At 44.9% G+C, this 288,358-nt stretch overlaps 1 protein-coding gene and 1 long non-coding RNA gene across 5 annotated transcripts; one reads left to right on the forward strand and one right to left on the reverse strand.

Moving 5' to 3' along the window:
* Window positions 1–2,678: 2,678 nt before the first annotated feature.
* EZH1 (enhancer of zeste 1 polycomb repressive complex 2 subunit) lies at window positions 2,679–208,328 on the reverse strand. 4 transcript variants are annotated; one of them, XM_069237722.1, is made up of 23 exons: window positions 207,950–208,000; window positions 168,603–168,723; window positions 107,032–107,160; window positions 105,577–105,696; window positions 104,620–104,740; window positions 103,744–103,854; window positions 103,087–103,251; window positions 84,766–84,843; window positions 81,147–81,245; window positions 69,700–69,802; window positions 51,160–51,323; window positions 50,399–50,490; window positions 48,588–48,768; window positions 47,336–47,532; window positions 40,261–40,352; window positions 39,452–39,492; window positions 34,396–34,521; window positions 27,283–27,461; window positions 24,280–24,375; window positions 22,564–22,645; window positions 21,928–22,008; window positions 18,225–18,309; window positions 2,679–3,329 (listed from the first exon to the last, which is right to left on the reverse strand). In XM_069237722.1, exons 1-23 carry the CDS (start codon window positions 207,964–207,966, stop codon window positions 3,269–3,271), a joined length of 2,541 nt encoding a protein of 846 aa, XP_069093823.1. In that variant the 5' UTR covers window positions 207,967–208,000; the 3' UTR covers window positions 2,679–3,268. The 4 variants fall into 4 exon arrangements, with proteins under 4 accessions (XP_069093823.1, XP_069093824.1, XP_069093826.1 ...); XM_069237723.1 differs by lacking the exon at window positions 84,766–84,843 and having other exon boundaries at window positions 207,950–208,328; XM_069237725.1 differs by lacking the exon at window positions 84,766–84,843 and having other exon boundaries at window positions 81,147–81,242.
* On the forward strand, window positions 156,710–214,760 carry LOC138299463 (uncharacterized). Its single transcript, XR_011204756.1, has 3 exons — window positions 156,710–156,760; window positions 213,160–213,215; window positions 214,682–214,760. It is a non-coding gene; the product is annotated as an uncharacterized lncRNA (long non-coding RNA).
* Window positions 214,761–288,358: the final 73,598 nt, after the last annotated feature.

A 288,358-nucleotide genomic window follows, 5' to 3' on the forward strand; every position in this document is an offset into this window, starting at 1 on the left:
GTGGCTACCTCTTTGTTACCCACCCTATTCTTGCAAGCAAGTATGGCAATGAAGGCAATGCAAACTGGATTTCTAACTTTGCAAATACTACCTTTACTGGTTATCTTTTGCTTGATTGCCTCGTGTTATTATGGGGAAGTTTTTATAATTTGATATATTTGAAACCCCAAACTGCCTCAGTTTCAATTTACAATCTTTATTGGCAATATAAAAACACTGTGTGGCTGGAGGTATTTACACTACCCACACTGCGGTGAAAGTCTTGGAGTTTTCCATGCATCAGGAATGGTAGCTGACTAATGAAATTGAATTCTCCCCTTAGGTGGATTGCAATAACCTCCTGGCAGGAGGTCAATATGCATTTCTATTGAGGTGTCTAAGGGTTTTGGTGTGCCTTCTGATACGCTCTGAGAGAGTACTAGAGAAACAAACAGCACTGGGCCTGGAACAATCAGAGGGGTGGCACCTGTAGTGGTGTGAGTTGCGGACCAGCTGTGCTTCTTTATCCTAAACCTACGAGATCCTTCACCCACATCCACAGCATGTTCAGCATTACATATCACTTCTATGCACCTCTAACCACCACACGTATGTGGGAAATACATGGAGCCTCCTTTCAGTCTAGGTGAAGTTTAAAAACTTTACTACCCACACACAAACCAGATAAGCATTCTGGTGGAATGGAGATGGATGAGGAGAAGGGCCAGAACACAAAACCACTCCTCTAACACCCTTTGACCTACATCAGTTTTTAGTTATGAATCAAGAGTGAAGAACAGGAAAAATGTTCTTCACAACTGCATTTCGGCTGTGTTCTACTGTTCAAGGACGACCATGTAAAGACATGGTGCAGATGTCTCATGATCTTGCATGAGAACTTTTTCAAGAAACATGCATCATTCCACAATGTGATACAAGGCAATGAAAAGTGTACTTTACTCTTATATAGTAAAAATGTTTCCAAGCGTCTTTTGGAAGATATATAGTAGAGCTATAGTATTGGTAGCTTTAGCCACCTATTGAACAAAACTCTAGGGCATAGTTTCTGTCACATTAGGTCACTGAAAAGTACAGTGATGCAACAAGAATATTGAAAAATGTTCTCAACAGGAAAAGACACAGGCTGCAAGGTGATATCAGGTAATTGTATAATCAGCATCAGCTATAACATAATTATCACTTTACAAGACAGCTGTCCTCCATTTGGAGAGGTGGGCTGAGATCTGGCCCTTTGAAAGCTTTTGACCGATTAAAACAATGTATTCAGCCTGGTTGAGGAGAGAAGTCCAATGTTGCTATGGTTATTCAAATAGTAGAACAGTCATTTGGCTAACGGGTAATTACAGCCTCTAAAGCTGTAGTGCAATGTATGCCAATTACCCAAACATTTTCCATTCAATAACCAAATTGGATTTTTCTTTTTATTTAAGCATTTGGTTACATGTTTGCGTTTTATGCAGGGCTACGTTTTGGACCACATGTGCAATAGTTCATCCCTGACCAGGGTTTAGGTTGTATTATATAATCTCTCTAAACTGAATAAAACATAATAAATACATGGAAAAAAGGAGTAACCAAGAGCATATTCCATCTGGAATTAACTGTGAAATGAATGTCAGTTATACAGACTTCCAATTGTACTGTGAAAAGTTTTAGATAAATTGAATATTTGGATAATCCAGCAATAATATGCACAAGATATCAATAGCTATTTAAGTGCTACTGTCCTTTGCTAAGGGTGTTATTAAATGGGAGGTCACTTCCAAATCAACTGGTGCATTAAAAATACCTTCTAATCTGAAACCTAGTATTTCTGCTAACACCTCTTAAGATCCTCTAACATTGGTTTCTCCTTTGCGGTATCCACTCCTGCTACCATTTTCAACACTAACAAAGAATGGCCACTTCTCCCAAAACAAGAAAGCAGCCTCTGGGCATCAGAGAGACAACCAAACTGGCTAATATTTGGCAAATATTCTTTCTTCTATATTTCACTTCTATAAAACAAACAAAAGAATATATATATATATATATATATATATATATATATATATATATATATATATGCTGAACTATACCTCAAATTAGGAGATATTAGCATTGATTTGGATTGCTCCCACATCTACTCCTAGTTTTAAGGTCGTGAATAACAAAAAGGCATAAGTTACTGATCACACTTGGAGTAACTTCCTCTGATTGTAGGGTTTCAACAGTTTACACACTGCTAGGCAACAATTCGTACAACATACATCAAACCTGAAACAACATTAGGTCTTAAGGGCTGTCCCTCTTTTACAGTGGGAAACATCCTTTCACCTCCTCCAAAAATAATCAAAGCTTATTCAATATACAGCCTATTTCCTATGGCAGTAAATAAAGTTTTGCACGCTTAAACCTACACACAGGAAAAATCTTTTGATTACAAAAATAACTTTCTGCAAACAAAATTGCAGAGAACAAGTTGTAACTCTTTTCACAGAGGCCACAGTATGTTTCGAGAATTAAATACCCACTGGATTCAAGCATGGCAGGTTTCAGGGTCACTAAATGCTCTATGCCGCCACACATCTTTAGTTGATCAATGGGGTTACTATCCCCTTCATTCTCAGTCCATACTGACCACAAAAAATATGTATCTCGCTTCATAATATATCCTGGCATTCTTATTTTCAATTTTTGTGACATTATATTATCTTTTTCAATCAAAAGCTGTGCTTTACCCTCCAATCTCGTAAAACCCATTAAAGGATACTTTTATCTTAAGAGTATAAAATGTTTACAAGACTCGGTTGAGCAGAGCACACAGTTGTGGCTTCAGTGTCCAATGACACATGAACTTCTCCTAAACTGGATGGTCCTGGGCTTGAAGGAATATCTGCCATTGCACGCAAACAACCAAAAGAACACTATTCTTCTCTCCCTTGATTTCTCTTTTTCACATATATGAATACACATATAGATATTTTATATACCTTAACTATTACAGTAATTATTTCTTACTTGACTTAGCTGCCACAAGACAAACTGTGATGGCCTCCACTCCGCAGTACCCAGTACCACTAGAAGTTTGGAGTCTCACTGCAGCACATAATAAAGAGCATAACACAGGACCAATAATGCTTGCATGCACACACCCACCACACACAGGCATATGTAGGAGCAGCGTAGAATATAATTACTGCAACAAAGCCTGAAAATCACACACAGCCACTGCTACGATGATCGGTGGGGAGGTGCATGGACGACGGCCATTTACTGCAACCAGTTGTTACATGTTCTCGGTCTCTCTTTCTATTCCAACGTATTTTAAGGCATCGGCTTGGCTATACCTAAAAAGAAGCAAAGGAAGACAGACCCCCCATGAATCACAGGCATAATATTTCCAGATTTAAAAGGCAGATTGCACACAAGTATTTCCTGATAACTGATTATAGAAGTAGCACTATAAGGATCTATTATTGGGTCCATGTGTGCAAGTTCTCATTCCTTGAAAAAGTCTTGAGTCATGAAGTAAAGTGACTCCTCCTCTCGGTGATACTGCGGATGGGCATGGACTCCATTGTTACACTCCGTTCTCACCTGACTGCAGAAAAAAGTGTACGTGTTAGTAAAGATATCCATGCATATGAGAGTATAAGAAAGGTACTGCAATGGCCACAGGTGTCCGGGGAGGAGGGCAGGAGAATGTGAATCTAAAGCACTACATGCCACGAACAGATGCTTACAGGGTAACATAATCGGTTTGATGGCAGGTATGGCTGTAGATACACATGCTCTGCATTGACTATAAAGCAGTGCCCTCGAGAAAGCAGTGCCTAACCTGTGAGTGTTGCAGTTGTTTGAAAAATTGTACGCAGCACTACCTGACCTACATATGCTTGTTGGCGTGCTAAAACATCCACACAATGATGTTTAGTGAAGGTGTGTGGAGTTGACCATGTAGCTGCTGTGCAGATTTCAGCTATTGGTATACTGCCCAAGAAATCTATAGATGCTCTTAGGAGTTTTGCCTAGGAGGTGTGGGCACAGTTCTTTTTGGTTTTGGCGTAACATGTTTGAATGCATTTAACTATCCATCTTGAAATGCCTGATTTTAACATAGGTTTCCCTGTGTGAGGGGGTGAAAAAGCAATAGAGTTGTTTGGTTTTACAAAACTCTTTAGTTCTATCAAAATAGTACATTGAAGTTTTTTTTTTACATCTAATGCATGAAGGGCTCTTTCAGCAACTGAATCAGGTTGAGGAAAAAAAAACTGTTAATTCAACTGGCTGGTTTAATCGAAAAGAAAAGGCTACCTTTGGTGGAGAATTTGGGTTATTTTGAAGGACTACCCTTTCTTTGTGTAGCTGGAAGAAAGGTTCTTCCAAGGTTAAAGCCTGGAACTCACTGTCACATCTGAGTAAAGTGATGGCTACAAAAAAAGCAACCTTCCAAAACAAAAATTGGAAAGGGCAGTTATGTAACGGTTCTAATGGTGGACCCAAAAGTCTGGTAGGTATAATGTTGAGATTCCAAATAGGTGGTGGGGAAACCCTGGTGGAATTACTCTTAAGTCCTTCTATGAATGCCTTAATGACTGGTACTTTGAAAATTGATAAATGCGGTCTGTTTTGCAGGTAAACGGCAACTGCATATGGATGCAGGCGTTTTACAGTGTTTGCTAGACTAGAGGTCTCCCAATGAAGCAGATAGCAGACAATGTTTTGAACAGTGGCATGAAGCGGGTCAATTTGTTAAATATGGCAGTAGAAATGAAAATGTCACTTACCCAGTGTACATCTGTTCGTGGCATTAGTCGCTGCAGATTCACATGTTTAGCACAGTCCGCTGCCTGGTGTTGGGCTCGGAGTATTACAAGTTGTTTTTCTTCGAAGAAGTCTTTTTTGGTCACGGGACCGAAGGACTCCTCCTTCTTCGGCTCCATTGCGCATGGGCGTCGACTCCATCTTAGATTGTTTTCCCCGCAGAGGGTGAGGATGGAGTTGTTTGCTATAAATAGTGCCCATGCAATGGAGTGAATACGTATGTACATAAAAGGTTTATAATAATTATTTACAAATGTACAAATGTTTAAGATTTAAGATTTACTTCTAAACGGCTACAGGCTTCCCGGGGAGGCGGGAGGGCACATGTGAATCTGCAGCGACTAATGCCACGAACAGATGTACACTGGGTAAGTGACATTTTCAGTTCGATGGCATATGTTGCTGCAGATACACATGTTCAGCATAGACTATAAAGCAGTTACCTCCCCTAAAAGCGGTGGTTTAGCCTGTAGGAGTTGAAGTAGTTTGGAATAATGTTCTTAGTACAGCTTGGCCCACTGTAGCTTGTTGTGCATTTAGTACGTCTACACAGTAGTGTTTAGTAAATGTATGAGGCGTAGACCAGGTTGCAGCCTTACATATTTCGCTCATAGGAATGTTTCCTAGAAAGGCCATTGTAGCACCTTTCTTTCTGGTTGAGTGTGCCTTTGGTGTAATAGGCAATTCTCTCTTGGCTTTAAGATAGCATGTTTGAATACATCTGACTATCCATCTAGCAATGCCTTGTTTAGAGATTGGATTTCCTATGTGTGGTTTTTGAAAAGCTATGAACAGTTGTTTTGTTTTCCTGATTAGCTTTGTTCTGTCAATGTAGTACATTAGTGCTCTTTTGATGTCTAATGTATGTAGTGCCCTTTCAGCCACGGAATCTGGCTGTGGGAAGAACACCTGGTAATTCTACTGTTTGATTTAAATGGAATGGTGAGATGACTTTTGGTAGAAATTTTGGATTTGTTCTTAGAACTATTTTATTTTTGTGTATTTGAATAAATGGTTCTTGTATGGTAAATGCCTGTATTTCACTTACTCTTCTGAGGGATGTGATTGCAATGAGAAATGCGACTTTCCACGTTAGATATTGCATTTCACAGGAATGCATGGGTTCGAAAGGTGGACCCATGAGTCTTGTTAAGACGATGTTAAGGTTCCATGAAGGAACTGGTGGTGTTCTTGGTGGTATAATTCTTTTTAGTCCTTCCATGAATGCTTTAATAACTGGTATTCTAAATAGAGACGATGAATGAGTAGTTTGTAGGTAAGCAGATATTGCTGCGAGGTGTATTTTTATAGATGAAAAAGCGAGGTTTGCTTTTTGCAAATGTAGTAAGTATCCCACTATGTCCTTTGTAGAGACATGCAATGGTTGGATTTGATTGGTATGGCAGTAGCAAACAAATCTTTTCCACTTAGATGCATAGCAGTGTCTAGTGGAAGCTTTTCTAGCTTGTTTTATGACCTCCATACATTCTTGTGTGAGGTCTAAGTGTCCGAATTCTAGGATTTCAGGAGCCAAATTGCTAGATTCAATGATGCTGGGTTTGGATGCCTGATCTGTTGTTTGTGTTGTGTTAACAGATCTGGTCTGTTGGGTAGTTTGACATGCGGTACTAGTGAAAAGTCTAGTAGAGTTGTGTACCAAGGTTGTCTTGCCCATGTGGGTGCTATTAGTATGAGTTTGAGTTGGTTTTGACTCAACTTGTTTACTAGATATGGAAGAAGCGGGAGAGGGGGAAAAGCGTATGCAAATATCCCTGACCAACTCATCCATAGAGCATTGCCTTGTGATTCGCGGTGTGGGTACCTGGATGCGAAGTTTTGGCATTTTGCGTTTTCTTTTGTTGCGAACAAATCTATCTGGGGTGTTCCCCAAATTTGAAAGTATTTGTTCAGAATTTGGGGGTGAATTTCCCATTCGTGGACTTGTTGGTGGTCTCGCGAAAGGTTGTCTGCTAGTTGGTTTTGGATCCCTGGAATAAATTGTGCTATTAGGCGAATGTTGTTGTGAATCGCCCACTGCCATATTTTTTGTGTTAGGAGGCACAATTGTGTTGAGTGTGTTCCTCCTTGTTTGTTTAAATAATACATTGTTGTCATGTTGTCTGTTTTGACAAGAATGTATTTGTGTGTTATTATGGGTTGAAAGGCTTTTAACGCTAGAAATACTGCTAACAGTTCTAGGTAATTGATATGAAATTTTGTTTGGTGTACATCCCATTGTCCTTGAATGCTGTGGTGATTGAGGTGTGCTCCCCACCCTGTCATGGAAGCATCTGTTGTTATAACGTATTGAGGCACTGGGTCCTGAAATGTCCGCCCTTTGTTTAAATTGTTGCTGTTCCACCATAGAAGCGAGAGGTATGTTTGGCGGTCTACCAACACCAGATCTTGAAGTTGACCCTGTGCCTGTGACCATTGTGATGCTAGGCACTGTTGTAAGGGTCGCATGTGTAGTCTTGCGTTTGGGACAATGGCTATGCATGATGACATCATGCCTAGAAGTTTTAGCACCAATTTTGCTTGTATTTTTTGGTTTGGAAACATAGCACTTATTACTTTGTGGAATGCTTGCACTCTTTGTGGACTTGGAGTGGCAATTCCTTTTGATGTGTTGATGGTTGCTCCTAGATATTGTTGTTTCTGACACGGTTCGAGGTGTGATTTTGTATAGTTGATGGAGAAACCCAGTTTGTGAAGGGTTTGTATGACATATGTGGTGTCGTTTGTGCACTTCTTTACTGTATTGGTCTTGATTAGCCAATCGTCCAGGTAGGGAAACACGTGTATCTGTTGTCTTCTGATATGTGCTGCTACTACTGCTAGACATTTTGTGAACACTCTTGGTGCAGTTGTTATTCCGAATGGTAAGACTTTGAATTGGTAATGTATTCCTTTGAATACGAACCTTAGGTACTTTCTGTGAGAAGGGTGTATCGGTATATGAAAGTACGCATCTTTTAGGTCTAATGTGGTCATGTAATCCTGCTGTTTGAGCAGTGGAATGATGTCTTGTAGTGTGACCATGTGGAAGTGGTCTGATATGATGTAGGTATTTAGTGTCCTGAGATCTAATATTGGTCTTAATGTTTTGTCTTTTTTTGGAATTAGAAAGTACAGGGAGTAAACTCCTGTGTTTTTTTGTTGTACTGGTACTAGCTCTATTGCATCCTTTTGCAGTAGTGCTTGAACTTCTAGTCCTAAAAGTTCTAAATGTTGTGGTGACATTTTGCGTGTTTTTGGAGGGATGTTTGGTGGGAATGTGTGGAATTTTATGCAATATCCATGTTGGATTATTGCTAATACCCAATTGTCTGTTGTAATCTGTTGCCAAGATTGGTAGAATTGGCTTAGTCTTCCCCCCACTGGTGTTGAGTGAAGGGGTTGTGTGACTTGAAAGTCACTGTTTAGGTGGAGGTGTTTTTGGAGTTTGGAATCTTCCCCTACTCCTTGGGAATTGACCCCCTCTATATCCCCTGAAACCTCCCCTTTGGAATGAACCCTGATATGGTGTGGTTCTTGTTTGTTGGCTGGTGGTGTCTGTGGGTTGGCCACGAAACCCCCCTCTAAATGGTGTTTTTCTAAAAGAGTCTCTGCTCTGCGGGGAGTAGAGTGCGCCCATGGCTTTGGCCGTGTCTGTGTCCTTTTTAAGTTTTTCAATGGCTGTGTCCACTTCAGGGCCAAAAAGTTGTTTCTCGTTGAAGGGCATATTAAGGACAGCCTGCTGGATTTCAGGTTTGAAGCCTGAAGTGCATAGCCAAGCGTGTCTCCTTATGGTGACAGCAGTGTTGACTGTTCTTGCTGCAGTATCGGCTGCGTCCAGTGAAGAGCGGATTTGATTGTTTGAGATCGTTTGTCCCTCTTCAACTATTTGCTGCGCCCTTTTTTGGTATTCCTGGGGAAGATGGTCTACGAGAAGTTGCATCTCGTCCCAGTGTGCGCGGTCATATCTGGCCAGCAGCGCTTGTGAATTTGCGATGCGCCACTGGTTGGCTGCCTGTGATGCTACTCTTTTTCCTGCCGCATCAAATTTTCGGCTTTCTTTGTCCGGAGGTGGGGCGTCGCCAGATGTATGGGAATTTGCTCTCTTGTGAGCTGCCCCTACTACCACGGAGTCAGGTGGTAACTGCGAAGTAATAAACACTGGGTCTGTGGGTGGTGGTTTGTATTTCTTATCCACCCTTGGGGTGATGGCTCTTGATTTTACGGGCTCTTCAAAAATTAGTTTTGCGTGCCGTAAAATCCCTGGTAGCATTGGGAGACATTGATATTGGCTGTGTGTAGCCGAGAGGGTGTTAAATAAAAAATCATCCTCTATAGGATCGGAATGCAGTTGGACATTGTGGAATTCTGCTGCCCTAGCCACCAGTTGCGAGTATGAGGTACTGTCCTCTGGCGGTGACGGCTTTGTGGGGTATGAATCGGGATCATTGTCCGGCACTGGGGTGTCATACAGGTCCCAAGCGTCTTGATCCTGATCGTCATGACTTATGGTAGTTTGCGCTGGTGAGTGCATTTGTGGCGGTGTTTGTGCCGGCGATGCCTGTGGTGGAGAGGGCGGAGGCGTGACTTTTTTAACCACTTTGGCTTGTGGTTGTGCGTCATCCTTTGGAAGTCCGATCCTTCTTTTCCTCATTATTGGGGGAAGGGTTGATATCTTCCCTGTGTCTTGCTGGATGTACTCTTTTGTGTGTAGTCCGATTCTACACTTTGGAGCTCTTGTCCATATTTGTGCATCTGGCCACTTATTCCTTGTTCCTCTGTGTAGGATGAAGGTGTGGAACTTTTCGGCGCCGAGAGATCTTTTTTCGGCTTCGGCGCCGACAGGATTTTTGTGGCTTTCGGCAGTGTGTCTCGATGCCGATGTTTTTCGGTGCCGGCATCTTGCTTTTGCCTCTCGGCGCCGCTATCTCGGCTCCGAGGTTGCTCCATGGCGGTCCCTCGACCGGAGTCGGGTGTCTTCGCTATGGGCGTGCCCTTTTTCGGCGCCTTCGACGGCTCGCCGGTTTTATGGGTCGAGCCATGGCCTGTTGGCAGTGGCGTCCCCTGGGCTTTTGTCTTCTCAATGGTTTTACTTTTCGACGTCTTACTCACTGTTTGTAGCTGTTCTTCGACGTCGGAGTCTCCGGATTCTGATTCCGGAACCGAGAATGTTTCCTCTTCCTCGTCGAAACGTTGTTTTGTCGGCGTAGAAGCCATTTGAAGACGCCTGGCTCTTCGGTCCCGGAGTGTTTTTCTGGACCGGAGTGCTGATCTGTATAAGGATACTTACTGTGACATTTTGGGCAGAAACGAAACGGGGTCCGTTCCATCGGCTTCGATGTCGCACGCGGTCGGGCCGACCAGGCCCCGATGGGGGATCGAAACTACCCCAAAATCTTCCGATGATCGGTGTCGATGTACCTAACTATCCCGATACCGAACGGAACAATACCGACGCTTTCTTCCGAGATTCTGACTAACTTTCCGAACCGAAACACGGAGCGAAAAGGAATACGTCCGAACCCGACAGCGGAAAAAAACAATCTAAGATGGAGTCGACGCCCATGCGCAATGGAGCCGAAGAAGGAGGAGTCCTTCGGTCCCGTGACCAAAAAAGACTTCTTCGAAGAAAAACAACTTGTAATAATCCGAGCCCAACACCAGGCAGCGGACTGTGCTAAACATGTGTATCTGCAGCAACATATGCCATCGAACATAAATATTTTCCACTTAGCAGCATAACATGCTCTGGTTGTAAGTTTATGCGCTTCTTTGAGAATGGTCATACATTGTGATGGAAGACGGAGGTAACCAAACACTATGAGCCAAATCGCAAGGTTGAGTTCCTTTGGATTTGGGTGCTTGATTACTTCAAGGTTTTGAGTGAAAAGATCTGGGTTAAGGGGAAGATTCTCGTGAGGCACTACAGAAAGTTTTAGTAGAGTGGTGAACCATGGTTGTCGAGCCCAAGTGGGTGCTATGAGAATAAGGGTAAGAGACGTTTGCCTGAGTTTCCAAACCACAAATGAAAGAAGAGGAAGAGATGGAAATGTGTAGGCAAATATCCCTGTTTAGTTCATCCATAGAGCATTGCCCTTGTATAGTGGGTGCGGGAGCCTAGAAGAGAAGTCTGGCCATTTTGCATTGTCTGCGGTTGCAAAACGTTCGATCTGTGGAAACTCCTGCCCACTCGTGGACTTGTTGCTACAACCTCTGAGGAGGTCGGTGGAATTGTCTTCTCCTGGGAGGTGTTCCACTAATAGGTGAATGTTGAGATGTATTGCCCAACGCCAAATCATCCAAGACAATCATAATAACTGTACAGAGTGTCCCCCCCACCCACAATTTTTGTAAATAGAGCATGGCTGTTGTATTGTCTGTCCAGACCACGGCAACTTTACCTTTCAGGTGGACTAGAAAAGCTTTCAGTGCTAGGTGAACTGCCTTATGCTCCAGGTAGTTAATGTAAAGGGTCTGATGTCTGTTGTCCCAGAGACCCTGAACTGTGAGATTCCATGAGTGTGCTCCCCATCCTGAGTGATGCATCTGCTGTGAGAATGATCTGGGGGAACAGGGTCTAGGAACGGCCACCTTTTTTGTGTTCCACCACTGCAGAGAGTGATATGTGCGGCTGTCTACCAATACTAGATCTTGTAACTGACCCTGTGACCATTGATGCCAGACATTCTTGCAGTGGTTGCATACGTTGTCTCGCACATGGCACTATTGTAATACAAGATGCCATCATGCCTAAAACTTTAAACTGCCACAAACCTGAGATATTTGCGATGCGCTGGATGTACTGGATATGAAAGTACGCGCCAATCATGTCTAGTGCAGATATAAAGTCACCTTGTTGTTTTGTGGTTAATCACATCCTTTAAAGTTACCATATAGAAGTGCTCTGAGGGTATTTTACAATTGAATGACTCGAGGTCTAATATAGGCCGAAGTGAACTGTCTTTTTTGGGAATAAGGAAGTATACGGAATATACTCGTGAGCCTTGCTGTTGGGAGGCGGGATGTTTGGAGGTGTTCTTATGAACTCCAGACAATAACCATGTTGGAGAATATCCAACAACTACTGATCTGATGTGATGTTTTCCCAGTTGTGAAAGAAGTGTTGAAGTCTTCCCCCGACAGGTGTTAAATGATCAGAGGGAATGAGGAAAGAATCACTGTTGTGAGGTGGAGGGTGCGTTGCGAGGGGACCCACCCTTTGGAATTGTTTCATCTAAATATGCGACTGTAGTATCCCCTTGAAAGAAAGGTGTGATGCTGTTGCCTATAGGAGAAGGTAGGCATCTATGTGGGACTTTGAAAGGAACTAGGAAGGGTAGGCATTTGTAATGTTCCCATGGATTTTGTAACTTCTGTGTCCTTTTTCATTTTCTTTAGTGTTTGGTCCACCTGCGGACCAAACAAATGTTGCTGATCAAAAGGAGCATTTAGGAGTGCCTGCTGCACTTCTGGCTCAAAGCCAGGTATGTGCAGCCAAGTGTTTCTTTGCAGCAGTATGCTGGTACTGGTATCTCTGGCAGCTGTGTCCTCTGAAACCAGGGCACCTCTGATTGAGTTATTGGAAATAAGCTTACCAACCCTTGGGTGTTGGCAATTCATCAATGGTTGGCTGCTTGTGCTGAAACTCCCCCCCACCCTCCTGACGCATCAATGAGTCTAGACTCTATCTGGTGGACAGTCATCAGCTGTTGTCTGCGAACTTGCTCTTTTGCAGACATTAGAAACTATCAGCGAGTCTGAGGGTAGTTGACCCTTGATGGAAGGTGGGTCTGAGGGTGCAACTTTGTACTTTTTATCCACCCTTGGTGTAATAACTTGTGCCCGCACTGGATCTTTAAAAATCTCATATGAGTGGCAGAGCATCCCATTCAACATGGACAGATATTGACATGCCCTAATGGAAGTTGAGAATGTGTTGAAAAGAAAATCCTCCTCAATCCAGTGTTTGTGTGAAGGGACCTGGTGGTATGTAGCCGACTTAGCAATGAATTCTTGGAAGAATGTTGCATCATCTGGTGGTAAAGGTTTAGCTGGGTATAGGTCTTGGTCAGTATCCCATGAGGATCAATTTCATCCCATGGATCTGTGGGCTACTGATCTGAGTCGTCTTCTCCTCTTTGATCCCCAATGTAAGATTGTGGAGAGCCCTGTGGAGTAACGTCTTCTATATCACTGTATATAATGTGGTGAATGATGTGGTGGTAGAGGAGGTGCAGGAGAAGCAGGCAAAGGTGGCTGAATAGGAGTGGTAGCATTGGCCTTCTTTTTTGGAGGTACAGGAAGAACAATGGCCTCCCCCAAAAGAAAGCTGGCATTTGGATAGAGTAGGCACTGCCTGTGCTGCAGCTTTGCCAAGATCCGACCAGTAGAAGGCTGAAGGTGGACCTTCCTTTTATTTCAGATAGAATCTTTCATTTATAGTATCTAGGATCGGTTCTGGTGCCGAAATGGAAGGTTTTGGTGCTGAACTTGGCCTCGGTTTTGGAACTGAGGTGGTTGGAGTTAAATTGGTGGAAGTTGTGGTACTAGGAGACGATGAGGTAGAAGGTCGGCTCAGCAGCAAGACTGGTCAGCTCAGTACTGCAGAGGTCAGTTTCGGCCTGATTTCAGTGCCGGGCCCGAGGGCAGAGCATCCTTAGCAGATGTTCGGTGCCGACCATGGCCTGTCAGCAGCGGTGGCCTGGGAGCTGTAATTGTGGTCTGAACCAAATGCCTTTCAGTAGACTGGACAGAGGCATGGGTACTCACTACACGTTGTCCTGAAGGAAGATCTTGGATCTGCATGCCAAACTCAACTTCGGAGTCTGATTCGGAGTTCAGGTTGGAAAGGGCCTCCTCTTCTGCCGCCAAGGCCTCATGCAGTTCTTCCACTTTTGAAGCATCATGGTAACAGAAGATGTCTGGTGTCTCTTCCAGAGCTCTGCACTGCATTTCCTTCCAATGTGCTCGATGATCCCAGAACTTTATTTTGATCAAAAAAGATTTAAGGCCTCACAGTTCTCCTCCTGGTTAGGAGACAGACCCAGGTTACAAATCTGAACGATGTCAGTGTATGAGTATTTTGCATGGCAGCTGGGACAGAACCGAAATGGAGTCTGTTCCACTAGCAGCACATTGTCGGTTGAATCCAATGAGATGAGAAAGATGGCCCGAAAGGGCAAGGTCTGAAGGCTGTGAGTGTGATGGGTGACAATTTTCTTCTGTTTTTGAAGGGCAAGAGTGAAACGCGAACGAAAACAAAACCGACAGATATAGAGCAATACAAAGGACTGAAGGAAGCCCAAAAATGGTCTCGAACCAGAACACTGAAGAACATGTCCAAACCCGGTGGCAGAAAGAAAACAATCTAATATTGGAATCAATGCCCATGCACAATATCAAAGAGAGGAGGAGTCACTTTAGCTCCTGACTCAAAAGACTGCTTCAAAGAAGGACAACTTGCACACATCGGAATCAACACTAGATGGCAACAGTATGCAGAGCATGTGTATCTACAGCCACACATGCCATCTAACAGAAATGTTTCATTTTCTATTTTATGCCAATAAACCAGAACAATTATTTACAAATCGATATAGAACTTGCTAATACACTTCTAGGCCCATTAGTTACTTTTCACAGCTTTCTATGTCGGAAGTGCAGAGGCATAAAGTGCACTGATGTTGGTGTGTCCAAACTAGGGCCCTGAAAGGGAGACTCTGTAACCCTAGAAATCTGTCCACAGAGCAGGGAGGAATGGTTTGGTGGGTAAGAAATCTGTGGCTGGATTTTGTCTCTACTAGATAGTATGTTACTGAAGGTATGTAACTTGTTCATCTGATGGAGACCTCTAACCGCAGATTGCTTACCTTTCAATATATACCTAAGCCATTCTGCCCTTGGTGGTGGACTGAGGACAAATCTTCTAAACTAGAAAGTCCTGCAGGACCAAACGGGTGAAATACCAGTACCTGTGGACCTAACTGTTCAGGCAGTAGTGTTGGTAAATATGTGCAGGGTTGCCCACGTTGCTACCTGGGTAATGTCCATGACTGGGATTCCACGTGCTAATGCAATGGTTCCAGCTTTTTCACTGGTGGAATGGGCTCTCAAGCGGCTGATTTTTCGCCAAAGCATAGCAGATCTTTAAATAGACAATGATCCAGCTCGAAATGTTTCACTTCTTGACATGCCCAACCTTTCTTTGCGCCAACAAACCCCACAAAGAGTTGGTCGTTCACCCAGAACTCTTTTGTTCAGTCAAGGTAGAACAACAGTGCTCTTCTCGGGTCCAGATGGTAGAGTTGCTCCTCTTCTTTAGAGGAATATGGAGGAGCGTAAAAATGTGGGCAGGGTGACTGACTGGCCCACATGAAATGGAGTCGACACTTTCAGGAGGCAAGAGGCCCTAGTGTGAAGCACCAATTTGACTGGAAAAACAGACAGAAATGGAGGCTTGGATGAAAAAGCCTGCATCTCACTCACCCTTTGGACTGATGTGTTTGCCATTAGAAAGGCTGTCTTGATGGTCAATCAATCAATCAGGAATTTGTAAAGCGCACTACTCACCCGTGAGGGTCACAAGGCGCTGAGGGGCGGGGGAGACGAGGTGCTGCTACTGCTCAAACAGCCTGGTCTTGAGAAGTTCCTGAAGGTAAGGAAGTCTTTCGTTTGTCGCAGGTGGGTGGGAAGAGTGTTCCACATTTTGGCGGCGAGGTGCAAAAATGATCTACCGCTGGTTGTAGTTCTGCGTATGCGTGGGACGGTTGTGAGGTCGGTGGAGCGGAGGTACCGGGTCGGGGTGTAGAAGGAGAGTCGTCTGTTGAGGTATTCTGGTCCGATGTTGTGCAGTGCTTTGTAAGCGAGGGTGAGGAGTTTGAAGGTGATTCTCTTGTTGACTGGGAGCCAGTGCAGGTTTCTCAGGTGGTCTGTGATGTGGCAGTGGATGTCCAGGATGAGGCGTGCAGAGGCGTTCTGTTACGCAGCTGGAGGGGACAATGATGCAGAGGCTCAAAAGGAGCATACATTAGGTAGGTGAGAACAATATTGAGGTCCCACTGAGGCATAATGAATGATGAAGGGGAAACATATGTGCAATTCCTTTAAGAAATCTATTTACAATAGGGGACTTAAGGAGAGAGGGTTGGTCATGCTACCACAGGAAGGCAGTCGGAGAAGAAAGATACCTCTTAAGAGTACCAAGAACAAAGCTCTGCTGGGCACAGGTAGGAATGAAAAAAAGAATATCAGAGCAATGCAGAAAGAGGGTGGATAGACTTCAGTACAATAATTTACAAACCTTTGCCAATGGCAGGTGTACACCGTCTTAGTGGAGGGACGCCTGGCTGCCAGAATAATATTACAGACTTCAGAAGGAAGGTTATCAACTATCACTGCTAAATGTCCATGTAGGAAGGCAGAAAGTTGACAGGTTCAGGTGGAGAACCCTCCCCTGCTGCTGGGACAGAAGATCTAGTGTCTGCTCTGAGGTGCTACAGGTTAACAAGTCATCCTGTGCCTGGGCTGATGAGCAGGGAGCTTGAGGACTGACCAGAAGGAACTTTCCTAGCAGTTGAAGAAAAGTGATACCAAGTCATTTTCACCTCTGGAGGACCAGGACAAGGTGTTGAGGCATGCTCAGGAAGGTAACCCTGTAGGTAAGGCAAGTAAAAATATATAAAAAATTAAAATACATTTTTTTTTTTAAAAAGAGATAATCCTACTGAGCTTTCAAAACCAGTACAGTAGGACCTCGCAGAAAAGGTATCAAGATCCATGAAGCAATACCCAGCTACAGTTTCTAACCTTCACCCACTGGAAGATTTTCACATTAAAAAAAAGGCTGCAGGTAGAACTTTGGCCCATGGTGAGTTTGGAAATCTACCTGACTGATAACACACCCTTGGCAGCTGTGCAATCCAGCACTGTTCTGCTCAGGAGCTTTTGCAGCCAAAACCAATGGCTTTGGGAGGAGATGAACACAAAGCATCAGACTTAGAGGGGCCCTTGCCGACCACAGCCTTAGTCTGAAAAGAAAGTCCAAATCTTTCATTAGGGCAAGGTCTAAGTCTGAAGGTATTTACCTTGACCGCAAAGTGCTTGGTATTTCTGACCTCTGCTCCTTTGCAGCCAGCCTAAAATTACACTTAGGAGTCGGTCAATCGAAATTGTTGCATTTTAACTGCGCTTTACTCTTTTTAGGTGCTTTTTGCCATAAAACTTCAAAATTCATATTTTTGACTCCCCTTAACCTATCTGATGAACTTGCTGTCTTTTCTGCTCATTATTTTGTCTCTATTTTCCTTAATTGGTTTCATTGTGTTCTTTACTTTAAAATTAGTGGCATGGCTTGGACATAGTACACAAACATAGGGATATTGCGGGCTGCATGTGCCTTAGCTGCCAGGGGTTAAGTAAAAACTCTTTCAGAATTGTGTGCTTACCTGACCAGATTATGTTTATTAAGTGGTCAGCTTTGCCTCTGCCCCCTTCTCAGTTTTTATTGATGAATTAGATGCTGGTGTTTTGTTTTAAAAACGTAACACTCACAAATTAAACAAATATTGATTTATCTACAGATATTTGTATCATACTTTCCTTTAAAAAATTGAATGGAGTGATGGGAAGTAATCGGGTGAAAACTGCAACACGTAAGAGAAATGTGATGCTATTGCAGGGTATCCTAATGAAGAATACTAGATCATGGATATGTAAAGGTGTGAACGTTTTTCATTCCCAACTTTGAGAAGCTTTTTAAAAAAAAAAAAAAGAAAATCTCCAAAATCTTTGCACAACATCTTCCACAACTGAAGTTTAACAGGGTTGGAATTCTTTGCAAACTCTAAAATATGTGTAATGTTTGCAACTTCATCGACTTTGAGGACTAAGGGGGTTATTCTAACTTTGGAGGAGTGTTAATCCGTCCCAAAAGTGACGGTAAAGTGACGGATATACCACCAGCCGTATTACGAGTTCCATAGGATATAATGGACTTGTAATACGGCTGGTGGTAAATCCGTCACTTTTGGGACGGATTAACACTCCTCCAAAGTTAGAATAACCCCCTAAGTTTGAAAGTTCACTCACCCCTACACTAGTCATTGTGCAAGTTATACCTCTGACCATGGCTCTGCACATAAACATATCAACAGAACCGAATTGCATGGCACAATTCTCCAAATACACAATGAGTATGGTATGATGAACGAATTAAAATGACTAACAGTGGATGATGTAGTACACATAAACCGACAATTGGCAGCCCTCTTACTAAATGTATTTTTTATATTTTTCCTAGTTCTTTATCCATTTTTTTCAGGTATTTGTTACAATTAGGGAGGAATGAAAAATAAAGGATGAATGACAACATGTTTTATGTAACCGTGTGACTCTGCCAGGAAACAAGCATGCTTCTTGCTCACCTGTAGTCAAAGAAGAGCTCCTCGCCGGCCTGGATTGCTCTTTTGGCAAAGATTCCTATTCTGTGATCCCCATTCACCATCACCACTGTAATGATAACACAACACAGTCAAACGCCCCAGTATTCAACATGTTGTTAGCTAATGCAGTCAGTCTGAAGGATGGACTTTGATGTAACATAATACTCTTAGAATCTGGGCAGAGGAGTGCCTTGACATGGAAAGCTTGCAAACATGAGTTGTGCGAGATGAGCTCTTCAATTGCACATCTTCATACTACAATTCCATACACTTGGTGTGACAAAAATATAAAAATCTTCTGTGAATGCACCATATGAATATTTTCTTCGAGCATGACACAAGTAACAATAACAGGATATCTGATATTCACACCCATCACACCCCATTCCATGATGGTGTAGGAGGAAACCCACAAATTGACCAGAACGGTGGAATGGGGTTCAGCCTGCAGGACTGTACTTAGCCCAGAGTCGGAATAATGGGAGTTAGGCACCTTGGGGGATTGCTCTACTTGTTTGTGTTAAGTCATGTACCAGCTATGTGGCAGCTATTTCAAGTTGCCCGGTCATGCTGCTGGTTAGGTGCTCCACAATGCAGCAGATTGTCTGTCATTTGTTGTCATGAAGCTGCACTCAACTTCTTTTCCCATCACACATTAAATTCTCTCAAAACCCACAACCTTCTTACTCCCTTAAATGTTTGTCTCTAGGTGCTAAATCTTGCTCTGTTAATTTCATAACAGGTTTCTTACTTAACGTGCAATCAAGAAATCTTTTTCTTTAAAAGACCTGATTTCGGAGGACAAAGCAGGTATTGGCACCTTACCAAAATCTGGTTCAAGGAAGAATGCAGTGCTACAATGAATGATCTTAGTCCGGACTGACTACTTGATTTCTGTTTATTGCTTTTATAAACGGGGTAGGAGACTCACATTTCTGGCCAAAATGGCCTGAAATGCCCTAAATGTTATTTCTGATGACTTCTAGTGATAACCTAGGCAAAACGCAACGGAGTGCTGTACACGGTCAAAGTTCCGCATAAAGCTAATGAGACGTAGGAGATGCAGCTCGTTTGTAGATTGTTGAAATGTTCGCAATAACATGGTCTAACTTAAAATGAGACCTTCATCTTAATTTTGGGCGATTTCCATTTACATTTTTAGAATGGGTCATAAGCACAAACTGCCAGGAATTAAGAGATTTTTTTTCTTGTTTGATCTCACTTGGTGCTCCCTTCTCATACTAAGGGGCATGCATTTTAAACTGTTTGCTGTAACATGCTCTATGCCAAAAGTATTACACAATTGCATTCCTTTTTCCTGTACATCCCCTCTGTCCTGAAGAAAAGGTTAAACAGTCTGGACTTAAGAGTTAGCGCAAGCAGAATTACATTTCTGCTGATTTGCTAACTTATCTATTTAAATTAAAAAAATTCCCCTCTGAGACTGATCCTCGACCATTACTTGACAACTACACAACTCGACTCACAGTATCTTTCGAACAGATTGGTCCTCTGAAGATGGAGGTAGTCCAACATTCTTGCTCTCCCTGTGATTAGTTCTCAGTGGAGCTTTTTAGAAATTAAATAGTCCCTGGATAGTCTTCAACACCAATGGTATTACAAGTAAGCTTTGCCTTTTATAACATAAATTGGAAAATCTTAGTCACTGCTATAAACTCTGTATAAAGACTGCAACGGCCATCTTCTTGTTCAATAACATTTCTAATGCTCCCAATGTGGCAGATGGTATATATTCCATCATAAGGCAACTCAAAGATCCACCTAAGGCTTGTGATATGTTTATTTCTGTTAACAAATGCAATCAAATTGCAGATGTTATTTAGAACAACATTTTGATTTTGAAGACATGCAGAGCTGCCTTCCATCTTATGTTTCATACTTTTTACCCTTGCCCACCAGGTGCTCAATTCTTCTTTCCCCTCTTCGCAATGAGGACTTCTCTCTTCAGGTTCACAATAGAAAACCTTACAGATCCTCCACAAATATTCTTCTAGCTAAGCTGCATCAAACACTCTCTGCTGGAACAGTCATTGCTGTGCTCCATTTTAAATGCTTAATTATCTTCTCAAGAGGGTTCAAACTTGCTTGTGTAACCCCCTTATTTAAGAAGCTTTCACTGAATCTTGAGAATTTGTCTAATTATTGACCTGTTGCCCAACTTCGCTATCTGAATTATTAGAAAGAGCAGTGTATTTACACATTTAAAAGAATTTGCGCAATAGAATAATCTTTATCTGCTCAAAGCACAGAGATGATTGTTGCGACGACCTGGGTTAAGTGTACTGATGCTAATGTCCCAAAAGCCATAATTGGGCTTGATTTGCATACCACATTTGATACTTTAGACCACAAGATTCTGCTGCTTAGGCTTAATAAACTTACCTTCATGGATCCTGCTTGAGATGGTTTGGTAATTTCTTGTCTAACAGATGGCAATAGGATGCTTTTTCTTCCTACATTTTTCGGTGAGTCCCTCAGGGCTACATTCTGCTTCCATTTCTGATTACTGTGTATATGATTCAATTGGATGGAATCCATTCAATCATTTTGCATTTGTTGTTCTGTCTAAGCTCAGCCAAACCTGCTGTGGTTAGCTTCTGCTTTTTTCAGTTTTGCACCCTTAGAACACATTTCCTCTTTTTCCCTTTCCTCACAAATGACACATTTTGAATACTTTTAATTCTGCCTGGCGGGATTACTGTAATCTTTTTTACCTGTACCTAACCCAATGCACCATGCGTAAGCTGAAACAGGGCCAAAATAATGCCACCAGATTAGCGAGGGCCACAGTTCCATCCTGGTTTTGTTGCACCACTTCTCGTCTAGGCATGAATTTTGTTTAACTTGATTTTAGTGCACAAAGTCAAAAAGACTGTTTGTAAATGCTACAATTTCAGTTTCGCTTTTAATTCCAAGGATCAGGACCTCTTGTTGGTTCATAGACTCCAATGTCATTCTCTTGGTAACAGGGCCTTCTTAATGGCAGCTGTCTCAAACTGGAACTCACATTCATCCTGTGTTCTGAGCTGAATTTGCTGGATTTTAGGAAAGCCTTTCAGACTTATCTTTTTCTCTGCCTTAGGTGACGATCTTCCTTGCCTACTCTGTCGGGGCTCTACTTTTGTTGAGCATTGGCTTGTATTGTCTGGCTGCACCTTCAAGTGAATGCTGTGCTTCATAAAATATATATATCAATACAGAGACCTACCAATACCTTACACCCAATAAACCTATGGAGTTTGTAAGCCATCATCTCCAAGGCATTCTTGGTCAAGTCCCTTAGCTAATAGGTATACAACAGGACTAAACAAACCACAAATCGCTAGAAACAGTGTGTGGTTTCTATTTCAAAGCATAGTGGATTTATGTGCCTTTAGCTAGTGTGAACAGGATTAATACAGGTTAAGGCAGGCAGTCTCTAGAATCCATTTCAAATTCAATTTAACATGTTAAAAAGTACTTCCTAAACATTAAAAGACCATTCCTGTTGGCCCTCTTGTCTCAGCAATCCCCGATTTTATGAATAAAATGCAATGTTATGTACACAACAGGCGTTGTCTTTAAGATCTTTACCTAATTGTCTACACAGGCCTTTCACAAAGGAAAACTAACTGCAGAACAAATCTTAAAATACTTAAGCCTTTCTTCTGTGACTCCATCTTACCTTTTGCATAGCAGTTTGGGTTCACGGAGTGGTTTGCAAAGCGGATTTTGTTCCCTTTACGTGTTGCATCCACCACAAAATCTGTTGGAAGATTAATGAATTAATTAAAAGCAAAGCTAACGTGGCTTCCTGGAGCATACATTTGTTTTCTTGTTTATCTGAGCATTTTCAGTCACTATAAAATGTGAATGTACTGCAGCCTTTCCTAGTTATTTGTGTCAGGTAGTCATCAGGCAATCCAACCTTTTGATCTGCAGCATTTTTGCAAGGCTTGGAGAGTTCAAGAGTGTCTGAATATTCAAGGATGTTAATCCAAACATTGTGACTTCAGCTCTGCACTAAGTTCTTCAACACTTTATCGTTCAGCCAGAGAACGACAAGCTTTACAACAACGAACATATGGATGCCACCACTTCTTAATACAGTGAAAATATACATTACTGCTACACTTTTTTTGGTTCGTCCACACACTACAAATGTGCTACAGTACTGTGAACATTCAAGGGTATAGTGAATCTGCCCATCCCCTGTATGAGTTGGAGTTAGTGGAAATTAAATGGTAATTCTGAAAGAAACATGTTTCCAATGCATGAAATTGACCTCCAATGGGAATAAAAAGAATGAGACTATTCATACCATTGTTGAGATTGAAGAGGAAGCTGGACATGTACTTGTCATAAACTTTTCCCCGGCGATCTGCTTCATCCTGTGAAATCAGCTGCAGAACATACAGAATATACTATCAGGCTAGGCAATGGCATACTAAATGAAGCATGAATCAAGTAATTCATGACAATGGGCACATGTTTCCTTATATTGCAGTCATGAATTGCTGTATGACACACTGGAGAGGCTTTTCGGGTTGAACATCAGCAAATCCTCTCTAGCAAAATGGTCTACAGACTCTTTTGAAAGCTTGAATATTCATGGCATCTTAAGAAATGCTTTTTTGACTATTCCAGATAAGTTGGTCTCATGGACCATGAATTATGTTTTGTGTCGAAGAACCCAGACCTAACTGTGCAAGATGGCAGGTATATAGGCACTTTCTTCAGGAAGTAGAGTGCATTTTAAATGAAGTTCCTGCAGAAGAACCTCAGGAGAGGAAGATGCATAGGTAAAATAAAATCCATAATATAATCACACGTAGAACCTGTGCTTCAGTAGACCATTCATTATCAGCTTCCTGCTGTCTTTGTCTGTAAACCTTCCAGGCTGGAATGGAATGGGATTCACTCTGAATAAGGCATGCTGGGAAAAGGGAGCAGGATCCAAATCAGGACCCTAGCGTGACTATTACCCTGCTGCAGTAATGCATGTACTAATGCATCTACGGCACTGCGACCAGCTAATCAGTCATATTTGTTAATATCAGAGTCCTCCTACTACTCAGAGCAAAGCAATCAGGGATTTGTATCTCTGCAGCCAATACAGGAGATACAACATACATTTTGGACTCTTGCATCATAAATAATGAGATCAGAATGGCTGGGATGGACTGGTGTCAATTTAGTGAGGTAGAGATGGAAATTGGGAATGCTGAGAATTGCAGGAACGATTATTTTGTGCTTGGGTAAAGTAACAAGTTACCAACTAAGATTGAGACCATACTGTGGCTTATGTGACATCAAGGCTCTATAGTTTCCATCTTAGCTAATCTGATTTGCCCTATGAACACAGGTAATCTACCAACACTGATTTGAAACCCCCCCCCGGCACTCACACTAGCATTTTAGAGGTAGGATCAACAGGAGTTTCAAGGCCACTCCATATACCACCCTTGCATCATCTGCCCTCTATCAGATTTACCATCTACTGTGGCCCTCTTTGCCACTGCCATATATAGCTTCAATCAGGTCATTGGTTGCCATTTAGTAGAATAGATCATGTATTGTAGTGGATACCTTCATAACCTTGGATACAGGGGACCTGGGGTTTAATCCTGGCATCAGCACTTGAGAAACTTCTAAAGATTGTGAGCAAATCATTTAAGCTTTCTGTGCTTGAAATTGTAAAAATATGTAACGTAAAACAGAGGTGAATATGCGTATTGTAAATTATATCTGGTCCATTGTTATTGTAGCATTCAGGTTAGCACCAACTGGATCTCCACTGACCAATAAATCAGTCTATGCCTATGATCAAATATAGTTAATTATTACGATGTACAGCACTTCTGCTAGAAATGCCTTCTTTAGAAATAATAATAAAAAAAGCTGCTTCAGCATCAGAAATCCAAAATGCCTTGAATTCATTACTTGCAAGAGTAGTACTATGAAATCAGAAACAAGTGTGTTTCTGATTCCTTTAAATTAAGCAAGTGTCACTAACATTTCAAAGGAGATCACCTACCTCTCCGCAATACTCCGAGATGAACTCGTTCTTCTGCACTGAATCCTTGATGAATGTTCCCCAGCCCGCTACATCTGATGGCGCCAGCAATAGGTGCTATAGTGCAAAACATTAACACCATTTGTGACCTGCTACAATGACAGGTCATTTGTACATAGGTTAAATAATGTCAAACTAGACCTCCTATTCACCCACCCTTACAGTCGCTAAAAGATTAATTGTTTGGAACCGTCTCTTCCCCACCTCACTTAAATCCAACAAAGCAGAATATACTTTTAAAATATCAGAATTATCATCAAGGACTTTGAAGGATAGAGTACTATTCGGAAAGTCCCCGAGGGTCTGGCGAAATGGTAAGCTTAAGGCAATTATTTCACAGAAACCCATAAGGCAATTATTTCACAGAAACCCAGGTTCTATACTTTAAACTGCATGCATAAGGATACCCATGTACATTAGTTAAACAATCTATGATAGAAGGAGGAACTACTGCCACCAAAGCCAAAGAAGTCACTCGAAACAGTGACACGTCACTACTTTTTCCCCACACTCTAATAAAATCACTGAAGACATTGGAATGACTTCTAGGGCTTGACCGGCCGCTGTTCTCTTATAGGTGAGGTTGCAACATCAAAGACCATCTTGTGTGAGCCTGTAAATTGCCTAAGAGATTGTTGTATTACGATGCTTTGGGTCATCTTAAATGTTAAAATGGAGTCACCAGAGATTTCATAGCCAACACAAATGTCTTTATATGAAACAATGAAAACCATGAACTAGCAAACTTCTCCACCTGTATTTCTCCTTGTGTAATTTATCTCATCACATGCCTGTGCAATGTATTCTACAATTTACTCTACAATGGCCACACAACACAGAGGCTCAAACAAGGAATAGGTCAGCCCAGGAGCAGCATTCGGCGCAAGGTCATCAATGCCCCTCTAGTTGACCATTACATACAGGTTAACAAAAATGAGGGCAAGCATTGAAACTATTACAAAACCAACACGCGGAGGCATCATTGACGAAACTGCAAATCAATTGCGGAAGGACAAAATAGAATAGACTAATGGCATTTCATTATAAGAATCTGATCATTTGAATGTAGTATTCAAATGTGCTCAATGGAACAGGTTTTGTCCGCATACAATCATATGATTAAGTTTGTTTTGGAGTTGATTTTCGTGTTTTGATATTTGTAGATCTTCAATTAAATTATAAACACTGCAAATGATTGTATCAACCCTTTGATCTTTGATTGTTTTAGCCTCCAGCGAGTTAATTTTCCATTTTGGCTATCCTTCCTCCAATTCTGTACAAACCATTTCAATTTTTATTTTTTCTCCCTTCCTAAACAAAATTGTTCCAATTTTAGTTTTAGAAATCCTGCACAATCATGCACTCCTCATTTATATGAATCCTTTGGCTGGCTGAGTTCTCACTCGCTACCATACTTAATCTCCTACTAGTGGCACTGCACTCTTTGAGAGTCAAGTTTTGGTCCTCTTATCTTTTGTAATATTGACACTTCTGTTTTGGTGGGCATTTCACCCCTTACTCTTATAATTTCTCCACTACACATTGCTGTGTATTTTCATACAATTATGCTTCTCTTGCCTCACATTTTCCACTAATATATTATTCTCAATGCTCTTCGTGAGCATATTACTTGTTCAAAATTGGTGACCATTGTAAATAAAATTTCTGGATTACTCAAAAAAGGACAACTAACACAGTTTGTAACTAAATGACAATGGAGCTAATCCATCACCCTATAATTGAAACAATTTGTAGATAAACGAGGCCTTTTGAACCACTGTTTTTACATATTTCATTGTACCCAAGGTTCCGTTTGACATATTGGGATAGCCTTGTTTTTTACAAGTAGAAGAATATGGAGCAGCAAAATGACCAATTTAGACTCTATTAAATTATTCTTGTGTGAATACAAGACTCTTGGGTGCTTACTAACCTAGGACGAATACAGCAATCTGTGCCACACCTAATGTTCAATTAGAGTTCATACTTCACAATTTTCTCACAATTCTGTATTTGTAAGTACGGTGTTACACTATATAAAACACCTGCATCCAGCCAAAGATTCTGCTCCTGTTTTAATTCACACTCCTGTTGAGTACTCTTTATATTCCTCTAGCCAAGCTCACAACTCCCTGTGACTCCATGCTCTCACCTATTTACTTAAGATCCATCATATCAATGTGGCAAATATCTGATGCCACATTGATATGACAATGAAACGTTCAAAATCCTATGTTTGAGTTTATCGTGAGTGGTCGTCAGTCTGCCCTTTGTGATTTTGCTTCAGTTGGGTAAAGTTTATTCTGTATTTGCTTACTTTTCCGTTCTTCACCTCCATCTCCACACTTTTGCATATTGCTCTGAGGGTGCCGCCTAATGGCAAACCTGTGATAACACACGTCGAGCTAGAAGTGTTGCTTAGGTCCTGCTCAAATGAAGCTCACATTTGGATATCAACCTTCTCCACAGCAAACCTTCTTGCCTGAACATGACAGATACCTACAGATCAGAGCTTTAACATGACAATAAAAAGATGTACAAAGCCAAAAGCATCATGAACTAGATCTTCAAGACATTAGAAGAAAATGTCACAGGTCTGAGAGAATAAAGCATATGGCGTATTGTTGGAACAAACATGTTTTACTCGGGTGATTAAAACGTGCTATCCTTCAGAATCACATATTCCTTGTGAGCACATTCCTCTACATTATTTAAACAGCAATTAGCAAAATACCACATACGTGAGGTGTAGGAAGTGCTATATAAATATTCACAATCTCCCTTGTGAGCACATCACTATGTGATACAAATTGCGTTTGCCAAACTTATAGGCGCCTCTCTATATCGAACAATTTCTCTATCACACAACCATTGTGCTCTTGGTGAGGCAATGAAACAAGGCACTGGGACAGATAACCTGCGTTTCCATGCTGGTTTAAGAAGAAAAAAATAAGGCTTCAATACCTTTTTCAGGCCACGCTGGATGCTGCAGTTCTTGCAGGAAACTACCTTAGATTCCCAGTGCTCAGATGCCCCACATGTAAGGCACAGATCAGGGTCGCACTCCCGCACAGCCAGGTAACAGGGACACTGCTTGGTATTGCACTGGGTTTTACAGCGACAACCTGGGAATCGATTCTGGCCTAGAAAAAATGGCGATGCATGACATAAATCAAAGTGTGATTGAGTTTTACAGTCATCTACATAGTTGATTTTATTCAAAACTCAGGAATTTGCTTGACTACTCGAAGAAGGAGATATGAGGAGAAGATACAATTGCATATACAGAAAGCCTTATGACTGTGGATGGAGTTCAAAGGCCATGTTTTCTAGTTTTGGGGTCTGACCAAGCAAAATGCCAATGCAGGAAATATAACCCAGACATCTAGTACGTGCAGGAAGCATTTACTTGCGCACTCTGAACTGTCTGAAGAGCTGAATATGACCCAAGTGAGAGAGCCGGGTGTTTCAGGAGATCCAAACACTCACCGGAGGCCAACATACCCTTCACAAGAATTTCCTGAGTATCTGCAAAGGATTTGGGGTCAGATACATGGTGCACTTTATGCTGTGAAACCGTATCACCAAATATAGCAACTTTGGCGATTTCTGAGCTGCCACGTCCCTTAGGCCTAGTGTCTAAAGGTGAATGATTAATAATAGTTAACCAGTTACCCTCAAGTCCAATAAAATTATAGATGGGTAACTGAACAACAGGGTGTTTTTCGCCAAGAGGCTCTAAGTAACATCGTACATAAAGAAAGTGAACCTCGAGTTCTTTATGTCACTCTGAACCGTCTAAGGTGATAAACTTTACTTTTATTCACAGTTAGCCATGTAAACAAGTTACGTACATTCAGCAACAGTCTTTCACACTAGATATTCTATCTAACCGCAGATTCCTCTCCTTGAAAATATCCCAAGGTACCAGACTGGATCTGCAACTTTCAGATGCAGTGCTTATGTACACTGGTAGGTGGCAGTACGCAGCTCCAGCTGACTTCGGTCGAATCTGTCCGTGACGAATAGAGCTGCATTTCGGCACCACCCATGCATGCTGCCAGCAGTTTGTTTCGCAATCTTGCCCACGTCCTCAGACGCAGAGCCCATCAGCAGATTGGAAGGGCCAGTGTGCAGATTACTAAATTGGGACCTTTTTAGATGGAAAAGGAGACCATGCTCCAGAACAGCATGGTGGAAGGGTGGTGATGAAGCTGCAGTTAGTTACAGTACCCACCAGAAAGAGCATTGCTGAAGGTAGGTCACTGATTCATCTACCGAATACTTCTAACGGTTCACAAGGGTAACTAACTAAGTACTGATTCTTCACCTAGTGAATAACTACTAAAGCAGTACATCCCAAGGTAGTGGACTGTGGGATTGCTCAGGTCAAAAGGTCCTGCAGAAATAAATTGGCAAAATGCCCATCCCAACAGACCTGACTGGTGAGGCAATCATTCTTCATGAATGTGTGCACTGATGCCTGTGTAGCAGCCTGACAAATATTCACAGCAGGCACTCTGGACTGGTATGTGGCCCAGAGCAATTACCAGTGCAGGTTTTAGTTCAACCATACCATCCATCACTTTTTAGTATACTTTCGTGTGCCACTTCAGGCTTTCTGGAGACTGCTTCTTAATCAATACCCAGCAGATCCTAAAACAGAAGACCTTCCATCACCATATGGTTAGTTTCTTCACCACCTTGTCTTTCTTTGCTCCAAAGAACTCCACAAAGACCGATTGTCCACCCAGTGTTCCTTGGCACAATCAACGTGAAAGCTCAGTGCTCTTTTGGGATCTAGGCAATGGAGTCTCACCTCTTTCCAGGGATTAGTTGGAGCAGAGGTCAGAAGAGTGATAGACTGCTTTCCTGTCATGCCAGACAAGCTGAGTTCTTAAAACTGGCTTTTTCAGGGAAAAAAGGTGTTATAAAGGTAAGTGAATTGAGGGGGCCTGAAACTCCCTCATGCAACACTGATGTCATTGCAACCAGAAAGACCCCTTTCAAGATCAGGAGACATGATGGATAAATGTGTATCGGCCTAAAAGGGGTACACATTGGGAAAGGAAGAACCAAATGTAAGTCTCACTCTACCATAACTAAGGGCTTTGCCGAAAATATAAGATGCAAAGTTTAAAAGAAATGACATCACAGCAGGTGATCTGAATAAGAACAGCTGGTCCGTCAGCCATAGATAGGCAGGGCCAATAAGTAACCTTTCGCAAGACACCCAACAGTTTGGCATGCAGTGGGGGTCTGTTTTGTGGATGCAGCACTAAGCTACTTATCCCAGCACCCAGTGTAAAGTGATTTTACCTAGCTGCCAAAGTCACATCAATGACTTTGGAAGGGAAATAAAAAAAGACATCAACTCCCGCCACTCAGTCTCCACACATGAAGGTGCAGGTGGTGCAGACCCATGTACAAGACCCTGCCCTGCTGCTGGGAGGTATCAGCAGGACAGCATACAGGAATCCTGTGCTCCACTCTAGGTGGAATGTGTCTCAGAGAGAGAACGTTCTTGCCAACTCCTAAGCACAAAAGGGGTTACAGTGCATGTCCTTGGCAGGGGTGAAGAGATCAAGTCAAGGCTCTCCCCAATTCTGTAACACGCCCAGCACTACCTCCCGGTGTGATGCCATTCATGATCAGGTAGGCATCGTCAGCAGAATTCAGCCACCCATGCATTTAAAGATTCTACAGGTGGTTCACGACCAGAGAAATGCCCTGAAAACCTATCCAAGTTGCGATAACCAGAGACTCTTCACAAAGAACCCAGGACACCACCCAGCCAGTTGCAGTACCGCCTAGCAGTAGTGTGGTCCAGAAGAACTTGCACCAGCCTCACTTTAACCGCTAGCAGGAAGTCCTTCAATGACCAGAGAACTGCCTGCAACAACAGCAAAGGGTCTTAGCCATAGACCAGAGTACTCCGATCTCTACTTCTCCAGATGGCCTCTCCAATCCAGTAGTGACAGATCCGTCACAATCATCAACTGTGGGTGGGGCAGGGAGAGGGATCTGCCGCTGCACCAACTGCAGTCAAGTAGCCACCACTGTAGATCTTTTGCAGGCTCCTCCATAATCTGGATGAAATCTGACAAGTGCCCCTGGTGCTGGCCACACTGAAACTTCAGACCCCCACTGCAGAGCTAACATGCACCATCTGGCATCCCAAATGTACAGGACATGTTGATCCGGAAGCGAGACCCAGAAGCACACTGTATCCAGGATGGCTCTGATGAAATGAAAGCTCTACGAATGTGTCTGGTTCGACTTTGACATGTTGTGAAAACTCCAATGATGTAAGGAGGTTTGCCATCATCAGGTATTTGTCTGCAACAGACTGATGAGCCTGCATTCAACAGCCAGTCAGAGGTAGAAGAAGACTGGTAACCCCAACCTCTGAAGATGGGCAGCCACCACTGCCATCACCTTTGTGAACAATCAAGGGGCACTGATGAGCTGAAAAGGAGCAGGACAAACTGCAGGAGCTCCTGCCTCACCTTTAACTGTAGGTAGCACCTGAGGGTTTGCACGACAGGGATATGGGAATAGCCATCCTGCAGATCCAACACCACCACTAAGTCTCTTTGATCCAGGGCAGAAAACCTGGGCCAGTACGAGCACTTGAATTTGTTCTTTCACAGGAAGACACAGGGCAAAGAACTAAAATAGGATTAAGGCCCAAGTCTTTTTCTGCACTAAGAAGTAGCAGGAATAACTTCCAATCGACACTTCGGAGACTAGTACCCACTCTATGGCTCCTCTGGCCAAAACAGCCTGTCTCTCCTTGCACAACATGGAAAGATGGTGCTCTTGAAGCAGCTCCAATATAGATAGCGGGCCAAAAACGAAAGGCAAGGCATATCCCGTTGGACGATTTGAAGGACACACCTGTCAGTTGTGATACTCTGCCACTAATGGAGGATGTAGCTGCCCCGTTCTCCTAAAGGGTGGGGGTGTTGCTGTCCTAGCCACCTACAGGGTGGGCGTGCGCTACCAAGGGTGCACTAAAGAGGTTTTGTTTTAACAGAGGGATGGAGAATTGGGGTGTACACTGCCAGGGATGGCCCGGTTGTTGTTCCTGGAGGTCACAGCCCCAGCCTCAAAAGGGCTTGGAGGTCAGTTGCGCAGGTGGCAGGGCCCGATGCTGCAGGTAGAGCAAACACCTGGCATATTCCTCAAAAGGGGCAACACTGTTGGGGAGACTGCTGAATTGGTGCCAAAAGGCCCAAATAACAGGTCGTGGCTTGGCTCTTTAAAATACTCCAGGGCACAGTTCAAGTTTTTGTGGAACAGGCAGGAACCAGCAAAAGGCATGTCCACAAGGGATGCCTTGACATGCTTCGAGATACCTGTGGATCTCATCCATGTGTGGCGCTGAAACACCACACTTCTCCCAGAAGTCCTTCCTAGACAATCAGTGGTGTGTAGGCCTGATCACACAGCAATATTAGCTGCATCCAAGGCATCCTGAATGGTTTGACCCAAGGAAGCCCACAAGTCTTCTGAAACTGCCAGTAAAATCTCACTACTGAGTCCCAAAGAGCAGGAGGCAGCTGGAGGTGACTGAACCCTGGGCAAGGGTGGCCGACAAAAAACATCTTCTTACTAAACCTTCTCACATGTTTAAACTCTGTCTGGACTAGTAGTTAGAAAAGCATTAGGGTTCACTTTACTGTTAATGGTGGAAGCCTGCACCACAAATCTAGGGCTTAAATGCTATGTTTAAATATAAATAAATAAATAAAAATTATTGGTGACACTTAGAGCTCGTCTATGGTGACATGCGACTTGGTCACTAACTCGAGGGCCAGAACATGGTTTATCCCAAGTGCCTAAGATGGTATCAGTGAGGACCTCAATGAAGGTCAGAAAAGAATCTATCAGTGCTTAGTGAGGCAAAAGGACCTCAGTAAGCGCATTTGTTTTTATCTCCATAGAGGACAAGTGAAAGTGTAGGACTTCAGCAGCTCTCCAAACAACTATGGCAAAAGGATGCACTTTTCTCCGTTGCTGGCCCATGAGGGGAAACCAACCCAGTATCAGTTGCGGTATCCAGTCTATTAACATCTCACAGTCTACAGCAAGTTATCCTCATCAAATGGTAGGGAAAACTCATCCCATCACCCCCATTGTAGTCTACATATGGCGGACTCTGGTCGGAGTCTGATCCAAAAAATTTGGTGCAATGTCTGTGCATGAGTGCACAGTAACGGTGCCTCAGTTATAGGGACTGAGAATTGACTACATCACATTGGGATCGGAATGTGGCCTTGTCAAGATAAATTCAACTCAGAGTCAGATAGCATGATAGGTTGTGGATCCTCCTCGCTGCCAGTGGCATTAGTGCCAGACATAACATCCAAGGGAACGGTTCAATTTTGCTTTGGACCAGATGTCACCATCAATGCTTGTGCAGAGCGCAAAGCCCACACAAGTGGCATAGAGGACTGATTCACCAGCGGTAACCCAACTGAAGGCCCATGCAGATCTTTTGGGCCCAAAGGGGTACAAGAGAGCCTGAAGCAAGCCAAAGATGCACCAGTGTTGCTGATAGACCCGTAAACTTGGGGTGCATCTGGAACATTGTTAGAAATTGCAGTTTGATGTAAGCAGAATGAGATCTGAAGGCATGGTGACACCCCTTGCATCATCTCTGAAGTTCAAGAAAGGTGAGAAGGGGCAAAGTCCCACTTGAACTGTCGTAGTTTGACTCTTGCTCTAGACAAGACTGCTGGTCTTGGGAGGGAGGGCAGTACTTATGTTTGTAGACAACTAGGCCAATACTACAAGAAGTTGCAACTGTCATCCCAACCCTCCCGGCTCACAAGCAGTACCTCACCAAAACCCCAAGCAGTAGAAGGTGATTTGTGGCAGCCTTTACACACAGACTCAGGATTGCAACATCTCAGGGAGGTCGTGGTTAAATGGAGCTTCCTTTTGAATGTACCCATAGATCACGGCCACAATAAAGATCTACCATGGGAACGACTTCGGGAGCTGGTCTGCACTTTTATCAACTTTGACCAAGAGCAGGACCTGCGTCTTGCATTGTATTCTCAGATGGCTTTCGGATTCATCTGGGTACAATTGTAGCACGCCTTGCAGTAGTGTGCTGAGTCCAAACACCAGAGGTACATTTCGTGGGGATCTGTCAGAGAGATCTGTTTGCAACAGTCCCTACAAGGATGGAATACCTTCGCTTGCACACGGGAAGAATTTAGGAGGAAAAAAAAAACAGTTGAGAAAAAACTCTTTAAGGTATGAAGAAATGGAGCCATGCTCCAGATCCCCATCGGAAGGAGCAGAAAGGAACAGACATTAGCACAGTGGGTGGCGCTTTTATGCTACTCTGTCTGTTTTGGAGCAGAACAAAGTCAATGTAGAGCCACAAGAAACACTGCTTTTTGAGTTTGCTGATCCAGTCTGAATCTTGGGAATATCCACAAAGTAAGCAATGTGCAGTCAGAAATATTAATAAAAAACAGTTTTATGTTGCATGAAGGGCCCACACCAAACCCAAAAGAAATACATTAATACAATGGCTATGAATAGAAAGTTGCTTTTGTTATGTCACAGCAATGGAGGGCATGTTTTGTTTCTTAATGCTGTGGCATAACAGCAATGAATAACAGCATTTTCACAATTCTGTTCATGATAGTGGATAGTGATAGGACCCATGCATAACAGCATAATTCAGCATATGCTCTGCATTGGTTCATATTCATAAAGCACTCCACATGTGCTGATTACCCCAACACTCTATTACCCAGGTGCAGGACATATCTGACTGCTACACTTGGAGTGGTAATTCTGGGTCACAAACTGTGCACAATGGTTCAGTCGGTACTTTGCTTGCCAGTCAGACAGAGTTCACACGCGACAACAAATAAGAACATTAGGCAGTAGTTTCAAGGCACAGCACGGTGCACTCGGTTAATGCATCCAAAAGGAGTGGGACTGAGGAATATTAGATGACCAAACATATCTTGCAGGGTGACATTCTCTCATTGAACAGAAGTATATAGTTGGATGACCAATTTCAAAAGTTTCTTAAGTTTGACTTACAATCTGGGTTACACTGACAAAACTTCTCACAGAAATTTTGAGTCATGATGCAAGGACAGGTGCTGTCGCATTGGTGATCAGGGTGATAGCATGGCTGGTAGTTGTACACTTGATTGGCAGAATTGTCTAAAATAATAGAAAAACCATGTTAGACAGATGATATGTATTTAAAGAGTAAACACAATGTGCTGTCTCTCAAGAGTGGTACTTCCAAATATTGTTTTGAGAAACCTCTGAACATCACAAGTCGCTGCCTTGGAAATGAGCACGTGTTTTTGAGAATGGGATTCATGAGTTTGTTGGAATTTGTGTCTAATGAGGCAGGAACCATGTGGCCATGGGAAGGTATCCCTGTGACTGGTGAGGAAAGACCTTTCTGGTCTGGAAAGGGATCACAGGTTAAATGGAAGTGATCCCACATTTTGTAGCAATGGAAGAGATTGAACACCTTGTTGCAGCAATTGAGAATGCTCTGCCCAGTGGCCCTGTGTCCAGAGGTGTGCTACTTGGGGAGAACACCAAGTGCTGTACTGATCTGAATGCTCACTGGCCAAGTTTGAGCCAGGATCCATGTGGACTTAAAAGGTTATCATGGAGGTCTTAGGCTGGGAAATATATCTCAGCGGTCAGGCAGGTGGGGGTAAGGAACCCCGGCAGGCTTTGGGGGGGGGAGGCCACTGCTGTCTTTGGGGGGGGAGGAGGGGCCCCTGCTGTGTTGGGGGAGGAAGGGTGGAATGAACGCCTCTCTTGTGCGGGGGGGGGGAAGGAGCACTGCTGTCTTGGGGGGAAAGAATCCCTGCTGTCTTGGGGGAACCTCTGCTGTCTTAGGGGAAAGGAACTCCGGTGGTCTACATTATTTTTGTAGAACAGATAAGTGTGGCCCTTGGGAACAGAACCCATGCAGTATTGGCGATGGAAGCCAAGTAAACTTTGAAGGGGTGGAGAACGTGTTCTTCGGTAATGGGCCTGGCTGGTCTACCAAGCTGGAAACTAACATTTATGTATAAGCCCAAAAAAAAAAAAGGATAAGGACTAGCAAATTAAATCATTCCAAAAGCAAACGTGTTAAATATTACTCTAGTTGGGATCATCACTTCTAGGATTCCCTGACAAATATTACTTTTGATTTTCAAGTTGTGAGTGAAGTTGTAGTTACAGAATGTAACTAATTTAAGCTTTGTTGAAGCTTTGCACCATCAAATGCCTCCTTAGCTTAACAAACTTGCTGTACACACTTACTCTAGTAAGGCCCTTGCATATTCAATTTATGCTCAACCACTTGCATGGACACTCAACAATACAAGGAGGAGGTTCTTCTCTATGACATGAAACATTGTGTTGCTTTATCAACATTTGCAATATTACGGCTGATATGTTTCACTATGTACCAAGAGAAGGCCTGGAAACTCAAACCAATATTTGAATAATGATAACTGTTAGACCTGGCATCTTTGGCGTCCCCCTACTTCCCAGGTTGCTGCTGTGTGCTGGACTCTGTTTTTTGCTGTTTTTGTTACTCTGGGGACTTTATCACTGCGGACCACTGATAAAGTGCAAGTGCTCCTCCCTATGTGAAATTGTATGTGTAATTGGCTTTTCCATGATTGGCATATTTGATTTACTAATAAGTCCATTGTAAAGTGCACTAGAGGTGCTCAGTGACTATAAATCAAATGCTACTAGTGGGCCTGAAGCACTGGTTGTGACACCAACATGAGTAGCCCTGTAAACATAGCTCCGACCTGCCACTGCAGTGTCTGTCTGTGCAGTTTTAAACTGCGAATTCGACCTGGCAAATGGACCCACTTGCCAGACCCAAACCTTCCCTTTTTATACATGTAAGGCACCCCTAAGGTAGGCCATAGGTAGCCCCATGTGCAGTGCATGTTAGAGTGACATGTACTGAAGTGTTTAACATGTCCTAACAGTAAAATGCTGCCACATTCGTTTTTCACTGTTGAAAGACCTATGTCTCATTAACATGGGGGCTACCTTTAATTAACTTTTAAGTGCAGTTTCCCTTTGGGAGCAGTTAGAGAAATGGAGTTTGGTGTCTGAACTCACAATTTAAAAATACATCTTTTGGCAAAGTTGTTTTTTAAATTGTCAGTTTGAAAATGCCACTTCTAGAAAGTGGGCATTGTCTTGCTTAAAACATTCTGTGACTCTGCCTGCTTGTGTATTCCTTGTCTGGGTCAGACTGACAGTTGGGCTGTTTGTGGATCCCCTCAAGACAGGAACACACAGGGAGCTGGGGTGTAGCCTGCATATCCTGAATGGGCTGTGCCTGCCCTCCCACAATGCAGTGTCCAGCCCCATGGTGTGAGTCTGGAGCCAGGCCTGGGCAAGGCAGGATCTTGAACAAAAGAGACTTTCCTCTGAAGTTTGACTACTTCAAAGGCAGAAAGGGGTAGTGGACACAAGCTCCCAAATGATTAGGCTACTTCAAGATTCACTTCTAGGACCAAGAGGAATCTATGCCAAGAAGAAGAGCTGAAGTGCTGAGGAGAAGTGCTGCCCCTGGCTGTGACTGTGCTTTGTTGAGCTATCCTGCAGTTGTTGCTTCTGCCTGAGGAAGGGGACAAAGACTGGACTTTGTGGTATATTCTTGCTTGAGAAGACTCTCCAAGGTCTTGGACTGAGCTTGACCCCCGTTCTGAAGTCGGAGGGCCATCAAAGACTTCCTCTGCCAGCATCTGGACTCTCTGCTGAGACTCCTGCCCTGCCAAGTGGTGCCTCATCCAGTCCCTGGGCCCTTAAAAGGAGAAGCTGGTGGAAAAAAAGAAATCAAGAAGATCCAAGGAAACAGACTTCGGCCGTCTCAGGACTGATGCCGCTGCTGAATCCCTTGATGCCGCCTGCAACCAAAGCTGTGGTCCTCGCTGGAGTGTGACGACCCCACAGGCCCGACACTGCCGCAGCCTCACTGAAGTCTTCACCTCTGTAGAAATCGCTGCACCACATTGTGATCGCCGGATATAGACTCTGCCAGATGTGTGTGGATCCTGCGCTTCGCACCAACACCGCCTCACCTCCACCACTCCGCAGTAAGGACCTGATGTCGCTTCTGGATGCCTCCGCTCCTTCACTCTGCAGCACCGGAACAGACACCGACTCGGATCCAGCAACGCCGCAATCAGACTACCTGCACCGGCTTGTTTCCTCATTTTCACAAGGTACTGTACCTGGAGGTGTGTGAGACTCCGTGACTGGTGCCATTAGCGCCGAATTGTTGGGAACGACTCAGTCACGATGCCGTGATATCACCAAATTGAAGCATTTTTTGTTTCTAAGCTCTTTATTGAAGTTTAACATTTAAAAATTCATAACCTTGCCCGTGTATGTTGGATTTTTATTGTTTTGACCGTTTGCTCAGATAAAGATTGGGTATTTTTCTGGACTGGTGTTGAGTCATTTTGTAGTGTTTTGACTGTATTACTGTGTGTGTTGGTACAAATAGTTTACACATTGAGGCTGGGTTAAGCCTTTCTGCTCGTGCCAAGCTACCAAGGTGGTGAGCGGAGGTTAACCAGGTATGTTTCTCCTTCACCTCGACTAGAATGAGGGTCCTTGCTTTTACAGGGGGCAACCTGACTGCCAACCAAAAACCCAATTTCTAACAATAACAATGATTGCCAAGTGTGCTTTATGCTAAGGGTGCTTTCACCTTTTAGCTGCAGATTCAAATCCAGCTTAAATAGATCTCATCATATAATGCCTGATAAACCTTTGTGTATCTGTGAGCAGCTGCATTATAATCCAGAGTAAGGCAGCACATTTACTTCCAGCACTACCACTCAATCACAGAATTGGGCTATTGACACTCACAGCAGAGATATCAAGAAGTGAATTATCACTGAGAAAAAGCTCCTCCGTCACGGACAACACAGTTGAGGTATCTGGCTGAGAAACTGTTAAAGGTGGGGGAGGCAGATTAAAGCATGCATGGTAAGTGTCCACAATATTCCTATCCTCTTAAATATTTCTCAGGGTACTTTATGACATTAATTCTAAATACGTACATATGTAAATATGAGGTGCCCCATGTGAAAACAACAGCTCTGGAAAAGTCCTACGAGCATGGAATCCCCAGGGTCACCTCCAAGGGAACAACAGTTCACCCCCTAGAGTCCTCATGTTTACAACATGATGATTAGGTGTACATAAATTAAGTACATGTTGCTATAGCCCTAACTGGGAATTCGTACATGTTCAGCGTGCCAGACTATACCATAGTATACTCAAATTATTAATGTATTCATGGTCGAACACAATTAACTTTTTCCCTTATGGTTGTCCATCATATTAAGCTTACTATCTCTACTCTATACTTGCTCCTGTGCAACACAAACTATTTACTGGTGAACTAGAGTAAACATTTCAAAGATCTACTTTTTAGGTTGAGCATAGCAGCATGGAAGCACTGCTTTTCTGACGTGTTATCTATTTGGGCTTTTACCCACGCCCATTACTAATACTCGTTCATGGGCTTGCCCTTCAAAAATCCTTTATCATTGGTAAATGTTTTACGTTTGTAGCCCCTTGGGGCAGTTTGGTTACTGCCTTGGACATCGACCCATTACATGGCTAATTGCACTTCAGCCAATACGTTTGACTGCGAGCAAAGTTCTTTTGCCTTTCGTGTGTCTCCTTCGCGCTCATGGCATGGTCCTTTTATTCGGGTCATTTATGTGAAACTGTTTTACTTTACATTTTCAATTTATGTGGCAAGAAATGTCTGGTTAGGAGTTTACAATTCTAACTCGAGCAAATGTGAGACCCATTGCATTGCAAATGCTGGTTTTATATATTCCCCTGTGAATTTCCCCACAGTGTTCCTGAATGGTGGAGAGAAGAATTACCAATACACAGGTATTTCCAGTTAAATGTATTACAAAATCTGACACCCCACATGAATTCTATTGATTGCTGGTTCATTTCCACTACCATCATCTGGTAATAAGAAAGAAAGAGCACAAGAGCGAGAGAAAGACAAAGCCTCAAAAAAGTCCAATATATGGTTATGTTAAGTGAAAATTATAAGAAAACACCAAACCTTTCTTCATCTGAATCTTACGGCAGTGTGCAGCCCACAATCTGAAATACAAGCAAACACTGAAATGAGATAGTGCTAAAGAAGCCTGTAAAAGAGTGCTATCAATGGGAAAGCAAGACAGCCAAATGTAGAAAAATGAAAAACAAGGGGACAGATTTATAGAAAGACAAGAACCTAATTTACTGAACATATATTTTGACTCGGCGATTCTATCCATAGTCAAGGAGGTAATAGGCAATCTATTGATTAACAATAGACATTTGTATCGCTCTTGATCAGTGTTTTAGCTAGCAATCAGGGAAGGCTTTTGTTTTCAGGGAGACTACATTAATTCATTGCTTTTCCTGTAATATATACATATTTGGTATCACTTGATGAGCGTGTACCCAGGTGAAGAAGAGTATGAATAATAAATGACAGAGGGAAGTTTGAGTATTGCAATATTGGGATCTATACAACCACCCTTAAAGGCGACAAGCCTATTTCACCACAAGAGAACACAAACTGCACCACGTCTAAGAGAACAATAAAATATGCAATAAAGAGTGGGGTCTATAAATTCTACAGCTATCCTGTTATGCACACAGCTGTGACAATGTCATCTGGTATGCATCTCCATCCTCTACATAATATATCAATAACTTATTGTTGAGGCAAAGACACAAGTAGATAAGTGTTCTGATAAATTTAGGGTGATTCCCAAGGCAAGGGCAATGGGAACAGTTTTATCATTACTTCAGAGTCTCAAAACAATTGACAGCGACATTCACCACTTTCCCCAAATAAAGTATGCATCATAAAGCACTTGCCTGTGTTTTCGCTTCTTCTTTTGTGCAGTGGTCATTAATTCTTTTGTCGGCATTTTCAATATCAGAGAATCTTTCACAGCAAACTGAAAGACCTGAGAATGTAGAACAGGTCTTCTTCACTCACTGCAAACCTTAGTAAACAGTCACAGCTGATTTAGGTAAGAATGGGCAAGACTTCCAATTTCCACAGTGCCAGCAAGATATCATTTTAAAACTAGACTGGGGGAAATTTATATGACACTGTCGAATGTGATATCAGTTGTGTAGACACTGTGATGGGAGTCACCAGGCAGTAGTGATGGCTAACTAAGGTTAGTAATATCCAGTTAAAAAATATTCTAGATTTTTAGGATGAACCACTGGGTGAAACACCGAAAGCTGACAACAGGGCCATGGGGGAATATGGAAAAAAAGAGTCTTCCCTGGAACTGGAGTTCCAAGGGGACCTGCCAAATCTCCTCCTGCCAAATCTCCCAGAGATGGGGTTGAAAGATTGGAGCAGTGAGGCTGTCTGCACCCAGGGACCAAACTAGAACACGAAGTATAAAGTGTACAAGCCATCATTTAGGGGCAGTGTATTTAGATGAGCCACAATATAGTGGGAAGAAAAAAGGATCACCTTTGTGACAGGCCAATTGTACACTGTATGGGCAGCAGTGCCTATGTTATACCACGGGCAACAGACATGGAATGGTAAACTTTGAGAGAGGAAGAGGGACTAGAATGTGATGAAAAGCGATCTACACAATGTTCTCTCCACTAGTGCACAACTTCTACTCTGAAGTGGCCCCATAACCCAGTCAGGTAACTCTACATGGGAATACCGCAGGAGTAGCACATGAAAAAGGACCAATCAGAGTATGTTACACATAGAATGTATATACACGCCATCAGTCAAGGGGGACCTGTTTTTTGGGAGTTTGGTTTTTGGTTGAGATGTGTGCATGGAATGACTAAGAGGTGGTTGTGTGTTTCCATAATAGGCTTTACTATCCTTTACTAGTTTGTACTCCCCATAAGTAAACTTTATCCACAAGTGTAATAGTGGATACAGGCAGAACAATTTGTATTCCGCGCTATATTTGTCACAGATTCCAGCTATGGAATAATCACTCCTATTGATGCAAACTGAGTTACTTGCATCTTGAAAACCAGAATGAACCTGTTTCTGTAGACATCAGCAGTGTCTTCAATCATTTGAAGTTACCAACTTTCACACTTAACCTGTCTTTGCATCAAAATGGACTATACACTTAGGTTAATGATTGCTATTTTATTCTTACCAATCTTGCCAACTGATTTGGGAACATTAAATCCATGACAGTCATCATCTGGTTTCAAATAAATAAGATGAAAACTTCTTTCTTGGCATCTAAGTCCAATTTTGCAATCTGATGGAAGCACAGCCAATCATCATCTTCCTATAAAGCATCAGGCCTGAGGTAACAGGATAAAACCTGGATATGTTTCCAAAATAGCAATTTTACATAAAAGCCACCTGTGTTCTAAGTCAGAAAGAACATCTTCACCTGGCACAGGTTCAAATACTATGGGGGTCATTCTGACCCTGGCGGCCGGTGGCCGCCAGGGCCACCGACCACGGGAGCACCGCCAACAGGCTGGCGGTGCTCCCACGAGCATTCTGACCGCGGCGGTTCAGCCGCGGTCAGAAGCGGAAAGTCGGCGGTCTCCCGCCGACTTTACGCTGCTCGGGGGAATCCTCCATGGCTGCGGAGCGCGCTCCGCAGCCATGGGGATTCTGACACCCCCTACCGCCATCCTGTTCCTGGCGGGTCTCCGGCTCCAGTTATCTTCCATTTGGAAAAAGCTTATTTGTTGTACTTCGAACTGACCTTGTCCTAATCCAAAATCTCCAGACTGTTCAAAATGCTGCTGTTAAGCTGGGCTTTGGACTCTGTAGAAAAGATCAGATCTCAAAGGGTAGAGGTGATCTGCACAGGCTCAAAATAGAGGACAAATCACTTCTGAATGCATGCTTCTGCTACATAAATGCATACATAAGATATGCCTTTTACTCTTTTCTAACCCAACATTAAGACTCTGGGGCTGATTTAAACCTTGGTGATAATGGTATGCATTCGAGCTCAGGACCACTGCAGTCATATACATGACACAGTCATTTTTTTAAAATTACTGTGACATGTATATGCCGGGAACACAAATGTGTCGGACATGAATGGGGCACACTGGTACAAGGCACATATCGTACACAAACACAGATGTTATTTTGGTGTCAGTATTCATTGCAAAATAAATGCTCGCACCACAGTAACATAACGGTCACAATTGTCAACCTTATCCAAGTGTGCACATGGCAAGGGGATCTGTACCTGTGATGATGTGCTTCCAGTTGTTTATGTGAGTCAGTATGTGTGTGCTCGATTGGATTGGCTTTTTGGAGGTGGAGGGAGCTGGAGAGGATGATGTGGTTGTGTCAGATTGTGTGCGACTTGCATATGGGTCTGATGTTGTGTGTGTCTGGTTGTGCTGTGCTACTGTGTGCTACATTCAGGTGAGTGTTGTTGTGCGGTGGTCGTCATGTGTGTAGTTGTGCTTTTGTGTGTGCTTGTGTGGATGAGGGTGTAATTGTGGTTGTGTCGTGTGTGGGTGTAGTGTCAATAGTGTGTGTATGCTGTGTCATGAATGTATAGCAACGTGTGTTTCCGGTGTGTGTTGTGCGTGTGTGTGTGTGGCTATGGAAGAGAGGTATGTCTCACACACATACAGCCATTGTATGATGTCCACTGGGTCCTGTAGCAGCCTCCCTTTGTCAGCAATCCCACTAGTACAATAACTGCAGGATTGTACCATCTAAATATGATCGGCGGATACACGCCAGCCTGACAGCTTGGAAGAGCACTCCGTCATGGTGGTTGGCAGCTCGGCCACAACACATCTAAACAAGGCAGTCAGAACACTGTCTATTTGACGTCGTACTCAGGTCCACCGCAAAACTGTCAAGATCTAAATCAGGCCTGCTGTTTGCTTAGCTATGGTTTATTTTTCTATCACTTCTATAATGCTTGCCTCCTTGAATGCATCTCTTTCTCGCACCTCACATGGCTATCAGAGGTTCACATGCCTTCCAGAGTTTTTATTTCTGAAGATTCTAGCACAGACCAGGATCTGATTCAGCTAATGATGTGTAAATATCCTTTCACGAGTAGAAAGTGACTTGGGCTTCATTCATTAGCTTATGTAAGCATGATCTGCATGTCTGATGAACTGGGACAACCAAGTTGTATACACATCTTTAAGTCAGTTAACATGACATTGCCGAACAGGTTATACACCAAATTTTTCAATGAATATTAGTTATTATGTTATTGTGTTATTCTTCTCCCTTCAGCCCATACACTCATTGTTCATATTTTTCATTAGAGGTGCTCATACATCATGATTACACCTACATTGACATTTAAAGCTTCCTCATCTGTCTCCCAAATAGTTATAATACATTAAAGATTGACACTAACGTTTAATAACTTGGTCAATAGCTCTCACTTGGCTACAAGCAGAAAAATCAACTACAGACCTTAATGAGCAATAGAGCCTCGCTGGTCAAGATGGGTCCTCAAAATCCAAACCCACCCCAAAAACCTGTTGCATTCTCCATGACTGCACCCTCTTGCCAGTAACGGTTGGCAAGTGCTCCTATGTAAAATGTATGTGTAAATTGGCTTATCCATGATTGGCATATTTGATTTACTAGTAAGTCCCCAGTAAAGTGCACTAGAGGTGCCCAGGGCATGCAAATCAAATCCTACTAGTGGGCCTCAAGCACTGGTTGTGCCACTCACATACGTAGCCCTGTAAACATGGCTCAGACCTGCCACTGCAGTGTCTGTGTGTGCAGTTTAAAACTGGCAAATCGACTTGGCAAGTGTACCCACTTGCCAAGCCTAAACCTTCCCTTTTAATACATGTAAAGCCCCCCTAAGGTAGGCCCTAGGTAGCACCATGGACAGGGTGCAATGTATGTTAAAGGTGGGACATGTACTGATGTGCGTCACATATCTTAACAGTGAAAATACTGCTAAATTCATTCTTCACTGTTGTAAGGCCTATCTCTCTCATAAGTTAACATGGGGGCAGCCTTTACAGAACTTTAAAGTGCAGATTCCCTTTGAGAGCAGATAGAAATATGGAGTTTGGGGTCTCTAAATTCACAATTTAAAAATACATCTTTTAGTTCAGTTGGTTTTAGATTGTTAGTTTGAAAATGTCACTTTTAGAAAGTAGCCATTTTCTTGCTTAAACCATTCTGCGACTCTGCCTGTTTGTGGATTCCATGCATGGGTCAGTTTGACAGTTGGGATGTTTGCACCTCTCCTCTAGACAGTGACACAAAGGGAGCTGGGGTGTAGCCTGCTTATCCTGATGAGTCATCTGTGCTGGGAGGGGAGGGAGGAGTGTTCACTTACACCTGAAAGGGCTGTGCCTGCCCTCACACCATGCAGTCTCCATCCCCCTTGGTGGGTGCCTAGGGCCTGGCCTGAACAACAGATTTCCCTTTGAGGTAGGCCTACTTCAAAGGCACAAAGGGGTTTAATTATTGGATCTAAAACCCCTGAAAATTAGATTACTTCAAGGATTCAAGAGGATCCTCTGCCTGGAGAAGAGCCGAGCAGAAGTACTGCCCTGACTTGTGACTGTGCTGTTGGGCTATCCTGCAGTTGCTGCTTCTGCCTGTAAAAGGGGACAGAGACTGGACCTTGCTTTGCATTCCTGCTTGAGAGGTATCTCCAAGGGCTTGGAGTAGGGCTTGCCTCCTGTTTTTGAAGCCACAGGGACAGCAAAGGCTTCACCACCCAGTTCTGAGTCTGCCTGCGGTGGACTCTAGCATGCCAGAGGGTGCCACTCCAGTTCCTGGGCCCCTGAAAATGAATTTCTGGAGAAAAACCTGTCTAACGACACTGGACGATGCCGTGCGACTTTGTAAAGGATGCCACTGCCTGGAACCGCAACGCCGCCTGTCCAGAGGCTGCGGACCTTGCAGAAGTGCAATGACCCCGACGACCCTGTAGGCTTCGCATTGCTGCTGCCGCTGATCCCACCCGACTTCGGAGTGTCGTAAGTCCAATGTCTGCGACATCTGACACCATTGCAGCGGCTGTGGCCTGTGACGTCATCCCAACCTTATGAGGCCACCCGCAGCATCGTGAATTCGCCGGACTTCGTGCCTGTTGTAACCAAGGGATGACTTTGGAACTGACACCGCTTCACCTACACAGCTCTGCAGTAAGGACCGGACGCCGCTGTGCGACTCCTCTGTCCTTCTGCCCCGTAGCACTGGAACCGATACTGCATTGGATCCAGCATCGCTTCTCTCCCTGAATCCGTGCTCTTGCCCGTTTTCTACTTGTTTGCTAAGGTACTGTACCTGGGGGGTCGAACGACTCCGTAAATGGTGCCATTGGGGTTGCATTGTAGGAAACGTCTCAGTCACGACACTGCTTAATACCAACTTGCAGCATTTGTGCCTTTAGGCACTATTCTTGTGCTTTTAACTGTTAAATACATATTTTTAACAGTGTATTGTGGATTTTTATCGTATTTGGTCTGGTTTCGTTAGGTAAAATAATTATGTTTTCTAAACCTTTGTTGTGTCATTTTGTAGTGGTTCACTGTATTATTGTGTGTGTTGGTAGAAATACTTAACACATCATCTCTGAAGTTAAGCCTACATGCTCGGGCCAAGCTACCAAGGGGGGGAGCGGGGGTTAATTGAGTGTGATTCTCCTTTACCCTGACTAGAGAGAAGGTCCTTACTTGGACAGGGGGTAACCTGACTGCCAACCAATGACCCCGTTTCTAACAAGACCACAACATCTAGCTGAAGGCCGAGCTCGAATATAAAGTATGCATCAAGCTGATTCCAGCCAAGACATAGGGTGTTAGAGTGTGGCGGGCTTTGCTCTGTTCAACAAGGTCAGCAGAGATGCATCTGCAGGCCTGGCAGAATGCATCACACCATATTTAGAGATCTGATACACGGGCACATATCTCTATGCTCTAGCAGACATGCCATTACAGCAGCTCAGTTGAATACACTGCTACTTTGCTAAGCAATCATCATGTTTATTGCACCTGCTCACCAAAGTTTATTTTGCTTTAAAGACAAACCCCCAAAGGGGGAGTTTATATTATTGAAAAATAAGCATTAAATCTCCCTGCCACAGCAGATGTTTTTCACCAAGCAGGTGAGGGTCATCTAGTTGCTTTCGTCTTTGAGAAAGCCAAGATTTATCTGGTGGTCCACAGTAGCACAATGTATGTTGGAACATTTGCCTTAAATAGAGTAGCTGGTCTGAGTTACGTTGACCTATGGTGTTGGTAAAATGATTTTTTTTTGCTGGTAGAAATGTAAATAATTACTCGAGCCTCTAAACAGATCAGGAAAACAATTAGTTTGATAGACAGGCTATCCACTAAGTATTTGACAAAGTATCCCACCAGCCAGCTCTAAATGAGGGCCATAGATGGTTCTCATGTCAGCAACCACCAACAGATCGAAAGATGGCAGGATGACATGAATCTAGGATAGTTTACTCTACAAATAAAAGATAAATCAGTTAACCTCCAAATCAACACTGCCATCACTTCAAAACACACATTGTACACAAAGCCACTGCCACTTGAATCATTTATCCTTGCACTGGGAAGTAAATACATTCCTTCCAGAGGATAGATTTAAAATGTCCATGACCTATTTGTTCTTGTCCCAGAAACCTTCCAAATATTTACAGGCTAACAAAGGTCGTGAAGCTCCCACTTACAGCCCCTCTTCAAAATCTGTTTAAAAATCATACAGCTCTGTTGCACAAACTTTATAACTTGAATGCACATATACACAAATCATGCATAAATGTATTGATTAAATAAGAGTTTGAAGGACAAACCGGTTTTAAAGATGCAATAGCTGACCACCGCTCACGAGTAATCCAAATTCACATGTTTTTGGGCTAAGCGAACAAAACACCATGAGGAGAATGGCAGCTAGTGTTTTTCATCATAATGTTTCAATAACGGAGAACCCTTCTTCTAATAATACCTGTTTGCATGTTTTAGTGCCCATCAGCCGGGCTATGGAGCAGAAGTTGTTGAAGTAGGTGCCATGGAACACACGGAAAAGCGATTCTTCTGCCCCAGACCACTCTATCGGCTCCTGAGATTCTTCGGGGTCAGGTGCTTCTGAGCTCATACTGCTATGTCTTTGCTTGGTGGGGGTCTGACAGCGTGAGTTAGCCTCTAAGATTAGCAAGGCATCAATCAAAATAAAGAAGACTAGCATCAGAACCAAAAACACCCTTGTACAAGACTTTCTCCACTCAATTACTTTAGGGAAACACTTGTCAATACAATAGTGGACCAAATGGATACAAAAATGATCTGTGAAGCAGTTTGTCTCAGTGTTTAAAACAGAAAAACAGTGCATGCCTCTGAGACTAAGAAACTTAAGTCCAGTATGAAGGTCTGTAGTACAGGGTCACTTCAAAATCTACATTGATGCGGAATTAAATTGGAGAAAAGGACAATTCTACAAAGGAACTCTCCAGGACTAGGTAATATACTACGTTGTATTCATCTCCCACTGTGTTCTTAGGTACTACAAATTACATAAAAAATGTCTTATTCCTGCCCCTTTTCCAAAGGTCCTCTTAATTGTTGATGAAGCATACTTAAATATGTATTGGTTTCACTAGAGGTGAGATTCCAAAATTAATCATTTTTGTTTGTTTTATTTTTTAATGTAGCCATACTGTTTAGGTGTTCCATCTTATGGCTGTGTAGGTCTCCTGCACTTTCTAAGATTTACTAATATAAATGTACGTAAACCCTCAATTTATAGATGTGTTTGAGGAATCAAAAAGAAAAGTTGCATTTCAACCTCTGGAGAGAGTGTAGAACAATAGAGCAATGCATACTTACTGCCCGGTTTCCCTGTTAAAGCCACAGAAAATACTCTAGGCTTCTAGGAAATAAGACAAATTAAGCTACAGTAGAAATGTGAACGTCATGTGTCAAAGAAAACCTCAGTGGCACAAATCATTTTTTTTTATTCTCCCCATGCCTATAATATTTCTCTACCGCCATATACTGTTCTTGACAGAAAGTAGTTATTCTGATCCAATCTGTGCTTTGTATTAACCCTAAGGACTTAAACTAAATGAAATATATATTGATGGCATCAGAGCTTTCGATCCGAGGTAGAGGTGAAACATTTTACATACTAGCCACATGTTCATATTACCCATTTGTGATCAATATAATTGTACTGGAAAATCTGGTGGCCTTCAATTTACCAGAGGAACTGGAGGCCCATTCGTTGCCTGTGTCTCTGTCGCTGTCGCCTTCCTTGGTCTCAGTAACCACAGCAGTGGAGGTGCTTGAGGAAGTGGCTGTAACTCCAGCATTACGCTTTCGGCGCCTGCCAGAACACTTCGACCTTGGGTTATTCAGCATGACATATTCCTTAGCGCCCTCCTGCATGCAGATGTCAAAAGCATTTAAAAAAAAAAAAAAAAAAAAAGGACAATTAAAATAATTTTCACTTCAACCTGTTAACAAAAATAAGTACACAGATCCAAGTTTTGTGATGATCAAATAAATACATTCATATATCACTCTTAAATGAATGTGAAACACACAACTAGTCCTATTAAATGAATATGCATACTACACGAATCTGTGTCTTATGTGAAGCTAAAGGTTTTAATTGTCAGTAGTTTCACCCAAAAGGAACATGGGATATTTTAATATCATTGCGGCTTAGCCAAAACTATGTGGGTAGTGCGCAAATGTTAATGATGATATGAAGACTTCATAGGCAGGACTGGGTGAATGTATATAACAGGAGTGTTCACCAGATTTCAACTTCTGTATTTGGTGAATCAGTACACCATCACAAGTTCAAAGATCAACTGCTTAATTTGTTTGAATTGCAGTAGAAGTTGGATTATGTGAGCTTGAGCGCTTGTTTCAGATTTGTCAAAATTTGCCACAGACTTGTTGTCCACTGCCCTTTGATAAAGCCAGAATGCCACAACCTTCAGAAAAGTTTAGGTTGTGTTTCAAATACGCAATAATGCAAAAAGTCAAATATTTTGTTAAATATCACAGAATTCATAATCCTCAAACAGCATGATCAGAACGTTTGTCTCACTTCAAAAGAATACAGTGAAGGCAGAGGGCTGAACTTTCTCTCTATCAAAGTTCACTTGTTCAAAGGTTTCCTCGTGAAAGTTCTTTTTTGAAGCATACACAGAAACTTTAATTCGCTTAGGAGAAATTGTATGGGTCTATCAAAACAAACCTCTGGCTCCATACAGAAGCACATAGAAAACAGTGAAAGCTTACAACTAAGTCATGCAGCTGGACGACTGGGGGGACCATCTATCTCATTTGGTCACGTGGTTTGGCCAGCCCTTAAGAGAATATGGTCTTGCAATATATTTCAGGACAAAGAGGAGGGCCATATTCACAGAAATGTTGTACATCTCTGAGTGGTAAGCACTGTGAAAATGTACAAATGATTCATTAAGGTCCGAGATGTAGACACACGTTTCTTTTAAGTGTCTAAATGCATGGTGCACAGCTACAGGAAAAGTTTAGTGTTCCCGAACATGCCCTAGAAGAAACACCTCCACACCCTGAATGAACACTTCCAGGCTGTCAGTCATTAGTTTTTTAATTTTCAAAAACAAACTCCTACTTGTGAGTTCCTTTTAAAAAAAACAAAAAGGTTTGCTAAGCTACCAAATCAAACATGGTAGCCGCTCAGAAAACATTCATTGCCTTCAGAGAAGCCACACTGGTAGTGGCTCCTTTAAAGACAGATCTCTGCAAGGAGGTGGAGATCTCTAAATATGGTACATGCCTCAGCTGCCCTGGGGTACAGAGTACAGCTTGCTAAAGTCCAAATCATTCCCCTATTCAGAACGGATATTAGACCATGATGGGATAATATTGTATGAGTAAATTGACTTATGCATGTAAATTCACATTGCATAAATACAAAACTGCCTCAATTATAAAAACATATCACCCCTCCACTAGCTGTAGTTGTCTTGAATTGACAGAACAGGGAAAAGCACTTTGCAGTACATACACCTACCAGCCATAAGAAGCAGTGACCACCGCAAGGCTCAGTCTCAAGCTTGATTTCTCTGTGTCTGCGTCGGTAAACATTAGGGGTGGCATGGAAAGCTGTAATATAGCAAATTGCATATTTCATGCACGCTCATATGTTAATTAACAATGTTTTGAATAGATCAAGAGATCAAGGACAGCAAAAAAGTGTCAATGTATCAATTATTATCAGAGTGAATTTTCTGAGTAGCTGCACAAGATTCAGCATGCATGACCATCTTGCAGGATGACTGTTCCGCTCCATAAAATGAAAGTTCAAAGTGGTGTTTTTTTTCTTAATTTTTAAAGATGGCAAGTTTGTGAACTTCTGGATGTTTGCAAAATTTAAAAACAAATACAATTGTGGTAGAAATCTTAAATTAAAGACGGAAAAACCCAGTAAACAAACTTTTGTCTGAAGATTTCTATCACAAAAAGTTGTAAAAGAAATTCTCTTGCAAAGCCTTTTTTCTCATAAATATGGAAACTCAAACTTTGCAAATTGCACATTTTTCCAATTGTGATGACGAAGTTGAAACTTTGCTCACCTATGGCTTTATTTCAGCTGACACACAGGAAAGTAGATAGCCATTTGACTAAATTCAACTTCACAACTGTGAAGAGGCTGAGCTACTGATTGTTAAGTAAAAGCTGGCACATTCTAAAATATACATTATTTTAAGTATAAGATAAAAGTAGTTTGCATTTCAGATTGCAAGGACTGCAAGTCTCAGCAAGCAAACTTACGATGTAAGAAACAGTCATATTTAAAGCAGCGCCTGCAGAAGAGTGTGTGGAAGGAGTGCAAGGACTGTTCCCGCTGCACAGATTTGGCACATGGTCCATCGATGTTCGGAGTGCACTGTGGGGGCAGGGCATTTGGGTCCGACACTGCGGTGAGGTCTTTGTACCTGTTTACAAGGAAGGAAAGCAGACTGGGTGTTATAGGGGAGTCTGTGATGGTACACACTCCTGACGGACACCAATGCAGAATAAGAAGGAAATGGAAAACGTGAAACGTTAATGGGAGAAAATATCTGCTAACAAAGGAAAGGAGTAGACAGCAGGAAACAGGATTCTTTGAACTTCATTGGTAAATGAGATTAAAAACAATCTTAGGGAAGAACTTGTACCTGTACAAAAGTAAAGGAATCATCAACCAATTGTATCCAGTCATAGTACATTAGAGCACCGTTTTAAACAATATTATGTGGTAGCTGAATGCATGAGCACAGAAAGGCAGTTAGGTAACTGTTATAAGTGGCTAGAAAACCTTCCTGGAAAGAGATGTTGACCTTTGGGTTCTTGAAGGTCTTTTAGCATTAGTGCAGATGCTCTATTCCAGGAACTAGGATCAGATTGAGAATGGAAACATTTACAAGTGCACTCAGACGAATAGCATGTATAACTGTGTAAAGCAGAGGTGTGCACCAAAAGTGTTTTGTACATAGTATTTCTTTTTTGCAGATCTGGGGGTTTCTCCCAAAGATTGACTCTATGCGTATGAGAAACGTAATGGCAGAACTGGTTGCAGTGCCACATGTTAGCACAGTGGGAGAAAAAAAATTCGATAGTCAATATTTATAACATCTAGGAGTTATTTTCATTTGATCTTGGTTCTGGAGAAAGTACAGGCACGACATACTCTGTCAAAGAACTGATGATAGCTATACCACTGTTGGACATTAAATTAATAAAAGTTCTAACGAAGACAAACTGCCTTTGGTAACAGTCTCTAGGTTGAACGAGCCTTTACAAATGGTCAGCTCTGGACAAAAGCGATCTAAATGTCTTTGTCCCATAAACTGTGGATTTTAAAATATCCTTTCAAATTGCTCCAATATTTTTCTGAGATTGCACTGGGAAAAAAAAAAAACACACAAGACGAACAGTCTTTTATAATGTGAACGACAAAGGCTATTCTGTGAGAAAAGCTCTGCATTGATCACTGGGGATGACTTTGGTAAATGTAGGTCTTGCTATTATTGAAATCTGCCATTGTAACTGAATGCTGCAATTATTTCAGACAGGGAGTTAGTTTGTTTCTAGCCAAAAATTAAATAGGTTTGTTTTACATGTGTATACAATCCAGTGCTGTTCCATTGCTCTTAAGTTAGCCGCTTAATTGGTAGAGAAAACGCTTTTTGCAGCCATTGTTTTTTTTGGCCAGCATCATTAACTAACAAACATGCAATAGGAAATCTATGCATTTACAGGGCTACTTCCAATTCTTTTGGAGACTATGTGCATCTGGTATTTGGCCTGTATGGTGATCGGCTATTCAAATCCCACCACCATGACCTCAGACCTAAAAATGAAGTTCGTTTTTGTGTTTAAACTGGTGCACTTGACACTTTGGCAACTCAGCTATAAATGAAAGCAAGTATTTCGAACAACCACACAAAGATGACATTTGGGGTGCAAGTTCGAAAGAAGTTTTATTGCTACTTGCATATAATGTGCTCATAGACATCAGCTGCAGTTTTCTGATCAGGGGTGCCAGCAGTAAGAAGAATGTATCCATGAAATATAGGCAAGAGAAAATAAGCAGCATAATAAGGTTATAAGGACTTTGTAAGAAACATCTTAAGACTCCTCCTGATTAACTGGATATAAAATGAGCTTACAGGTGCATTGAACTGGGGAACCAAAGATAGCTCTCTATTAGTCTGAAAGTTTGGGGTTCACCATTGATTACCAATCCAAGAGGTCCTTGCTTTTACCATGCAACATCACTTCTGGCTTATTAAAATATATTTTAACCATTTTCCAACTGCTCATCATTCTGGAACAGGCTACCTTAAAAAGTACTGTTGTATACAATACTCCTTGGAGCAACTGGAGGAAGATTTGGGCATCATTAGCCTGGAAGAAGCTGCAAAACTCAATGTTAAAAAAAAGTTGGATAGAAGGCCCCAGTTGGACTACACAGATGACATCTATATATATATATATATATGGAAAATGTCACTTACCCAGTGTACATCTGTTCCTGGCATGTTCCGCTGTAGATTCACATGCTGTGCATATACTTCTGCCATCTAGTGTTGGGCTCGGAGTGTTACAAGTTGTTTTTCTTCGAAGAAGTGTTTGAGTCACGGGATCGAGTGACTCCTCCTCTTCGGTTCAACTGCGCATGGGCATCGACTCCATGTTAGATTGTTTTCCCGCAGAGGGTAAGGTAGGAGTGATAGAGTATAAAGAAAAGAGATGTCCATGCTAATGGAATGTTTTTTATATATATATCTGTTCGTGGCATGAGACGCTGCAGATTCACATGCTGTGCATTATCCTGCTATCTAGTGTAGGGCTCGGAGTGTTACAAGTTGTTTTTCTTCGAAGAAGTCTTTTCGAGTCACAAGACCGAGGGACTCCTCCCTTTTGGCTCCTTTGCGCACGGGCTTCGACTCCATCTTAGATTGTTTTCCCCACAGAGGGTTAGGTAGGAGTTGTGAGTATACTAGATGTGCCCATGCAATGAAGTAGGTATGTATGTACATAATGTGTATTAAAATAATATTTATTTACAAATTTACAATCCTCATTCAACTAATAACGGCTACAGGCTACCGGGGAGTTGGGAGGGCGCATGTGAATCTGCAGCATCTCATGCCACGAACAGATGTACACTGGGTAAGTGACATTTTCCGTTCGGTGGCATGTGTAGCGGCAGATACACATGCTGTGCATAGACTAATAAGCAGTAATCTCCCCAAAATGCAGTGGCTTAGCCTGTAGGAGTTGAAGTTGTCTGAAATAATGTTCTTAATACAGCCTGTCCTACTGTGGCTTGTTGCGTTGCTAACATATCTACACAGTAATGCTTAGTGAATGTATGAGGCGTAGACCAGGTGGCTGCCTTAAAAATTCCCGTCATAGGTATATTCCCCAGAAAAGCCATTGTGGCGCCTTTTTTCCTAGTGGAATGTGCTCTTGGTGTAATAGGTAGATCTCTTTTTGCTTTAATATAGCAAGTTTGAATACATTTCACTATCCATCTGGCAATGCCTTCTTTGGATATAGGATTACCTGCATGAGGTTTTTGGAAGGCTACGAACAATTGTTTTGTTTTATGAAATTGTTTTGTTCTGTCAATGTAATACATTAGTGCTCTTTTTATGTCTAATGTATGTAAGGCTCTTTCGGCTACTGAGTCTGGGTGTGGAAAGAAGACTGAGTTCCACTGTTTGGTTTAGGTGGAATGGTGATATGACCTTTGGTAGGAATTTGGGATTTGAGAACCACTTTATGTTTATGTATTTGTATAAAGGGTTCTTGAATAGTAAATGCTTGTATCTCATTTACTCTTCGGAGTGATGTGATAGCTATTAGGAAGGCTACTTTCCAAGTTAAGTATTGCATCTCACAAGAGTGCATGGGTTCGAATGGTGGTTCCATGAGTCGTGTTAATACAATATTAAGGTTCCAAGAAGGTACTGGTGGTTTCCTTGGGGGTATGATTCTTTTTAGTCCCTCCATAAATGCTTTGATGACTGGGATTCTAAAAAGCGATGTTGTATGTGTAATCTGCAGATAGGCAGATATTGCAGTGAGATGTATTTTAATGGAAGAGAATGCTAGATTAGACTTTTGTAAGTGTAATAAGTAGCTTACAATGTCCTTTGTGGAGGCATGTAGTGGTTGAATCTGATTAGTGTGGCAGTAGTAAACAAATCTATTCCATTTGTTTGCGTAACAATGTCTTGTCGTAGGTTTTCTAGCTTGTTTAATGACCTCCATTCTTGTGTAAGGTTTAAATGTCCAAATTCTAAGACTTCAGGGGCCAGATTGCTAGATTGAGCGAAGCTGGATTCGGGTGTCTGATCTGTTGATTGTGTTGTGTTAACAGATCTGGTATGTTTGGTAATTTGATGTGAGGTACTACTGATAAGTCCAACAGTGTTGTGTACCACGGTTGGCGAGCCCAGGTTGGTGCTATGAGTATTACTTTGAGTTTGTTTTGACTTAGTTTGTTGACCAGATAAGGAATGAGTGGGAGAGGGGGAAAAGCGTAAGCAAATATCCCGGACCAACTGATCCTTAGTGCAATGCCCTTGGATTGAGGGTGTGGGTACCTGGACGCGAAGTTTTGGCATTTTGCATTTTCTTTTGTTGCGAATAGGTCTACGTTTGGTGTTCCCCAGCGGAGGAAGTGATCTTGTAGGATCTGGGGATGAATTTCCCATTCGTGAGTTTGCTGGGGATCTCGACTGAGATTGTCGGCTAACTGGTTCTGAATGCCTGGGATGTATTGTGCTATCAGGCGAATGTGACTGTGAATTGCCCAATGCCAAATTTTTTGTGCTAAGAGACACAGTTGTGACAAGTGTGTCCCCCCTTGTTTGTTGAGAGAATACGTAGTTGTCATGTTGTTGGTTTTGACAAGAATGTGTTTGTGGGCTACTAGTGGTTGAAATGCTTTTAATGCTAGAAACACTGCTAGCAGTTACAAATGATTTATGTGAAATTGTTTTTGTTGATTGTCCCATTGACCCTGTATGCTGTGCTTGTTGAGGTGTGCTCCCACCCCATCATGGAAGCATCTGTTGTGATCACATCTTGAGGCACTGGGTCTTGGAATGGTCGCCCTTGGTTTAAATTTATAGGGTTCCACCATTGAAGCGAGAAGTGTGTTTGGCGGTCTATCAACACTAGATCTTGAAGTTGACCCTGTGCTTCTGTCCATTGTTTTGCTAGGCACTGTTGTAAGGGCCGCATGTGTAATCTTCCGTTTGGGACAATGGCTATGCATGAAGACATCATGCTTAGACGTTTCATTACAAACCTTACTGGGTAGTGTTGGTTTGACTGTATGTTTGATGTTATATTTTGGAACGCTTGGACCCTTTGTGGACTTGGAGTGGCAATTGCTTTTTGTGTGTTGTGTTGCTCCCAAGTACTGTTGTATTTGGGATGGTTGCAGATGTGATTTCTGGTAATTTATAGAGAACCCTAGGTTGTGTAGAGTTTCTATAACGTATTGCGTGTGAAGAAGACACTGTTCTTGAGAGTTGGTTTTTATTAGCCAGTCGTCTAAGTATGGGAATACGTGCATGTGCTGTCTCCTTATGTGAGCGGGTAGTACTGCAAGGCATTTTGTGAATACCCTTGGGGCTGTTGTTATCCCGAACGGTAACACTTTGAATTGATAGTGTACGCCGTGTATCACAAACCTTAAGTATTTTCTGTGAGAAGGATGGATGGGTATGTGAAAGTACGCATCCTTGAGATCTAATGTTGCCATGTAGTCCTCCTTTTTTAGTAATAACACCACGTCTTGAAGTGTTACCATGTGGAAGTGGTCTGACTTGATAAAGAGATTCAGTGTTCTGAGGTCTAAGATAGGTCTTAACGTTTTGTCCTTCTTTGGAATTAGGAAATATAGTGAATAGAAGCCTGTAACTTTCTGATGGTTGGGTACTAACTCTATTGCTTGTTTTTGTAATAGTGCTTAGACCTCTATATGTAATAGGTCTAAGTGTTGTTTGGACAGATTGTGTGCCCTTGGGGGCACATCTGGCAGGAAATTTGTGAATTCTATGCGATAACCATGTTGGATAATGGCTAGGACCCATGCATCCGTGGTAATGTGTGTCCAGTTCTGATAGTATGCGGTAAGTCTCCCCCCCCACTGGTGTTAAGTGCTGGGGTTTTGTGACATTGGAGTCACTGTTTGGTTTGGCTTGTTTTAGGTGTCTGGAACTTTCCCCTTCCTCTTGGGAATTGTCCACCTCTATATGAGCCACAAAACCCTCCCCTCTGGTATTGTGCCTGATAGGTGGGTCTGGTTTGCAAGGTGGAAGGCTCTGGTGTTTGCATTCGAAACCCCCCTCTAAATTGTGGCTTTCTAAATGTGCCTCTGCCCTGTGGGGAGTAGAGAGCGCCCATGGCTTTGGCCGTGTCCGTGACCTTTTTTAAATTTTCAATTGCTGTGTCCACTTCCGGCCCAAACAATTGTTCTCGGTTAAAAGGAATGTTCAACACTGCTTGTTGGATTTCTGGCTTGAATCCAGACCTTCTTAACCATGCATGCCTGCGAATGGTTACCGCAGTGTTGACCGTTCGTGCTGCCATGTCTGCCAAGTCTAATGCGGACCTTATTTGGTTGTTGGATATTGCTTGTCCTTCTTCCACAACCTGCTGGGCATGTTTCTGGTGTTCTTTGGGCAAATGTTGTATAATGTGTTGCATTTCGTCCCAGTGTGCCCTGTTGTAGCGAGCAAGTAGGGCTTGTGAGTTTGCGATTCGCCATTGGTTGGCTGCCTGTGCTGCTACTCGTTTGCCCGCTACATCAAACTTCCTACTCTCTTTGTCAGGTGGTGGATCGTCTCCTGACGATTGAGAGTTTGCCCTCTTTCTTGCTGCTCCTACAACCACCGAGTCTGGTGTAAGTTGCTGTGTTATAAACACAGGATCCGTTGGGGGAGGCTTGTGCTTCTTCTCCACCCTAGGTGTGATAGCCCTTCCTTTAACTGGCTCCTGGAATACCTGTTTTGCATGTTTGAGCATGCCCGGGAGCATTGGCAGACTCTGGTAGGAAGTGTGGGTGGATGCCAAGGTGTTGAACAGGAAATCATCCTGTATCGGCTCAGAGTGCATTGCTACATTGTGGAACGTAGCTGCCCTTGATAGTACCTGCGTATATGCAGTACTGTCCTCTGGAGGTGACGGTTTTGTTGGGTAACAATCAGGACTGTTATCTGATAAGGGTGCATCATACAAGTCCCATGCATCAGGATCATCCTCTGTCATCCCTGTATGCGTAGGTGACTGCATTGGAGGTGTTCCCACTGGAGACAGCTGTGGTGAATGTAGTGGGGAAGGTTGTGGCGAAAACCTTGGTGGTGGGGTTTTTTCTCTGGCCACCTTCGCCTTGGGCTGCATTTCTGACTCTTGAAATGCCAGTTTTCTTTTTGTTTTAATTGAAGGGAGAGTTTGTATTTTTCCAGTCTCTTTCTGGATATGCAACCTCCTTTGCGTATGGTCTGGTTCAACCATACTTATTTCCTGCTCAAATCTGTGTTTTTCATGCATTTGGCTGGAAAGTCCTTGCTCTTCTGTGTAAGAGCTTGTTTTCGGCTCCGAAGCCGCCTTTTTCTGTACCGATGTTTCCGATAAAGTCTTTTTCAGTTCCAACGTTATTTTTCTCACCTTGGGTGAGTCGAACTCTCGGTGTCGAGATCGTTCAGTGCCGGAATCTCGACCGGAGTCGGAAGTCTTCGGCAAATCTTTGGCCTTTTTCGGTGCCGATGTTTGGTCACCTTCTTTTCAATGGGTTGAGCCATGGCCTGCTGGCGGTGGCGTCCCCTTGGCCTTAACGATGTTTGTGTGTTTTGGACGGGGCAGTTTTACTCACTGTTTTCTGCATCGTCATGGGTTGCTCACTTTCGGAATCGTCAGAGTCCGTCCCCTACATGGAAATTGTTTCCTCCTCCTCGAGTTGTTCTCTCGGTGTCAACGCCATTTGTAGTCTTCTCGCTCGTCGATCACGTAGGGTCTTTTTTGATCGAAACGCTCGACAGGCCTCACAAGTATCCTCCCTGTGTTCTGGTGATAAACATCGATTACAGACCAGGTGTTGGTCTGTATAAGGATACTTCGAGTGGCACTTGAGACAGAAGCGGAAGGGGGTCCGGTCCATTAGTCTTCGATGATGGATGCGGTCGGGCCGACAAGGCCCCGCTGAAGAACGGAAGCCCCGAAGCGGTACGGTACAGAGCGAGAACAATACCGTTGAATTTTCGATATTTAACTAACTTTCCCGATTCGAAATACAGAGCGAAGAGGAACACGTCCGAACCTGATGGCGGAAAGAAAACAATCTAAGATGGAGTTGACGCCCATGCGCAATGGAGCCGAAAGGGAGGAGTCCCTCGGTCTCGTGACTCAAAAAGACTTCTTCGAAGAAAAGCAACTTGTAACACTCCGAGCCCAACACTAGATGGCAGGATAATGCACAGCATGTGTATCTGCAGCTACACATGCCACCGAACATATATATGCACATATGTACAAATGTTGTTAACACAAACGACTACAGGCTGCCGGGGAGGTGGGAGGGTGCATGTGAATCTACAGCGGAACATGCCACGAACAGATGGACACTGGGTAAGTGACATTTTCCATTCGATGGCACTTGTAGCTGCAGATACACATGCTGTGCATAGACTACAAAGCAATTAGTCCTTCCATAAAAGTGGTGGTTAGCCTGTAGAAGTTGGAGTTGTTTGAAATAATGTTCTGAGTACAGACTGACCCACTGTGGCTTGCTGTGTTGCTAAAACATCTACACAATAGTGTTTAGTAAATGTATGTGGTGTTGACCAAGTAGCTGCTTTACATATTTCAGCCATTGGTATGTTTCCCAAAAAAGCCATTGTAGCACCCTTCTTCCTTGTGGAATGTGCTTTAGAAGTAACTAAGAGCTGTCTTTTTGCTTTAACGTAGCATGTTTGGATGCATCTTACTATCCATCTTGCTAATCCTTGTTTTGAAATGGGGTTACCTGTATGAGGTTTTTAAAAGGCTACAAATAGCTGTTTAATTTTTCTGAATGGTTTTGGAGCTCTTTCTGCCACAGAATCTGGCTGTGGGAAGAAGACTGGCAGTTCCACTGTTTGATATGAAAAGGTGAGACTGCTTTTGGAAGAAATTTGGGGTTAGTTCGTAGTAAAACTTTATGTTTGTGTACTTGTATGAACGGTTGTTCAATAGTGAAAGCTTGAATTTCACTAACTCTTCGCAATGACGTAATTGCGACTAGGAAGGCAGCTTTCCATGTTAAGAAATGCATTTGACATGAGTGCATAGGTTCAAATGGTGGACCCATAAGCACTATGTTTAAATTCCAAAAAGGAACTGAAGGTCTCCTCGGTGGAATGATGTGTTTTAAGCCTTCCATGAAGGCTTTAATAACAGGGACTCTAAATAAAGAGCTGTACTGTATATTTTGCAAATATGCCGAAAATACAGTAAGATGTATTTTTATGGAAGAGAATGCTAAATTTGATTTTTGTAAATGAAGTAAATAGCATACAATATCTTGCTTTGATGCTGTAAGAGGGGCAATCTGTTTAGATTGACAATAATATACAAGTCTTTTCCATTTGTTAGCATAGCACTGTCTAGAAGTGGGTTTTCTTGCTTGTTTAATCACTTCCATACATTCTGATGGTAGTTGTAAATACCCAAACTCTATGATCTCAGGAGCCAAATCGCCAGACTGAGTGTGTTGGGATTTGGGTGTCTGATCTGCCCTTTGTTTTGTGTCAACGGGTCTGGTCGGTTTGGGAGTTTGGAGTGTGGTACTACTGGTAGGTCTAATAATGTGTACCACGGTTGACGGGCTCACGTGGGTGCTAGGAGTATCATATTGAGCGTGTTTTGATGCATTTTGTTGACTACAAATGGAATGAGTGGGAGAGGGGGAAAAGCGTAAGCAAATATCCCTGACCAATTGATCCATAAAGCATTGCCCTTGGATAGGGGATGTGGGTGTCTGGATGAGAAGTTTTGGCATTTTGCATTTTCGCTTGTGGCAAACAGATCTATGTTTGGTGTTCCCCATTGTTGAAAGTATTTTTTAAGTACTTGAGGGTGAATCTCCCACTCGGGTGTTTGTTGATGATTTCTGCTGAAAATATCTGCGAGTTGGTTGTGTATCCCTGGAATGTATTGTGCTACCAGGTGAATTTGGTTGTGTATTGCCCATTTCCAAATTTTCTGAGCTAGAAGGGAGAGTTGGGACGAATTTGTCCCTCCTTGATTGATTAGGTAATACATGGTGGTCATGTTGTCTGTTTTGATCAGGACATTCTTGTGAATAAGGAGAGGCTGAAAAGCTTTGAGTGCTAGGAAGACATTTAACAGCTCTAAGTGATTTATGTGTAGCTGTTTGTGTTGGGCATCCCATTGTCCTTGAATGTTGTGATTGTTGAGGTGAGCTCCCCAGCCAATCATTGATGCATCTGTTGTAATTATGGTCTGAGGGACAGGGTCTTGAAATGGCCGCCCTTTGTTTAGATTTGTGGAATTCCACCACTGAAGTGACATGTATGTTTGGCGGTCTATCAACACTAGATCTTGAAGTTGACCGTGTGCCTGTGACCATTGTTGTGCAAGGCACTATTGTAAGGGCCGCATGTTTAGTCTTGCATGTGGAACAATTACAATACATGATGCCATCATCCCTAACATCTTTATTACAAATCTGACAGTGTACTGTTGACATGTCTGTATCTGTGCGATTATATTTTGGAATGCTTTTATTCTTTGCGTATTTGGACTTAATATCGTTTTTTGAGTATTTAGTATTGCACCTAAATACAGTTGTATTTGCGCCGGCTGCAGTTACGACTTTTGGTAATTTATTGAGAACCCTAGCGTGTGCAGGGTTTATATTGCGTAATGCGTATGGTTTTGACACTGTGTACAACTGTTTGATTTTATTAGCCAATTGTCTCGATATGGAAAGACATGTATATGTTGTCTTCTTAGAAAGAAGGCGACTACTGCTAGGCACTTTGAGAATACCCTTGGAGCTTTTGTTATTCCGAAGGGTAACACATGGAACTGATATTGCTTTCCTTGAATGAGAAACCGGAGATATTTTCTGTGCGCCGGATGGAAGGGTATATGAAGATACCCATCCTTGAGGTTTAATGTTGGCATGAAATCGTGTTTTTGAAGTAGCGGGATAACATCCTGGAGAGTTACCATGTGAAAGTGTTCTTACAGGATGAGGGTCCTGAGATCTAATATTGGCCTTAGGGTGCCATCCTTTTTGGGAATTAGGAAGTATAGGGAGTAAACTCCCGTCCCTATTTGATTTTGTGGCACGGGCTCTATTGCCTGTTTGAGTAATAGAGATCTGATTTCTTCCTGTAACAGTCTGATGTGTTCTGTGGATAATTTGTGCGGTTTTGGTGGAATGATTGGGTGAGTTTGTATCAATTCTAGGCAATAACCATTGTGGATAATTGTTAGTACCCAATTGTCTGTGGTAACGTTTTGCCAATTGGTGTGGAACTTTTGTAGTCTTCCTCCCACAGGGGAGGTGTGGAGTGGAAGGGAATGAAACAAGTCACTGTTTAGTGTGCTGTGAGGTTTGTTTAGATGTTTGATATTTCCCTCTACTTCTGGGAAACTGTCTCCTATATGTGCCCTTAAAACAACCTTGTTGGTATTGAGGTTGGTAGGCTGGTTTCGCCTGCGATGTGGATGCCTCTGCTGTTTGAGCTCTAAATCCACCTCTAAACTGAGGTTTCCGAAAGGATCCCCTGTATGGTGTGGTGTATAGTGCACCCATAGCTTTTGCAGTGTCTGAAACCTTATGCAATTTTTCAATTGCAGTGTCCACTTCTGGGCCGAAAAGTTGTTTTTTGTTGAACAGCATATTCAACACCGCTTGTTGGATTTCGGGTTTGAAACCCGAGCACCTGAGTCATGCATGCCTCCTTATTGTTACAGCAGTGTTGACACTCCTGGCAGCTGTGTCTGCTGCATCTAGGGCAGACCTAATCTGGTTATTGGTGATGGCCTGCCCTTCCTCCACTTTTTGCTGTGCCCTTTTTTGATGTTCCTTGGGGAGATGCCGGATTATGTCTTGCATCTCATCCCAATGCGCCCTGTCATATCTAGCCAGAAACGCCTGTGAGTTGGCTATTCTCCATTGATTGGCTGCCTGGAATGAAACTCTCTTCCCTGCAGCATCAAAGTTCCTACTCTCTTGGTCTGGTGGGGGTGCATCACCTGATGACTGAGTTTGCCCTCTTTCTGGCAGCGCTTACTACTACTGAGTCTGGAGGGAGCTGCTGAGTTAGGTAGACAGGATCAGAGGGAGGTGGCTTGTATTTCTTCTCTAACCCGGGCGTAATTATCCTTGCTTTCACTGGCTCACTAAATATTTGATCAGCGTGTTTTAGCATGCCGGGGAGCATAGGGAGCAACTGGTATGTTGAATGTGTGGAGGAGTGTATTTAACAAAAAAAGTCCTCCAACGATTCAGTGTGCATGGTGACACTATGGTATGCTACGGCCCTAGCTAAAACTTGATTGTACGGTGTAGTATCCTCAGGTGATGAAGGCTTAGAGGGATAGCAGTCCGGGTCGTTGTTGGGAATGGGATCTGGATCATAAAGATCCCATGGGTCTACATTGTCTTGTTGAGAGTCAAACGAATGTTATGGTGACTGCAATGGTGTAGGACTGGTAGAAGGAGAGATATGCAGGTGTGGAGAGGGATGAGGAGGAGAAAATTGAGGAGGTGGTGGTCTCTCCTTTGGCTTTGGCACTTTAGCTGGAGGTTCTGGTGTAGTGGATGGTCTCGGCTCCGAAAGGGATTCCCAAAATTTCGACTCCGAAGAGCGGTGTTTGCTCGAGTCGGACGCAGAGCCTTTCGTCGACTCCGATGGTTTCGGAGGAGTGGCCTTTTCGGTGCTGAAGTGGCGTTTTGGTCACTGGGTGTCTTCTTTCTGGTCGAGCCATGGCCTTCCGGCAGTGGCATACCCAAGGCCTTACATTTCGGTCTTTGTGATGGTACAGGGGCAGGCGTACTCACGTGTTGTCCTGCCGTGACAGGTCTGTCTTCCTCGGATTCCTGGTCGGAGTCGGAATCTCAAACGGAGACTGCTGTCTGCATGATCTCTTCCTCTTCGATGTCGAGATCTTCAGAGCTTTTGAACGCCATCTCGAGCCTTCGTGCTCTTCTGTCTCGAAGAGTCTTTTTTGATCAAAAGGATCGGCAGGCCTCGCAATTTTCTTCCCGATGATCTGGGGAAAGGCAAAGATTACAGACGAGGTGTTGGTCTGTATAAGGGAATTTCGTATGGCACCGAGGACAGAATCGGAATGGAGTCCGATCCATGAGGCTTCCACGCAGTCGTCCCGACCAGGCCCGAGTTGGGCGCGCGCGCCCCAAAGGGCGAGCAGAGATGTATTTTCCGATGGTACTGATGTGTCGATATAAGATGTAAACCCGATCGATACAATACAGACGAAAAATAAAGTGTTTTCAAAGTTTTCCGGATCGAACTATCGGAGCGAAAAGAAACACGTCCGAGCCCGACGGCGGAAAGAAAAGTACAAAGTGATAGAAATAAATTACATCTGGTCCACGTATCTGAAGAACCTAGCCCACACTGTAGTCCACATTTTTTTAAATTGCTTTTTATTTGCATTTACACATTTCAGTATGGTTACATTGGTCAATTATCCAACCCAGGCCTGCTTGAAGTGGAAACAGAGAGCTATCAGTGGGTGTACTCCCTACAACATTATTACATTGTGGGGGTATTGTACACAGTGTCCGGGTTGGAGATTCTGTGATTACTCCTGTCTGATTACTGTAGTTAACTGTATCAGACATTACCAAGGGATCTGCAGCAGTACGGGATTCGCTTACTACTTACTGACCTTGTTTAGCTGTGGCCTAGACTACAAGGACAGCAAGAGACTGCCCAGTAGGATGGGGTATTAGAGGCTGTGAATGTAGCAGTTAATCATGTTGGACTAGGGATACTATTAGCCCTGTAACTGTTTCTGTGTATTTACATATGCGAAGAGACCACTTTCTCTCAGTGCAGGTGCAGATCTATGGAGTCCATGTGCATACTCAGTGCTGGACCCTGCAATAATCAGACCAACCACCATGAGCACATTGCTTCGAGTTGCATGCTGCCTGCTGGTTGGCCAATGTACTGCCTGGCCCCACCACCTATGGTACTAAACACACTGCATCTGTACGTAGCGGCCTTCCAGTCAAGCATGCATTTCTACACTTGTGTGGCCAGTTACCACGTCTGTGCCTCATTCCTATCACTTGTGGGTCAGGATGATAGACAGGCACCCAAGCTGCAGATGCAGCAGGAATGCCAAAGGCTGGAGGAAATGGAAGCAGAAGAGTACAAACCAAGAGTCACAAATTAAGGGGGTTCAGGAAACCATTACTGACAGGTAACAGAAGAGTGGGCCTGAGGAGGGAAGCAGTGTCCTGTCAGAACACCTGTAGCGACAGTCAGTCTTCCTATCCACCCTTGGAGGTGAGCCCTTTCACATTTTTCCCAAAACACTGCATGCTTTACACTACAATTAGACATGACATCCACTACAATTATCACCTGTCACTAAGTGGGTGCCTCACAGATTTCTCTAGCACCCCAGTGACTTATAGAGGCTTACAACAGGGATTTATTTCTTTACAATACTACGTCTGCCATAGTTTAAGTACGAGGAGGCTCTAGTACATTCAGATAAGCAGATGAAGCATTCTTGTTTCATCAACTACAAGTAGTTGACTACTTGACATAGTCCTGTCCTCACATTATGACTGCACAAGTCCCAGATAGGGAAACTACAGCTTATGTACAGGTTGTAGCCCATTCAACCATTTCCAGATTTCTCAATAATCTTTTCATCAGTCTTCTCATACTAAGTGGTGTGCAGCAAGAAAGTAGAAGGTACATATCCTGCTCAACAGATTATTTGAGGGTTCAAACATGAAACTGGGTAAATGATATACAAGCCTTTCATTTGACAATTTGGGGGTTAGAAAACATTTATCTTTGGGTCTAAAATGGTCAGACCATTAGGTTCAATATCACATTCCCCTACAGTAACGCAGAATTCAGTTTACTCAAATGCAGCTAAAATAGTGCTTTGCAATTGTTATTTTGTCTGCAGCTAGACCAATGGTCCAAGGCAGTACAGGATCTCAGTGACCTAAGGGAGACAGAGGCTGTCTTTCACAATCAAGGCACACACCCTTCTAACTAGGACTGCTTTTTATATGAAAGCTTGACAAGTCACATGTGGTATGTAATATGTGGTTTCAGGGGTATTGCATAACCTTATATTAAAAACAAGCATTTGCAAAGCAATCGGTCTCGCTATTGGCTAATTCCAATTCGAAGTTACAGTACCAGGAATAGGAAACAATAGAAAACACTTGTTTCCACAACATATCAAATTATTTAACGTACACCAACCCACTTATCAAAGCATATAAAAGCCTGTGCTTATTCATAACATTCTTACAACATTTCAACATTTAAGGGAACTGGTCAGTAAATAAAAAGCAGGGGGCACTGTAAGCTGTCCATAAGTAAAAAAATATATAAAACAAAATATACCCCAATGTAAACCTATATCGCAATGTACCTATATAAAGTGCATGAAAGTCCTTGTGCTGTTTAATACTAATAAACTACACATAAAGGGGACACAAACTAGGTAATAAAAAGAAGTGCATTTTTAAAAACGCAGGTAAGCAAACTGAAGTATGTTATCATTAAAGAAAAATAAAAACAAGGTTCCCAAAGAAAGCTTAATTTCAATAAGTTACAAATAGGCAGCAAATTAATAAATACAATTGAGTGCACTTTTAGGGTCGAGGGCACAAGCGCTCCGTTCCTGTTGTAATCTCTCTTTGGGCTTTTAACCACGCCCATGTCATGCCTGTTACTTTCATTGGTTCATGGGCCTGCCTTTTAAAATCAACTTGATTTCATCAGTTAAAGGCATGCATACGTCATGCTTTTTCCGATTTTAGCCCTCCTCGAGCGCACCGGAAAACTACTGAAAACATACGAGGCTCCATGTTTTCACCCTGGTTTCTGCACTACTTTATCTTTTTATTTTCCACGCAGCTGGGTTTTACATAGCTCAATCATGCTAATTGTTTTTCTTACAATTTGTGTGGCAAGAAAAATCCGGTTAAGAGTTTACAACGCTAACAGCTCTAACTCGAGCAAATGCGGGACCCGTTGCATTGCAAATTCTTGTTTAATCAAGCTGTGGCTGCAGCTCCTAAGTACACAGAGGGTACCAGGTGCAGCCCTCCCGGATGTCAAGCTGATGAATGTCTGTGGTGGGATTTGAGTTCAGAATCTATGAACTGGACACTCTGTTGTAGCTGGTTTGAAGGGGGGTGTTGTGTGGATGGACCTGCAGATAGGTACGTAATGGTAATGAAGTAATACAGAACAGACATTGTTGTAATGTAGTGGGCACTGTGCAAAGAGTAAGGAGAACAAGTAGGAGCACAATTAACAAATGCCATCAACAAAAGTAGATATGTGGCCAAGTAGCTCTTGGATAAGGTCATAGTACAACTCAGGCTTTGTCACCTGATGAGTGACCATGTAAACTGTTAAATGGGGGTGAAGGACTATGAGAGTAGGAAGTGCTGGATTGAATGGGGTAAACCATAGGCACTGAACGGAATGAGCGTGAAGGCTTCCAATACGGATGAGTATGTCTAAACATAGAGCGCTCTAACTAAGATACTCATAAGTTTCCCTCCTCCACATATTCTTACTGGCAGCTTCGGGCTGACCTCCCCCTTGCAACAATGACAGAAAAAGCGGTGCTGAGGCACCATCACACCTGCTGCTGCAGCCGCCTCTGCCATGTTTTCCCTCCTGCGAGCTGACCATCTAAGGTTGGTGCCCCTGCATGACTTCACAACGAGGAAGGAAAGGCTACCAAACTAGTACAGACTGCTGCTCTGCCTGACAGCGTGACTTCAGATCTTTGAAACCATAGGGAGGAGGAAAGCGACGGGACAGAACTGTCTCAGCTCTCTATGGCTGTATTTGGGGAAGCATCTGGCCATTCAAACACTTCTGAATCTACAATGCACATGGACACAGCACTGTCCTGGCACTGGCAATAGTAGGATCAGGCTAAAGGTGTCATTCCCGCATGATTGAATGCTTGTTTTAAAAAAAAATCTTGAAATAAAATGTATATATTTTAGTCAGTAAAGAACAAGGCTTACAAGCGTCGAAGATGGACACTCTATTGGTCGCTGACCAAACATCACAGCCGTATTTCAAGGCTGGTGTATTTCTAACAGTTGTTTAAGTCTGCATTCCAAAGGAATTCAGAGTCCCACAAGCCTAGAGTGAAGCTGGGATGAGGGAGTGGCTGAATGCCGAACTTGCGTTCCATTTTCACAGGAGCGTTTGTCGCTATTCTGAACTTGAAAACAAGCCAAACTGACCCAAAAAATTGTGCGCCAGCAAACACACACATTAAGAACAGAGTAAGTGTACATGTAACAGTGGCAGTCTCCATGGGAGGAAACAAAGCAACGAAAGGAGGGACAAATACAACTACGTGACCAGTAAAAAACATGCACTACAAAGAACCAATTAAAAGCAACAAGCATCAATGGGCATGCACTTACTCTACAGGGTAGATACAGCATGTCTCAAAGAGACACCGCATGCACTGCCTAGGTGAGACCTAAAAAGTAAGGTTAGTGTTTAGGGACACTATGAATATACCTACTGAAATTGTAAAATTGATGTTTAAAGACAATGTTTTGATTGTATTATTTGATGCTGACCATTTGCTGTGTTGTGTGAACCTAATCCCAAATGTATTCCCTTAGTGTTGGAGATCACTTGTTTATATATATTTTGTGGGACAAAGATAAAATCTCTCTTGCACCCAAACCACTGAGGGTGGGGGGGGCTGAGGGGCAGTGTGGCTCACGTGGTAAAATCCAGCCCTGATATTTTGTTTCACCCAGTTGTTAATGACATTTTCTTGATAGCAGGAATTATCAACACCCCCAGAACTGCTTTAGAATACAATAAAATATATATAGATTATTTTGTAAACTGTACTATCTTCTGTATGTTGTGCCTCACGTTATCAGTAATTTCCTTAGAGGGGAACAATGCAAGACATTTTAAAGGACGGAGCAGCAGCTGGCTTGCTACACTCACTGACTGCAATTTGAGGCTAATGTTAAAAATGTTTCCAGTGCTGGTGTATATTCCTAGTACAGCCCTTATATTGTGTTATGGTCAGTGCCTATATTTTAATCATTTGCACTTGCACATAGCTCAAAATCTTGGTTCTCCTACAAACAAAAGCACATACCAGCCGGAGGCTCATGGATGGAAGAGAAAGAGGTTACCACAGCCTGTCACTGGCCTTGTAAGAAAAGGCAGATATGTCCCTAAAGATGCCACAGTGACAGGAGTACTATGACCAAGTAGGTCTGCGAAAACACTTGTCATTTTTAAAACTTTTTAAAGGAAACTCCCAACAAGTTGATTTTGCCATGCTGTGCCTGCACTGTTGAAGTGAAGCACCAGACTACAAATAATTTGGGCAGTTTGTAGCATTAGCCAAGTAAGCCTGAAATCTCGGAAACTTCTGTTAGATAGGACTTCACAATCTCTTTTTAGATCCTGGTAAAGCCAAACTTTATTCAATTCCCTGAATACCCAAATGAGCCAATGCTTTTACTAATAGTAAATAATATTTTCTTACCTTTCTTTGATTTCCTCTGGAAAGCCGTTTTCAGGAAACATGGACGAAATGGCACTGAAGATCTTGTCAATAGGGAACTGGTTCTTCGTACATCTCCTCACGGCTACAAAAAAAGACAGACTTAGCTTTCTTCTTCTTGTAAAGGAGGAGGATAATTTTGAGCAGGTGTCACTTTTTAACGTTCCCCATAAAACAGCTCCCCATTTCAGGGAAAACACAGTGGGTGGGCACAGTCGAAAGACAGCCTCTCAAACAGATATTTTACCTAATTTCACATCAATAACAAGTCACAAACAATAAGTATTATAGAATGCTGCTTTGGTTGAGGACATAATATGGCATAATTTACCAGGTAGCCCTCTTAAAATCATTCAACCCTGATGGGGTTTCCAGTCACTGGTCTCATCCTTATGGAATGAGAATGTCTAACAGAACCATCTATTAAGTTTCTGTCTGAACACTGGTATGGTAAAGATCTTAATCAGAAGCAATGTAGTGTATTTAGACCTATGACCAATTATGCGAGTGAGAGAACCTATGTAGTTCTTTGTGCCAGAGCAGGTTTTGTATATTACTTTTGCTTACAGATTGGCATATAAGAACAGGGGTGCATCTATAAAATATATATAATTAATTTCACAATATGAGTAAGGCAGAAATGAATATGGACAATTAACAAAAAAAAGAATTATGAAACAAAAAAGCCTCACGGTTATTTAAGAATACAGGAGGATATAATCAAACAAAACTCTCACTCTAGCACAAGAAAATGGGATAAATCAGTGTATGATTTATTTAAATGTTGTACTCACTTGCCCTATGAAAGTCTAGCTTAAATGTAGAGCACATCCTTAAACTCAATCTACAAATTATTTTAAATATGCACAAGTGCATATACATTTCAACAGAGTTTCAGATCTAGCAATATTATTGTACAGGCCCTTCAATGAGGACAACCAGTGTAAAGAGATGTGTGTACAAGAATCACATATGCAGTATAAAGTCAAGAATAAACCAGTAGATCTAAAAAGGGCAGTTCACAACAAATATATACGGCTGAATGAGCTGTCAATTGTCCAGTAAAAAACAAAATGTATCTAAGAACCTAGCCCAGAGCTTGCAGTTTGACTGAATATTGCTGTTAAAAATGCAAAATCCATTTATTTACTTTGGCAGTCCAGGGAGTGTGGTGAATAAAAAATAGAATGAGAACACCCACTTGGCATCAGGCAATGCAAATTTACAATAAAATGAATAAGCAATCCAAAGGTCAAGCGGATACCTGAATGTAGGAAAAGATCTATTAGGTATGAAAACCTAACCTTATTCATGACTGTTTCTTACTTCATTACTTTATGTTCATGGGGACTTACTAGTGTAAAGCACTGGGGTGTACCGCCCCCACAGGCGCTGATGACATCTATGGGCTCCTTTCCCCCATCATCACAAGCTCCATGAGGTTCAGCTGCAGACCATTGCTGAAGGGGGGGTGGGAATGGGGGTGTTAGTGGGGGGTGGCTCCATCCATCGCATTCTAAAGTGCCTCTGCTATCTTGCAGCGCTGGACTTACTGAGAAGCATTTGCCCGCACGGACCCCGATTACATCTGGGGACTCAATCATCACACATGCCAGGAGGCGCAGCTGCAGACCATTGCCAAAGGGGATAGGGTCTCTTTCCACTGCACTCTAAAGCGCCTTTGCTATCCTGCACCGCGGGACTTGCTAGTGTCCAGCATTGTTGTGTACTGCCCCCACGAGCCCTGATCAGAGAGACTATTTCTCCCCCCCCATCATCACACGCGCCAGGAGGAGCAGCTGCAGACCATTGCCAAAGGAAGCAAGGCCTTCTTCCACGGTGCTCTAAAGCGCCTCTCCTATCCCATAGTGTACGACTTACTGGTGTAAAACATTGGGGTGCACAGCCCCCATGGACCCTGATTACATCTAGGGGCTCCATCCCACATCATCGAACATGCTAGAATGTGCAGCTGCAGATCATTGCCTAAGAGGGCGGGCCTCCTTCCATCAAGCTCTAAAGCACCTCTGCTATCCTGCAGCACGGGATGCATGTGGGACGCAGCCCAGGCAAAGCCTGGGCCAAGGGTGGGCTCGTCCTGCGCCCATCAGCATCAGATAGGAAAGGGCCAACCCCCTGGATCTGCTTATGACACTGGTTGGCCTTTTGACTGGTTAGCTCACTCTCTGTGGCTCTGTCTCGCAAAGCACGATTTGCCTTTACTTTCAATGGCCTTGATTCACCTGACTACTTGATTGTCTGTTTGGCGTTGTGTGGCTTGACTCTGCCCTGGTTCACTATCAGTGCTCTTCCTAAGCGCCATGGGCAAACGGAAAGTGTCCTAAAATCCTTTAGGTGCTGGGAAGGAGCCCAAATATGCAAGGCGCCATGCAGCAGAGAATTGTGCTCTTTAAGTAATTGATGATCTAACTTTTGAAGTTGAGGGCATGCTTAGTAGCGGGAGACCCAGCCCTGCTACACCTGTACCCAGGAGAACAAAAAATAAGATAACTTAGTTCTACAAGCGGAAGGACAATAGTTTGGATTGACGTCCATCTAACAAAGGTTCTTTAGGACCTGCATTAACTTGGAGAAGAAGCCAGGTCCTGCGGGCATTGTCATTATGCCTAGTTCCTCACCTACCACTGCCATTGGCCCTCTGTCAGACGTGGCTTTGTCTGACCAAGACTCCCAAGCTACATCATTACCCAGCCCACCCCCGACCCCAGCCCCCTTCCCATGCCTCTGTCCCCACCAATCAAGCCAGTCCTAGAGCCCAGCAGAAAGCTGGATCAGACCCGGTTATTGTTGATACAGACTGTTTAGATGATATTAAGAGCCTGGTTGCACATCTTAAAGCCAAACTTAAGATTGTTAAAGACGTTCTTTCCCTAAACACAAGGGTGTTGGATCTTATTGGAATAAACAATTGGTAATTGGTAAAGGTTAGGGAAAGGGAGCCTTGCTCCATCCACTACTGAGCTAATGTACCTCCGTCCCACATAACTGGCTTTACCAGTCCTGGGACCTTAGGGTTGGATGCCTATACCAATGGGGACCATCCGCTTCGTCCCACAAATGTGGCTCCACACAGATGGCTGCCACAGGTCTTGCCCCAGTCCCTTTGTCCACAAGACAAGAGGGATCCCAACTGGGCAGGGACACCAGCTCCGTTATAACAAATCTGGGCAAGTCTAATGTCCCCATTCCAACTCACCCTGTGACATTAAGACATGCCACCGCCAGGGTCAGCAAGTCAGGGGCTCATACTGGGGAACGCTACCCACCCCCAATGGAGATCAGACCGGAGGGTTATCCCTGTAGGGGCAACTTTCTAGATCTTTTGTCTAACTGCACTCCCTATGTGGTGCTCCTAGTGGATGTGGCCCCAGTTAATTCAAATAGGAGGGGTTTTCACAGGTGTCCCACTGGCTGTCCAGGAAGGCAGGGATGAACGCTTGCATCCACATGCAGATAAATATGGTTCATAGAGTGGGGTGGGTTAGCCGATGTTCCAAATTGCTAAAGGATGATTGCATTGTGGTGAATTTTAATAACAGGTGGGCTGCCACCAGAATTCTGGCTTCCTCCCAGGTTATAATGGGCTCAGGCATCAGGCTATGCCTGCTGGAGTTTTTCTACAAGTTGATTAGTCCCCTCCACTCCCAGGTGACTTATGTGCCTCAAGCTACACACAGTAACTCTATCTGGGAGCAGTCTATCTGTTCTACTTACTCTGGCCCAAGGGTGAGTAGTCTCCATCATTTTGGCACTCCACAAGGCCTGTTAGTGTTTTATGAGGCTCTAAGGGAGAAACGTGCCACATTCACCCCTTCCTATAGTTTTGAGATCCTGGGCTCTCTTGAGGGGGTATATTGACTAACTAGTATTGAGTCCAGGGTTGAGATGAGAAGAGCGGATGAAGAGGTGGGGGAAACACCTTAGCACCTTACACTAGTGATCAGCTGGGGTTCCTTTCCTGGAACATAGCTGGGTTAGATGCCAAGCTCAGAGATTCAAACTGGTTAGATTTTATTAAATCTTTTCACGTTCTAGCATTCCATGAAACATGATCCCTTAAAACCACACCTTTTTTTAGACAATTTTGCCCATTTTTTCTGGCCACTGACACCTTCCTGCTCTTGGTGTGCCAAGACCGGGCTATGTATTTTAATCTTGTTAGCAGTAAACTGAGTAACGACCGAGGTGGAGACAAACTGTTCATATGCAGGGGTGGTTCTATTCACTTTTTCAGAAAAATCCTTGATGCGAAGTGTGAATATGCACAACCATAATAGTCACTTTCCCCACTCTGATGCCATTCTTAAGATGGGCTCTGTCATAGAGAAATTTAAGAACTCCTTAGTCTCTCAGCTAGGAAAATCTCTATGTTGGTCATAGGTGATTTGAACATCGACCCCTGCTCAGAACCCAGTTTTGTTTTTCAAGACCCTCTAGTCGAAGAGAAGTCTCCACTTCCTCACTTTGAACATTCTAACCAAGGGGAACAGTTGGATTTTAAGATTCACTCACAGAACTAGGATAAACCTAGTGTCCATGTGGATTCCACTTCTGTAGGGAGAGAGGCAGAATCAATTGTGGACCACGTCATGATTTCTATGTCACTCTCAGTTACTTGGTGGATTATCAGACCAAATGGTCAGGGTGGAGTGATCATAATCCTCTAATGTTAGTTTTAAAATATCAGTGCCAGCGTCCTCCATCACTTAACTCTACATTAAAAGAATTTGGAGTTGTTCAGATCAGGATAGTTCATTGTAGTGAAACTATTGTGCAGCATTCTGGAGAGTATTAAATCATCCTTACTTGGCTGAAGATAACATGTCCAATCTGGTCACTGTAATACTGGAAGATGAATGGTATGACCATTTCTCCTGAATTTATTCCTTTAAATATAGGATGGAGTGAGCGACCTTAAACACTGGAATGAAGTCCATTAGCTCCTCTTGACTTTCCTTTTCTATCTTTGAAGTTACTAGTGCTATCAGACACCTGGCCTGTAATAAGGTCCCAGGGCCAGATGGTGTGCTAGGTGACATTTTTAAGAGTGATGTAGTTATTTGAGTGCCTTTGCTGACAAATATTTTAAAAGCTGCTCATTCAACTGGCCCCTTAAGTTCACGGTGTCAATCCATCATACTGGCAGGATTTTAAAAGGGTGACCGGGCGGATCCAAAATGCTATGGGCCAATTTCATTCTTTGACACTACGGTCAAGGTTCAGGGTAGGGTGGTCCTAAGAAGGCTGTCTAGCTGGGCTGAGGAGAAGAACATCATTGTTAACACTCAGTATGGGTTTAGCCCTGGTTTGGGTGCAATCGATCAGTGTTTGAACCTACAACTTCTGATTCGGAAATACACAATGACCAAAAAGGGCATTCTATTTTTAAGATTCATGGATCTCTCTTCGGCCTTTGATTGGGTGAATTCTTCAAAGCTGTGGTGACTGTTGCAGTCCGTAGGTGTCAAGCAACCTCTAGTGGACATTCATATGGATAAGTCCGACTGTTCCATTTAGGGAGGATGGCACCTGCACCAAAAGATTCCCCGTCAGTAGAGGTGTTAGACGGGGGGGCTTTCTGGCCTCCTTCCTATTCACCATTTATATCAATGGTCTACAGGCTGCATAGTTGAAGGTACAAGGTGACTCTCCAAGGTGGGCTTTCATGATAACAGTGCTCCTGTATGCAGACAATGCTGTCCTTATGTGAAGGACGGTACTAGGCTTTCAATGGCTTCTTGATTCTTACGTTGAGTTTATGGTGGGCCTTGGCCTCTCCGTGAACACCTTGAAATCCTTTGCAACAGCTGCAGGGTTTAAGCCCGCCAAAACTAAAAGCCATTAGGAGGTGGAGACAAACTGTCCATATGTAGGAGCGGTTCTACTCATTTTTTCAGACAACTCCTTGATGCCAAGTGTGAATATTTACAACTCTAATGGTCACTTTCCCTACTCAGATGCCATTCTTAAGATAGGCTCAGTTACAGAGAAATTTAAGAACTCTTTAGTCTCCCAGGGAGCTGATCCAGCTTAGAAAATCTTGATGTTGGTCATGGACGATTTTAACATCCACCCCTGCTCAGAACCCTGTTTCAGGACACCCGGTCAAAGAGGAGTCTCCACTTCTTCACTTTGAACATTCTGATTCACTCACAGAACTTGTGTCCAAGTAGCTTCCACTTCCATAGGGAGAGGGGCAGAATCAATTGTGGACCACATCCTGCTTTCTATGTCACTATATAGTTACTTGGTTAATTCCAAGATCACTCAAGTCCGTTCCTTCACCTATCTGGATATTCTGTTTGATGACAAGACCTCTTGAGCCCTCTTTTCGATCAACAAGGCTCTCTAACCAGATTATGTGGCGTGATTTTAGACTTTAGTTTATGCATGGGCAGGAAACCCATAAAAGCACTGATTCGCATTTATAAAGCTACATGCGTCTCTGCAACCTGTTACGGCACTGACATTTGAAGTCATTGTGAATGTGGCCCCTTCAATGAGAGGAAAATAAGTTCATTAGGCGGTTGCTGGGGGTGCCCCAAAGGTCGCCAACATTTGCTAGGCATGAGGAACTTGGAATCAGATACATTTCAGACATCGTAAAACTTATGCTGGCTCTTGATTTGGTATAAGAGCGAACCAATCCTCAAAAGGTGATAATCGGGGACTGTCTTTTTCTGGACACTTCTAAAGCAATTCCCATGTTGAACTATATATCAAGTCTGAATTGACAGCTTTGGGCCACCCAAGCCTTTTCATGCATCCTGAAGAAATTGCTAAGGCTGATTATTTGTGAGTCAAGCAGAATTTTTTATTACGCCTCTCTGTTCTCAGGGAAGAGTATGAAATGTGGAAATCAGTTGTCTGGATTACTGCTTGACAAATGCAGTTAGTTCCATTGAACCGTACCTGACCTGAGTTAATAACCTTTACCACTGTCAGCTTTTATCCAGGTCCAGGCTGAATTATTTTCTCCCACTAATCAGATATCCTAAAGGTGGGGCTGCTGACGGCACTTTAGGCCCATGCGAGTGTGATAAAACCCTAGCTCAGTCTATAAAAACGTAATAATGTTTTGTAGTTTACATATTTTCCGAAGGAAAAAAATTCTGTTTCCTATTTTAAGAGCGGCACAATTTCAGCAAATAAGGCCAGCAATGATGTTCCTCCTTTTGCCGGGGAGAGTTATACTTGTGTAACTCTCTGCCATTTTTTTAAAGTAGCATTGTTAAGATCCAAGGGGTCTGGCCTTAATCACTGGAATATTACTGTTTGCCTTGAGATTTCATGACCATTGGATCCATGTTATAATTCTATATGTGGCGATTAATTATACTTTTCTGTTTATGATTCATGTATTGTGAAGCATGTATTTAAATTGTAATGTGAATCGATTTGCATGTTTTATGCAATTTTTTATGGTTATTTATTTCAAACGACTAAAGAGATTATCTATTTATGTGTTGTTTCAGACAGCTATCTGGGTTATATCTGTTAATGGACATTTATTTAGACCAGATTATGTTTTCTAATTTGCTTTCCTCATATGTCTCCTATGGGAATACCCAATAATTACATATTGCACCACATACTTTAATGGGAGCAACACTACATACACTTAAAGTCTGTCAAACATTTGGACCCACATGCAATTTTACCTGAGACGCTCTTTCAATCGCTATAGTCCTCTTTTGAAAGAAATGCACCTTTAGGCATACAACCATAGTCTCACAGCAAACGGCTATGGAAGGGGTATTTTAGTTGTAAGTATTTCCATTCCTGACTCTGGGCAGGTGAAATTCATACTGTAATGTGATGAAGGTTTAAAGTTCAATTGTGAGTGTTCGTGCTTTCTTCCAGAGCTCCCATTACATGGTTCTACTCCCTGCACAGATGCTCCCATTATGCCAGACTGGTGCTTCTTTATGCATTCAAGCGTCACATCTAAAGAGCTTATGGCAGTGGAGCCAAGTCGGAGTCACAGTATGTATGATGGGATTTGTTGTCTAAAGTCGGTTAACTAGGGCTTTATAGGTTTATGGTGGCAATTCTGGGCTTAGTTTGGCTATTCATCACACAAAGGTGTCCAACCCTAGCTTACTGGTGATAATTCTTGGTATATTATGAACATCCATGCACACAGTGAAGGTTTCTGGCAAAAGGGTGGTACATTTTTGCCACACTGTGGACATGCTTTGCACAGTCATGGTAATTCGTAACATATTATGGATGTCCATGACCTCCACCCCTGCTATAATGCTGCCCCTGCATTATTGAGGCAATTCATGATCTGCTGCAGGCATGCAGGGCAGGACAGTGATCACCCAAGTATAATACTGGCCCTCACTTAATAAAGCCATGGTATGATAGGTCCAAGGAACAAATGTACATAATACATTAAAGTTGGCTTAATATTCTTTTTTCGCAATTCCATACAAAATTCGGCCTAAGATTAGGTTTTCCACACCCTCTCGCGAAATTGTAGGCTTCATGCCAACCTACCAATTTGAGACAGTAACACGGTGGAAAGGAATCCATAGACCACCTGTGCATTAGATGAGGATGGAGTGTTCTGGGCAACCTTTAATCCTGTGAGCCACAGGATTATTTGCAGTTAATGGTTTCTAAAATTCTTTTCATCGTGCAGAGACACATTCCAGAATACATATGAGGAATATATTCTATCATTTTATTAAAATCAACTTCCTATTGTAGCACAAATAATGTGCATAGCTCTAAGTATAATGATAAATTAATGAAACTGAATAATAAACAAAATATTTTTTTAAATTGCAACACTGCAACAGTATTTCAGAATACCTTTTCATAGAAATATTGAACCAGATCCTATTCTCCAGCCCTCTCCCTTCTTGCCTTTAAGCTGTTTTAGTACCAAAAGGGCTTCTACGAGTTTTTAAGGTGGCCTTCCACCCGCATAACTTAGCTGAACAACACTGTTGTGTATTTAGAACATCGTTTTCAGGATCTGTAACCTGGATATTTATAGCGTTCTCAGCAAGCCTATGATGTCAGGCTGGCTTTGGGATGCCGGTCTGTGACATTCATGAAGATTTTTTAGAGCTGTGCTTGATCTGACAATCTCCCATGGAGATGAAAGGCTTCCTCGCTTCCTTGTACTTGTCTGTAACTAGCTTAAATACACTTTTTTAATTATTTTCAATTAGGCAGGCCTCACGGTGAATGATGTAAAATGAAGGAATTAACATATTAATGTTGTTGCACCTTTGCTTATTTTTATAAAGAATTATAAATCATGTCAATGCATATATGAATAATAGGTGCTATAAAATATATATAAAAATAACAAATGTTGTACATTATACATTATGCACACCAACATTACTAAATGGCGTATGTGCTATCAATGAAATGTGTCTTTGCCAGTGCCTAGGTTTCCCTGCATTTATTTTGAAAGGTTATAAATATTTTAATGAGACAAAGTTCTAATTGGTAATGTGATCAGAGTTGTTGCTGGATGTCGTATTGTATGCAATATTGTAAAGTGAGGTAAACTTAACATTAAAATTATTTGACTGACTTATCAAATTTTCTCTGTTTGCTCTGCTTCAAAGATGTTGCAAAGATACTCTCCGAGACGGACGCATAATGATACCTCGAATCTTTGTGCAAGAGTTGAAATGAAGATAAATCTATGTGTTGGGTGAATAAGATGGATAGTAAACAGGAAGGTATTTAGCAGAGAGGTAAGGGGAGGCGGGTATATGTTAAAATGGCCTGTTGTCAGCATGGCATCCTGCAATAGGACACATTCAAGAATATCAAATGCCAATACAAAAGGGCCCAGTTTGTCTTTCTGCAATCTCTTATGTAGGACATCCACAAACTTTTAGTACCCAAATGGTAACAGAGTACTGGAACTCACCGCAGGGGAAGGACATCTGATCCAGCATATGACAGGCTCTGGGTCATTCACGGGGAGCCTGAAAACCCAATATCTCATTTACCGATCACAGGTTGTCATCCGATACCTCTAGATGGGCAAGTGACCTGCCTACTTGGAGCTAAGTGGCTACTACCTATCCTAGCCAAAGTTTATCATTCGGACATGGCATTTTGTCATTAATGACTACAGTGAGCAAACGACACGCGTTGCCTCTCCTGGCAGACATCTTTAACAAAGGAGATGGTTAACATGAAGGACGATAAATTTCCATTTTTCCTGCTAGCCCTTTCTGCACTAGCACATCTTTCTTTGGAATAGCTCTTGCCCCATCATCTCACATTTACTCACTTCCAATTACCACCCTGGAGACCCCGCACCAGTTTTGCATGCCAATGGCTTCTGCTGCTTGCGTAAATGGTGGTTTGCTCTATTAGACATCAATCTTTCTGTTCACGTTCAATGAGAAGCTGGTCTTCCCTTAAAAGATGAGCCTTGTGCGGCCCAACCTGAAACAGCTTTGAATTTTGAAATTGCAGAGGTGGCAGTTGCAGCAGCTTGTTGGTGAACTTCCAAGACCTTTAAGTTTTTCCTCTAGGACGTGCAGGTTTTACTACATCCCAGTGGTGATACTGAGGAAACCTTTTTGCCTCCAATTTACAAAATGCATTGCTTTTATACAAAAATAGGTTATTTGTTAATCTTATGCCTGCAACCATTTACTCTTCAGCTTTAAAACTCCTATAAGTCACTGGCACCAAGAGCCTATAGAAAGGGCAGGCCCTGCTCATTTTGCCACCTATGATGTGGAATACTCTGCTCAAGAATCTCTGAAAATATAATACATCAGAAAAGTTTATATCAGTAGACACTCCCAGTGACTGACTACAGTTCTATATTTTACTAGGTGCAATTAAGCACTGAGGTGACAATAATAAACCTACATTTTCAAATTGTATTTATTGAATAAGTGATTCACTTGACTACAAGTTCAATTTCTTTCAATTAATACTGCAAAGTCTAAATTGTCTGTAACCATATTTGCTTTTAAGTGATTTTTCTGATTAAAGCTAGCAGTTTAGAAAAGTCTAAAAGAGCTTTCTTTTCCACAAACAACTTAGTACAGACAGTCCAACCTAATTAATGTTATTTACAACAGTTTCTCCAGGGTAGGTGGAAGAGGGGCACAGCCATGTCAGATTTTCAGGATAACTACTGTCTATGCAATTGAGCCTTCTCCAGGTTAAACATAAATATATTTTGTGAGGGCATCATCAAAATTGACAAGATCAAGCCCTTCTGGACCGATGATGGACAGCCCTGATCTGCAAATATAGCTAACCACTTTACCCAGGGTCAGCCTAGTGACCACATTGCTCCTGTAGCGTGTCAGCAGTGTCAACAAGAGTGCTGAATGCTTGCATACACACACCAGCAATATTTGATCTGCACCTACCCACAAAGATTCAGATTCATCTCTCACCTTTGCTTCTGTTCCGAAGACACATCTTCTCAGGCTCCTCACTGACGTCCGGCCCGCCTGCTGCTGGAAGGTCACCTGCTGTGTTTGCAAGCGCCCCTGCTGGGAATCAGAAAGTTGCATTTGAGATTGCTAAAAGTGCATCCCCTCTTTGATTTAATTTAAGCATATAAGGAGGAAGATGCACAGACTTACGAAGAAATTGTAGTTCAATACAATGAAACGCTGGACTGCACTGTGCATCTGAAGCAAGGGATGGCATGTTAGGCAATTATGGATCCTTCACAAAAGCATTTTCGGTGAACTGGCTTAACTGAATGAGAAAATGCTTAAATTCTAGTTGAAGTGAGTAAAGAATTTTTCTAAGTCTGGAGGTTAAACATTTCTGGGAATGTTTTCCAACTCCCAAATGAAACGTATGCTTTTGGTAAAACATTCCTCCACGGCTCAGCCAGCCAGCCCACTCACCGCTGGCTCCCATTCCAATGCACTTACTCACTCCGAGGCAGTGCTGATGCACGTTTCTTTACATCTATGTGGGGATCTAAAGTAGTTAATTCTTTGCTGTTGCACCTAAGAAAGTGTAGGTCTCATATGGTCAAACCAGACAACAGCAAGACCCAGAAGGGTTTTCAGAATGGCCAAACATGCAAATAATTTGTAATAAAATGTATAATAGATCCAATAAAATCCAGTATATTAATTGCAGATAGCCCAAGGACATAAACTAAGCTTGCTACTTGGTGCTTCAACAAGCCCCGTCCTAAAGGACACCAAATGTGTTTGAATAACCACAAAAACATGTAACAGGCACAGTCACTCATACTTCCCAGCGTTTGGAGTAAACACCCAGTCAACGTAAGCTAACAGGACACTTGAATTTTCAGCAGACTCTGAAAGACCCATCATCTACAGTTATTCCACTTCAAGGCTTGCTCTCCACTAACAAAGGTGTGTGTATTTCCAATATAAAAACGAAAATCACTTTGGGCCAGATGTATCAAACATTTTTGTATTTGCAAACTGTGTGAATCGCAAAAATCGTCAGTTTGCGAATGCAAAAATGGCATATGCGATGTGTGAAAGGCATTCACAGTGTGAAAATAAGGAATCGCTAAAATAGCGATTATTTGCGACTGTGACATGATTTTGTGTGTCCCAAACAGCGTATCGCAAATAGCGACATGAATTACCGAATCGCTATTTGCATAATGCAAATTGCAACATAGATTTGCAGATAGTGATCCGGAAAATATTGATGCAATTTGCGATACGCTGATTGCGACACGCAAATTCCGTGTTGCAATGCGATGCATAAATGTTTTTTTTTTTTTTTTAAATACGTAAATTGTGAATATTTGCAGAATGGCCTTTTTTTTGCAAATGCAATTTACCACGAATTACAATCAGGTGCTAACCAGGTGCAACCTATATAAAGAGGCTCAAAATGACTCGGCCTCTTTTCGACAATGGCTGCACTCTACGTGATGGCGAGGAGAATGAGGATCTTGGCAGGTACGAGGAGAGGGAGAAGGAGACAGGAGCACATTTTCAGAGTGCGCATAACCCTTTTTGCCCAAACAGAGGAAGACATTTATGAGAAGTACAGGTTGAGCTCAGCCATGTGCAGAGATTATGCTCCCAGCACCCATTAGCTTCAGGGAGCTATCAAGGGATCATAGCAGCAGCAGGAGGGATCTTACAGAGTTGCTCTCTCACGCTTCTTCAATGCATTTCTCAATGCCATGCTGAGCAAAATACAAGAGCACATACGATTCCCCAACACCACACAGGAATTACAACAGACGAAAATAAATTTGTACCAGATTGCACAATTCCCACGTCATAGGTGCCATAGATGGGACACATGTAGCAATCTGTCCACCATCGGCCACCGAGTATGTGTATTGGGACCGTAAGAACCATCATTCCATGAACATACAGGTGATTAGCAATGCCTCCAACATCATAACCGATCTTGTGGCCAGATACCCAGGTGGCACACATGACTCGTACATCTTTCGCCACAGCGGGATTCACACAAGACTACTAGCAGGGGAGTTTGGTGAAGGATATCTACTGGGTAAATTGATAGTTTAAAATGTTGCATTGATGTAAATGTGATGTCAGATATCACAAGTACTCATTTTACTCTGTTCATTCCAGGAGACAGTGCCTAAGCAGTGCGGACCTGTATACCAACACCCTACCTGAGCCCTGCAACGCCAGCAGAGAGCAGGTACAATGCTACATACAGGGCAACCCTCAGTGTGGTGGAACGGACCTTTGGACTGCTGAAGAGCCGCTTCAGGTGCATCCATAAGAGTGGGGGTGCACTACAGTACAGCCCAGAGACGACCTGCAAAATTGTGGCTACATGTGCTATGTTGCACAACATTGCAACAAGAAGGGGCATACCTGTGGAACCCATGGAGCCGGACTCAGATGAGGATGGTGATCCCTTACCACCCCCTCACCCAGTAGACAGGAGCAGTGCAGCAGAGGGCAGGCAAAGACGTGCTGACATCAAGCGCAACCATTTCTGATGTAAGTAATGACAACACCACTTCAATATTATGTATTTCTGTAGTTAGCAACTTTATTACCTTGGCTCAAAGTACCATATGTGTCAATAGGACATAGCCATGCACTACAGGCAAACGTGCGATTAAGAGTGTCACACTATTAGCATCATAGTATAACTGTATAGCCCTCAACATTACTTCCTACGTCCACACACTCCATTTGAGTGCTCAGTGGCCTCACTGGCACCTCTTGTAGCGGGTTCCGAGACAGTACTGTCTGGTACTGCGACACCTAGGATCCATCACAGGGGCTGTAAGACTGCTAAGGCTAGAGAGCTCCTCACTATCCCCACCACCCAGTTCGCTATTTGTAGCACTGCGTGCTGTCTGCATTGCATCCAGAACATTGGTTATTTGCACCCATCCCTTGTCAACGTCCCGACTGCAATGTGCCATCTCCACCTGTATGCCCACAGCACGTCGTGATATCAAGGCAGTTGAGCTAGCGAGCCGTTTGAATGATCTGCAGAACCCATCAAACCTTCCCATAAATTGGTGATGGCGTCTACGGTTTTGACATGCTCCTACTGAATCTCAGTGCAGAGGCCCCTAATGGCGTTTGTCAACTCCTTTGTATTTTCTGCTGCTGTTTGCTGTCCCTCATTCAGAGACTCCAACTACTTGTGCATTTATCCAATGTTTTCATTGAGTGCATCCAACTGCTTGTGCAGTACTCCCATATTGTAATTGTGAGACTGAAACTGTGCATTGCGCCCATGTTATGATCGATTGACACCAACTGCCTGTGCATTGACCTTATGTGTTTGCATTGCAGGTGCTGCACTTTCAGCATGGAAGCTTCAAGGCCCCAAAGATTGATGGGCCCTCTCCTTCATCTGTGCACTGTCTGCCTGCTTCGTGACGCCACCTGTGGGGAGTTGACTGACGCTGGGGCAGGGACTGCTGTCTTCCTGTGGATCTAGCCTCTGGGGGTGGTGTGGGAACTTCATCCAGCATTTCATCTGAGTCCAGGTTATACTCTGGGAGAGGTAACACCCTTGCCCTACGTCTAGTTGGTACAATACTGAAAGACTCACTGGTGTTTGAGTCGGACTGTGGCTGTGTTTCGACATCCCCCGCATTTCCATCTTCTGCTGCAGCAGGGCCTGGGACATCTGCAATGACAATGTGCAGCATGTCATTTATGACTATATCACAATAAATGTACACTGACATTGTATCACTCCGAGTTGTGTGTGTTGTTCCTATGTGTGGCTGAACACCAACTTGCTATTTATGTGGTATTTGCACTTTAGGGTTGTGGACTACCACTCCCATTAGGCATTGTAGCGTCTTATGTAAGATGTGGCATGGACTACTTATCACAATGCATCTAACTAATAGCTATTTTCTCAGGGGCATTTGTACATGCACATATGGGGATACACATCATTGCTGGCCTTACCTTTGCTGGTGCTGGGTGTGCCTGAGGTGTCAATGTCAGTGACACCACTGACAGCTTCAGGAAGTAGTGTGGACTACACCATGTCTTCCATTGGTGTAGACGGTGTCTGGGTTGGTGGTCCTCCTCCGGTGCTCCTGGTCTCCTTTAGCCTGCTGGTTACCCTCTCTTTGGCACGGGAACGCAAGTCATACCATCACTTGCAGATCTCCTCAACAGATCGCTGTACAACCCCACTGAGCATAGTTTTGTCTGGATTTCTGACCAGTTTCCTCTTCTCACTTTCAGGTACCTGGAGTGAGTTGTTCCCAAAACGTTTGTCATGGTTCCTGACCACCTCCTCAGTGAGTACCTCCAATTCCTGCTCACCGAATTTGAGCTTGCGCTTCCTGTCTCCTTTCTCTGTTGATGTTTGGTCATGGCTGGCTCACAAAGCTGGCTCCCTGGTGCTGGGCTATGACTCTCTGCCTGCTCCTGTGGGTGTGGCTCCTGGAAACAGAATGGGCTGACTCACTTCCTGCTTGTGATGTCATCAGGCTGTTCCGGTTTGCCATTTTCGCAATTTATGATTTTCAAATACCGAATCGCTATTTTTTTGCGATTCGGTATTTGCTACTCACAAATTGCGTTTGCGAAGTTTAAGTAATCACTATTACAGACTCGCAATTTTCATCACATCTTGCATTTCTAAAATAGAGATTTCTTAAAATTAGCTATTTAAGAAATGCAAACTGGGAGCTTGATACATCTGGCCCTTTGTTCTTTTACAATGCGTAATGTGCAAAGGATCAAGTGACTAGAGGTTATAAAACACCTCTGCATAATAATTTAATTGACAGATCGAATCTGCATTTATTTTGGGCTACTAATAAGGCTAACAGTGCATTTATTCACATAGGCATTGCTGGTTCAGGCCTGTAATGCTGAAACAGTATGAATAACAGTTTTTAATATCATCTCAATCAATAGTGTTCATTTTGTCAAACCTGAGAAGGATGAAAGTTGAAGTGAATCTCTCATGCTTGACACCGGTAACAGCATGTTCTACACAAACCATAGCTGCAGAAATCTCACTTAGTTAACTATGTGGCCAGCCTAATGAGCAAAGAACTCAAACATGTCATGTTGCTGCATAGAAGTACTTATTTGCTCTGCACATGGCCACTTCTGTATGGTGATGCAGCAGGATACTATACTGATCAGTCGACATTTTATTCCATCACTGTGGATATTCCTTGCAGACCGGACAGGTGTGTGCCTTGTTCATTCATTAAGCTATTTATATTTAAAGTGCCAACAAGTCAGCTTGCGGCCCGATATACTACAAGAAGCCTTAGAAAGGGAGTGCCTTGGAATTAGGATTCTTTTTGTTTACATTTCTTCTGCGACGTAAACAGTGAATAGTATCATCCATTATTCAACTTTAAAAAAATATATATATATGTGCAAGGGTTTAAACTCTTTTGTTGGAGCCTGCAGCCAATATTGCTGAATGCCAGGATTACCAAATAATAAGGCTTTCTTGCCTGAAATACACCTCAGGCCTCTTTTCTTCAACCACCCTGCAGTTCCTGTTTAACTCTCTCTGGCAGGTTCTTCTATACCCACTTTCTCCCTTTGTCACTGTTTATATGTCGTTCTCTACCACAGTTTTTTGCCCTTTTTGTTTTATCACTTGCTTTGAGTTAAAATCTGATTAATTAATTAATATATATACATATATATGTATGGTAAATGTCACTTACCCTGTGTACCTGTTCGTGGCATGTTCCGCTGCAGATTCACATGCTGTGCACTGTTCCTGCCATCTAGTGTTGGGCTCGGAGTGTTACAAGTTGTTTTTCTTCAAATAAGTCTTTTAGAGTCACGGGACTTTCCGCCGTCTGGTTCCGACGTGTTCCTCTACGCTCCGTGTATTCGAATCGGAAAAAGACTAAATTCACCGAAAATCACAGAAAACGTCGAAGCCTAATGGACCGGACCCCATTCTGTTTCTGCCCAGTGTCACGCCAAGTATCCCTACACAGACCAACACCGGGTCTGTAATCTGTGTTTGTCACCGGACCACAGAGAAGATACTTGCGAGGCCTGCAAGTCCTTTCTATCGAAGACCTTGAGGGATCGGAGGGCGAGGCGGCTGCAAATGGCGTCGAAGAGCACCTCGACATCGAAGAAGAGCAGATGTCTATCTCCATCCAAAGTTCGGATTCGGATGACTACGCCTGCCCCGACCCAAGCCCAGTCAGTCCAAGACAAAACATAAGGCCTCGGGGACGCCACTGCCGGAAGGCCATGGCGCAACCCATAAATCAAGCGGTGACCAAGCAACACCTTCGGCACTGAAAAAGGCCAAATTCGTGCCGAAGTCTTTGGACTCGAGCAGAGAACCCGTCACCAAGAAAACTCAACATCGACTCGAGTCGTCAAAGCCTCGAAAGAGTCTTTCGGAGCAGAGGCCTACCGTCAGCATGGGCATTTTGGTGCCGACAAAAACCGGCTTCGGAGCCGAAAAAAGCCTCTTACACCGAGGAACATGGACTCTCAAAACAACTAAAAGAGAGACACAGATTTGAGGAGGAACTTCAAATGGAGGAGTTTGATGAAACACAGGCAAGGATACAGATCCATAAGGATACTGGGAAGATCCAAACTGCACCTCCTCTCAAATTCAAAAGGAAACTGGCTTTCCAAGGATGTTCAGACACTGAACAGCCAACGGCTAAAGTGCCCAGAGAAAAATCTCAGTCGCGCCAGTTTTCACCAGAACATTCTCCTCCACATTCTCCGCAAAGAACAGTGTCACCTATTGCAACGCCCACTGCACAGTCACCCACACACACACTGTGCAGTTGCAAGAGGATACAGACCCCTGGGACCTCTACGATCCCCCTGTGTCAGACAATAACCCTGAGTGCTATCCATCGAAAACCCTCTCCACCCTCATACACCTCATACACTCAAGTCTTGGCTAGGGCTACCTCATTCCACAATGTGAGCATGCATACAGAGCCAGTGGAGGACGATTATCTCTTTAATACTTTGTCCACAACGCATGCTTCCTATCAAAGTCTTCCTATGCTCCCAGGCATGCTTAAACATGCCCAACACATTTTTCAGGAGACCGTGAAAGGGAGAGCCATTACACCGCGGGTGGAAAAGAAATACAAGCCACCACCGTCTGACCCAGTGTTCATCACACAACAGCTGCCCACTCTGTAGTGGTTGGAGCTGTGAGAAAGAGAGCCAACTCAGTCATCTGGAGATGCACCACCTCCAGGTAAGGAGAGTAGGAAGTTCGATGCAGCAGGAAAGAGAGTAGCGTCACAAGCTGCCAATCAGTGGCACATAGCAAACTCTCAGGCCGTTCTTGCACGATATGACAGAGCTCATTGGGACGAGATGAGCTATATCATCCAACATCTCCCAAGGAATACCAGAAAAGAGCTCAGCAAGTGGTAGAGGAGGGACAAGCAATATCTAATAATCAGATACGATCTGCATTAGATTCTGCCGACACTGCCGCAAGAACAGTGAACACTGCAGTGACAATTAGACGCCATGCCTGGCTGAGATCCTCAGGTTTCAAACCAGAGATTCAACAGGCTGTCCTTAATATATGTCATTCAGTCAGCAACAGCTATTTGGCACAAGTAGACATGGCCATTGAAAAGATGAAAAAGGACACTGATACGGCCAAAGCAATGGGAGCGCTCTACTCGTTCCAATATAGAGGGACATTAAAAAAACAGCAGTATAGGGGAGGTTTTAGACCACAGTCATCAAAAACATCCACCTCTCAACCAAAACCCTCCTACCAATCACAATATCAGAGAGGGGGTTTCGTGGGTCCTTCAGTGGACAATTCCCAAGGTCCAGGGAAAAATTCCAAACCACAAAGCAGGCCACTAATACCAATCAGTGACTTACCCAACACACCTCTCCGGTGGGAGGAAGACTAGTGATGTTCCACAATCAATGGTCAAACATAACAACGGACACATGGGTTCTATCAATTATCCAACATGGTTACTGCATAGAATTCACACATTTTCCTCCAGATATTTCCCCAAGAGCGCACAAACTGTAATCACAACATCTAACACTGTTACAAACCGAGGTGCAGGCACTATTGACAAAACAAGCCATAGAACTAGTACCTCATCAACAAAAAGGAACAGGAGTCTATTCCCTGTACTTCCTTATTCCCAAAAAGGACAAAACACTAAGACCAATTTTAGATCTCAGGACTCTCAACCTATTCATCAAATCAGAACACTGTCACATGGTGACACTACAAGGTGTAGTCCCATTACTAAAACAGGGAGAATACATGTCAACACTGGATTTAAAGGATGCGTATTTTCATATACCCATCCATCCATCTCACAGAAAATACCTCAGGTTCGTTATACAAGGAAAACATTACCAATTCAAAGTATTACCCATCGGGATAACAGCCCCCAGAGTATTTACAAAATGCCTTGCTGTGGTAGCGGCATACATAAGGAGACAACACATGCATGTATTCCCTTATCTAGACGATTGGCTTATAAAGGCCAACACTCAACAGCAGTATCAAAATCACACACGTTACGTAATAGATACCTTACACACACTAGGGTTTTCTATAAATTACCAAAAATCACACTTGCAACCATCCCAAATTCAACAATACTTGGGAGCTACACTCAACACTCAAAAAGCTATAGCAAGTCCAAGCCCACAAAGGGTACAATCATTCCACACCATGGTACCAAAAATACAACAAAATCAGCATTACACAGTCAGATTTGTGATGAAACTCCTAGGAATGATGGCATCATGCATCGCAATTGTCCCAAACGCACGGTTACACATACGGCCCTTGCAGCAATGCCGTGCAAAACAATGGTCGCAGGCACAGGGTCAACTCCAAGATGTAGTGTTGATAGACCGCCAAACACTATTCGCTTCAGTGGTGGAACCCCATAAATTTAAACAAAGGGCGGCCTTTTCAAGACCCTGTGCCTCACGCCATTCTCACAACAGATGTATCAATGATTGGGTGGAGAGCACACCTCAACAATCACAATATAAAAGGACAGTGGGACAACAAGCAAAAACAGCTACACATAAATCACTTAGAACTGCTAGCAGTCTTTCTAGCACTAAAAGCTTTTCAACCTCTTCTAGCTCACAAAAACATTCTTGTCAAAACGGACAACATGACAACAATGTACTACCTAAACAAACGGGGGAACACACTCCTCACAACTCTGCCTCCTAGCACAAAAGATTTGCCATTGGGCAATTCACAACAATATTTGCCTAATAGCGCAATACATCCCAAGCATTCACAATCAATTAGCGGACAATCTCAGTCGAGATCACCAGCAAACTCACGAATGGGAAATACATCCCCAGGTACTACAAAACTACTTTCGCCAGTGGGGGACACCAGACATAGATCTGTTCGCCACAAATCAAAATGCCAAAACTTCGCGTCCAGGTACCCACACCCTCAGTCCAAGGGCAATGCTCTATAGATCAATTGGTCAGGGATATTTGCTTACACTTTCCCCCCCCCTCTCTCACTCATTACATTTCTAGTCAACAAACTGCGTCAAAACAAACTCAAACTAATACTCATAGCACCAACGTGGGCACGCCAGCCGTGGTACACCACACTGTTGGACCTCTCAGTAGTACCTCACATCAAACTTCCAAACAGACCAGACCTGTTAACGCAACACAAACAACAGATCAGACACCCCAATCCAGCAATGCTCAATCTAGCAATCTGGCTCCTGAAGTCTTATAGTTTGGCTATCTAAATCTTCCAAACGAGTGTATGAAAGTCATTAAACAGGCAAGAAAAGCTACCACCAGGCATTACTATGCTAATAAATGGAAAAGATTTGTTTTCTACTGCCAAGCAAAACACATCACACCGTTAGATGTGTCCATACAGGACATCGTAGGCTATTTACTACACTTACAAAAAGCAAATCTTGCTTTTTCATCCACCAAAATACACCTCACTGCAATTTCGACTTCCTTGCAAATTAAACACACAAAATCACTATTTAAAATACCAGTCATTAAAGCCTTCATGGAAGGACTAAAGTGGATCATACCTCCAAGAACTCCACCAGTACCCTCGTGGAATCTTAATATTGTACTTACACGACTCATGGGTCCACCTTCTGAACCCATGCATTCTTGTCAAATCCAATTCTTAACTTGGAAAGTGGCATTTCTAGTGGCTACCACTTCACTACGAAGAGTTAGTGAAATACAGGCTTTCACTATTGAGTAACCCTTTATACAAGTGCACAAACTTAAAGTGGTTCTCCTCACAAACCCAACATTTCTACCAAAGGTCATTTCACCGTTTCATTTAAACCAAACAGTGGAACTCCCAGTCTTCTTCCCACAGCCAGACTCAGTATCAGAAAGAACACTGCATACATCAGACATAAAAAGAGCTCTAATGTACTATATAGACAGAACAAAACCATTTCATAAAACTAAACAATTGTTCGTCGCATTCCAGAAACCCCATGCTGGTAACCCTATACCCATAGTTAAATGCATACAAACTTGTTACCTAAAAGCTAAAAGAGAACTACTCCTTACACCAAAGGCACACTCCACTAGAAAGAAAGGAGCAACAATGGCCTTTCTAGGTAACACACCAATGACAGAGATTTGTAAGGCAGCCACTTGGTCCACACCTCATACTTTTACCAAACACTACTGTGTAGATGTGTTAGCAACACAACAAGCCACATAAGGACAGGCTGTACTAAGAATAATATTTCAAACAACTTCAACTCCTACATGCTGACCACCGCTTTTGGGAGGATTACTGCTTTGTAGTCTATGCACAGCATGTGTATCTGCAGCTACACATGCCATCGAACGGAAAATGTCACTTACCCAGTGTACATCTGTTCATGGCATGTTCCGCTGCAGATTCACATGCGCCCTCCCACCTCCCCGGGAGCCTGTAGCCGTTTAAGTTGCAATTAAAAATTGTATATATGTAAATAAACATTCCTTTAGCGCAAACTATGTACATACATATCTATTCCATTGCATGGACATCTTTACTATTCTCATTCTACCACTCCTACCTCACCCTCTGCGGGAAAACAATCTAAGATGGAGTCGATGCCCATGCGCAATGGAGCCGAAAGGGAGGAGTCACTCGGTTCCGTGACTCGAAAAGACTTCTTCAAAGAAAAACAACTTGTACCACTCCGAGCCCAACACTAGATGGTAGGAAAAGTGTACAGCATGTGTATCTGCATCTACACATGCCATCGAACATATATATATATACATACATACATATATATATATATATATATATATGGAAAATGTCACTTACCCAGAGTACATCTGTTCGTGGCATTAGTCGCTGCAGATTCACATGCTGTGCACATCCCGCCATCTGGTGTTGGGCTCGGAGTGTTACAAGTTGTTTTTCTTCGAAGAAGTCTTTTCGAGTCACGAGATCGAGGGACTCCTCCCATTTCCTCTCCATTGCGCATGGGCGTCGATTCCATCTTAGATTGTTTTCCCCGCAGAGGGTGAGGTAGGAGTTGTGTATGCTAGTAATAGTGCCCATGCAATGGAGTGAATACGTATGTACATAATGTAGTTTAAAGTAATATATTTTCAAATTTACAAATGTTCAAGATCAACTTCTAAACGGCTACAGGCTCCCGGGGAGGCGGGTGAGCGCATGTGAATCTGCAGCGACTAATGCCACGAACAGATGTACACTGGGTAAGTGACATTTTCCGTTTGATGGCATGTGTAGCTGCAGATACACATGCTGTGCATAGACTAGTAAGCAGTTATCTCCCCAAAAGCGGTGGTTCAGCCTGTAGGAGTTGAAGTTGTTTGAAACAATGTTCGTAGTACTGCTTGACCTACTGTGGCTTGTTGTGCTGTTAACACATCTACACAGTAGTGTTTGGTAAATGTATGAGGCGTAGACCATGTAGCTGCCTTACATATTTCAGTCATTGGAATATTTCCTAGAAAGGCCATGGTAGCACCTTTCTTTCTAGTTGAGTGTGCCTTTGGTGTAATAGGCAGTTCTCTTTTTGCTTTAAGATAACAGGTTTGAATGCATTTAACTATCCATCTAGCAATGCCTTGTTTAGAAATTGGATTTCCTGTATGAGGTTTTTGGAAAGCAATAAATAATTGTTTTGTTTTTCGAATTAGTTTTGTTCTGTCAATGTAGTACATTAGCGCTCTTTTGATGTCTAATGTATGTAGGCTCTTTCAGCTACAGAATCTGGCTGTGGGAAGAACACTGGTAATTCTACTGTTTGATTCAAGTGGAACGGTGATATGACTTTTGGCAAAAATTTTGGATTTGTCCGTAGAACTACTTTATGCTTGTGTATTTGAATAAATGGTTCTTGTATGGTGAATGCTTGAATCTCACTTACTCTTCGTAGAGATGTGATGGCAATTAAAAATGCAACTTTCCATGTTAAGTATTGCATTTCACAAGAGTGCATGGGCTCAAAAGGTGGGCCCATGAGTCGTGTTAAGACAATGTTCAGGTTCCATGAAGGAACTGGTGGTGTTCTTGGTGGTATAATTCTCTTTAGGCCTTCCATAAACGCTTTTATGACTGGTATCCTAAATAGTGAAGTTGAGTGCGTAATTTGCAGGTAAGCTGAAATTGCAGTAAGATGTATCTTAATGGAAGAAAAAGCTAGCTTTGACTGTTGCAAATGTAGTAAGTATCTTACGATGTCTTTGGCAGATGCGTGTAAGGGTTGAATTTGATTATTATGGCAGTAATAAACAAATCTTTTCCACTTATTTGCATATCAATGTCTAGTGGTAGGTTTCCTAGCTTGTTTTAAGACCTCCATACATTCCTGTGTAAGGTCTAAATGTCCGAACTTTAGGACTTCAGGAGCCAAATTCCTAGACTCAGCGATGCTGGATTTGGATGTCTGATCTGTTGTCTGTGTTGCGTCAACAGATCTGGTCTGTTTGGTAGTTTGACATGAGGCACTACTGAGAGGTCTAGTAGTGTTGTGTACCAAAGTTGTCTTGCCCATGTTGGCGCTATAAGTATGAGTTTGAGTTTGTTTTGACTCAACTTGTTTACCAGATATGGAAGGAGTGGGAGAGGGGGAAAAGCGTAAGCAAATATCACTGACCAACTCATCCATAACGCATTGCCCTGAGACTGATCTTGTAGGTACCTGGATGCGACGTTTTGGCATTTTGCGTTTTCCTTTGTTGCAAATAGATCTATTTGTGGTGTTCCCCAGTTGTGGAAGTAAGTGTTCAGGATTTGGGGGTGAATCTCCCATTCGTGGATCTGTTGGTGATCCCGAGAGAGATTGCCTGCTAACTGATTCTGGATTCCTGGAATAAATTGTGCTATTAGGCGAATGCTGTTGTGAATTGCCCAATGCCATATTCTCTGTGCTAGGAGACACAACTGTGTTGAGTGTGTCCCTCCCTGTTTGTTTAGATAATGCATCGTTGTCATGTTGTTTGTTTTGACAAGAATGTGTTTGTGGCTTATTATGGGTTGAAAAGCTTTCAGCGCTAGAAATACTGCCAATAGTTCTAAGTGATTTATGTGAAACTGTTTTTGCCGAGCGTCCCATTGTCCTTGAATGCTGTGTTGATTGAGGTGTGCTCCCCACCCTATCATGGAGGCATCTGTCGTTATTACATATTGTGGCACTGGGTCTTGGAAAGGCCGCCCTTGGTTTAAATTTATACTGTTCCACCATTGAAGCGAGATGTATGTTTGGCGGTCTACCAACACCAGGTCTAGAAGTTGACACTGTGCCTGTGACCATTGTGATGCTAGGCACTGTTGTAAGGGCCGAATGTGCAACCTTGCGTTTGGGACAATGGCTATGCATGAGGACATCATGCCTAGGAGTTTCATCACCATCTTGACTTGTATTTTTTGTTTTGGATACATGGTCTGTATTAAATTGTGAAATGCCTGAACCCTTTGTGGGCTTGGCGTGGCAATCCCTTTTGCTGTGTTGATTGTCGCCCCTAAGTATTGCTGTGTTTGACACAGCAGAAGGTGTGACTTTGTGTAGTTGATTGAGAAACCTAGTTTGTGGAGGGTTTCTATGACATACTTTGTGTGTTGTGAACACCGTTCTAGCATGTTGGTTTTGATTAACCAATCGTCTAGGTACGGGAACACATGTATTTGCTGCCTTCTGATATGTGCAGCTACGACTGCTAGGCATTTTGTAAAAACTCTTGGCGCAGTTGTTATTCCGAATGGCAACACCTTGAATTGGTAGTGTACCCCTTGGAATACAAACCTTAAGTACTTTCTGTGTGAAGGATGTATCGGTATATGGAAATATGCATCCTTTAGGTCTAGTGTTGTTTTGTAGTCTTGTTGTTTGAGCAGTGGGATTACGTCCTGTAATGTCACCATGTGAAAGTGACCTGATTTGATGTAGGTATTTAATGTTCTGAGATCTAATATAGGTCTCAGACTCTTGTCTTTTTTGGGTATGAGAAAGTACAGAGAGTAAACTCCTGTTCCTTTCTGTTGGTTTGGTACTAATTCTATTGCCTCTTTCTGTAGCAACGCCTGAACTTCTAGTCCTAGAAGATCTATATGTTGTTTTGACATATTGTGTGTTTTCGGTGGGACGTTTGGAGGGAATTTGAGAAATTCTATGCAATAACCATGCTGGATAATTGCCAGTACCCAAGTATCTGTTGTTATTTCCTCCCAATGTTTGTAAAATTTGCTTAGTCTCCCCCCCACAGGTGTTATGTGTTGGGGATGTGTGACTTGGAAGTCACTGCTTATTTTGAGGAGTTTTGGGACTCTACTTTTTTGGAACTGTCCCCTCTATATTGTCCCCGGAAACGTCCATGCAGATATTGGCCCTGATAAGTGGGCCTTGTTTGTGAGGTCGTGGGTTCTGTGCTTTGCCCTCGAAACCCCCCTCTAAACTGTGTTTTTCAAAATGTGCCTCTGCTCTGTGGGGAGTAGAGTGCGCCCATGGCTTTGGCCGGGTCAGTGTCCTTCTTAAGTTTTTCGATAGCAGTGTCCACCTCAGGCTGTCCGTTAAATGGCATATTCAGCACAGCTTGCTGTATCTCTGGTTTAAATCCTGATGTACGCAGCCATGTATGTCTCCTTATTGTCACTGCTGTGTTGACAGTTCTAGCAGCTGTGTCTGCAGCATCCATTGCTGAACGTATCTGATTGTTGGAGATACTCTGTCCTTCTTCTACTACTTGCTGTGCTCTCTTCTGGTACTCCTTGGGTAAATGTTCTATAAAATGTTGCCTTTCGTCCCAATGAGCCCTATCGTATTTGGCCAACAAAGCCTGTGAGTTTGCAATATGCCACTGGTTTGCTGCCTGTCCCGCCACCCTTTTGCCTGCTGCGTCTTTATCTGGAGGTGGTGCATCTCCTGAAGTATGTGAGTTTGCTCTCTTGCGATCTGCCCCTACTACAACTGAGTCCAGTGTTAGCTGTTGTGTGATGTACACGGGGTCTGTTGGTGGCGGTTTATATTTTTTCTCCACTCTTGCAGTAATGGCCCTTCCTTTTACAGGCTCCTCAAACACTTGTTTGGAGTGTTTTATCATCCCGGGTAGCATGGGAAGACTCTGGTACTGGCTGTGTGTGGACGACAGTGTATTAAATAGAAAGTCGTCTTCAATGGGCTCTGCATGCAGGCTGACATTATGAAATGCCGCTGCCCTCGACACCACCTGTGCGTAGGCTGTACTATCTTCTGGTGGCGACGGTCTAGCTGGATAACAGTCAGGACTATTATCTGACACTGGTGCATCATAAAGGTCCCATGCTTCAGGGTCATCTTGACTCATCCCTGTGTGGGTCGGGGATTGCATCATAGGTGGAGTGGTTACCGGTGATGTTTGCGGCGAGCGTTGTGGAGACGGTGGCGGGCTTACTTGTTTAGCCACCTTTGCCTGTGGCTGCTTGTCTTTCTCCTGGAAGGCAAGTTTGCGTTTCATTCTAATAGGAGGGAGAGTGCTGATCTTTCCCGTTTCCTTTTGGATGTGGAGCCTTCTTTGGGTGTAGTCTGGCTCCATTGTCTCTAATTCCTGTCCAAATCTATGTATTTTCATTTGTGAGGACAGTCCTTATTCCTCTGTGTAGGAACTAGATTTCGGTAGCCGGATGTTTCGGTATCGAAACCTTTTCTGCTACCTTTTTCGGTTCCGACGAAACCTTTTTTGTTTTCGGCGTCGTTGTCTCTCGGTGCCGACCCATTTCGGTGCTGCTGTCTCGGTGCCGAACTTGCTCGGAGCCGCTGTCTCGGGCCCGAGATTGCTGTGTGGTGGTATCTCGACCGGAGTCGGATGACTTCGCCACAAGCGTGCCCTTTTTCGGTGCCGATGTTCGGTCACCTATTTTTCGGGTTAAGCCATGGCCTGTTGGCGGTGGCATCCCCTGGGCTTTTGTGCTTTTTTCGTGAGTTTTATGTTTCGCCGTCTTACTCACGGTTTTCGGCGTTTCTTCGGGATCGATCTCATCAGAGTCCGATTCCTGGATGGAGAAGGTTTCTTCCTCCTCCTCGAAACGCCCTTGTCCTGTCGGCGCCGATGCCATTTTCAGTCTTCTTGCTCTTCGGTCTCTTAGTGTCTTCCTGGACCGAAACGCTCGACAGGCTTCTCAAGTATCTTCCTTGTGTTCTGGCGACAAACACAAGTTACAGACCAGATGCTGATCTGTATATGGATACTTGTTATGGCATTTTGGGCAGAAGCGGAATGGGGTCCGTTCCATCAGCCTTGAAGAGACACGTGGCCGGGCCGACCAGGCCCAGACGGGGGATCGAAAAAACCCCGAAGGGCCACCGGAGCTCTTCAAAAGTCGGTGTCGATCTGTTGTAACTAACCCGATACCGAACGCAAACAATACCGACGATTTTTCTGAGATTCTAACTAACTTTCCGACCCGAAACACTGAGCGAAAAGGAACACGTCCGAACCCGATGGCGGAAAAAAAACAATCTAAGATGGAGTCGACGCCCATGCGCAATGGAGACGAAATGGGAGGAGTCCCTCGATCTCGTGACTCGAAAAGACTTCTTTGAAGAAAAACAACTTGTAACACTCCGAGCCAAACACCAGATGGCGGGATGTGCACAGCATGTGTATCTGCAGCTACACATGCCATCGAACATATATATATATATATATATATATATATATATATATATATATATATATATATATATATATATATATATATATATATATATATATATATATAGCTTTGTGGCGGTCGCCACTAGGTAGTTATAGTTAGGACCTAGTTTCTGTAGAAAAAACGTTTACTTGCCTATATTTGTGGCGCTGGCTGATGAATCTTCAGGAAATTTTCCCAAAAATATGAAACTTACATCAGCTGCTGTATGAAAAGTTTTGGGGTGATCTGTCAAGTAGGGGTGGGGAATGTTGGGGGGGGAGGGGGGAGAAGGGGTGGGGCCCAAAACGTGCTTTCTCCAAGTTAATTTCCATAGGTATTTTGAACAGGAATAGCGGCTGAACCACTGGACAGATTTACACCAAATTTGGTAGAAAGCTAGCTCTGGGTCCAGAAAACGACTTTTTGTGACTTGGTGTAAATCTGTTCAGTTGTTTTTGAAATATTAAAAGAAAATCCAAATGTGTATATATGGGGGACGCAAAGGCTCCGCAAATCCTCCTGATCTCTGGTGGTGGGGTCCCAGAGGGACCATCCCTTCACCCCACCCCAGGCAAAAAAGTACTTTTTTTAAAAACATTTTGCCGCAAATTCACAACAGGGTCACAAATCCACAAAAAAAAATATATATATAAAAAAATAAAACAAACGTGGTCTCCCGAAATTGTTTTAAGAAAGCCCCTGGGCCAGATCCCAGGAGCATGTAAGTAGGGGGTGTATGGTGCCCCCCCTACTAGAGCTTATTTATGCCCTGGGACCCATTTATGCCCCAGGGACCACCACCTGCATGGATCTTGAATAGTATGCTGCCCCCTCCCCCCGGGCCTTGTGGACCACCACCTCCCGGGGGCAAAATCTGTTAATTATATTAAGGGGGCCTCAACATGCACTACTAATTACCCCAGATATTACAGCACTCATGATAACTTTTATAACTGCAATAAAAATATCTAACATTAGAAGTTAAATTATTGAAGTAAAAACTGTGCATGGCGGGGGCGCGAGTTATAGTTACCCATAACAACCCTGTAACTTTTTTTTTTTCCCAGTGGTAGGTAGGGTTAGGACCATGTTCCCACTGAAAAAGCGTTTTTTGACTTGCCTATTTCTTTGGCACCGTTTGACGAATCTTCATGAAATTTTCCAAAACATGAGTTCCTCTGAATCTTCTTGTACATGGGAAGTTTCAGGATTATCTGTCAAGGCAGGGCTGAGAAAAAAGTTTGTGTGTGGGGGGGGGGGGGAAGAGGTTGTCAAAAAACGTGTTTCCCGTTATAATTCCCATAGGGATTTTAGACACGAGTACAGCCCGAACCGCTGGACGGAATTACACCAAACTTGGCAGAAATGGTAGCTCTTGGTCCAGAAAGAGTGCTTTTTGTTATTTGGTGTAAATCCGTTCAGTACTTTTTGAAATATTAAAAGATAGATATGTAGAGGCGTGAAGTGTTTGTGAATAACAAGCTTGTGCAGGGAAATGCAGAGCTCCGACTGGCTGCCAACACTTCAACCAGGAAGTGTTGGCAGCCATCTTGGGACTCTGTTCCAGGCGAGTCCCAGTAAAAAAAAAGATTACACAAAAAAAGGAAAGAAAGAAAAGGGTCAGGGTTGGGTCACCCTGACCCCTAAGCTCTGGTGCTGGAGTCCCAGAGGGACCCCCAGGACAAAAAAAAAGCTCTTTTTAAGAAACAAATTGCTGCAAATTAGTGGTGGATCAGTGAATTTGTGGCAAAAAAATAAATAAATAAATAAACCAAGCATGGACCCCTGCACTTGTTTTTAAGAAGCCCTTGAAAATGAAGTAGGGAGGTGCATGGGGGCATCTCCTAGCCTCCTAGGGCAGTTTGATGCCCTGGGGACTGCCACCTCCCAGAGGCTTATTTATAATGAATGCATGGGGGCTGCGAGTCACCAAGCCCCAGGCACCGCCAACTCCCCGGGGCTGAATTACCTTAGGACACGAGTTATAGTTACTTCAAATAACTAACTGGTGAATTTCTAAGGTTTTGTACGAGTAAATTCAGAATCTAACTATAACGTCCCTGTAACTTTGTTTTTTTTTTAAGTGAATTTATATGTTACCCAGTGGCGGTCACCACTAGGTAGTTATAGTTAGAATCATGTTTTCATAGAAAAGCGTTTTAGGCTTGCCTATATCTTTGGCACGGTTTGATGACTCTTCACAAATTTTTCCAAAGTAAGTGTCCTGGGGATTCCTGTTGCGCACAGAAAGTTTTGGGGTGTTCCATCAAGCAGGCGCAGAGAAAAAGGAGGTTAGGGTGAAAAAAAAACAAGCTATCTGCACTGCTTTCCACAGCAGAAGTTTTCATTCACTTTTGTGCTTTTTGTAGCCACTTGAAGACCAATAGTTGCTGCCATGGCCTGTCCCGTTTTCACACTTTTATACTAGAAGGTAACCTCAAATGTTACTGTCCTCTTGTTCTCAAAGTATATATCAGTAGCCAGTCTTTGGCCCTCAAGTGCCTCACTCTTCCACTACTTTTGCCAACCTCTATCCCGCAGGCACTCTGGAGGTAAATTATATCACTGCAGTACCTGGTGGAGAGTGATTAGAAATTCCATTTGCCAGATACTTTGTCTCTTCAGAACTATCTTCTTTCAGCACATGGGCCAATATGTAATCAAGCATCAAATATGAGCCCCTAACATTTGATGTGCATGATTATTGCTGTGTTGTGATGGTGCTGGTCTCCACATATCTATGCATGTATCCAGCTCCATATGACTAGTAAAATCATGGAGCAGTGTGTCCTCTTAGACTGGGCCTTTCTTGTTGCAATTCTGTGCAGACACTCACTTAATGTCAAGTTAAAGTTGCGTCCTTAATAAGTAAATTTTCCCGGCCCTAACTAAGCTAACTGCTTAAGGATCGTGGTTTGCAAGCCTGGTGTGATACAAACAGATGCTGGTTGTAAGGCCCTGCTATGCCATCTCACCATTAGTACTACAGAGCAGCCTATAGGGTCTATCCATGTATGTTCAACTGTTGGTGGAAGTTTTTTTTAGGGAGCCATAATGCTGACACTCCTGGATCCCGTTGTGAACCCCGAGTGTGACAGTACTAGTCATATGGGTCTCCTGAAGAAGAAACAGGTCTGTGTTGTGTCTTGCAATTAAATTGGCCACACTCAACAGATTGTATTTTATGATCAAGGCCGCCCACACTCCTTGTCAATAATATCTAGTCACCTCTCATAGTTAGGTCTTCACTCTCTCCAGCACTGATGGTCTTATTGCAATGTAGTCCAGTTCCTTTAGAGGAGATGGTGGAAGAGTGTGTGTATGTTGGGGGGGGGAAGAGTTTGGGGTGGGGGATGGTTGAGTGACAGGGGCGGTTTGTAGTTCAGACACCAATCTAGCAGTGACCAGGTACTTCAGGTTCACTTCAACCAATGGTGGAACAGACACTTGCCCAATGAAACACGTGGGCAATCTTGCATCAGGCTCTTTAGTCAGAGGCTACAGCGAATCCAATTGAGGGGAATTATTTATTATCACTTTCAACGTAGTATAAATAAATGCAAGGGCTCAAAGCTTTTCTCAAGAGCCAGGAATGTTGGGGTTGCGATTACCATGGCTGCATAATCTTAATTTCACTTCATGCCCCGTTCTTCCACCAGCCTACACTGCTTGTCTCTTTATCTCACTCTTGTGGGTTACTTTCCACTCCTTCCTTTCTTTCTGTTTTTCTATATTCCTCTTCCTCCCTGGCCCCCTTGTTGCCTTACGTTCTCTTCTTATGGGTAACAATCTGCTGAAAAATAAGTGCTGGTCCCCAAAAAGGGAGTGCCAGTGCAACCCCTGCACAAATTAAGCACTGATCAGGTGGCTTATGCTCTTAAACACTTTACCCAAATGTTAACACAACCAGATCCTCTTTAGAAATGTTGTATTTATGTACTTATTTTAGGGATTGGATATAGTAAGAGCCTAGCTGTGAGGACCATTGGAGCACTTCGCATTAAAAATGCTTCTGCATTCAGAATAGCTGGCAAAGTTATATGAACAATTGCACAAACAGAAACAGAAAACAGGATTAAGCAAAATAATGAAACATCATTAAGATAATTAATACACAATATATACAAAATATTGCCTCGAAAAAGTACTTGATGTGTTGAAGGATTTGTATTCAATTATGGGATGAAGTGACAAGATTCCCCTGCGAAAATGTGAATGCACTAGTTCACGTGATAAGTGGTTGCATGGAAGGTAATATTAGTAGGTTAACAGATTTCTAATAAATATTTGCTGGTAAACTTATGGATGTAGGAGTAAAGTAGGACCTATCGGGCATGAGATTGTTGTTTTTTACTTTATGTTTAAGGCAGCATTAACCTAGGCCGATTCATTTCAGTTGAGAGGCAAATCGGTTCCAGATGAGAAATTATCCTTAAAAAAGAAAATAAGGAGAATATAGAAACCCTGAATGTGCAATGTTCAGTAACTAAAATAAAATGTGTTGAAAGATACAGCTGGATGCATCGATGGTACAATAAAAATTACAATACGCCCGTAGGGATGCATGCACATTGCTTTTCAATATTCTAAAGAAGTAACTTCGTATATTAAGCTACTCCTCTAACTTAGTACATTATGTTACTCCTTTAAGATTTTAAAAGTAACTTTACTACTCTTATTTCGGTCATAGATTATTTTATAAGCGCTCCTTACTTCAGGCAACCAACGAATTGGTTTGAGAATTTGGATGCAGGCACCTACCTTCTGCAGCTATGCGCTTCCTCTTGCGTGTGATTGGTCCTTCTTCCTTCACTTCCTCCTCCTTGCTGTCTGCTGAATCAATGCGCACGTCCTCCTCCTCATCCGAGTACTGCTTCAGAGCATCCACAAGTTCCAAAAAGATGGAGTCATCCAGTAGACCAGAGCCTACATTAAAATACACAAGGATATCAGAGCGACTGCAGAGAAAGCAGTGCACACAACCTTAGTTGGCCTGTTCGACGACTTAACAAGTTGACTTACTTTTCCTGCATCCGAAAGAGACAAAAGAGGAACATGTTGTGCATTAGAGTTTGCATTTCGGCTGCCGAAGTATAACATAACAATAAAATCCATTAAGCGTTCATTTAACAACACATAAATCAAATTGCCTCTAGTGGTTTAGAATTTTAAATGCCGAAGATATGTACTAACTTTTTTTCAAGCATTGTTTGAACCTTGAATGAATGTAAAAACTTCATGGAATGTTTACAGCTTTTCAAACAGGATTTAAAATAAATACTAAATTGATTAACTTACAATCTTTTTTCTGTACTATAAACTAATACGCTGACCCGAAATACTCAAAGAATGTGGCTTGTGTACTATAAATTATTTTCCTTAGAGAAAGACAAATGATAACTCCTATAATGCACATACCTGATCGGATAGCGCTACTGCGTCCGACGGAGAAGGAGTGGCCGAACTTGAAGACACGCTCTCTGTCGTGCACGTGAGAGTCGGATGGTGCAGATGGAGGAGCATCAGTTTCTGTGAAGGGAAATGGAGGTAAAGTTATCAATTTCCAGCACCACCTACATGGACTTGTGACAGATGGTGACTAGAAAGTACGAACTTTACAACATTTTACACAAAATCCTGTTGGCATTTTCTATAGACTTGAGTGAAATGAAACGAGATGCATTAGTATGGATTGCCTCATATTGAAGAGTACAAGGATTTCTTAAATCAGTGTTAAGTTTTAATCAGCTGAGAGCTAGAGGGAACTCCAAGCCTACCTGACTACAAAGCCTACTGACAGCACCTTCTGTGGGCCACAGCCAAATGTTAGATAGAACCTTTAGCCTTCGTTTACAGTTTGGACAGAAACTAACAATCCTACAGATTCTGAAAGCAATTCTAAATACATAGCAGAAGCAATTCGCTGAATTTCGTCCATAGTAAAAATATTATGGAACAAATTGAACTGCTGGATGCATGTATGTACAATTTAATCCAGAAATTGGAGGGCTTTCAGTTCCCTCCATACCCTAAATGAGGGAATTAGTCTCCAATCAGGAAATCTAATCAGCATCAACAAATAGTCACTGCGTGGGGCCGTTGTTGAAAGTGGGAATTTCCAAGCAAGTCAATAAATGGGTCACAAGCATTCATAGAATGCAAACTGCTCTCCAGTCCCACACGAACCAGTGTAAGATTAATAAACTCAGATTTCCACAATATACAAAACAGGTGGGGGTTTTTTGGGGGGTGGTGAGGGTGAAGAGGGGAGGTGGCGTAGAGGAACAGAATTACCTTCCTCTCCATGAACTTTCCCGTCATAGTTGCTGATTAGCTCCTCAATGAAGGTCTCATCTTCCTCTTTCACTTCGTCCCCCATGTATGGTATATTACAAAGAACTGTCTCATCTTCCACCTGTAATTCACACAGAACAACTCAAGAGAGCACACAACAATAGTCAACAATTCAGAACTGCAGAATCAGCTAATTTAACACCTGGGTGCACACGCCAACAAGCAAAACCAGCACCATGTTGTGGACTACTGAGGAAGGTTTGAGGCATGCAGTTGCAAAGTATGTGCTTCATGTTAATAAAGATGCTCCTCAGTCTCTGCACAACCCTCAACCAGACTCCTCAATCACACTTCAAACCCAGATTCCTGCCCTACAATATCATCTGTCAAATCTTCAGATCACGCCTGGTCCGCCCCTTAAGCTTCTGTTATGGCCACTCCCACTTAGAAGAGCCTCAGACTATTACCTCTTGGAGTAAATGACATGTAGCTGTGAGAATCTCTAAACCTTATCTCAAGGACCTTACCTCTGTAATAATATGACCTCTTTGTCAAAGAGAAATCCGAGTTACTGGGAATCTGACCTTGGTCATGTGGAACCTTAAGATTTCAGTGTCACTTGTCTGATCCAGCCTTGGTGGTCAGTAACTCTGATTGCTACTCCATCCAAACCCAATGCCCCACCTTAATGAGGTTTCCTTACCTTTCTCTGTGACCCACTACCCCTCGCCTTTGTGGCTCTATGAATCAGCGGTCCATCAACCATTACACCTGTGACCCCCTGAACATAAGTTCCAGCGACCTCAATGTGTCCCTGTCCCAAGCACTAGAAACCAGAAATTCTTCGGAGATCCAGTGAGCTCTAGTTAATCTCCCAGTGAAAGAATGATCTTTTTGAGATATTGACATTAGATGTATTGACATGTTGAAGTGGTATGCATTTTCCTTGATACATACCATGAAATTCTGCTGCAGAGGAGACCATGAATACATGATGGGTACCAAAGCCACTTTACTCAGAGATCTCATGAACATAGTCTGGCTCGTAAATCCAGGGAAAATGCTCTCGATGGTGCACTAATAGGATGAGAAAAATATGAAAACAGTAAGATGATGCTTCAATCCACAACTATATAAATTATGTAATTTTGGGCCAGATGTATGAATCTGGCCCATTGCGATTCGGTAATTGTGATTTTTAAGAAATCGCAATTACCGAATTGCAAAGGGCCATGTATCACATTTGCGAGTCGGTAATTGCGATTTCTTAAAAATCACAAATGCAATTACCAAATCGCAATTGCGATACTGGCCCCATTCGCAGCTATGGGCCTGTTGGCCCATAGCTGCGAATTTTTCGCATTTCCTAAATTGCGATTTCTGAAACAGAAATCGCAATTTGGGAAATGCAAAGGGCCAGGGTGCTGGGGGCCTAAGGCCCCCTCTCCTGCACCCCAAATCTTTTTGCACATGTAAAGTACACACATGCCAAAAGGGCATGTGTGCTTTACATACTTAATTTAAAAATGCAGTTTTACTGCATTTTTAAATTTTGCACCAGGTTACCACCTGTTTGCAGGTCATGGTATTTTGCAAGTGCAAAATACCATTCTGCGAAAAATCGCAATTTGCTATTTTTTTCAGAATTGCTTTGCGACCTGGATTTTGCGAATCACAAAATGCGATTCGCAAAATCCAGGTTGCAACGCAGAAAATCGCAATTTTTGCGATTTTCATTTTTTGGTCTGCGAATGCATTTGATGCATTGCAGACCACGATTTTGCACCCGCAAACGGCCGATTTCGCTGTTTGCGAGTGCAAAATCAGTTGATACATCTGGCCTTTGGAATCCTCCCAGCACTTTGAACTCACAGCGGTCTCCAAGGCATGCTCATAAGACCATATGACAGAGCAATGAACTGAAATAAGTACTTCAGACTGAAAAACAGTCTTGTCAAGCATCACAACTTCACACTAGGCCCCAAACTACTAAGTGGATCTCACAACTCAGGTCCATTTGAACACAGATCTCTCAAACTGTCCTGCAAAACCACAGCTCTGACCACTGGCCCCCACCACTCTCAGCTGAATCTCCAATTGTTGCTATGCCAGAGATACTTCACTCCACTTTCCTATTAGATCCTACCTCTACCTAAACTTCACCTGTTACTGCAGTCAGGTTAACTCCCACAGGGTTAAACAACATCTCCAACAGGCCACCGAAAATTGCTGTGAAGTACCGGTTACCATCTGTATACGAGAGATTAATTACCCAGGTCTAACGCCAGTAAACCATCTCTTTCGGATTAAAAAATGGACTAGCTCTTATCCTAGCAATGCTTTAAAAACAAAACATACAACAGCAAGCAATCACGAAGGAAGGAGTCAGTTTTCATCTTAGCCATGGTCTACCTTTTTGATGAAGGAGTGTCCATAAATGGGCTTCATCTTCTGAACTGGCTGCAATCGAAGCTTTTTCCAGTCTTCATTCAACACCTTTGCTCTTTCTTGAGCCTTTGCCAGGTTAGCCATGAAGAGAGTCTGTAAAGAAACACAACATCAACAGATGAGCCATGGAAAAAAAAACGTATCAGTTAACGCACTGGATTACTCGTGATTCCACATGACCTGCAGAGGAATGGGCTTGAAATGATCATTGCTGGACTGTTCACCAAATGATGCCTAATGCAATCTTCTCAACCCTTTTCAGCCTCCAAAGTGTGCAAGCAAGCAGGATCACAGTACGAGTGCGAAGCAAAAAACTATAAAAAATAAAAAAAACACTAAACTGACTAATACTATTCGGGAACTATCTTAAGGAGCTGTTTTTTATTTATCTGGCTCTTAGCCATATCTAGTTTTTCTGAAACATTACCAAGTGCAAAAGGAATGAAGTTGGCAAGTTTTAAATGAATATTTCAGAGTCAGAAATCTACGTACTCACTAGTGATCCCACAAAGTGTCTTTCATTTTTGTGGCTGGAGATAGTGACTGCCCTGTAATCAGAAGCAGCAACTTACAACGGTCCCTACAGTGTGTGTGGTTTAAACAGTATGGCCAAGCTCTGGCCTGATCTGGGATAGGGTAATTGGTATAACTGATTAGTGTCGTTAACTTGCAGACAAAATAGCAATGTGAACGTAGGACAACTACTGTTTCACTCGATTCCCTGGACCAGGGCCATCTATGCTAGAGGGACTGTGTCTGCTTGCTACTATATTTCTAATTGTGTTTTGCTGTGCTAAAAAGTGTGGGAAAACGATAGGGAATGTGAGTGACTGCGGTGTGCCCTTGCGAATGAATCCCTTTGTAAATGTTTTCAAAGGCAAACCCTATAGAAACTGACACCTTAGAAATATGCTTAAACTCATCAATCGGAGGCAGATTGCTGCTATTATTTCGCTGTAACTTACATGTGGGGGAAACCCATGGCTTCTAGCATTCCTGGTTACTGGGGAAGAGGGAGACTGGAAAAAAAGACAATCTAAAACAGTGGTTCCCAACCTTTTGACTTTTGTGGACCTGAACTTTATCAATATTGGAAACCGGGTACCCAAATTGAACCATTATTGGAATCTAGGGACCCCCCACTGAGACATTACTGAAAACTGGGGACCCTAATCTTTTAATATTATTTAATTTTCTAAGCAGTCGCAGACCAGCTGAGGAGGCTTTGTGGACCCCAAGGGGTCCCAGGACCACAGGTTCAGAATCACTGATTTAAAATGTCTTATATATCCTAGGTTTGGGCGGGGCCGGGGTGTTTCAGCTTTTGTTTCTAACAGAATAGAAAAGATAGAGTCACGCTTAACATCAGGCCATCACAGCAGGACCAGAAAATAAACAACCACTAAGCAGATCCAGGAGATTGCCAGACCAGATACTGGTGGCTGATCAAAGGTAGCAGCAGTGATGGCTTTTTTTCTTTAAACTAGTTTCTTAAACTCCACTTGTAGGCGTGAAGTGGATTGTGGCGATCTAAATATCACTCAAACTATTCTGATGTTTTTCAAGACGTCTTTAACTATAACCTTGGAGGCAATTAAGACAAGTAGAACAGAATGTTTAAACTTGATTATGCAGAAGAATCTGTGCCATTTGTAATGGTCTCCCTAAGGTTAGTTATGAGAAATAAAAGAAGATCCTTGCAACTTTGATGAATTGCAGTCTTCATATGTTAAATCCCAGAAGTGTCATTGACTGGTTACTATTTTCATATTCTTGGAGTAGCAGGTACAGATGGTTTTCTTTACAACCATGTATGAAATATTCTTGAGAATTTTGCACTGGCCTTTATATGGCTGAGGCTTGCACTAGCAACCAAGAGGTTTCTAATTTCTATATGCTCCTTTCATTTAATTGAGTCCCAGAGAGGTCAGTTGTATTCCTTTGTTTTGATGTACTCTTCCTTAACTGGCCACCCTGTTGAGCGAGCTGGTTAAGCGGAGGTGAAAAGGCTTAACTTGAGTTGTACATCGATCTTCATGATGCTCTTGATGTCTCTGGTCGGGATGAGGTCAGTGTCATGAAGGCTGCTGGGTTGTGGACTATGATATAAAATGTAAAAGCTACAGGAAAGTGAACCCAAGCTTCAACGTAGGGCCAGTTGTTTGTGTGAGTCCATTCACCTCCTGGATGGGGTGCAGAGCAAGAAGCTAATCCATTTTCACTGTTGTCTGTCTGTTTCCCGGCACATCCACCTGAAGATTGAAATTGCTGATCAGCAGTAATTTCTGCGCTATAGATTGCAAGATATATGCCGGCATGAACGTTTTATCTAGGGGTGCAGAACTGGCTGCTACAACGAGCAATGTGTTGAATCAATTGCACATCAGCTTCCAATATAATGGACTGAAGTGAAGTGAAGAAGGTCTCCTAGACACTTCCTTGCATATCAGGTCTTGGTAATAACACCAACTCTACTATTCTCTGTTTAGTGTTTGGTCTTTTTCTGTGCGATTTGATACCTTAGTGGGGATATCTCATGGAAAACTCTAAAAGAGTTCAAGCAGGTTAATGAAAAGCAGAGAATGATTCATTTTCACTCCAGATGAGGATATGGAAATTGTGGACATTTTCTTGAGTTGTCATAGTGTCAATTAAACTCACATTTAAATCTTGTTTATTTTTAGTCAGGTTAAGGGCCTAAACAGACATTGTGTCTTGGATGGCTACTTACAGTCCCACATATGACTACGTGGAGGATATATGGGGTTGCTCTTGGTAAAGAATAACACGTAGAAACAGTCATTCCAACGGAGGTACATGCCTGGTCTCTGGTTATTGGACAAATTAAGCAGTGCTTCTTAACATGGGAATTTGTAGTATAAGATGCAAACTCAGGGGACAAGGGTAGGGCAGATTTTGTAGAGGAGGTGTAAATCTGCAAAATTAGCCCTTGAGCAGCTAGGTTAGGCTGTTTTTTCAACATTTAATAACCCTACCAGAATCCTATGCTAGAGACCAGAAAAGTATTTATGGCTTTAATACAGTATGACTAACTAGATTAGTAGCGACATTTAACTGACACATTTGTTTCCAATTATCTGGATTTCCCTTCCCCTCACACTCCAACAAGAATTGATAAGTGAGTGGTCCAAAGACCGGGCTGTTCTAATGGCCCACAGTTCCAGCTAACCTGGAGGGGAATATCAATAATTTCTACAGGGTCTCTCCCCTGAAACATCCATTCATCTCTAAGACTTGAAAAAGACTCCTTGAAAAGTCTGAAGACCTACCTACTCCACATGCCATAGCATCCACCATAGCTTTCCAGCTAAATGCCAAACTGGGAGAATATTACTGTGTCATAGCGCATAGCCCCAGGGCTCTCCGCTGCTAGATTCTCTTCCAAATATAATATGGTTAGTGATTAGGACAGGGATGCCAGGAAAGAAGGAAGTCAGTCTGTGTATATGAACCAAGTCCTTTTGTCTGTTTTGTGCTGGTCACCAGTGTGGCTGCCAGTGGATAACCAATAGACATTGTAAGGCCTTCTCGTAACAAATTCCAAAAGTAAACTGCTCCCAAATCTGCTGACAAGCATTGCCTTAAATCCTTACTGCCCGGCTGAACCCTAGTGAAACTGGAGGGGAGGAGGGATGCTTTTTAAATGTGGAATTTGAAAGCCTTCCACTAACAAACCCAGCAGTCACCATCCAGTTTGCCCTGAACTGCCAGTTATCTGTCTGATGAAGAAAGTGAGAAGTGCTGCTGTAGTGTCCACACTGCAGAACTTGTACTTGAATGGCCAGGTCAATATATGAGTGTGGCCTACTATGGTTAAGGGCCAGCACATCATGAAGTATATTACTTTCTGTGCCAGTCAGCAGACGGCTTTGACCTAATGTTTATAAGTTGCATAAAATATATTTAGATTCAGGACTATTCAGCAGCGTATTGAGACAACGCTTGAATATTCTTGCTAAACGTGCCATCACATTTTTTCAATCTTGGCCAGTTTCTCTTTATGGAACTCCAAATCGCATGACTGAAGAAACAATACTGAACTAGTCAACCATCTGCTCCCTAGTTGGTGGGAAATCTGCAACTTGGCACTATCAATACTGGCTCTTGCCAACACGTGTGCAGGGTTTGACTATTACACCGCGCTCTGTCAGTTCATTTGAGTACCAGGGCAGACAGTCTTGGCATGGAGAAAGCCAAAGGAGTTTTTCCAAACTGTAGCTTGATGGAGGAAAATCAGAGGCTCGCTCATGCCAAGAAATGTTAGTATTATTACAGTTTTACAGCCTTGGGGATAGTGAATCCATAAGCAGATCTCGAGAGTACAGCTACAGGGAATAGTAAACTGTAAAAGGCATATACAACATCCTGGATGCTTACTATGCGTCAAAAGTAGTATTACTGAAAAATGTATACCAGTATTTGGCAAGACCAAATGAATTTGCAAATCTTTGATGGATAAGTTGCAAGTTTGGCAATCGATATGGGCAGTTTACTCATGGCCCATTGTTGATGCACACCAATGACTGCAAAGTAGTTGAAAGGGTATGAATCACTGGAGAGCCTACTTTGCAAGAAACTAGAAAGATTATACTTAGGGTGTACGTATTTCCTACGTTTTTTAAAGAGGAATTAATAGTCATTTATAAGGAGAAAGTTTTAGGAACTAAAGAATAAATGATACTGAGACACATTCATCAATTTGATGACAGTCTTTAAACACAAATGCATAAAATATAACACTATTGGATACTTCACTAACCTGCAAACAGGTAAAGCTAAAGATAGCGTGAAATGGTTGTAGATCATAAATGATAAAGAAACAGCTCTTAACTGTCATGGACAAAGAAAAGTAGATCTCCAAACTGGAAGTAGGAGCTAGGAGTGAGGCATGGCCATCCCAGCCAATGAAATTATTCAACGACCTGAGGTGATGGGAGAAAGCCTTTTTTGTTTGTTTTTCAAGAATAAAACGTCTTCTTTGGGAGCTTATTTTTGAAAAACAAACACTTTGCAACGCAGGCTCACCAAACAGAACCCATACTGGCAAGGCTTTGCAGTCTTCTTTTTTTTTGTATACAAACCCAAAACAACCAGAAAATATTGGAGCACATCACATTAGCATCATTTTCATTACAGAGTCTCATTTATTTTTGGGCATGAGGAGATGTAGTGATGTGCCCAGAAAACACAGGATATCGAGCAGACACCAAGACTCGAACCTGGTCCGCCAGTTCAAAGTCGCAAATTCATGCTATAGCGCCATACGCTTGTCGTTTGTGTCTGACTGATTCAAAACTGAACCAAGGAACCTTAAACCTAACTCTTGCCGGAATTTATGTGGTAATGGGTGCAATGGAACCTTTTGAGGCTGCAATGAGGACAGAATGTTATAGTCAATTTTGGATATTACAATGGCTTTAAATACTGTATGAAAATCCAGGGGTTTGGTTTAAAACTTTGTTTAGTTTTTTTTTTTCAGTAAGCCTATGGTTGGTAGAAGGCTGTGGGCTGCCACAAACTGGATGTTTGAGAAAGGATTTACCTAAACTCAATCTGGGATAGGAAGGTCGGGAGGACGAGAAGTGCTGGCTTAGCAGTAGTCTTAGCTTAACCTTTTAAGAAGAGCACAGGCCACTCAATTAGCCCCTCACCCCCTCCCATACACTTTTAATTAACTGCTTGGAACAGCAATACAAGTAAGATATAAACCCCTTGTGACAAATTATGAATTTATTTCCAACACCACTTTAAAAAATGTGTGCAAATCACGGACAGTGACTGTCCAGGAAACGGTTCAGACATGAAAAAAAAAAATAATCAGGAAATTCTGATAACATTTTTAGGAAAACAAATCTTTTTTGATGGCTTCATTTAAGCCTGCAGTGGAAGAAGATTTCAATCCACCTGTGGATCAAGAAACTTTTTAATGGATACCTCCAATATTCTATTTATATTTAATTCTGGGCTACAAATATTTGAAGACATCAGACTGCTTATATAACATTTCAAATAATTTCCTGTTTAGCTCCTTATGCAGCAAGCTGTCAGTGCCTTGTAAGTAATCCAATGGATCTTTGGAACCAAAAGATACCGATAGCGTTCGGATGCAAGACCTTTTGTCAAAGATGAGAAAAGAGTCAAAGGGGAAGTAAGAGGTGGATTAGTAGGATTGGATTGAGTATTGAAATAGCTGTTGTGTGTGGGGCAGCTACAAGACTTGCTGTTAAAATCCATTTTTATAAGGTGCACAATTTACAGCTTGCAGAGAACAACCACGCTAAGAGTCCCCTTTTCCCTTCCAAACAACTGGTGTCGTGTAGGCTCTCATTATCCTAGTGAGACTACTGGATTTGGTCGGCAGAATGATTTGCGCTGTGGGGGACGGAGTCTGAACCCACTACAGGTGACACCTGTCAGCCTAATCCGGGTTTGCTCTGGCTAACTAGCAGTGCCTCATCTCCACCCTAGAGCAGGGATGATTGGGTAACTGAGCGATTGACACAATTGACTCCTCAGGGAAATCGTGGTCACTCAGATCTCATCCATTTCTCTCAATTACGTTGGTCACACATATGCAAGGACAGTCAGGGGCACAGTATATTTCAATGAGCTTTTATTGAAGTAACTGCATCTTAGATAATAAAGCATGTATTGTAATAACTAGGACGATGAAGCATGACAGGATTAAAATCGTGACAAGGAGAGTGAAACATAAAAATAACGCTACCATATTGTCACTAGAATCGTTACAAATAGTTCCTACCTAGACTATGTTAGAGCACAGCATGTTAAACTCTAATTCTGCCCTTCAGGTTCCCCTGGGAAGACATCATCCCTTATACCTGAGCAAGAGGCCTGTAGTCTACATAGCAACATCGCAAAACAAAATAAAATGATGGACGGAGTGTTGAAACTTTTCAAACACCCACCCCCAGTCACAGATCTGGGTTTAATCCATCATTATTTTGCTCGCCACGTCACCCCAGTTTGGGCCCAGCCATATGCAAATCGGTCTTGACCCTGTTCCCCCATGGGAACAGTCCAGCTCGAACTGCTAGACCAGGTCCTCCCTGGACAGGAAACAAGCATCCTGGGACCGGTTTCAGGGTATCACCCTTCATCAGCCAGGCTAGCTTGAATCCAGTGGCGCAGCAAGCAAGGTACCCACGTCTGGGCATACCCCTGCCACTTAGGGCACACAAAGCAAAATCACAAAACAAAACAAAATAAAATGATGGATGGAGTGTTGAAACTTTTCAAACACTCACCCCCTGTCACAGATCTGGGTTTAATCCATCGTTATTTTTCTCGCCACGTCACCCCAGTATGGCCAGACGTGGGTCCCGTGCTCACTGTGCCACTGGATTCAAGATAGCCTGGCTGATGAAGGGTGATACCCGGAAACCAGTCCCAGGATGCTTGTTTCTGGTCCAGGGAGGACCTGGTTTGGCAGTTCGGGCTGGACTGTTCCCTTGAGGAACAGGGTCAAGATTGATTTGCATATAGCTGGGTCCAAACTGGGGTGGCATGGTGAGCAAAAGAACGATGGATTAAACCCAGATCTGTGACTGGGGGTGAGTGTTTGCATTGTTCAGCACTCCGTCCATCATCATTTTGTATTGCTAAAGTTAACCTAAGTGGGAAGGGTGTGCCCAGACGTGGGTCCCGTGCTCACTGAGCCACTGGATTCAAGTTAGCCTGGCTGATGAAGGGTAATACCCTGAAACCGGTCCCAGGATGCTTGTTTCTGGTCCAGGGAGGACCTGGCTTGGCAGTTCGGGCTGGACTGCTCCCTTGAGGAACAGGGTCAAGACAGATTTGCGTATAGCTGGGTCCAAACTGGGGTGGCAAGGTGAGCAAAAGAACGATGGATTAAACCCAGATTTGTGACTGGGGGTGAGTGTTTGCATTGTTACGCACCCCGATCATCCTTTTTGTATTGCTGTAGTCTGCATAAGCAGCTGCAGAGAAGCACTGAGCAATCAGCATACAGTTGTGGTCATCTGGCTGGAACCTCCCTCTAACGTACATGGGTCAAAGTAGTGTTTTATAATAAAATAGCTGATGTTCCAAGAAAGGATCCCCACATAAGATTGTGTATGTTTCTGTGAACATTAGAGACAAAGCGCACCATGTTTGCCGGCAAACTATCGTACTGCAGCCTTCAGGAAAGCACGGAGTGAAAGAAATGTCTTGCTTAAGAATGCAGTCCTGGCCTATGCAAAGAACAGCTAGATAGAGAAAATAAAACAAGAACGCAAATGTGGCTATTATTAAAATAATAAAAACAAAGCTGAATGAAATGTCTAGGTTAAAGTGCACAGCGGCAGGCCTAGTTTGCTAAAATAACGTGTATGAAGCTATAACTAAAATGGCTACACAACACCGGGAGACGGGCAAGTCTCCCTCACCACAACATTAGTTGCCTTTTGCTATGGTGATTGTATTTGATCGTTGTGAACGGTTATTGTTTACTAAAGATTAAAGTGAAAATAGCTTGAAGGAATATTCATTCTCATTGATACATAGCAATGCAAGGGCCTCTGGGATTTAAATTAGAGGTTTGACTTTGCATGGTGCAGTTTAGGCATTAGGGTGCTATCAGTCAAGTGTTATTAGTCCTGTTCTTGAATGGAAGCAGCTTGCCGACCCTTTTGTGTCTCACCATGGGATGGGGATGATGCAGCCCGGGTTAGAGTTGTAGTGATTTTGGTAAGACAGCAGAGTCTGGGAGTGCAAAACCCTGCTCAGAAGTGACTCCTCTCAGCAGAGGGTGGAGAGGCGCAGTCTGCATTTTAAAAGGTTGCACAGGTTTTGTTATAGCCACACCTGAGGTTGCAGTTACAAGTGTAAAAATGCTCAATTTGACATAAACGTAAACAAACAGGTCTCATCCTGGTCTTAAAAAGGCTGCTCAAATCACCACCCGAATTAATGGGCTTGACCAAGTGTGATTAAGCAATTTTAATTTTACACAATTAGTGCTGAATTGCCATTCTGGTTTCATTTCTGCTATGGAGATAAATTAAAACAGAAGAAAGTCAAACACTTGTTACCATGAAAATTAACACCCTATAGTACATGTTAGACATTATCCCACATACATAAAACTCAACACTGACATGAGGCATAGTGGCTAAGTCGTCGTTTCTATCAGCACTTTCTACCAAGACATATGCACAGCCAGCAACAAAAAGTCCAGATTATCCCAAATTGAAGATTTCTCAGGCACCAACATTCCACAACCCGAGCTCACTGAACATAAAACACTATGCCCAGCTACAGACAACCCAGACAAAACAAAAAAAGAAACATGTCTTAATAAATCTATTCACCGCAGGACAGCCAACTACAATACAAAGCCGTACTAACAGCACACTGGGTGCTACCCAAATACAAATCCATAAATAAAAAATTTAATCCTACAATATTTCGTAACATTTCACAAGGAGGGGGAATGGGGGTGGAGGATATTTTTTTTTTTCCCTGCACAAACTCGAGATACCAATGCATAATTTTAGCCAGTGGTTTCCTGTGCTCCGCACTGGCACTTAATTGTCAGCAGCGGCTCAAGTGACAGTCCACCACATGGTGGCACAGTCTGCCTAATTTTGAGATGAGGACAAGTGGGTTTAGTAAGTCAATACACGTAAAAGGAAGATTATTACCTGCCACTCACACCATTATCATAGCTTTCGATGGCCTAGATTATGTTTAAATTGTCATATTTGTAGGAGTGCAATGGCTAGTATTTCAATTTGGTACTGCTATTGACAATTCTGGCAGGGGCAATGTGTGGTGCAGGCTGCAGTGGCCTCCCAAGAACGGCCCGCCACATTTTTTTTTTTTTTTTAATACGAATGAAGCACTGTGAGGTACATATTGAAATCAAAAATCCCACACAGACATATTCCTGTTTGTGATATCACCTGGTATGCATAATCTCAAAAGGCATAAAAGTAATGGGTTTCAGAAGCCCTGACAATCATCAATTTTGTGCTTTTTCTTCTTATGACTGATATAAAAATACATGCTTTTCCAGTGCTCTCCTATAACCCTGAGTTGTATAATTCACAACACAAATGAGTCTCCTGTCTGGTGGTACTTGACCTCCTTCCTTCTGTGAGGCTGGTTATGAGACTCAGGATTGGTGGGGGGGAATTCTGTTTTTGCATAAAGATTCTCAGACTATAATACTTCTCTTCTGGTTTTCTAAAACATTAAAATGTAAACACTGCCGATGGACACATGTGTGTATTTCCCTTTTACTCATGCAAAATGTTTGCAGAGTGCTAAAACAAAATCAACTCATAGTAAGTTCTTTGACAGAATAATTAATATGGTGTTTCCAATGATACACTGTAGGAAGCTGGCTTTATGTGATATATCAAAAAGTAGATAAACTGTGTGAAGAGTCCAGGGATTCCCTCACAGGTGGACAGCGGCTTGCTATGCAACCCCACGGTGCTCTATTAGAAGGTAGTGTGGTCGTGCAGCCTTAGGCTTAACACATAGGAGTATTAGACATCTACAAATACACACAATATTCAATAAAAGAGACTCAAGAAGGAGATCCACACCAATTTATAAACATAGCGAGTAGCTTTGTGTAAGTTTAGGCATCAGGGAAAAATCATTCAGGTAAGTATGTTTTTAAATATAAATTATTTTCTCATTAAAAAGTGGGCAATTTCTGAGTTCTGCAATGTTATCCTCTGGAAGGAAGAACAAGTTCTGCAAACAGGTATAGTATTACGATTTACAGGATCAATCTCTAGGGATTAAAGTGAGTGGTGGAGAAGGTCCAAGGCAGCACCAGCAGTACATCACCAGTGGCATGGGGCGGCTGGGTGCAGGGTACAAAATTGTATTGGGTGCCCAATGCATTTCAATAGAGATCAGTCTCTGAGGGAAAAGGCTGTAGGCTCTGGCTAGGAAGCCAGTCGGGCTGAACCAAAAGCAAGGCTCAGGCCTCACGATGCTCAGATACAGAGAGGGACACCTTTGGTTTTCCTCTCCACGGCCCAGGGGCGACAGGTGCAGAAGTGACTTCAGGGGTCTGTTTTTTCTTATGGGAGAGGTTGCAGTACAGGGGGCCTGCCTGAGGAGGCTGCAGGAGTCGTCGGGAAGTCCAGGAGGGGTGAAACCACAGTGGACTCAAACTCTGGAGGTCTGGGGGATCTTGTTGGCGGTGGTGGCGCACTTTAACTCAGGTTGGAGGAGATGGGTGCATTGGTGGCTTGAGGTGTCAGATTTTGGTGGTCCCAGATGCCTCAGAGTCCTTTTTTGTTTGTAGGGGAACAGGTTCGCTAATCACAGGAGGTCTCGGGTCTTTATTGAAGGCAGACAGTCCTCCCAGGTTTCTGGAGTCAACAGCTGTAGGACAAGTGGACTTTAGTGCAGTTTTCGATGAGGGATGTAGACAGGCTGGCGGGGTTGGTACCAGGTCAGCTGCTTCTTCTCTCCTCTCTGCTTTCACGGCTCTTCAATGTCCTTGGTCTTAGGTCACCAGGATCTGTTTCTCTGGTGCCAGGAGCTCCTTTAAAAACTGAATTTGGAGGTGTTAGAAGAGTGTAGGGTAGTGGTCAATGGGCTTCTGACCCTTTTGGTCACTATGCCCCATATACGACCACTTTCTGTGGGACGTGGGCATACCCCTGTCCCAGAATTCCTAGGTATGCCATCACAAAGATGGCTGCCTCTGAAAAATCGTATTCATCTTGGATTAGCCCACCTAGGGGTGGTACTAGCTTGAGGGTGGCACTCCTCCTTGACTAGCTAATTTTCCTGCTTGCCCAGGTGCTATAGGTGCTCTGGACAAGAGAGTTGGCTTCCTCTCCTGTGAGCGGAAAACAGATTTGCATTTCAAAGGCAAAAGCCCTTTGAGGCTTGCCGCCTCAGGAAAGCTAAGCAATACGTCATCCTGTGTGAGGGGGTGTTACACCCTCTTCCTGGAAAGGCTTTAGTTCTGGGCCTCCTGAGAGCAGAAGGCTCTCACCCTAGGAGGTCAGAACAGTGTCTCGTTGGCAGGCTGGCAGAAACTAGTGATTACATACAACAATGCCCTAACAGGGAAAGATCGACAAATTATTTATATATCATAAAACAACACAGGTGAAAACAAAAAAAACTATTTGTTGGAAATGGCCCTTCTGCAGGGTTATCCCCAGAGTTTTTGCCTTCCTCCTTCTCTTTTACTGACCTCATTTTTGCTGGTGTTTAGACTCTGCTCACCTTACCACTGCTAGCCAGTGCTAAAGTGCATATGCTCTCTCCCTTTAAACGTGGTAACATTGGATCATACCCAATTGGACTGTTTTATTTACCTATAAGTCCCTAGTAGAGTGAACTATATGTGCCCAGGGCCTGTAAATTAAATGCTACTAGTGGGCCTGCAGCACTGGTTTTGCCACCCACTTTAGTAGCCCCTTAACCTTGTCCCAGGCCTGCCATTGCAAGGCCTGTGTGTGCAGTTTCAGTGCCAATTCGACTTGGCATTTAAAAGTACTTGCCAAGCCTAAAACTTCCCTTTTTCTACATATAAGTCACCTCTAATGTGTGCCCTAGGTAACCCCTAGAGCAGGGTGCTGTGTGGGTAAGAGGCAGGACATGTACCTGTGTAGTTTACATGTCCTGGTAGTGTAAAACTCCTAAATTCGTTTTTACACTACTGTGAGGCCTGCTCCCTTCATAGTCTAACATTGGGGCTGCCCTCATACATTATTGAAGTGGTAGCTGCTGATCTGAAAGTAGCAGGAAGGTCATATTTAGTATGGCCAGAATGGCAATACAAAATCCTGCTGACTAGTGAAGTTGGATTTAATATTACTATTCTAGAAATGCCACTTTTAGAAAGTGAGCATTTCTCTGCACTTAAATCTTTCTGTGCCTTACAATCCACGTCTGGCTGGGATTAGTTGACAGCTCCTTGTGCATTCACTCAGACACACCCCAAACACAGGGTACTCAGCCTCACTTGCATACATCTGCATTTTGAATGGGTCTTCCTGGGCTGGGAGGGCCTGCTCTGACACAAAGGACTGCCCCCCGCCCCCTACTGGGACCCTGGCAGACAGGATTGAACTGAAAGGGGACCTGGTGCACTTCTAAGCCACTCTTTGAAGTCTCCCCCACTTCAAAGGCACATTTGGGTATAAAACAGGGCCTCTGTGTGAGAAAGTAGCCTCTTTCTAGCCTTGTTACCCCCACTTGGGGCCTGTTTGTGAGTGTATGTCAGGGTGTTTTCACTGTCTCACTGGGATCCTGCTAGCCAGGGCCCAGTGCTCATAGTGAAAACCCTATGTTTTCAGTATGTTTGTTATGTGTCACTGGGACCCTGCTCATAAGTTTGTGACCTATATGTATGTGTTCCCTGTGTGATGCCTAACTGTCTCACTGAGGCTCTGCTAACCAGAACCTCAGTGGTTATGCTCTCTCATTTCTTTCCAAATTGTCACTAACAGGCTAGTGACCAATTTTACCAATTTACATTGGCATACTGGAACACCCTTATAATTCCCTAGTATATGGTACTGAGGTACCCAGGGTATTGGGGTTCCAGGAGATCCCTAGGGGCTGCAGCATTTCTTTTGCCACCCATAGGGAGCTCTGACAATTCTTACATAGGCCTGCCACTGCAGCCTGAGTGAAATAACGTCCACGTTATTTCACAGCCATTTTACACTGCACTTAAGTAACTTATAAGTCACCTATATGTCTAACCTTTACCTGGTAAAGGTTGGGTGCTAAGTTACTTAGTGTGTGGGCACCCTGGCACTAGCCAAGGTGCCCCCACATTGTTCAGGGCCAATTCCCCGGACTTTGTGAGTGCGGGGACACCATTACACGCGTGCACTATACATAAGTCACTACCTATGTATAGCTTCACAATGGTAACTCCGAATATGGCCATGTAACATGTCTAAGATCATGGAATTGCCCCACCAATGCCATCCTGGTATTGCGGAGACAATCCCATGATTCCCCGGGTCTCTAGCACAGACCCGGGTACTGCCAAACTGCCTTTCCCGGGGTTTCACTGCAGCTGCTGCCAACCCCTCAGACAGGTTTCTGCCCTCCTGGGGTCCAGCCAGGCTTGGCCCAGGAAGGCAGAACAAAGGACTTCCTCAGAGAGAGGGTGTTACACCCTCTCCCTTTGGAATAAGGGGGCAGGGCTGGGGAGGAGTAGCCTCCCCCAGCCTCTGGAAATGCTTTGATGGGCACAGATGGTGCCCATCTCTGCATAAGCCAGTCTACACCGGTTCAGGGATCCCTCAGCCCTGCTCTGGCGCGAAACTGGACAAAGGAAAGGGGAGTGACCACTCCCCTGACCTGCACCTCCCCTGGGAGGTGCCCCGAGCTCCTCCAGTGTGCTCCAGACCTCTGCCATCTTGGAAACAGAGGTGCTGCTGGCACACTGGACTGCTCTGAGTGGCCAGGGCCAGCAGGTGACATCAGAGACTCCTTCTGATAGGCTCCTTCAGGTGTTGCTAGCCTATCCTCTCTCCTAGGTAGCCAAACCTCCTTTTCTGGCTATTTAGGGTCTCTGCTTTGGGGAATTCCTTAGATAACGAATGCAAGAGCTCATCAGAGTTCCTCTGCATCTCTCTCTTCACCTTCTGCCAAGGAATCGACTGCTGACCGCGCTGGAAGCCTGCAAAACTGCAACAAAGTAGCAAAGACGACTACTGCAACACTGTAACGCTGATCCTGCTGCCTTCTCGACTGTTTTCCTGGTGGTGCATGCTGTGGGGGTAGTCTGCCTCCTCTCTGCACTAGAAGCTCTGAAGAAATCTCCCGTGGGTCGACGGAATCTTCCCCCTGCAACCGCAGGCACCAAAGAACTGCATCACCGGTCCTCTGGGTCCCCTCTCAGCACGACGAGCGAGGTCCCTTGAACTCAGCAACTCTGTCCAAGTGACTCCCACAGTCCAGTGACTCTTCAGTCCAAGTTTGGTGGAGGTAAGTCCTTGCCTCCCCACACCAGACTGCATTGCTGGGAACCGCGTGTTTTGCAGCTACTCCGGCTCCTGTGCACTCACTGAGGATTTCCTTAGTGCACAGCCAAGCCTGGGTCCCCGGCACTCTAACCTGCATTGCACGACCTCCTGAGTTGTCCTCCGGCGGTGTGGGACTCTCTTGTGCAACTTCGGGTGAGCACTGATTCACTCCACTTCGTAGTGCCTGTTCCGGTACTTCTGCGGGTGCTGCTTGCTTCTGAGTGGGCTCCTTCTCTTGCTGGGCGCCCCCTCTGTCTCCTCACGCAATTGGCGACATCCTGGTCCCTCCTGGGCCACAGCGGCATCCAAAAACCCTAACCGTGACCCTTGCAGCTAGCAAGGCTTGTTTGCGGCCTTTCTGCGGGAAAACACTTCTGCACGACTCTTCAAGACGTGGGACATGTATCCTCCAAAGGGGAAGTTTCTAGCCCTTGTCGTTCGTGCAGAATCCTCAGCTTCTACCATCCAGTAGCAGCTTCTTTGCATCCACAGCTGGCATTTCCTGGGCATCTGCCCACTCCCGACTTGATCGTGACTTTTGGACTTGGTCCCCTTGTTCCACAGGTACTCTCGTCTGGAAATCCATCGTTGTTGCATTGCTGGTGTTGGTCTTTCCTGCAGAATTCCCCTATCACGACTTCTGTGCTCTTTGGGGAACTTAGGTGCACTTTGCACCCACTTTTCAGGGTCTTGGGGTGGGCTATTTTTCTAACCCTCACTGTTTACTTACAGTCCCAGCGACCCTCTACAAGGTCACATAGGTTTGGGGTCCATTCGTGGTTCGCATTCCACTTCTAGAGTATATGGTTTGTGTTGCCCCTATCCCTATGTGCCCCCATTGCATTCTATTGTGACTATACATTGTTTGCACTGTTTGCTATTGCTATTACTGCATATTTTGGTATTGTGTACATATATCTTGTGTATATTTGCTATCCTCATACTGAGGGTACCCCCCCGAGATACTTTGGCATATTGTCATAAAATTAAAGTAGCTTTATTTTTAGTATATCTGTGTATTGTGTTTTCTTATGATATTGTGCATATGACACTAGTGGTACTGTAGGAGCTTCACTCGTCTCCTAGTTCAGCCTAAGCTGCTCTGCTAAGCTACCTTTTCTATCAGCCTAAGCTGCTAGACACCCCTCTACACTAATAAGGGATACCTGGGCCTGGTGCAAGGTGTAAGTACCCCTTGGTACTCACTACAAGCCAGTCCAGCCTCCTACACTCTGCCCTACCACCTCAGACACTTGCTGGAGAAGAAACCTGGACCAGAACCTGCATCCTGCCAAGAAAAACTGCCTGGCTGCTCAAAGGGCTCACCTGACTGCTTTCTACAAAGGACTGCTGCCTTGCTGTTGGCCTGCTGCCTTGCTGAACTCTTGTCTGGCTGTGAAAGTGCTCTCCAAGGGCTTGGAGAGAGCTTGCCTCCTGTTTCCTGAAGTCTCAGGACCAAAAAGACTTCCATCTTTCAACTGGACTCCTTGTGCTGCGAAAAATTCGAAGCACAGCTTGCTCCGCGGTGAAAGAATTCACTGCACGCCGATCCGGGAAGACGCTGCTCGACCCCGCAAGTAAAAGATCGTCACGATGCCTGCGGTGTGACTGGAACTTTGACGCACGTCCCGCCTGGACAACGCTGCCCGACTTCCAGAGAGGAAATCAACGTGACGCCTGCCGTGAGGGAGAAAATTCCATGCACAGCCCACCGGAACGACGCGCAGCCGGATAACAAACCCAGGATTCCACGCACAGACCCCGGGACATCTGGTAATCCGGCGACCCACAGAAAGAGACTGTCCGCGCGCCAGGAAACGACAAACGTCTTCCCCGCGTGAAAAATAACGACGCAAGTCCGTGTGTGAAGGTGCGAAACCGGCGCACACACCATTTTCCACGCATCTCCTCCTCTGCGGCCCTTTGTGGAGATTTTCCACTCCAAACCGGTACTTTGTGCTTGAAAGAGACTTTGTTTACTTTTTAAAGACTTAAGATACCAGGGGGGTGGAATTTATTAAAATATCTACTTGTCCAGTGGACAGGTTGCTTCTCAAATCTACTTGTCCTGTAAAAAGATCTACTTGTCCCTTTGGTGCCATGTAGTGTGGCGACAAATTATGGCAGCAATTAATAGCCTCTCTGATTATGCCAGGGCTACTACCATAGTAGGGCTTGAATACTTGGAGTTTCAATCCCTACTGTAGCAATTTCCTTATTTTGCCACCTTTCTGCAGATCTGCATACTGGGGCTGGAGGAAGCAGTAAGCAATAGTTCCAGGGCTGGAATGCCTTTGAGTCTGCAAACCTACTAACCTGCATGTTTTAAAGATTTTTACCAGCTTCTCTCTAATATTTTCCCATAATAAGAAAGGGTGGACATTTACTCCTGACAATGGCAGAATTAGAACTTCTTCCAGGGTTGGGAAGAAAGTGGCTGGAGGGAAAATGAACTTGCAAGTGCTCAATAGATTTTCACATGAGCAAATCTACACATCGTATTTACCCACGCTAAAATACAGTTCACAAATATTTTATAGGGGTACGACATATACCATGGGTGCACTTTTGTGACTTGCTTTAAGAATTTGGGGCCACAAGTAGGTAGGTTCAGATTTGTGACCTGCAAATTGCGAGTCGCAAATCCGAATGTAGGATGGTGTCCTTGACACCATCTGTGATTCGCAAGGGCTTCGCAAATGCCCACATCATGAATAATCATGAGGTGGGTCGCAATTTGCGACCCCCTCACGAATGGTGGCCTGCTGGAGACAGCAGACCACCATGTCTGTGACTGCTTTTCAATAAAGCAGTTTTTTTTGTAATGCAGCCCGTTTTCCTTAAAGGAAAACGAGATGCATAACAAAAACGAAAAATGAAACACTTTCGTTTCATTTTTTCAGAGCAGGCAGTGGTCCACAGGACCACTGCTTGCTCTGAAATTTTTTTTACAGTGACATTCACAATGGGAAAGGGGTCCCATGGGGATCCCTTCCCTTTTGCGAAAGTGTTAGCACCCATTTGAAATGGGTGCAAACTGCGATTGGTTTGCGCCAGCGTTCGCGGTCACAAAACAATCCTACATTGCACTGCGAGTTGCAATTAGGAAGGGAACACCCCTTACTAATTGCGAGTCGCAAACCCGTTTTGTGATTCGGTAACCAGGTTACTGAATCGCAAAACTGGGTTTGTGCATCGCAACGTGCTTTTTGCACGTCGCAAACAGCGAAAGTCGCTGTTTGCGACATGCAAAAAGCTACCTACATGTGGGTCTTGGTCCCTAATTAGGTCTGGTGTTAACAAAGACATTTTGTTTTTATTAAACTTCTATTTCTCTCTCTTTCGGCTGGCTTTACTGTGAGTGATCGCATTCTGCTCTTCCACAAGGAGCATATTGCAACACAAAGTAGTTTTGTTCAGTGTCAGGAACTACAGTGGCAATCAGTGACGTAACGAAACTGGAGGGTGCCCCTTTGCAAAGAACATGGAGGAGCACCCTCTCCAGACTCACTCAGGGCAGGTGCTGTGCTGACGGGGCCCCCTGGAGGGCGGCTGCGGGGCCTTTGTTATGCCGCTGGTGGCAACGTGTGCTTTAAGAGTTCAAAAACTTTTTTGGGGGGGGGGGTTTGCCAATGTTTGTTACAATGTTGAGGGCCTGGTAGCTCCCACAACAATAAAGTGTTACAAAAGCCATGTCAAAACAAGACACGCATTGATGAAACTAAAAGACTTATAAAAATATGTCAGATCAGTTGGCTTTGTCAGTGTTTGTTTATTTTCATGCTTCCCATAATCGTGTTGAAAATGGTTACACTGATTTTCCATTAGAAATATTTTTGGGAAATACTAGCATGCATCAACACATTTTACTAAATTACACTTCATTTGCATATAATCAGAGAGCATTCTGTGAGCATTATACTTAGCCTAAACTTTTAAAACATGTGTGTACACGTTTTTTTTTTTTGTACTGGAACCAACGTCAGTAGTGAAGTGTGACCTTAAAACATTTATTTACAGCACGCACCCTAATAATGAAGGCTTTCAAATAATGAACCATAAATACAAGTTCGAACAGCATTAACTTTTGGAAACACATTACCTCAACTGCAGAGAGTTCAACTCTCTGTAAACAGGCAGCCAAAGGGTTTGTGCTGCAGAGGGCCTACTTGTCCCAAGGACAAAGTAAACATAAAAACTTGTTGCCCTTGAGCCCAAACAAGATGTCCCGGGCGTCGGGCGATAGGAATTCCACATCCCTGTATATATTCATTTATTTACTTATACATAAATATCAATTTAATATATTCATCCTATATGGACAACCCATCTAGTAAAACAACACACCAAATGACAGATAGTGTGAGAAAAAGTGCTTGTGATAGATAGAAAGAAGAATAATACATATTCCAATGAATCAAAAACCTATACAAAAAAACACATTAAAAACAGTTGGTTGGTTCTTTTCTGTTTGCTGCATTAACTCAATTCCAAATCCTCAGAGAGTCTAAATCAATTCCTTTAATCCTCCAAAGATCCTCTCCAGAAACCAATCCAGACTATGATATATCCGTCGACGTTTCGACCCCTCTATACCTTGGGCCAAATCCCAGCTCCACAATGGGTCTTCTTCAGGACTAGTACGATGGGAGTCCCTAAAACACCACAACAACTCAATCAAAAACCATCACTTATATTCTAACCATCTATGTTGTCTAACGAAATTGATCAAAACTTACCTTAACTAAGGCAGAAACTAGTGAGCAAGCACACCAGAGGCAGATAGGTTTTCAGGGGGCACCTCTAAGCTGCTCTGAGTACATCAATTGATAAATACATCACTGGAATCAGTGTGGGGTTATCAAAACAAGATGTTTGATACCAAACATTCCTATTTTCAGTCAAGCCATCATAAAGCTGAGGAACTCGCTTTCACCACTGTCCAATACATGGTCCATTTAGAAGTAGGGTCTCTAGTTGGCAATGGTTTGCACCCTCTCCAAGAAGGGACCCTCATTCTAGTCAGTGTAAGGGAGCCACGCAGTTAACATAACCCCTGCTCACTGCCTTGGTGTCTTGGCACGAGCAGTCAGGCTTATCGCAGAGGCAATGTTTAAAGTATTTGTGTACACATACACAAAACAAAATCCAACATGCACAAGTAAAGATACACATTTTCAAAGATTAAATCTTAGTATAGTGCTTAGAAGCAATAGCCCCAACAGGGGCTATTACAGCGTCTTAATGGAGTCCCTTCCAACTGTCCAACACCACTCGCAAGGGAGTGTAGGCTGGTCACAGAGTGGCACGGACCCCACGTACAGTATCTTGTGAAACGATGAAGAAACAAGGACGTTGCAAGGAGTCAGGGAGGTGCAGCGTCGGTTCCTTACTGCTAGGCAGGGGAGGTGAGGTGTCGGTTGCTTACGGGTGCAGGGGAGGGATACAGCGTCACCAGCGAGCCGTGGGATTGATTACTCCAGCATGTCAAGATGTGAGGCGTCAACTTTGCGGTGTCGCAATCACATCACGGGGCCACAGGAGCTGCAGGGGGAGTCGGGTGTCACAGATGTTGGTGATAAGGCACTCGGGACTCACCGTGTTAGATCAAACATGCTGAGGAACTTGACAGCTCCTCCCCGGTCAGTAAGCTCATCAGCTTGGGGGATGGGGTGCACGTCAGTCTTGGTGATGGCAATGAACCCATGGTAGCCAACACTGAATCTCAGTTCAGGTGTAACACCGGATGGAAGAGCCTTGGGGACCAAAACCATTCGGCTGGACCAAGGGCTGTTGGAGTGCTCATTCACCCCTAACTCCAGCATGTTAGAGACTTCCTCTTTTATGCTGTTCCTCACTCTTATCAGCTAAGGTAAGGTAAATATTTATTGTTTCAGTTGATTAAAACCATGACAATTTTGCCAACTTACATGGTAAAAACATTCTAAGGAAAAGAAGGAAGATTAGGATTGTGATACAAATTACGTGATAAAAAAAACATTAAATGGATGTTGAAGAATTTAAGGTTAAAATTAATAAATCGTTATAAATAAATCAGTTAACGTGGAGATAGAAGATGTGCAGGCCGGGGGTCCAGAATATCGTTAGAGGTAGGTTTATTACCGTCCCAGTCTATTTCAAAAACTTGACGAGCTTGCAGCTGGGTTTCATGTGGATTAAAGCAGGCTTCAATGGCTCCCCTGCAAGTCCTGATAGCGCTGTCAATGAACAGCCTCTTAAGAAATCACTTTCGAAGATCTAGCAGGCCAGGACAATTGCAGATTATGTGTATTAGGTCTTATTTTTGGCAAGCACAGTGCCTGCACTGCTGCAAGGTAATATTCTTCCAGGACGGGGTGTTAGCCAGGGTTGGCAGATTGCCTAGTCGCATTGTCATGAGATTATGATTTATGTGTGGTGCAAACGTGGTGGAAAGATAAGCAGCCGGTTCAAGTTTGGCGTAGTGTTTTATGGTCATCCATGCGTATGCCCGGGCACTAAATTTGGCTTTGTCCTCTATGAACGAGAGGCTTTTGGTGGCCTTGGTACCCCTATTAAAAAATTTTTTTAAAAAAATAAAAAATTGAGTTGTATGTCAGGGGAGCCTCCCACAGATCCTTGAGTTGTAACTCGACAATTGAGGATCAGAGGTACTTATGGTAGGCTGAGTGCTGGTCATGTTCTAGGGCCTGCCAGAGGGCCTCATTCAGACTGTCTGCAGAGGGACTGATTTTATACCAGGTTTTGACTGCCTCTGCTCTTGCGGCCAGGTATTGCAGAGCAAGTCCAAATTTAAGGCAGAGCTGGGCCGGGAAGGCAGAGTTTGGTAGTTTGAGGACTCTCCTGAAGACTTTGAGCTGTGCATCATCTATCAGGGGCTCGTCTTGACTGTTCATAGCCACTCTTGCGTAGGTTAGGGTGGGAAGCAGTTTGGATGAAATGACTGTAAGCAGTGGACAAAGTGAAGGCCAATCAATCAATCAATCAGCAATTTGTAAAGCGCACTACTCACCCGTAAGGGTCTCAAGGTGCTGAGGAGGGGTGGGGGCAGTGCTGCTACTGCTCGAACAGCCAGGTCTTGAAAAGTTTCCGGAAGTCTTTGGTCTGGCGCCGGTGGGTGGGAAGAGTGTTTCACGTTTTGGTGGCGAGGTGCGAGAATGATCTACCGCCTGTTGTAGTTATGTGGATGCGTGGGACGGTTGTGAGGGTAAGGTCAGCGGAGCAGAAATGCCGGGTCGGGGTGTAGAAGTAGAGGCGTCTGTTGAGGTATTCTGGTCTGGTGTTGTGCAGTGCTTTGTGAGCGTGGGTCAGGAGTTTGAAGGTGATTCTCTTGTTTACTGGGAGCCAGTGCAGGTTTTTCAGGTGGTCTGATGTGGCAGTGGTGAGGGATGTCCATGATGAGGCGTGCAGAGGAGTTCTGGATGCCTTGCAGCCTCTTCTTGAGTTTGGCAGTGGTTCCTGCGTAGAGGGCATTGCCGTAGTCCAGTTTGCTGCTTATGAGGGCTTGGGTGACTGTTCTTCTGGTTTCGGTGGGTATCCATTTGTAGATCTTTCGGAGCATGTGGAGGGTGTTGAAGCAGGAGGAGGAGATGGCGTTGACTTGCTGGGTCATGGATAGTGAGGAGTCCAAGATGAATCCTAGGTTGCGTGCGTGGTCAGTGGGAGTCGGAGTGGTTCCGAGAGTGTGAGGCCACCAGGAGTCATCCCATGCGGAGGGGGTGGAGCTGAAGAGGAGGACTTCCGTCTTGTCAGAATGGAGTTTGAGGGAGCTGCTCTTCATCCATTCGGCGATGGCCTTCATTCCTTCGTGGAGGTTGGTCTTGGTGGAGTCCTTGGTGAGGGAGAGGATCAGCTGGGTGTCGTTGGCGTATGAGATAATATTGAGGTTGTGGGATCGGACGATGTTAGTGAGCGGGGCCATGTAGACGTTGAAGAGGATCGAGCTGAGGGATGAACCCTGGGGTAAGCTGCAGATGATTTTGGTGGCCTCCGAGCAGAATGGGGGAGGCGGACTCTCTGGGTTCTGCTGGTGAGAAAGGAGGTGACCCAGTCCAGGGCTCTGTCACGGATTCCAGCATTGCTGAAGCGTGAGCATAGGGTGTGGTGGCAGACGGTGTCGAACACAGCCAAGAGGTCCAGGAGGATGAGGGCCACGTTTTCGCTGCTGTCCAGTATGGTTCTGATGTAATCGGTGGCGGCAATGAGGGCTGTTTCGGTACTGTGGTTGCTGCGGAATCCAGACTGGGTCCAGGGTGCGGTTCTCCTCGAGGAAGCAGGTTAGTTGTCTGTTGACAACCTTCTCAATGACTTTTGCCGGGGCAGGGAGCAAGATAGGCCGGAAGTTCTTGAGGTCCTTTGGGTCCGCCTTGGTTTTTTTGAGGAGGGCGTGGATCTCGTCGTGTTTCCAGGAATGTGACAGTCCGTGTAGTCATTTAGCCAGTAAGGAGAAAGCGTAGATTAGTACAGAGAACCTTTGCGTGATGTATTTCTTCTGTTGACGGAAGAGCACTGGGCATCTAAAATTAGTCCAAGATATTTGTAATTCATCTCTAATGAAACATTGCTTAAGGCCATCCTAGATTCGAGGCTGAGCTTGCAGCCAACACACATTATTTTTGATTTTGAGACACTGATTTCCTGCTGGTTTGATTGGACATAGTATGCAAGAATGTTTAGAGATTTTTGTAGCCCGACTTTGGCACAGCTGAACAGGAACAAATCGTCTGAATAAAGTTGATGTGTCAATGAGAGACCTCCCAGGTGGTGGTTTTGGGGGGGGTTAGTCTTACCGGCATCCAGAGCTGGAGTCAGATCTGCCATGAATAGGTTGAACATATGTGGAGTACGCAGCCTTGTTTCAGGCCAAGAGTTGTGGATATTTTCCTCGAGGGCCATCCCCGATCTTTATACTTAGACACATGGGCAAAAGCAATTACTGCATTGAGGAGAGGGGCCCGGGAGATCCCATTGCTTTAGCTTACTCCAGAGCAGGTGTCTGTTCACTCAGTCGAAGGCGGCCTTGAACTCAATGCAACCAAGATGTAGTTTACTATGCTGTTGTTTGCTCTGCTCTATCAGGAGAGAAGTTATTAGGATGTTCGTTGTAGTACCCACTCCTTTTCTGAAGCCTGTTTGGTTGATTGGGACGATTTTATGTTTTTTTAGACCATGTTGTTAGTTTGGCTAGGAGCAGGGAGGCCTAATTCTTTGCCTCAACGTCAACAAGAGCGATTAACCTATAGTCACCCAGATTATCTCCATTGCCACCCTTGAAAACTGGGTTGATAATAGAGCCTCGCCAGCTCTTAGGAATGCCTCCTCCTAAGATTGCTTCCTGGTATGAGGTTAACACTTCTGACTTGAGGCTTACTTAATCCGTACAGATAGTTTGTGGAAGGCCATTTGGCCCGGGTGCTTTTTCCCGGCAGGCCTTTAAGAGTGCTCGGTGTGTCTGATCGATCAACAGTTAGTTCTGTTGTTTCCCCGTCTTCCAGCAATATGTTTCCCGTGATGGGCGTCAATGCTGGCATTTGGTGGGTGTTCCCACAGGGGTTAGGCTTTGCTGTGAAGATTGTATTTAGGTGACTCACCCAGGTCTTTTCCGGGATGTTGGAGTTGTTAATTGGATACCCTCACATGTTTAGATCACCGATACCCCAGAATTCCCTTTTTTTTTTCTGCTTTTGCGGCATGTGTTATTTTTAGTCAGAGGGAGCTCGTTTGTTCGGCCTTCTCTTTACGTAGTTGTCTTTTGTGCTCTTTCTTGGAGTTCTTCAGTTGTTCCCGAGTAGCCAGTTGCCTGGAAGTGCCTTCAGTAGTCTTGCAATCTTCCGTTGGGCTTTTTGTGAGAGGCAGGCCAGGGGAACTCGATGAATTGGCACTGATGGTTTTTGATGAGAGTGCTGGTCCAGTATTTTCACTCAGAAGTCCTCCTAGGATCCATTATATATTTGTGGGTTTTGAGGCTCTCCAACATCTGCAGTTTTGCAGCTAAAGATGAGGTTCTTATTGTGGCAGATTACCAACATAGTCTCTTCAAGCTTGTCTTTTTGTAAACATATTTTTATTGCAATTTCAGTTGTCTAATAATCATGCAATCGTGGTGAGATACACCTTTTTTTTCCCCAATAAAGTGGCTTAGCTCAATCCATACATACCGGGCCCACTACTAAACTGGGACCCTAAGAACTCACCCAACTCCCCCCTTACCCACCTGAACTCCGTACTCCCCCCCCCCCCCCCCTTAGTGAGCCAAATGTAGTGGTGTGGGATGAACATTGTGCGTTGAGGTCATATGCGTGCTGCCTCTCCTTGTGTGTAGTATTGACAGGTTCCTATTCAGTAAAGATGTCCGCTATCAGATGAGGTGTGGCTGGGCATTGTCAGTCCGTTATTCAGTCAAGGGGACAGGTCAGTAGGGATCTCCTCTTCCATGGCTTCTATTATCACGTCCCATCTCCTTGCTATTTCTGGTGGTCTCATCCCTCTTTTGGCCTCTGAGAAGAACATCCCCCTCGCATCTAGGCCATTTTTTCAATTCCCTTTTCCATTGAGATATCCTTGGGCCCGTCGGATTTTTCAAGGTCATTACAATTTCCCTCTTGGCCAACACGTAAGCCAGGTCCTGAAATCTGCCAGTGACTTTTGTCTTGGACGTATGTGGGAACCACCCAAGTAAGCAATGGCCCATTGTACAGGGAATCACCTTTTCTATCGCTCTTGCCACTGACTGGGTCACCTCCCCCAGAACATCCCTAGAGTTGGGCAATCCCAAAACAGGTGCCTGAATTCTGCTCCGAGCAATCCACACCTAGGACATTTCGCTCCATCCGTTCCAAAGTGCCTGTTGATCTGACCAGGGGTTAGATAAGCTTGATGCAGCATGTAAAAGTTAATAAGCTTGAATCTATCATTTCTAGTCGTCCTGGGGACGTCCTCCAGTATTTGCTCCCATGCTTTGTCAGGAATATTGGCACCCAGATCTCTCTCCCATTTTAGTTTATGTTGGGTCAATGGGAGGGACTTATCTGCCTGTACTCTACAATATAGATTTGTCACCACTTTGAGCTTATCGGTGGAGGTCATCAGATAGGTACAAGTTGTCTGTGTTGGGGGCTCTCCCAATCCCCCCGCCAGTGCCGCCGAATACTAGCAGTGATTGAGCCATGGAGTAGAAAATGACCCCCGGTAAATCAAACTCCGCTCTAAGGTCTTCGAATGTTGTCATTGTCCCTTCCTTAAACAGGGTTCCCACTGTCTGAACCCCTGCCGCAACCCAGGCTTGGAGCCCCTCCCAGTTACTCCAATGCGATAATGCCAATATGGACAACAAAGGAAGGTCCGGAGAGTAGAGGGGCCTTAACCAAGCTTGTGTAAACAGCTTGTCCAGCACTGAATCAAGGTTATCAATTCAGGGAGTCCCCGTCCTGCCGCCTCGACTCCCCAACACCTCCATTAACCTCGTCCACAGAGGAGTGAATGGTTTCACTCTTGTCTCAGGGTCCTGTCTGCTTGCTATCCACTGTGTAACTCATTGGAGCTGTGCCGCCAAGTAATATGCATCAAAGTCGGGACCGCCAGCCCACCATCCGAGGACTGCCTTCGAATTTGGCCAAAGCCACTCTCCTGCATCCGCTGCCCCACAGGAATGCTATGATCAGTGCCTCCAGTTCCCTGAAGGTTGATCTGGGTAACCATATCGGTAAGACTGTAAAGTAATAAAGTAGCCTAGGCAGAACTATCATTTTAGAAGTGCCACCCTACCAGCTAAAGACAACGGCAAGGTCTGCCAAAAAGTGATACTGGTCCTGAAGGACTGCAGGGTTTATCCTACATTGCCCTCAAGGATGTCCTGTGGCTCATGGTACACCTTAACCCCCAAATAAGAAAGACAACACAGTTCCCACATGACCGTACCCAGCCCAAGAGACCAGTTTACTCCCAGTCCCGAAAGAGTACCGAACTGAGAGACCATCAGCTGAGCTCGCGTCAGGTCTCTATGCATATCCCCCACACCCCCTCCAAAAAAATAAAGAATAATAATAAAATAAAATAAAAAATACAAATCAGCAGGTCATCGGCCTATAAGGCTATTCGGTGTCCTCTCCCTCCTTCTCTTATCCCCTGACCTCCCTTCCCACCTCGAGCCGCAGCTGCCAGTAGTTCCATTGGCACTGCAAACAGCAAAGGAGACAGGGGGCAGCCCTGTCTATTGCCCGCTCCATCGCATGGCTTTCTGATACTATCCGTCCTGTGTGCACTCTGGCGTAGGTTTGGTATACAGTAGCCACACCCATGCAATTTAGTCAGGTCCTAAGCCCAACCTGGCCATCACGGCATAAAGGAACCCCCACTCTAGGTTGTCAAAGGCCTTTTCGATATCCACAGCAAGCACCCCGCCGTCTTGTCTTCGTGGGCAGGGTCCCTCATGACCGCTACCGATCGGCATATGTGATCCGCTGTGTTTCGTCCAGGGACAAACCTGCCTGATCTGGGTGTATCAGTTTTGTCATGTGAGGGAGGAGCCTTGTCACCAAGATCTTACTGAGAATCTTGTAGTCCAAATTCAACATGGACAATGGTCTGTAAGCGTTGCTTCCATAGGATTTTTACCAGGTCTTAGCAGAGGCATCACAATCGCCTCTTGTGAAGTCACCAGCGGTACTCCCCGCTCCCTGGCAGCCTTATGGAGGGTCTCCAGCCTTGGAGCCAGCAGTTCTGCGTATACAGCATAAAACTCAACTGGGAAACCATCTGTCCCGGTGTCTTCCCCTAGCTAACTCCTTAATGGCCCCCTTGCTTTCTTGTTGGATGATGGCCCCTCCCAACTGCCCTGGTGTGTCAGTGAGTTGTATCTGGGCCAAGTAGGCCTCTGTGGTTTCCCTATCATATTGAAGGGTTCTTTTGTAAAACCGCTCATGGAAGGTTAGAATATGTGCATTCATTTCTTCCTGTCAATAGATGCAGTCCCCCAGGTCTGTTTTCATTTCCAGTATGATTGAGCCTCTCTGAGTTGGCGACACCACCCATGCCAGCATACGGCCTGCCTTGTCCCTCTACCCGTGGGCTCTTGTGATATAATTCCTGTAGTCGAAGCAGTGAAGACATTCCATGCACTCCACTACTGTTTCTTTAAGCTCCAATATTGTGTGCTGGAAGTTTGGATTCTCCAGCATATTCTTTTCAGCCTCTCTAGGTTTATCCTCCGCCCCCATGGTGTCCTAAGTAGTGTTCAACGTACCCCAACCGCTCCCGCTATACACCTCCCCCTCATCACCACTTCAAAAGCATCCCACTCTATCAAAGGATTGCTGGTTGTGGCCTTGTGATCTGAAAGAAAATGAGTAATGTGCTGTTTCATCTCCCCCTGATATTGTACATCCTCGAACGATTCTGGTTTCAATTTCCATGTGGGGATACGGGAGAGGGACAGGCCCCACTTCAGTGACAACAATATTGGGTTTGGATCTGAGATAGTGCGAGCCAAGTATTCAGCGTTATGCATATGTGGGAATACATCTGGTGTACACAAGAATGCGTCAAGCCGAACGTGTAACTCATGTAAATAAGAGACGTATTAGTAGTCCCTGGTGTCTGGGTGCAACTTTCGCCCCGCATCTACCAGGCCCCCAATGTGACTGCCAGGATGTGAACTGCCGTGCCACTCTAGTAAGCAAAGAATCGTGCAAAGGTGGGTGTGACCGGTCTCTGGTGGGGTCTGCCACAGAATTAAAGACACCTCCTAGAACCAAGGAGTGTTGCAGGAATGAGGCCAGGAGGCTTGATAGTCGTGTAAGGTATGCACCCTGATCCAAGTTGGGTGCATAAACATTAATCATTGCTAGCTCCCTGCCCTCCAGTCTCCCCCGAACTGCCACAAATCACCCCTCCGGATCAATGAGACTATCCAGCAATTGGAATGGGACCCCCGCCCGTATACATTTCAGAGTCCCTTAGCAAAGGCATGAGAGGAATTTATATGAATCTAATGTAGCCATACCACTGTTTCGTCCGTAGCTGTTCCTGCGCCCATCTCATTACCATAGACAACTGCAACCATACCCTCCCGCACCACGTCTCCAGCTTCAGAGCTACCAATCTCTGTGACTCACATTGCCCTGTAAACTTAACCCAACGAATAACTTCCCAACTCCCCTTCCCCAGGACAAAAGGTTTTTTGTCTCTCATCCAAACCTAAACAATTACATAAACTAGTCTATCGAATCTGGGGGCGGTCCTCAAGTTCTTTAAGAGGAGTATGCTGCATTGCCCATCTCCCCCCCCCCCACTGGATAAGCATGAGAGTGTTTTTGGGCCCCCTCCTGCAGGTTCTGCCATCTCCGGGTGTGCTGTCAGCCACTTTGGAGGAGAGAACGGCTTCCATATGATTCCTGGTGGCTGTACGGTGCCAACACCGGACCTCACAGATAAGTCCAGAGTTGTGCGAGTCAGATGATGCAGTCCGACGTTCCCGGAGTCACCTATGGTCCCGACTGAACTGATGCGTGCAACGCTATTGAGCCTTGATCTGATCCTGAATGTTCCAACTCCTCGTCCACCAGCCAGTGGGAGCCGGGGTCTGATCCAATTACAGATGTCACTGCTTCCATTGCCTTCTGGTGTTCTTTTTGCACCTCTTTGTTGGAAGGAGTCCTCAATTTGTGGCTCCTGCTATGCCGGGCGGTTGCGGGTCCTCTGTCAGATGGCCCTTCTCTGGTGATGCCTAAGAGTCTATCCACTGCCACACTTTGTTCCGCTGTGGTAAAGAACTGTGTGACCCCCTTGGCCACCACTCTAAGTTTTGCAGGGAACATCATTCCATACTGTATCCCCAGTTGGCGCAGTTTCTGTTTAGAGTCTTGAAAAGTGGCCCTCTGTTTCTGTACTTCCCGCGAAAAGTCTGGAAAGATATGGATCCTGTGGTTGTCTATTGTGCAGTCACCGTTCCTCCTGCCTTGGCTCAGCAAATAATCCCTGTCCCTATAGTGCAGCAAACAGGCTATAACCAGCCTTGGAGGGGCCCCTGAAGGTGGTTGATGTGCCCGGATCCTATGCGCCCTCTCAAGCGCAAAAAAGGGTGAGAGTCCATCCCCCACCACTTCCTCTTTAAGCCCGCGCTCCAGAAACTCCACCATGTTATTCTTTTCGATGCGTTCCGGTAAGCCAATCATGCGGATAGTTTCGCCTGGAACTATTTTTCACATCCTCTGCTAGTATTTCCAGGTCACAAATTTGCTTCTCCATCCTGCTCATGATCTGTGGCAGGAGTTATCTGACTTGTTTTTCTGTTGTGGACACTTTTTCAGCCAAGCGATGGTGGTCGTCTGAGTATTGTTAAGTCAGTGGCTAGGGCGTCAGTTTTCCCTTTCATTGTAGTAGGTCCTGAAGGGTGGGGTCCCCAGTCCCCTCCATAGGGTGGGTACTCTTGGCTCCCCGCGGTCCCATCATTGCGTCCGCGGCAGCACAGTCTTTCACTTCTGTATCCTTCTTGTGGCCAACTTTTGCCATTTCTGGGTCTCTGCTGCTATTCTCTATGACAATAAAGGCCTAATCGGTCCTCCTGGAAGTACTAGTGGCTGGATTCAACAAGCCCCCTCCTCTTTAGCAACTCTCCAAGCTCTCCAGCTCGCAGAGGAATCCTGGTAACTTCACCTCTTATCTTGCGGTCTGCAGAATTGACCTTCCAAGGTGCGGTGGGGGTTCCACAGCTCCGCGCCGTCTGTGGCCTTCCAAAACCACGCCACGCAGGCCTGTGATGCCGCAGTGGGCCTCTTTCGCTTGTGGCGTTGAAGTTTGTTCTGTATTGGGATATCCCCTGTTGTGGGGGCACCTCCTGTGCAGCCGTCCCCCTCCCGCCGACTGCCTCCATATTCTACCACATAAGAATATTATGGGGCTCACCTCATCCCTCCATGCAGGTCTCCTTCTCCTGGGCAACATATGGGTCGGAACTCAGCGGCCTCCTCTAGCGGGCTCTGGTCACCTTCCTGGGCTCCCTGCGATACTCACAGCTCTGGCGTGGCTGGGCAGACCTTATATCGCTGCACGTGCAGGGGGCCCCCCCGACATTCATCTTCTGAACCTCTGCGGTCTGTCCGCCTTCGCTTCTGGGGCAGCCAGAGACCCCCCCCCCCCTCTCCTTTCTGCCTCCTCCGACACCCTATGCCGACCTGGCACTCTGCCTCATTCCTAGAGGGCCGGTCACTACATTTTGGGACTCTGCTGTCCCCAGGTCCCACTCCCTGTTGTGGGCTTCTGTTCACTGGTGCGCTGGGGAGTGCGAGGCTCACCCAGGCTCATCGCACGTTTCAGTCTCGGCTGGGCCCCTCACCAGCTCAGGCCGTCCGCCACCCTCCGTCACACCCCCGCATCCTCTCTCAGATGGTCCGCAGGGGGGGCGCGGTCTCAGGCCGTGGTGTCCGCAGCAGGGGCCACTATCTCGGCCTCAGCGGTCACGGCCGCCATCTTGTGCTCCTCACGGCTCCTGTTGTCCTGGCTAGTCTGGGGCCGATCCCAGGCCACTGCATGCGCAGTTCACCCCGCGATAGGTACAGGGGTGAACGCCATACGCCAATGGCCACGCCCCCCCAGTCTCTTCAAGCTTGTTGACTCAGTTTGCCCTATTTGTGCCAGGTAAAGAGGACCTTAAGGTCAATATTTGGTATGAGTGATCACTGGAATTGGTGTATTTTATTTGAAATTGCTGTACCAAAGTGATCAAATGTAATGCGACTAGGGTGTAGTTTACAATGGACTGTGAGGTGGGGCTGTGAAAGGTGTGACTTGGTGGGGAGTTGCCAGTGAACCTCCCGTTTAGTACCCGAAGTTTGAGGTATTCTAGTGATGTCGCCAATTGTGCTCCTTGCTGATCACGACGAGTAAAGGTTGATGACACCTGTGTTGGGATGTTCTAGTGGGAGTTATCAGCGCTTAGAATTTTGTCTGCCTTTTGAGCCTTAAATAAATTTGAGTTGAAATCTGTCAGGATGATGTCCCAGTTAGGGTGGGTTTGGCAATAGTACTTGATGATGGCAGTTAAGCTGTTTATGGCAGCTCGTTTGTGAGCAGAGCCGGGGTGAACGTAGGTGTGGATCAATAACACCGGAGGTCTATCGTAGCAGTTTCAGCTCCAGAGTTTGAGCACTTGGTGGTCTTTGCATTCATGTGGCAGCACATCTATATCTATTTTCAAGGTTAATGAGGGGTAGACTGGTAGGCCACCACTTGGTCTACCGTGCAGCTTGTGCTTAACTGCGTTTATTTGAAAGGACGTGAAACCTGTTGTGACCAGGTTTCCTGAAGTGCGTTTATGTCCATGCTATGCCAGGCTTTTTGTGGGGAGCCTGTTTCCAGCAATGATTGGGTGCCTGCTATGTTCCAGGATGGCCGTTTTAGATGCTTCTAGACTCAACCTGCCCATGATGAGTGGGATTCTCATGTGAGCCAAGGGGCTTTGAGGGCAGCCGGCAGCCACTCCCAACTGACTCCGATGCGTGGATTTTGGGTTTGAGTCGGGTGGGTGCTTTGATTACCAGAATAGGTGGGGGAGACTCAAAGGGCACCCCTCAAGACCATTGTTGGCCGTTCGACTACTGCCGTGGGATCGCTAGTGCTCAGTAGCGGGCACAGGTATCTGACCGGCGCCAGCCTTACTATAGAAATCCCCCAGGTTTCAAAGCGGGAGGCAAACATCAGGATGTGATCTACTATTTCTGGTGTTTCCCAGGTTGTTAGGGTGGCTTCAGCTCGATTACTGTCCTTATCTGGTTGGAATTCTATAGATGTTAGTACCGTGGAGGACAGCGTGTTGAGCTCTGGGACTGCTTTTAAGAGCCTCATAATGTTCCCTCTGTTCAGGATGTCGTGGTTCCACTGGGAAGTATAGTGAGATTGGAACCGCAACTTGAGGGGGAGTTCATCTTCCATTGCTGGCTGAGATTGTCTTGACGATGTATTGTGTGCAAGTACCGTGCTTGGGATTCTGTGGCACGCGGGAGGGTATGGGTGAGCTGTGGATCGTTCTGAGTTGCGTGCGCTGTTAAGTTTTGCTGGAGCTCGAAATAGTGGATTTTGGGTCCAATGGGAGGCAGTGTCTGTGTTCGTGAGTGGCACTTGTCGTGGTTTAGTAGCTGGTTTTACCACAACTGAGTGGCCATGGGTGCCTGTGTTTATCGTTAGCCTGTTGTTTGAGGGGAGGCCGGTTGCTTGTTTCAGTATGTTGGTTCTTTGGGCATCTGGGTTGATGACTTGGGCCAGGTGTATGGCCTAGAGTCAGTGAGTTTGGGGTATTTGGTCTATCGTAAGTTTGATGGTTGCATGTCCTCACTGGGGGGTGGGAGGGCTGTGTGGTATTGTTATAGATGCATTGCTTCACACCTGGCAGGAGGCTGAGGGGGAGGTCTGATCCTGCCGCAATTTGTGTCCCAGCTGTAGGTGGTTGGATACTGTTGAGGCAGTATGGAATGAGCCAGAGCGTGAGGTGGGTCGTGCCGTTTTACCACAAGGGTAGATGCGTGTCAACGTTCTCTGGGACTCTGGTCCTATGATTTGAGGTTGTGGCTTGTGATTCCGGTGGAGTGGCCCGGGGTTGGGAATGGGCGGTCAATAGATTTTGATCCAATTGCAAGCCTGTTGTACCCCACTCTTGGTGGTGGGGTGGAGTCAGTTTGTTCTTTTTCTTTAGTTGGGTCATTTTGGGAAAGGCAGTGTAGTCTAGTATGGAGGATGACCGACATGACTCCACCTGGGAGGACAGGCTGCTGCAGTCCTGTGTGCTGGTGTCTGTCTGCCATCTTTGGGACTGCGTTGGTAGGTTGTTTAGCAAAGATGGGGAATATTTTTTTGCATGTCCCATCGTTATGGTTGGATTGCTTCTTCCTGGCTTTTCTTAAGCGTTTACATTGTCTTTTCGTTAATTTTGGATGTGCTGTTTCGTTGCTGGGCCAGGTAAGCCCTTCTGGTACTGCAGGGTTAGTCTGAGAGGTGGTCTGAGCGTAGTCACAGATCAGCTCGTGTTGGCTGAGGGTCACACCTGGTTTTAGAGTGGGGCTTTCAGTAGGCGGTGACAGTGTTGCTTCTTGATTCCTGGCGTGTTGCAGCGATGTTAGTATATGCAACAGAATATCTGTAAGTACAGCTAGTTTGTCGATGACTGGTCCACAAGCACATTGCTCTCGGTTCAGTATGGGGCCTGTTGCTGATTTCACTATTAGAGAAGTGATGGTGTCCATTTTCTGGTTTATTTCCACAATTTTCTCAGAAAATAAGTTCATAATGTTGATCTATGTATCCAGTTTGTCAGACTGAAAGTTTAGGAAATCAATATATGATTGTAAGGCTGCGAGCAGACCGTCCCACCACAACGGGGTGGTTATCTCTTGGAGGTCTACTTGATGAAGTGTTCGTGTTGGGTTTTTTCCAGTTTTTTTGGTTGTACTTCCGTAAAGGGGATGAGGTTTGCCGGAGAATTGGTAGGTCCAGGTCATTGCTGGCTTGCCTTGGTGTGCCCTGCATTAGGTGGTAATTTGTAGGGAACTTTGCGTCAGTGGATGACGGCGTGTCACTGGCCAGAGGAGTTTCGAGCGTGTGATTCCCTTTGATTAATACAGGGGATGATGGGATCGTCTTAGTTTTACGTGCACTGTGAGGTTAGAGCACCGATCTGCTAGTGGTGTTGGATGGTGCATGACTTCCCAGATGGTTTGGGGATTGGACATCCTTGATATGAATTGTTTTGACTTCTATTGCCTGTAGCAATGCATTGTTGTTTGAGAGGGAGAGAGAGCGGGACCAAAGTTTGTCTGGGTGCAGGCTAAGCACGGGCTGGTTTGCTGGGTTTACCACTGGAGGGCTGATTGCTATGCATGTCTGTGCGGGATCGTGGGTTGAGGAGAGAAGATAAAGGTTGTCATTTGTTGTTGTGAAGGACCGGTGGATCTGAGCTACCATTTTTTTATAGTTTTTGCGAAGACAGAGGTGATGTGATTGGGCGGGGGTGAGTTTTAAGTCTTGTTTTGCTGCTAATGATTTTGTAGGTTTTGACGGAGACATTACCAATTGATGTAGGGTACATACACCACTTATTTGTAGTGCAGTGCTTCTCTTGATTGGAATGATCGGACTGGGAAGGGCGGAGGCGTGGTCTGAAATTTTTATTATTGCAGCAATTGGATCCTTCAAGAAAGGGAACAGCTTTGATGTTGGCTCCTGCAGAGGTTCAAGTGTGGTGGTATTGTTCACAGTTGAACCTTCACTAAGCACAGGGGGGAGTTTCAGAGTAGGCTTCTTTCGTGGCTTGTTTACAGTTTGCAGCCGTTTCTTGCCAGATTTCATGGTTCAACTCTTGGTTTCTGCTGGGGAGTTTTCAGAGTTGTTTGAGAGTGGGTAGGGCAAGGAGGAGAGGCTCCGGGGGTGGCGAGAGCCCCTGGTCACAAGCTGCACCAAGGCCTGGTGTGGCCGCTTCCGTGGCACGGGGCTCAACCTACTTATAGGGGGACCTAAAGCCACCGGACCCTCCTGGTGGACCTTCAACTGTGGCCTTCAACTTCCGCAGCTTCTGCTATTGCTCAGTGAGGTACTCTGTAAGTAGGTGCTTGGTGGTTATGTCAGGTTTCTATACTGCGAGCCCGTACACTGCTATGGTTGTGATGTGAATATACCGGGCATGAGCACACTGGTGCATCTTCAGAGCTCTGCTAGAGTTCCCCTAGAGTGCCTAGGGTTTCATCTTGACCAAGGGGCACTGGCACGTCCAGGGGGCTTCTCAGCTTACGGGCTGTTCCTGCACCGCCTCACCTTCCTGCCCCCCCCCACTTTGCCTGCCGAGGGGGTGGGAGGGGCACAAGCACACTGGAGCTGGAGAAGGATGATGAGATCAGTGGAGCCAAGCAAGGCCACCAGGCTAGAGTTGAACCAGGGGTCCAAGATCGAGATCCAGCAGCCTGTGTGGGGCAAGTAAACAGGCTGGGAAAACGCTGGGTAAAAGTTGTGCTGGTCTGATGTAGTTGGGGTTGATGAGGGGGCGGGGAAGAGTACTGTGAGAGCTGGCACAGGTCTACTCTTTGGAAGACAGGAGGTCAGGGAGTGGTTCACTATCCTCTTCCACCCCCATCACCCGTGACCAACAGGATGGTCAACTCAGGCCTCTCAAAGTGCGCCTTGAGGCTGTTCACCTGCAGGACTCTCAAAGGGTTCCTAGGATTGTGCATGACCACCAGGTAAGTGACATTACTCTTGTTCTCCTTCACCTCAAATGACCCAGACCAACAGTCTTGGAGAGCACAGGACTCTACCAGGGTCATCACTCTCACCTTCTGGCCAGGCTAAAACTCAACCAGAGTGGTATTCTGGTCATAACAGTTTCATGTCCTCCTGGCTAGCTTTCAGATTCTCCTAGGCGAGTTTCTGAAAGCGGGCTGCCTGGTTCCTGATGTTCAGAATGTAACTGACTACATCCTGGGGAGGCTTTTTAGGAGCTCTCACAATCCTCCTTCACCAGACTGAGAGGCCCTTTCACAGGGTGCCCATACAGAAGCTGAAAAGGGCTGAAGCCAACCCCCTTCTGCGGTACCTTCCTGTAGGCAACCACAGGCAGTGTAGCAGGATGTCCCACTTATGTCTCTTGGGTTGTAATAGACCCATAATCATGCCCTTCAGGATACGGTTGAATCTTTCAACCAACCCACTGCTTTGGGGGTGTAAGGCAGAGTGAACATGTAGGTAATACCAAACACCTTCCACATGGGTTTCATGTACGAAATGAAATTGGTACCCTGGTCAGATACCACCTCCTTGGGCAAATCGCACGGGTAAAGATCCCCATAAGTGCGCTGGTGGACATAGTTACTGTCCTCAGAGGGATAGCTTCTGAATGATGGGTGGCATGGTCCACCAAGACCAGGATAAACCTGTTGCCCATGGCTGTCCTGGGATCTAGTGGCCCCATAATGGTGATGTCCACCCACTGAAAAAGGGGTGCTCATGACAGGAAACAGTTGAAGAGGAGCCCTGCACCTCTTCCCAGATTGGCACTCGCCTGGCACGTTTGGCAGGTCCTGCAGAACGCATTGAAGGTCTTCCTCATTTGGGGCCAATAGAAGTGGGTGACAAGTCTGTCAAAGGTGTTGTCCTGCCCCAAATGGCCTGCCAATGGCACATTATGAGCAAGAGCCAGTAGGGCTCAGCAACCTGAGGCTCACTATACAGCAGATCAATCTCCCAGTAGAACAGGTGAGATCCAGAGCCATCATCAGCTGCCTTGGCCGGTTTCCGAAGACCTTCAAGAGTGTGCCACTCTTGCTGCGCAGAGCTCCTCCCTAGTGGGGCTTCATTCTCGCTGCCAAGAGGTCAGCTCAAGTAGGTCCCCCAGTTCGGCCACCTCTTCCCCTCTAGGTTCGGGGGCATCCCCCTCAAGTTCAGCCTCCTCCTAGACCATGGGAATCTTAGGATTGGTTTCTCATGCCTCTTGCCCCTCCTACTCCTGGCAGGTACCTGGGCCACTGTTTTAGGCTCCAGGTCCTTCTCATCAACCCCCTCTGGCAGCCATGGACTCTATGGTCATGCACGCCCACTTTTGCAATCATAACATTTCCCAGTGAGACCTGAGCTCCACCTACTTCCAGGCAGTATCCTCCAGGTCGTTCCCTAGCAAACAGTCAACATACATGGATGGGCTCACAGTTACCCTCAAGCAACCTGAGACACCCGCTCCATTCAAAGGGAACCTGAGCTACCAGACAGTGACGCTCACTGTTGTCTACTGCTAAAACCTGGTGGACGACATTAGGGATTAACTGCTCCTCAGACACCAGATGACAGCAAACAGTTGTCTCCTGTGTCTCTCAGAGCCTCCACCTGCATACCATTGATGGGTCACCCACTGCCTGTACTTCTTAGTGTTATCAGGCATGAGGGTCCTCTGGTCCACCTCACCTAGGGAGACTAGGGTTAACTCAGCTAGCTTCCCACCACTAACTAGGGCCAACTCCTCCCCAACCGCTACACTTGCCATACCCACAGACAGCCCACCGTTGGGGGCTGTGCCTGCTTGGTTCACTTGGGACTTCTCCTGAAATGTCCTTCCTGATTACAGGAGAAACACTTTAGGGGTCCTTACCCTGCAGCTTTCATGAAGGGAACTAACTTTTCTTTTCAGCAGGGGGTTGGGAATCCTTACCTTGAGAACTAGTTTGGGGTCCTTTTGAGAACTCCTTACTTTTATCCTTGCCCCCCCCCCCCACCATTCTTCTTCTGTTGGGGACCCAGCCCAACCTTGGCAGTCTCCCACATGCAACTTATTTGGACCCTCCTGCTAAGCCAGAGACCTGCCTCCTTGGCAAGCTTCCTGGGGTCAGTAAGCTTGCAGTCAATCAAGTGATGCTGCAGCTCTGGAAAACAACAACTAGGCAAGTGCTCCCATGCAATCACATTGTACAGCCCCTGATAGTCGGTTACCTTGCTATAAAAAGAAATCAACATACTACACCCAAGTTTGGGAACCAAGTTTAGTACTCTTCCCTAAAGTTTACCCCGTAACTTTTTGGGGTGAGACCATACCGTCTGGTTAGGACCTCTTTCATGGTGGGGTACCTCATCTAATCTTCTGAATCTAATGCCAGTGTCCCTCCCCTCTACTGAGAAGAACTTCCACAGGCCTGCCCTCAACCTCTCTGTCACCCTGTTCATCCTCAAAGCCACCTCATATCCTCTACACCACTGCTCTATGTCATCCCCCACTACAAAATCCTTCACCACATCCCTGGCTATATGTCAACACCAGGGCAGTGCGTGCTTTATTGGCGACTAGAATGCAAAAACCCAGCATTCTCAAAACAACGTAATTTATGCATTGTGCTGATATGTTGTTGTTTAAACTTTTGCATTGCAGAGTTTAATCCTGAAGACTTATTTTTAATGTGTTTACAAATACTGTTCATTTGCAATGTATTGCTGCAGGCTTTCAGAGTGTGTTAGGGTGTGGTCCCTTTCCAGGGCCTTCCAGAGACTTCCAGGCATGCGCCTGGGTGTGGTTGTGGGCTGGGCCAAGACTCTATAAAAGGGAGCCAGCCCAGCTCCAAGTGCTCACTATTCAGAGGTCCAGTTACAGAGCAGCAGCTACTTCCTGAGCTCCTGTCCCGGTGGCCTATTTGATCTTCCAGGCCTCTGCCCTTCATTTTTCATTGGTGATCCTTGTTCTGGGCGGTAAGACGGTGGTTGGGTTGGCCTCCCGACGCCGTTATCGAGAACTTTCATATTCTTGGCCTAATTCTTTAATGATTAACAGATTACTTTGCGCGCTACCATTTCTTGACATTTACATGGTGGCTTACGAATCGGCAAGATGCGCGATTCGTTTCATGGTGCTTTAACCTTGTTGTTCATTGCGCACTACCATTTCTTGACATTTACATGGTGACTTATGGAACGGCAAGACGCGCGATTCGTTTCATGATGATTTAACTTTGTTATTCATTGCACGTTACCATTTCTTGACATTTTACATTGTGGCACTCGAATCGGCAAGACGCACGATTCTCTCCTCGAGCTTAATTCATGTTGTTCATTGTATGCCCCTATTCTAAGACATTTATTAGGTAGTATTCGAGTTCACAAGTTGTGTGATTTGTTTCCTGAATCCATATTGTGTTATTCATGGTGCACAATCCTTTTATGGTGTTTACTATACATATGAAAAATCGACAATGTGCACAATTCGTGTTGAAACATTTCAAGATAACACAAAAGGCCAGAGTTTCTAGATGCAATATTGCATGGTCCTAGTATGCATTCTCAAAAAAGGATTCATATGACTGGTTTAGAACTTATTCAGAATGTTTTCCTGATTCTCATGTAAAGAAAAAGTACTTGAATTTGAAAGTTTCATTTAATCCATCTTGATTCCCTTACAGGTATCCGGCCATCTTGAAATTTAGTCATTTTAAGCCTAATTCTTAGGTTGTTCATGTTTTCAGAATGACTAGGCTTAGAGTCATAGTGTAGTATAGATTTCATGAAATTTAATTTTCATATTGTGTGTTTTAACCTTTTTTTTTACTACAGGTCTCCTTCCCAGCTGTTCCCTTCCTAATCCCCTCTTCCCCTCTTGAACTCTTAGCCTCTGTGATTTAGCTATCAGAGTCTTGGAGCTGTTCAGTGGTGGACGTGTTGGGAACATGCGCAGACCCTGAGGATCTGGTGACTCTGACACTATATGTACCTTTCCCTCAGAATGCACTGTAGAATTGCTGCCAGCATCTGTGCTGGACCTGCTTCTTGAGTCCAGCTCCTTCAAGCTCAGTTTCGGAGGTAAAATATCTTCTCCTACATGGCAAGTTTCACTTTCTCCTTCTCCTTTGAGCTTGGCTAGTTCCAACTGGAGCTCCCTTTCATGCTCCAGCTTGAGCCTCTCCGGGCTCCATTCAAAGCATCCTAGCCTCCCGCCTGTCCTCCAGCTCCTCTGGGGACAGGCCTCTTGAGGAAACGTTGCTGCTTGCACTGGAAGGTGATTTCTTCCCAGGCAGATACTGATTATCCACAAAATCATCATGCAGGCTCTGCTCTTTTCTAACCACAATAGCATTTTCCTCCTCTGTGGGCTCACCAGCCTCCTTTGTTGGCAACCAAGTCCTTAGTGCCTTTTGCAGCTCCTCATTCCTAGTGATGCTTTTATTAGGACATTTGAGCTCCTTGCAGAACTTTATGAGCGGAGGCACCATAGAGGTCTCCAACCTCTCCTGCTCAAACACCAAATCTGCATCTCCAACTGATGGCTCACCAGACTAAGACATGATTGTGAATAAAACTCTAAATTTGCAAAAAGAGAAAAATCAAACCAGTATGTTGGGCTGCAATATGGAGGAAGTGTACACCAATCTCTGTATGTAAAATACAAATACAAGTCCTATCTTCACCGCTGACCACCAATGTTAGAAAAGGGGTCTCTAGTTGGCAGTGGTTTGCACCTTGTCCAAGTAGGGACTCTCACTCTAATCAGGGTAAGGGAGCCACACAGCTAAGATAAACTCTGCTCACCCCATTAGTAGCTTGGCACAAGCAGTCAGGCTTATATCAGAGGCAATGTGTAAATTATTTGAGTACACCCACACACAGTGTTGTGTACTCCGAGTAAAACAAGACCAAAACAACAAAAATCCAAAATGCACAAGTAAAGGTATGAATATAAAAAAATGTAATCTTATTATAGCGCTTAGAAACACAATAGCTTCAACTGGGGCTATCTTGGCATCTTGACGGAGTCACTTCCAACCATACAACGCCACTCGCTAGGCAGCGTGGGCCAGTCACAGAGTCGCACAGACACCGAGTACAGTACCTTGATGAGCAAACAAAGATGTTGCAGGGAGTCCAGGAGGTGCGGTGTCGCTGAAGCCGGTGCAGCAACAGTTCCTTACTGCCACTGGGGCGGTGAGGTGTCTGAACCTTACTGCTAGACAGGGGAGGAGAGGCGTCAGTTCTTTACAGGTGCAGGGGAGGGGAGGTGATGCGGTGTTGGAGGTGAGGCATCGGTTCCTTATGACAAGACGGGGTCAATAAAGCCAGCAGGCCAAGATGTGAAGCATCGACTTTGTCGGGTGTCACGACGTCAGCGACACGGCACTCAGAACTCTTACTGTGGTGGGACTTCAGATGGGTGTAGCGGTGTCAAGCCTGTGTTGCAGATCAAGGTTGTTGCACTCTGCGGTAACCATGGCTCCAGTGCAGGCGGCAGTACAGAGTCTGAGAGAAGCGCCATTTCCAAAGTTACTCTGCAGTCGATGTGCTTAGTTTCTTCTTGGTTGTACAAGAGCTGACTTTCAAAGACCCAGAAACTAGATTTGGCACCACTTGGCAAGTCAGGACTCTCACCAAGAGAGATTAAGCCTTTGATGCCCCCGAGACTTAACAGGAGACAAGCTCAGTTCAAGCCCTTGGAGAACCTTGGAAAGCAGAATGTAGAAAGCCTAGTCCAGTCCTTTCACTCCCAGGGACAGAAGCAGCAAGCAGCAGGCCAGACGACAAAGGAACAGGCAGAGTGGCAGTCCCTCCTACAGCATCCAGCTCTTCTTCCTGGAAGAATGTCCTCACTCCAGAAGGGGTCTAACTATGTGGTGACAGAGATTCAGTACCTATACCCATTTCTGTCTTTGAAGTAGGCAAACTTCAAAGAGAAGTCTTTGTTGTGCACAAGACCCTGCCTTTCCCTGCCCTGGCCACAGGCACACTCTAGGAGGTTGGAGGCTGCTTTCTGAGAGGACAGGCACAGCCCTATTCAGGTGCAAATGTCAGCTCCTCTTACCACTCTAGCTCAGGAAGACCCATCAGCCTGGTGATGGGCCAGCAGGATATGCAGGACATACCTCAGCTCCCTTTGTGTGGCTATCTACAGTGAATAAACAAACAGCTCAATTGTCATCCTGACCCTGGTGTGCATTCCACAGACATGCAGAGGCATGGACTGGTTAAGCAAGAAAATGGGCACTTTCTAAAAAATAAAAAAAAGGCATTTTCAAACCTACAATGCAAAAACCAACTTCATCAAAATATGTATTTTTAAATTGTGAGTTCAGAGACCCCAAACTCCAAATCTATAGCTGCTCCCAATAAGAAATTACCATTAAAAGATATTTCAAGGTAATCCCCAATTTACTCTATGGGAGAGGCAGGTCTTGCATGAGCGAAAACAAAATTTAGCAGTATTTCCCTACTAGGACACGTAAAACACAGCCGTACATGTCCTACCTTTTAAACGCACTGCATCTTGCCCACATGGCTGCCTTGGGCCTGCTTTAGGCGTGACTTACATGTAGTAAAAGGGAAGGTATGGGCCTGGCAAGTAGGTACACTTGCCTTGTCAAAATGACAGTGTAAAACTACCCCCACATACACTGCAGTGGCAGGTCTGAGACATGTTTACAGAGATACTCATGTGGGTAGCATGATTAGTGCTGCAGGCCCAATAGTAGCATTTGATTTACAGGCCCTGGGCACACACAGTGAACTATACTAGGGATTTACTAGTAAATCACATATACCAATCATGGAAAAACCAATCCCCAATACAATTTACACAGGGAACACTTGCACTCTATCACTGGTCAGCAGTGGTAAAGTGTCCAGAGTCCTGAAGCTAGCAAAAACGAAATTCATCAGGGGATCAAAAACCAGGAGATCACAAGCAAAAGGACAGGGGAAAATACGCCAAGAGGTGACAGGTCTAAAAGGTCCCCTAGGGTGGCACAGCTCATGCTTCAGCCCTTGGGGACCCTCTTTAGTACCTCAGGCCCTAGGTACCTGGGGTACCATTTACTATGAACTTGCAGAGGGTGCTAAAGGATTTGCCAGTTTGGGAAACAATTGTACAGTTTTGGGAAAGAGATCTGGCACTGGGACCCTGGTTAGTAAGAACCCAGTGCACTTTCAGTCGAAATCACATCATGTACCAGGCAAAAAGTAGGGGTAACCATGACAAAGAGAAGCACTTTCCTTACATGATTACCACCCCCACCCAATGCCCAAACAAAGGAGGATGAAACTAACCTTTGCAAAGAGAGTCTTCATATTCTAAGCGGAAGATCCTAGAAAGGTAATTTGCATTGGCATGGTCAGTCCCAGGGTTGTGTTCCACTGTAAAGTCCATTTCCTGTAAATAGATGGACCACCTTAAGAGTTTGAGGTTTTCACCTTTCATTTGCATTAGCGGTCTGAGAGGCCTGTGGTCAGTTTGAACAGTGAAGTGACAGCCAAACAAGTATGGTCTCAGCTTCTTCAAGTACCAAACCACAGAAAAGGCTTCCCTCTCAATGTCACTCCAACGCTGCTCTCTGGGGGAGTAACCTCCTGCTAATAAAAGGCAACAGGTTGGTCATAGCCATCATCACTAGTTTGGGATAGAACTACTCCTATCCCATGTTCAGAGGCATCTGTCTTCACTATGACCTGCTTTGTATAACCTGGAGCATTCAGGATGGGTGCTGAGGTCGCTGTTTCCTTCAGAGTGTCAAAAACTGTTTGACTGCTCACTGTCCAGTTCACTTTCTTTGACATCTTTTTGAAGGTCAGTTTTGTGAGGGGAGCCACACTTGACCGATAACCTCCTGTAGTACCCAGTCATGCCAAGGAAAGCCCTGACTTGGGTCCGGGTGGTTGGAGCTACCCAGTCCAGAATTGTCTGGATCTTGGTTTGTAGCGCTTGAACTTGGCCTCGACCTATAAGGAGGCGCAAGTATACAACTGTGCCCTGCCCTATCTGGCTCTTGCTTGCCTAGATAGTGAGGCCTGCACTTCTCAGAGCCTCAAGGACCTTACCAAGGTGGATCAGGTGATCCTAACAGGTGGAACTAAAAACAGCAATACCATCAAGATAAGCTGCCCTAAAGGATTCCAACTGAAGAAGGACTTTGAACTAAAGAATGCCAAAGGTTGGTGAACATAACGGTAAACTGATAATGCCCATCTGGTGTAGAGAATATTAATTTTTCTTTGGCTCCAGGGGTCAGAACTGCCAGTGCCCTTATGTCAGATCAAAACTAGTGAGATACCTGGCTGCCCTTAACCTGTCAATTAAGTTTTCAACTCTAGGAATGGAGTGTACATCACTGCATTGAGGCCCCTATAGCTACACAAAACCTCATCTCTTGCTTCCCACCCTGGGTGTGAGGTTTGGGGTCTAAGACAACTGGGCTGGCCCGGGGGCTCTCAGAGGGTTCAATGACTCGCAATTCCAGCATCTTGCAGACCACATTTTTGATGCTCTCTTTGACATGATCAGACTGCATGTATATTTTGTTTTTGACAGATAGGCTGTCCACAGTGTCCACATAATGTGTACACCAGTTGGTATGACTAGGTGTCTGAGACAAGAGCTCAGCATACTGATGCAGAACTTGCCTGCAGCCAGTCTGCTTTTGGTCAGAGAGGGTGTCTGAAGAGATCACTCCTGTTACTGACCTATCTTTAGGGATGTTGGAGAGGAGGTCAGGGAGAGGCTCACTCTCTGCTTCCTGATTTTCATCTGAGCATGGTAATTTCAGACCTCTCGTGATACAGCCGAAGGCGATTACCATGAATGGATTGACTTTGAATCTTGCAGGGTCCTCTTGAGCTCCCACAAGATCCAAAGTCTACCAGATGGGCGAGTTCCCCTTATCTTTCCAGGATAGGGTAGGGTCCACTCCATTTGTCTTGTTCTGCCCTGGTTGGAACTCCACCAGGGCAGCCTTTGGGTCATACCAGAGATACTGGAGCTCTTGGCTGGCCTCAGCATTTGTAGTTGCTTTCTTCATACACTCAGCCATTCTGGAGCGAAGGCCAAGCGCATAATCGACAATGTCCTGTTTGGGATCTTTGGGAAGCCTCTTCCAGCCTTCCCTTACTAGACACAATAGTCCCCTTAGAGGATGGCCAAACAGAAGTTCACGGGGGGGAAACCCTAATCTCTTACATGGCACTTCCCTGTAGGCGAAAAGGAGGCATGGTAGTAAGACATCCCATTTCCTTCTGAGTTATTCGGGGAGTCACCCAATTATGCCTTTCACAGTCTTGTTGAATCTCCCACAAAGACCATTGGTTTGGGGGTGGTATGGAGTAGTGAACTTATAGGTCACTCCACATTCTGTCCATATGTATTTTAGGGAAGTCTGTCTGACACAACCTCCTATGGAAAGCCACTCTTGTAGAGGATACCAATGAGGGCCCTAGCTACTGCAGGAGCAGTAGTAGTCCTTATGGGAATTGTCTCAGGATTCCTGTTACCATGATCCAATACTACCAGTATAAATCTGTTTCCTGATGCAGTTGTAGGGTCAAAGGGACCGACAATGTCAATCTCTACCCTTTCAAAAGGAAACCCAACCACTGGAAGTGGAATTAAGGGGGCCATTGGGTGGCCACCTGTCTTGCCACTGGCTGGACAGGTAGCACAGGAGTTTCAAAACTCCTTCACCTTCTGGGACATGCTTGGCAAGTAGAATTGGTTCACCAAGCTACTCCACATTTTGGTCTGGCCAAGATGCCCAACTGCAGAGATGTCATGGGCCAATGTGAGGATAAACTTCATATTGTTGAGGCACTACCACTCTCCTAGAGACATCAGGTTTGGGGTATTTTGCCTCAGTGTACAGGAGTCCCTCCTCCCAATAGGTCCTGTGGGAGCCACCGACATTTCCAGTTTCCTGATCAGCTTGCTGTCTCAGGCTTTCAAGAGTGGGGCAGGTCTTCTGCCCTTGGCTCAGATCTTCCCTAGAGGGTTTCCCTGGGCCCAAGAAATCTGTCTGATAAGGCCCAAGCTTCTGGGGATATTTTCCCTCTGTGGCTGACAGGTCTACTCCCTGAGGAAAGGGGACCTGATCTGGGATCTGTTTAGAAGATGGTTTCGTAGTCTTCTTGCCCTTTCTCTTGGAAGGTTGGGCCACTATCCCAGGCTCCACCTCTTCTTGTTTACTCTGGGCTCTGCACTGTGCTCTGGTTTTCACACACATCCTTTCAGGTATACCCAGCATCTCCTGAGCCCATGCGGAGGACTCCACATCATTGCCTAGCAGACACTGTACACGAATTGCAGGATATATCACCACCTTCTTTGGGCCATTAACCCCTCATCATTCTAAGGACACCACTGCCATGGGATGTACCTTAGCCCAATTATTAGCGTTGAGGACTGTGTATGTCTCATCAGTCAAGTATTGTTTGAGGACACCAGTTGCTCAGTCACCATGGTGACACTGGTACCAATGTCTCTCAGTGTCTCAAATCTAACCCCATTGATAGGAAGCTGTTGTCCGTACCTCTCCAGATTCCTGGGCCAGACAGCCAGGGCAGCTACAGCCACCGCACCCTCTGAAATTAGACTTGTCAGGGTCTACCTGGAATGCCATCTAGAGACTTACCACCTCATTTACTGCAGATGCACTGGAGGCATTCTTTTTTTGGGACAGTTAAGGTCTCCAGTTCGGTGTTCAAGAGTTTTGTAGTCATGACAGCAAGCCTTTTTGGAATCCTAGTTTTTACCCAGATACTCACCCTTTAACTGTGTAGAGTTTCAGGGGCCCACCCTTCTGCACCCCTCAAATCATGCTTATTTAGTATCTATTATACTACAATGATGTACGTTTTTAATGAAGTGCCAAAGTTAATGAATACATGCAATATGCCACAATATGTGTGTGCCAGCACACCTCTTTAGTGTATCAAGCTTATCCTTGCACTCTTCTTTATTTTAAATTTTCTGGCTTTTTAACCCATGCACCAAGACCCAAAGTTCTGCAATGTTATCCTATGGAAGGAAGAATAAGTTCTGCAAACGGGTATAGTACGACTTGCAGGACCAATCTCCAGGAGTTAAGGTGAGTGGTGGGCAATGTCCAAAGCAGCACCACCAGTACAGCACCAGCAGCATGGGGGCAGCAGGGTGCAGGGTGTAAAACCGCATCGGGAACCCAATGTGTTTCAATAGGGATTGGTCTCTGCGGGAAAAGGCTGCAGGCTATTAAGCCAGTCTGGATAAACCAACAGCGGGGTTCAGGCCTCACAATGCTCGGGGGGGACACAGAGGGACACCTTTGGTCTTCCTCTCCACGGCCCAGGGTCTACAGGTGTCTGGTTTTTCTTACTGGAGTGGTCGTGGTAGAAGGGGCATGCATGCAGAGACTGCAGGCGTCATTGGGGTTTCCAGAAGGGGTGAAACCACAGTGGATTTGAACTCTGGAGTGCTGGGGGACCTTGTTGACACCAGTGGACCACTTCAACTTGGATCTGAGGGGATGGGTGCGGTGGTGGCTTCAGGTGTCAGGTTTTGGTGATTCCTGAGGCCTCAGAGTCCTTTCTTTGGCGTTTTTAGGAGAACAGGTCAGCTGTTCACAGGAGGTCTTGGTTCTTTATTGAAGGCAGACAGTCCTCTCGGGTTTCTGAAGTTAACAGCTGCTGGACGAGTGGACTTTGATGCAGTTTTTGATGAGGGATGTAGACAAGTCGGCGGGGTTGGTACAAGGTCAGCTGCTTTTCCCTCCTCTCTGATTTTGCGGCTCTGCAGTGTCCTTGGTCTTAGGTCGTCAGGATCGGTTTCTCAGGTACCAGAGGATCCCCTAAATTCTCAATTTAAGGGAGTTAGGGGCATGTAGGGTAGAAGCCAATGGGCTGTTGACCCTGCGGGAAGTGGGCATATCACTGTCCCAGAATTCTTAGGTATGCCATCACAAAGATGGCTACCTCTGAAAAATTCTGTTAACCTCAGATTAGGTCACCTTAGGGGTGGTACTAGCCTGAGGGTGGCATGCCTCCATGAAAAGCTAATTTTCTTGCGTGTCGAGGTGACTATAGGGTTCGGCTTTCTCTAATGTGAGGGAAAGCCAGAATGCATTTCAAAGGCGGCAGCCCTTTGGGGCTTGCGGCCTTAGGGAGGCTAATCAGCACGTCATCCTTTGGAAGGAGGTGTTACACCCTTTGCCCGGGCAGGGTTTTGTTCTGGGCCTCCTGAGAGTAGAAGGCTCTCAGCCTAGGAGATCAGAACAGTGTATTGGGTGGTAGGCTTGCAGAAACTAGTCAGCAAGCACACCAGAGCTGGTAGGTTTTCAGGGGGGCACCTCTAGGGTGCCCTCTGGGTGCATGCATTGATAAATCCATCACTGGCATCAGTGTGGGTTTATCAATACGTGATGTTTGATACCAAACATCCCTATTTTCAGTGAAGGCATCATGTAGCTGGGGAACTCGTTTTTACCAGTGTCCAGTCCATGGTTTAAAATGGCTGCTCTGGTCTCTTGCACTCCAAATTATAAATGTACAGAGGGGATAAATATATATTTGTGACTATCCTAAGTGGAAAAAAAAAAATCAATCAATCACTGAAAAACATTTTCTATCTTTGCCATTACAATTATTTATAAATTTTTGTCTCTCTTTGTCTAGCTCTCACCAATTATATAAAACATGACAAAACTATGACTCAATCACAAACCATGTATACAAACAATTACTCATACACAAATCATCAAAACACATCTAACATTTAACACACAATATACTAAAACAATATTCAAGGAAGCCTCTTACACTGAAATCATTCAATTCACGAGCTGCTAAACCTTTGTGGCAAGCAGTATTATACTCTGAGGTAATGATATTTACCATTACTCCTTTGTTGTCTGACCATTTCTTTTAACTTTACAATATGCACTGTATATACTGCGTTATATACGCCACTGAGGAACCATGTTCCACGTTTGGACGTTACTACTACATGTTATGTCTTGCGCCCATTTTGGACTCATAGCTTTTTTCAATAATACTATCCTTTATTTATTCCAATTTTTGCAATGTTTTACTACCATCTTGGGGTACACTTGCAAACACGTCTCTACATTCTATATTCACCAGCATGCTTCATCATTTCACGTTCCTCTTTACCTAGAAGTAGCTCACAGTAATCTGTTCGATCTAAGCTATTTACACCTCTCGGCTCTCGTTCTTTCCCCACCTCTTCGTTCCTGCTCTTCACTCCCACCTAACCTCTACAAAATGGCCGCCTCTTTTCCTTCGCTTTTGATATCTACGCCAATGCCGTTCTACAGCATAGTCTCTTTTCCATGTTGCTGCAGGTGGACTACTTACTAAGGAAGCGCGGGGCTCTCAGACCCTAGACGCGCTCCATCGGACGGATTAGGTGCTCCCCGAATACTGAACAGGTATTTTTGTGACTTTCACTAGACGCTATATACTGCACACGGGACATCTGTGTCCCTCCAACTTACTTGTAAGCCTCGTTGTCTGTATATTATTTTTTTAACAAAGGGAAAACACATCTCTTTAAATAACGCCGTTTGAGCGTGCTTCTTTCATAAAGCGAATCACACATAAATGAGCGCCCACACCCATTTAGCTGCTCATGTTCCCTTAAGATACCATCCTTTGGAGTAGGCTCTTTTAACCGAGTTTGCTCCATTTCCTTTTTGGCATATTTACTCTATACGGATAATCTTGCACCACAATGGCGCTAACTGGCCTCGATTTTAGACCACTACCTCACCTTTATTTTAATTTCACGACCTTATTATCTACGATCCCATACGCATTTTCGAAGCCCCTCAAATCTGGGCCTCCACACCCTCTGGGTTTTCCCTTGTGCCTTTTTTACAGGCGGTTTTTGTTCACGACCCCAGGACTTTTTTCTCACTACAGACTCTCTCGCTTATATAGGGTCTCGACTGGAGGCTTATCAGGGCCTCTACATCTCTATTTACGACCACTGGACCATTAAACACTCACCTTTGCCAGGTTCAGTGTATACTACCAACTTACCTTCACATCGGTTTGCTGATACTTTTTCCTTGGCCGGACGGGCCCAGGTATGTTCTTATGATTAATCCCCTTTATCACGCCTCCTTCTCCACCCTACATAGCGGTTCTTTTCCCTTAACTGGAGTCTTCTACTGGGCACCTCTTTTCTCTACCATCTCACGTTTGTGTACTTCTGCACTCTAGCGCATTTGCTCTACGTGTTTCACTTTTTATGTATATCTAGTACCAATTTAACTACTATGTGCTCATGACTAGGCGTCTTCTGGTTTTAACTCACTTGTCATCTCTTTTTCTTTCACAACATAGCCAATTGGGATTACACGGTTTCACTTGATCGGCTTGCCTTTTGCTTCTCCACTCGCTTGCGTGTGCATGTTCAAGCACTTATCTGAAGCGGATCATGGGCACAATATTTTTTTTGTTGACACAACATAGGCCTATTTCCTTCGGACAACTTTACATACCATTCTGTATTGATTACTGTTTTGCAGCCTTGATAAAGTCACTTGTGTGATGAAACACGTGTTGGCTGTTTTCTGCAAGACGATACAAACCTACGACAAACTTTGCCTATGAATAAAGACACTGTTCAACACCAACCCGGAATCATCGCTTTTCTCTCCGCTTCTGGATTCACACTACCAGGGATACTTTTTCCTAAAACGTTTCTGGACTCTAAATCTCTGTGTGCCTTGGTCACTTTGCATTTATTGTCATTGTGTATCTTGTTACACAACTCTCTGTGCCCATTAGGGTAGTAGGGCACCCGACCAATTGCCACCAATTTCTCACTTCATTGACTTTGTTGTTTTATACGAGTTGTAACGATACGGAGGTGCGGCATCTTCACCGCTACTACCCTTATATACTAATGATATTTAGTATTCCCTTTTCTATGTCCTTTGTTCCTGGTACTTATATGCGGTACAGTCCCATTTTCATTATCTCATTACTCCAGAATTCCAAACACACTCCTCATAAACGTTGTCGACATGTTTTGGCCGTTGAATTTTCTGGCCTGTACAGGACATCAAAGACAGTGCCTACATATACAATTTAACAATATATTACTCACTAATCAACAAAATCATCAACAAAATCAGAGTCATGTGACAATCATTTCCACCAGGGCTACTAAAAACCCTGTTCACCATAGCCTCTGTTCCACGTGTTTTGCCATCCTAAGCCATACATGCAAACACAAAAACACCATACCACTAAGAAATTTGTGGTGTACCCCTTAAATCATGCTTATTTAGTATCTATTCTACTGCAATGATGTACATTTTTAATGAAGTGCCAAAGTTAATGAATACATGCAATATGCCACTATATGTATGTGCCAGCACACCTCTTTAGTGTATCAAGCTTATCCTTGCACTCTTCTTTATTTTAAATTTTCTGGATTTTTAACCCATGCACCAAGACCCAAAGCTAACCTGGTCTTCAAAGCATAGAATACATTTTCATGGTGCTTTTTACTGACGGCAAACGCCGTTACTTCAATCTGTTTTCTTTTTCTGCAAGCATCGTTGAAATATTCAAAATCATTGTAAGTCATGATACATGCGGGACGTATAAAAATACTAACGTTTACTTACAAATACCACTCAGTTTTTTTTTTATGAGAGCCCTCCCCGTATGTGCACTTTTGCTGCCGATTTCACCGCTATGACCGTTCGAATCACCTGTCAGTTGATCCACGCATGTGCTATAACTCCAGCTATCAGCAAAGAAAACGGAAAAAGGACCACTTCCTTTTGTATGCTGCTCTCGCGTCCATTAACGTGTCGGCCATCTTAACATGTTGTTATTGCAGCTATAAACTGCAACTCTGCAATTTTACCTTTTCTTTGATTCAAATGTAGACAAACAGAACTTGAGAAAATTAGAACCTGAAAAAAATTGGAGCCTGAATTTAAAAAAAAAAAAAAAAAAAAAAAAATTAAAAAATAAAAATAAAAAAACATTTAAATGGGCTGGAGTAAAACCAACCCCTGATTTTTCATTAGTATTAATCCTTTGTTAATGCCCACATCTCATTAAGGTCATTCAGACCTCTTCTAGCCGTACCGTATTTTTCAATTAGTCGTGCCTCCATTCTAGCCAGAACGGAGGTACACTCATTTGCTGTTTTTGCTTTTTCTGCCACATATAAAGTTGACCACCTTATATCGTCGTCTTTATGGCCTTTTTCTATATAATGTTCAACCATTGGTGCACTTCGTACTTCACATCTAATCCTAGACATGTGTTGCAAAATACACGCCTTCACTGGTTGCTTGGTCGGTCCTATGTAAAAGTCAGCATACACAGACATTTGATTTGATACAATAAATTACATTTCTTGTATTGCAATTTGAGAAGCAAAGCTGTTGGTGTATTTTACCATTCACTTCGATGTTCTTCGTATTCTCTGTGTATTTACATGCCATACAGTTATTACATTTAAAGTGACCAATTAGAGGGGGTAAATCTAACATTCCCCACAGATCTTTCTTTTTCTTCACATGATCAGTGAAGGAGGCATGTACCAGTGCATCACGTATATTGCGTCCTCTTCTAAATGATTTTTTTATTTTTTTTATTCCTAATGGATGCAATATTTTCTATTTTTTTTCAATAATAGACCTAATCCGTTTAGCTTTTGGATTATAGGTTAAGACGCATGTCAAGGGGACTTCCTTTTTCTTATCTCTTGGGGTTAGTACAAACTCCCACGGGGTATACCAAGCTCGCTTGCATGCTCCCTTCACTAGTTTCTTAGGATACCCTCTATCTATTAATCCGAATACCAAATTTTCTGCATTTTCAAAGTAATCCTCTTTATTTGTACAATTTCTGCGGATCTGCAGAAATTGACAGTAAGGCAAATTTTCTTTCAAATTGTGCGGATGATTACTAGAGAAATGTAATAACATGTTTCTATCTGTAGGTTTCTTATACAGATTAACTGCAATTTGACCATCTTTTGACTCAATCCATAGGTCTAAAAAATTAATGCGAAGATCTGAAGACATCGTAAATTTTAAATCAGGGGTAAGATGGTTAATCCGTTTATGGAAGGATGATAGTAACTCCAGGCTACCCTCCCATACCATAAAGATATCTATATATCGTAACCATTGTTTTACTTGTTTTCAAAAAGGATTATTGCTGTCATATATCCATTTCTTTTCAAAGTAGTCCATCACCAAATTTGCAATTTCTGGGGCGAAGCTGTAGCCCATGGCTACACCTTTAATTTGTAAATATATGTCTTCACCAAAGGTAAAAAATTACTCTTAAGGCATAATTTAGCCAGGTTCATTATAAAAGGTGTAGGGACCTTATGTGGCAAATCTCTATTATCCAAGTATATACTCATAACTTCCAAAGCTTCATTTTGAGGTATGTTCGTATATAGTGCTTCAATATCTAATGAAACAAACATCTGTGTCTCTTCATCGAAAGCACTGCCCTCTTGCATGTTTATCATATGCATAGAATCTCGTACATATGCCTGAGTTACCCACACAAGTGGTTTCAGAAACATACCAACATATTGTGCTAAGGGCTCTAAAATAGATCCACATGCTGAGATTATTGGTCTACCAGGTGGATTATTTACATCTTTATGGATTTTAGGAAGGATATAAAGAAAAGGAGTGCATGTTTTACCTTGATTTAAAAACTCATACTCCTTCTTGCAAATCCAACCTTCTCTCAATGCGTCATTGGTGGTTTCTTTAATCATACTTTGTAGTCGTGTCACAGGATCTTCTGTGATAAGTCAATAATGATCTTTATTACTAAATAGTCACATTACTTCCAACTCATATTTCCAATCTCTTGCACTGGCAGTAATGGAACTGAGCAGAACAGGGGCATACCTGCTTATGCAGGATGCCCTCACCTGTAATATTAAGCACCCTGCCTTAGGGCTGTCAGGCCTGCTGCAGGGGTGACTTACAACTACTACATGCAGTGGTAGAGGACATGGCACACAGGGATGTGTGGCATGCCGTGTTTTCACTTTTGTCTGCACAAAGACATGCAGCCTGCAATGGCAGCCTAGCATGTGCTTTGTGAGATGGCACAATTTGTGCTTTAGCCCTTAGGGACCCTCATTAGTTCCTCAGGCCCTAGGTACCAGGGGTACCATTTACTAGGGACTTAGAGGATGCTAAAGGATTTGCCAATTGGGGAAGCAATTGTCAGTTTTTAGAAAGAGATCTGGCACTGGGGACCTGGATAGCAGGAACCCAGTGCATTTTCAGTCATAATCACATCATGTACCAGGCAAAAGTGGGGGTAACCATTACAAAAAGAAGCACCTTTGTGCAAGCCAGATATAGTGAAGGTAGTAACGTCTTAAGAATATAAATCTATGTATATGGATTTCCAGGTACTACCAGTAATCTCTAGATTGGTGCATTTTTAGGCAAGATTTTTCTCTGGGGATCATGTTTGAGCGTGGCTGAAGAGTGCTAGCAGTTTAATAAAGATGATCATGCTCTTCCTTTGGGCTCCTGCTAATAGGGCCTGTTCACATCAGATCCATGTGACAGGAGACGTCAGAGGTGGTCAACTATTTTTTATTAGTGTGCTAGGTCTCTCTCAGTCTCCGAGTTCAAAGTAAATTAATAAAGGGGCAAATTATGCCGAGAAACAGTAGTGATTTATACCCACCGAGCACATTTGGAAATCTTTCAGACTGATACACTGCAATTTATGCAGTGACATCGCAAAACTGGATGCACATCTTTTCTGTAACAGACATGTATGTCTCCCATGCACTGTCTGCAGCACGAGTTAAATAAGAATATCACTAGAATGGCCATTTGATGCCTTCTCTGCTTAGACCAGGGGTCTCCAATCTTTTTAATGCTGCGCCCCTCCACTTGAAAAATAAGTAATTGGGGCCCCCCTCAGAATTTTTCACAAATATTTTTGAAAGATGGGAATGTTTAAATATGTCTAGACTTATTTAAACATTGCAATTAAGTACTGTTGCCTCTTTAAAAGGGCAATTACATGTTTCTGCTTAAAATAAAGGCCTATTGTCTGTGTAATGCTTCTTTTGGCCAGAGTCTGGCGCCCCCCCCTGGGACCACTTGAGGCCCCCTTAGGGGGGCCCGCCCCCCAGTTTGAAGACCTCTGGCTTAGACAAATATAGTTCTATCACAAGTCTCCCCCTTCCTATCCATAGCCCACAAAAACTGATGAACAGTCCCACGCCTCCTGCAGTCCTTACACACGGATCATTCAGGCGTTTCTCAGATATGCTGAAAAAGTGTAGGTAATCTATTTAGAAGTGTGTGAATAGCCATCATGCTGTGACAGAGTGAATATTGACCTCACTTGATACACCTTGCTTGGATACACCACTGCAAATGCTCTCTGATGTGAACCTGAGCAAACATCTATGTATGTATAATTTACACCTTGCTACACTTTAGGCTTGTTCCACTCTTTCATGCAGACCTAAAATACAGATGGACGTTCAAGTTCAAACTTTAGATGAGCAAGTCAGACTGAAGCCTGCAAAAAGGATTATAAATCATGTCCAGAGTCTGATGTCTAAATATTTTTTTCTCTTTTGTGCAGCTCTATCCTCACCATATCTTACCTATGTGCTTATGAGATGAGGTGCTTTCCTTTTCTCTGAAATTCTTGAAATACTGCAATGATCTGTGTTTATGAAAAAGGAGGGCCATATGACCTTGCATCCGACAAATTACACGTGAAATATTTAGGCAGAAATAGCCTATATTAATAGAGGAGTATTCATGTAGTAGATAGGAGCTAAAATGGAAGTCATTTTCCTCATAACACCCAACATCAGCACTTACATTTTTTTTAAACAGATGGAAGCAAAAAAAACCTCAGCATTTTCTATAACCACAAAGTACCAAATTCTGAAAGCAGCACTGTAGAAACTTAGAAGTTTATCCCTGCAGGTAGCTTACTTTATTCTCCCACAACATTGGTGTGCACTCATACATTTTTGGAAAAGCTGCTAGATACACTGTATGTATGCTAGTTATAAGCTCCCTGGTTTCTTTATTACCAGTTCGACATAAGCAGAACTGCAAGCACACAATGTACAATTATAATGTGCCTCTCCTAAAGCCCACCTTAACTCCTTAATAAACTGCAGCCAGACCCATTAAACGCAGAAATTCCTGTGTGGCAAAATATAAAACTTAGAAAAAATGTATACCAAATATGCGAACATATCAGTCATTTGCAACAAATGCGGCTAACTGTAATGGGTTGTGATTGGCTGATAGGACTGGAAAGTAAGGGTGATCGACTTCTGGAATACAATCCTTGATGATTGGTATGTTGGCATATTTGGTATAAATGTTTTCTAAGTTTTATATTTTTTAAAATCATACTTTATTCATTTTCTAAATAACAATACAATAAAAGGAGAGTCGCATTTGAGGATTTTCTGTGCTCCACCAGCAACAGCTCTGGAATATATACATGTAAGGTGCGTCTGCCGTCCATTGAAAGCAACAGTGCAACTTCATAACATTGTCGCAAGTTTGCTGCTGAACCCCACCCATACCTCAAAACCATGCTGCCCCGGAATGCATTTCTGTCCAGAATTCTTTTGAACTTTGAGTGGCCACTTGATCCTACTACATTTCAAGTCAGTAGGCATTCAGAATTCTGGCTGAAATTTAGTGGAAGCTGTCTTGTAAGACAACTATTCTTTGAAAGCGCACATTGATCAACAGCAAATCTACTTGTTGTTGAACATGAACTTTGCTTTCAAACAATACAAAATTGGAATTTTCAACATCTAAGACTTGGAATTTCACATAATTTGCCTGTTCCTACCACAAAGTGTCTGTATTGTAACAATCACTGGCAAAACATGTGCTGTTAGCACACTAGAGCAAGATGCACTGGAAGGAGCCAGAAAGAGTCGATCGAGAGGGCAAGAGTTGTAAAGTAGTTCCTTGTATAGGTCAAAGCAAGTACTCAAATGAAGAAGGATACACCTAAGCAGCTAACAGCATTAGGTGAGAGTTGAACACTCCACGGGGCAGAAACAACACATGATTGACAAAGTCTCAAGTCAATGGCTGAAATTGGCAGATTGAGTTAAAACAGTTGAGAGGGGCCCCCTCGATACATATTGGTAGCAATATTTTTTTTCACAGCTGTGTTACCAAATCCCACACTTGAAAACGGCACCCTGGCTGCTGCCAGCTCATTCTGTATTGAGTACCATAAGAAATCAGTAAGAACTTTAAAACGTTTGTTGATAAGCACATGGCATGGTTATATGCGTATGAAAGATGAATAGAGGAAAAGGCGGGAGCAGCAGAGCTCCAATCAGAGGAATCCTATTGCACAGTTAAGCCTTCCGCAGTGTTATCGCTTCTCGCACAACAGAGTGCTAGGTACGGGTGATTATAGTCTTTGCACAGTGAGATCCTGTTAAGACCGGAGCCCTCATTATCACAGTGATTATGTAACACACAGACTTCAGAGGTCTCTGGACCAAATCATTTGCAGTATACTGAAAACCTGGCAGGGTTTTGCATTACATTTGCTTGACAGAGTAGAAACCTGAACCTTACACCCGAGCACAATAGGAAGGCATAAAAAGGAAGAGTAAAGTATTGAGTGACTGAGACCTTTCCGGTAATCCACTCCTGGACAAAAACAGAGATCTTGGGCAACACAGTTCATCTGAATCATCATAGAACAATTACATGTATCTATGTGTAGAAGATTATTAACAACATACTGACAGAAGCCTTTGCAAAAATAGATTTACCTTTAAGGCAACAGGCTGGTTGAAGTTTAAAATCCTACAGTCCTCAATGTAGTAGTATGAATTGTGTTCCCAAATTCATTTGTTGAACCTCGCCTGTGGGGCCTTGACAGGTTGTGTTCAGAAGCTCCTGATGCCAGCAGAACATCATACTGGTGGTTCTTGGTGGTGGTTCTCTTACTTTCTTCACTTCTTGCTGTCTAGCTATTCTGACACTTGGTTTTCCAGTGCTGACTTTATACAATGAGGATAGTAAGGGCCAACAATTAGCATCAACTGTAGGGAAGCATGGAATGGGTTAAGACTGTAACCATTCAAAGCAAGCTAAAGTAGGCTAGATTATCTAAATACAATGGTTCCATTCAGCAATATGGGTCTGTAGAAATAAAGGATTTCTTCCGATAGTACCCATGTTTGTAGGTAAAACAAGTTCAAGTGGCTATCGTGTTTGGCAGGTATATAATTAAAGTTTTACACCAACAGGGTCAGAACTCTAATTAGTTATTATATCTCATTTGTAGCAATACAATTTGATGGGCTTTTAAAATTGAGATTCTACAGAGTAAATTATTCTTCAGTGCAGAATAGCAAATATAACAGTAGGCAATGTACTTTCATAATTGCAGCCATTGTAGTGTTACTAAATAGGTATTCAGATGTCCGACTGATAATTGGAAATTCCAAATTTCCACTGACACTACCTGCATCCAAAGAATTATTTTAAAAGCAGTCAATGGGCATATATTGAGAATTTTTAGAAGATCAATACCAATGATTTTTAACTGAGTTGAACAATACCTCAAATATATTCCCTGCAGTTGTCTCGAAAATGTTCATGGAAAAATATTTCTTTAAGATCCACACCTTCACCACATATCCTCGTCTGTGTATAAAAGCATAACGTTACAATAAACTCCAATGTCATCTTGCAAAGGTTAGAAGCTTTTACCAAACTACCACCAATGCATATTCCACACTCCACTTGCAAGTCTAGTGCACTTTTGCTCTGTTCTACTTCCAATAAGTATGTCACTTTGTGCGAGGTTAGCTTGCTTGGTTTCTGTCCATGTGCAGAACCAGCTGCATCTGTCCATGTGAGGAACTAGCTCCTGCGTCAAGGTAGCTTTCATTGCTGCTCACCATGATGTACCTTGTCTATGTGCGAGAGAAGGTTGCACTTGTTGTTGCCTGCTCTGTGTAAGGGATGCTTGAGATATTGGTGCATCTTTTTTATTTCAGGAATGCTTGCAGTGCTGTTGTCCTCAATGGTCTGTTGTGTGTGTTGAAGGGGCCTTCCTAACATTTCCTTTCAGTGCTTGGCTATTTGTATCTGAGAGAAGCTTGCACTGTGACGCTTGTTATTTTTGTGACTGACATTACACTACTGATGCCTGGGATGTGCAAGAGAGGTTTATTCTACTGTTGTCTGCACTGTTGTTTACACAGCTGCTTCCACGTTGTGTCTTTCATACATAAGTTAGTGTACAATAGTCCAGCAAAGCTATATCTCAATGTCAGAAGCATGGATCTCTAATAAAGGCTAACTGAAATATAGTAGCCTACAATTTAAGTTATTTTGGGGTGTTATGGATTCATTTACATATACTTTAAACGCTGTAAATCCACAATAGTGTGTAATAGTCCAGTCTACAAGGAGTTGCATTCAAGTGAGAGCACGTCTCCTAGCCCGCTAAGTGTTTCTTGTACAAGTAGTTAAAATATAGCTTTGCTTTCAGAAAGTACAGCCAGAAGTAGGTGTAAGCTGGGGACCAGCTTTCCTGCCAGATGCCACTCTTCCCAGATATCTCTACCAAACGTATAGGTGTCCTGTCTGAAGCCTGAGCCTGTGATATCAGTATAGGATATGGTCTTCGTTTCTCTTTGAGACTGTAACCTGTAAGACACTTGCACGTCAAAATATACCTTTGATGGACGAAGCAGCAGCCTGTGAGAAGTATGTAGCATAATGTACTTTTATCTTAGACCTTAGCTGGTAAAATGTACTGAACTTAAAATGTACGTAATATGCTTCATGTCTCCGCCTGTACAATTTCTTCAGTAGGAGTCCTAAGTCTGAAATATCTGGGTTAGAAAAGAGACAGTTTTGAGAGCACTGTTTTGTTAGAAGACTGGGGGCCTTGTTTAGAGTCTGGAACATGGGATACCCTATCACAAACGTGGTAAATATCCCATGTGCCATACTACAAATGCCACAGGGCACATTGCACTGGTAATAAGGTGACAAGATATAATCCAAGTTTGAAATGAAATATCCCATTTGCCAAACTCTAAATTATGCCCAGAATCTGTTATATATATATATATATATATATATATATATATATTTTGAGGGAAGTTGTTGCTGTTATATACTTAAGTGACAGAATTGTGGACTGAGACTTGTCTGGAGATCTGTGTATAGTGTGGAATAGATCTGCTGTTTAGAGCCTGAGCTTATACAGCCTGTGTAACCTTAGGAATAGATCAAAAGCCATAGTTTAAAGGTTTCAAGTCTGCAACCTTCATATGTGTAACTTTAGGATAGCTTGCCTGTGTAATGCCTGAGCCGGTGTGCAGTTAGTGTGACCCGAGACACAGCTTTGCTGTTGAAAGCTTAAGTGTGCATGATTTAATGTACTGCATCATATTCGGATGTTTTAAACTCCATACAATAAGCATAAAATGATATCGACAAGGATGCAATACATGCCAGATCTTGCTTTAAAAAGTGGACTTTAAAAAAAAAAAAATTAATACCTTTCAATATTTTGAGTTGACTGGTGCTCACGTTTGTCTTACAACCACAGTTTTTAAAACATGTAAGCGGATGACTTCCTGTTAAATGTAGTTCTTCTTACTTACCCAGGAATCCATTTGGAGAACTGCATTTTGAAGATGTGTAATTTGTACCACTAATTAGGTTTAAACAGGGGTCCCTGAAAATCTATTGGTGCCCAGGGCCTCAATAGTTTTTCAGATGGAATGGCCTGTCTCCTGGCTTTACAGGGCATGAATAAGCTGAATAACTTAGTAGTAAGTTCATAGTTTTTCCGAAAGGGTTCCTCCAAAATATGTTTGACACAGGGCTGCCGAAATCCATACGATCTCCCTGGGTCCCAGAACTCAAAGGGTTAAGGACCACTGCTCTAATGCGAATGCCCTCTTTCACACAATCACAGGGAACATTAGAATGTGCATATTTAGGTGATACCTTGCCATATGTGAAGTTGCTATGTGTACTGCAAGAAAATTATGATACCAATTTTTTAGATTTTCTGGGCATACACATGAAAGAAGTTTTATTATTAAAATTATTATTAAAGCTGAAATTTCCATTTGCTACCTTCCAAGTTTACGCAGTTTACATTTTTTAAAGTTTAAGAGGCTGCTGCCTACCAGTTGAGTAAACGAACATGGTATAAAAACAAAGTTAACCCAAAGGTCCCTACCTTGGCCCCCATGTTTGACTGGAACCGCTTGAGTTGTCGAAGCCTCATGTACTCAGATTTCACCCTTTTTTTCCAAGACATCATGCTACTCGACGAAGGGGGCACTGGGTTATCCATGGTCCTGCAATTGGAATTGAGAAACCGAGACAATATGGTTAAAAAAGTGAACGGATGGAAACACGTCAGAGAGGTGGTCAAGTAATGAAAATTAAGGAAACGAAATACGAGAGAACAGAGAAAATCCGAGTCCTCTGAAGCCTTCCCAAGTGGACAAGAACTTTCCTTGATCCTTTTTAAGATTCCAAACATAACTGAAATATGCACAAGAATTCAATTGGATTTGCTTCACAGACTCATGCATCAAGAATTTATAATTTACGTAAACTTACCAGTTTGTCTTCTCCGTTATTGCATGGTGTCTTTGAAATCAACTAAATATATTTGCATAGTTCCACAGGGCTTTTGTTAAAATACACAAGGAAAGATTCCAAGGAAGGTAGACCAGGAGAGGCCAAATGGAAGAACAGGCACTGGCAAAACAAATAGATCTCCTCTACATGAGATATTGGCTTGGTCAATGTTTTTAGGCATGTTGAATACGAGGCAACTGACGATGGAAGCATAACTTTTTATTTATTTATTTTTAATAATATTTCTGGAGGGAGCGAGGGAATGTGGGGGAGTAACACAGACAGAGTGTGGGGAAAAAAGCACCACTAAGCAGCCAGTCTTGGCCGCATCATATGGCTTTTTGTGGTGGATGGGGGTGCAACACAGATAAAAGAGGGAGGGCTGATTGATGGGAGGGGGCAACATGAACAACAGAGCGAGGAATGATGGGGGGGGCAAGAAACGGACAATGAAAGGAGGGATGGCAGGTGGGGGCAAGCAACACAGACAACTAACAGAGAGGGGGGGGGGGGATTGGGAGCAGGCAAGACTGAGAACGAAAACAGGGAGGAAGGATGAGAAAGGGCAAACAAAACAGACAACAGGAGAAAGGGATGTCAAGCGGGGGCAAGCAACACAGACACCAAAAGGAGAGAGAAAAAGATGGCGGGTGGGGGAAGCAACACAGATAATGAAAGGAGGTATGGAAGGAGAATCTGGGCAAGCAACAGACAATGAAAGGAGGTACACAGCAGGGTTTGGGCACGTAATACAGACAAAGAAAGGAGGCATGTCAGGTGGTGGACAGCAAAACAAAACCAAAAGGAGGGAGGGATGGCGGGTGGAGGCTAGCAACATGGACAGAGGAAGGAGAAAGGGTGGGTGGGGCCAAGCATATGGACAGAGGAAGGAAGAAAGCAAATAGTCAACCGCAGGAGGGATGAACAAGCAGATGGACTGTGGCACACGGGCAGGTGGAAGGTACATAGAGGGAGTTGAAGTACATTAGGGAGACAGCTGAAAAACCAAGCACTCTTGTAGATCAATTCAACACAAAGAAAACAAGCATTTGCAGTGTGTAATGGGTCTCGCATTTGCTCGACTTAGAGCTATTAGAGTTGTAAAGTCCTAACCGGACTTTTCTTGCCAAATACGTTGAAAACGAAAAGTAAAACAGTTTCACATAAGCGAGTTGATTTAAAGTGCCATGGCAACAGCGTGAAGCACGAAGGAGAGACAGAAAAGGAAACAGAAGTTTGCTCGCAGTCAAACCTATTGTCAATTATCCATGTAACAGGGTCGATGTCATGCAAAGCACCCGACCGAGGGCCCTTGCTTCTATTGACAGAAGTGCTTAGCTTGACCTGAACTGTACTTAGGGGTCCGGATTGGAACTTCACCTTCGGAACTGTGCACCTTCATTTGTTACGTACCAAGATCTCAGGACTGGTACTTTTATAGTTCTGGAAGCAGCAAAAATATGTTGTATTTATAAACCTGGGCAGTAGCTTGTTTATATTCTCATTTCTAGTCCTAGAAAAAAATAAAAACGCAAACCACTAGCGTTAGTATTCAGCTCCCCAATATTCGTAGTGCTGGTATTCAGTTAGAGCTATTTGTAGCGCAGGCCCTGGGACGCCGGATCCTGGTACTTAGGGCCAGATGTAGCAAAGTCCGATTTTGCGAATCGGAAATTGCGAGTCGGTGCTATGGGGTCGCAAAGACCCACCTCATTAATATTAATGAGGTGGGTCGCATTTTGCGACCCCATAGCGAGTCCCTGCACTCACAGGGATGGTGGCCTGCTGAAGTCAGCAGACCTCCATGTCTGTGACTGCTTTTTAAATAAAGCAGTTTTTTAATTCTATTTTGCAGCTCGTTTTCCTTAAAAGGAAAACGAGTTGCAAAATAAAATAAAAAACAACAAAACCTTTTGGTTTCGGTTTTTCAGAGTAGGCAGTGGTCCATTGGACCACTGCCTGCTCTGAAAAACCCTTATTGGCAACATTCACAAAGGGGAAGGGGTCCCATGGTGACCCCTTCCCTTTTGCGAATGGGTTACCACCAGTGTGACACTGGTGGTAACTGCGAATTGCTTTGCGACCGCATTTGCGGTCACAAAGCAATTTAGCATAGCGATGCGAGTGGCAAATAGGAAGGGAACACACTGTCCTATTTGCGAGTTGCACATTCACAATTTGCGAGTCGGTACCGACTCGCAAATTGTGAATGCATCGCAAAAGGCATTTTGCATGGCGCAAACTGCGATTTTCGCAGTTTGCACCATACAAAATGCTTTCGACATCTGGCCCTTATTGTTTTAGAAATTAAGCGAGGCTACTAACATGCCTCAGTTAGGATAGATGAAAACGTCACTATTATTCAGCTACTGCTTCAAATTTAAAGCATACACATAGACTAAAGCCACTCACATCAAACATGGAACTAGAAATACAAATAAATTGAACTTGAAAAAGTACGGTGGTAAAATCCTTTGAATAAACCAGGCTCACCACTGCTAAATGAACGGTGCAAAGCAAACGTTTGGAAACTTAAATCCGGTTGGTGGGGTTTTTTTTTTTTATAATTTATTCCATTGCTAAGTTGACTAACAGGAAAAACTACATTTTCTTTATTAGCGACGGTGGCGTTAATAATCCCTATAGGGGTTAGGTTGAATAATAAACATAGAAATGCAAATTAACTTTTGTTGCGTTTAGTCGTGGGCATTACAAAGGACAATAAATGAGAATATAATCAAGCTACCTTTCATAAACCAAAATGGCAGGAAGAAACTTCGCATCCAGTTGAGGAAAACACTGAATAGAGAATCTATTAATCCCCGCTACACCCAAAAATACCATTAAAGTTATCCTGATAGATACATGTAGTGCTCCAACTTCCATGCTTTCAGTGGTAAGACAACCAATCGCCTTCAAACACCTTTTCTTGTTTTCAAAGTCAACATAAAAGGAGGAAATGTAGGCAGATCTATTACACGGTGCCGCTTTGGCAAAATAAGAGAAACTAAATTAAAAAGCGATGACTCCGTTGCAGCTGGCTAAATGAAAACAAAATATCAATAGGAACTTTGCCTTGAATGAGGGGGGGCCAGGGCTGACTACTTTCGACCCGGGGAACCAGGTTTTAGTTCTGGTGTAGGTTCAACATGCTATGATTCTGGGCAAATAATATGACCTTCCAGGCCTAAAAAGTTTTTTTTTTTTTTTTTTTTTTTAAATCTGACCTTGTGTAATGAAGTGTTGTTGGTGTAGAGAGCTCCAACGCCTCCCGGCCGAGTTGGCACTATCTATAAAAAAACAAGCATTGGCTATACCAATAGGTCTCACATTTGCAAGAGTTAGAGCTATTGATGTTATAAATTACAATGTCTTCTATTTATGTTTATTAGTTTGAAGTGTAGTGGATGGTTGTATTGTGAAGTGGAATTAGGCGTTTTGTTTTGGAATTGTTGGTTGTGGAATTCTGTGTGGTTCGTGTTATGTTGATAGTTGATTTTTGTAATGGTATTATGTGAATAATATATTTGCAGACAATAGATAGGAAGATAGATAGTGATAGTTTGTGTATGAATTTGTGAATGATTTTAAGAGAGCAGTAGAAAGCGTGTGTGAAAGAGTGAAAAAAGGGTAGGGCATGCAACAGACGTATAAAGGAATAGTGTTTGTGTGCATGCAACTTTAAGAAGAGGAGTACCATGCGTGTTTCAGTGATGTTAAGTTTTAAAATGAATTAAAGTGTATTTGAAGTTTTGATTTTAGCTTTTTGAGAGAGGTGGGAACAGTGTGTGAGAGCAAGTGACAGTGGTGAGAGAGAGAGAGAGAGAGAGAGACAGACTTTGGTTTTGTTAACTAAAAATTGTATTAACTCAGTTAGTGTAGTTGTGGGCAACTTTTTGCTACTTGTTCTTAATTATGATTGAGAGAAAAAGTAAGAAATGGTGTATGTATGTTGTTGAGAGTGAGACAGTAAACAATGTATTATTTAGTGTGTGAGAGGTTTTAGATGAGAAAGCAAATACATATTTGCGGTAAACTAATTAAAACAAAGAGTACAGATGGGGATGGCGGCTCCAGGAAGTGGAGAGAAGACAGAGGAGACTCCTGCGTGTAGAGGAGGGCAGAGAGGGACGGTGGGTGAAGCGACGGACACCTTCAAAGTGCGGGGTGGGGAGGAGAGCTGCTGCAGTAAGAGACATGACTAATGGAAATCAGAGACAATGACTTGCGCAAATCGAAGAAGCTCTGTGCGAAATCAGTCAAAATTTCAACCACAGCTCTAAAAATGCAATCACCATTTGTACTTAATTGAGTAATATTTGTCTGCAAACTACTAAAAGGGCAAATAAGCTAATTGTAATAGGCAGTTCCCCATGGAACAATGTAACATCTTCATAGTACTAAACTTTCTCTTAACAACAACAAAACGACAGGCCTGCCGGTAACTCTTACGCATGTGTTCTTTTACTCAGCAAAGGGTTTCCCATTTATGAAGCTGATATATTGGTCCAAGGTGAGCTGTACATTACGGTTAGCCGCATTACCCTTTTAGTAAACTGTCAGCAAACCATTATAAAATAAATACAAAGGGAGGTTCTAAGTTCTGCAGACAGAGTTATTTGAATGTTCCCGGGCAGAAGTAACTAACTATATCCCAAACTATCAGCCTTGTAAAAAAAAAAAAAAAAAAAAAAAATGAATTTGGTTTGCATCACAAACTGAACATCAATATTATTTATTTTTAGTAAATCTTATATTTGCTTTGGCATTAAAACGCGCTTACCTAATTAATAAGTGACTGATTTAGTCTCAACAGTGCCAGCCACGTTCATAGTAAGGATTATTGGTTACTTTACATTACGCTTGGCTGCATTGCATAAATACTCATGTTGGCTAGATGCTTGTGAAAGTCAAAGAAAATTTTCAATGGCAACCATATGGAGTTAACAAAAGTTAAGACTGTCTACAATCTTTTTCACCGTTTCCCACAGAAATTGGGGTAAGTAGTAGACCATGTGCCAAAGACTACCAACCAGACATACCCTTTTTGATTATTCCGTCTTTTCTCAGGAGGGTGTTGTCTCCATCCTGAAGCACCCACTCTGACTGCCAAAGAGGTGAGAACAATTTACTATAAAGTAAGGTGAGAATAAATCCCAACACAGCTTCCTGCCATGCAAACCTAATGCTGAGCATGTTAAAAATAGAAAGAGCTAGACCGGTTGGGTCAAAGCTCAATAATTTTCAAGTAGGGAAACGTGTTTTAATAAAAACTGAAAATATGTAATTTTCAAAATTCCAAAATATTATGGGCTAGAGTCAGTATTATGGGCAAAGATGTTTTCTGAAGGACTAGAGGGGTGGGCACGTAGTAAGTTACGTTGTACATCTAAACAAGCCAATTCAAAGAGCCACCGTGAGCGAGCCGGAGCAACACAAAAGGAAAAAGAAGTTTGCTTGAGGTCAAAGTTATTGGTAAATGTGTAAATATCCATGTAACAGGGGCGATGTCCAAGGCAGTAACAAAACTGCCCTAAGGATGGACAAACGTAAAACATTTGCCAACGAAAACAAAGGATTTTTGAAGGGCAAGCCCATGAACAAGTGACAGTGATGGGCGTGGTTAAAAGACCACATACATTCCAACATGCAAGAAAAGCAGCGCTTGCGCCCTGCTATGCTCAAACTAAAAAAAACATAAAATGGAAAAAAAAAAAAAAAAAAAATCTACACACTCAAAAAGCGGTAGCCTTCATGCGCGTAAATAATCTTCACGTTAATGGCACAGGGAAACCGGTGTATAACTTTTCTTGTCTTTATGAAACATCACGTAGCCCAACAATGGCAACACCAACGCACCTTCACAACCCAATATGAGCCTTAACACACTCACAGGTTTTTATAGCGCCCAGGAAAAAAATGCAACAATTGACACAACTGAAAAATACACAAATCGCTTCAAAAGGCCGAACAGACAGGAACGTGTGATCAGCAGTTATAAGTTGTTGAATGGTTGGAGGGCAGAAAACACTATCTGTAAGGTACACAGTTAATACATATAAATATGTACAGTTCTTATTACAAGGAACCAGTTCAAGATTTGATATGTTGAACCTCTAGTACGATATAGCGGGAATCCACGTCACATGTACTATATGGATATACGTGCAATATACGTTACTGAGTAGGTGTCTTACACCACAGCCATACCAACGTGCTTCAGAGGAAACATTCTTCACAAAAACAAACTTTTATCATGCAATGGCAAAGCCAATAGGTGTCGCTCTTGTGAGAACTATTGGCTTTGCCAAGGGTTTTTAGCCATGTTGTTCACAGTGGATGCTCGCGTAGTTCACTGGCGGGGGGGGGATTTGCGACGCGCAGGGGAGGAGGAACACTAAAAACATTTGTTTTGTTTTTTTTAAAACAAACTTACCTCTGCTCACCACTCCTCTCCTCTGTCGTTGCAGGCAAGCACAGGCTCCCAGCCTGCCCTGCGGCCAATCCTGATGCTGCTCAGTGCAGCATCCCAGGCAGACTGGGAGCCTGTGCAGGCTCTCTCCAGCCTGGCAACTGTATTGCCGGGCTGGAGAGAGCCTACTGCTAATGTGTGTGTGGCCGGCAAACATATATGCACAGTGAGGGGAGTGCACTCCCCTTACTACTCGTCACCCCACATACCCTGTCCTTTAACAAGGAAAGGATAATAAACATAGTTTATTATCCTTTAAATGATTTGCAGCGGTTGCTGCTGGCAGGGGGGCAATGCTCCTCCTCCCAAGCGGAGGTGCCGCCACTGGTTGCACAGTAATGTAGCTATTAAGCATGGCTAAATGTTAGTGGCATGACAGAGAAGCCTGGAGTAGAGTGGCGAAGAGTGCCATGGAGTTGACTGGGGTAGAGTAACTTAGTGAGGAGTGGCATAGAGAGGAATGAAGCGGCATAGGGTAGAACAAAGAGGAATCGAGTGGAGTGGCTTGGAGTGGAGGATAGCGTGAGGAGGCACAAAGTAGAGTGGCATGGAGTAGAGAAGCGTGTAGCACAGAATAGAGCGGCATGGAGCAGAGTGGCGTCGAGTACAGCAGCACGCAGCACAGAGCAGAGTGGCACTGCGTGGCATGGCTCACAGTGGGGTGGAGTACAGAGGCATACAGTAGAGTAGTACCAAGTAAAATAGAGTAGCGCAGCATAGAGTGGGGTGGGGCAGAGAGGGTTAGAATGGCATGGGGTAAAATGGTGTGAAGTGGAGTGACATGGAGTAGAGTCAAGCAGACTATCACAGTAGTGGTTGTAATTAAGTAAAGTGTCAATAGAGAAGGCAGATAGGGTGAAATGCCATATGCCTGTGTTAAAAGTAGGAAAGTACTGAAATGCTTATAAAATAAAAATATAGTGTGTTGCAAAAAAAACAGGGAAGAACGTATGTACTCAGTCCATGCTGCAGGGAGGAGCTAACACAGGAAAGGAATAGAAGACTACGGGAGCTAAGCAAATCAATGAGAGTGACAACGAAAACAACTAATGGTGTGCTGTGGGTGGGTTTTAAGCCCACTGAATTGTAAAGAATACGCCTCGCAGTACAACACATGCCCAAAATGGATGGTGCCTTTTACCCCATGGATAGATCGAGGCTCGGGTGGACTGTAAAAACCAATAAATCAGATGTCACTGTTTAAACTTTCCACATAGTTGACTGCTGGAGTATATTTCAATAAGAAGAAATGCTACGTTTAAATCATTCACAAGTGTAACAATTTAGATAAGCTGTATCTGAAACTGTAACCGGAGACATGACAAACATGTTTTTCCGTTCCATATGCTGTAGGTGTAACAGGATAGAATTCAACGCAGGGAGGGGGAAATAAAAGAAAGAAACAAAGGCGATAAAGGACCACCCAGCATGGCAAGTTGGGAAGGGGTGGAGGAGGAGAGTGGTAGAGGTACATGAGGGAGCCAACTGGAACACACAAGCCCTGTTAAGGAGTGTTTAAATGAAAGTTTTTTACAATTCACTGCCAGTAGAACACCACAAGTAATGCAGCAATGCTCCTGCGGGAGGACAAACGGCCTATGGGAGCTGACAAATATAAAGCAAGCAAATTAAGTGACAATGAAGCCAAACAATAGTAAGCAGTGAGCGCGCTCTAAGCCCACTGTAAACTAACAAAATGTTTTGCCACACTGTCTTGTAGGATTATGCACACAGCTAGCACGTATAAGGCTTGGCCACTTGTCCTATTCAGTGGAACTAACCCTTTAGTAGTACTACATCATACGGATGTGTAAAGATCTGGGGCACCTCCAAGAACATATCTGGGAAGCTCTAGAGGAGGCATGTTGTCTCTCTTGCACATTTCCATCTCCAGCTTTGTCCTTGTGCTTGATCTTGTTTTTTTCTACCATGTAAAAAAGTGGCCTTCAGGACTCTAAAAGCTATTGCGTTGTACTGTCACTACATTTTCTTTTCAATTAGTCCAATAAAAAGTTATCAAACCCTTGAGTGATTGCATCTTATAAAATGCTATAACACTGTTTAACTTATTGCACATTATTAAGTAAAAGGATAACCTTGGTTATAATGGATACACGTTGAAGCTAAATATTGGAATGTGTCCCTGCATGGCCATTCTTCTCTAATATTTTTTACAATTATTTGGTGAGTACCTTTGATCTACTCTCAAGCACACTCCTTTCGGGCCAAGCAGAAAAGTCCCTGGTTAGACGGGATCTGCGGGCTCCTGTGGAGGCAGAAACACTCCTGCAAGATTAGACAGGCTACAGCAAAAACAAGCATACTTCTCCAAAGCAAGCAGACTCCTTCATGGTCTCATGCATTAAAGTGGTTACATACCTAAATGGCAGAGAGGCAATGGCAGATTCATGAGTATGAACATTTACAGACTCTTGATCATCAATGGCTTAACTGTGCCAGCCTTTTGGAAGCATCTACCTGCTTTCTGACATTTCTGTCCCCATGAAAAGCTCCTATAGATGGAGGACTCAGTCACATTATTAGTATGCGTTTCATCCTGTGTCAGACAAGACCAGTTTTGTCCATAACATTCATAGATTTCTAGAGGTCTTCACATTCCAATAAGTCTTTCCATTTTGAACATTACACTCCTGTCCTCCTCGCATACATTTCGAGCTTTGCATAAATCCATTTGTTTTTCCTTTTGCCACCTTGTTTTCCCCTCTTCACACATTTCAGTGTTTCCCTTGCACCTATGACAGCAAAACCATACCCCAAAATTTGAATATCCCGAAAATTTACCTGATTTGGTTTCCTCATAGCTTACTAGATCAGAGACTGTATTAAATCTCAATTTCATGAGGCAATGGGCCTCTGCATTAGGGCACCACCGAGAACATAAAATTAGCAGAGTACAACAACGATTTAAGTAATGAGGCCCACTCAGTAAAGGAGTTCTAGATCAAATAACAAAATTGGAGTTTTATGACAAAAATACAAAAATAAAAAAAGGTACACAGTCAATGCCATGACGGTTCACATATACAAAGAGTATGTGAAAACAGAAAATATTTTAAGTCTCAATGGGCAGCAACAATCATCCCAAAACAACTCAAACAAAACAAAAAAAACAGAAACATCCCTATTCGAATGGAAAAGCCTTCTGCTCACCCCCAAATTCAAGGGGTTCTTATACACAATTCTTGCATAGGAAATTTATAATTCTGCTAATTCATCATGGTGTGAGCAAAAGTGTCACTCAGAACACAAGAATAATATACACTTTATTACCTTAGCATCATCCTCATACTCTAAACCTTATTCCACTCCCTATGCTAATGCAATCCAGAGATGCTCGAACAAATATGAAACAAACAATTGACAATAAAACGTTCTCTCAGTGAACAGATCCAGTGAAGGAACCAACACGATACATACTTGTTGCAATATTACATCTGCGCCACAGAGCGTTCATGATGAGCAAAACATTACAGCAATGTAAATAAACTCCTATGACCTCAGTTTGACTGTGTGCTGCAGAGTTTGTGGAGAGAGGATGTGCACACAGGAGTGAGTGACAGAGATGTCATCCATCTGGTCCAAAATAGTGTTTTACACAGAACTGTGACATAACCAAACACATTAAATAACACATCCTATGAAATGTGTTTCCATTGCAATTATGTTAATTCAGCCTATACATGTAAAATAATGTGAAAAAATAAACTCAAAAAAACGTTTCCACTCACTTTCATCTGCCTTTTTGTTAATGCCTTGAGATTTTAAAGAATCTCTGCCACAAATCTTCTAATTTTATAAACAGATTTAGGACCCATTCCCTGAAAAGTTTGATTTTCCTGCAATTGGGCAGGAAGATCTGGACATGTTACTTTGAGAATGTGAAACTAATCCTGGTGTCAACAATTCTGATATCTGATGAACACTATGGGCCTGATTCTAACTTTGGAGGACGGTGTTAAACCGTCCCAAAAGTGGCGGATATACCACCTACCGTATTACGAGTTCCATAGGATATAATGGACTCGTAATACGGTAGGTGGTATATCCGCCACTTTTGGAACGGTTTAACACCGTCCTCCAAAGTTAGAATCAGGCCCTATATGTCCAGCATTGTTTTCTCCAACAGAGTGTGTGGGATTCATTTGGCCACCCAAAGTTAAGCTGCCAGAATCAATTTCCTGTAGTTCTTCCGTTATGAATGGTAATTGCATATGCCCGAGAATACTGATCTTTGAATAAAACATAAGCTGAGTAGCGACAATGGATAGTGACAATTTTATCGGGCAAGCCAAAAGTGTGTGTAGCTACAGGTGATACGAGTAGCTGGTTCAACATGTACTAAGAACAGTTTCCTATGCTGGGTTGTCACAGTATATGCCCAACATAGTGCGTCCTTCTCCACACTACAGTACAGCGGCTTCTGGATCAGGCATTGCATATGTAAGCATACAAAACAGACTCCTTTATCCCAACATCGATGTCTCTACCACAGACACAAAAGGCCCACAAAAACAATCATTAATCTCTTATGGAAATGTATAACAGAAGGGGCCAAAATGTGATGACAAGTGAGACTTGCATATAAATGGAAGGGTTCTCCTTTGGATCTCCATGCGGGGTAAGCAATTGAAGTAGTTCCTTCCGTGTAAGCCATGCCTTAAAGAAAAGGGTTTTCACCATCTCCATGAAGAGGAACAGTGAAATGAAGAGTCTGTCAAATCTATTTTGGATGAAGCTTCTGATACTCCGTGAACAGCAAGAGAGAGGGAGTACTTGGCAGTCTTTTCCTTCTTGTTTCTTACCTATAAACCTCGAGATGTCATTGTTCCGTGCTTTGCTGGAGATTGTGCTTGTGTTGGAGGGCATCCATGAATACAAAGCAATAGATCTTGAAGGTAATTTGGGCTTGCAAGGTGGGCCAATGTAGTCCAAAGTGTAGGGGATTATCTGGGCATACATTTTAGTGGTGTCAAATGGGTGTTGTTGCCATGTAAGTGGGACAGGATCTGAAACTAGATATTCCTCAAGTCGTGCTCTAGAAGATATTATTTGACTTTGCAGAGACATGAAAGACAATGCTAGGCTCTCTCTGCCTTCTAAGATATGACAGTCTTAAAGCAGAGTGCTTAACTGAGTGTATTTCAAGGGATTTGGTGCTCTTGGCAAGCTGCTGGGGTGAATGTTTATTGCTGTGAGCAATTCGTTTCCTTGAGCTTTTTTATTATAGAAACTGAAGATGATCTCTGGGCTCAGGGTGTCATCTTGAAGTTGGCCATTGACATCCAGGCTTGGATGGTAGAGATGCAGTTTCTTAAAAGATGACATTTTCAAATAGAGTACTGAAGCATCTTGAGTTTTATGTCAGCGAAGTATATGCTCAGAGATTCGATGCAGAGACTGAATATGACCAGCAATAAGATGGAGCCTTGGGATATGCTGCAGGTCACCAAGGAGTGGTTTTGGGTGAGATGTATATGTGGGAAGATTATGAAGAGGATCATTAGAAAGCATCCATGCAGGCAGTCTGGGTGTTCGATAGGGCTAGGTGGTCAACATTATCAAATACTATAAAGACAGCCAGGAGAAGGAAGAGCTAGGGATTACCACTATCAGTAACGAGAATGCTATCCTTCACCTAGATAGTTGCTGTCTGCACTGTAGTCTAAACCCTGACTGGTAGTCAGAGAGGTCAACTGTCTTGATTTGCAGATGTCTTCTCAATGATATTGCAAATAAAGGGCAGGGGGTGATTGGGTGGTAGATGGAGAGGCCAGGAGGATTAAGGCTGGAGTTCTTCAATAGAGGAAGGCTTGCTGTTTAAATGGTAGCAGGGAGTTTGACTTGTGTCAGGGAGATGTGGATGAGGTTAACCAGTCAGCTGAATGATCCACTGGCGATGGATTTCACTACTGAGAAGGGAATAATGTTGTCTGCATGAGACTTAGCCACAAGAGATTTGAGAAGGGTGGTCAGGCCATCAATGGAGAGTGGGTGGAATATATCCTTTTGAGTGTGTTGTGGTATGGGATGGGTATGGCTGTTGATGCCTCCATGTCCTCAATGAGCTTTCTGATCTTGTAAATTGTCTCCTTGGAAAAGAGTTTGATTAATTTGCACTAGTTACTGAATGTTTAATTAGAGAATCTGAATTCTTGTTGATGGGTGCAATGACTGAAGTCCTTGAAGAGCATTATGTTTCATTTTGTGGGTGCGTTGTTGGGTAATAGGTTTGCTTTGGTGGTAGCTTTTTGGTAAGTAGTAGAAGTGTTTCTTCTGGAGCCTTTTGATCCTCCTGAAGCTGGCTGTGACCTTTGCACTACTTTTGCTGCATTTGATTTATCTGGCATACCACGCTGAGAGCATGAGTGCCATTGATTAGGTTGCCTACCTCGCTCCTTGTCATCACAAAGACTTAAGCAGCGCTCTCCAGTACTGAACTTTGTACCACAAACAAATAATTGCTTTCATTGGTGATGGTGTAATTAATTCAATAGAATAAAAACAGTACTACCAATCCTAGAGTAAATTAGGTTATCGCACAAGTCCAGGATTAGACAGAGAATCTGTAATGACCTGGAGAGAGAAAGTCACCCTATCTATACTGGCATGGAGCACGGCATACTCAGTTTATCTGAATATTTTCCAGTGTGTAAGGATTGTGCACAATGTATGTGGGAGAAGACAGTGACAAATTAAATGGGGTATGAGATGCAACAGTTCTGTCACTTAGCCCTTTCCAGGCCTTGATGAAACTAAAGAAGATTCTCTCTCATCTTTTCCATTCTTTTTGAGTTCCTACAAAAGTGAAGATTGGGATTTAATCTTTGTTTCCGAATTGCCGTTCTTAATTACTATGAATTGTCTGTGATTTACGGATTCCAGACGCATGTGCTTTGCACGCAGATAGTTCTTCATCTACTTAGTAAAATAAAAAAGCTTTGACTACAGGTTTAAGTAGGCCTCTGTGTGCCATGTGTATCAAATGTTTTTGCACTCACCAACGCAGCAGTGACAAACCTTATAGGCTGCAAGACTGCAAAAACTACAAGCACAATGTACCTAATTGACACTGTTTCACAAACGGATTTGCAAATCACAATATCTACATCACAAGTCCTTACAACTTGAACAAATATTGGCAAAGACAATAGGTCTCGCCTATGTGATTTAGCCATGTTGTTCAGCAGCATGGCTACTGTTCAGTATGGCTAAAAGTTAGTGGCATAGAAGAGAGAGTCAGAGAGTGGCGGGCATAGAGTGTTGTAGAGTGGAGTGATGCAGTGGCTTGGAGTAGAGTGTCACAGAGTGGTGTGGCTAGAGTGCAGTATGTATGGTGTGGTACCACACTGCCATTACAGACAACACATTTTCAACTGAAATTACATTTGCACATAAATATTTTAAATGATAAATCTATGTGCAGAAATCGGCCTTACCCAGTGCAGAGGTCTTCAAACAAGGGGGCTGACCCTAATTGGTCCCAGGGGAGGGGGGGAGGGGCTTTGGGGGCATCCCAGGCACTGGCCCAGAAAAGAATCATGCTGGTAAGAGTGCTTTGTTTTAAGTGAAAAAAGACCGGCAGTAAGCCACTCTGTAATAGGCTATCACTAACATCATTTGTCATGATATCCTGGTTGGTAGTAGGTGTGAAAGGGGAAGGACGCCACATATTCCTCAACCCCGCCCATTTCTGCTAATCACACTGTGGATAATTTTTCACTTTAGCTAGGTCTGACTAATGAGAATAGTATGCTTGCCAATCATTCATTTTAACGCATTTTTTAAAGCAGAACTTAACTAGAACGTTTAAATATGTGAAGAAATATTTATACATAGCCAATTTAATAGAACGGTAAAACATTATTTTTAAGCACGGGGTGCAGCATTACACAGTTTGAAGACCATTGACCTAGTGTATTGATTTGTTTTGATTATATCCATTGCCATCACACTTGAAAATGACCTAAAATGTGCTTCATCTGTGCTTTCCTAGTTCTAATTTACTCTGAAATATTAGTCCAGTTCTTTACTAGCATTTACATTTTGTTTAATGCAACAAAAAAAAAATACCACCCTACAGGCTCTCTCACCCCCAGATCCAGCAAGATTGCCACACAAATTCTCTCGCTTTGCAGGCAGAGAAGAAAAGTAAACACCAACCTCCCTCTGGAAGACAGAGCCTAACATGTGTCCTTTCTCTTTGAATGTACAGCAAAGGTGGCAAGATAAAAACAAACGTTTAGGCCTGTTCATTGCTCATTCAGTTCTGAACTCCAGCTTGTTTAATTTGGAAGTGCTTCAGCGCCCTCCATACTCTACCTCCAGCACCTATGGCATGGACGTGAAACTAAAGAAGAGGCTTGTTCAGGTTATGCTATTAGTAAATAGCACTGACCAAAATAAAGAAGCTTGTAGACAAAACATTGTTCCTCACAGGCATATAAGATCGATGAACTATACTGCCAAAAGTAAGTATAATCAGTCAAGCAGAAAGGCGTGAGGCAGGAAACATCTTCCAAGAAATACAGAAAATATACTGTTTCCTGAACTACCTTTGAAGGGAGACAACTGAAAACACGTACTCTCTAGAATTGCCCAACAAAAGATAATAGAAAAGAAAAAAAAAAGTTCCCAGAAAACAAGCACTTGTGGAGGAATGCAAGAAGCCAGTCAGAGAGGTCGTAAACAGGGTATAACCCCACGTGAGTGACAAAGACAAGCTGGACAGCCTAAAACAAATAAAGCCAGTAAATAGAAAGAAAGCAAATGTGAGTTACAAAACACAAAGCCGATGGTAAGCAATGGTCAGAATGCATTCCTACAGAAGATTTCAGCATACCCCCAATAGATCTCTGCAACCAGACGGCAAAGTTGTCTTGTAGTCTTCGACCTAAAAAGGGTGATCACACTTCATTTGCAAACAGTGGTCAAGTTGGGTGATGCATGCTCAGCCCCAATCTTTTTTCCTTTTTAGGTCATGTTCCTTGCAGTCTAAACATGCTAAGAAGATTGCCATCTATAGAACACATGTGAGGCAGGACTGGAACAGGGCATCAAAAAGATGTCTGCTGTATTCTGGGTGGAACTGCACGGGCGTCTATACGGAATTAAGAACTATATGTACATTTGCGTACTGTCAGTGGCCGAACCATGAGAAACACCGTATTAGCTGGATTTTATGACAAAAAGCAGTTCTATGAAAGACTCTGGGCATCATCAAAAGTTCGGTTATATCTGTACATTACAGGTGCAGAGTCTCAAAATACCTGCACGCTTTAAAACTAAAAGCAGATGTTCAAGTGAACATGGGTGTTTTCACTCGAAGGACACTAAGCCAGACAAGGTTACATAAAAAGCTTTGAGGATTATCAGGTTGTTAGCGCCAAAAGAACTTGGGTGTTGTTAAAAGCCGAGCTCTAAGCTTATAGCTGCATTACCATCAAGCTATGAATGACTAAGTATTATCAGGAGTAGTTCTGATCAAGCGAATATCAAAAGGTAGATATTTGAGGAAGGCTGGGGTCATTTGAGGCAAGCTCTGAGAGAGCCTTGGCTTTACCAGAAGCAGAGTTATGAGTGAGTCTGGGTAGCACCTAACGCTCAGCTTCACGTCTGCACGAGTCTGGATTGTATGAAAGCAGAGTGGTGAAAAGGTCTGTCTATTAGCCTAAGCAGAACTCCAAGAGGGTCTGAGTATTATCAGTAGAAAAGTCACAGAGCAATTTTTGGTACTATCTAAAGTATACCTCTGAGTGAGGACCTCATGTATAGTTTGAAACAACATCAGAGCTGCCATAAACTGACAGAGCTATGCCATGCCAAACTCACAGCTCCCCTGTCTCATCTAGAGTGAGGTAACTGCAAGGTTTCAGACTATAGAACTTGAATTGGCTCCACTGTCATGAAACTTTGGCCTTGTGGCTTACCTACCACAAGGGTGTCAGACTACACAAACAGTCGGCCAGTCATAGTTAGGGGAAGCTACTGCCACGGATTCTCTATGCATGGGTCTACAGTGAAAAGTAAGGTGGGCCTGGACTGGGAAAACCATCAATGGCCCCAAACCCATGGGGAAACCTCCAAACACTTCAGCGCCATTGTGTCTTTTTGTATTCACACACAAACTCCTGCTTTGGGAGTCTGCTGAATGCCAAGGAGGTCACAACAAGCTTGGCTTTCAGCTGTGCCTGCAGTGCATAACCCTCACACGCTAATGCAATGTAGGTGCAGGCAGTTCTCAACTGGCGGGCAGTAGAAAAGGCCTCCATTGAATACGTGGCACCAGTGAGCCACAAAGGCCTCCACTGAATACGTGGCACCAGTGAGCCACCTGCCATGGAATAAATGAACGCCTACGTCTCAATTTTATAAGGTGCAAAGCTTTGAATGCCTTTGTATATTAGAGAAGAATGCTGGCCAAGTAATTTTCAAAATCAGAGTGTCACTTAAGTCCATGTATTTATTAACATGTTAACGCCTCCGAATTAGTCTGGGTGTTATGAAAGAGTGGAGCTCTTGGTTGGTCTAGATATTATAAAAATCATAAATAAAATAAGACTCTAGTTAAGAGAACATTCTGTGAATTTGCATTCGTGGAACTCTGTACATGTCTGTGTATCATCACATACAGATGTTTCGGCGAGGCTGTACATTATAAGCAGTCAAACTCCGAGCTGATGGGCTCAGAGTTACATCTGTTAACAGCAGATCTATGGGTGATATCAGAAACAGATCATATGTGTGCAGAACTCTGAATTACTCTTGCTATCAAGAGACAATCTCCCAAGTAGTACTCTAGTATTATTACATATAGAGCTTTTAAAAGTATTTTTTTATATCAACAGCAGCATTTTTGGCAAATTTACTAATTATTAAAATCGGGTGTTTGTACCTGGGTATTCAGAAGAGAGTTCTGATTAATGCTATGAATAGTCGATGGTAGAGTCCAGTAAGCTCACTTATCTGTGCACTATTAAAAGCAGGGTCCTTAGTATGTTTGGGTATTAGCAGAAGCAGTGTTCTTAATGCCTTTCTGTATTTTCAAAAAGTAGTTCTCTATACTCTAAGTACAACAAATTAATCTGTATTATTAAAAGCAGAACTTAGATCATAGGGCGTTATCAACAGCGAAGCCTTAGTTTAGTCTAGGTTTTAAAACTAAAAGAATTTTAAGTGGGTCAGCTATTACCCCAAACGTGCCTTTGAGTGACACTGAGCATTATCAAGGCCAGTGCTCCGGTGTGATGGGAGCCCGAGTGATTGACGGAATTGACATCACACGCCATTTGATCCTTACTTTCAGTCCCACACATGCTTACACATTCACACAGTCTCTCACATAAACAGACGCTCACCCGCATGCACACATGCAACATACATTAAAACAAATCGTACTTACCTCCGCTTTCAGATAGGGCCATATTTCAGCTAATTGCACGTCATTTTTGGCACTGAAATAGTGACTAATTGAACACGCTATTTGTGTAGTAAAATTAATGGACATAAAACCAGGAAAGTAGAACCCTATCCGACGTCTATTAGGACGGACAGCCCTGTTTTCCATGCACTCTTTTTCTGAGGCCACGGGTCGCAAAGGGGGGCCCAGAGGTCGAAAGGGGCAAGCCACGGCTCGCAGCTGCGACACCTAAACGGCGTCCCTGTCGATATCATTAGCACAACAGCGACTGAAGGTATTCTTAAAAGTTGATATCTGTGGGTTTCTCGTTTATATTTTATTTACAAAACGCCGTGAGAAAAAAAAACACAGCTATGAGACTGAGAATTACTATAAAATGCATTCATGAACGTGTACGGCATGTTGATATTCATGATGCAAATACAGAGTGAGAGGTGGGGTGGGGGGACTAAACTAGTGAAAAACGGATGAAGATGTAATATGACTGCGCATATTTTCTAGGTCACATTCTGTGGCATCTGCGACATCGGTCATCGTGATCTGGAGCGATTACTATGAGAGCCATTAGTCCATAGCATAATATCTTCTTGGGGTTTATCCCATTGCACAGCACAACCATGGATATCATTTATATTGATTATACAGTATCTTTGATGACAGCATTCCCGACACAATGCTCCTCATTTCTAACCGTAATCCATCTTTACTGATGGCGGTGATTTCGCCTTGCATTGTATGTTTGGCTTGTATCTTGTGTCTTCACCCAAGTAAAACTCTGATGCGGTTGCCTTGTTGTTATTTTTAGTGGTTTACTATTAGAATTAAAGACACTCTGTATGTTAAGGATGTGCTATGCAAAACAGCACAAACAACACCATACCATATTTTAGTCATCAATTAGCAATATGAGCTTCAAAATAGATCACTGGACAACATATTTCCAGAAAAGGCCTTTGAGGGAAACACCTCATTTCCCTTTAAGCAAACTCTCACACTTAGGGTTATTTTTCATTTGAAAACTAGTTCAGGAAACCTAGGTTTTTAACCAAACCCTGGTCGTTTTTTGACGAGCTGACAAAACAAGCCAGCATCACAACTATGAAGATTATTCCAGCAACACTGGAAATCACTGACAATTTTCGTGGTTTTTAATTTATTTAAATCATAAAATATTTTGTCCAGTTTACTAAGATGGTTTGGGAGCTTTATTGAGTGGGTTCCGATTCAAAGATTAGACAAGCACCACCTGCATTCTTAACTCAATCTCCAAGGGACTTATTATTAATTTTTACCTTGGCTAATTTGCTCCATATTTTATTACCCGGCGACACAAATAACAATTCCAAGAAACGAGTTGTCTCAATAATTAGACTATCAACATAGAATTTGTAGTGTAAGTCATGTTCATTTAATTTGAAACTTACTGCCCTTTACTCCTAAACAGAACATAAAATTTTGCTCTTCTCTATTTCTGGAAGTGCACTCATTATCAGTATTGATATCAGACCAGAAGTTTTATTTGTTAGCTTACATTTTTAAGTACACGATGATGTTTCGGTTTTCACTATTAACCCCAGGGGCATAAGAAGTACTGTTTGCCCAGCTGTTTTATACATCTTGTCAATTAGTGAAATCAAAGTACCAAATTTGTAATTGATTATTTTTCTATTTGTAAAGCACTCTGCTAACCTACGCCCAGGCAGTGCCCATTACAACATCCTAGAACAGAACAGAACAGAATAAGAAGGTAAAACTAAATGAGAAGGTTTTCCGCTGGTTTTGTTAAGTCACCTGAAGTCTTGGAAATTCCACAATGGCTTCTTAAAAAGTCAGCAGTGACTGACTTCGTGGTGTCAAATGGAAATTCTAAGTCTAGCAGCATTAAACGAACTCAACACACAAAATAATAACTCTAAAAGGGAAAGAAGCCACTTTTTCCAGAGGCATTCAAAAGGTCATTCTGAAAAGTGTTCCAGTCACAGATGCACTTCTCCTGCAGCTCTCTCATCTTACCTTACTCTTTGAGCAGCCAATTAAATGGGGTTCCTTGTAACCTCTTCTTGATTTACTAATCTATCGTTTTATTATTACAGCGTGTCGATTACTATGTCTTTTGTGCTCAATGTAACATGCGTTTTTCTTAGTTTGGTTGTGGTTACAAGCAACCTGCTGCACCACATATGCACTGCTGGCCCACTCAGAGCCACAACCAGGTTGAGCACCTGGGTGATGCAAATGGTGCCCAGTAGAGGGTGTGGGTTTTCCACTTCCTGACTTCTTTTCAGCGATAATAAGAGTTGTCTGTGGCAGTCGAGCAGCATGTGGAGTTGGGAGCAAGCTGGTGTTTTTCCTATAATTCAGGCAACTTAGTACAAATATGTTGACCTGCAGGCGCCTTGAGCAGTTGCTTGTTTATGGGCCCTCAACAACAACATTGGTAGGAAAAACAAGCGCAGTGGTTGCACTTTAGACTATAAGCATACTCTTGCATTACCTCGACCCTGAATTGCCTCTAATGTTCATGACAGCAGGAAGGTGACCTCGTTTAATAAGTAGAATATAACATACATTAAAAAGAGTGGTTTTGGATACCCTTCAACCCTTGGTAAGGAAACAGCTGCTTCAGCAGTCAGCCATCCTGAACCTCACCATCAGGGGCAAGCATCCTGGAGACCCATGACCATCAAGTGGTTGAGGGGCCTCCAGCACTGTAGGTGGGCCAGGCAAAGTGGAATAGATGCTGGCAGTTTTGGTCTAGGACTTCTGGAAGCTCTGCCTGGGCAGATAAATCTCAGTGGCTGCAGAGTACCTTCTGGGTTACTTTAAACACAGTGGTCGACTGGAACTCCAGGCATCCAGTGCAGTTGGTTGATCCAAGGCTTTTCAGACAAGTTGAGGCTCGTGTCAGGTGTCCTTGAGCAGACAGCACCAATAAAACATAATGCAGGTCTGCCCAGACATAGTAGACCAGCTGGTGTGTGAGATGTGGTCTGGAACCTATGGGGACCCACAATGTCCAAATTCCACATCGTGAACTTCCTGTCAGATAGCTGAGGCTGGTATGGCATATAGGTAAGTGAGGGCATTTCTCTGATGATGACTATCTGGAACTTGCTCCCACAGAGAAAACTCCTGTGTTGAGTTTATGGCTTCTGGAGCTGGGAATAAAGGAGAGTGATGCATAATCATTACCTATGTGTTATTAGTAGACCTGAAACTTGCGGTTACTAAAAGCTACAAAATTAAACATTGTTGAAGTTTACAGTTTAGCCATCAGAATTTTTCCACAGGAATTTGTTTTTCTCCTGACAGACTTAAAAAATTGCTGAGGTATTGTTTTGCAATTCACTTTTCCTTGGATACTTGGCATACGTTCACTAAGTCACCTTTTATAAAAACTTGCACTACAAAATGTATTCTTCTGGTTTTTTTAAATGTATATTGGTTTAGAATAAACAATGTTGTAGCGCACCAGGCAGGTAATGGAACTGTTGCTGTCCTGTTATATTTCCAATGAAGGTTTCATTACAATCCAGTGTATTTGCTTAACATCTTTAGAGATCATACACTATTTACTAAACCACCTATGAACAGTATTATATTTTTTAAATGTCTCTTTTCAAGACAGTCCCATCTAAAGTTCCAATTTAAAAGGTTCAAGGGTTCAGCAGGTCAATTTAGGCCCAGATTATGGGTTAGTCAGAACTTCCAGACTTCTGCATAAACCACTATTTGCTCAGAGACTGTAATCCTGAATTGGATGGGATTTGCATCTGGTGCGTTTAATACCGTACCCTCTGTTAAATTTTATCAGGTCAAACCTGCTGGAATTTAGCAGGGTAAAAGTGAACAGTATTTACAGTACCATGTGTATTTTGGTGTGGTAAACAACTAAATCTGCAAATAACACCATAAAAACTTATAAAATCCAAGGGGGGTCATTATTTATCAGATGCTATAATTAGAGCCTTCTTTCTGACCAACTCGGAATCAAGCCCCTTTTCTTAATCAAATTCATTCTAGTAGTTTGAGTCTTTCAATCAATCAATCAATATATTTATAGAGCGCACTACATACCCGTTAGGGTTTCAAGGCGCTGGGGGGGGTGGGGGTGGGGTTTAAGCTGCTACTGGTCGAAGAGCCAGGTCTTGAGGAGTCTTGTGAAGGCGAGTAGGTCCTGGGTCCGTCGCAGGTTGGTTGGGAAAGTGTTCCATGTCTTGGCGGCGAGGTAGGAGAAGGATCTGCCACCGGATGTCTTTCGGTGGATGCGGGGGACGGTGGAGAGTGCAAGGTCTGCGTAGCGGAGCTGTCGGGTGGGGGGTGCAGAAGCGGAGTCTGTTGTTGAGGTAAGCAGGTCCGGTGTTGTGGAGTGCTTTGTGTGCGTAGGTAAGGAGCTTGAATTTGATCCTCTTGTCAACGGGGAGCCAGTGGAGGTCTTTCAGGTGGGGTGTGATGTGGTTGCGGCGGGGTACGTTGAGGATCAGTCGGGGGGAGGAGTTTTGGATGCGTTGGAGGCACCGCAGGTGTTTTGTCTTGATGCCTGTGTAGAGTGCGTTACCGTAGTCTAGCCTGCTGCTGACGAGGGCCTGTGTCACTGTTTTTCTTATGTCTGTTGGGATCCACTTGTAGATCCTGCGGAGCATGCGGAGAGTGTTGTAGCAGGAGGAGGAGACTGCGTTGACCTGTTTTGACATGGAGAGGGAGGAGTCGAGGATGAAGCCCATATTGAGTCAGTGGTCGGTCGGTGGGGTTCCTAGAGATGTTGGCCACCAGGAGCCGTCCCAGGCGGAAGGGTTGGGTCCGAGGACCTCCGTCTTGTCAGAGTTCAGTTTCAGGCGGCTGTTTCTCATCATTTCGTCAACGGCCTGCATTCCCTCATGGAGCTTGGACTTGGCGGTGTGCGGGTCCTTGGTGAGGGAGAGGATGAGCTGCGGGTCGTCGGCGTAGGAGATGATGTTGAGGTTGTATTGGCGGGCTACTTGAGAAAGGGGTGCCATGTAGATGTTGAATAATGTTGGGCTGAGGGATGAGCCCTGGGGTGGGAGGCGGACTCTCTGGGTTCTGTCGGAGAGGAAGGACGTAGTCCACTCGAAGGCTTTCTCTTGTATTCCGGCTTCGAAGAGGCGGGTTCTCAGAGTGTGATGGCATACCGTGTCGAAGACGGCTGATAGGTCCAGGAGGATGAGGGCTGTTTCGCCGTTGTCCATTTGGCGTCTGATGTCGTCTGTGGCAGCGAAGAGCGCGGTTGCGGTGCTGTGATTTTGTCAGAAGCCAGACTGGGAGTCGTTTCTCATTCGTTTGTCATTTTTGCGTTTATCTCCTCTGCAACTGTTCAATCTTCTATGCCTTCAGTCCAACCCACCATCCTTGGTGCTCTGTGTACTATGTAATGTATGGCAGATATCGCTTACTGAGTAACAATGTAAAATGTAGTACTATGTAGTTTGAAAGATGCATCCCCAATAAGCAAGGGTAAGGTCCTACTCACACAGCACTTATAACACTAAGCCACAGCTACAGTAGGAAGCAATCATTGGACAGTGCAGGTCGAATGAAAATTTTGCTCCTTCACAAACACACTTGTAGCAATTCAGATGTTCAGTTTCTGTACCATTACTAAAGCTATGTACATTTTGTGGAATGGTGAAGTAACTTGAACTAAACCTAGGAGTACTAGTAATTGTCGGCACCAATAGTAGTGTGTTGCCCCATTTCTGAGTGGGTACCAGTATTTCACATCGGGCTTCCATTTTCGTCATAACCATTGGATCTTGTTTTTTCATATTTGTCCTCGCTGTGCATAGTGTAGTTGTCACACCTCTTCCTTATTTCTAGGTGCTAAACCTGAAGAGGATGGAGCATGTGTATTCGTACCTCATGTGTTCAGTGCCACCAACAGGCCCACAACCATTGCATGTTTTATTGTACTGCTTCAAAAATAATGCATAAATAATTGTCATTTCTGCTACTTTATTACAGTTTGCATGCAATGCTATAAGTTTGAATTCTGGAATCCACAACAGAAGAACTGCTGAGGTGCATACCTTTTCATTTTAAATTTCTGCAGCAGCGCTACGCGAATACTGTGTGCCACCTTTCCCAACGTCATCATTATCATTTTTGTAGACTTGGTGTGGGGATACCGGAGAGTTGGAATTGCTGCTTTCAACTATGCTGTTGCACCAAAATCAGCTGTTTACATGTTTTTTCCCAGTACCATAAATAACCAAACTGGTTAGTTTTTCATCTGGTTTATATCAAATTCTACATTAAAAAAAAAACTGCAGGCAGAAAGTGTCAGGAAAAGGCCCAGTGGGGCAGGGGTGGTCAGACTAGGGTTGTGTCTATTGGAGATGGTGGGAAGACTGCAGTATACAGAGATAAGGCAAGGGCCTGGCTGTGCTACTTTTTGCAACAGCTGCAGGGTTGGAGAACGTCTAGCATCTTTGGGCCCAGACTTATCAGGTTTGAAGTTTATGGACCTTGTAATTTGTGGCCCAGAGCCACATGGAACTGAGGTGGTGGTATTTCAACCATAGTTATGCTCTAGGTGAAATTCTCGAAGGCTTGGGAGGAACCAAGTCATATCGAGAGTGTAGGAAATCTGCCTGATCACAGATTTTTGCCTTTTTCTGGACACTATTTTTTATTTTTTTTCAACTCTGCTCACTTTACCACTGCTAAATGGGAGTAAAAGTACCTGTACATCCCCTTTAAACATGGTTACAGAACAGGACTGGAGTAGTTGACCTGCTCCCTATTGTACCCAGAAAAAGACAGAATTGGAGTCCAAGGGTCAGACAGATGACCTCCTATATCACTACACGGACAAAGCAAGCTGCAAGAGACCTTCTTCCTGCAGCGACCAGTACCATCTAGACTTTGCTCTTAGCCTCTGCAAAAGCGAGTCCTGGTCCCTAAGTGCCTTCTCTGAGGTGCTAGGAGCTGTAGAAGTGACAAAGAGGACCTGCTCCAGACACCCTGAAAAGTAAACTTAGAACAGTTCTCAACTTCCATGACCCCCATAGTCAGTGGGATCTAACAGCAAAGGTCTTCAATTTCAATATACCTTCAGGCTTGCTAACAGATAGGATTTGAGGTGAATCCAGCCGCACATATACATTCAAATTGTACAATAAATCAGAACCATGTGCAAGAATCCAAGAGGCCAACTCCTTAGCCTTCTATTATCAGAAATCCGATACAGCTGCATACAAGATTCAGCACATAATATTATCCTTATTTAGTGCATATAATATATTGGCATCCCATTGTCTTGTTTCAGTATTCAAATCCAAAGCACTCCAGTAATCCAATCGTATTCAAATTTTATAAATCTTTATTGCTTTAGCTTGATCATTCTTTTCCATTTAAAACAGTCACTAGCTGACGCGTTTCGTCCTCATGGACTTCATCAGGGCCAGCATACCATCTGTTCTTTTTTCTTTCCTGTGCAGAATGGATCCAAGGAATGAAGGGAGCTTCTCCTGCTTGGTTGGGGTGGCTGCCGGTTGGGTTTCTGCCACTCCTCCTGTGGGATGGAGGGCAGCTTTGCTGTCACACTTCCCTCAACCTGCTGGGCTTGCTCAGAGCCTCGTTGTTCCTGGGGCAGGGTGGGGCCGCTGGTTACTCCCCGCAGGAGAGTGCTGTGCAAATGTGCCTGCTGAACCGCAACTCCAGGCAAGAGTGGGTTAAGACTGATTTCCCAGGGCTCGATGGCCTGGCAATTTGCTCTGACTACAAGCACTATTGCGCTGGGACACTGACTTTTTAAAAATAAATTACAGAATTTCCACGACTTGTATTATCTAGCAGGTGGCCTAGCCTGAATGATCGCCTCAGTAGATGGGGAATAGTAAACGTCCTTAGATAAGTGAGCGGGACCCAGGGACATACCCAAACAATGCTGAGTGCCAGCCTTACCAAAACTGAGTGCATTACTTGTTGTGCATCATAGATAAATACTACTTTTTTCATAAAACAGAGTATCTGGTTGGGCACTCATTTACTGGGGTTGCTGTGTATGTGTTCATTTGTGAGTCTGTGTGCACCCTTAATCTATATTGCATCCCCACCGAAGAAGGCTTCAACTGCTAGACCAACACTGACAGTCAAGTGCTCATGTGGTAGTAATTGACCCAGTTACTCAGAACCTATAATAGGTCAGGCCCCAGTACATCTGGAGTAAAAGGCCACAACCCCCCACAGTTAGGCCTAGTAGGTCCTAGGTGCCCCATGGCCCTGTGAAACTTGTTAAGAGCCTAGTGCTTTTTGCCACTATTTTTTACTAAAAAAACGTAAGATGTTCCGTTACCTTTACTGGATTTCTGTCATTTTGTTTATTAAAATGAACTCTATTTTTCCATTCAATGTGGGATTTTTAATGTTTCATGTTTTGGCTTTATATACATTTTGTTACTGCTTAAATATTAAACACACTGCCCTATGTTAAGCATGTCTGCTCTGGGCCATGGCAACCAGAAAGTTGAGCTCAGACTAATTTAATGACTTTGGGGGTTCACCCTGAAAAGTTAGTGTTATTATTTCTTATGAAATCGAACCTCAAATAATAATAACATTTCTTACAGAGTAGTTCTCTGAAATAATTTTGCCTGTGCTTCTGTAGTTTCCATTTGTTCATTCAGTAAATAATGCAATCTACGCTTCATTGCACATGATGCATCTCTGGTTTCACTTCCAGCTTAATTAGGAGATTTACTTCTAATGGTGCTTTCTTCTTTATATTCAATCCCTGCCACTAACAATGGCCTCTGCATAGTACTTTATTATTTCTGCTAGTACAAGATAAATGCCCGCTAGTCCTATTCTTCGCTGGAATACATGCTGTCATCTTGCATCCCAAGACCTCTCCCTCGGTACTACAAAATAAAGGTCTGTTGTCCGCTTAAGGTCTTTTGATGCCTGATCGGATGCCAGCATTCGAATGAAGGTCTTTTAACATATGGTATGTCAGTTTAAGCAGACAACCATATTCGTCTCATCACAATTGCATTCCAGTTCTATCTTTGTTCAGGAGTACCATAGTAGCTTTCTTTAATTCCTTTTTTTCCAGGTGGTGGCATGTTCTTTTTTATGACCTCACCATGCTATTTTTTCTTCGGAGATGTTTGCTGCTCGTCTAGCACTGCAAACTGACCTTTGGCAACATACTTGGCACAAAGTGAATCAATTAATTAAGTAAACATGTCAAACAGGCATAGTAAATGCATGTAAATTACCGTGTCAGATGGGCATATTGCATTGAACCAGTTAGGAAGTTTATAATTGTTTAGGGTCAAAGTATTTTTGATCATTTACCTGCTGCAACTCAGTCTACAGAAACGGAATGGAATGTTTAGGTGAAAGCTGTGTGCAGATTACAAAATCACTTCAAAACTGGCACAAGTGTTATAGTGGAGAGACACAGATTTTTTTTGCGAGATGCCAATTGGCTCATGAATCAGTTGATACTTCCCTGACCGAATTGCTCATTTTGAAAAACACATGTGAATTTGATGGCAACACCGAGCCCTATTTAAATGGATCAATTAGCAATGCATTTTTAGAACAACAAAAACCAAGAGAGGTTGGTATGTTGTAGGATCCCTAGTTTGTATGAAACATTAAAGGTTGCGACGAGGCATTGAAAGATCTGTTTTAGCATCAAAAGAATGAAACAAACTCAAAAATGAAACAGAGGTGGAATTAGTCAGCACAGTAACAACCAAACCCAAAACCCCTACAACCAAGGTTACAGATGGCAAGAAACAAGATAACTGTTATAGATGTGGTTCTAGCGCACACGGAGCCAATGCAAAAAAATTGCCCAGTCATTGATAAAACGTGTGAAATATGCGAAAAGTGGACATGTTGCATGTGTGCAAGAACACTCAGAAAGTTGCTTCGTTAGATCTGAAAAATGAAAATTCGGACTCCAAGGTGTGCGTTGTTCAGATGGGAAAGTTTTCATTGTGAAAGCACCTGCATTGCATGCATTAAGAAACAATGTACAATCTATTGTGACAGTGGATGCAAGCAGAGTGGGTCTTGGAGCGCTCCTCAAACAAATGGTAGAGGGTAAAGAATGTACAGTAGGTTTTGCCTCTGGATGTCTTTCCACTGCTGAACCCAAATAGAGCACAGTAGAAAGGGCGGCGTTGGCCTTTGTCTGGGGAACCAAGCACTTTCAAACCTTTCTACAGGGAAGAAACTTTGTACTGGTAACAGATCACAAGCCCTTATGGGATTTGATGTCTGAGAAAGCTCACAATAAGGTCAGTCCAAGATTGGTCAGATTACTTTCTGAATGTAGGAGTTACATTTTTTAATCAAGCATATTCCGGGCGAGAAGAATTCCTGTGCTGATTTTCTGTCCTGGTGTCCCATTAAAGTCTTGCAAGATGATATTGAATGTGTAGTCGCTTTGGATGACGGGTTAGTAGTTTTAGAGGCAACTGTCAGCAAACAGGAATGGAAGGAATATTCCGAACGTGATGAGTCTCAAAAGAAAATCAAGGATCTCATTATCAAGGGTTGGCCCGAGAAAAGAAGGGTGTGTGATGGTTTTCAGTCCTATTATAAAGGTGAAAGATGAATTAACGTTAGAGGATGGTGTAAAAATGAGGGGGAATTTATTAGTCCCTCCACTGGGGTTGAGATCTTGATTAATTGCTCATCAGGGACATCTTGATATGATGATGGGTACTAAAAGAAAAAAAAAAAAAAAAAAACATTTAAACATGTGGCCAGGAATGGATGCCGAAGTTGAAGTATTTGTGGGCAGGTGTTTGAGTTGTCAACAAGTAGACAAAACAGTGTGTTAGCGTAATACACCTCTGCACCCAGTGAGATTTCCCAATGGTCCGCGGGAAAAGCTGGGGATGGATTTTGAGGGCCAAATGCAGAATTTGAAAACTGAAATGAGGTATGTGTTAGTATTAGTAGATTACTATTCAAAATTAGTTGAATGCAAATTTTTTAGAGAACGAGACACTTTATCTGTGATACAGTTATTGAAGGACATGTTTTGCAGGGAAAGTGTTCCCCGGAGCATAGTTACCGACAACGGAGTCCAGTTTAAGTCCCATATTATGCAATAATTTTTAAAGTCATTTGGAGTGAGGCACCTGTCTGAGGCTCTTTATAGCCCCCAGGGCAATTGTATGGTAGAAAGGGTGAATAAGTTGTTGAAGGAGATAATATAATTAGCTTCTGTATCAAGTGTGGATGTGGCAGAACCTGTCCAAGAGAGGTTGGGGAGTTATCACACCACTTCACACTAACTAACAGGAGCTTCTCCTTTTGTTTTATTGAAGGGCAGGTATGGCTCTGGTAAATTAAGTCCCAGCTGGGTGTTGGAACACATGCATAGCATTGACAGGTAACGCGAATTTGGAACAGGTGAGGAACAAAGTAAAGAGTGCCCAGTTAAAAACTAAAATGGCTTATGATAAAGACAAAAAGGTCAAGGATGTTCACTTTCAGGTGGGTGCTGTGGTTAAAGTGAGAAGACCTGGGGTGCCAGGAAGAATAACTCCAAGTTTTTCCCAAAACACACATTGTTAAGGTCTCTGAACGTGCGGTTTTGGTTGAAAATGGTAAATGGTGGAGCAAAAGAATTGTGGTCCTAGCAGGAAAAAAAAAAAGGAAGAGGGCGGATGAAGACAAGGAAGGGTCTCAAATGGAAGGATCGTGATTGAATGAGTCCAAACAAATGGCTCCGTCAGAAGACTGTTTTTCGTCAGTACTGGGGGCAGGTGACATGTCTGGAGAGGATAGGGTTGAGGTGTGTGAGGACCACCGTTTGCATGTTGATGATGAAGGGTCTTTTCCATCAAGAGAAAACAAGAGAAGGGTGTGTCCACCGGAATATTTAAAAGATTATGGCCCTCATTCTGACCCTGGCGGTCTTTGACCGCCAGGGCGGAGGACCGCGGGAGCACCGCCGACAGGCCGGCGGTGCTCCAATGGGGATTCCGACCGCGGCGGTAAAGCCGCGGTCGGACCGGCACCACTGGCGGGGTCTCGCCAGTGTACCGCGGCCCCATTGAATCCTCTGCGGCGGCGCAGCTTGCTGCACCGCCGCGGGGATTCCGACCCCCACTACCGCCATCCAGATCCCGGCGGTCGGACCGCCGAGATCCGGATGGCGGTAGGGGGGGTCGCGGGGCCCCTGGGGGCCCCTGCAGTGCCCATGCCACTGGCATGGGCATTGCAGGGCCCCCCGTAAGAGGGCCCCTACATGTATTTCACTGTCTGCTGCGCAGACAGTGAAATACGCGACGGGTGCAACTGCACCCGTCGCACAGCTTCCACTCCGCCGGCTCGATTCCGAGCCGGCTTCATCGTGGAAGCCTCTTTCCCGCTGGGCTGGCTGGCGGTCTGAAGGCGACCGCCCGCCAGCCCAGCGGGAAAGTCAGAATTACCGCCGCGGTCTTTCGACCGCGGAACGGTAACCTGACGGCGGGACTTTGGCGGGCGGCCTCCGCCGCCCGCCAAGGTCAGAATGAGGGCCTATGTGTTGGAGTGACGTGCTCATTCTTAACTTGAGCCTTGCCAGTCCAGAGTGGTGAGCAATATGTTGGGAGCTTCAAGGAAGTTTGTCCTTAGTTACACAGTGTCTCCTGTAAGCTGTATGTTGGTGTCCTGTGGTATATGTATTGGTCAAGGTCTGAGTGTGTCCGTCTGTGTTGCTGAGCCGGGGTGAGGGGGTGAAAGATTTACTGTGTCGTAAGGGGCTCCTGGGCAGTAATGTGTTGTGTTGTCAGGGGCTCATGGGCACAGCACATTACTGTATTATGGAATGTACACAGAGCTTCACAGTCCAAACGAAGAAACAAAGCAATTTGATTCATAAGAATTTTCTGAGCTTCTTTCATAGTGCATGGTTGATAGAGTGTGGTAAAAGCTTGCACAAAGTATACCATTAGACAGGAGGGAGACTCAGGGTGTTTAACTTTTGCTGCTGACCATTAAGGTGATTTACAGCTACAAGCAGTGGCAGCCTGACATTTGAGCACATATAGCACCAATGCTGGAATTGCTAATTCAAAACCTTTTCAAAATGGTTAGAAGCTGTGTTGTCTGTCTAGACTCTAGAGCATAGTTATGTGGGCTGGGTTGCTCCAAATATCAATGACACACTAGGTAATTGATATTTGGATATCTGGAGAACCAATAAATCAACACAATCAGTGGGTCCCTGAGTGACAGCAGCAGGGCTTTCAGAACTCTGAAATAAAATATCATGTAAGTGACACTGGTGTCAGCGCTCACATATTCACTCAATATGCTCCTTTAATTGAGGTACGCAACCACTCCATCTATAACATACACATAACTCATATACATGTTCTGTAAACAATGAAAGCCTGTACTCACACACTCAGCCACCTATATGCTCCTCTCATTGAGTTAAGCAACCACTCCTAAGCTCTATCTTTAACGTACACTTCACTCATACATGTACTGTGAACTATGACAGCTTGTACTATAGTCTGCTCTGCCGATTTGTTTAACTATGGGGACTGCAAGATTGCACTTGCTGCTTTGTGTGTCAGATGTAAGCTCACTTTGCCTCCGTCATGCTGTACCTGTTCTGTAAGGAAGTAAAGGTTGCATTGTTGAGATGGATTTGTGTGTGTCTTGTGACGGGGAAAGGTTGAGCTGCTCTAGTTGTTCTTGTCCACCAAAGGAGGAAAACTTGCACGGTCTGCCCAAGTTATACTTCTACTGTGAAGAAGTGCTGTTTCTTCTGCTGTTGTCCGATCTTATGAAAACAAGCATTGGTTAAACCAATATGTCTCGCCTATGTGAGAAATACTGCCTTTGCCGATGTCTTTTAGCCATGTTATAAAGCAGCATTGATTAAAGTTTGTAAAAAGCAGTATGATGAGGCTAGCACTGGCCACATCAAATAGCACATTTTAGGTCTCTACTAGACAGTACATTCACTGTCTCGAAGAGACATGCTGTATATACTTTGTGGGCTTCAGCCCGTCCATGGATTCCCACTTGATGGCTTCATTGTCACTTTCATATTCTTTCTCCCCATTTGTCCATGGCATGCATTTGTCACGCCTCTTCCTGTGTTTAGCCCTCCCCGAGAGCATAGATCAATTACCATAAGCATCCACTGCTCCTTGTTTAGGAACTGTTTTAGAAAGTACTTTTTTCTTTGCTGAAGAGTACTTCATACTAGCACACATTTTCACTCACTATGGGCTCTGTAAATAGGCCTTTAAATCCTGTAATCTTGTCATAATTGCTGTACATTCAAAGATCTAAGTCAAATATCAGGCACTGTTTTCCAATGGTGCCCATATACATTTCTTTCTTGGACTTCAAAGCGAGAGGATTTGTTTAAGTTAATGTCCTGTGTTGTTTACGGCTAGTTTTGATTTTAATGTATAATAGATCAATTAATCTACCCCTAAGAAACAGGGGGTAGCTTTTTAGAAGTATAAAATCAGTCATACAACACACGTTATGGAGACCAATGGCTGTAATGGTTTAATATTTTAAACAAACACAAATAGACTTCTAGTTTGCATACATCCACCGCTCCTACAATTCAGTAGGACACAACTAAAGCGGGAAGTGGAAGAGGCAGCTTCCAGCCATCAGTTATTTCTTCGCTGCTGCTCCAAGACCGCCAGTGATCATAAATATCACACATTGATCTCAGCCCTAAAAGGCTGCATGTGGAATATCTGACAGCCTTTCCACATGCAATTCCCAACTCCTTCAGCCTTCCCTGGTTCTGCACGTATTGATGTACTTTAAAAACAATTGACCCGGGTGGGCTTTACTTAAAAGCCATATTCAAAATATGAATCAGCCAGGCTTTATTACATCTTTCCATCCTGTTGGCCCCTAGCTCAGACTGAAACACCACACTTTAACCTCCTTAATTGGGTAGAAAAGGACAGATGAAGTATTTTATTTAATAAAAATACATGCACAAGACAACTGTTAATGCTTTGTATCTATCGGGCTCAGGGAAATAGGGCCTAATGTAATCTAAAAGCACTAAATGAATTGCTTTCCCGTCTGAGGGGCCCAATTAAGAGAGAGGATAGCTGTAAACCATAGGGAGGAATCAATGAATGCCTGCAGAAAATACAGCAATGGATATTTTTTACATAAATGTGTTGCTTTTCTGGGAATATTTGCAAACTTTGTCCACTGGAGGGGCGAGGGCACATTATACACTCTGCTGGTGATGCTGCAAGGAGGGAAGGCCTCATCTGGAACAGAGTGTGCATGGCTGAACTGATGTACCATTAGCACTGACAATTCATTGCCAAAGCCTATAGACATTACAACGCCTATAGTTCTCAGATTTCAAGATGTATTGGCTTTGCCAGTGCTTGTTTTTCTTATGGTAAGGGGGGGGGGCAGACAGACAACAAGATAGTAAAAAAAAAAAAAAAAAAATGTTGTCTTTTAAAATGGAGGGTGGGGCAGATAAAGGCAATGGGAACAAGTGAAACTGAATGGGTTAAAAGCAAAAACGGACAAAAGGGAGGAGGTAAAGGATTCAAAGGGGGAAGCGGGTTAAAGTCAACACAGGCCACAGGGATGGGATGGGGATTAAAAGCAACATGGACAAAAGGGGTGGGAAGCTTTAAAGCTAGCACCAGACAACAGGGAGTGGGAGGGATGAGCAACATGGACAAAAGGGGTGGGAAGATTTAAAGCTAGCACCAGACAACAGGGAGTGGGAGGGATGAGCAACATGGACAAGAGGGGGCTGGGAGGGAAGAAGCAACATGACACGAAGATGAAGAACAAAAATAATACCTGAATCAGTGTTAGAAGTAGAAGGACACTACTCAAGATGAAGTAATCAGTACTTGATACATGCTTCACCCAAAAAATGAGAAGCTGGCACACACTGGCCAACTAGGAAGCAGCAAATAAGAGTGACAATGGAGTCAACGAATGGTAGGCAATAGACGGGTGCCGAGTCCTGCGTTTGTATACAACATGGCATGCACGCGACAGCTCATGCGCCCTGTCTTAGGCGAGACCTAAAAACAAATGACATATAGAATGCACTTACATAAATTGCGCTATGAACCAGGGACTGTTTCACAATATTTGATATGAGAGACCATAACCTACAGCCCTGAGGAAGGCGACTGATGCCCATAAGGGAAATAGTTGAGGACCAAGACATGTTCATGGCAAAGAGAAATACTGCCTGCTGCTGGACTCTTGTGGTTCTAATCTTAAAACAGTGAGACACCAGTGTAAACAATGTAGCTCACTCATATATAATTTAATATAGGTGTAGCAGTTTAACAAGAGGTAGAACAGAAGGAACATAACCGCGTTCAAACTAGGGACACCACAACTAGGTGACAACCAGTGAACAGTAGTACTCTTGAATGCTTACCAGCACTTATAATAGAACCAACTGATAAAGCAGACCACAGTAGGTAGGCGTGGGCTCATCTTAATTGAATACACAAAGGCTTGGTAATTCCATCAGAGGCTTTGCTGTTTCAACAGTTTATACTTCTTGTATAGTTTGGTCTATTTACAGAGACTGTACAACATTCCTTTTATTCTTCTCACTCTCTCTTTAGTGGGTTAACGACCTGTGCTGTACATGTCTTGTATGTGTGACTGAATCATGTGATGCTCCGCCTACTACTGACACTTGTCCTTTACTTAGTCTTTGCATTAGGTAAGGCTGCGCTGCAGTGGTCCAAGTTACTGTGTTGTGAATCTCAGTATAAAACTTTCAACTACAAAAAAAGACAACATAATTTGCATTATCAAAACCTGTTTTACTACATGATGCAAATGAAAGAGTCAGTTTTCATAATATGTTAGCAGAGCTTACTTCTGGTTTTATAATTGAAACAACCATTTTTTTTAATGGACTACACAAACTGTAAAACTGTAAAACACAGCTATCAAGTAGCTTTATGTCTTAAATAACGATTTCCACCAGTTCTGGTATTTGTGTTAAAAGCAATTTGCATGCTGGAGTTTGCAGCCCTTAATGACAGTGTTAACCGCAAAACTACATGCCCCACAATGTAACATACTATTGACTACAAGCCAGAAATGGCAGATGATCTCATGTTACAGTGCTATGTGAAAGACATGTGAAATGAAAAAATAATCTTAAGTTCTTGGCTTTCTGACTACTTTTTAGGTTGAGCGTAAGCACTTGACCGAGTGTATACTTTTAGTATACTTCTTATGGCTTAAAGTGATTTATATTGTTGGTTGCAGTGTCCTTGAAAGATTTTTGCTCACTAGTTGTCAGTTCTGCCTTTTTCTCCCTACTTTTACTGCTTCAGAGCAGTGACCAGCTACTGTATTATTCCACTTTGGTTTCTTTATCTGTTGCTGTGACTGACTATTTTTGTCATTCTTTGGTGCTCCCCTTTCACTGTGGGTGTTTTAGGCTGGTAGCTGCCTGCTTTTTATTGCAGCATTCTGTTCCTCCCATCACCTCCCATGTTGCTGATATTTGTTTTGGCTTTACTCTAGTGCTGTTCCTCGTTTACCTCTGGCTCAGAATATAAGCTTCTTTTATAAAAGAAACACCCGGTCGTTTAGCTCACTGCTCACGAAAGCCACAATATGCCCTTTCTGGTAGAATGTAGCTGAACCTAAAAGCAATGATGTGAAACTTGCTTAGCCTCACATTGCATATCGAGTATCTCTCTCCACAGCCCCTCCCTGCCAGCACTCAATATTGCACAAAGGGCACTGCTTATCTCCTTTATTGGGGCCATAAATCTTCTCCGGCTGCTCTGCTCATTGAAATGCAAGGCAAGAATACTTGCAAGGATTTTCATTCTGTTAAAATAAAAATAAAATACTTTCCCAGCCTTATTTTCCAATTTCTGTTCAAACGTTTACACAGCTCGAGGTAGTGCAATCATCTTCTCGTCTCTCCTCAAGGGCTTGTGTTTTCTGATGTCAGTAGCCACCAAAACATGGCAGGAAAAGACAATTATGAGACAGGGTTGACAAATTTATGTGGCAAGAAAAGTCCAGTTCTGAATTTACAATGCCAATAGCTCTAACTCAAGAAAACGTGAGACCTACTGCATTGCAAATGCTTGCTCTTGTAGGGCATTAATGGTTAAATGTCCAGTGTGCGAGATGGCAGAGAGAGCCTTTCAAATGCAGATAAAGGCATCTCACTGTTGTTGGCTTAACATTAAGAAACCTTGGAAAAACTAGGAAGCTAAAAAGAAGTCATTTTCCAGAACAATGCAAGCAGCTAGGCATAACTGAAAATTCAGTGAGAAAGTTTAAAAAAAAAAAAAATGCTTGTGCACCGTTCTTTTTCATCCTAGAGGTTGGTGTGATTTAGATGATGTGTCTAATACACTACTGTGCTGAGCCGTACTTTGAAAGAGTACAGCACTTGCTGCCCCTCAAGATGTACCAGTTCTTACAGGTATGAATCTTATCAATGCCTCAGCTTTCAGTCTTTCGAAAGTTGGTAAACAGAGTGCCAATTAATTAGGTAAAAGTGACATCTTTTTACAGCGCAAATAAGGTTGCACAAGTGTGGTATGAAGTTCTATATAAAAACAATATACCATTATTAGGACATCAGAGTCCTGTTTCAGCAGACATACAGTTGAATGATTCGGCTCTTCCTGGAGTAGTTCTTGACTACTTGCTATTGCAACTTTTGAGAGACAGATTTAGAAAATGAACTCTGGAATCTAAAATGATAATGAAACTGGCTTAACCTTTGCAACACAAATGGTAAATATTACTATTTAACACACACAATTGCCCAGTCGCCACCTACTGTCGTCGGACCTGATCTAGTAAGCACAATTTAGCGACAGAACTATGATAATTAACATCCAATCTCTACTTCATAAACTCACATGAATGAGCTGGAAATAAACAGTATTTTAAAGCTGGCCAGGGCCACAACACAGGAACACCTCCTTTGCCACCCTAGCTGTGGTCTAGTTAGAAATGTAGAACAAGGAGAAAGGTTTTTTAATCCTAGCCTGTCATTTGACCAAAACGTGTGCTCTTGGACATGCACCTTTTGAACTTATTTCTTTGCTCCTTTTTTAAATTAAAAAAAAAAAAAACACATACACACACAACTAGAAGTATTTATAATGTAAGAGTTGCTAGTAAGCATTTGGTAATGGCCTGAATATTACTTTTGGAACTTTGAGTATATTCACCAAAATACAATGTGGTGGTAAATTTGTGGCAAATAGCGGTGCAGTGCAGTCTCTAGGATATTACTCTAACAAACTGCCCCTTCGCAAATCATACTCCCTCTACCTTTTCCACTGATTTCACAGTATGTGAGCACTTTGAAACAGGTTTAATGGGAAAACATAAGCACCCAGATGCATAATTCCAGGACAGGTCGCCAACACGGTTATCATTCTTCCGTACCACTCCAACCTACACTACTCAACACCACACCACTAAGTTTTAGCCATGCTGCTGCACAACATGGTTAAAAGACACTGGCAAATCAAACAGCTCTCACATAGGTGAGACCTATTGGCTTTGTCAATGCTTGTTCCTTATTGCTTTTGAAAGCACTTTGAAGCACTCGAGTTCAATGTGCGTGCTGTACAAGCACCTTTTGTGTCCTATTTAAATAGAATATAATTTAGCTCCATGTAAAAACCTAGCCCACGTATAGGGTGTACGTGAGAAATGACTTGCCTCTTAATTAACTAATGTATTGTCGTCAATGCACCTTGGAAGCGGGATGAATATAAGTCCACATTTAAAAACTGTCACTTTTATTAAATGCCTCTCAATAGAGTGATAGTAAATGCTGTACTAAGTTGAAACGCTTCAGGATGTTAAACAAATGAAAGTGTATTTAACTACCTTTTTTATTTTGAAGAGTCTTAATTAGCATATTTATCTACGGTGTTCATTGCACAGTTTACGAGTCAAACATTTTCAGGGCTCGGTTCGTGCATGGGTTCATAGTGCCCTGCCAGACCCTCGGCCTGGCTCTGCCTGTTAATTTGTTGGCTCGCGCATCTCTACGGTTGCCCAGTCTAAGCAGGCAGCCTGACACTATTGCTCGCCTTTGTGCCGCCTACAGGATAAACAGTAGTATTTATGCTCCTATACAAAACACCTTGCATGCAGGGTCTTCGCCTCGACTCCTCAGCGCCACCTCCAGAATTTCCATCTACTTGTAAACATCCCTCAAGCTGCTATGCCCACCTCCTCCTCCTACTGGCATCGTTCAATCCGCGTGACTGCATCCTCATATAGCGCCGCTTAATGCACTGCGAAATACAAATAACAGGACATGACTGACCACAGGTGCCCTACAATAACACTGTCCTAATCAGGGTGGATCCATATTCAATGGGGGTGTGGGGAAAAACAGAGAAGCGTGCCAAACTGGGCATTGGCATGCACATACCGCGAGACCTCCTGCCTTTGGAGAAAAATGCCTCCATATTTACCTGTCACCAGTCCATACCACACAGCGGGCAGCGCCTAAAGATGACTCGGCTCGCAAAGAGCGTTTTGGAAGCTTCAGAGCATATTATCATGCGTACTGTGCAGTACCGTGACTACGGATAGCACGCATAAGATAGACCGCGTCGGCCTACGCATCCTCTAATTCTGTTTACATCGATCACCGTTGCAAAGCACGCAGCACACACCGCCTGCAGGCGCATTACGCCTCGGGAGATAAGCAGTCTTCATGACTGGTTCTACCCCAGAGCCCTCGCAGGCAGCACTTGAGCAGTACGTCTCGCTAGTTCATGCGCGCACGGGGGAGCCCTGCAGCCCTAGCCGAGATACCAGCCAGAGTCGAGAGGCAGGCAGCAGCTGTGCGTGTGCACACTTCCCATGTAAACACCGAGAGATGGAGGTGTACGCAGCCAAAATGTGCGTCAGGAAAGAGCCGCGAGCGCCCCTCCCTCAGAGCTGCCACCTTGCCAGACTAGGCGCAGGGCACGGGGGCATCAGCAAGGAAGGCGTATCTGAGCAGGCAGCAAGGGGCACCCAGCCCCACACTCACCCCACTGTCCTCAGCATGTCCGCCCAATCGGAGTCCTTGGTGATTGAAGCCTCTGACATCACTTCCAGGAGGTTTAAGAGGGCACGAGGGCCGGGGAGGGGAGAGTAGGGGGGGCCTTCCTGTGCGCAGCTGCACTCTGGGAGTTGCAGTCCCGCCCTTCCCAGCGGTGGTCCTGTGCAGTGCAGCAGAATGAAGGCGACAGTATAACACACACAGGATCAGCTGCTGTAGCACGAGGTGTTCTGTCCCGGGAAATGGGCACAGGCAGGTAGTAGCCTTTGGGCATCACAACAGTAAGACCTGTTCAAAGTATGCATACAGTGACAGTCAGGGACTCCTATGGCTTGTGAGTTATACTACCCAGCCCACAGACTCGTATGCCAGGTGGGCAGTGTTACCCAAACGCATTGACAACGACAGGTAGTGGTAAGGAGAGGCACTGCAGCGCCAGGTGTGAGCAAAACGTGTGCGGTACGCACTTTGTACCCGCCTGGTACTATCTGTTTATTCATCACAGTTCTTGATAAAGCTCGCCAAGACTCTAAGCATACTCTGGCAAAACATTTTACAAAATACTGCATTGATACAGAGTGCATGTTGACATGAGCAACTTCTATTATAAACATGATTTACACTACAGTGATAAAGGAGGACGAGGCACTCAGTAAGAACCTTCACATGTCAATTGCAGATAGCCTATGCAGCCTCTCTAGGGTCATTAAAAAACCTAATGTTGGAACATTTTTTGGCTGGAAGTATTGGCCAAGGATATCAGCTCACTAAAATTATAGGGCTGCTAAAAAATCTTGGTGTTACCGAACGAGCGCGCGCAGCTCATAAGGAAAAACTTTTACGTGAGGAAGCGTGTGCTTTTGGAGGCGAGGGTGAGATGGTAGTCTGAGACTAATCGAAGGTGGTTCGATTATGCATTATAATGCTATAATGTCAGTTTTTACTAATGAAATTAAATATTAAAAAGAGACCATTGATAAATCAGAACGATTTTAGTCATGCATGCACACGTACATGTTACATGTAGGCTTTTGGAAACATAATGCTGGGATTGTATTTGTTTTGAGAAATATGGGATCATAAACATCTAAACAAACTCTCACACGTGCTTAGATACACGCAGGCACACCAAATGGAAACACCACTTACACCCACCATCTACCACTCTACCACCACAACCGTATCGCCACCCTTCCCTCACCAACTCTATACTACCCTACTATCACTATCACCCTTCCACAACCACCCTACCACCCTCCTACCACCATCACTCTACCACTGGCAGCCTATCAACACCCTACCATCACCACCACAGGACCACCATCACAACCCTCCTACCACCACCACACCACCCTACCACCACCACCACCCTACCATCACCACCGAACCACCACGCTACCACATCACTCTACTACAGCCACCACCATACTTTGACCTTACCACTACAACCACCACCCTGCCACCACACTACTACCATCCTATCCACCACCATAATCACCACCCTAACCATCCTACCACTACCCCCCTACCAGCACAATCCTGTCACTACTACCCAACCACCCTACCACCACCACCACCATCCTAACCACCACCACCACCCTAACTACAACAACAACTACTGCCGTCCTAATGACCAGCACCACCCAACCCCAACCCTCATCAGCATCACCATCCTAACCACCACCACCACCCTACCTTAATCAATATTACCCCAATCATCACAGCAATAACCACCTCACCTTAACCACCCCTACCTTCTAAACCGCCACCCTACTACCACAACCATACCATCACCATCCTACCACCATCATCCTTCCACTTACCTTATATCACTCTACCCACCACTCTAACCATCACCACCACCCTAACCACCATCCTACCCTAACCACCATCACAACCATACCCTAACCATGGCCATCCTAAACACAACCAGCACATCCCTAATCACTACCACCACCAGAACCACCACCTTAACCACCAATATAAATAAACTTATCACCACCACCATCCTACCTCAACTACCATCACAACCACCCCAGCCACCACCACCCTAACCACCACAACGACCCTAACTACAACTGCCACTCTACTCTAACCACCACCACCCTAACCACCATCATCCTACCAACACCACTCTACCATAACCATCCTACCATCCCCTACCAACATCACCATACCATCATACTACCACCAGCATCATACCAGCAAACTACCAATACCATAGCATCACCGCCACCCTAACACCACCACCTCCATACAATCTGTACCACCACCACCATACCACAACCCTACTACCTTCATCACACCACCACACCTACACTGCCACCACCACCTTAATTAGCCCACCACCACTGCCACACTACCACCTCCACCTCTACCATCCTACCAACACCACCCTACCACCATCCCTCTACCACCACAATGCTACCCCCACCCTTCCACCAATACCACCATACCATTCTAACCACCACAAACACTCCTAGCAACACCTTTAACTTCCACCTCCCTAACCACTACCACAATCCCAACCACCATGCCTACTGCTACCACCACCCTAACCACCACAACGACTCTAACCACAAACACCACCTTAAGCACCACCACCTTAGCTACAATCAGCACCACCCTATCCATCACCACCACCCTACCCACCACCACCACCCTAACCACCACAACTGTGTCATAACCACCACCACGCTACCATGACCCCCAAGACCCTAATCACCAATACTACCTTAATCACTAATACTCTAACCACCACACCCACACTACCCAGCACCTTAAACAGCACCACCACCCTCACTAAACTTGCCACCACCACACCATACCACCACCACCCCCACCACCCTACCAGTATCTACTACCACCACCCTGACCAACACCACCATCACCACCACCCCAACTACCACCACCCAACCTCCACTGCCAATACCCTAACCAGTCTACTAACATCTTACCAAATACCCTACCACCACCTCTGTAACCAGTCATCACCACCCTTTGGCCACCACAACCACCTCCTTAGCACCATCCTACCCACAACCATAAGCACCACTACCTCCCTAATCACCATCACCCTAACCACCACCATCCTGTACCCTAACCACCATCATCCTACTGGAAGCACCATCACAACCACCCTACCAGGAGCACCACCACCCCTACCTTAACCACCATACCTTAACCACCACCCTAACCACAACCCTTTCCACACTTACCAACCTAAACACCACCACACTGTACCACCACCATCAGACCACCCTACCAGCACCACTACACCATTCTACCACCACACCTCCAACACCACCACCCTGCCGCCACCACCACCACTTGTCCAGCTTACCACCACACTCACCCTGCCAACTCCCTACCATCAACCTAATCATCCTACCACCACCAGACCACTACCACTGCATTACGACCACCACTCTATGACCACCACCCTACTATAACCACCGTACATTAACCACCATTCTAACCACAATCCTAGCCACCCAACCATCCTAAACACCACCATCCTACCACCATCACACCACTCTACATCACACCACCCTACACCACCACTACCCTCCTCCCACCACTCTGCCACCATGACCATGACTTGACCACCCTACCACCACACTCACCCATCACCCTAATCAGCCTATCACCACCATACCACCACACCTTACCACCACCACCATCACCTTCACCACATTACCACCATCACCCTATGGCAACCCGCTACCAATACTACCCTATCATCACCACCACCCTAACCATCACTGTAATTACCACCTAAGCACTACCACCATCCTAACCACAACCAGCCTACCACCCCTTACAGCCACCACCACCTTAAGCAGCCCAACACCACACTACCATCACCCTATGCTAATCAACCCCTGCCACCTTCTGACCACCATCCCACCCACCAGTCTAACCACCACCACCAGCCTAACTACCACCACCTTAACCGCCACCACCACTCTACCCTAACCTGTAGTAATGCTGTATAGAACTTACATTTTTAAATACACATTTTAATTCTTTATGGGGCCCTGTTAGGGGGCCCCACGACACCCGTTCCCGCCATCCTGTTTCTGGCGGTGAAAACCGCCAGAAACAGGCTGGCGGGAAGGAGGTCGGAATCCCCATGGAGGATTCCCCCAGCCGGGGGAAATCCGGCGGAAAACCGCCGGACCCGGCTGGGCGACCGCGGCTTCACAGCCGCGGTCGGAATTCAAAATGAAGCACCGCCAGCCTGTTGGCGGTGCTTCAGCCGGCCTCCACCCTGGCGGTCATAGACCGCCAGGGTCAGAATGAGGCCCTATATAGTAGGATTGACTGCAAATGAACTCCATCCTTTATACAATAACCTTTTAAGGTTATATAGATGTTGACTCAATTTGTTATGTGAACAATAGCAACTGTCCCAGCCAGGACTGCTCAAGCTGTCTAGCCACAGATAGCTGGGATTGCATTTAGTCCTGTAATTATTAATGCAATAAGGAGTGGTATTCCCACCAAACAAAGAGAGATTCCATTGTGGATTGCTCAGAAAACAAATCACCTTGAAGCAGTGTTTCACCATACTGGATCCCTAGATAAACACATGATTCGTACTATGTGCCTTCCACTTGTTAAACGTTCCCCCTGTTGAAGATTGTGCCACCTCGGGCACCATCTCTGCTACCATATATACCATAACTCATTGTACACCATCAATTGCTGTTTTGCCAGATGTGCTAATTTAGATCCAAAATAAATATGCTGTTGCCCCTGCTCTGGACTTGGGGATAAAATTAATAGGCAACTTTGCCACAGTTTCCTCAATTATATTAAGTAATATTAAAGGGGAGGCAGTAGCTTTGGCAGTACGCCAACAACTCGCACAAGTTCCTGTACAGGATCAGGAACGCTAGTTACCAAACAATATTGGGGACACCTATACCTCAATAGGTTGAGATAATTTGGGAACCAGGCCTAACAAGCCACAACTTAAAGGTAAATATGAGCAAGAAGGTTTTCAATAGGTACCAGAGACCTCTAAAAAATGCTGGGATAAACAAACAAAAAATAAAGATAGAACAAAAACACGGGGTAGATCTTGGCAGCCGAAGCCCACTGAGAAACATTATAACTTGTGTAACCCTGATGAATTAAAACAGCCTGATAGGTATCAGTATACTGATACTTGTTCTTCTCATTCCTTTCAGGACTCATGAGACAAAGGCTTTGACAGAGGAGGATGGTCCGAGCGCAGTCATGAAGAGTATGTGAAACCGAAAAGTGACCCACACGCTCATTTGACATCATCATAAAAAGAAAGCCTGGTTAAAAAAGTAGAAAGTGGCAGGAATTTCTGTTAAATATGCCTCCCATACTGAGGTTACTCCTGAACAAAACGTAGGCATTGACACTGCTAAACAGTGCAGCAATAGTTTGTCTGAATCTTCAAGAGTTTCTGGCTTTGAGAGCAAATAGTAAATTTGAACAAGTTGAAACACCAGAGCAGCGGATGAATCCTCTTAGCAGATTATGTGACTTGGACATTCAAATTGAGGGTGACATTACACACACTATCAAAGTGATTTTCTGAGAAAAAATTGTCATTCAGTTATGACATTCTCATGGCTGAAGTAGATTGGCATTCTGAATTTGTTAGGAAAGTCCAACAAGGAGAAGATGTTATACTACTGTTGTCGTGAGTTTTTTTTTAGTGTTTATGTATGCAAATTTATTTTAGCTTGGATTTGAGGCCTGCACCTTCTCACCTACTCACTTGTCATTTTATTCCTCTTATTATTTTAGCAAGACTTCATGTAGGGGCAATGTTTTATTATCTTTATCAGTTGCCCTTCCATGCAGAATTTGTTATTCATTTCTTTGCACAACATTTCATCCTGTGCTCGCTCCAAGGCTGTACACAATAGTTTACGGGGTATTGCCGGTCCAGAGAGTACAATGTATACCCTACACAGAAAAAACGAGTTGCCACATCTATGCAGTTCTCAGAACAACAGGATGTTTTATTACAAAACCACATGCTACCCCCACCAACTTATAGGGGACATTCCAGCCAGCCGCCCATCTCATGCTGCACATCATCGCAGTTTCTGCTGAAACTCCGCGCTTCCTCTTCGTCTATGTGGGAGGACTCCCAGCAGACTAACAGACCTCTTTCTTATCTATGAACAAAGGCATGGAGATTGGGCTTCCTTCCCATGGCTAGATGGCCGGTTTAGGGCTACCACTACTATTTGCTCTCTTGTAGAAACTTAGTAGTGTAGGTAGGGATATTAGATACAATATTGTGACACTATGATGGGACTCTTTCTGTGTTTCACTTTCCTGCTGACTGCTAAAATAGTGTTGTGTTTCACTATCTTCATAATCCCACTTCATGCCTTTTTACATAGAATGCAGTTGCTTCAATAAAACCTATTGAACCAAATCCTGCTTCTGTTTGTCTTTGCATGTATGAGACTTGTATAACTGAGAGAAAGGAGTACGATCTGTTCTACCACAACTTCTGTGTGTGATAGTATAGAGTGCAGCAAACACCGCATCCCAAGTGCCGCAGTTGTCCACCCAGTGAACTATCCCAAATGGCAAGCACATTGTCAGAATTCTGTTTTGTAAAGGCATGTGTGAATTTATAAAATGTAAAATTACAGCAGTACTGCCCAAAAGTGACACTGAATTGTCTTTTTCTGTTCTTTTGTGTCATCTATACAGGCCAATGCCCATCAGAAGCGGGAAATCTGGCACATCATCGCCAAGAAGATGCGGAGCCTGGGGGTCCACAAGCAGCGTAGCCTGCACTGTCAGAAGAGGTGGGAGGATCTGCGTTGGGCTACAAGAAAATCAGCTATGAGCCAAGTCGGGCAGTCCTCCCAGCGATCATCCTGACCCCCCTAATGGCCTGCATCCTTGTGGTGGCTTAACCGGAGCTTGATGGGCAGTTGAGGGCCCAACAGCAGCAACAAGGGGGTAAGTCATTGTCTGTAGATATTGTTCTGGTTTGACCTCTTTACTTTCCAGCTATGTTGTATGCCATCAACGTTGCTAAGCCCATGATGATTTCTCAAAATGTAAGCTAATCAGATTGTGGATGATGCTGTGTGTGGTGTACTGCTTTGTGCTGTAGAATGCCAGTAGATTCCGCAAATGAGTAGGGAGAAAGAAAATGCGGGATAGAGTGGCATCATCGAGAAAAGATCTCCGGCAAAGAGCCCCCCGGAAGGGTGGTGCCCGTCAGACATTGCAGCGCCGGTCTGACGAGGAGCTTGTCCGATGATGAAGCATGACACCCATTTGGGTGTGTGAGGACTCTTGCTCCTATTAAATAGGACTCCAGAGTACTCGTCCTGTCTTCCCTTGTGACCCAGGAACAGTGTATTTCAGTAGTAGTAACATGCACAACAAACACAGCTACTCCCTCTACCTCCCAACGTGAATTCCCTCTCACTACCCTACCCATTTTCCCAAAGAAGACCTTCTTTTTGCCATGGCACTGACCCCTTCCAAATCCCAAACCACCCCTTCCACATTCCGAACCACCCCTACCAAACCCACCCCTCCAAAACCTAAGGACCCACCCCGTAACATTATTGAGGTGTCCGTTCTCTGTCCAATAGATGCCCATTCCAGAGGAGATTTACTGTGGCATTGAAGTTAGGAGGCAAAAGATGGGCCTGAAAGCCATTGTGGCCCACATGGGCTGAGACATTGCTGTACTAATTATGATGGACATTTGATACTTATTGTTGAGTGACTAAACACATCATTATATAAAGTCTTTTATTTTGAGGACACCTTTGTCTTGGACTTATTATTCGATTGTTACTAATAGTTTGCTGATGATGTTATTTCTGCACGTGTGTGAGCCATGCATTTAGGTCCTCATTATGAACTTGGCGGTGTGGGCCGCCATGCTGGAGGGTGGCGGGAAATCCCGCCATCCGGCATGGCGGCCTACACCGCCACATAATGATGACAGGGAGGGTCGCCATTGGTGTCCCTGTGGACAGCATCACCACTGATCCGCTGCTGCCCCTCGGATAATGATCCCATTTTCACCAGCCAAACCCGCCAGGGAAAGGCTGGCAGAAGGGGTGTTTTGGGGCTCCCCTCGGGGCCCCTGCACTGCCCATGCACCTGGCATGGGCAGTGCAGGAGCCCCTGTGCAGTGCCCCATCACGTAGGTCACTGCCCGATTTACGGAAACAATGTTTCCTCCCGCCGGCCCAGCAGAATATCCATTATACGGCCGGCAAGGTTCTAGGGGGGCTGGCGGTCACTGGAAAGACCGCCAGCATGAACACAGCAGTGAAAAACGCCATGTTCATTATGACACCCTAAGTCTCATTTGCGACACTGACAAACACAGGTTGTATGTTTTAGTTTTTTTTTAATGCATACATTAGTGTTGTACATTAGTGATGGACATGTTAAGATTGGTTCAAGAAGTTATGTTTTTACAGGACACTTACACCAAAATGATATGTGTTTCTGTTTTTGTGATTGGACAATGCATGTATATTTATTTTGACTTGATGCGTCAATAATATGCCCAGATGCATTACACAGATGACCTGGCACTTTACAGTTGAATGTGATCATATGTTTGTGATGTATTGCACATTCCAAGGGGACATGTGATCTTCATACATCTCTGACATGTTTGCAGGTCACCAGTATATATTGTGTTACATTATGTGTACACCCACCTGTATCATGTTATAGGGTAATTGCTGCATTATCATAGGATTGTTTGGTTCAAATTGAGTAAAACTGTTTCAGTTGATACTTTAGATCTTTTGGGTACGTTCTTGCGCACACCTTTACAGACACACTTCTATTTGTGTTTGTTGAGACTTTTTGTGTAGGTGTCCATTGCCATGTAAGCTGTGCGTACAAAATTAGTGGGTGCTACTTATATCTCGAGGTCTGTTCTAATACATTTTCAAGCTTCAACATTACACACGTCAGCATTGCACAACAGTATGGTGGTGGTTACACCCATTATTGAGTCATGCACAAGTCCAATGTTACTATACAGCTACAACTCCGAGGGTAACAGGAATGCCTGTGACTTACCTTCTGCTCTGGCGACGACGAGGTTGATTTCCATCTTAGTTCTGGCGCAGGAGCAACAGGAGGACTGGTAGCAGTGTCTTCATTGCAACAGGATACATGGAAGGCTTTCAAAAGGTGAATTTCATGCTTCTATCGCTGCCAATCCGCCAACTCAGATGTTGAAAAGCAGATGGTGGGACCGTTACCGCCAACATCTAAATGTGTCCACATTGGTGAGAGGGTTGTGCATCTCACAGACAACAGTGTCCTTAGTCCTGCCCAGAGGAGAAATTGATAATGGAGAGCAATGTGATACTGAAAGGGACATTTGCATGTGGAAAGTAACATCACATAGATGTTGTAGTGTCTCATTTTGGGCAAACAATTTCCATCCAAACATCTTATCCTTTGGGAGAAGGGAACCAATTCTAGCTCTGTACTGCAGTGGTATAGAGTTGCAGCCAGGCCTATGTGTTTACTGTTAGAACCCTTTGTTATGGAGTGGACTACAAGTGTATAAGTGACAAAGGCATACATGATATGGGAGCTGAGATGGGGGATAACTGAACTTATTGCGAATGTTGGTGATACACATTGATGTCCAATTGTATTCTCACATATGCACTATAACTGTTGTATCTTTTTTTCAGCATCAACTGGGCAAGGCGAAAGTGAAAGTGGCCACATCAGCTGGGATGAAGCTAGGCACTGACAATTGGGTGTGGACAACACAGGCACTGAGGGACCCAGTGGCATGGAGGGTGAGGGGACTGGCACAGAGGCCACCAGTGACTCTTCACCTTTCTCAGAGGTCTCCAATGAAGACGAGTCCCTAGTGGGTGCGGACCCTGGAGTGACTGTGACACCTGCGTCTTTATCCACCTCCTGCATTCTAATCTCCACCCTCCCTCTTGCTCCACCCACTTGGCCATAGCTGCCCCCATAAAAGGGGCAGCATCACCTTTGCTGCCACCCCCTACCACCACACCCACCAACACAATACCCACCACTATAGCAACACCCACACACACCACAAACACACCCCAGTCATCACACCCACTACCACACATGCATACACCAGCACAACCACAGAGACCACAGCAACAAACACCACAACCACAACAGACACATCCACACACATACACATACTCGACACAAATGCCCACACTTACCCACCATACAGAGAACCAGTAAAAGACACAAAACTAAAGATGCAGCACATACATCACACCCTCAAGCACCCACACCTTCAACAGACACATGCACAACAAATAAAAAATAAAGGGGATATGGAGGATTAAAGGTCCAGTGTATACCCTCCAATGACAGTTACTACTACTGAAATACACTGTTCCTGGGTCACAAGGGAAGACAGGACGAGTACTTTGGAGTCCTATTTAATAGGAGCAAGAGTCCTCACACACCCAAATGGGTGTCATGCTTCATCATCGGACAAGCTCCTCGTCAGACCGGCGCTGCAATGTCTGACGGGCACCACCCTTCCGGGGGGCTCTTTGCCGGAGATCTTTTCTCGATGATGCCACTCTATCCCGCAAATGAGTAGGGAGAAAGAAAATGCGGGATAGAGTGGCATCATCGAGAAAAGATCTCCGGCAAAGAGCCCCCCGGAAGGGTGGTGCCCGTCAGACATTGCAGCGCCGGTCTGACGAGGAGCTTGTCCGATGATGAAGCATGACACCCATTTGGGTGTGTGAGGACTCTTGCTCCTATTAAATAGGACTCCAGAGTACTCGTCCTGTCTTCCCTTGTGACCCAGGAACAGTGTATTTCAGTAGTAGTAACATGCACAACAAACACAGCTACTCCCTCTACCTCCCAACGTGAATTCCCTCTCACTACCCTACCCATTTTCCCAAAGAAGACCTTCTTTTTGCCATGGCACTGACCCCTTCCAAATCCCAAACCACCCTTCCACATTCCGAACCACCCCTACCAAACCCACCCCTCCAAAACCTAAGGACCCACCCCGTAACATTATTGAGGTGTCCGTTCTCTGTCCAATAGATGCCCATTCCAGAGGAGATTTACTGTGGCATTGAAGTTAGGAGGCAAAAGATGGGCCTGAAAGCCATTGTGGCCCACATGGGCTGAGACATTGCTGTACTAATTATGATGGACATTTGATACTTATTGTTGAGTGACTAAACACATCATTATATAAAGTCTTTTATTTTGAGGACACCTTTGTCTTTGACTTATTATTCGATTGTTACTAATAGTTTGCTGATGATGTTATTTCTGCACGTGTGTGAGCCATGCATTTAGGTCCTCATTATGAACTTGGCGGTGTGGGCCGCCATGCTGGAGGGTGGCGGGAAATCCCGCCATCCGGCATGGCGGCCTACACCGCCACATAATGATGACAGGGAGGGTCGCCATAGGTGTCCCTGTGGACAGCATCACCACTGATCCGCTGCTGCCCCTCGGATAATGATCCCATTTTCACCAGCCAAACCCGCCAGGGAAAGGCTGGCAGAAGGGGTGTTTTGGGGCTCCCCTCGGGGCCCCTGCACTGCCCATGCACCTGGCATGGGCAGTGCAGGAGCCCCTGTGCAGTGCCCCATCACGTAGGTCACTGCCCGATTTACGGAAACAATGTTTCCTCCCGCCGGCCCAGCAGAATATCCATTATACGGCCGGCAAGGTTCTAGGGGGGCTGGCGGTCACTGGAAAGACCGCCAGCATGAACACAGCAGTGAAAAACGCCATGTTCATTATGACACCCTTAGTCTCATTTGCGACACTGACAAACACAGGTTGTATATTTTAGTTTTTTTTAATGCATACATTAGTGTTGTACATTAGTGATGGACATGTTAAGATTGGTTCAAGAAGTTATGTTTTTACAGGACACTTACACCAAAATGATATGTGTTTCTGTTTTTGTGATTGGACAATGCATGTATATTTATTTTGACTTGATGCGTCAATAATATGCCCAGATGCATTACACAGATGACCTGGCACTTTACAGTTGAATGTGATCATATGTTTGTGATGTATTGCACATTCCAAGGGGACATGTGATCTTCATACATCTCTGACATGTTTGCAGGTCACCAGTATATATTGTGTTACATTATGTGTACACCCACCTGTATCATGTTATAGGGTAATTGCTGCATTATCATAGGATTGTTTGGTTCAAATTGAGTAAAACTGTTTCAGTTGATACTTTAGATCTTTTGGGTACGTTCTTGCGCACACCTTTACAGACACACTTCTATTTGTGTTTGTTGAGACTTTTTGTGTAGGTGTCCATTGTCATGTAAGCTGTGCGTACAAAATTAGTGGGTGCTACTTATATCTCGAGGTCTGTTCTAATACATTTTCAAGCTTCAACATTACACACGTCAGCATTGCACAACAGTATGGTGGTGGTTACACCCATTATTGAGTCATGCACAAGTCCAATGTTACTATACAGCTACAACTCCGAGGGTAACAGGAATGCCTGTGACTTACCTTCTGCTCTGGCGACGACGAGGTTGATTTCCATCTTAGTCCTGGCGCAGGAGCAACAAGAGGACTGGTAGCAGTGTCTTCATTGCAACAGGATACATGGAAGGCTTTCAAAAGGTGAATTTCATGCTTCTATCGCTGCCAATCCGCCAACTCAGATGTTGAAAAGCAGATGGTGGGACCGTTACCGCCAACATCTAAATCAGGCCCTTTGTTTTTGATCCAAATTTGCAGACTAAAGAATTTCTTCAAACAGAACAAGAATAACCTGTGTCATGGGAAATTTTGCCTCTTGAACCTTATATGATTATGTAATCTATACTGATGGTTCAGTGCAACCTTCGATTTGCACCAAACATCAATACTCCGCTGCTTGCACAGCAGTATGTGATGTCTTGAGGAATGGCGAATTTCAACCAATAAAACATTCACACAGTCCCCAGCTGGCTGAATAAAAAGCACTGATTCTGGCACTAGAGAATATGGATCCCGAATTCCCTACATAGATAGTGTGTGATTCATATTACTGTGTCCAGTCTTACTGTTGTGAGGACTCTTGTAGTGCCCTGGTTAGTCACCTCTGTTTTAGTTTAGTGTTACAGTTTGTGTTTTATTCACATTTTCTACACAATTTTATTCGTTTTAGCAGGAATGATTTTAGGAAAGGGTTTTACACATTTTATCAGTTTGCTTTTATTCTAGGAAAGCAATGGACAGGCTGTTTGTTTAGCTTAGCCTTTGCATGACATATATAATTAGTACTTCTTGTCCAAGGCTATGGAACGAGATACCCCATATGCTAACTAGTGTTTTCAGTCCAGCAGACAGTTTCTATCACCAAGACACAACATTAAATCAGAACTTTAGTCCCAATGTGATGTGAGTTCATTATATAAACAGCACACCGATCCAAAGATGGTAGAGGGCTCTCTGGCCAAGACAATCCTGGGACACATGCTGTGTGACACACAGCTCGGTTGACACTGGTCTTCCAGCTTCCTGAGGAGATTTCCATCCACACGCAAGGCTGAATCCTGAGATTCAGTGCAGGTATGGGGCTGGGGCTAATCCCTTAGATCGGGCCAGAAAGTGGGTTACAACCACTATGCTCTGAGAGGTAGACATAGGGTTAGGTAGGAGCTTGTAGAACTACCAGAACATCTAGAACCACATGCGTCATGGTTGGATTGTTTATCTTCTTTACCCTGATGGTAAAGCTGATCACCTTGCTTTGTCTTATCTGCCTAATTATCACAGCTCACTCTCTATATGCTAGATTGCAATTGTTTTAATAAATGTATTGAAAATGTGTCTTGCATCTTTGTGTCTTGCCTTTGCATGCGTGAGTAACTAAATGAAAGGGTTGTGATCTGTTTCCACAACTTCCCTGAGGACTCAGAGTGTCATGTTGAGGTTGCCATAATCACTTTTATCTCAGTGGGTTTGGAGGCTTCGGTGAGGCACTGTGAGCTAGCCAGTAGTTAGGCTGACAGGTACTAAAGAAGTGGATTGCACTCAGTCTCCCACACTCTACAGCACTGTCATCCTAATCATGCAGTCCTTTTACCAAACTAGGAACTGTATAACATGGCACCACCAATGTATCAAGGTCAGGTACTTAATTAATGGATCTCCTGAATAGTTCTCTCTTGTATGCCTAAGGTGCTGTATTCACTTTTATACAAAGACATCCGTGGTGTTAGGGAAAATATCCTCCTCACCTGTATAAGTAGCAGCTATATTTGTCCGCAGGTTGTTCAAGCTTAAACATTTAAAACTTGGTGTTTCAGTCTCTGAATTCTGGTTTCCACAAATGGCAAACCCAGTAGTTATTCCAGTCAATTGTAGACATGCGGTCACACAACATTTATTAATAAATGGGCTAACGAATGGGGGTGGAGATGTTATGTCCATGGTTGTGGCACACAAAGCATACAAAACAGAAACATTTTTATTAATTGGTGAATTTTCCTGCAATCAATGCCAATTCAAATACATTTCACACATATACGGTGGCTAATCCTCTAGCACAATATAGACCATATAACTATTTAGAAATACCATTAACATATCAAGAAAACCAAAATTTACTTCAAGGAGTCCTTTGTTGAAACGTCGCTGAAAATTTTAGATCGAGGTCCCTCAGTAATGACGGGGCCTCATGGCCAGTTTTAGCTGCCTACCCACCACATCCAAACATCCAAACATTTCCAGCAGTGGATCACACTATACACTAAATTAATCAGATTATATAGATGCTTAATAAAGTTCTCAATGCCAACATTAAATACTGCCCCAGCAAGGGCTTCTCGAGCGGTCCAACAATGGGCAAGGTTCCCACCAAACAGGAACATATTCTGTTTTTTATTGATCAAAAAGTAAACCAGTTGAAAGCAGTGTTTCGCTATAAGGGACCCCATGCTAAACACAGAATTCTCACAATATGCTTGCCACTTGGCATGGTACCCTCAATAGATGACTGAGCTATTTGGGACAGAGTTTTGGCTGCAATATATACAATAACACATGGAACACCATCCCTTGCGGTTTTATCAGAAGTGTTAAAACAAATTCCAAATGAATACAGGGCTACCTCTTTAGTGGACATGGGAATGAAACTTGTAATATCGTAAATACACATTTAACAATGGAGCTCTAGGATCCTGGTGGTAGGGGGAACCAGGAGAAAAGGAAAGGGTGGAGGAACTGTAAATGGAGGGGCTAGAGAGAAGTAAGGATAAGGAAAGTATTGTGTTGGTGGAAGTTGCCTGCGCCCTGTCAGTATCTGAATAAAGGCATAACTTCAAAAATGTGGTGTTGTCTATGTTATTGCTGCACTAAAGACACCATAACTGGCGACAAAGGAGGGCATCCCACTGTGTAGCAGCATCCGTTTCTACCACTGCAACACTTCTGAGTAGGAACACGACTGCAGGAGTCCATCCCACTCTATACACCAATACTGAATTCCATGTGACCGCCGGAGCCCACCCGCTTCACAGAGATCTGCTGTGACAGCAATCATCACTTCGCTACTGTGGGAGCCCATCCCACTCTACAAACTGCCAGCAAGTACTACATGACGGTAAGAGCCCACCCCACTTCGTAATCTGAAATCTAGTGCACAGTGCCATATGTGCATCAGAAACCCACCCCAGTCGGGCGCCTTATCTTAATAGACTTATGCTTCATGCCGTCCCCGCTGCACTGGATGCCTGCCATTTGCCCATTTAATGCATTTCCTTATGGGGACTGCTGCCACAACAGTGTTCCCATGAGTTTTGCTCTCTTCTCAGTGGCCATCTTTAGATCAGCCAGCTCGCCCAATGAACTGTGAAGTGCTGGTAGCGCCCATCTTAAAGTTAGTCAATCACATTATCTAGTGGGTTTTCTCATCCAAAGAGCCTACAATGTCTACTAACTCCTAACTCCCTTCTCCTACTCAAGGAATAATACCATTCAACAAATTGATGGCATACTCATTTGTTGCCACATACAAAAAAAATGATATACTTTGTACATTGCCCTGCATCTCCCAATGCAAGAGCAGCTGCAACTATTGCCCACACTGACAGCAAGTCAGTATATAGATATTACATTGACCCATATCTGTGTACACGTGCCTACACCTCTTAGGGGCACATATGTTTTGCTTTACGGCAGACTACGAGGAGATTCACAGATACTGAAAGGAATTTCTGGTATGCAACACGCTCAGTCCGAGAAATGCATTTATTAAGGCATTTTTGCAAGGATTGAATGAGGGGGTCAATTATGTACAACACAAGATAATCACAGTAGTGAAATACAACTGTTTTACTTCCACTTCAGACTGAGAGGAAACACGAATAAAAGGAATTCCAACAATGCAGAGCTCTTACACTGTTTAAGGTTTGAATAGAGGAATCATGTAGGTCAAATGCAGCAACCCGAATACACTTCCAGAAATTATCACAGCAGTAGAATAATAATGATCATGGAAACAAACAATGAAAATACGCTACTTTAATCATGGATTAAATATCTGCATATACAGTGATTATATATTAATTCACAATGCCAAGCTAGAGATAAGAATTACAAATAATTCATCACCATGGGGCTCGCTTCCTTCATCTCTTTGCCAGCAACAGGCCGTGAACCCAGTCCACCGTGAAGAGAGAACTACCCCCAATAGGAGTGACGGTGGGCAAAGGCGTCCCTTTCCCGACCCAAGTTCAATATTCACAGTGGTCTAGTTTCCTCCTCTTATATACCTGAAACAAGCTGGAAAGGAGAATTCTAGAAATCCCCCTCCTACTCAGTAAGTTGTTGTTCAAACGCTGGCCGCTCCAGTCCATGTAGAAAGAGCACTTTAGAGATTTGGCCATATCCCAAGGTGCTCTCCCAAGACCCAACTGTTCCCTGCCGTACCATAAACATTCTTCTCTGGTACATCTTATCATCTGTGCTCTTCACTCACTCATCTACCTGCCCATGGTGAGAAAGAGCACGAAGAATAAAAACATGAGCCAAAAACATGTTGCATAGGTTTGTGTGTTGAAAAATTGAGTCAGTGGTCAAGACACAAAATGGAGTCAGTGGTCAAGATGGAGCAGTGGTTAAATACAGATATCATTACAAAATATCAGCCTCACAAGACATCAGCCATATCAGGCTGCTTGCTTCTCTAGTCATCCAGTGCCTTCATGTAACTTCTGTCCCTCGCCTCAACAGCACCAGCTTAGACCATGTTGATACCGCCAGACTCCGCGCAAAACACCAGGCCCGGACCTGCCATACTCAGTGTATCATTCCTACGACCACCTGAGCTGCTATCATGTCTGGCAGTGCCATGGGGCCTTGCTGGCAAGAATGGCTAGATGACTTCAAAGACTTCATGAAAGAGTCACAAGTCACTGACTGGTGCCACCATCATGGAACATGACAAGGCGTTAGATTGAGTGTGCCACGCACTTTTGGTACCCAATCTGACTCTTAATAAGGACAAGTGTGAATTTCAGAAATCCACACTAAAAATCTAGGGCACATCTTTTCCAGTGAAGGGATGAGGCCTGATCCCGATAAGGTCACAGCGCTAAGTGACACTCCTTGTCCACAAGATGTGAGTAATGTCCGATCATTTCTGGGAATGGCCAGATAATGTGCCCGGTTGTTAAACCTTGAATCCTTAGGGTAGTCTTACCCAGACTTTTTGCCTTTACCTCCTGTTTTGTTGCTGTATCGTTTTGTTGGCCTTAGGACTTTGAGCACTGTACCACTACTAACCAGTGATGCTCCCCTAAAAAGATGGTGACATTGGTGTACAATTGGCATATGTAATTTACCTGTCAGACCCTTGTAGAGTGCTATATCATTTGCCGCGGGCCTGTAAATGAAATGCTACTAGTGAGCCTGCAGCACTGATTGTGCCACCCACTGAAGTAGTCCTGTAAACATGTCCCAGGCCTGCTACTGTAGAGCCTGTATGTGAAGTTCCACTGCCACACTGACTTGGCATTTCGAACCTCTTGCCAAACCTTACACTCCCCTTTTCTCACATATAAGCCACCCCTCAAGCAGGCCCTAGGGAGCCCATAGGGAAGGTGCCATTTAAGTAAAAAGGAAGGACATATACTTTCCAGTTTCCATGTCCTGGTAATGAAAAAAACATCAAGTGGTTTTTCATCACTGTGAGGCCTACCCCTCTCACAGGCCAGCTTTGGGAATTCCTCATAATGCCTTTAAGTTGTAACTCCTGATCTGAGAGGAGTGGGTGGGTCATGTTTAGTATCATAGCAATACTAATAGAATAGTAAATCCCCTTTACTAGAAAGGTAGGATTTATTTCAACAATTTTAGAAATGCCACTTTTAGAAAGTGAACATTTCTCTACACTCACTGCCCTGAGAGCCTACAGCCTCTCTCTAATACATTTCTGGTTTGGGTTGGGTGACAGTTCCACTTATGCGTTCCCTTCAGACCCCCACAACACAGGATACTCAGCCATATCTGCATAATGATGGGTCTTCCTGGAGAAGGGGTTGGGGGGATCTCACACTTACATCTCAAAGGGTAAGGGCTGGGATTCACACCAGAGGACTGATTACCTCCAACTGGTTATGTGGAGCCGAGACTGACTTAAAAAGGGGACCTGTGCACGTCACAAGAATTCTTTGTTGGTCATCTGCCACATCAAAGGCATTTTTTGTATAAGCAGTGGGCCTCCTGACCCACTCAACAGATCACTATCGGACTCAGAAGAACCTCTGTCCGGAATAAGGGCTGCTGCACAAAGAGGATTGCCACTACGCTGTGCTGACTGTTCCCAGCAACCCCTTCCCTGTTGTGGTGAGTTGTCCTGTTACCTGCCGACCTCTGCCTAATGTACTGATCTATTAACACACCACCAGAGTGTCTTCAGGGCCTTGCTGGTGTGCCTTGCCTTCCCAAAGACTGTAACTGGCAGACTTTTGCCTCCTGTGACCGGTTGTCATCCAGGCCCACCAAAATGTGTCCCATCAATCAGCACTTGGGCCAATTATTGCTGTTTCCTTGCCCCGAACTGTCACTCTTGGCGGGAAACCCTCCCTGCACTACGGCTCCCCTCTCCTTTGGCCGAAGTTGCCGCACGTGATCACCACTGGCCTGGACGACTTGCGAACACTGCTGCGCTCAGTGTCTGCTTCATCAGGGAAGTCACCCCCATCCTCATTGGTGCTTAACCCCGCACAAAGGAACCCCTGTCATTCGCCACTCACCTGACACGACGAGTCTGGGAGCCCTTCCTTGATTCCTGACTATTGACAGCCTCGCCAGCACCAGCATTTTCTCCCTGCAGCACAGGGGAGAGAACAGGGCTTCATCCAAGACACCGTTCCTAGCAGCTCAAGTGAGGAGAGCATTATCTGGGAATCTACTGTATTAACTTGAGGCAAAGCACACTCCACATCTCTCAAATCCTGTGCGTAGGTCAATCAAACCCTGCTTATGACAACAGTATCAAGCTACATATTCAAAGCCTTTATAATTGGATTATTATCGTTTTTGAGATTGTTTGAACCAGTAAAATATTCTTAATTTTTTTCTAACACTGTCTTTTTGTGGTGTTACATTTGGTTACTGTGTGTGCTAATTGCACAAATATGTTACACATTGCCTTCTATGGTAAGTCTGCTTGCTCTGTGTCAAGCTACCAGAGGGTGAGCACAGGTCAATTTATTGTGTGTATCTGACTTGCCCTGACCACAGTGGGTGATTTCTGCTTGGCTGAGATGCATACTTTAGCCAACCAGAAACCCCATTTCTAACACCAGTATACCAAGGACTATGCTACCATAAGTCATTCTTTGTGTGAACTCACAAAGAAAGTTCATCCTTTCCAATGGTCAGAGAGGTGCGATCAAGCATTTGATAAAATCAAAAACACATTAAGGTCGGCCATTAATCTAGCTTATTTCAGTCCCTGCAGAAAGGCCGAAACTCACAGCTGAGGCCAGTCCTTTGGGACTTGGAGCTACTCTAGCTCGGTATGATAAGGATGGTGACCAACTGCACATAGTAGCATACACCACCCACAGTCTAAAGGACACTGAAAAAGCATACCCGCAGCCAGAGAAGGAAAGTCTGGCAGTTGTCTGGGCCTGTGAGAATTTCCACATTTTCATTTCAAGACTGATTTGCATATGGCTGGGTCCAACCTGGGGTGGCGTTTTGGAGAAAAAAAATGATGGATTAAACACTGATCTTTGTGACCGGGGTGAATGTGTGCAATGTTCAGCATTCCATCCGTCATCTGTTATTTTTACTTATACTCTCTAAGATATGGAACATTGTTAGAAATTGGGTCTTTGGTTGACAGTCAGGTTACCACCTGTTCAAGCAAGGACCCTCACTTTAGTCAGGGTAAAAGAGAATTACCCTCAGCTAACCCCTGCTTACCCCCTTGGTAGCTTGGCAGAGCAGTAGGCTTAACTTCAGAGTGCTAGGTGTAAAGTATGTGTTACCAACACACAGAGTAACTTAAGGAAAACACTACAAAATGACACAACACAGTTTAGAAGAATAGGAAATATTTATCTAAACAAAACCAAAACAACAAAAATCCGACACACACACAAGTCAAGTTATGAATTTTTAAAGATTAAACTCAAAAATAGCGCTTAGAAACACAAAATGCTTCGATGAGGTGTTAACACGGTGTTGTGACGGAGTTGTTCCCAACAAGCCGACACCAGCGGCGTTGGACACTGAGTCGCGTAGACCCCCAACTACAGTACCTTTGGTGAAGAGTGAAAGCAAGTCGATGCGCGAAGTCGGGGATCGCAGCATCTGTGCGAAACGTTGAATCCATGCACTTTGAGCGGCGTTGGTCACGACGAGAGGCGACATCGACGGAGTCGCGGACTCCAGCGGGGCTGCAGCGGTGTCAGGCCTGTGAAGGTCATCGCGTTCCTGCGAAGATCACGGAGTTAGTTGCAGGTGGCGTAACCGGATTCAGCAGCGGCGGCGGTCCGAAGTCGTCCGAAGTCGATTTCCTTGGATTTCCACCAGCTTTCCTTTCAAGGGCCCAGGGACTGGAAAGGGCACCACTTGTCAGAGCAGGAGTCTCTCCAGAGGCTCCAGGTTCTGGCAGAGAGAAGTCTTTGCTGTCCCTGAGACTTCAAACAACAGGAGGCAAGCTCTATATCAAGCCCTTGGAGATTTCTTCACAAGATGGAAGGCACACAAAGTCCAGTCTTTGCCCTCTTACTCTGGCAGAAGCAGCAACTGCAGGATAGCTCCACAAAGCACAGTCACAGGCAGGGCAGCACTTCTTCCTCAGCTCTTCTCCAGGCAGAGGTTCCTCTTGTTTCCAGAAGTGTTCTAAAGTCTGTGGTTTTGGGGTGCCCTTCTTATACCCAATTTCTCCTTTGAAGTAGGCCTTCTTCAAAGTAAAGTCTCTTTTGAATGTGAAATCCTGCCTTGCCCAGGCCTGGCCCCAGACACTCACCAGGGGGTCGGAGACTGCATTGTGTGAGGACAGGCACAGGCCTTTCAGGTGTAAGTGACCACTCCTCCCTCCCCCATGGCTCATCAGGACATGCAGACTACACCCCAGCTCCTTTTGTGTCATTGTCTAGTGTGAGGTGCAGCCAGCCCAACTGTCAAACTGACCCAGACAGGGAATCCACAAACAGCCAGAGTCACAGAAATGCTATAAGCAAGAAAATGCTCACTTTCTAAAAGTGGCATTTTCAAACACACAATCTTAAAATCAACTTTACTAAACAATGTATTTTTAAATTGTGAACTCAAAGACCCCAAACTCCACATGTCCATCCACTCCCAAAGGGAATCAACACTTTAATCAGATTTAAAGGTAGCCCCCATGTTAACTTATGAGATGGACAGGCCTTGCAACAGTGAAAAACGAATTTAGCAATATTTCACTGTCAGGACATATAAAACACATTACTATATGTCCTACCTTAACCACACTGCACCCTGCCCTTAGGGCTACCTAGGGCCTACCTTAGAGGTGCCTTACATATAAGAAAAGGGAAGGTGTAGGCCTGGCAAGTGGGTACACTTGCCAAGTCGAATTTACAGTTAAAACTGCACACACAGACACTGCAATGGCAGGTCTGAGACATGATTACAGAGCTACTTATGTGGGTGCAGGCCCACTAGTAGCATTTGATTTACAGGCCCTGGCACCTCCTCTAGTGCACTTTACCAGGGACTTACTAGTAAATCAAATATGCCAATCATGGATAAACCAATCACATATAATTTATACAGATAGCATATGCACTTTGGCACTGGTTAGCAGTGGTAAAGTGCTCAGAGTTCAAAAGCCAACAGCAACAGGTCAGAAAAAATAGGAGGCAGGAGGCAAAAAGATTCGGGATGACCCTACATAAGCAAAAAAGTCCAACACACATCATCTCTGAACACATTTGTGGAGACACTTGGAGAGTATCAGGGTAACAAAAAAATAGACATCCAAGAATTGACTTATTTTTGACACATCAAAGAACAACAGTTGCTGAAAATGGTTTGCTGATCAGAGACAACAGGATTGTCATACCTAAGCTACAGCACAGAATGGTCAATCTCGCACACAAAGGGCACAGAGGCATGGTGGTGGAAAGGGCATTACGATAAAGAGTCTTGTTCCCTTCCATTGACCACACTCCATGATTCCCTCCATGTCAGGTAGTCTGTGAGAAGGGCCGCCCCTGCCATTGCAAATGTCAGAACTGCTGGAAGGCGTATGGCACCATGCTGCAGTCGACTTCTTTGGTCCTCTACAGTCTGGCAAATACATCATCGTCATAATGGATGAATATTTAAGATTCCCGATTGCCCAGCAAGTGTCATCTACTTGTCAGCTATTGTTATCCCAATAATGGATGAAACATTTGCAGCATGGGGAATTCCCAAAGTAGTCAAAATGGAAAATGCGCCTCTATTTAATGGACATGAATTTGCTGAATTTGCCAAGCACCTCAACTTCAAGCACAGGAAGATCACTCCCGTGTGGCCTCAAGCCAATGCGATGGACGAGAGATTTATGGCAACATTAAAGAAAACCATACAACAAGCAGAGCTACCAAGGCATGATGTACAGATGGGCCTGAATGAAGTCCTGCAGGCCTATCAGACAATGCCTTGCAGCACTACTGAAAATGCCCAGCCACTGTGATGTTGGGTCCAACTGTACGCATGAGAATCCTCATCTGGGAAAATCCAGCTACCTGTGCCCAATGGGCCCCTGGGTATGCAGAACTAGTGGAGCTGGACCAGAACAAGAAAGGCAAAATGAAGAAATATACAGTCACTCTTTGGAAGGCAAGAATGTCTACTATCCAGGAATAACACTGTGTGTTAGTCAGACAAGATCAAAATAAAAAGTCAGATACTGATAGTATAAACACCCACTGGAAGTGACTAACATGAAGAGCACCATGGTTACTGCAACCTCTGATTTAAAAAAATATATATTTTATTGTATGTAATCATAATACAGTACAACAGATAGTAATCTTGTAATCTAGTGCATGTGTTCTACCCGATCCGTACAATCCTGGTTCCTTGGATAGCTGAGATAACCCAATAACTCCCCCCGCCACCCTCCCTTCATCCACCCAAACTTCCCCTGCCCCTCTGGGTGAGTCCTTTAATATATTGCTATGATGCCAGTGGAACTTGGTGCGCAGGGGTAGGGTATAACGTTCCTCTCTCAGTATGTGGTGGTGTATAACTCATTGATCATTATCCTAATCATAAAGGGGACCGTCTATAGGTGGGTCTCAACTGGGTCCATCTAGTCTATCTGACAGTTATTCAGTCAGGGGGTGGGCTCCGCCTGGCTCTCCTCTCCAAAAGCATCTAACACTGTTTCCCTGCCTTGTGCTACTTCTGGTGGTTTCATTCCTCTCTTGGCCTCCCTATGAAGAATATTCCCCTCACTTCTAGCCCATTTGGTCACTTCTCTTACCCATTGGGATACCCTCGGTCCTGTCGGGTTCTTCCAGGTCATCGCAATTTCCCTCTTAGCCAGTGCATAGGCCAAGTCCTAGAACCTGCTAGTTACTTTGTTCTTGGATGTATGGGGAAACCATCCTAGCAAGCAATGACCCATTGTGCAGGGAATTTCTTTACATATAGCTGTAGCCACGGTCAGATTCACTGCTTCCCAGTATGCCTCTAGCTGAGGGCAGTCCCAAAACATATGCTTAAATTCCGCACCCAACAGCCTGCAACTCGGGCAGCCCCCGTCCCGAAGTACCTGTTGAACCGCTTTGGGTTAAGGTAAGCCCGATGAAGTACATAAAAGTTAATACGTTTAAATCTAGCATTTTGAGTCATTTTGGAGACCCCCTCTAGAATGCGCTCCCAGTCCCTAGCAGCGATATCAACGCCCAGGTCTCCCTCCCAAGTCAATTTAAGTTGGCTCAAGGGGAGGGTCTTATCAGCCCGAATCCTGCCATATAAGTTTGACATCGCTTTATATTTGCCGGTGGAAGTCGCTAGATATGTACATGTTGTTTGCGCTGGAGGTTCTCCCAGTCCCTTCTGCCTGTGCTGCCAAATACTGGCTGTGAGGGAGCCATATAACAGGAAATGTAACCTTGGTAAGCCAAATTCCGCCCTGAGGGCCTCAAAAGGTATCAGTATCCCTTCCGTAAACAGTGTTCCCTTTGTCTGAATACTGGCATCTACCCATGTCTGGAGCCCGTCCCACTCACTCCGGTGTGGCAAGGCCTGCAAAAACATCAGAGGGAGCTCCAGGGAGTAGGGGGTATTTATCTTAATCTTGCGTGGATAGCTTCTCCAGCATTGGATCAAAATGTTGAATTTGGGGAGTCCCTCGTACCACCGCCTGGGCACCCCAGTAACACCTCGAGTAATCTATTTCCCAGAGGGGTGAAAGGTTTCACCCTTGCCTCAGGATCCATTCTGCTTGCAATCCATTGTGCAAGCCATTGGAGCTGTGCTGCCAAGTAATAAGCCTCAAAGTCAGGGACCGCTAACACTCCATCCGTGGATTGCCTCTGGAGTTTGGTCAAGGCTCTTCCGTCCACTACCCCACAGGAATACAATGACTGTTGATTCCAGTTCTTTAAATATAGCTCTGGATAGCCAAACCGGCAGTACTGTAAAATGGTATAATAGCCTTGGTACGAGTATCATTTTAAGAATCGCTACTCTACCTGCTACTGACAGTGGTAATGTTTGCCAAAAAGCCATACTAGATCTGATGGACCTCAGGGAGCCCCCAATGTTGCCCTCTAAGATGTCCTGTGGGTCGTGGAAAACCTTAACTCCCAAATAGGAAAGGCAGCTTGGCTCCCACTGGACCATTCCCAGCCCCAACGGAGACGTTATCGAGGGTTTCAGAGGGAAATCCTGGTTTTATCCCAGTTCACTCCCAGTCCAGAATGTTAATGAACTGAGAAAGCATCAGCTGTGCCCGGGGTAGGTCTCTGTGCATAGCCTCCAGAAAAATCAGTAGATCGTCAGCATAAAAGGCAATCTGATGTCTCTCGCCTCCTGCCCTTACTCCTGGACCCCCTCCTCCGCCACACGCTGTGGCCGCCAATGGTTCCATTGCCAATGCAAAAAGCAGCGGTGACAGTGGGCATCACTGTCTAGTGCCACGCTCCACCGCAGAGCTTCTTGATATTGTCCGCCCAGTTCGCACTCTAGCTGTAGGTTTGGTGTATAACAGTCTCACCCATGCAATGTATTCGGGACCCAACTTCAGCCTGGACATTACCACGTAGAGGAAATCCAACTCTAGACTGTCGAAGGCTTTTTCTGTGTCTACCGCTAGTACCCCAGGTACTGTACTATCCGAATTTTGATCCCTCATGACTGCTAACAATCTGCAAATGTTATCCACTGTGTTTCTACTGCAACCTCTGATGACAAGAGAGTAACACAAAACATTTCTCACTTCAAGAAGTGTGATCCTGGAACCACAGAAGTCGCAGACATCTCAGAAGATGATGTCTTCGAAGACATTCAGGGATCAGCCAGCAGTCAAGGACCTCGTGCCTCTCCTGTTTCGCTGGAACTGACAGAACCGAGTCTCTTTCGCCGATCACGGCAAACATGTCGGAGACCTGCTTGTCTTATTGAAGAAATCTAAAGACAATCACATCACTGAGACTCAGTGCCTTAAGTAGGGGGAAGATGTAATATCATAAATGCACATTTAACAAATGGACACTAGGACCCCAGTGGTCGAGGGAGCCAGGATAAAAGGAAAGGGTGGAAGAACTAGAAGGGAGGGGCTACAGAGAAGTAAGGTTAAGGAGAATATTGTGTTGGTAGAAATTGACTCCACCCTGACATTATCTGAATAAAGGCATAACTTTGAATATTTGGTGTCATCTATTTTATTGCTGTGCTCCAAACACTACAAAGCTAATGGCAATTTCACTATGGTATCCTCAGTTTTTTAAAGTAACATAAAGGGGGAAGCAACAGCACTGGCAGTTCGCCAACGTCTTGCGCAAGTTCCTTTAATAAACCAGGAGCACAAATTACCAAAAATAATTGCAGAGACTTATACTTGTATAGGTGGGGACAATTTGGGAACCAGACCAAAAAATCCACATTTTAAAGATAATCCTGAAAAGGATAATACCAAGCAAGTGCAAGAGTCTTCTAAAAACGCTGGGACAAACAAAAATCAAATAAAGATAAAGTTAAATCACAAGGAGAATCTACGCATTTGGAGATCTCTGAAAAATGTTACAACCTACGTAACTGTGGGAATTTGAAACAACCTGACAGGTATCACTGTACTGATACATGCCCTTCTTGTTCCTTTCAAGACTCAACCGACAAATGGATCAACAATGGTAGGTGGTCAGAGCACAGCCAGAAAGAGTACATGGAACCAAAGAAGGACTCACAATGCTTGTCTGATGTAATAATAAAAAAGTAAAAGAAACTTCCTCAACAAAAACCTCAATTAAAAAAAGAAGGCTGCAGGAATTTCAACAAAATATGCCACTCATATTGGAAAGTTACTTAGGAACAGGATCCGGGCAGTGAATCTGCTAGGCAGAGCGGCAGAGGTCACAATAGTTCACCAGAATCTTCAAGGGTTTCTGGATCTGAGAGCAACTAACAACTAAAAAGAAGTAACTCCAGATCCAGTCATCCGGCTAATTCCGGGTGCTATTGGCTTTATCTATGTCACATTCAATGAAGGTGATACAGTACCAATTGCATTTAATTGCCCTACATTCATGATGGATACAATGGGCCACTTCCTTGATGGCCACTGATGTGGAAAATGTGTTTGACCCAAAGTTACAAACTCAAGGCTTTCTCTAGTATGAACTGGAGTACCCCATGCCCACTAACGCCATGCCTCTTGTTCAGTATGAATATATTATTTACTGATGGTTCAGCTCAACCTGCTGTAGGTACCAAACATCAATACTCTGTGGCTTGCAGATTCAGAGACTCCAAAGGAAACACCATGAAGCATAAAATGCTCTAGGGGAAGGTGGCAGAGTTTAAAGACAAACTGCCATTGGCCCATGTCATACATCCATTGGGCCATCAATGTGTTGGAATACACATTGTAGGGAATTTACTGGCAGATGAATCAGCCAAATCTCCAGTTGTTGCTGCAACTGTAGCTGCAATAACTCGTTCTGATACAAGGGTGGATGAGGAAATACTGGCTGCAGTGAAAACTTCGGCTGGTGGCACTTCTTTACCTAAAGCATATCCAGCAAAATATTCTTACCATTTAAGTGCCCAAAACATTGCTTATGCAATAATTCTAGAGATGGGTGATCGCGTTATCCCCAACTAAGACCGTAGGCTAGAACAAATTCAAGCAGCGTTTAAGAGTGTTGCTTCTGGCCATGCTGGTGGCTACTATCTCACTACTACAAAAACAATATTGGAGGCATGGTTTTTATAAACAAATAAAGCAGTATGTCCTTAGTTGTGATTTCTGCCTGCAAATTAAAGGTTTCACCATTGAATGCCCTCTGCAGACAACCCTCTTAGTGTCCAACAAGCCTGTGCAGTGTGTGTACCTGGACCACTCTGGTCCTCTAAATTCTGATGGAGCATACAAATGCATTCTACTTGCAGAAGATTCTTTCTCCAGATTCCTTTGGGTGTAGCCACAATGATCATCTGATGCTTGCACTGTTATTAAAGATTCGCAAGTCTTTATCAGGACACAAGCAGTTGTTGCATTCTACTCAGACCAGGGCCCTACTTTTGCCCCTAAGGCTTACAGGGATACCATGGGAACACTGAGTGTAGCAGTGCATTATTCTTCCCCCTATCATCCTGAGGGAAATGTGAGAGTGGAAGGAAGAAAATGGGACTTAAAGTAATCTTTAACAGCTAGAGTATTAGGTTCAGGTCATAGATGGATCAATCACCTATATTGAGTCCAGAGAGCATTAACTAATCTGCCTAGAAGACCTTTGTGTGGCTGTACTCCCATATGAAGTCCCGTTTGCCACTCCAATGTTTGTCCCAGATGTTGATGGTCCTGGCGCAGTGGCAGCAGAAACTTCCTTTGGCATAAATGAAAGTCTCACTGTCCTGCAGGAATGACTACATTTCTGAGATGAACGTTCTACTACACATGCCACCACATTGGGAATGAGGGGTTCACCAACATCTACAGGCTAGTTTCCAAAAGTTGGGGAGCTGTTTTGTGAAAAGATTGCTGTGAAAAAGGAGTTTGGCCCATTATACTGTGCACTGGTGTCAGTTCTTGGAATCCATGGTATCAGAACTGTGATTCTACCTCTGATTGCTGGCTGTAAAACAAACATTTTGTTTCCATTAATCAAGTTAAATTGCATCATGTGGCCAATCCTGCACAATAGACCTCAAGGATCCCTGGGAATCTCCCTGTCCCCTCTTACTACCATAGAGGAGATACCTCTTCAAGCATTTAACATTGCTGAAATTGTTTCCCCTAGGTTGGGGAGGGCAGAGAATGAACTTTTAATTATTCTATTTAAGGCCACGAGAACCAGAAACATATCAGACGTAAGTCTACAGTCCTCTGCAACATCACATAGCAACAGAGTTGTTTATGATGATCTACTATTGCTTGCTTTCTTCTTGTGGACTGGATTTGTGATTGTTCTCTTTCAGACCTATACATCAGCATTACCTTCCGGAACGCTCTACTATTGAACTGTGATATGAGGTATTGAAGACTCACTTGTCATTCCACAAAGTGAGAAGAGACTAGTCCCTTGGGAACCTTTCTACTGTTCCAGTTTCTGATGGGATCATTTGGGATTAATACCATATGAAAAATTTGGCCCTACTGAAACTATTCAAATTCAGTATGTTTTCAAAATTCTTATGAATGATATCATCACACCTGGTATTGTGTCTGATGACTGGGATGTAAAAACAGTTGATTCAATGCTCTCTCTGCTCAAGTCTTATACAATATTTGAAAGTGAAAATATGTACATGAACTTGGCTAATTATGGAGAAATGTCCTGTTATCATTATTATGGACACCGTTACCTACATAGACCTAATACACCACATACAGTTTTTATTTACACACAATAGAAACATTGCCCGACCCCACAAGTGGGGAGTTCCAAAACATATATAGAAAAATTCATGTATTTTTCTGGGGATGATGTTACTAATCCTGTGTCACATTATTTCAACTTATCAGCAACAAAAGCAAGGAAATCTTTGCTGGCCGAGTGTAAATTAATTTATTCAAATTTATTTGTTTCCCAACTAGCTACAAAAGGCTTCAATTATTGGAAACAAACAACTGATTTGCAATCAGTTTCAGGACCAAAAGGTCATGGATATCTTATTTAAAACATGTCTTATTCATTTACAGATAATTTGTCAGAACTACACTATTCAACAAAACAACTTGTCTAGGTTTAGCAAAAGTTGAAGACAAGAGTGTGTATAGTATTCCCTCAATTGCAAAATTTGAAAATTGACAAAATGTTGTGAATGATACCAAAGAACAGCTCAAAGGTATGGTCAAGAACAGTACATTTCATTCTATACTTTCAGGTCCCACCAATGGGTGGTTATTGTGGCCAGTGGACACAAATGTTTGTCATGCACGTTTTATAACATCTACATGGGGTTTTAAAGCAAGCAGACTGGACCCTCATGATGTCACTACACAACATACAGGTAAAGTCACTACATACAAATTAGGTAAATTATGTCAGCAATGGTTGCAACACTCCACTTTGACAGCTGTTAAAGAACACATCTCTCTTCTCTCTGAGTACATAGATTTACAAAATACAATGAACTATGGGAGCTTTCACAAACGAAAGCTGCTGCTCATTAAAGGAAAATAGGTCAGACAAACTTAGAGAAAGCCTTAGCCGTTGTCGATAGTGGTATGAATACATTGTCCACTCACATTTACACATTAAACAACATTGTGTCACCTGCTATAGACATCATACAAAATGACGTTATTCTTACAACATGGACAGAATCAGCTTATGTCCATAATTCAGTTGAGTTGAACTTTACAGGTTTTTAAATTGAACCACGCGCCATGAAAGCATGTGAACTCGAAAGAGTTATTTGTACTATTTAACCTCACATGCAAACAACAGATAATGGCAAAGAAGGATGCAACATATACTATGCTTTACATAGAAAAGTTACCTTTTATAGTGGCTGAAACATATTCATCAGTGTGGTTAGTGCCTGGAGTAGTATCCCTGCCAATATCGACCTTTCAATTCACTTCTTGTTTGAAGCATTTTCCAGTAGGCAGATTTGAAAGATTAGGGGAGAGTTCCCACACCTCATGAGTTTTATTCATGAGGGGTGGGAACTGCCTTTTGATTCCAAGTGTATGAGTGGGGAACAGGAAGTTTTTGTTAGTGGTAGCGACTGTGAAACTTCTGTAATCCATTCAATGATTTGTAAACAAGTGGGATTGCACGGCATATATAGTGTGTCAGTGGCTAACTGAGCCTGCTACCTAAAGGGTATTCCCATACCTTTGATTCGCTCAGTGTTTCAGTTATTTTCAAATGGAATTTACTTGATGCTGAGTGATCAAGTCTGTTGAGAAATGAGAGCAGGTGTCTCACATGTGATATCTGTTTCTCAAATAGTGACCTGCTGTGGAAATGTGCTATTTCCTCCCACCAATGAGATTAAAGTAGCAAATTTGTGGCCTCACATTGCTACTTTCAATGTCAACTTTTACAAGCTGAGCAGGCTGAAAGCACTATTATTTTAAAAACACGTGGTGCTTACATCTGCCTGTGAAACCTATGACCTACAAGTAGCGAGGTCATCAGCGGACATACAATCCCTATTAAATACGAACTGTCCAAGGCACTTCAGTGAACTTGGGAGTCTAATTTGTATTGCTTCCAGTGCCACAGTGGTTATACACTTTTTTAAGGCAATTGTCTGGTGCGTGGCGGGTGTGGGTTACTCACTGTTGCGGCTCCAATTAGTGGTGGAGCACGTGGCCTTTAAGGCTGCATGCAGCACCTGAATTACTGCTCGCCGTGCAGTACATCCTGACATTTCCTGCTCACCCATTGTTCAGGATACCTGCTTACCTGATTTTGCGCCGTCCTCTGTTCTCTGTGGTCCTGGAATGCTGCTCAACTCTCCTGAAGGCGCCGGGTTCATTCTAGCATCAGGCTCTTTGGAATCCTTCATTCTTCGTGGTTTCTCAGCAGCATCCAGTTTTCCTACAAAGAAGGACAACAAGTAAGCGGTAGTCTACTGACTTCTTATCACACGTTAGGCACTTTGTTACATAAGTAAAAGACTTATCTGAAATTATCCGGAGTCGTAATGTGACAAATGGACTAAACTGTAAGGATTGGGAAACAACTTGGTTGAAGTAATAGCCAGTGTAACCTGAAAGCAAAGAACACATATTAGAAACAGTATTTAGACACAAATACTGAAGCAATCCAATGTGCAAATAGTAAAAACATTATTTGGGCAAAAAAACTGAAACAATCCGATGTGTAAATATATAAAAGGATAGACTATGTTATAAGGATTGATTATGAGAGAACTTTCTGACAATGTGTATGAGTACTAAAGTTCTACATTCCAGTTGGATTATGGTGATTTACGAACTAGTACTGTTGATCCCTCACTCAGTTACCATATAGGCGAGTGTAGGAAGACTAATCATAGAATATTATGGGGTTTATGTTCTTGGTATTATTCTCTTACATGATGGCTCAAGTTCTCTCTTACAGATATAGGGGGTCATTCTGACCTTGGCGGTCCATGACCGCCATGGCGGAGTGCGGCGGAAGCACCGCCAACAGGCTGGCGGTGCTTCCTGGGCGATTCTGACCGCGGCGGTAAAGTCGCGGTCGGAAAAGGGGAGCCGGCGGTTTCCCGCCGGTTTCCCGCTGGCCCAGGGAATCCGCCATGGGGGCGCTGCTTGCAGCACCGCCATGGGGATTCCGACCCCCTTCCAGCCAGCCTGTTTCTGGCGGTGTCCACCGCCAGAACCAGGATGGCAGGAACAGGTGCTGTGGGGCCCCTGAGGGCCCCTGCACTACCCATGCCACTGGCATGGGCAGTGCAGGGGCCCCCTAACAGGGCCCCACAAAGATTTTCACTGTCTGCTGTGCAGACAGTGAAAATCGCGACGGGTGCCACTGCACCCGTCGCACCCCTTCAACTCCGCCGGCTCCATTCCGAGCCGGCTTCATTGTTGAAGGGGCTGTCCCGCTGGGCCGGCCGGCCGGCGGTCTTCTGGCGGTCGCCCGCCGGCCCAGCGGGAAAGCCAGAATGGCCGCTGCGGTCTTTTGACCGCGGAGCGGTCTTTGGCGGGAACCGCTTGGCGGGCGGCGACTGCCGACCGCCGCGGTCAGAATGACCGCCATAGTGAACTCCAAGAAAGACAACCTGACACATATCCAGCTCACTACTAGTGGGAAGGGATATTAGGTAATTGGGATTTCTTTAGATTACCACATACTAAATTCTTACTTTTGTTTTCCTGTAGGCACAGAGAAGGCAAGAATCCGAAACCAGTATTCATCCTTCATTCCTTCATCCCAATGAGTCAAAAGTGATCGACTTCTCGGTCTGTCAGGCTTACAGGGAAGCTGGCAAATTCCCTCATGCTCATTTCACTCCTGCAGAAAGGTAAGGTCTTGACAGCAATAGGGTCTGGTTTTGTAAGTACATCCAGACTGTCTTTGGAGTAATACCATCTGCCATCCAGTCGCTATCCTCAAGTGTTTTTGGAGGCATACCGCTTGTATTGGTGTTAATTGGCGGTCTCTTGCTATTGTTCTTTTGCTCCACAACAGACGTCCCATCTCAAAGCCAAAGGATGATGGAGCTGCCATTGACCCAGCTGTGTCGTGATTGCATGATGCAGTACTTTGGAATGCTGCTGTTGGAGGAACTAAGCAAAGACTGATCACTGTCCTTTCCACCATCATTATGCTGTGTGCAGCCTGTTTTCTGCTGCTTGGGGTGCCCTTTTGTGAGTGCACTGTAAGTGGGTGTTTTACAGCAGCAGGTACTTTCTTTGGACATGAAGCTGCTGATTTATCCCATTGAGGGTTCATTCCCGGAGTTGTCCTTTGAGAGTACGGTTGCTTCGTGATGCCTTCTATGAGCTACCTTACATGGACAAGGATGCTACGAATCCAGGAGTTCTTTCTATGGTAATGACATGGAACACTGCCTCCTCAGCTGAAGCTGAAGCCTCAGATCATGTTTGTTCCTTTGACCATCTGACTAAAGGTTCTTTTTTTGTAATTCTGAACTTAAATTGGCCACTTTTATGCGCCATGGACATTTTTAAAGACATTTTTAGATTATTTTTAGTGTTTATTATTATTCGTTTTAGAAGTTTTTAGAATCTGTACTCCATTACTGGCAGGGGAGGGTGTCATGAGGGCCCTTTTAGTACCCGTTTTGGTCAAAGCTGTTTTAGCTTAGTTTACAGTTTGAATTTTATTCACATTTTACACACAGCTCATTTGTGCTATCACGACTGCTTTTAAGAAAGGCTTTTATAAGTTTGTTTTTATTCTAGGAATGCAAGGAAAAGGCTGCTCGTTTAGCTTAGTCTTTGCATGACATATATAACCAGTTCTTCCAAAGCTATGGAGTGAGGTACATGATATGCTAACTAGAGTTGCCAGTCCAGGAGACAGCTTTTATCACCAAGACACACCATTACATCAGAACAGTAGTCCCAATGTGTGCAGGTTTATTATATAAACTGCACACTGATCCATGGAGGGCATTCCGGCCAACACAGTCTTGGGACACATGCTTTGTGACATGCATCTCGGCTAGCGCTGGTCTTCCAGCTTCCTGAGAGGATTGCCATCCACACAACGGGCTAATTCCTGATATTCTACCCAGGTATAGGGATGGGGCTAATGCCTTAGATCAGGCCAGGCAGAGGGTTACAACCACTATGCTGTCTGAGATAGATATAGGGTTAGGTAGGGACTTGTAGAACTTCTAGAACATCTAGAACCACATACATCATGGCTAAATTGTTTCTATTCTTTAGCCTGATCATAATGCTGATCACCTTCCTTTGTCTTATCCGCCTAATTATCGCAGCTCATTCTTTATATGCTAGATTGCGATTGTTTCAATAAATGTATTGAAAACGTATCCCACATCTTTGTGACTCGCCTTGGATTGTGTGAGTAACTGAGCAAAAGGGGTACGATCTGTTTCCAACACTTCCCTGGGGAGTCTGAGTGTCATGTTCAGGTTGCCATATCCACCTTTTAACCTGGTGTGTTTGGTGGTTTGTGTGAGGCACTGTTAACTAGCCAGGAGTTAGGCCAACAACTACTAAAGGTGTGGATTGCACTCAGTCTCCCACACTCTACATTGCTGTCATCCTAAACACGCAGTCCTATTACCAAAGTAGAAACTGCAAACAATTACAATGAAAATTTGCATTATTGGCAACTGAATGGTATCAGTGGCTCCAAAGCGAATACTATCAAACATGAATTACTTTGGGGAAAGGTGGTACACCTTAGATTATTTGCCACTTGCTCATGTAATTCATACATTTGTGTTGGAATACACATAGCAGGGAATTCATTGGCTGATGAAGCCACAAAAGCTGCGGTTGACATTGCTGTAGTAGCTGCGATTAAACGTTCTCATACGAGGGTAGATGATGACATCATGGCTGGAATCACTGCTTAGTGCAGTGGCATGCCTTTACCTAAAAAGTCATCAGCAAAAACTCCTATCTGTTGAGTGCTCCAAACATTCAATTTGCCCACATTCTGGGGTGGGTGATCAAGTGATACCCAACCAGGAACTTCCGCTAATAATAGCTGTGTATGAGGTTTTAGAATCTGCGCATGATGGTGTGACTGCAGCAGTTTCTTTACTTCAGAAACGCTACTAGTGGCATGGTCTGTACAAAAAGACAAAACAAAATATCCTCAGCTCTGACATATGCCAACAAATTAAAAGTTCCACTATTGCACAACCACTACAGACACCCCTCCTAGTTGCAAATAAACCCCTCAACTGTGTATATTCAGATCACTGTGGGCCCTTAAAAATTCTAATGGGACATTTAAATACATTCTACTAGCAGTAGATTCATTTTCTACATTCCTATGGGTTTGACCATAACGATTGGCTGATGCTCAAACTGTTATCAAAGATTTGTAAGTCTTTGTGGGGACGTATGCCATAGCTAAATTCCACCTGGACCAAGGTCCTGCATTTGCATTTAAGGCTTATAGGGATACAATGGGAAGCCTGGTTGTTGCTGTGCGTTACAGGAATTACAAGACTTCTGTGATGAGCACTCTAATGAAATTACCAAATGTTCTGCCATTAATGAAGTGAAGGAGCACCCAGCACCTCCCGGGTGGATTCCAAAGGTTGGGTATCTAGTCCGCGAGAAGATTGCCAACAAAAAATAATTCAGACCATCACTCCAAGCACTGGTACCAGTCCTAGGCATTTAGGGGTAAAGAACTGTGATTCTGCCGCCACTTGCTGGCTTTGTCTCAATAGACCACATAAAGCTACATCACGTGGCAAGTCCTACACAGTAGGCCATGGGGACTTCTAAGTAGTTACCTGACTCCACTCACTGCTCTGCATGAGATCCCTCTACAAGAATTAAGTAACACAAGTAATGCCACTCCCCTGCAAAGGAATACAGATGCTGAATTTCCATTGGTTCCTGTTACTATGACTACTGCAGGACAAGCTAAGGATGTGAGTTCATAGTCTTCAACTGCTGTTTTCAAAATTGAAATACTACTAACCACCCTTAGAAGCTACAACCAGTTTCCCTTCACCATGTGAAGTCCCTGTTTTTGCACAAACTGACTCTGGTTACTTTATTGATATTGATGACTTTTCTTCAAACTATTCACACACTTCTGTGCATGGAGTGCATGCTTTTCTTGCCTTGTTAAAAAAAACTTGCCTGATTCCGCAATTGTCCTACATTTGGATTGCCATTTCACTGTTTTTTCTCATAATACGGATAGGGTTTGTCACAGTATTTTGTCTTGATTTTCAATGGATATTTCCTTCCAAAACACACTGCTTCTGAACTGGTAGCTGTATTGAAGCCTCATTCTTCCTCACATAGGGTGCAAAAAGACCAGTCCATTGTGAACATTTTTGCATTTCACATTTCTGAAGGAATTGTGTGGGATAAGGTCTCATTTGATATATTTGGTGGTACAGAAACTTTACAGATTCCATATTTGTTTAAAATATCACTAGACAATTTTATTGTCCCTGTTGCTATCTTGGCTTAATGGGATGTGACGACTGTGAGAAGTGTGCTGTCCGAATTGAAAGCTATTATGTATTTGAAATAGAAGTTTTGTATTTGAGTTCTGTAATTATGGTGAAATGTTTTGTTACCATCATTATGCTCACCATTACCTACATAGGGCTAGTTCTCCTTGTGCAGTTTTTAATTTTACACAATGGGAACATTGCCCGACACCATCAGCAGACAGTTCCAAAACATACATTAAGAAGTTTGCATATTGTTCAGGACTCAATAGATTGGACCCTACTTCCTAATATTATAAGCTTACCCCTTCTCTAGCAAAGAAGAACATGCTTACACAAACTGAATTGATTTATTGGGATTCGTTTCTATCTGAGTTTACGCTATAGTGTTATGAATACAAAAAAAATAATATTGTTTTAAAGTCAATTTGGGGATCACATATTTGGGAAGTATAGAAGCTTTATTCAGAGCCTGCCTGACACCACAGCAAAGTATTTTCCTGAACAAAACAGTGCAACAAACAACATGCATGGGTCTGGCTAAAATTAAAGAAATTACCATACCTAAAATTCCTTCAATTGCACGTTTTAAAAGTTGGCAACATTTTGTAAAACTATCTAGAAGATTATTTGAATGATATGAGACAGAATGTCCCATATAATTTTTCAATTTCAGATCCAGACGGGTGGTTAGTGTGGCCAGTCGACAGTAATAGTTGTCATGTGGGTTTTTTAAATTCCACTGTGGGTTTTAAAGCTAACAGACCAGACCCTGATACTTGCAGTCCCAACATTCAAGGGTAGTGACCACTTACAGTGGGGGTAAATGATGCCAACAATGGTTACAAGATTCCACATTAGCTGCAGTGAAAGAACATCTATCCTTTCTGATGATATGGATTTACAAAATGTATTTTTAGGTCCACAACACTAAGGCGGTCATTCTGACCGCGGCGGGCGGCGGTCGCCGCCGAATGACCGCCCCGCGGTCAAAAGACCGCGGCGGCCATTCCAACTTTCCCGCTGGGCCGGCGGGCGACCGCCAAAAGGCCGCCCGCCTGCCCAGCGGGAAAGCCCCTGCAACGAGGAAGCCGGCTCCGAATGGAGCCGGCGGAGTTGCAGGGGTGCGAAGGGTGCAGTGGCATGGGCAGTGCCGGGGCCCCCAGGGGCCCCACGACACCCGTTCCCGCCATCCTGGTTCTGGCGGTGAAAACCGCCAGAAACAGGGTGGCGGGAACGGGGTCGGAATCCCCATGGCGGCGCTGCAAGCAGCGCCGCCATGGAGGATTCCCTGGGCCAGGGGAAAACCGGCGGGAAATCGCCGGTTCCCCTTTTCTGACCGCGGCTTTACCGCCGCGGTCAGAATAGCCCTGGAAGCACCGCCAGCCTGTTGGCGGTGCTTCCGGGGTCCCCGGCCGTGGCAGTCATGGACCGCCAGGGTCCGAATGACCCCCTAAGTCAGAAACGCTTCTTATGTCCCCTATATAATGAGACTTTGAAGATTTCCCAACAAGATGCTGCTGAATGATTTACACAGATTGATAGAGAACATTTTGAAAAAACTTTAGCGGATGTGGAACATTGTAGGACCATTCTGTCAACTCAAATTTATTACTTGAATAATATTGTGAAATCTAAATTTGATATTTTACAAAATGATATGTCTTTGGTACAGCATGGACAGAACCATCTGAGATTGATAATACAACAGTGTTTGAAATTACAGGTTTTAAAATCAAACTGTGTACCATGGATATTAATTTAACACACATGCAGGTGTTTATGCCAAAAAAAGCTACCCCATGCTGAATATTGAACTTTTAGAGAAATTACCCTTTTCAGTAGGCAAAATGCCATCAGCAGTGTGGCTAATCCATGGTTTTATATCACTATAAATATCTACTTTTCAGTTCACACCATGCTTGAACACCATCAAGAAGGCAGATATGAAGCTATGGGGGATAGTTTTGTTCACGAGTCCTGTGTACGGCCTTTCAATTACAAGTGTGTGCATGGAGAGAAGTGTTCCTTAGTGGAAACAAATGGGAAACTCTGTTTGGGTGCTCATTCCTTTGTAAAGGGGTCACGCTGAATGGCAAGTGCAATGCATCTTTGGGGAACTTAGCGTGTTACCTGAAGGGCGCATCAGTTTCCTTGATTCTCCCAGTGTTCCAATTGCTCTTGAATGGGAGTTATTTAGTTCAGAATGATCAAGATTGTTGTGGGATGAAAGCAGGTGTCCCATATGTGTTGACGGTCTCTAGGGGCGTAACCTATTGTAGCAATATATTGTTTCTACCCACACATTTATTAAGGGAGAGTATTGTTGTTCGAAATTGTCTTTATTTGTACAATTTCAAACAATAATTCATTCTGCCAACTACTAATCCCTTCACTGCTAACATAAGATTGTGGCGTCGGTATATAGACAATATCTTGGTCGTATGGCAGGGTCCTCTGGCTACTGCAAACTCTTTTATGGATTGGGTGAATTCACTTAATCCTTATCTGAAATTTACCTCCACAGTGTCAGACAAGGAAGTTAATTTTTTGGACCTACAGATCACGATTGACAAGGGTAAACTATCCACCAGCACTTATCATAAACCAACAGATCGCAATAGTTTACTCACTTATGAGAGTCATCATCCAAAATCCCTATGTGGCAATTTACCGTTTGGTCAATTTTTACGGTTACGACGTAACTGCTCCTCAATACAATGCCCAAGCTGAGGACTTGCAAACCAAACATCTTGCACGACATTATCCTCGACATGTCATCAATCAAGCCTGCAAGAGAGCTAGGAACAACAATCGTGAAGCTTTGCTTCAATCTAACATTAAGGACACCAATAGACGGTTGACTTGTGTGTCCACCTTCACCCCTCTATCAAACGAGATTAAGAAATTGATCAATAAGAGATGGCCAATTCTTAACAGTGGGGGTAACACCATCCCTAGACCTCTCTTTGCGTTTAAACGATCTCAGAACATAAAAGATCTGATAGTCCACACCCGTCCCAAAGGCATACTCCAGACACAGACACAATCTACGCTCTGGAACCTTCCCCCTGTAGTAGGTCACTATCCCTGTGGACATTGCAACGTCTGCTAATTGACTAGCCACACAAAGATTCTAGAGTTGGAACCGATAGGCCAATGGCGCTTGACCAAACATACGAATTGCAACACTAAGAACTGTGTCTACATGGTCACATGTCCTTGTGGCCTGCGATACGTTGGTATGACCTCTAGACCTGTCAAAATACGGATTAATGAGCATAGGAGCAATATTAGATGTGGACGCATTACCAAAAAATTATGTGCACACTTCTTGGACGCTCCTCACAGTCCTGATGACTTACGCTGGGTTGTACTTGATGCCCCTAAATTTACGACTGACTCCCCACGCGCTTTGTTCAGACTGGAACAACATTGGGTATTCAAGCTTCACACCGACATTTACGGTCTGAACGATGCCATTCCCTGGACGGTGCTGTCCCATTAAAATACATATGGTGGACTAAGCCTAGTCCACCTACCCCCATGGGTCGATGCGCATTGAATGGAACAATGACCTGAGTCCATAACTCAATAACTGTAACTTAAGAACAATTAGGGTCATTGTCATCACCAACATAACGACTAATTTGCAGACTGTTCCATTGAATGCCCTCAAATGACTGACCTGTTTTAACTTTTATCCGGCTTGTGATTGTTCACTGGGATATCTATTTTTTTATCCTACACCATTGTTCAGTGCCGTATTTTTGACTATATGGGCACATTACCAACTCTGTCTATGATTTAGCCAATGATTCCTAATATGGCTGCCGCTTTAGGTGCCTTTCCTTTATGCTAACTGGGATGCTCCTTAATTGCCTATAGCTGAGATGACTCCCAATATGGCCGCCGCTTTAGGCTTTCTTTCTTTTTCATGTTAACCGAGATGTTCCATAACTACCATTAGCAGAAGTGGGCCCCACGATGCTTCCCTTTGTTGCAGCTGGTTACTTCAAGATGGCCGACGGGCCTTTTGTCCTATTTTAATTTCTATCATTTCCACAATGGTGTTCTCGGAGGCGAGTCCTTTCTTAGTGTTGACCTCCCTTTGCATACGTGACGCGGATGCACTTTCCCCACGCTAACACCTTGATAATTGATCATTTCAAGCCCGACAGCCGTCTATACGGGACAGCACGCCAGGGTAGGTTACCCTGCGCATTATCAGTACTAAGCAAGTAAGTGACCCTACTTTCTGACTATTTTCTCGTTGCCCTGCCCCGACGGTCGCATATTTGCCAGATCTTATAGGCCGGTCAACAAGCTTCATCACAGTATTATCTGCATTAAATCAGCACAGTTCATCCTGTTTAATAGTTACCATGCCCCCTGGATTACTGGGCATCCGTTCACTTGGCTTTGAGAGTGAGCACCCGGAGTGGGGAACATTACAGCAAATTTTTTCCAGTTGATAATATGACATAGATTGTTTGTATATAGTATATACCATATTTCTGTATGGGCCCTGCATTTTTGCCCGGCAATATCCACTTTCCCACTATTGCCAATTGAGCTATAAGTGTGAGTGATGAGACTCTGTTCGAATAACTAAGGAAAACAGACCATGAATACACATTTCTATTTATTGACAATTACCATGTTAATTTAGCTACCAGCATTCACACTAGACTTGCATTAAGTCAATTGGACTGGATTTCACTAACTTCGCTTGTTCATTAATTTTGTTTGCTCTATTATTCAACTAGTAGTGACCGCTTTCGGCATGCTACTTCCCAAGGGGCCCCCGTATAACAAGGGAAGGTAAGCATACTGTCTTGATACTGTACACAACTGGTTCCTACTCACTGTTGTGTCACGGGTGTTTTCAGTTATTTACCGTGTGTATTGATTTGATTATTTGTTTTCTAGGGCAACCGTTTTATTTTTGATAGACAGTGAACTTCAATGTAAGTGACTGCATGATTTGTTTGATGATTGAACTCCCGCAAACTTTCTAAAAGTCAGGAGAAGTTTTGTTAATTGTTGGTCCTGAAGAAGCGTCATAGGATCTTTATAGACCACTGTATGCGAAACATGTTGACCATATTGTAGGAGATCCGTGATAATTTCCCATCTCCCACTCCAGGTAGAAAGTGGTTGAGCATGAACTCTCATTTTCCACTTTCCTTATGTTTTTAATCTTGGTCTCAGTCCTATCTTTTTGACATATTAATTAAATTGCCTCATTGGGACTGAGAACTAATTTTAATATGTTACTCTCCTGCCAGGAATAGTGCCTGACCGTGACACTGCCTAGTGAGTGTCCGTTATTACGGCAGACACCAAAAAAAAGATCTCTGGCAAAGAGCCCCATAACGGGGAGCCCGTCAGACATTGCAGCGCCGGTCTGACGAGGAGCTACCCGATGATGAAGCATGACATCCTTTCAGGATGTGTGAGGGCTCTTGCTCCTGAACATTAACGTTACCTAGTTATATCCTTCCTTGGAACAGTGTACACTTTAATTGCATTACTAATCCAAATATAGACAGAGAAAAGACTTAAAGAAGGAAACAAGAAAAGAGGCCTAGCTACAAAAAGTCATTCTTTTTTTGTGATCTGAACAGGCGGGTTTAATCTCTCCTGCACTGTCTTGGTTTTTTAATCCTGGCCCAGGGACTCATAAATAAAAGGTTTTCCATACCCGTAGTCAGTTTTAATTCATGTTTTTCTTTGCTTACACTCTGCTTACCTGACCATACATTGCTCACCATCAGAGGCACATTATACCTCTAAAAACATCCGCAGAGCTTCACTCTCTCAGAGAGGGGTTTGTAGCCTGCACCATGACTAGGCATCACAGTGTGAGGAGGTTTCCAGTGATGAAGCGTGCCACCTCTGGTGGGTAAGGAAATGTGTCCTTTGAGGGATGACCTTTTGTAGTTATACCTCTTTTCTTTTTGTTTCTCAAAGTCTTTTCTCTATCTAGATTTGGAATCGACCAGGGGGGATTTGCAGAGTTTCACCCCTTACCACTGCCACTTGAATCCTATCACTACTGCTGCACTACCTTCCCACCACCAATCTAACCACCATCACCACCTTAACTACCATCACCTTTAAGACCACCACCACCCTCACCACCACCAACTCCCTCACTCTCACCCTCCCACCATCACAAACATTGTCACTACCCTCATCACCACCCTAAACACCACCACCCTGACCACAACCATCACCACCTTCACCACCATCATCTTAACTACCACCCTAACACCTCTACCACTACCGTCCTACCACAACCACCTACCAACCCCCTACTAACATCACCTTACCACCACCCTACCAGCAGCATCATACCACCAGCACATTAGCACCACCACAACCCTACTACCATGAAACCCCACCATCCTACTGCTACTACCACACCACCCTACCATCACCACCCTTTCAACACCACCCTACCACCAGCACTGTTACGACTCGGTCGTCCCATTTCCAGGGGGCGCTGTAAGGGGACTGTCAGAAGCCTGGGAATCACCTTGAACACCTATCTAGAGTCCCTTGCTGACTCCTGTTTGTTTCTCTTTTCTCCATGGTACACTTGTGTAGGACTACATTTGCTTCTTGGGACTGCAAATCCCATAATGCACAGCTTGGTAGTCAGGAAAACCCGGATTCTGTTTCCAATTGTTTTCAATTGGAGAAGTCCAGTTGCTCCTTTTCACTGGATCCTCTCCTCCAGGACTTGCAAGTGTCCGAAACCACACACACCTGAAACCTCTCCTGTGCAGCCCAGCTTGGAACTGCTTATAAGCAGCCATTTCCTCAAGCTCCCCGTCGTGCATCGGACTTCAATTCCTTTGTGTTACAGACCCCTTGTCGGATGGTGTTCCAGTTTTGTTCCTGTTCTGTTCCAGCCTGATCCTGTTTCCTGTTTCTCTGCCCAGCTCCTGATTGTTCCAGCCAGAGTCTGCTCTCTATCTCTTAGCCTTGTATCTGTTTGTTTTTTCCAAAGCCTGCTCCCTGTTTCTCTGCCCTGCTCCTGCCTTGTTTAAGCCTGAACCTTCTCTCTGTTTCCCAGTCCTGTTTACTGCTCATTTCCTACTCCCTGTATTCCAGTCCTGTCCTTGCCTGTTCCAGCCAGAGCCTGTTCTCAGTTTCCCAGTCCTGTCTCTGTTTGTCCTAGCCAGAAGTTTGCGCCCTGTTTTCAAGTCCTGGTCCCGCCTTTGCTTCAGCCTGAGCCTGTTCCTAATTCTTGCCTCTGCCTCTTTGTTTGTTCCCTTCTGTTTCTGTTTCTTCTTGGTTCTTTGTGTCTGGTAAGTGTTCTATCAGTCTTCACCAGTGTATACGTGTCCTCCTGTGTACTGGGGTTGGCTCCTGGTTTCCAGGAGGCAATTCCAGCCCCCATCCTTGACCAGTGTTATACGTTGTATTTCGTGCCTAACAGTGACAGTGTTCTATTGCTGTTTTCTCAGGAATTGCCACTGTGTTTCGAGCTGGACCCACAAGAGCGTGTCCTGTGTATGTAAGTACTATCCTTGTTTGTGCTTTAGGGTCCAGAGACAGAATCACTTCTGCTGCCTCCTTTCTATGGGGCTGGCAGGGTGACTATCTGTAAGAGCAAACCGCACAGAGGCATTGAGATTCCCTGTCACTGTGGGAGGTTCTGCGCCTTACTCTGTGTACAACCCCAGCGTGTTTGTCCACTGGTAATCCGTTTCCTGTTTGTTCACACAAGGGTTGCTCTGCTTTTACTTTCCTGTTTCCTGTGCCTATCCATAGCTGTCCTTTCCGTGTATGCCTTTAGCTGCTCCTCTGCCCCAGTGTACTACCTCTTTAGGATATTCGGTGACCTCAAGGGGTGTCCCAACCAAAGTCCTGATCAAACCCGCCCGAAACCGTGACAGAATGCACGACCCAAACATTTCAAGCTCCCCAGGCAGCAAAGGCACACACAGACCTAAAATGCTTTCCTGTCATGTTCCGACACCCCTTTCTAAACCTAGACATTCTCTGAAGACCTCTAAAAAAGGCCTTAGTTTAGAGGATAGACTTGTTAAAGAAAATCAAAGATTGCAAATGCAGCCTACATTGCGTGGCTTGCTGATCCATCAATGTTCAACTATTATAATATCTGTGATTATGACCCCCAATCCCTGTCTGTAGAAGAATTACAAAGTAATAATGAGTTTTTGGAAGTTCTATTACCTCAAACAGGGGAGAATGTTCCTAACAGTGAAAGTGCTTTTGCTACTTCTGCACAAGACATTTACTCTCAAGAAAACCTGGTTAATTCCTTGCCTCAACTAGTGCATCCCAAATTCACTTCCAGGACTCCGTCAAAACAAAGAACCCTGACACTGTTCAAGAAGCCACACTAGGGATTCCCTTGTTTTCTGTTGAGTGCTTCAGCCCATCTAGGCCAGTTTCTCAGAATTCAAAGTGCAGTGCTGACTCTTATAAAGACCTATCAGTCCCTCAGAGCTTTCAAGTCAGCAGGCTAGACCCTGTATCTAAGGGATCAGTAAAGACTGTGGGATTCCTTAGTTCAACTCAAATGGCTTGTGCTCCTCCCAAATTGGATGACAGTACATCAGTCTCAATTCCTAAGTGTTATGCTAACTCGTGTAAAGATCTACCAGTCCCTCAGTGCTTTCAAGTCAGCAGGATAGAACCTGTATCAAATGGATCAGTAAAGACTGTGGGATTCCTTAGTTCCACTCATAAGGCTTGTGCTCTTCCCAAACTAGATGATAATACACCAGTCTCAATCCCTAAAAACTCTGCTAAACCCTTTTCTATTCTGAGTGGGTTTGAAAACAATATGGACATACACACACTAAAAGAGCAGTTTTGGCAGATTAAAAGGCAGATATTGGACTTCTATGATGAATATGTTATAACATACACTAGAAATCTTGCCCGTGGGCTCTTTTCATCAATGCATATTTCACTGTTGGCAGAACCAGACATTCTGTTTATCTGTAAGGTAGAAGAAGTAACAGAGCAGCTGATGGAAACTACTGCAAGGCAATTTGAAAACCTGAAAAAAGAAAATGATCACCAGCTTTGGCTTAAAGAACAGTATGCTACCTCATGTGCCTCTCCAAAGACTGCTATAAAGCAGATTTTCCCTGCTATGAATGAATGTCAAAAGACTGCTCCAGTTATAAATATATCAGCCTCTTCTTCAGACTCTCTCTCAGCTTGTAGTTTTCCAGAGAATATCCCTGTGCAGTTGACTGAATCTCTGACATCTCTGCGAGATTTGACACCTCTTGATTCAAAGGATGGATCAGAGTCTTCAGAAGGAGGTGTCTCAGCCCCTCTATCAGAACAAATAAAGCCAAAGGAAGAAGAGAGTTCTGATGCAGACTCCAATAGCTTCACCTTAAGAAACCAAGATATGACTTTACTGGAGATTAATGGCAAGTTGTGCAACAGTGTTGAAGAATCTGAATCTAGTGATGACAGTGGTTCCTGCCTTGCAGTGAACAAACCTGCAGATAGTGCTGTTCAAATGGCGCACACACCAGAATTTTCAGATTGTGGGGATACTCCTGCCCTTTCAAACAATATCATAGAATTTTCAGATAATGAAGAGACAGTTCCTGTTTCAAGTGAACTAATGGATTTTTCTGACCATGAAGAAATACCCGCAATTACTAAGAATGTAATGGACTTCTCAGAAACTTTAAAAATCTCTTCTGTGTCAAAGCAAACCGTGGAGATTTCAGACAAGGAAGAAAGCCAGGAATCTGAAACTAAACAGCCTGTCATAAGAAATGAGAGCCTTCGCCTAGAACTGGACACAGTTGCAGCCTCAACCACTGATCCTGACCTGCTGATCCCTGCCAATGTGTATCCTGTTTCCAGCTCCACGATTAGTGAAGACAAGATCTCTGAGCTACCGGTATCTGATCTTGATGTAAAACCAGCCACACCAATGTCACCTGCTGTGTCCCTGAAACTAAAGACTCCTGAAAACCAGCAATCTGAAACCGAAGTTCAAGTGCTGAAAGATGTAATATTTCCCACTAAGACTAAAGACTTGAATTTGAATCTTGTATTTGAAGATCTGATGATAAGTACTGTTCTTAGTGTTTTATTGCAAGAAACAATCATCACTTCAAAGGCAAGAGCTGAAATTGTAGAAAACAATGTAAAGGTGATTTCTAAAGAGACTCCAGTTCCATTTCCTTCCAAAGAACAACCTTTCAGTGTTAACAGAGTTGAAGATAAACTACTTGTAGTAGAAACGCTTTGCAAAGAAACCATCTCTGATACCACGAAAATACCACAGAACACATGCAATGAAGGAATCTCAGTCTTGTCTGAAGATCACCCTAAAGAATTAGTTTGTGGAACTTCTACATTTTCAGATGTTAATCCAGTTTCTAAAGACTTAAAAACTCTTGTTGATCCTGTGATTGATACTCCGAAGTCATCCAAGACGAAAGAAAATTCTGACTTTTTTATGTTTACTTTGAGAACATCAGTTACCCATGTTTCCCAAGTCTCTATGCTTTGCAAGCCTCAGACCACAATCAATGTAAATACTGCTGCAGAAACAGACAAATCCTGCTTGTCAGAAGGTGTTACAGACCTGACAGTTACTAATACACCAATCAGCTCCTCCAAAGAGGAAAGTATTGAACAGGAAACTAATGTCTTAAAGAATACCGTCCGTAATGCCATTCCAGATCTCCTTGCTCCTGAATCTACTTCACCAGAAACCAACTCCATGCACTCCTCCCATATAAATCGAACAATAGAGAGGAAAGACATCGGAGCCCATATGGGTATTAATACATGCTTTGCTCATTGGAAGTTTCACCTATGGCAGGACTGTAAACTTATCCACCAAGGTTGGTGTTAGATTTTCTTGCTGTGGCTTTTCCTCTTCAACTTTTTTCAGCCAAAGGATCGCCTTCTCTTCTTGAGCAGACTGGTGGGAGGGGGTATACTGTTACGACTCGGTCGTCCCATTTCCAGGGGGCGCTGTAAGGGGACTGTCAGAAGCCTGGGAATCACCTTGAACACCTATCTAGAGTCCCTTGCTGACTCCTGTTTGTTTCTCTTTTCTCCATGGTACACTTGTGTAGGACTACATTTGCTTCTTGGGACTGCAAATCCCATAATGCACAGCTTGGTAGTCAGGAAAACCCGGATTCTGTTTCCAATTGTTTTCAATGGGAGAAGTCCAGTTGCTCCTTTTCACTGGATCCTCTCCTCCAGGACTTGCAAGTGTCCGAAACCACACACACCTGAAACCTCTCCTTTGCAGCCCAGCTTGGAACTGCTTATAAGCAGCCATTTCCTCAAGCTTCCCGTCGTGCATCGGACTTCAATTCCTTTGTGTTACAGACCCCTTGTCGGATGGTGTTCCAGTTTTGTTCCTGTTCTGTTCCAGCCTGATCCTGTTTCCTGTTTCTCTGCCCAGCTCCTGATTGTTCCAGCCGGAGTCTGCTCTCTATCTCTTAGCCTTGTATCTGTTTGTTTCTTCCAAAGCCTGCTCCCTGTTTCTCTGCCCTGCTCCTGCCTTGTTTCAGCCTGAACCTTCTCTCTGTTTCCCAGTCCTGTTTACTGCTCATTTCCTACTCCCTGTATTCCAGTCCTGTCCTTGCCTGTTCCAGCCAGAGCCTGTTCTCAGTTTCCCAGTCCTGTCTCTGTTTGTCCCAGCCAGAAGTTTGCGCCCTGTTTTCAAGTCCTAGTCCCGCCTTTGCTTCAGCCTGAGCCTGTTCCTAGTTCTTGCCTCTGCCTCTTTGTTTGTTCCCTTCTGTTTCTGTTTCTTCTTGGTTCTTTGTGTCTGGTAAGTGTTCTATCAGTCTTCACCAGAGTATACGTGTCCTCCTGTGTACTGGGGTTGGCTCCTGGTTTCCAGGAGGCAATTCCAGCCCCCATCCTTGTCCAGTGTTATACGTTGTATTTCGTGCCTAACAGTGACAGTGTGCTATTGCTTTTTTCTCAGGAATCGCCACTGTGTTTCGAGCAGGACCCACAAGAGCGTGTCCTGTGTATGTAAGTACTATCCTTGTTTGTGCTCTAGGGTCCAGAGACAGAATCACTTCTGCTGCCTCCTTTCTATGGGGCTGGCAGGGTGACTATCTGTAAGAGCAAACCGCACAGAGGCATTGAGATTCCCTGTCACTGTGGGAGGTTCTGCGCCTTATTCTGTGTACAACCCCAGCATGTTTGTCCACTGGTAATCCGTTTCCTGTTTGTTCACACAAGGGTTGCTCTGCTTTTACTTTCCTGTTTCCTGTGCCTATCCATAGCTGTCCTTTCCGTGTATGCCTTTAGCTGCTCCTCTGCCCCAGTGTACTACCTCTTTAGGATATTCGGTGACCTCAAGGGGTGTCCCAACCAAAGTCCTGATCAGACCCGCCCGAAACCGTGACAAGCACCACCACTCTACCTCCTACCACCACCACCCAACTACCATCACCCTACCACAAACACACTAATTAGCATACACCACCCTACCACTGCCACCCTGACCTCCATCATCTTACCACCACTCTACTACCACCACTACCCTATCACTACACAAACCACCCTAAGCACTACCACCACCCTAACCACCCACCATTACCACCACCATGCTAACCACTACCATAATCACCACCCCAACCTCCATCAACCTAATAACCACCACCACCACTCTTCGCACCTACAACCTACCCTATCCATCACCAGCCCATCCTAACAACCACCACTCTAACCATCACCGAACTACCTTAATCACCACCACAACCCTAACCACTATAACCACCACCATACTAACCACCACCCTAAGCATACCCTAACCATCACCACCACTATCACTAAACTCACACCACCCTACCATGACCATTCTACCATCACCCTACCATCACCTTAACCACCACCTTCCTAACACTTCCATCACTATCTCAACCAACACCCCCTAACCAGCCCACCCCCACTTTAACCCACCCACCACCACTGTATCACCACCCTACAACCACCTTAATCAGCCCACCACCACTCTACCACATCCTACGATCACCAACACCCCCACAACCTCCCTACCACAACCTATCCTACCCACCACTCTAACCATCATCGCCCTAACCACTACCACCACTCACTGATGTGCTTGCTCATGTGTGCTTCTCACCTGCATTGCTTTCTCGGACAGGTTTCTCCTCCATTCAAGTTGCACTCTCTCCAGTGCTTAATTTGTAAATAAAAACGTGCCGGTGCCCAAAGCCCTCCTCTGAAACACGCGGCTGCTCCAATTAAATGTTCAAACACGGAATACTGAGGCAGCGTAATCCTGAAGCCATCTCAGGCCTCTTCAATCCATTTAAAGCCCCTCCCTGCCCCTCCAGTTCACTCTTGCAGGTTTCTGCTTTCTCCCATTGTGACGCTTATTCGATTTTCTTTTCCTCCGACTTTCCCCTGTGTTTTTGGCTTGCAGTAAATGTTAGATGCAGAAAAATAAGCGCCAGTCCTCAAAAATAAGTGCAGGTGCTCTGTTGCGGAAACAACAAACACAAGCACTGTCTCTCTCTCACCCATGAGGTTCTGTTTCCCTGCGCTCCATGTTGCGCTTTCTCCCCCCTTATGTACTTCTCTCACCACTCTCTGTGTTAATTCCTACTCCGCCATCTGTGATGCTTCTCCCACCTGTCCTCCGAGTTGCTTCCACCCTATTTCTCCCTGTTGCTTACCCCTCACCCACTTTAAAATACAACAAAATGTTTGGCACTACATTGTTTAATTTGGCCATTCAACTTGGATCATTAAATTTTTAAAAAAGCACCCGCACATTTTGAAGGCACATACATACACATACAAAATGACACAGCTGCAGCAGCTGCACCTTTGCAACATTTATTCAATTTCCTCTTTAGCCATGCTGCAGAGTATCACTAAAAACCAGTGGCAAAGTCAATAGGTACCAAAGGTGAGACCTTTTATGTTTGTCATTGGTTGTTTACTTGGGGGGCTTCCATGTGGCTCATTCTTTAATTTTTGATAGGGCACAGTCACAAGAGTGAGAAAAGTTGGTTAGCAAATGCCATCGCTTTGCAGCCACATATTTTAAACTGAAAAAGGGTGGTAAGTGCATTCCGTGATTGACAGTGATATTACACTGCATTGGAATAAATAGTGCTACATGAATTGACAACTTACTGAAATGCCTCATTTTTCCCATTATCTTACTGATCTGTATCCAGGTCTGGGAGTGCAGTAGCCCCTGCAGCGCCGCTAGTTTAAGCGGCCCAGTTAGAAAGTGTTGTTTGAGGTCCCTCTTGAAGACAGAGACTGATGGGGCCTATTTGACGTCCACAACTTGTGTTCACTGTACAGTGACTTTAATAGAGAGTTTGCACAACAGTGACTAACCTTATGATCAGGTACCGCCTTAGCCCCCCCAGCACTTTGACTTATAAAACAGGTGGGAACAGCGAAGGCCTGGCACAGTGACTCCAGTACCAAGTGGCACACTATGGCCCTCATTATGACATTGCTGGTAAATCCCACTTACCGCCATGCTGATGACATCCAACTTACTGCAGCGGATATCTGTTCACCATATTATGACACATACACACTAATCCGACAGAATTCAGCCACACACACAAATCCGCCAGACCAAAGGTCAGTGATAAACTGGCAGTATCAAAACCCACACCGTTACGCCAACAAAACTACGCCCACCACATTATGACCCACGAATCACCACGGCGGACATTCAAAAGGCGGTAAACCATTAGCGGTACATACAGCAGCGCTCACAATGGACACCCACATACAAAACAACACCACATTGGACAATTCAAACAACACACACCTGACACCCATACACACACCACACCCACACACACCGCTATAAAACGCACACACACATAACTCTTTACAAATACAGTTCATTGCCAACAGAGAGACACCATGACCACTGACACAACTAGAGCCACCCACTACTCACACCTATACGCCACTCATGCACTCCACATAACACACCCCAACACATTACCCAACACACCCTCACCAACACACCTCACATTACACCCATGGCACCACAAAGACACCCCCGTTTCACAGAGGAGGAAATAAGGGTCATGGTGGAGGAAATTGTCAGGGTAGAGCCACAGCTATTTGGAGCACAGGTGCAGCAGATATCTATAGCTAGGAAGATGGAGCTATGGCAGAGAATTGTGGACAGGGTCAATGCCATGGGACAGCACCCAAGAACTAGGGATGACATCAGGAAGAGGTGGAACAACCAACGGGGTAAGTACGTTCCATAGCAGCAAGACACCAGCTTGCTATACAGAGGACTGACGGTGGACCCACACCTCCTCCCCAACAGCTCACAGCATGGGAGGAGCAAGTCTTGGCAATACTGCATCCTGAAGGCCTGGCCGGAGTTGGAGGAGGACTGGACTTTGGTAAGTCAACTCTCTACTATTATCACCCCCCATACCTGCATGCCATCTTACCCCCTCACCTTAACTCCCATCACTCCACTACATCCCACACACTCCACCCTCACTTGTCACTCATCCCAATGCCAAGCCCTGCATGCTGTACCAATGCATGGACACCCCTCACAGCCCTGCATGGGCACTCATCACTGAAGCAGACACGGCATAGTGAACTAACAACCCCACCATACACTAACATAAACAAGAGAAAGCTGGCAGGGCAAATCCAACCATAGAGGGGAAGCCACCGATGTACAATATGTCAGACACATTAACCATAAGACATCATTTACATGCACACAGGTACCCCAGCCAATGTCACTGGAGAGGACGTGCCAGCAATATCCAGTCCCTCAACACAAGATGCCCACAGTGATGACAGTAACTGTGGTCTTCAGGATCTGGACGACGTACCTGACCCATCAGGGACCACTGGACAGTTGGTTACCCAAGCCCAGTCACAGACCACCACAAAGCCACCCCATCAGGATCCAACACCACAGCACCCACCCAGCGTACCCACACCCCTGTCTCCAGGACATGTCAATAAGCAGTGTGTCCACCTATACAGGGACCCCAGGCCACACCTCTCACACAAGACAATCAGGGACCTGGGATCAGTGGCAGTGGGCACACGGTTCAGGGGACAGAGGCACAGGCCAACAGGGAAACTGGGAGGAGTGCTGTGCGCCAGGAGGAGGACAGGCCAGGGAACAGACTCTCCAGGAGGCACTCTCCGAGATCCTGGGAGCCTATAAACATTTCCAGGACACGATGGGCCAGATCCTGGACAACGTGCAGGAGAACAGGCGGCTGCAGGAGGGACAGTACCAGGGGATGAGGGAGGACTTTCAGGCCATTAACAACACCCTAATCTCCATAGCAGGGGTGCTGGCTGACATGGCCAACATTATGAGGGAGGCAGACCCACACCAGCAGGCCCCTGCCACAAGCCAGACATCTGAACAGCCTTCCACTTCCGCTGTCGCTAGTGGCTAGGTATATCAAATATGTATTGTTTGAAAAGGTACAAACATTGCAAATTAACTGCACATAGAATGAGCATAGATTAATGACCTGTAGCTGGCTGTAGTGATCACACCAGGAGTATATGTGAAGTCACCAACATCTGCAAAATGAATTGCCAGAGGGAACAGTAAGTGGGCATGCAGGTGGGAAATATTAGCATGCCATTGCAACACAAAGTCATTGAAATGTAAAGTTACACTGTCCTACCTGTGTGTCATTGGAAGTATTGTTGTATAACTGATGTTCTGTTGTCCTCATCCTTATCCTCTGACTCCTCATACTCACTGTCCACAGAGTCTACTGCTGCCACAGGGGAATCTCCAGTCTCCTCCTCCTGCAGAAAAGGGGCATGGCCTCTATGGGCCAGGCTGTGCAACATGCAGCATGCCACTACTATCTGGGAGACCTTCTTGGGTGAGTACCACAGGGATCCACCTGTTAGATGGAGGCACCAGAACCTGGCCTTCAGGAGGCCAAAGGTCCTTTCAATGATCCTTCTGGCATCTTCACCACACCAAGCAGAACACACACTTCACTGGCAGACACCCTCACAGCATCCATACACACGTCCCCTGTGTCCTCTCCCACTGTGCCTGTCCCCCCTACTAAAGTACACAAATTCAAGCACTCAGACACCCAACAACCCTCACCTCACAACAGCATACAACCCATGCACCCGCACCCAAATCCAGCAGACAGACAACTCCAACAACCACTCCCTCATCCTCCACTCCCATTCCTTCTCCCTCTTCCCGCCCCAATGTCCCTAAGAAACATTTCCTATCCACCATTGACCTCTTCTCTACCTCCCCCCCATCCTGCATGTATGGCCAGGCTATCACGAACCCAGCCAAGCACCTCAGCCACACAGTCCACGGCCCCCGTTCCATCCGCACCTACTCGTGGTGGAAAGGATGCCAGGCCACACAAACTGAAGGGGAAGGAGCCTGCACCAGTAGGCAAGAAGGGCAAGGAGCCTGCACCAGCAGGCAAAAAGGACCAGGAGCATGCACCAGCAGCTGTCACGGAGCCCCCACCACCAAGCATGGTTGTGCATCCATCCGAGGGTGCAGGGGATGTGCAGGAGCTTCCCACCACCAGCACCACCACAGTGCATCCATCCGAGGATGCAAGGGATTTGCTGGAGCCTACCACCACCAGCAAGAGCACCACCACAGGGCATCTATCTGAGGATGCAGGAGATGTGCAGGAGCCTCCCACCACCACCACCAGCACCACCACAGTGCAGCCGTCACTGCCGGTGGACGCAATGTGATCCTGCCTCCATGGGCTGCTGTGCGGGCTGCCCCCTCCAGAACCAGTGTGGGAGACACCCACTCGAAAGACTGTGGCCCATCACTCCCCAGCACAAAGCACAGGGCACGTTGCCCCCTCCAGAACCAGTGGGCAAGTCACCCACTTGAGAGACTGTGGCCCATCACTCCCCAGGACAAAGCACAGGGCATGTTGCTCCCTCCAGAACCAGTGTGGGAGTCACACACTTGAGAGACTGTGGCCTTGCACTCCCCACGACCAAGCACAGGGCACGTTGCCCCCTCCAGAACCAGTGGTCATTTCCGCATCCGGCTGAGGTGCCCCCCTTCCCCCTGAGGTGGCTCCCTATTTGCCAACTGATGCCCCTGCAGTGTTCTCTCCGTATTGATGCAGGTGACAAGTGGGGCCTTGGACTTTGCCCTGTGGCCATGTGGCCCACTCGTCCTGAGGACTGGGCAGTGTCTCTTTTTCTGTACATTTGTATATATCTGTAACATTGGCTAAGTTATTTTTATACTGGGTTGATATTATTACACTCACTTTAGTGAATTATTTTTGTCCTTGCATTATTCAACCGATTTAGAGGGAGTAACTTGTTTTCTTGTGCATCTGGTTGGTTGTGTGTATGGGGTGTGTGTGGTGCGTGTGTGTGTCACTCTTGTTTTCCTCCCCCTGTGTGCTAGACGGCTGTACTCACCATTGTGGTCTTCACTGGTGTTGGTGTTCGTGGTGGAGAAGAACGTGGAATATCATTAAAAAAACATGCAGTTCTGGTTCCATGGCGGCGTGGGTGTTCCCTGTGTCTCCAATGGTGAGTCCTTTCACTTCTGAGCTCTGTTTCCGTCAGGCTTTTTATGTCGTTGGCACCGCCCCGAAAAAGGTGGTGGTTTGCAGGGTCTTAATATGGTGGGTGAACATTGACTTCCACCTGGTTGTAGGTGGCTACTGCTGTGGTGGCTGTTGTTTCCGCCCTGGCGGTCGGTGTGGTACATTGGCTGTCTTTTGGAGATCTTTCCGCCATGGTCATAATTTAGCTGTAATTACCGCTGGCCTGTTGGCTCTATTATCACTGACCGCCAGGGTCGTAATGAGGGCCTGTGTCTCCAACACCCACTCTTTTACCAGTCGGGGCGGGTATTGCTGAGGGCAGAGGTTCTAAGTCCAACTGGCCAGTGTTTTTTGGGGGGGGGGGGGTGGTTGCAGTTTTATATAGCACAAAATTGTCCTGAAGGTACATGGATTCCAGGTTCTAAAATCTGAAGCTCTTGCTGCTATGCCACCTCTCCTCCGTATACAGGCACCAAAGTGGCTACCTTACCAAGTGGGATAAGTCAGTGACCAATGAAGTGACTCATGTACTAGCTGCCCAGAGTGTGTGCACGTAAAGCAGAGTTGGGCATAGAGAAACTTCACGGGGGACAGGGGGACATATGCCCAGGTCAGTGGCGTCGTCACAACAGCAGATAATCTTATTGGAGGTGGGCATTTCTTCTCCTTAAATAGGCATGCACGGTCCGGACTGGGTAAAGGATAGACCCTGTTCCAGTGACTGGTAATTTAAGTCAGTACAGTGCCTCTGAAGCAAAGAGGGCGCACTGATGACAGCAGAGTGTGATCTAAGAACAGTGACTCACGCTAGTTCAGAGTTCTCCAATGAGTAACTCGTGAGCTACTGGTAGCTCTCCAGGTATGTAAAAGTAGCTCTCCTTTGTCCAGTCCAGCCCACTGAATTAGAAGCTTTTGCTTGACTTGAATTATTATATGTATACCAAGATTGAAAAAATGTGTATTCAAAAAGAAAATGTGTGTACTTTCAGAACTGATAACCTGAATTTACCAAATATATTTAAAACTGATATTTGAGAGATAAATCATGTAGTGTTGGGGAGGTTTATTATTCACCTTGGTGCCAGGGGCATTTAAACCATCACTGTTATGTATTAGCCACGCAAAGGCATTCCAAACTGACAAAAGCTTTTTTTATGTTAGAGCTGACAGTTCTGCCTGATGCAGGTGATCACTGCGGGTAATTTTGCATAAGATAGCCACTAATAATCTTGTCTGATGTGGTCACTATAATAACACTATTACAACACTAATGATTGTAGTAGATAGGGATGATTTTTATTGACCATAAGTAGCTCTCATAAGAGAAAACGTTGGAGACACCTGTGCTAGATAAATACAGCAGGTACCGAGCACAGTTACTGGATACCAATGGGTTCAGTGAGCCCAGCACAGTGATGTCTATACATGTGCACACTGTGGTGGTCATTCTGACCTCGGCGGTAAAAGGCGCCCACCGCCGGTCAGAAATCCTCCATAATTCCGCTGCGGTCGCGGTAACCCGCCACGGTCATTCTGACCCGCAGCAGCCAAACCTCCGAAAGTCCGACAGCCACAACAGACCGCCAGACCAGCGGTCGGCGGAAAAGTGGAGGTGACCAAACCTCCACCGTCACGCCAACAGAAATACGCCCATGCCATTACGACCCACGAATCCACGCGGCGGTCATTCAAACGCGGTTTTCCATTGGCGGTACACACCGCCGCGGTCAGAATACACACAAACGAACAAAACTCAGCCACATTGGCCGATTTGAATTCCACACACCTGATACACATACACACACCACTCCCACACACACAATACAATATAAAACACACACCCACATCACCCACAAACCCCTACGACAAAAAATTCAGAAAGAAGCACCGAGAGACACATCATCGAACACAGAATACCATCACACAGAGGCACACTACACCATCACCCACACAATATCCACACACAAAACAACACACACCACCACACTCAACACACTTAACTACACATACTCCACCCCACACATCATACACACCACTCCATGGCACCCCAAAGACAGCCCCGCTTCTCAGACGAAGAACTCAGGGTCATGGTGGAGGAAATCGTTCGGGTAGAGCCCCAGCTCTTCGGCACACAGGTCCAATACACCAGCATTGCCCGGAGGACGGAGCTATGGCAGAGGATTGTCGACAGGGTCAACGCTGTGGGACAGCACCCCAGAAATCGGGAAGACATCAGGAAGCGATGGAACGACCTACGGGGGAAGGTGTGTTCCATGGTATCCCGGCACAACATCGCCGTGCAGAAGACTGGCGGAGGACCCCCACCTCAACCCCCACAATTTACAACATGGGAGGAGGAAGTCTTGAACATCCTGCATCCTGACGGCCTCGCAGGAGTCGGCGGAGGAATGGACACTGGTAAGTTGAAGCTTCACTACTGCTTCCCCCCCACCTGCATGCCAAATCATACCCCAACCCTCACCCCCATCCTCGAACCCCACCCTCACCCCCACCCCCATCCTCACCCCCACCCTCACCCTCACCCCCACCACCATCCTCACCCCCACCACCATCCTCACCCCCACCCCCAGCACACCTATTCCCTGCCAATGTCTCACCATCACAACCCACACATCCCAAAACCTAGGCCTGCATGCGTCCACTAAGCATGGACACCCATCACCAAAGCATGCCCAATGCATATACACATCCCCCCCACAAGCCACCCTCACCAAAGTCCCCACACACGAATGCCAGCACTTGGGGACACGGGAACCCACAGATACACCCATATGCCACACATTGAAACTATAACCATACCTCTATACCCCTGCAGGACCCGACCGCCAACACACCGCCACGGAGGGCCCAGAATTCTCCACACCCCCCACCCAAGAGGCCGTCAGCGATGACAGCAGCTCTGTCGACCTGGACACCGATGACCAGCCCGGACCATCGGGGACCTCTGGACAGTCGGTTCCCCTCAGACAGCCACAGGCCACCACAGACCCAAACCCCTCTGGGAACACCAGCACAGCTCCCACCCAGCGGGCCCATGCCTCTGTCTCCAGGGCGCGTCAATCTGCGGTGTGTCTACCACTACAGGGCACCCAGGATAACCCACCACCCCAACAACAACAGGGACCTGGGGGCAGTGGTAGTGGGCACACCGGCCAGGGGGCAGAGGCCCAGGGAAACAGGGCAACTCGGAGGGCAGCTGTGCGACAGGGGGGGGACGGGCCCAGGGAACCCACTCTCCACGAGGCCCTCACCACCATCATGGGAGCATACAACCGCTCCCAGGAGACGATGGCGACGGTACTGGCCCGGTTCCAGGAGATCCAGGTACTGCAGGAGGAACACTATCGGGGGTACAGGGAGGACATCAGAGCCCTCACCTCCACCCTGGTTACCATGGTCGGGCTGCTGCAGGACCTCATCAACACTAGGACGGACACTCAACACCAACAAAGGGCCCCTGCCACTAGCCTGGACCAAGAACAGCCAACCACCTCCACCGGCGCTAGTGGTCAGGAGGCCCCCGCACAACAGCAGCCCACCAGACCCCCACCTCCTGCAGGAGAAGAACCACCCCGCAAGAGGGCCCTGAGATCTCGCAAGAAGACAGAGTAGGATGTCAAGACCCCCGCCAGCAAAGGATACCACCTGATGTCATCCCAATGTCCCACATTGTCACCCTGTCCATCCTTGAACTGCCCATGCTCCATCTCTCCACAGGCCTCTGGACAATGCACCTGTGTGACTGTTACTCTGGACTCTGCCATGGACATTCCTTCACCATAGCCCCCACCCACTTGAAACCACCCATCCCATTTTGAGCACTTAAATAAACACCCATTTAGCACAAAACTATCTGGAGTCTGGCTGTGATTTCAAAATATTGTAATTGACATGACATTGCAAATATGTCCTTGTACATAGTGAAGTCAACAAACAGCTGCCACAAAGCTGTAGTCCATGTGGAAACGAAGCACAGGACTCGTAGTGGGGACCCCAGTTCTGAAATAGGGAGGGAAAAGCCACAACTCAGTCATCATACACTGGGGCAAATAGACAGGCAGCAGAGATGCAGGAGAGTAGTTCACATTCACTAAATTATGTTTGAATTGTTACCTGTGTCCTATTGGAAGTACTGTTCAATGATTCTGTCCCTGTTGTCTGTTTCAGCCCCGTCGTCTTCCTCCTCGTCACTCTCCACAGGTTCCACAGCTGCCACTACACCACCGTCTCGACCATCCTCCTGCAGGAAAGGCACCTGGCGGCGCAAAGCCAGGTTGTGAAGCATGCAGCAGGCCACGGTGATGTGACACACCTTCTTAGGTGAGTACATTAGGGATCCACCTGTCATATGCAGGCACCTAAACCTGGCCTTTAGGAGGCCAAAGGTGCGTTCGATCACCCTCCTAGTACGCCCATGGGCCTCATTGTACCGTTCCTCTGCCCTGGTCCGGGGATTCCTTACTGGGGTCAGTAGCCACGACAGGTTGGGGTACCCAGAGTCCCCCAATAGCCATACACGGTGTCTCTCTAGCTGTTCCATCACGTAAGGGATGCTGCTATTCCTCAGGATGAAGGCGTCATGCACTGACCCAGGGAACTTGGCATTTACATGCGAGATGTACTGGTCAGCCAAACACACCACCTGGATGTTCATGGAATGGTAACTTTTTCTGTTCCTGTACACCTGCTCCCTGTCTCTTGGGGGAACCAAAGCCACATGGGTCCCATCAATGGCACCAATGACGTTGGGAATATGTCCAAGGGCGTAGAAATCACCCTTCACTGTAGCCAATTCGCCCACCTCAGGGAAAATGATGTAGCTCCTCACGTATTTCATCAGGGCAGACAACACTCTGGATAACACCTTCGAAAACATGGGCTGAGACATCCCAGAAGCAATTCCCACTGTTGTCTGAAATGACCCACTTGCCAGGAAATGGAGTACTGACAGGACCTGCACCAGAGGGGGAATCCCTGTGGGTTGGCGGATGGGGGACATCAGGTCGGGCTCCAGCTGGGCACACAGTTCATGTATAGTGGCACGGTCAAGCCGGTAGGTCAGGATAATGTGGCGTTCTTCCATTGTCGACAGGTCCACCAGCGGTCGGTACACGGGAGGATTCATCCGTCTCCTCGCCAAACCCAGCGGACGGTGCCTAGGAAGGACAACATGGAGCACAGAGTCAAGCAACCCACAGGTACGTACTCACAGCTTGCACAGTAAACGATTCTCTATGCAGTGAATGGCGTGTCTGAGTGGCTATGCAAGGCCTAGGCCTGTGTGACGCAGTTGAAATTGAGCCATGTGGACCTTCGAAATGGCGGCTGCCTGACCTGTGAAGTGTGACAATGGGATGTGAGGTCAATGCGCTGGCGTGGCACACCGCGGCGGTCGGCGGGCGAAGACTGCGGCGCGAAGCCGCATTGGTTAACATTGAAGCCTATGGGTTTCAGGAGCCAATGGCGAAGGGCGCCGGCGGTGGCGGGACGCACCGCCGCGGTACGCACCGCCGCGGTACGCACCGCCGCGGACGTGACCGCCATTTCCTATCTACTTATCCACTTGCGACTTGAACTTTCACAGGAGAGGACCTATACTGCAAGTGTTGCTGTGACCTCGGTCTGGAAGGGACAATGGCTGCTGCGACTGGGGAAAGGGCCCCTGCCTTCACTGGAGAGGAGTTGGAGAAACTTGTGGATGGGGTCCTCCCCCAGTATGCGCTACTCTACGGTCCTCCAGACCAACAAGTGAGTTTAATTCAATATGGATTTGGGGTCACTGGCTGGCTTGGGGGCCTGGCGGGGGGCCTGGCGGGGATGGGGGGCATGTTGGGCCTGGCGGGGGCCTGGCGGGGATGGGGGGCATGTTGGGCCTGGCGGGGGGCCTGGCGGGGGGCCTGGCGGGGATGGGGGGCATGTTGGGCCTGGCGGGGGGCCTGGCGGGGATGGGGGGCGTTGGGCCACTGGCAACGATAATGCAGACAAACTTGAACGTGGTATTTCTCCCTCCCTGTACGTGTCACATAGGTCCGCGCCCATGAGAAGATCGGGATTTGGCGTGCCATCGCCAAGGAAGTCCGGACCCTGGGGGTCCACCATCGACGGGGCACCCACTGCCGCAAGAGGTGGGAGGACATCCGCCGCGGGACCAAGAAGACCGCCGAGTCTCTGCTGGGGATGGCCTCCCAACGTAGGCGGGGTGCCTGCCGTCAACTGACCCCCCTGATGTTCCGGATCCTGGCGGTGGCCTACCCTGATTTGGATGGGCGCGTGAGGGCAGCACAGCAGACACAAGGGGGTGAGTACAAGCATCATCTACTCTGTTGTCGCGCAGTGGAGGTGTCTGGGTGGGGGAGGAGGGCTGTGGGTCCCCCTAGGCCAGGGCGATATCTGTAGGCTGGGCACCCCCGTAAGCCCCTGTGTCCCCAGCCACCACCCTCAGTAGTGTGTCAGTACAGCCATCCCTGGGCCGTGTCATCCATGGGTGCAGTTGTCAACTCTAGGCGTGTAGGGCATGTTCCACGGAATGCGTAGCGGACCCCAAGTGCGCAACTTAGTGCAGGGGGCATCTGTGTCTGTCATGTCCGCTAACTGTACCGGTGATCCATGTACTCAAAATCTCTTTATTTCTCTCTCCCCCCCCCCTTTTTGTTTGTCCTTCTGTGCTTGTGTGCATCAGCATCATCAGGCGGAGGAGAAGTGGCATCGGGGCAGGAGGGAGCTGCATCTCACATGGCCCAGGAGGGCCATGCCACAGAGTCTGACTGGACCAGTGAGACGGAGGGCGAGGGGAGCTCCACGACGTGGATGACTGGACCCTGCAGCGACACGGACACGTCCTCGGAAGGGAGCTCCCTTGCGGGGGTGGCACCATCCGTGCCCCCCGCCATTACAGGTACAGCCGCCACCCAGCGCACCATCTCCGCCCTCCCAGCAGCCCCTCAGCGTTCGCCCCGTGCCCGCTCTGCCAGGAAGCCGGGCATCTCCTTCGCCCCAGGCACCTCAGGCCCTGCCCCTGTTACCCCCGCTGCCCTCAGTGAGGAGGTCATTGACCTCCTCCGAACGCTCATTGTTGGGCAGACTACCCTTTTGAATGCCATCCAGGGGGTGGAGAGGGAGGTTCATCGCAGCAATGCGTACCTGGAGGGCATTCATTCGGGTCAGGCTGCCCATCAGCGATCGTTCCAGGCTCTGGCCTCAGCACTGACGGCAGCCATTGTCCCTGTCTCCTGCCTCCCTCTACTAACTCCCTCCTCCCAGTCTCCTGTTCCTCTGCCTGTCCCACCCACACCATCAGACCAGCCTGCACACACCTCAACACCCAAGAGCAGCTCATCCAAACATAAGCACCACAGATCACGCAGACATTCACACAAGCAACATTCCGATGCAGACATGCCAACAGTCACTACCACCTCTGTGACCCCCACCTCCTCGTCTCCCTCCTCCCTCCCTGTGACGTCTACACTCACACCTTCATTCACCTCACCATCAGCCAGTGTTTCCATCACCAGCATACCCTCCACTCCAGTCCGCACACGTGCAGTCACCACCCCCACTGCCATTTACACGTCCCCTGTGTCCTCTCCCACTGTGTCTGTCACCCCCTCTTCCACACCACACAAACGCAGCCACCCACCCACCCAACAGCCATCCACCTCACGACAGCCTCCCGCTCCTGCACCTGCACCCAAAGACAGCAAACTTGTCTCGCCTACAACCACATCCTCTCCCTCCACTCCCATACCCACTGTACCTTCCACTCTCCATTGTCCCAAGAAAATCTATCTCTCTACTGCTACCTTCTTTCCTGACCCTGAGCCCCCCCTCCTTCTCGTCGGGGTAAAAAGAGCACCTCAGCCACCACCAGCCCTGCAGCCCCCTTGACAAGGGTGCAGGGGTATTGGAGCCCACCAGCCCGCAGGTATCTTCGCCCAGCAGCAAGGGGACAGCCAGCCCACCCCCTGGGAAGAGGAGCAGAAGGCGGAAGGGCCGCCGCCGGAGCCCGGATTCGATATGCCCCCAGGACACTAGCCAGCCACCGTCAACAGCCACAACTCCAAAGGGAGGAAAGGGCCACAGACTCCCGACTAAGGAGGGCAAGGGCAGCAAGGCGGAGAAGTCAGGCAGCAGGCCTGCTGCCCATGGAGGACCCGTCGCAGCTGCCCAGGAGGAGCCCGCAACCCCCATAGCCGCTGCCCCGGGAGGAACCGGCACAGCTGCCCCGGGAGAGCCCACCACCCCCATAGCCGCTGCCCAGGGAGGACCCAGCCCAGCTGGCCAGGAGGGCCCCACCACCCACAGCCCAGGTGGGCATTGAAGGAGCACCATCCCCGCTGCCCAGGAGGGCACCACCAGGCAATGAGCAGTTGGCCATAGAATGGCCGCCGTCTCCAGCACCGCTCCGCTGGGGCCCGCCGTCTCAAGAACCGCTGAACTGGGCCCTTCAAGGCAAGAACCGCTGAACAGGGCCCCGCCGTCTCCAGCACCGCTCCGCTGGGGCCCGCCGTCTCAAGAACCGCTGAACTGGGCCCTTCACGGCAAGAACCGCTGAACTGGGCCCTTCAAGGCAAGAACCGCTGAACTGGGCCCCGCCGTCTCCAGCACCGCTCCGCTGGGGCCCGCCGTCTCAAGAACCGCTGAACTGGGCCCTTCACGGCAAGAACCGCTGAACTGGGCCCGCCGTCTCCAGCACCGCTCCGCTGGGGCCCGCCGTCTCAAGAACCGCTGAACTGGGCCCTTCACGGCAAGAACCGCTGAACTGGGCCCTTCAAGGCAAGAACCGCTGAACTGGGCCCCGCCGTCTCCAGCACCGCTCCGCTGGGGCCCGCCATCTCAAGAACCGCTGAACTGGGCCCTTCACGGCAAGAACCGCTGAACTGGGCCCTTCAAGGCAAGAACCGCTGAACAGGGCCCCGCCGTCTCCAGCACCGCTCCGCTGGGGCCCGCCGTCTCAAGAACCGCTGAACTGGGCCCTTCACGGCAAGAACCGCTGAACTGGGCCCTTCAAGGCAAGAACCGCTGAACTGGGCCCGCCGTCTCCAGCACCGCTCCGCTGGGGCCCGCCGTCTCAAGAACCGCTGAACTGGGCCCTTCACGGCAAGAACCGCTGAACTGGACCCTTCAAGGCAAGAACCGCTGAACTGGGCCCCGCCGTCTCCAGCACCGCTCCGCTGGGGCCCGCCGTCTCAAGAACCGCTGAACTGGGCCCTTCACGGCAAGAACCGCTGAACTGGGCCCCGCCGTCTCCAGCACCGCTCCGCTGGGGCCCGCCGTCTCAAGAACCGCTGAACTGGGCCCTTCACGGCAAGAACCGCTGAACTGGGCCCTTCAAGGCAAGAACCGCTGAACTGGGCCCCGCCGTCTCCAGCACCGCTCCGCTGGGGCCCGCCGTCTCAAGAACCGCTGAACTGGGCCCTTCACGGCAAGAACCGCTGAACTGGGCCCTTCAAGGCAAGAACCGCTGAACAGGGCCCCGCCGTCTCCAGCACCGCTCCGCTGGGGCCCGCCGTCTCAAGAACCGCTGAACTGGGCCCTTCATGGCAAGAACCGCTGAACTGGGCCCTTCAAGGCAGGAACCGCTGGCCCTTTGGCAGACGTGGCAGGGCAGGATCTGTCTCGGGCAGGGCTGCAGGATGTCCTCTGGCCAACATGCCTCCTCCAGTGGCAGTGGAGTCTGTTATGGACTGCTTGGACTGTGGCTTTGCTCTCCCCAGGATGGCCCAGTGGGCAGGCCACCCACTGTATGGACTGTATGGACTGTGGCTTTGCTCTCCCCAGGATGGCCCAGTGGGCAGGCCACCCACTGTATGGACTGTTTGGACTGTGGCTTTGCTCTCCCCAGGATGGCCCAGTGGGCAGGCCACCCACTGTATGGACTGTATGGACTGTGGCTTTGCTCTCCCCAGGATGGCCCAGTGGGCAGGCCACCCACTGTATGGACTGTTTGGACTGTGGCTTTGCTCTCCCCAGGATGGCCCAGTGGGCAGGCCACCCACTGTATGGACTGTATGGACTGTGGCTTTGCTCTCCCCAGGATGGCCCAGTGGGCAGGCCACCCACTGTATGGACTGTTTGGACTGTGGCTTTGCTCTCCCCAGGATGGCCCAGTGGGCAGGCCACCCACTGTATGGACTGTATGGACTGTGGCTTTGCTCTCCCCAGGATGGCCCAGTGGGCAGGCCACCCGCTGTATGGACTGTTTGGACTGTGGCTTTGCTCTCCCCAGGATGGCCCAGTGGGCAGGCCACCCGCTGTATGGACTGTATGGACTGTGGCTTTGCTCTCCCCAGGATGGCCCAGTGGGCAGGCCACCCACTGTATGGACTGTTTGGACTGTGGCTTTGCTCTCCCCAGGAAGGGCCAGTGGTCATGGAGTCCCCTCGTGGATCTGGCGTCGTGTACTCAAGTGGCTGAGGTGCCCCCCCTTCCCTTCCCCCTGAGGTGCCTGTCCTTTTTTCTTTCTGATGCCCCTGCAGTGTTCTCTCCGTGGAGTTCTTGTCGTGGGACTGGGCCTTGCCCCTTTGCTCAGGACCCCTGTGGTCCACGGACAGTGGTTGGACTACATTTAGTAGATGTATATATTTTGTACATAGTTTATTTATTTATTTGGATTACTGCTGTCCATTTTTCAATATATCTGCCCGTTTGAGATCTCTTCTTTTGGTCTTTGCATAATTTCGGAAGGGGGGGTTTGTGGGTTGTGACAGTGATCTGTGGGAATGCATTGATGTGTGTGTTGTAGTGGGTGTGGGTGGGTGGGTGTGTGCCGGTAATCTTTGCCCTCCCCTGTGTCGTAGGTGCAGTACTCACCGATGACTTCCGCGCCGCCGGGCGTGCTCCTGGTACAGGAGCAGGTATAGGAGTGGGGGGATGACCTGCAACTCGGGTTCCATACTGCCGGAATCTCGCGTGGTGTATGTGGAGGTGAGCGTTTTCCCGTTCGTAGTCTGTTTCCGCCGTGTTTTTATCGGCGGTGCTCCCGCCCCGGAAAAGGTGGCGGATTGGTGGGTCGTGATAGGGTGGGCGGTACATTGTCTGCCGCCTGGCTGTTGGCGGGGACCGCCGCGCTGTTTGTTTGTTCCGCCGTGGCGGGCGGAGTGTTAATGCGGCGGGCTGTGTTGGCGGTTCCCGCCAGGGTCAGAATTGCATATTTTGGACCGCCGGCCTGTTGGCGGGTTGGCTGCCGCTTTATCACCGACCGCCAGGGTCAGAATGAGGGCCTGTGTATCTAATATAGACACTCATATCAGCACAGTGTACGAGCAGCACAGTGACTATTATCCAAGTTCGGCACTGTGTATTCTATGTGGTCACCTCTACATCACTACCTGCCTGAGCCACAGTTTCCACTGCATATGTAGATCTTCCTCGGTCAAAGGCAAATACGAAAGTCCTGATGCTGTCTGTAACATATTTCAAAATGTTCACTACTCAGGCCCTCATTACAACATTGGCGGTAAAATCCGCTTACTGCCGTGCAGAAGACTGCCAACACACCGCCGCGCCCGCGGAAATCCGCCACAGCTATTATGACCCACAGCACGGAATCCGCCAAAATTCAGACACCCACACAAGTCCGCCACACCAAAGGTCAGTGATAAACTGGCGAAAACAAAACCTCCACCGTCACGCCAACAGAAATACGCCCACACTATCACGACCCACGAATCCACGTGGCGGTCTTTCAACTGTGGTATTCCATTGGCGGTACACACCGCTGTGCTCAAAATACACACACATTTACAAAACACAGCCACATTGGACAAATCTAAATACACACACCTGATACACATACACACACCACTCCCACACACCCAATACTATATAAAACACACACCCACATCACCCACAAACCCCTACGACCAGAATCACCGAGAGAAGGCCAGAGAGAGACACCACCATCAACAAACTAGCATCCACAGGCACACAACACCATCACCCACATACCTTCCACGCACCTCACACTACACAGCACGACATATCAGCCCACTTATCACCACACACACCACCCCACACATCACCCACACCACCCCATGGCACGGCAAAGACACCCCAGGTTCTCGGAGGATGAGCTCAGGGTCATGGTGGAGGAAATCGTCCGGGTAGAGCCACAGCTATTCGGATCACAGTTGCAGCACACCTCCATTGCTAGGAAGATGGAGCTATGGCGAAGAATAGTGGACAGGGTCAACGCAGTGGGACAGCACCCAAGCAATAGGGATGACATCAGGAAGAGGTGGAACGACCTACGGGGGAAGGTGCGCTCCGTGGTCTCAAGACACCAACTTGCGGTTCAGCGGACTGACGGCAGACCCCCACCTCCTCCCCCACAACTGACAACATGGGAGGAGCAGGTCTGGGCGATTCTGCATCCTGAGGGCCTCGCAGGAGTAGCAGGAGGAATGGACTCTGGTAAGTCAAATCTCTCACTATTTCATCCCCCACCCAACCTGCATACCATCACATACCCCCACCCTCACCCCCATCACTCCAACTCCTCACAAATGTCCCAATATCACAAACCACACATCCCAACACCAAGCCCTGCATGCAACAACAAAGCATGGACAACCAACACCAAAGCATGCCCACTGCACAAACCCATACACCCCCCTAAACCATCCTCACACAAGGTCCCACACAGGAATGCAAGCACTGGGGTACACGGTCAACCACCCATTGCACACCATGGCACACATAGATGCAATAATCATGCTTTTACACCCCTGCAGGACCCCCACCCAACGTCACCGGACAGGAGGGTCCAGACATGTCCACACCACCAACAGAAGAGGCCCACAGTGATGACAGCAGCTCTGTCCAACTGGATCTAGATGACCAGCCCGGCCCATCGGGGACCTCGGGACAGTCGGTTCCCATCACACAGTCACAGGCCACTACAGAGCTTCCCCCTTCTGGAAACACCAGCACAGCACCCACCCAGCGGGCCCATACCTCTGTCCCCAGGACACGTCAATCAGCAGTGTGTCCACCACTACAGGGAACCCAGGCTAACCGACCACCCCAACAACAGGGACCTGGGGGCAGTGGCAGTGGGCACACCGTTCAGGGGACAGAGGCACAGGAACACAGGGGAACTGAGAGGGCTGCTGTGCGACAGGGTGAGGACAGGCCAAGGGAATCCACTCTCCACGAGGCCCTCGCCAACATCATGGGAGCCTACCACCACTCCCAGGAGACGATGGCAACGGTACTGGCCAAGTTTCAGGAGACCCAGCGGCTGCAGGAGGAACAGTATCTGGGCTTCAGGGAGGAACTCAGAGCCATCAATTCCACCCTGGGCACCATCGTAGTGGTGCTGAAGGAAGTACTCAACACCAGGAGGGACACTGTGGAACAACAAGGGGCCCCTGACACTAGCCTGGACGATGAACTGCCCACCACCTCCGCCGGCGCTAGTGGACAGGAGGCACGGCCACAGGACCACCACACCAGCACCCCACCCCCTGCAGAGGGAGAACCACCCCGCAAACGGTCCCTGAGATCCAGGACAAAGACAGAGAACGATGCCAAGACCCCAGCCAAGAAATGAGATCACCCTGAATGTCATCTTTTTGTCCCACTTTGTCACCCTGTCCATCCTCAACCTGCCCCAGCTCCACTTCCTATGCCCATTTGGGCAATGCACCTGTGAGACCAATAGACTGGACTCTGCCATGGACATACCTCCACCATCACCCCTCCCCATTTTGCAACCCCCTCCAATATTGAGCACTTAAATAAACACCCTTAAAGCACAAAACAATCTGGAGTCAGTCTGTGATTTCGAATTAGTGTATTATCAATTACTGTGGCAAAAAGCTCTTACATTTGTAATGTCAACATACCTATGTCACACAGCTCTAGTCCATGAGGAATAAAGCAGATGTCACACAGTGGGACCCACATCTGTGAAATCGTAAGGGAAAGTGACAACTCAGTGACCATACACTGGGTGAAAACGACAGACAGTAGAGAGGTAGTAATGTTAAAGTACATGTGGTAGGCAGTTTTGTATTCTTACCTGTGTCTCACTGGAAATGTTGCAGGATCACCGAGTCCCTGTTGTCGATGTCCTCTTCTTCTGCTTCCTCGTCTTCACTGTCCATAGGCTCCACAGCTGCAACAACACCACCATCTGGACCATCCTCCTGCAGAAAAGACACCTGCCGTCGCAAAAGCTAAGTTGTGAAGCATACAGCAGGCCATGATGATCTGGCAGACCTTCTTTGGTGAGTTGAATAGGAATCCACCTGTCATATGGAGGCACCGGAACCTGGTCTTCAGGAGGCCGAAGGTCCGCTTGATTATCCGCGCGTTCGCCCATGGGCCTCATTGTAGTGTTCCTCTGCCCTTGTCCTGGGATTCTTCACTGGGGTCAGTAGCCATGACAGGTTGGGGTAACCAGAGTCACCTGCAAATGGCGAGGGACAACTGTTAGACACACACTAACCTGTAGAGATATCCCCACACCCAGACAACCATTCCCACTGACTTGCTTCCAGGTGCTCACCTAATAGCCACATACGGTGCCTCTGGAGTTGACCCATCACATAAGGAATGCTGCTATTCCACAGGATGTAGGCGTCATGCACTGAGCCAGGGAACTTGGCATTAACATGGGAGATGTACTGGTCGGCCAAACATACCATCTGCACATTCAGGGAATGAGAACTCTTCCGGTTTCTGTACATCTGTTCACTCCTGCGGGGGGGGGGACCAAAGCCAAGTGTCCCATCAATGGCACCTATGATGTTGGGGATATGTCCCAGGGCATAAAAATCACCTTTCACTGTAGGGAAATCCTCCATCTGAGGGAAAACTATGTAGCTCCGCATGTGTTTTAGAAGGGCAGACAACACTCTGGACAACACGTTGGAAAACATAGGCTGGGACATCCCTGATGCTATGGCCACTGTTGTTTGAAATCACCCACTTGCAAGGAAATGGAGCACTGACAGCACCTGCACTAGAGGGGGGATTCCTGTGGGATGGCGGATAGCTGACATCAGGTCTGGCTCCAGCTGGGTACACAGTTCATGGATTGTGGCACGGTCAAGCCTGTATGTGATGATCACATGTCTTTCCTCCATTGTCGATAGGTCCACCAGCGGTCTGTACACCGGAGGATGCCGCCATCTCCTCACATGTCCCAGCGGACGGTGCCTCTGAAGGACAACAGCGAGCACAGAGTCAAACAACTCAGGTTGTACCCACAGCTTACACAGAACACGAATCATAATCTGAAAAGGGGCCTGTATGTGTGTAGAGTCTAGGCCTAGGTATGTGTGATGCAGTTACAAATAAAGCCATGTGGGCCCCTGAAATGGCGGCTGCCTGATCTCTAAAGTGGGAAAATGGGATGTGAGGTAACTGCGCTGGTGTTGTACACCGTTGCGGTAGGCGGTCGAAGACCGCAGCGCAATGCTGCATTGGTTAACAGGTCCCAGGAGCCAATGACGATGTACGCCGGCGGTGACGGTATGGACGATGAAGCACTCTGGGCACCAGGCCCCCTCCAGAACCAGTGGAGTATCACATCCACTACCTCTGCCTTAGCCCGATGAAGCACTCTGGGCACCAGGCCCCCTCCTGAACCAGTGGAGCGATACATCCACTACCTCTGTCCTTAGCAGGATGAAGCACTCTGGGCACGAGGCCCCCTCCATAACCAATGGGGTATCACATCCACTACCTCTGTCCTTAGCAGGATGAAGCACTCAGGGCACCAGGCCCCCTCCAGAACCAGTGGAGACTGTTATCCACTTGAGAGACTGTGGCTTTGCACTCCCCAGGATGGAACAGTGGGCAAGCCACCCACAGTAGAGACTTGAGAGACTGTGGCTTTGCACTCCCCAGGATGGAACAGTGGGCAACCCACCCACTGTAGAGACTTGAGAGACTGTGGCTTTGCACTCCCCAGGATTGAACAGTGGGCATGTGGCCCCATCGTGGATTTGGCGTTGTGCACTCAACGGGCTGAGGTGCCCCCCCTTTCCCTCCCCCTGAGGTGCCTGTTTTCTTGGTCTCTGATGCCTCTGCAGTGTTCTCTCCGTCATGGTCGGGGATCTTGTGTGGGCCTCGCCCATACCGTGTGGGCCCAGTGTTCCACGGACTTCATTGGAGCACTACCTGGACTACTAAGATTGGTGTATATTTTATTTATGGTGTATATATATATTTTTGCGTACTTGATTATAATATATTACAATGGTTACACTTATTTCCTTTTGTCTTTGTATTCTTCTGGGAGAGGTGGGGGGTGTAACTGTAATGTATCATGCTGTATTAGTGTGTGTGCTGTAGTGGGTGAGGGTGGGGGTGGGGGTGTTGCGTGTATGTGTCCCTGTTTTTTCCCTCCCCCCCTCCCCTGTGTTGTAAGTGCAGTACTCACTGTTGTCTTCGCCACCGGCGTTCGTGGTCCTGGTAGAGGAGCAAGAAGATGAGGGCTGGAAAAATGTGGAGCTCTGGTTCCATGGCATCCGGATTCCTCGTGGGGTGTGTAGAGGTGAGCGTTTTCCCTTCGAAGTCCTGTTTCCGCCGTGTTTTTGTCCGCGGTAAATCCGCCCCGGAAAAGGTGGCGGATTGGTAGGTTGTGATACTGTGGGCGGTACATTGACTTCCGCCTGTCTGTTGGCGGTGACCGGCAAGCTGTTTGTCTGTACCGCCGTGGCGGTCGGAGTGTTAAAGTGGCTGTCTTTGTTGGCGGTTTCCGCCACGGTCGTACTTCCAATTCTTTTACCGACGGCCTGTTAGCGGTCTTACCGCCACTTTAACACCGTCCGCCAGGGTTGTAATGACCACCTTAATCTTAAAACAATTAAGTGCCAGGGCCCAAACTACTTCGCAGACGTCCACTGCAATCAGCACCACTCATTTGTCACCTTCAACTGTATGTTTATCATTGTTAAGGTATGTTAAATAGCTCAACGTTCCACTAACGAACGGTGCTAAAAACATATACACACCGCGCCACTTTGTAGTAGATTCTAATAAATACATTCTGGTGTTCACAAATATTCGCTGGTGCCATACACCGGCAAACACCAGCACTAATTAAGCACTGAACGTATTCCTCTTTGAATAGCCTTTCAGCCTTGCTGTGCATCCAAGCAATAGTCTGTAATTCTGGAAGTTGTGAAACACATTAGATTCAGTGATTATATTTGTCCCTCAAGCACGTGTATGTGGCAGGGAGGAATCAAGAGCATCAACCCACATAATTCACAATTCTTCCACGATTCAGCATAGATCACATGGTAGAGTTAACGGGGGCAGGGGGTGATTGTATGTTGGTACCACTCCAGCACTGCCACCAAAGAAGCTCCTAGATAGCATGCAAAAAATCCAAAATCAAGTGGCCACTTTATGTCACTGCCGCTGAAAACCACACATAAACGAGCTACAGTTGTGTCAAAATTCCTATTTCTACATCCATGCTAATCGGATCTGAAACTATAGCCAGTTCCATTATTTTCACTCCTTTTTGCCCTGCTTTGCACACCAGCCCAACACCAAAGAACTTGTTGCTAACCTACCCACCATCAACCAAGACGGCCGCCTGACTGAATGGACAACCCTCACCAGAAACAGCACTGAGGCAATCATGCGGACCATCTAGTCAGAGGCCCTAATGGACCCATGCCTCCACCACATCTACAACCTGGGAACATCACCAATCAGCACCACCCTCACCCACATCATTAACACCTCCATCACATCTGCCATTTTCCTTGATGAATGGAACTTGCAGAAATCAAAGCCCGACCCTAGAAAAACACAGCTGACCTGAATCATCTGAGTGATGTCCCACCCATCTCCCTGCTTCACTATCCAGTCAAATTGTTTGAGAAACCCATAATCAAGCAACTCACAACCCACCTCGAACTTCACCATCTCTTAGACAACACTCAATCAGGACTCAGAAAGAACCACAGCACCAAAACATCACTCATCGTGGCTACCAATGACATTTGAATCATCCTGGACCAAGGAGAAACAGTAGCCCTCATCTTGCTCGACCTCACTGTAGCCTTCAACACGGTCACCCATAACACCCTCATCAGAAGATTGCACACAATTGACATACAAGGATCTGCTCTCAAATGGATCTCTTTCTTCCTCACAGGAAGAACCCAAAGAGTCAGTCTTGCACCTTTCAGAGACCAAGAAGTTTATAAGCTGCCACCTACAGGGATCATTACTCAGCCCCATCCTTTTCAACATGTACATAATAGAGGTCACTAACATCATCTGAACAGAAGAAATCACCGTCATCTCCTATGTGGATGACACCCAACTCACACACTCCCTGATAGACAAAACAACCACCGCCAGAATCAACGTCACCAACTTCATGTCCATGGTAGCTGGATGCGAACCAGCTGCATGCAGCTCAACTCTGACTAGACAAAAGTACTGGTTTTCACAACAAGGCCTCCCAATGAGACTTAACCTGGTGGCCGTCGGAGCTAGCACCAACACCACACCCACAGACCATGCAAGAAATCTAGGGATCATCCTAGATGACAAGCTCAGTATGACAGCTTTAGTCAATGCAGTGTGCACCTCCTGCTTCCACATCCTACGCATGCTGCAAAAAATCTTCAAATTGTTGCCTCAAAACATCAGACGGACTGTCATGCAAGCACTAATCACCAGCAGGCTGGACTACAGCAACAATCTCTACGTCGGAATCTCCAAACAACTCCTACACAGTCTTAAGACCATCCAGAACACTGCTGCAAGACTCATACTCAACCTTCCATGCAGCACCCACATAACACCACACCTCAGGAAGCTTCAATGGTTCCCCATTCATGAGTGTAGCCAATTCAAACTTCTCACGCACACATACACAATACACCGCTACCATGGTGACGTTAGGGGGGCGACACAAGAAAGGTGGTGGATCAGAGCTGATGCACTACTCTCATTTAAATATGCTCCCAAGTTGTTTTAACTGCGTCCATGGTGCACTCTCATGTTATATTTCGGCCTGCTTAGCCTTCATGCTTCCGGCATGTTCATTTCCATTCCTCCACCTCCAAGCGAGGGAAAACGATGTAGCTCCGCATGTGTTTCAGCAGCGCAGACAAAACTCTGGACAACACGTTGGAAAACATAGGCTGGGACATCCCTGATGCTATGGCCACTGTTGTTTGCAATGACCCACTTGCAAGGAAATGGAGCACTGACAGCACCTGCACTAGAGGGGGGATTCCTGTGGGATGGCGGATAGCTGACATCAGGTCTGGCTCCAGCTGGGTACACAGTTCATGGATTGTGGCACGGTCAAGCCTGTATGTGATGATCACATGTCTTTCTTCCATTGTCGATAGGTCCACCAGCGGTCTGTACACCGGAGGATGCCGCCATCTCCTCAAATGTCGCAGCGGAGGGTGCCTATGAAGGACAACAGCGAGCACTGAGTCAACCATATTAGGTTGTACCCACAGCTTACACAGAACACGAATCAGAATCTGAAAAGAGGCCTGTATGTGTGTAGAGTCTAGGCCTAGGTATGTGTGATGCAGTTACAAATAAAGCCATGTGGGCCCCTGAAATGGCGGCTGCCTGATTTCTAAAGTGGGACAATGGGATGTGAGGTAACTGCGCTGGCATTGTACACCGTTGCGGTAGGTGGGCGAAGACCGTGGCTCAATGCTGCATTGGTGAACATTGGACCCTATGGGTCCCAGGAGCCAATGACGATGTATGCCGGCGGAGACGGTACGGACGATGAAGCACTCTGGGCACCAGGCCCCCTCCAGAACCAGTGGAGTATCACATCCACTACCTCTGTCCTTAGCAGGATGAAGCACTCTGGGCACCAGGCCCCCTCCAGAACCAGTGGAGTGATACATCCACTACCTCTGTCCTTAGCAGGATGAAGCACTCTGGGCACCAGGCCCCCTCCAGAACCAGTGGTGTATCACATCCACTACCTCTGTCCTTAGCAGGATGAAGCACTTTGGGCACCAGGCCCCCTCCAGAACCAGTGGAGTATCACATCCACTACCTCTGTCCTTAGCAGGATGAAGCACTCTGGGCACCAAGCCCCCCCAGAACCAGTGGAGTATCATATCCACTACCTCTGTCCTTGGCAGGATGAAGCACTCTGGGCACCAGGCCCCCTCCAGAACCAGTGGAGACTGTTATCCACTTGAGAGACTGTGGCTTTGCACTCCCCAGGATGGAACAGTGGGCAAGCCACCCACTGTAGAGACTTGAGAGACTGTGGCTTTGCACTCCCCAGGATGGAACAGTGGGCAACCCACCCACTGTAGAGACTTGAGAGACTGTGGCTTTGCACTCCCCAGGATTGAACAGTGGGCATGTGGCCCCCTCGTGGATTTGGCGTTGTGCACTCAACCGGCTAAGGTGCCCCCCCTTTCCCTCCCCCTGAGGTGCCTGTTTTCTTGCTCTCTGATGCCCCTGCAGTGTACTCTCCGTCATGGTCGGGGATCTTGTGTGGGCTTTGCCCATACCATGTGGGCCCAGTGTTCCACGGACTTCATTGGAGCACTACCAGGACTACTAAGATTGGTGTATATTTTGTTTATGGTGTATATATATATTTTTGCGTACTTGATTTTAATATATTACAATGGTTACACTCATTTCCTTTTGTCTTGTATTCTTCCGGGAGGGATGGGGGGTGTAACTGTAATGTATCATGCTGTATTAGTGCGTGTGCTGCGGTGGGTGAGCGTGGGGGTGTTGCATGTATGTGTCCCTGTTTTTCCCCTCCCCTGTGTCGTAGGTGCAGTACTCACTGTTGTCTTTGCCACTGGCGTTCGTGGTCCTGGTAGAGGAGCAAGAAGATGAGGGCTGGAAAAATGTGCAGCTCTGGTTCCATGGCATCCGGATTCCTCGTGGGGTGTGTAGAGGTGAGCGTTTTCCCTTCGAAGTCCTGTTTCCGCTGTGTTTTTGTACGCGGTGAATCCACCCCGGAAAAGGTGGCAGATTGGTAGGTTGTGATACTGTGGGCGGTACATTGACTTCCGCCTGTCTGTTGGCGGTGACTGCCAAGCTGTTTGTCTGTACCGCCGTTGCGGTTGGAGTGTTAAAGTGGCTGTATTTGTTGGCCGTTTCCGCCACGGTCGTAATTCCAATTTTTTTACCACCGTCCTGTTAGCGGTCTTACCGCCACTTTAACACCGTCCGCCAGTGTTGTAATGACCACCTTAAACTTAAAACAATTAAGTGCCAGGGCCCAAACTACTTCACAGACGTCCACTGCAATCGGCACCACTCATTTGTCACCTTCAACTGTATGTTTATCATTGTTAAGGTATGTTAAATAGCTAAACGTTCCACTAACGAACGCTGCTAAAAAAATATTCACACCGCGCCACTTTGTAGTAGATTCTAATAAATACATTCTGGTGTTCACAAATATTCTCCGGTGCCATACACCGGCAAACACCAGCACTAATTAAGCACTGAACGTATTCCTCTCTGAATAGCCTTTCAGCCTTGCTGTGTATCCAAGCAATAGTCTGTAATTATGGAAGCTGTGAAACACATTAGATTCAGAGATTATATTTGTCCCTCAAGCACGTGTATGTGGCAGGGAGGAATCAAGAGCATCAACCCACATAATTCACAATTCTTCCACGATTCAGCATAGATCACATGGTAGAGTTAACGGGGGCACTACCAGGTGATTGTATGTTGGTACCATTCTAGCACTGCCACCAAAGAAGCTCCTAGATAGCATGCAAAAAATCCAAAATCAAGTGGCCCCTTTATGTCACTGCCGCTGAAAACCCCACCTAAACCAGCTACAGTTGTGTCAAAATTCCTATTTCTACATCCATGCTAATCGTATCTGAAACTATAGCCAGTTCCATTATTTTCACACCTTTTTGCCCTGCTTTGCACACCAGCCCAACACCAAAGAACTTGTTGCTAACCTACCCACCATCAACCAAGATGGCCGCCTGACTGAATGGACAACCCTCACCAGAAACAACACTGAGGCAATCATGCTGACCATCCAGTCAGAGGCCCTAATGGACCCATGCCTCCACCACATCTACAACCTGGGAACATCACCAATCAGCACCACCCTCACCCACATCATTAACACCTCCATCACATCTGCCATTTTCCTGGATGAATGGAACTTGCAGAAATCAATGCCCTCCCCTAGAAAAACACAGCTGACCCGAATCAACTGAGTGATGTCCCACCCATCTCCCTGCTTCACTATCCAGTCAAATTGATTGAGAAACCCATAATCAAGCAACTCACAACCCACCTCGAACTTCACCATCTCTTAGACAACACTCAATCAGGACTCAGAAAGAACCACAGCACCAAAACATCACTCATCGTGGCTACCAATGACATTTGAATCATCCTGGACCAAGGAAAACAGTAGCCCTCATCTTGCTCGACCTCACTGCAGCCTTCAACACTGTCACCCATAACACCCTCATCAGAAGATTGCACACAATTGACATACAAGGATCTGCTCTCAAATGGATCTCTTTCTTCCTCACAGGAAGAACCCAAAGAGTCAGTCTGCCACCTTTCAGAGACCAAGAAGTTTATAAGCGGCCTCCTACAGTGATCATTACTCAGCCCCATCCTTTTCAACATGTGCATAATAGCGGTCACTAACATCATCTGAACAGAAGAAATCACTGTCATCTCCTATGTGGATGACACCCAACTCACACACTTCCTGATAGACAAAACAACCACCGCCAGAACCAACGTCACCAACTGCATGACCATGGTAGCTGGATGCGAACCAGCTGCATGCAGCTCAACTCTGACAAGACAAAAGTACTGGTTTTCACAACAAAACCTCCCCATGAGACTTAACCTGGTGCCAGTCAGAGCTAGCACCAACACCACACCCACAGACCATGCAAGAAATCTAGGGATCATCCTAGATGACAAGCTCAGTATGACAGCTCGAGTCAATGCAGTGTGCACCTCCTGCTTCCACATCCTACGCATGCTGCAAAAAATCTTCAAATTGTTGCCTCAAAACATCAGACGGACTGTCATGCAAGCACTAATCACCAGCAGGCTGGACTACAGCAACAATCTCTACGTCGGAATCTCCAAACAACTCCTACACAGTCTTAAGACCATCCAGAACACCGCTGCAAGACTCATACTCAACCTTCCATGCAGCACCCACATAACACCACACCTCAGGAAGCTTCAATGGTTCCCCATTCATGAGTGCAGCCAATTCAAACTTCTCACGCACACATACACAATACACCGCTACCATGGTGACGTTAGGGGGCGACACAAAAAAAGGTGGTGGATCAGAGCTGATGCACTACTTTCATTTAAGTATGCTCCCAAGTTGTTTTAACTGCGTCCATGGTGCACTCTCATGTTATATTTCGGCCTGCTTAGCCTTCATGCTTCTGGCATGTTCATTTCCATTCCTCCACCTCCAAGCGAGGGAAAACGATGTAGCTCCGCATGTGTTTCAGCAGGGCAGACAACACTCTGGACAGCACGTTGGAAAACATAAGCTGGGACACCCCTGATGCTATGGCCACTGTTGTTTGAAATGACCCACTTGCAAGGAAATGGAGCACTGACAGCACCTGCACTAGAGGGGGGATTCCTGTGGGATGGCAGATAGCTGACATCAGGTCTGGCTCCAGCTGGGTACACCGTTCATGGATTGTGGCACGGTCAAGCCTGTATGTGATGATCACATGTCTTTCCTCCATTGTCGATAGGTCCACCAGCGGTCTGTACACCGGAGGATGCCGCCATCTCCTAACATGTCGCAGCGGACGGTGCCTATGAAGGACAACAGCGAGCACAGAGTCAACCAACTTAGGTTGTACCCACGGCCTGCACAGAACACGAATCATAATCTGAAAAGGGGCCTGTATGTGTGTAGAGTCTAGGCCTAGGTATGGGTGATGCAGTTACAAATAAAGCCATGTGAGGCCCTGAAATGGCGGCTGCCTGACCTCTAAAGTGGGACAATGGGATGTGAGGTAACTGCGCTGGCGTTGTACACCGTTGCGGTAGGTGGGCGAAGACTGCGGCGCAATGCAGCATTGGTTAACATTGGACCCTATGGGTCCCAGGAGCCAATGACGATGTATGCCGGCGGAGACGGTACAGACGATGAAGCACTCTGGGCACCAGGCCCCCTCCAGAAGCAGTGGAGCGATACATCCACAACCTCTGTCCTTAGCAGGATGAAGCACTCTGGGCACCAGGCCCTCTCCAGAACCAGTGGGGTATCACATCCACTACCTATGTCCTTAGCAGGATGAAGCACTCTGAGCACCAGGCCCCCTCCAGAACCAGTGGAGTATCACATCCACTACCTCTGTCCTTAGAAGGATGAAGCACTCTGGGCACCAGGCCCCCTCCAGGACCAGTGGAGCGATACATCAACTACCTCTGTCCTTAGCAGGATGAAGCACTCTGGGCACCAGGCCCCCTCCAGAACCAGTGGGGTATCACATCCACTACCTCTGTCCTTAGCAGGATGAAGCACTCTGGGCACCAGGCCCCCTCCAGAACCAGTGGGGTATCACATCCACTACCTCTGTCCTTAGCAGGATGAAGCACTCTGGGCACCGGGCCCCCTCCAGAACCAGTGGGGTATCACATCCACTACCTCTGTCCTTAGCAGGATGAAGCATTCTGGGCACCGGGCCCCCTCCAGAACCAGTGGAGACTGTTATCCACTTGAGAGACTGTGGCTTTGCACTCCCCAGGATGGAACAGTGGGCAACCCACCCACTGTAGAGACTTGAGAGACTGTGGCTTTGCACTCCCCAGGATGGAACAGTGGGCAACCCACCCACTGTAGAGACTTGAGAGACTGTGGCTTTGCACTCCCCAGGATTGAACAGTGGGCATATGGCCCCCTCATGGATTTGGCATTGTGCACTCAACCGGCTGAGGTGCCCCCCCTTTTCCTCCCCCTGAGGTGCCTGTTTTCTTGGTCTCTGTTGCC

The sequence above is a fragment of the Pleurodeles waltl genome, chromosome 6 (genome assembly GCF_031143425.1).
Source record: "Pleurodeles waltl isolate 20211129_DDA chromosome 6, aPleWal1.hap1.20221129, whole genome shotgun sequence".
In the NCBI taxonomy this organism is placed as follows: domain Eukaryota; kingdom Metazoa; phylum Chordata; class Amphibia; order Caudata; family Salamandridae; genus Pleurodeles; species Pleurodeles waltl.

Coding starts and splice junctions, on each gene's coding strand:
- EZH1 (XM_069237722.1), bottom strand. Junction 103,252..103,743: donor CAGTAGCGCTATCCGATCAG/GTATGTGCATTA, acceptor ATTTTAATGTAG/GCTCTGGTCTACTGGATGAC. Junction 40,353..47,335: donor GCACTAAAACATGCAAACAG/GTATTATTAGAA, acceptor CTACATTCTCAG/GTCTTTCAGTTTGCTGTGAA.